Here is a 224,918-nt window from a genome sequence, read left to right as displayed (position 1 = left end):
CTGCATCCCTAGAAATGAGATGACTTCCTCCATCCCCTTTGGCCATTGGCTGAGTGCAACCAATGAGCTGGTCTAGGCAGCTTCCACCATCACCTCCCACCTGACTGGGTGTGGGTCCCACAGGGTTCTGCACTTCCCATCAGCCTTCACATAATAGGAGGATGGGAAGGTGCTTCCCTGATGGCTCTGTGGGTAAAGAATCTGCCTGCAATGCAAGAGACATGGGAGACATGGATCCCTGGGAGATGCAAGTTCAATCCTTGGATCAGGAAGATCCCTAGAGAATGAAATGGCAATCCACTCCACTCTTCTTGCCTGGAAAATTTCATGGACAGAGGAGCCTGGCAGGCTGCAGTCCAAAGGGTCTCAAAGAGTTGGACATGACTGAGCGACTAAGCTCGCGAGATGAAAACACCCAGGCCCAGCCTGGCATCTTTGCCTCCTTCTCTTTAGTTGCTGGTGTGGAGAGCAGAGTTGGACCCCAGGGTCTAAGAAGACCTAGAAGGTCCATCCATGCTGGCAAACGCTGCAACAAATATTAGCTCCCCCGACTCCTTCATTGTACAGGTGGGGACACTTTGAGACCTAGAGACAGGGTGCGCCCTGATCAGCATCACACTGCAAGTTCCCGAAGGTATCTTACTGGGTGTTTTTGGTAGCCATGGACCTTCCTGGAGGGAGGGCAGCTCAGCTGATGGAGGACACCAGATCTCCCTTTGCCCAGTGCTTGCCCCAAAGCAGGTGGTGGGAGAGATGACTTGCTGGGCTCTGAGGCCAGTTTGCCTGGGTCTGGGTTCAATTCCCCCATTATCTAGTTTGTGTGGTTTTGGAAAGTTACATCACCTCTGTACCTTAGTCTCTTCCTCTGTTAGATAGGGATTAGAATACCAACTACACAGAATTATTAGGCTTATATAACATGCTGAGTGCTCAGATAAATCTGCATATATGTAACTGTTACTATTACCAACCCCCAAGGGGACAGTTAGGAGCCTGTGACAATGCAGGAACCCCAGACTCCTCTGGAGGCCACAGAAGTTTGGGGCTCTGCTGAGGCCCGAGGCTTTTGACCAAAGCTCAGATCAGCCTCCACTTAACAGCCTGGATTTTGGGTCAGAAGCTCTGTGTTCAGGTCTTGGCTTTGTCAGCAATTAATGGATAACCTCATCCATTTAAGGCTTCTCCCTCTCTGAGGAGCTCCAGTTTCTTCATTGGTGAAATTGGTGAAGAATGGAAGCTGTTAGGAGGATTAAATGCAACAGGGGCCATGGACTCTCGTACACATCCAGGTATAAAGCAGAATTCATACGCTATCTAGAACTCTGCCCTTGGTCCTCTGACCCAACCTTGAGATCCATGGGGAAGGCAGGGCCTATGGTAACTGTCCTAGTGCTTTTCTGAATCACAAGCATTTTTAGGGGGTTCTCCTTGAATCCTCACAATCCTTGTCCTGTGAGAGAGACAAGGCAGGAATCTGTAGCTCCAGTTTCCAAGTGAGAGAATTGAGGCTCGGGGATGTTATGTGGCTGGGTCCCAAGTGTTCTGACTTCTGGTCCAGGGGGTCTTCCCAAGGGAGCAGATGCCTAACTTTACCCAGCTGGGCCCCTGGAATTTCCCAGGTCCAAGTCTGAATTTTCTTCAACATTGCCTTGACTTCCCCAGACAGAGGCAATGATCTGGGCCAACCCTCCCTGTGGCTAGATCCACTGCTAAGCTGCTAAGTCACTTCAGTCGTGTCCGACTCTGTGTGACCCCATAGACAGCAGCCCACCAGGCTCCCCTGTCCCTGGGATTCTCCAGGCAAGAACACTGGAGTGGGTTGCCATTTACTTCTCCAATATGTGAAAGTGAAAAGTGAAAGTGAAGTCGCTCAGTCGTATCCGACCCCCAACGACCCCACGGACTGCAGCCTACCAGGCTCCTCCATCCATGGGATTTTCTAGGCAATAGTACTGGAGTGGCTTGCCATTGCCTTCTCCGGGCTAGATCCACTAGGGGCTTGAAAACAAGCATCCCGGAGGGACAGGATGAAGGGCATCCCAAGGGTCTTGAATATCCTGCCTATATAGGGCTGAGATGATCATAAACTGGGTCAAAGAGGGATCTAGGAAGAAGCTATACTGGTGCCATGGACTCTAATGGCTGCTACCACACTCAGCCCCAAAAACATGGCTATGAGCTTCTACCACCTACTCCAGAATGCAGGCCCACTATGGTCAGTGACTCGGGGATGGTCTCTCCAGCTCACTGGTCTTCTGAAGAGTGGGAAGGAAGAATTGAGGAGGGAGTTGTTTGAGACAACCGAGAGGCAAGGTATGAAGATGTTTTGAAAAGTGCTGGAGCTCACTACCACATGAAGGATTGCTATTCAAAGGGTCTGAGGTTCAGCTTAGAGATAGGATGTCTCCCGTAGAAAGCACTGGGACCTCCCACCAATTATCCCTCTCACACCCTTGCTCCTCTGTCAGGTGGAGATTCTACATAACTGGGAAATGGGTGCAAGTTTCCCTCAGGCTGGATAGGGAGCCAGGATGAAGAGAAAGGTTGGAAATGCCTGTGAGGGGTGGGGGTTAGAGAGGAGCCCAAAGGGGCTCCTGCACAGAATTAAGGATGTCCTGCCCTGTATGATCAGAGAAGGCAATGGCAAGCCACTCCAGCACTCTTGCCTGGAAAATCCCATGGATGGAGGAGCCTGGTGGGTTGCAGTCCATGGGTTCGCTAAGGGTCGGGCATGACTGAGCGACTTCACTTTCACTTTTCACTTTCACACATTGGAGAAGGAAATGGCAACCCACTCCAGTGTTCTTGCCTGGAGAATCCCAGGGACTGGGGAGCCTGGTAGGCTTCCATCTATGGGATCACACAGAGTCGGACACGACTGAAGTGACTTAGCAGCAGCAGCATCCCTGTATGATGGTGCCTGGCCCAGGCGGGCTGTGTGAAGGTTGAAATTCAGCTACAAGCCCTGCTGTGTCTTTGTGTGCACTCAAACCAGAGGATGGCAAAGGCGCTATCTGGGCTAACAGGACCCCCTGGTCCAAGCTGATAGGTCTCTATCGTGGAGAGATGTGGGGCTGGCTGCATTTAACAAGTTCCTCGGGATGGTTAGAAGCAGTTTCATCTCAGCCACTTAAAATCCTAAGTCAGTGTATGCTCCATAGTCAAGGATCCTGGAGCCCAAGGGAATGGTCAGGTTGGCAGAGAAGGACTCTCAGAAAGATGAGGGTGAAGGTCATAAAGCAAGACACCAAGAAGGAGGCAAGAGGGGCAGGCAGGTTCAAGAGCCTTTATTGAGGGTCCTCAGGGGAGGCGCTGGGGCTGTGAAACTTAGTGCTGGACTCTCCGGATGGACTGCAGCTGCCCAGTGTGGGCCTGGGTGCCAAATTCACTGTAGTTACGGAACTCCCCACTGTGGCGGTCCCGCTCCAACACATACTGGTAGCCCCGGTAGCCGGGATACTGGTAGGCCACCCACCTAGGCGAGTGAAGGCACAGGGGTGATAAGTAGGCTCTACCCCCACCCCAAGTGATGTCTCCATTGCCGGCCCTCCTTTCTCAGCTCCCAATTCCCACCTCCAAAACCATGGCTTCAGTTTTCCCTACATGGTCTCTCCCTGCCCTGTCTACTGCTCCAGGTCTTCCTAATACCTTCCTCATCTCATTTCCTATTCCCACCCTCCATTGCATCCTCACTCAGGTTTTCAATTCCTTCCTCTACCCCACATTGCTCCCCTGACTCCTATTCTCCTATGACCTGCCCCCTCCCTTCCCATCTTCTCGATCATCTCACTTCCCCTTGCCTCTAAGTCTCCCACGACCTCACTCCTCCAATCCCCCATCCCCCAACATGTGTGTTCATTGTGTCTCTTAGCACTGTCACCTTTCCTCACCCTCCTCCCTGGTCCCCATTGCCTCCCTGCTCCACTCCTCTGTTGCAGTCCCAGGACTCACGCTCCAGAGCTGACTTTGAGGGAACCCACATCCTTGCTGGCCCAGCCCATGGAAGGCAGGGATGGGTAGTCATCACTGAGTTCAAACTTGCAGCCCTGGAAGTTTTCCCCCTCAAACAGTGTCACACGACTGTCACTGTGGTTCTGAGGAATGAGAAGGGGAAGTGGACAGGTCAGACCCTCCAAAGAGGTGCTAATGGATAGGTTCTCAGCCCACTCCCCCAGTCCTCCTGCCCAACACAAGCAGTGAAGACAGGGTCTATAAGCACACCCAGAGTTCACTCCATCAGCTCCACATCAGTCTGGGGAGCTGGGGTGCACAGAGGTCCCCAGCCTGGTCCCTTCTATGGCTTTAGGTTGGGGTGGTGAGACTAGAAGGGGGATCTCCAGAGACCCTTCCAGGTCAAAAATAAAGAATCTTGTGACATGGACCTGTTTTGCAGAAGGAAAATTAGAGGTCCTAAGAGAAATCTGGTCCACTATGCAAGACAGTTTCCCAAAGGTCTCATTGACTATCCACTCCCCTGCCCAGGACCCTGGGCATAGCCACTCATAGGGTAGGACCCAGCGAAGAGTGATGGCAGAATCATTAGTGTTTGTTGAGTCTGGGCTCCCTTTGTCCTAGGACCTTCTCCCTGCAGGACTCCTTGTCTTCCTGGAATGGAGAACCTGGCCTGAGTCAGTACCTGCCCTCTGTCCTCCACCCCACAGCCCCAACTCCTCCCCTCCAGTACATTTGATTCATTAACAATCCTTTCCCCCATCCCCGAAACATACACACCTAGACCATCCCTTTTTCAACCTTGATCCCTGATTGAGTTCCAGTCTTGTCTTCATGTTAAGTTTTGTGAGCAGAGGCAAACTACTTTGCCCTTCGAGCCCCATTTCCACACCTATGTATAAGGTTAACAACAGTTACCCCGACCTCACAGGGCTGTGTGAAAATAAAAGCACTCGCTGACAAGTGTGGGCGACTGAAAGTGAGAATAGCACAAGACTGGCACGTTTGTGGCGCTGTCCATGGTGCTGATTTCTGACGCCTGGTTTAGGCCCACAGTCTAAACTTTTGGAGAACTCTCCGGTTCTGAGAAGTAATGCCACGGCTACCCGTCTAGGATTTGTGTTTACACACCCCTGTACAGTGAGTGGACGGTCTTTCCCAGGTGCTGTGCTGGGGCCAGGACCTGGAGCTAGAAGCTAGGCTGCAGGGGAGGAGGGGGAGGGCTGTGCTTACCGCGCAGAGCACTGGCCGGAAGGAGAGCAGCTGGTCGCTATGGTGGCCGGCACTGCCGCTCCAGGCACTCCAGCGGGGATAGTCACCCTTCTCCAGAATGAACTGCTGTCCTTGGAAGTCAGGGTACTCGAAGGCCACCCAACTGGGGGAAGATAAGGGAAACTGGGAGGCCTCTGCCCCAGCCTCATTCATTCCTCTCTCCCCCAACCCCCCCCCCCGCTCCGCCAGCACCCCCCCTCCCCGCCAGCCTCACACCCCGTTGCTTGCTAGGGAAACCGATCTTTTCCTCCACCACAGGCCCTTCCCCTGACAGTCTCATCCCAAGGCAACCCAGTCCCTCTAGAGGCTAGAAACCCAAAGCCGGCCGCTATCTGGGGCTGGAGGGGTCCAGGATTCCAGCTCAGGGCTTCCAGGCTGGAAAGAATTTTCCAGTTTATGAGAATCACTCGAACAAGCACTTCTACCTCAAGGATAGGTCCCTGCAAAGGTAGGTGTAAGGAGCCCCCTAACCTGTGGTAGCAACCTGTGATAGCAACAAACTGCAATAGCTCTGGGGCCTCAGCTTTCTCGAAGGCCAGGGTGGGGGGAGAGGAAGGAACTTGGCTTGTTTTTTTTTTTGTTGTTGTTGTTGTTAAAATAAGCTTAGAGCCATCTAACTTGGGAGAGGACAAAACTATTCTGTGAACTAACCCCTTCAGGGCTCAAAGTGGCCTCACGGAGTCCTGTCAAGGGTCACTTCTTGCCTTTATCCTTTGGCTCACACGAGGATACAATCTCTGTCATGATTTGTCTTGGGGCTGGTGGGGAGTTTTGAGGACACCTAGGGTTTTTCCATCTTGGTGGGTCTCTCTCAGGCAGGGTTTCTCTACAGTCTGGGGAATGGAGGGCTGGGAGCCAAGGTCCCAGTTTCGGAGCTTAGGCCAGGGGAGCCTGGCGCCTCTCAACCCAGCCCAACCATGCCTGGGGCCTCACTCACGCGCCATTTTCCACCTTGACCGAGCGCACCCGGCGCAGGCCTCCTCGCTCGCCGATGTTGGCGCAATCACTCAGTAGCCTGCAGCGGCGGCCCTGGAAGTCCTCCTCATCCCAGAGCGTGAGGCTGGCGGGCGCGGGACCCTGCGCAGGGGCGCTGCTCATGGCGCTGTGGACAAGGACGGGACCAGGCGCTCAGCGTCGCCAGAGCCCCCTCCCGGCCCAGGCCCGCCCGACCCCGGGGGGAGGTGAAGGACCCGCGGGTTGGACCCGAGCTGCTAGCACCGTTTTTCCATCTCTCCCTCCCCGCCCGAAGAGACCCCGCCCCAGCTCCGAATATTCACCAGGTGGGTGGGTGAGCGCGGTCCTGACGGAAATGGAGAGGCTGCGCGAGGGCTGGGCGTGCGGGGCTTTATACCAGGCCTCGCCCCGTCCCCGCACCCTCTCCCGCCCGGGTGGGGGGAGCTGAGTCAGCGGGCAGGCTGCGGTCAGCTCTGGTGTCCCCGGGGGTGGGGGTGGGGCCGGGGCCTTTCCCGCAGCCGCTGACCTGGCCCCAGCCCTCGGGGATGACAATAGAAAGTGCTGAGACACGCGTCCGGGGCCCGCCACAGCCGAGGCTGACTCCGCTTTTTCTTTCTGGGGGGCCTGAGCCTGGCAAGGCGCACCCTCACTGGCCCAGACCCTCAGGGATAGAGGTGCCAGGCCACCCTGTGGCCATCCCGCTAAAACCGCGCTATCCCGACTCGAGATGCTGAAACTCTTCCAGCGTCTAAACCACCTTTTCTTCAGCCCTAGGTCGAGGCTTCTCTTTGGGGCGACGCTAGGGAGGAAGTAGACAAGGCTCCCCACAAGCGACCTTCCTACGACCCTCAGCCCTCTTTTCCCTGGAAGGTGGGCCATTGCGGCCCTGTTCCTCTCAAGCTCGAGTTCCCAGACTCCGCTCCAGAGCTCCCAGAGTTTTCTTGCAGGATGGTGCTGAGAAGAGGTGATGACCAAGGCTCGCCGCAAGACGGCGCTGAGCGCAGGGAATGAAGCGCCCGGGGGAAAGCACGGATTTACAAAGCGTTTAGGGAGTGGCAGTCGTTTGAACATTCTTCGGCATTACCTTTCTTTGGGATTGGAATGCAAACTGACTTTTTTCAGTCCTGTGGCCACTGTTGAGTTTTCCAAATTTCCTGGCATATTGAGTGCAGCACTTTAACAGCATCATCTTTTAGGATTTGAAATAGCTCGGCTGGAATTCCATCACGATCTCCACTAGCTTTGTTCCTAGTGATGCTTCCTGCTTAATGATGCGCTGCAGTAGGTATTCGACTGATGCGCGGCTGGAACTGCGACGCAGCCGGCCACCAGGTGGAGCTCTTGGGTCTGGGACCCCCGGCCCCAACTTCAGCCTGAGAGCTAGCAGCTGATTATTGAGTGCCTAGGTCGGGTCACACCCTCCGCTCAGAGCTTTTACGTGTGTGATCTCAACTAATTCTCGCACTGATCTGTTGAGTCCGACGCTGCTGTTTGCTGACGTTTCACAGAAGATCCTGCAGCCCAGAGGATAACAACTGGACGCAGTCCGGGAGGTGTCACAACTGAGAAGTGGCCCAGCTGAAGTGTGACCCTGGGGTTTCCGTTTTGACTATAGATCCTAGGCTCTTGGTTTCCCACATGGTGCAGTGGTAAAGAACCCACCTGTCAATGCAGGAGACACAAGAGAGGGGGTAGGATCCCTAAGACGGGAAGATTGGAAGATCGCCTGGAGTAGGAAATAGCAACTCACTCCAGTATTCTTGCCTGGAGAATCCCATGGACAGAGGAACCTGGTGGGCTACCGTCTGGGGGGTCACAAAGAGTCCGACTCCAGGGAGTAGGCACAATTCGGCCTCCTAGTTTCTTAACCCCAAACCCACTGCATTGGGGGAGTGGAGGGGGGGAAGGTAGGGTCTGGGGAGGGGGAAATTTAAGGGGAAAGGCTTGGATCCCCAAGGCAAGTTCCAGGAAAGAAATTTCCTTACAACTTGCAGCAGAATTTCCTAACCATCATGGTTGTTGATGAGCCACAAAAGTTTCTGGCAAAATTGTGTTTTCCTTAATGAAAGGGAGTATGCCAGAAGAAGTGTAGGGGTGAGAAAGAAGGAAACTAATACTTCGTTTTCCTCATGAACCAAGTGCTTCCCTTATAGGCTCAATGGTCCAACATGGTAAGTTTGGATGAACTTACCATGTGGAAATGTGGAAGAGGCTCCCAGAGGCACAGGGCCTTTTCCAAATCCACACAGCTAGCCAGTATCAGAGCATGATTAGACTGGAGTGCTTTGCCACCCAACTTCTGGTGACTAAAGGGGCTCACAGGCCAGATGCCAATGCTACAGACCCAGAAGTCTAACCACGCTGTCTTCCATGCTTTCTCAAAACTGCCATCCTCACTCCAGCCTCAGAGCCTCTGCATTGGTGGTTCCTGTTACCTGGAGTGTCTTAGTCACAAGGTCTTGGCATGCTGGCTCCTTTTTCATCAGCTGGGTCATGCTGTTCCTGACATTTACTGTCCTTCACATCACCCTATTTTCTTTATAACATTTATTATTCTGTAAAGTTGTCTTTTTCCTCTAGGCTGCATGGAGTGTTTCCTTTGGTGCTAGAGTGTGAGCTCCATTTGAAGGGGCAGGGGCTGTGTGACTCTTGTTTTCAGTGGTTTCTCTCCATCCTAGCACAGTGCAGGACACACAGAAGTTGCTCAATAAAACATCTCAGATGAGCGAGTGAACAGGGTGGTCAGGTTGGACCAAAGGTCCGCGGTGAATGTTGTGTAGAGGAAACGCTGCCGTGAATAGGGGGTGATGTTTTGCCCATCCTGCCGACCTCCCCAGTCTTGAAATTCTGGCATGTTGAGAGCAGGCACGGGGGTATTTGGGTCTCCCTTGAGTCTCTTTTTTCACTGTTGAGAAATTACTGTCCAGGATCTCGATGTGTGTGAAGGTGAAGGCCAAAAGTACAAGGCCCTAAAACACAGGGAGTAAAGTCCAGTTTGGAAGTTTTAGAATCAGAGCAGGGACAACCCCAATTTGATTGCAGGTGAAGTCAGAACCATGCCCAGTCCCCTGACTCCCTGTGCTAGAGGGGGTGTGGTCAAATAAGGTATACTTTTCCCAAGCCAAGAAAAGGGGAAACGCAAAATATCGAAAAACGCAAGAAACAGTCCTAGACTCTTCGTCTCCAAGCACTTAGTCTCGGTTTCACAAGTGGGACTGTAGCAGTGGTGACACGTGAGGGATCGAAAGAACCGCTCTTCTACATTCTCTGTTCCTCCCCGGTCTCGATCCAGCAAGTCTGGACTCGGCCACCAGGGGGGGCGCGCGGGCCGCGCTGGGTGGAACGCCCGCGCAAAGGCCGGAGCTGCGTGGGCAAGGGAAGTGGGAGTTGATGGGAGGCTGAGGTCTGGAGGTGCAGCAGGCGCGGGAGGCGATTGCGTCAGGCTGTGCGTCTGCGCTGGTCAGTGACGCGGACGGTGAGTGCTAGTCCCGAGGGTTCGGGAGTGTTTGTCAGAGGCCAGTCACTGTGTGTTCAGGAGCTGGGGCTGGGAGGGCAATTTCCAGTCCAGGTGTTGGTGGGATCACCATATTCCACAGAAGATGGGTGGTGTGTGTGTGTGTGTGTGTGTTCAAAGGCTTGGGGGGAGATAACAGTTGAGATCCAAGCAATTTCCAGTCCATCCGGTGTTGGCGGGATCACCATATTCCGCAGGAGATGGGTGTGGGGTGTGTGTGTGTGTTTTCAAAGGCTTGAGGGGAGATAACACAGTTGAGATCCAAGTTTGGATCACCATATTCCATATCACACACACAGGAGATGGGTGTGTGTGTGTGTGTTTTCAAATGTGTGTGTGTGTGTTTTCAAATGTTTGGGGGCAGATAACACAGTTGAGATCCAAGTTAGAATTCCAGCTGGAATTTGAGATGGAGACCTGTGTGTGAGAATAGTCATGGCTTCTCTCCTAGTCCTAAAATCTAATATTGGCTCTGCACTAAGTGGCTGTGAGGCCCTAGCTGGCCTCTTCCCTCCTCTGCCTCAGTTCTCTCATCAGGAAAATGGTGTGTAGGTCCCACCACCGATACACTATAGTCAATGGCTTTTAGTTCTACCTGTCCTCACCGGTTTTCTCAGAAATGGGCACAGCTACCAACACCGCCCATAGCCATTTGCCCGGATTTCTGGACCTCTCTCAGGCTCCTCATGTCCCTCCAGACCCCTCTCTGGTTCTGCTGGTCCTCATAGTCATCAAGAAAGGGAAGATGAACCCCTGAGGAAAAGGGGTTGTCGGGCAGCTCTGCCGGGTGTGCTAGAATGGGGCTCTGGGATCCCTGTCCCTTTCTGGTACTGGGGACCCCCTTCCTGCTTCCTTTCTCCACCAGCTGATCCATCTCCAGACTCCCAAGCCTCCCCCACCCACTCCCCTCCTAGTCCCCTTCCGCCACCTCCCCAGCAGCTGGTCCTGTTTGTTTTCCCAGATCAGTTGTGCTCAGGGTTTCCTGAAGGATGGATGCACAGGTGGCTTTGTTTGCCAGCTCAGCGTCACCCCTACCTCCTCCACATCCACAGCCTTTCATGGGGAAGGGGTGGGGGAGGGAGTTAGGTAGACAAAAAAAAAGAAAAAAAGTGTCCTCAGGTCTACACATCCAAGAGACCTCAAGATCTCATCGGGACCTCGTTACATAAAGAGAACTTGCCACCCTATCCAATCCTTCATCTCATATAGGGACCTTTGGTCCCACAGAGAAATCCTCAGGATTCCTCCTCTCCGTGATTCTACTAAAGCACTCATCTCAGAAGCACCCTAAGATCCCACAGAGAAGCCCTAAGACTCAGTCCTGTATCCTCAGTGAGGCCCTGGATCCCACTCAGATGCCCATCCCATACAGGGAAATATAAATCTTACGAAGAAACCCTCAAATGCAACCCTGGACTTTCACTGAGGTCTCCATCCCAGGTAAAGGTGCTGAGAATCCCTGGAGAAGTGACACCCTTCTCACGTAGGGCCCCATCCCTTGAACTGCCCGACTTCACAGTACTGCTGGGCAGCTTAGAGGGCCCCTGCCCGGTGGCCAATGTCCTCGAGTCTGCCTGCTCCCACCCCTTTCCTTCATTTCACTGGCAAATCAGCCCAGGCTTTGGTGACTGCAGATGCAAATTCTGTGAATGGTGCCTTCCCCCACCCTGTTCCGTTGCCAGCCCCTCCTTTGCAGCCCTGCTCCTCCACTCCCCACCCCCACCCAAGATCGGGAGGGAGCAGGGAACAGGCAGTGAGCACCTTCCCCGGGGCTGTGAGGGCTAGTCTCCTGGGAGACAGAGATAACACGGGTGAGAGACTAGCGCAGCTCTGGCTGGGTCTGACAGCTGGGCCTTAAAGAGGTGGGTCCAGAAGGGGTGAGAGCCCCGCCCACACAGACTCCTCATCCTGTCCCTCAATCAGCAGAGCGCTTCTTCTCTACCCCTCAGAGGGATGCGAGAACTGGCCCCATCCAGGGAGGTAGGAAGCAGCTTTCACCACCACCCACTCACCCAGAAGCAGAACGGCGGGGCTTGCAGGGAGAGGGCACACACGTGCACACATTCACACAGACGGATCCCACATGCGTCCCACGTGAACGGTCTCTCCTAGGCTCAACAAACACCTCAACAGTCATGCTGATTTACGGGCAGATGTTTGTTCGCTCCTTTATTCCTTAAATATTTAGTCAAATGTACGGTGTTTCAGCCACCGTGCTGGGTGCCTCCTGGACCTTCATTGTGCATACCACCCACTCCACGGTCATCAGAGTCACCCAGTCACGATCATACAGACACTGAAGGGTTACTGAAGAGTGTGGGCTGCGTCCTGGGTTCAGATCCAAGTTCCCCTGCTAATAAGCTGGATGAACTTGTACTTCTCAAATTTTCCCTTTAAAATTGTTGTGAAGATTTAAATGCATGTAAAACTCAGCACTGACCCGTATCAAATAAATGTTCACTGTTACTGTTGTGGTGGCTGTGGTTATAACTGGCTTTGCTGTCCTGTTGCTCCCCTTCCGTGCCCCCTGCTCCTGGGGGTGGGCTGGGTTGTGGGGAGGAGTCAGGGCAGCGAGCCTAGGTGCATATATGGGACATCCCATATATGTCCCCCCATCCAATACATGCCCTGTGGAAGGCAGCCTGGCTCTCAGAATGGGGAACCTTCCTGCTTCTCGCCATTAGAGCCACTCTAATGATGAGCTCAGTGGGGGGAGGATGGAGGATCCCTATTTCTTTTGTTTTGCTCAGTCCTCTGCTCTCCAGGTGGAACAAGAGACCTGACTTGTGGTCCCAGTGCTTTTCCTGGCTCCATATGTGGTCTTGGGTGGGTCACTCCCTCTTTTGGGGCGAGTTTTGTACCTGAAAACTAAGCTAACTGCTGATCCTGGAGGGGCCTCCCAACCATTACTCCTGTGATCCTGTGATGCCTCGGGAAGACTCCCTTCCCTCCTTCCCTAGCCTCTGCCTGCCCCCCCACTCCCCACCCTTCACACACACCTGGCCTAGCCAGAATGAGGGGGCGAGTTGCCACTGTTGTCATGGGGACTAATCTCCGAGAAGGTCAGTGAGGCTCTGGTTCTGCCTTGGCCCGATTGGGGATTAGCGCTTGTGTACAACACCCCCACCCCCACCCGGTGCCTCCACTCCCGGGTCCCCACACTGCACACAGACCCTGGGCGGCCTCCACACCCAGAAGTTCCAAGGCTGGGCAGAATCCACACTTGGGCAGTGGGGCCAGGGGCAGCTGCCACAGCTGTCTACTCAGCGGTGGCCAAGAGAGAAAGGGGGAGGGATGAAGTCAGACCCACACCTCCCACTCCTCACTGTGGCCTGAGCTTTGCCCTTCTTCACCTTCCGCCCTTTACTGGGGCGATATGGGTGTCCCCAAGATAGGAGTGTCACCTCCCCTTCCAGCCCTGGATCACAGTTGCAGCTTAAGTAGAAGCCACCTCTTTCTCCTTTGCTCTGGGTAGCTTTCTCCTTTGCTACCAGGGAATGGGGATGCTACCTCCCCATCCTGATGACGAGGCTTGGGATGGAAGCTGTTTTCATATAGCTCCCCTTCCTCCATACACACAGTAGCTTCCACCCCTGGTTACCCTGACCTCTGACCCAACATCTTCAAATATCTCCATCTCTCTGGAGTGTACATCCCTTGTTATATCACATTGCCTCTTTGTGTCTCTGGCCTCTCTCCAGCTCTCACTTTCACAAGGCCTGAGGTTGGGGGGTAGTGGCGGTTACAGCCTCTCTGGACGCTGAAATCTTCCACGCCCGCTGGGCTGCACCCACAGTCTGTCCCTCGGTGCTCCTGCTTGGATTCCCCCATCTCTTGCGCATCCTTCTCCCCTCTCCCTTCATCATTGGTGATTTCCCAGTTCCCCCTGAAGCCGCACTCCAAGTGCTCTTTTCTTTTTTCCACTTCCTCCATTACCTGTCCCCTCCCCCGCCCAGGGTGCTGACAGGGATGACAGGAAGCAGGCTCCAGCTTTGAGCAGGATGGGGGAGGGGGTGCCCCCCCCCCACGCCCTGCTTCGAACACCAGCTGCTAAGCACCCCCCTCCTCAAGCCCAGCACCTGCAGGCCTGCCTGGCGCCTGGAGACTCCACCCCTGGGTCGGCAGGGGAGGAGGGACCGGGTGGAGAGGCCAGATCCTGGCCACATCCAGGAAATGCGGGTCTTGGGGGGATGGGGAGGTGTAGGTCTGCGGACACCGTTCCCCCTCCCTGGAAGCAGGGGAAGAGTCAGTGGCTTTCTGTTATAGGGGCAGACCCCAGTCCACTGGTGAAACACTGTATGTTGGGGGGGCCGGGGTTCATTCCAAGGGGAGACTTTTCTGTCGTGCAGCCCTAGGGCCTGGAATCCCAGGGAGGGGGGCAGTGCTCTGAGCCAGACAGAGGGAAGATGTGCCAGGGCCAGACCAGGCCCCTGACAGGCAGATCAATCAGTGCCAGGCAAGGAGCAGAGGGCTGGGCCCAGGACAGAAGCCTGGTCAGGGAGGCCGGGATGGGAGTCGCACACACCCAGCCTGGGACCCATGCATGGGCCTCCTCCCACCCTCTTGCCCCAGGGTTGCTGCACGTAGATCCAGCCTGCAGTCCGCCCTCTCCCCAGCCCTGCCTGGGATCTGTCAGAGCCATCTCATCCCCTCCCCCTCCCTTTCTCTGTGCCAAGACTCAGCAGATCCCGTGGAACCTGCGGGTAGCTGGGTGAGGGGTGGCAGTGAAGTGGAGGGAAGGTAGAGGGGGAAAGCCAGCACCCCCAGGAAACTTCAAATTGGAGTGGGAAGGGACCAGCGACTCCTGACCCTCATTCCCATCCCCCTGGGGGCTTCCTCGACCCAGATGTGTTGGGGGTACAGTCCCTTCTCATGATGCCTCCTCACGCTTAGGAGAAATTGGGGAGCTCCCTACTGCTGTCCAAGGAACCTTCCTTCCACCCCTGACCTACAACTAGCCCCTGTCTCTGGGGCTGACTTAGCATCGACATCAATTCTGGGGGAATGGAATGGAAGACACCAGGAATCAAGGACAGGGACTCAACTGACCCCAGGCCTGAGTTCTAGGTTCTCCAAGCAGGGGGTGGGGGTCTAGCGCAATCTTCATCTTTCTCTCTCCTGTCAGATCTTAACACTGAGTCACTGAAAAGGGGGCAGCCTGTCCTAGATTTGGGTTGCAGCTAATGACCCATGAACTCCCACCTAATCTGAGGGCCACTTAGACCCACCCAACCCCCAGCTGACTGAAACAAGAGACCTTGTGATTATGAAGTCTGGGAGAGGCGGTCACCTTCAGGGCCTGGGACCCCCAGCAGGCAAGGGCTACCAGACCTTGTGTTTGTCCTTCTCAAGCAGTCTGTTCCGAGCTGGGGAGACTGCAAGAAGGGCCAAGGAGATGGCAGGGAGCGCACCCTCAGAATGTCAGCACCAAAGACATGAGGCGGAACTGAACTTGATCCAGCTGTAACTCTAGCTCCCCGCCCAGATTTTCCACCCCTCATAGCTGTTGCTCCAACCCCTCGCGAGCCTCCAACTTCCCAGGTCAAGGGGCTCAAAATCATTGCTAAAAGCCCAGAAACCAGAACATGGGGACTGGTGGGCCCCACACCAGAGGCCAGACTAACACCCCTCTCCTTGTGCAAGTGGGAAAATCCGAGGAGAAGCCGGGAAATGACTTGCCCAAGACCACAGAAGTCCTGGGAGAGAGCCAGACTAGAAACCCGGGTTTCCACCTCCGGAAGAACTCCTAAGCTGGCGCCCAGACCCCCTAGGCCACCCGGTGGAGCTGGCTCGGCCGGCCCGCACTATCCGAAATCGAAGCGGGCAGCCCTCGAGCCGCGGGCAGGACAGGACAGGGCAGGGCGGGCGGGGCAGGATGGGAGCCGGATGTCCCCGGGGAGCGGCGCACAGCCTCTCCGACCCGTATGGCGGCGGCGGCGACAGGTGCCTGCGTGGCGATCGGCCCGGGCCCCCGGGCGGGTGCTGAGAGGCCGCCCCTGCCTCACGCGAGCCGAACGAACAAAACGCTCAGGTCCGGTTTGTGCGAGGGGCTCGTCGCGGGGCGGGAGCGGGGGCTCCGGGGCCCGGCTGCGGCCCTCGGCGGTCTCCTGGTCCTGGTCTTCGGCGAGCGCGCCCGGTAGCCGCCGCCCTCACCTGCGCGCCTCTGCGGCTGACACGTCGGCGGCCGCGGCGGCCACTGCAGGTGCGCACCTGGTCCGCCCCTCCCTTCCTGGCAACCCTCCACCCGCCCGGCCCGGCCCCGCTTGGCTTGGTCCCCAGCGCACGCCGCGGAGCTTGTGCCCGAGCCCCGGCTCAGCGCGCTTTATACGGCCTGCTCAGTCCCCGCCCCTGGAGACACACGCGCGCGCGCGCGCGGACACACACACACACACACACACACTCACACCTGTCCGGGCGCCCGTTTGCTCGGGGCAAATATTGACTCAGAGGAGGCGGAGCGCCCCCTCACCCCTCTTCCCGCCCCCGCCTAGGCTTCGGGGCCGCAGCTCCTCCGAGGCCTTGGCGGTGGGGGTGGAGGGGGTGTCGGGGACCTGGGCGCCTCTGGAACAACACCAGATGTCACTTTTCCACCCACCTGCCTCGGGGAGGGTGTGGGGAGGAGCCGAGGACAGAGGCTACCAGGCGGAGGTTAGGGGGAGCGGGAGGTTGGGTGTCCTAGGGAAACTGGAGCATCCCCTGGCCTGGGGGATTCGGATTCACATTTAATAGGGTCTATAGCCCGCGGCCTAGCGATGCGCTCCGTCCCCGTCCCAGCGTAAAATCCTTGACCTTCCTCGACGTGCCTCGATTTCCCTTCCTCTCAACCTCCGCAGAGTCCCGAGAGCCCGGCAGATGCTGAGTAAAAGCTAGCAGTGGAAGGGCCGAACCTCGGAGCAGCTGCGGCGGAGAAAGGGAGGGGATGGCCCCTTTTGCTCCGCGGCCACTTGCTGTGCAGACCAGGCCACCCGGCTCTGCTGGGGCAAAAGCCGGCCAGGAACCACCCGGAGCGCCCTCCACTGGCCAGACCGCAGAACTCTCGCCCAGCTGCCTAGTGGAGAGGAGAGACTCAAGCTCCCAGCTCCAACGAGTCAGTGCAGTCCACCTTGGCCGCTTCCACCATCTGTGCCTCTCAGACTGCGCGCGAGTTCTTGTCGCTTACGAGGAAATAAAGTGAAGGCAGACGTGTGTAGGGGGGAGCTAGATACTTTACTGGGGGGTGATGGAGAAAAGCCCGGGAGGAATCTACAGATGCAAGTCGGAGAGGGTGGGCGCTTGCGTCTGCAAACAGTCGGTGGGGGGCAGTTCAAACGAGCCGGGCATCTCCGCTTGCTGCGGTCCCGGGGCCGCTGCCGACAGCGACTCGGGACTCAGAATCCTGGAAGACAGAAAGCCCCAGGGTGGGGGAGTGGAGAAGCTTCCCGGCGCCCCTGCCCGCCCCTGCCGCCCCAAGCGCCCTCCGGCGGCCGCTGGCCCCGGCGCCCCAACCTGGGAACGCTGAGCGGCGGCAGGGCGATGATGCGTGGTCGCGAGGTGAGCACCACCTCCCCGCGGCTCGCCTCCACCAGAATGTTCTGGATCATGTTCTCCAGCAGCGCCTCCTGCAGAATAGCGAAAGCCGGGAGCCTGCGCGGCGGGAGGCCGGCGCGCTGGAGTCAGCCGCGCCACCGACTTGAGCTGCGCTTCTCCGCTGGCCTCCTCTGTGCTGTACCGTTTGCCCCGAGCTTCAGATGGATTCTAACTTAACTCCCCGCCCTCCCAACACTATGAAACATTCTTGTCCCAATTTTACAGACGTTCAAACCATGACTCAAAGAGACCAAGGTGTTAAATGTCGTGCTGTTGGTACCGGAGAGGGATTCGAACTCCGACAATCCGGGTTCCCATCCCAGGACCAGGGTTGGGGAAAGGTACTGAGCGATGAGACCGCACAGAAGGAGACCGCTCCTAGGGAATCCCACCGTGGACACAAAGTCACAGAGCAGCCCCAGGAAACGGCAATGCAAGAAGAGGTGGTACTTTGCTCCTGACTCTAGAAAGTCACTTAAGTGGCTTTGACGACTATAATCACCCTGCTGGAAGTGGTGTGATGGTAAATGTTAATAGTCTGCCCTTGGAGAAGAAAAATTAAAGCTCAGATCGCCATTCTGAACATAGCGCCCCCTGAGGCCTTAAGCTTCCAGCAGCGCTGTCAATGAACACGGAGTTGGAAAGAGAAGCTGACCTGGGTAGCAGCCCAGCACACCACTGCCTCCTAGGACCCTTCTGCACTCAGCCCCGCCTCCAAACCCTCACCTGGGCCTGGCTGCTCACCGGCTGATGGCCTCCTTCTCATCCTGCTCTTGCCTCTCCTTCAGTAAGGCCTTCATCTGCTGCTGCCACTGCCATTTCAGGGACTCCCGGGATGTGGGCTGCAGCGTGGGCTTCATCTCTGTCCAGGGCAACTTCTCCGCCTTGTCTTCCCCCTCCAGCTCTCGCAGCTCTTCCTCGCCCGTCTCCTCCTCCTCTTCCGTCTCCTCCTCCTCCTCTTCCTCCTCCTCCAGCTCCTCCTCTTCTTCTTCCTCCTTCTCCTCCTCTTCTTCCCCCTCCTTACTCCCCAGCCTCTGTCTGTCATCCTCCTCCTCCCCCTCGTCTTTGCTGAACTCCGAGCTCTTGGAGGACTGAGATAGGGCTGGCACCACGTGCAGGCTGCTGTTGTGGGCCATGAATCTGGCCGACTGCTCATTCCAGAACTGGCAGAAGTAAGGCATTTGTTCCACCAGGTTTTGGCCCACAGCCTCATGGAAGAGCTTGTCTTCCAGCAGGCCCCTGGGTGGGCAGAGGAGGAGAAGGTCCTCACTGAGAGGCCTTGCAGCCCCCTGTGGGGGACTCTGGTTTCAGGGTTCCCCAAGGGGTGGTTCTTGACTACTGTGGCCAGAAACAGGTGCTGGTGGGGAGCTGATCGGTTGCTCTTCCCGCCATTCCTTCTTTAGAAAAAGGCATCTCTGGTCCCCCTCCCCCTCGGATTCTTAAAGGTGATCATTATATGATAGTGGAAGAGCCAGGAGGTCAGAGGTACCCAGATGAGGGTGGGAGCCCTGGAAAACAGTGATCTGGCTTCAGACCCCATCTACCAGGTGCAACAAGGCAGAGCTTGGGACCCAGCCCTGAGGATCCCTCTAGCCAGGTCACCCTCCAGGAGCAACCCGTGGAGGATCTTGTGAAGAAGTCCTATCTTTTAGGTAAGGAAGAGCTGGGACTTGCGGGGCTTTGGGTGGACCCAGAGTGGACCAAACTCACGAGGGAGACAGCGGTGAAGGTTTGGGGGAGGGTCCTTACCTGATGATGGCAGAGAGGCAGTCAATCAGAAGCTGCTTCTCCTGCTTGGAGACAGAGGCCCACTTGTCAGGGGATTCTTCCTCACCAGCCTCTGACTCCACCTTGGGGCACATCCTCTTTGGAAGCTCCCTGGGGGGCAGGCCATAGCATTCTGAGTGGCCTGGGCAAGCCACCAGGTTGGGGTCAGGGGCATGAGCAGTGATGGTGGCTGCCCTGTCATGAGGACATAGGTGAGCTTGCAGCAGCCTCTAGTCTTAACCCAAACACAGTGCTGCTGCATTCTGGGAATCAAGTCCAACCCTCAGAGTCAGCACAGGACTTGGAGATGCTCCAAGGTCGAAAGGGAAGGGAGGAGGGGAGGCAGGGAGGCCTAGGTGGGTTCCCCAGGGGGCTCTGGCTCTCTGCCCCTCCTCCTAAGGGCCTGACAGTAATGGGGGCATCTTGGGCCCAGCAGGTCCAGTAGCCTCGCTGATGGCTGCACAAGCTCCAAGCCTTCAGCAAGGGTTAGGTCTGGGTAGCCCCTGTTCTAGAGTGTGTGGGGCAGGGGCGGTGCAGAGAGCAGAGAAAGGAGACCCCTCCCTCCCTCCCTGAGAGTTCACCAGTGCAAGAAGTGGCAGGGAAAGTCGGAGAAGTAGTTGGCCAGGAAGTAGTCGGTGGCATGGGCACAGGCAGTGAGGCCTAGGCAGAGCATGCCTGGTGATGGCGGCTGGGGGCACGGCCAGCATGTCTCCTCCTTTGCCATCCTGAGGTTCCAGCTGGTTGGCCGGTTGAGATCCTGCTGGTTCTTGATGGGGGGCAGTGTCTTTGGGAAAGGGGAGGCACGGACGACAGGGGCTGGGGGCTACACTCACATCACTGATGGGTGCTTAGTCCCCCATCCAGGCCTTTGGCAACACCTCTGGCATTTCATCCCCACCTGTCAGCACTTTCATCCCTCCCTTCCAGGAGGCTGGACTGGGGGGTTGGCGGTATCTCTGGGGAGCAAGCAAGGATCCTTTCAAGACATCCCAAGGAGATGGGCCTGGGCTTACGTCCTTACCTTGTACTTTCTTGCAGGCTCACAAGCTGTACAATATGCCCTTTTCTGTGGAAGCAAAGAGACCCTTGCTTAGGATGCAAGAGGCCTAGAGGGAGTCCCCTCGTCCTGCCCTTCCTGCTGACCCACAGAGGGCCTGGAGTCAGCGCTACCACCTGCTGCCCTCCTGGTCCTGCACAATTCCCAGCCACACCCTGTTCCAGAACACTTCCCAGGGAAGTGCTGCCTACAGACAAGGAAAATCTGGCTACCGAGCTAAAGGGAAGGAAAGGAGATGCCACCAAACAGTGCAGGCTGCTCCAACAGCATTTGTCCCTGGTGCCCAGGAACTCTGTGGTTTAGTGGGATGAGGAAACAGCCTCCCGTAGAAATCCCTTCTCCCATAGCCCTCAAAACATGATTTGCCTTCAGAGCTGGGCCAGAGCCTCAGAGGGGAGCAGTGCCTCCCTGGGGGAGGACACAGGGGCGATCAAAGTGCAAGAGTGCCACCATGGGGAGGAGGAAGCAAGGCGGACATGTTGACTCATTTATTACCAGTCCCCCTGCATACGTGCTAATATCAGCCCATATTGAGCAGAGGCTTTCTGGGTACCAGACACTGTTGTAGGTAATCTACAAGAATCAACTCATTTAATCCTCCCACCAATGCCACAAAGTGGATCATTTATTTGTGTTTTAAAAGCTTTAAAACTTTTCTTTTTAACCTTTTTTGTTTGTTTTTTTGTTTTTGGCCACCCTGGGATCTCACTTCCCCAACCAGGGACTAAACCTGGGCCACGGCAGTGAAAGCCCGGAATCCTAACCATGAGTCCACCAGGGAATTCCCTTTTTAAACCTTCTTAATATGGAAAATTTCAAAGGTATACACAAGTGGACTTTTCTGGTGGTCCAGTGGCTAAGACTTCATGCTCTCAATGTAGAGGGCCCAGGTTCGATACCCGGTTGGGGAACTAGACCCCAAATGCCACAACTAAATATCTCACATGCCACAATGGGGATCAAAGATCTCGTGTGCAGCCCTAAGACCAGGTGCAGCCCAATAAATAAATAAAAATACATATTATTGAAAAGCATAAAGAAGTGCTGAGAACGCTACAAAGAGTTCTCCAACACCGCCAACCCAGCTTCAACAATTAGCAGTTTATTGCAATCTTCTCCTCTAGACTATCTTGAAGCCAATCTCAGATGTCATATGACTCCCATTATATACTTGAGGGAACTAAAGAGGTTAAATAACTTGGCTGCTGCTGCTAAGTCACGTCAGTTGTGTCCGACTCTGTGCGACCCCATAGACGGCAGCCCACCAGGCTCCCATCTCTGGGATTCTCCAGGCAAGAATACTGGAGTGGGTTGCCATTTCCTTCTCCAATGCATGAAAGTGAAAAGTGAAAGTGAAGTCACTCAGTCGTGTCCGACTCTTCGTGACCCCATGGACTATAGCCTATCAGGCTCCTCCGTCCATGGGATTTTCCAGGCAAGAGTACTGGAGTGGGTGCCATTGCCTTCTCCGAATAACTTGGCTGCTGCTGCCTGCTGCTGTCAAGTCACCTCAGTCGTGTCCGACTCTGTGCGACCCCATAGACGGCAGCCGACCAGGCTCTGCCGTCCCTGGGATTCTCTAGGCAAGAACACTGGAGTGGGTGCCATTGCCTTCTCCGAATAACTTGGCTAAGATCCATCAAAGCTGGAAAACTAAGCCAGACACTTGTTTCCAGAGCCTCCACCTGAAAACACTACTCCACCTTCCCTTCCACCAGAAGGTGAGCTCTGCCTGTTTCCCCCTGGATGCCCAGTGGTCTGCACCCAGTAGCCACTCATTAAATACAGGCCACATGAGGCAGGGAATGGTCAGTCAGCTTTCTGTATCCACAGTTTCTTGGGAGGGACTATGTTTAGTCTAATGAAATCTAATGTTTTTACTAACGCATATATATGGAATTTAGAAAGATGCAAATAATAACCCTGTATACGAGACAGCAATAGAGACACAGATGTATAGAACAGTCTTTGGGACTCTGTGGGAGAGGGTGAGGGTGGGATGATTTGGGAGAATGGCATTGAAACATGTATGTTGTCATATGTGAAATGAATCACCAGTTCAGGGTCGATGCATGTTACAGGATGCTCGGGGCTGGTGTGCGGGGATGACCCAGAGGGAGGATAAAGGGAGAAGAGAGGTGGGAGGGGGGTTCAGGAAGGGGAACTCATGTACACCCGGGGCGGATTCATGTCAATGTATGGCAAAACCAACCAATATAATATTGTAAAATAATTAGCCTCCAATAAAAAAAAAAAAGAGAGAGAAACAAAACAAAAAAGAAATCTAATGTCTTGTGTCAGGCTGGTCAGCTTTTAGGACCACCTCGGATCGCCAGCTCAGCCCCCTCTGGCAGGGCTGGTCAGAAGGCTCTGTGGTGCTCAGGGCCCGCCCGCACTCCCCACCTTCACGCTCCTGTCCGTGGTGGGGAGCTCCACCTCCTGCCGCAGCTGCTCGTCCTTCCACGCCTGCAGCGCCTTTCCGTACTGCCTCAGGTGCTCCTGCTGGTACACCTGTGGCTCAGGACAGAGAGAGAGAAGGCCGGGTCTGGGCAACCTCTGCCTGCGCCTGTGCTGCGAGCTCCCCACTCTTCCAGAGGTTGGCTCTTGGAAGGGGGGCTTTGGGGGGATCTGGGGATCTCACACACCACTGCACCCCCCCAAGACTGGGAGCTGTGTGCCATCCCAGCTTCCCTCTGAGGGTGGTCTTACCTTGCATAGCAGGTCCATGCTATAGAAGCTGGCATGCACTGAGGCCTTCAGGGTCACTATGAATGGGATTGTCTCTTCGGGAGCCACCTTTCCTTTCATAGGACTCACAGACACCTATTTATATTTGGGGAAGGAGTTTCTCTGGAGCGTCACAGGGATGGGATGGGACAAGATGGGATAGCACAGGATGGGATGGGGTGGGATGAAGTGGGATGGGATGGAGTGGAATGCGGTGGGATGGGATGGAGTGGAGTGGGATGGGATGGGATGGAGTGGGGTTGAATGGGATGGAGTAGGAATGAGTGTGGATGGGATGGAGTGGGATGAGATGGGATGGGATGGAGTGGGATGGGATGGAGTGGAATGGGGTGGGATGGGATGGAGTGGAGTGGGATGGGATGGAGTGGAGTGGGATGGGATGGGATCGAGTAGGAATGAGATGGGATGGGATGGAGTGGGATGGGGTGGGATGGGATCGAGTAGGAATGGGGTGGGATGGGATGGAGTGGAATGAGGTGGGATGGGATGGAGTAGGAATGAGTGTGGATGGGATGGAGTGGAATGAGATGGGATGGGATGGAGTGGAATGGGGTGGGATGGGATGGAGTGGAATGGGGTGGGATGGAATGGGATAAGTCTAGAGGTTCTCTGAAGGTTCTGGTTCCCTGCAAACACAGGGAACTCTCACCTCCCCAAAGTCTAGAGGCTTCAGCTGCCAGGCAAAGACAATTGTTTCATTCTTGGAGATGTTGTTAAGAAACAGCAGGCGGCTGCACTTGCTCTGCACAGGAATGTTTCCCAGAGAGATATGTGACTGGGACAAGAAGACACTCTGTTGGTGGAGACAACACAAGAGCAATTTTGGGAGGTGAAGAAGCACTAAACCTGGCCAGCAGTACCAGTCACAAGTGCCTTCAACAGGCCAGGTACCATTGTAGGCAACTGACAGGCATTTAATTCTCCGAGTGGCCCAAGGATGTTGGCACCGCTTTTGTCCCCACTTTACAGATGTTCAGAGAGTATAAATAATTTTCCAAAGGTCTCTAGGATAAACCCAGACAGTATCACTCTAAAGCCTATGGTTTTGACCATTAAAAATAGGCTTGAAAGGGCTGAGAAATCAGAATTTGCTTAGAAAAAGCAGAAGCAAGGCCAATATAATTTGAGTCTCTGAAGGGTAGTTGTGAACTAATAGGTGGTCAGCTGTTGGCATCGTCACTGGGCACAGAGCAGGAGTTGTGTGCTAGGGTGTCTGGAAAGACCGAGGCCATGGAAGGGGCAATTTCTTGGTCTAGACCCTGAGTGCCTCCAGAGCTGAGACTCTGTCTGGCACTTTTCTGTGTCCCCAAAACTGTGTCCTCCATGGTACTCATCCTTCAGTAAGAGTCCAAATAGGGGAGAAGGGGAAGAGTAGACAGGCAGATGCATTGGTGGATAGGAACTGGATGAGGGCATGGCTGGCTGGCTGGCTGGCTAGGTGGATAGATACGGGGATGAGTAAATGGGCATGTGGGTCAGTGGAGAAATACATGGATGGTGGATGGATGAATGTGGCAGGCCTCAAAACAGTGAGCAGTGTGTGAACTAAAGGTAGTGTTACTGGCCCTAGGTATCTTTCAGCAAAATCCATCTAGTTCCAAGGGAGAGGCTGTTCTGTATGAAGATAATATCTCAGAACCTGAGAATAGGCTTCTTTCTAACCCCTTCCAGTGCCCCCCAAATGCCCCGAGGTGAGGGTGGACGGGGGCCCTGCAGCAGGTGGAGCACCTTGAGCAGGAACACCTGTGGGCACTAGGTGGCAGGGTAAGCCTCTCATGGAGCCGGTGCTACGTCCTAAATAGGAGGAGGGTCAGTTCCAGACTTCGCCTCCGTATCCCTTTCCTTTTTCAACTCTGTGTCATTTCCTTCTCATCCTCCTTGTCCCACCGCGCCAGCCCCCCTGGGCCCTCAGGCTCCTCCGAGGCCTCAGGACTTCCCATCTCCCTTTGCCTTACCTGTCCAGGTACCATCAGCCTTGAGTGGATGGTGTTGTTGTCCCACAAGGAGAGGTTGTGGAATGGGGCCGCATCCCCCAGGATGTGGGGGTCATAGCCCACTCCCTGGAAGCGGATGATGGCTGAGTTCCATCCCAGGATGTGTATGGGCACATCTACCTGGGAGGTTAGGAAGGTGGGTGCAGGCCCTGGTCAGAGCAAGGCCTGCTGGGAGGGGACCACCTCCAAACCCCACCCTGTGTGAGCCGGGGCTTCTGCTCACCGTGTAGGTCTTGGCCTCAATAGGCGAGAAGATCCAGAAGACCCGGGCAGTTGTGCCTGGCTGGATCTCCCCTTTGGGGTTGAGGCAGCAGAAGATGGGGTGATCAAAATTTTTTTCCTGAACCTGCGACAGGATGTTGGTCTGGATCTCATATGTTACAGGCACCGAGCCACCGTTATACAACTCATAAATCTGCAGGGGGAGGAGTAGAGGAATCTTCACACCCGCTCAAGGACACCACGCAGGGAGCCTGCGATTCTGTGTTCACTGTGGGAGGGTGGGTTGATCCCCATGATGTCACCCTTACAGTCCCAGAGTTCCCTTAAAAACTGCTGATTTCTCTTCTGGCTGGATCACCCAAGAAGTATACAACTGTATTTTCAGCCTGTAACATTTTAGTATAATATGTAATCTTTATATTCAGTTCAGTTCAGTTCAGTCACTCAGTCGTGTCCGACTCTCCACGACCCCATGAATCACAGCACACCAGGCCTCCCTGTCCATCACCAACTCCCGGAGTTCACTCAAACTCATGTCCACAGAGTCGGTGATGCCATCCAGCCATCTCATTCTCGGTCGTCCCCTTCTCCTCTCGCCCCCAACCTTTCCCAGCATCAGACTCTTTTCCAATGAATCAACTCGTCGCATGAGGTGGCCAAAGTATTGCAGTTTCAGCTTTAGCATCAGTCCTTCCAATGAACACCCAGGATTGATCTCCTTTAGAATGGACTGGTTGGATCTCCTTGCAGTACAAGGGACTCTCAAGAGTCTTCTCCAACACCACAGTTCAAAAGCATCAATTCTTCGGCGATCAGCTTTCTTCACAGTCCAACTCTCACATCCATACATGACCACTGGAAAAACCATAGCCTTGACTAGACGGACCTTTGTTGGCAAAGTAATGTCTCTGCTTTTTAATATATTATCAAGGTTGGTCATAACTTTCCTTCCAAGGAGTAAGCGTCTTTTAATTCCATGGCTGCAATCAGCATCCGCAGTGATTTTGGAGCCCAAAAAAATAAAGTCTGACACTGTTTCCACTGTTTTTCCATCAATTTCCCATGAAGTGATGGGACCAGATGCCATGATCTTTGTTTTCTGAATGTTGAGCTTCAAGCCAACCTTTTCACTCTCCTCTTTCACTTTCATCAAGAGGCTTTTGAGTTCCTCTTCACTTTCTGCCATAAGGGTAGTGTCATCTGCATATCTGAGATTATTGATATTTCTCCCAGCAATCTTGATTCCAACTTGTGCTTCTTCCAGCCCAGCGTTCCTCATGATGTACTCTGCATATAAGTTAAATAAGCAAGGTGACAATATACAGCCTTGACGTACTCCTTTTCCTATTTGGAACCAGTCGGTTGTCCCATGTACAGTTCTGACTGATGCTTCCTGACCTGCATACAAGTTTCTCAAGAGGCAGGTCAGGTCTGGTATTCCCATCTCTTTCAGAATGTTCCACAGTTTATTGTGATCCACACAGTCAAAGGCTTTGGCATAGTCAATGAAGCAGAAATAGATATTTTTCTGGAACTCTCTTGCTTTCTCCATGATCCAGCGGATGTTGGCAATTTGATCTCTGGTGCCTCTGCCTTTTCTAAAACCTGCTTGAACATCTGGGAGTTCACGGTTCACATATTGCTGAAGCCTGGCTTGGAGGATTTTGAGCATGACTTTACTAGCGTGTGAGATGAGTGCAACTGTGCGGTAGTTTGAGCATTCTTTGGCATTGCCTTTCTTTGGGATTGGAATGAAGATGACCTTTTCCAGTCCTGTGGCCACTGCTGAGTTTTCCAAATTTGCTGGCATATTGAGTGCAGCACTTTCACAACATCATCTTTCAGGATTTGAAATAGCTCAACTGGAATTCCATCTGTCTGAGGAGGCCTTACAAATAGCTGTGTAAAGAAGAGAAGCGAAAAGCAAAGGAGAAAAGGAAAGATATAAGCATCTGAATGCAGAGTTCCAAAGAATAGCAAGGAGAAATAAGAAAGCCTTCCTCAGTGATGAATGCAAAGAAATAGAGGAAAACAACAGAATAGGAAAAACAAGAGAGCCCTTCAAGAAAATTAGAGATTCCAAGGGAACATTTCATGCAAAGATGGGCTCGATAAAGGACAGAGATGGTAGGGACCTAACAGAAGCAGAAGATATTAAGAAGAGGTGGCAAGAATACACAGAAGAACTGTACAAAAAAGATCTTCACGAGCAAGATAGTCACGATAACGTGATCACTGACCTAGAGCCAGACATCTTGGAATGTGAAGTCAAGTGGGCCTTAGAAAGCATCACTACGAACAAAGCTAGTGGTGGTGATGGAATTCCAGTTGAGCTATTTCAAATCTTGAAAGATGATGTTGTGAAAGTGCTGCACTCAATATGCCAGCAGATTTGGAAAACTCAGCAGTGGCCACAGGACTGGAAAAGGTCAGTCTTCATTCCAATCCCAAAGAAAGGCAATGCCAAAGAATGCTCAAACTACCGCACAATTGCACTCATCTCACATGCTAGTAAAGTCATGCTCAGAATTCTCTAAGCCAGGCTTCAGCAATATGTGAATCGTGAACTCCCAGATGTTCAAGCAGGTTTTAGAAAAGGCAGAGGCACCAGAGATCAAATTGCCAACATCCGCTGGATCATGGAGAAAGCAAGAGAGTTCCAGAAAAATATCTATTTCTGCTTCATTGACTATGCCAAAGCCTTTGACTGTGTGGATCACAATAAACTGTGGAACATTCTGAAAGAGATGGGAATACCAGACCTGACCTGCCTCTTGAGAAACCTGTACGCAGGTCAGGAAGCATCAGTCAGAACTGTACATGGGACAACCGACTGGTTCCAAATAGGAAAAGGAGTACGTCAAGGCTGTATATTGTCACCTTGCTTATTTAACTTATATGCAGAGTACATCATGAGGAACGCTGGGCTGGAAGAAGCACAAGTTGGAATCAAGATTGCTGGGAGAAATATCAATAATCTCAGATATGCAGATGACACTACCCTTATGGCAGAAAGTGAAGAGGAACTCAAAAGCCTCTTGATGAAAGTGAAAGAGAAGAGTGAAAAGGTTGGCTTGAAGCTCAACATTCAGAAAACAAAGATCATGGCATCTGGTCCCATCACTTCATGGGAAATTGATGGAAAAACAGTGGAAACAGTGTCAGACTTTATTTTTTGGGGCTCCAAAATCACTGCGGATGCTGATTGCAGCCATGGAATTAAAAGACGCTTACTCCTTGGAAGGAAAGTTATGACCAACCTTGATAATATATTAAAAAGCAGAGACATTACTTTGCCAACAAAGGTCCGTCTAGTCAAGGCTATGGTTTTTCCAGTGGTCATGTATGGATGTGAGAGTTGGACTGTGAAGAAAGCTGATCGCCGAAGAATTGATGCTTTTGAACTGTGATGCTGGAGAAGACTCTTGAGAGTCCCTTGTACCGCAAGGAGATCCAACCAGTGCATTCTAAAGGAGATCGATCCTGGGTGTTCATTGGAAGGACTGATGCTAAAGCTGAAACTTCAATACTTTGGCCATCTCATGCGACGAGTTGACTCACTGGAAAAGACTCTGATGCTGGGAAAGGTTGGGGGCGGGAGGAGAAGGGGACGACGGAGAATGAGATGGCTGGATGGCATCACCGACTCTGTGGACATGAGTTTGAGTGAACTCCGGGAGTTGGTGATGGACAGGGAGGCCTGGCGTGCTGTGATTCATGGGGTCGCGGAGAGTTGGACACGACTGAGCGACTGAACTGGAATTCCATCACCTCCACTAGCTTTGTTTGTAGTGATGCTTTCTAAGGCTCACTTGACTTCACATTCCAAGATGTCTGGCTCTAGGTCAGTGATCACGTTATTGTGACTATCTTGGTCGTGAAGATCTTTTTTGTACAGTTCTTCTGTGTATTCTTGCCACCTCTTCTTAATATCTTCTGCTTCTGTTAGGTCCACACCATTTCTATCCTTTATTGAGCCCATCTTTGCATGAAATGTTCCCTTGGAATCTCTAATTTTCTTGAAGAGATTTCTTGTTTTTCCTATTCTTTTGTTATCCTCTATTTCTTTGCATTGATCAAGGAGGAAGGCTTTCTTATCTCTCCTTGCTATTCTTTGGAACTCTGCATTCAGGTGTTTATATCTTTCCTTTTCTCCTTTGCTTTTCGCTTCTCTTCTTTTCACAACTATTTGTAAGGCCTCCTCAGACAGCCATTTTGCTTTTTTGCATTTCTTTTCCATTATTTGCTCTCAACTTACCTAAGTCAAGTGTAAGAGGACACTAATGCTTGTGTCCATAGTGTTGGAATTTAGGGAAACATCCATGCACTCACCATCTGGACCCTTCATGGTTTTCTAGGCTCTCATTCTAATTACCTGGGTGGCTGCCACTTTCCACCTCTGCCATTAGAGGCAGTTGTGCTTAAAAGTAGAAAAGGGAGCAGAAGGAAGGTATGAGGTCCCCCAAAACTAACCCTGAAGTTGGGGAGTCACAGAACGTCCTGCCTGAAACCAGAGGTCTTCTGGTCCAAGGCTCCATGTTAGAGATGAGAGAAAGAAGACAGTGAGAATAGATTTATCTGGACTTAGGTTCAGCCCCCTCATCTTTCTCAGCACCCACTCCTGAATGTGCTTTTTTCCCTGCGGCTTGGCCCGCTGTCTGAGCTTCAGACCTGGTATCCAGCTTCTATTTGATGACTCCTGCTTGTTGTTTCAGAGGCATCTTACATCTAGATGGCATCTAGATTGGCATCCAAGACCAAATTCTTTACAACCTATTTGTCCCCCTAGTGTATCTCACTTCAGCAAATGGCACCTACATATTCCCAGTAGTTCAAAGTAGGAACCAATACATTTTCCTCCATCCCCTTCTCTTACTTCCCAGATCTAATCCCCAGCAAGTCCCAGTGGTTCTGTCTTCAAAATGTAGATTAAATCTGTTCATTGACTCTGTTTCGGCTGCCTTTTTGCAGGTCCCGGCCACCACCTGTCATCATCTTACGAATGAAAGGAGAAGCTTGGCTGCAGCTGTGGAGGTACAACTGTGGTTGGAGATACAAGTTGGTCTTCTCCTTTGTCCACATTCCACTGTCTGTGTTCAGTGTCACAGGGGAGTGGTCTGGTCTCTCTGGAAAGCTCTCCAGGAAGCATATGAGTTTTTGCTTGTCTTTTTGAGGGTCTGGGCTTCTTGGTGAGGCTTCTGGGAAGCCAATGGGTAGAGGGGTTGTATAAGGAAGTAAGCAGAGCCTGGGGCCATGAGACCCTCTCTCGGGTCTCAGTCAGTTCAGTTCAGTTCAGTCGCTCAGTCGTGTCCGACTCTCCGCGACCCCATGAATCACAGCACGCCAGGCCTCCCTGTCCATCACCAACTCCCGGAGTTCACTCAAACTCATGTCCACAGAGTCGGTGATGCCATCCAGCCATCTCATTCTCCGTCGTCCCCTTCTCCTCCCGCCCCCAACCTTTCCCAGCATCAGAGTCTTTTCCAGTGAGTCAACTCGTCGCATGAGGTGGCCAAAGTATTGCAGTTTCAGCTTTAGCATCAGTCCCTCCAATGAACATCCAGGATTGATCTCCTCTAGAATGGACTGGTTGGATCTCCTTCTCGGGTCTAGGAAGCCCTTTTATCTTGCTTCAGGCTGAGTAGCTGGAGGCCCCTGCCCAGAAACACAAGGGCTTCTAAATGACGATTAGAAATTTCAGAGCTGTGAAATGTTTGGAAAAATTCTATATCTCCCTCTGGGAGATTTCCAGCATACATTTTCAGAATGAAGGAACCTGGTTCCCTCCAATTAATAAAGACAATTCTGTAACTTCATGAGGATTCACTTTCTAGCATTTCAGCCTCCTGAAAGATGTCCTTTTTGGAGCAGTGACAACAACCAAAGATGTGACCAACAACCATTAGTAAGCAGGTGTATTGAAACCAGTTTATCAGGTCATGTCCGGCATTTAAAAAGTGGAACAGAATAAAAAAGAAAACATCAGAGCACTCAGCATGTAGTGGTGTATGTATTGATTGGTGATACTTTTGTTTCAGTTGGATATGTATGTATGAACTGGGTTTTCCAAAATATACTATGGTTCATGGTCAAGTTTGAAAAACCCTGTCAGAGGAAGGAACCCCCTGCTTTTGCATGGGAATGGGGCCTGGCAAAGAGCTTAGCACCAGTGCCTAGAAACTGAAGCCTTTCGCCTTGGGTCTCTCCCAGTTGCCCAATCTTGAGGTTCAATCTGCAACCCCACCTCTTTGAGTGAGGACAGGGGCCTTGTCATCCTATCATGGGCTGATGCAGACACACAGAGAACAACACTTAAGCATCCTGGTGACCAGGACAAGGTAGACCACTGACCTGCCTCGGGGGCAATGTGTCGCCGATGGGGACAGGGATGAACTGATGGCTGGTGGAGGTGAAGTGCACATACTTCTGCTCCAGCTTCACCGTCACACCTATGAAATTGAGCTGGAAATAGAAAGCCCATGAGTAGTATCCTTCCCGTGGAGGAACTGAAGTACCTAGTGGAGAGATGTGGACCCCAGTTTCCTGGGGAACAGTACTCCCTGTGCCGCTCTCCAGGCTTTCCAGGACAGGACAAGGGCAGGACCTCACCAGGATCTCCCGGCCATGGGACACCTTGAAGAGCACCGGGAGGCGATCAGTGCCGATGAACAGATGGCTGGAAGGGAGGAGACAGTCCAGGATGATTTACTGAACCTTGGTGTGGGTGGAAGAACACAGGGTCATGGCACGCTTCTGGCTTTGGGCTGACTACGTGGAAATCCCTGAGCTGGGATGGGGCAAGAGGAAAATTAAACCTCCCCTGAAGGTGGGAAGGCAACACCTTCTCAGGGTGGTGGCCACTCAGGGTGCCCTGGAGTCACACAGTGTAAGGCCAGGCTCCCCCAGGAGTTGGGGGAATGGGGGTCTTCAGGACTGGAAGGGTGGGGTGAGCGGTGGGGGCAGCACCTGTATTTGAGCTCCACCATCTGCTCTTGCCCGGGACTCAGGCTCCCAGCCTTGGGGCTGATGGAGAAAATGCAATTGTCCTGCACGCGCATCTGGTGCAGCTCGTTGTAGTCAAACTCTACCTGCTCTGCCCAGAGCTCCAGGTCGATCTGCTGGTCACTCGGGAAGAGGAAGGCCCTGGGGGAGGGGTGCAAAACAGAAGGGGTGGAGTAGCCTCTCGGTCAGACCAGAGGCAGGAACTCTGAGCCCCAGGTGGGATGCATGGAGGCCTCCTCTATTACCTTCCCCTCTTCTCCCCCATTAGGCAAGCTGTCCCATGCAAGGCTGAGCAAACACTGAGGTTGTGGATTCTCATTTCATAATGGCCCCTAAACCTAGGAACAGAAGCAGTGACTAAATGGAGAATGGAAATTGGGGTTCCCATTGTGGGTACCAGGGGTCAAGGGGCTGCTTGTATATGTGGCCACTTTGAGCTTGGCAATGACCCTGCAGGGGTCTGTGTGACAAAGTGCTTAGGAAGGGCCATTTGAGGCACCTAGGAATGTCAGCAGCACCAACAAGGGGGCCCCAAGAAGACTGGCACTTTTGAGTCTAAAGCAAAGCTAGGCATAGAATCAGTGCCCCTGTGATGCCAGATGTTCCAGTAAAGCAGATATTGCATTCTAAAAGGTGCAAAAATAAGTGATAAAGGGGTCCCAAGATCACAATCTGAAAAGAAGGCTCCATCCACTCTCAGAGGGATGAACTGGCCTCAAACTGGGCAGAGTATATGGACAGGGAATAGCCAGAAGCAGGGGAAAAATGGGCATCACACTGAAGAGACTCAAGGAGAGTCTCGGGAAAATGCAAATCAAAATTCCCTCAAATCAGTCTTAAGTATTTTCACATCTGAATCATGAAAAATGGTTACATTCAATGCTGGTAAGTTTAGGAAGGACAGACATCCTCAAATACAGGGAGAGAAGGAATTGCTCCCACCTTTTGTTGCAGGAATTTTGATAGCATCTTTTAGAATAGAAAGTGCATAGAATAGAAAATGCCCTTTGACTCAGAAATTCTATTTGGGGGAATTAACTTGCAGGAGTAAAAATGTAATCACGCATGCAGGCAGGCACACACACATGCCCACACACACACACAAGGATGTTTATTACAACTTTGTTAGTGATGGCAAAAAAACATTAAAAAGCACTGGGAACAACTAGTGTCATCTGAAAGGAGTGGTTTAAAAACGTAAAGGCTTCCCTGACAGTCCAGTGGTTAAGACTCCACACCTCCAGTGCAAGGGACACGGGTTCAATCCTGGCTCAAGGAGCTAAGATCCCACATGCCATGTGGCATGGTCAAACAATTAAAAAAAATTTTAATACCAAGAATTGAAAAATTAACAAACAAAATAGACATTAGGGCCATTCATATTACAGGAGATTATGCAACTATTAAAATGAATGAGTTACATTTCTATATACTGATCTTTATTGATCTAAAAATGAATGTTACTGACATAAGGCTGAGTGACAATGTTATTGTTATAATGCTGAACATAGAGTAATACATGTAACATCATGCTCTTATTATAATAAAAAGTGAAAGAGTAACTGTGTCCATGTGGCCATGCCTGGTACCAGTGCTGAAAGTAGAAGCACATACCAAGCCCACCAGGGCCGACTGGAGAGGGAGCTGGGGGGGGGTGCGGTTCTTACTTTTCTTCCATCACCCTTGTGTCATTGGACTTGTTACCGTTACTTGTTACTTGCTTCTGTCATTTTAGCTGCAGGATATTGATCTGCAGCAAAACTGGCGACCTTGCTACTTCAGGTTTGTCCGCAGTTTCCCTCTCGGCTCTCACCCCAACTCCGCCCACATAATCCCTGCCAGTCCTCTGGTGTGGGCCCCCAACTTGGGACTGTGGAAACCTACCAGCCTGTCCCCCTGCCTCGAACCGCTAATCCTCCTCAGAAGGAGAATTACATGCCCACCAGAAGACTCCAAGGCCCTGCCCACGTCCTTGTCAACGTTGTAGCCACGCTGTGCCTTTTTCTCTTACCCATGTCTGCACCAGGCCCTCTGTCTAGAAGGCTCTCCGAAGGCTCTCTGCCTCTGCTCCGTGGCCTACAGGTCTAGGTTTCTCCAGGAAGCACTTCTGAGGTGCACACACCCTCCCACCACTTCTAAATCCGAGAGAAGTAGCTCTCGACACTGCACGAGGGTCTTTCCCAGCATGTCACCCACCACGCACCACAAGGCCCGTCTGCCCACCTGGAGGACAGGGCCTAGGCTCGTCTGCTTTTCTATTCTGAGCTCCGGGCCTGAGGCCTGCACCTAGGAAGCCCCAGTCCACGTTTGGCCAATGGTTTACCGAATGAGTGAGGGAACAGACGACGTTAACTTGTGTACCTGGCACCTGTGAGGGATCACCCTTTAAACGCATGGCCCAACAGCTCCCTGGGCCAAGTGCAGAGGCAACAGGGGAGGCTTGGGGGGGGCATGGCAGCAGCATGACTCCCAGCTACCCCCAAGTGTTCCTCCCAGACCCACTTGGGGTTCTCCGTCCTGCCTGCTGCTGCCTCCAGGCCAAGTCCACACTCCCTGTTTCTTACTGATCTTGGCAGGAATAAAACCTTCGGTCTGTTCCTTATGAGTTTAGCAGAGACTCGGCTAGAACTTTCAAAAATAGCCTTCTCAGAAACTGAAAGGAAACACAATAACACAAAAAGCCGAGGAGAGTCAACTGTTCCTAGGAAGGTTCCCTGCGTTTGGAATCTAGGAAGAATCACGGACTGCCTTCCTGAACCTCAGACGATCTCCCGATGGACGGGCCTGGCTCAGTGGGTACTCTGCCTGGCTTTCCTCCTGCCCGATTTCCAGCCACCTGGACCCTCTCCACTGAGAGTGAGAGCTGGCATGCTTTTGCACAAACACACACGCACACACAGTCCACCAAAATACACTCTTCCACACCAGGACAGCGGCCAACGCCGCTTCTCCTGCCCCCACTGCCGAGCCCTGTAGGGCCTTGGCTCCTGGCCACTCAAACAGCTCAATGAATGGCTGACGCAGCGCTCCAGTCAGGCCCTGGGCCTTCCCCACCAGCCATAACCTGCCAAGCTTCCCAGTCACTCAGGGCCAGGAGCCCTTAGTTACTCACAGTCCCAGCCCTTCTCAGACAGAAGCTGTTTAATGAACCTGCTCCCCCTCCTTCACCACAGGGAGGGACAGGACGACCCACAGAGTAAGGGGCGGCCGCTGCACTGGGGACAATACAGCCCCCCCAGTCTCACCCACAGGCACCCCAAGGCTCTTGAGATCACAGATGCGTATGTCCACTCTCATCCACCCACTGCCACACCCAGCCTGGGCCCCTGGCTCTCTTCCCACCCCTCCCAAGCCTGACCCAGATGGGGACACTTCTTTCTCACCTCCATCTAGCCAAGCAAAGTTGGAAGTCATCAAAAGGAAGTTATACTGGGAAATGAAGGCACGTGGCAGAGGCAGGAGGAAAGAAAGAAATGGCGCTGGCACGGAGACAGGATGCTAACTGGGCACCATTTCGGGGCCCCCGTGGGAGTTAAGCCAAGCACAGGAGGGGCTCAGTGTGGCGGACTCCGGTCTCCAGGCCTGGGCCCCATGTGACCGGGAAGCGCAGCTGCTCCGTGTCCAGCGCCGACTCTTCCTGCAGCCCCATGTGGCTTTGCTCAGCTCAGCCATCTATCCCTGACACTGGCGCTGTGGCAGCAGAGCCTGCCAGAGACCCTCAACTTGCCCATGCAGGCCCGGCCCCCACTGGCCTGGGGCTCTGTTGGGGCTGCCCCAGAATCTAGCTCAGTGCTCAGGGCACACTGTAGCTTCTTGCTGACTAACCTGTGTAGGTGGGGGCTCTGGACCTGGACAGATCTGGGTGGGAACTGGCTCTGCCTCTAACGGTTGAGAGCTCTTGGCTGAGTCCTTAGCCTTCCATCTGTGAGACAGTCAGCGGAGGATTTTTTCTCAGGGTTGGTGTGAGGCTTGGAGAAGAGGGTCCTAGTGGCCAGCTGTGGCACATGCATGGTGGCTACTTCTCACTCGCTAAGCTATGACGATGCCCCTACCTGTCTCAGCAGTAAAGAATCGGCCTGCCAATGCAGGAGATGGGGGTTCCGTCCCTAGGTGGGGAAGATCTCCTGGAGAAGGAAATTGCAACTCGCTCAAGTATGTGTGTCCAGGAAATCCCATGGTCAGAGAAACCTGGTGGGCTACAGGCCACGGGATCGCAAAGGAGTCAGACACAGCTTAGTGACTAAACAACTGCCAGTCTCCATCAGGGTGAGTCTACCACCTCTGAGCCTATGGACATGACTCAGCCAGATCTGATGTCCCATTGGACGACCCTAGTCCTCCCTTGGCGTCTACATCCAATCGATACGCAGGGTCGGGGGCGCACTTCATGGACACCAGGCGGCAAGGGCTGCAACCAGCAAGAGAACACCTCCAGCCTCTGTCCCCCAGCACCCCACTCCGTACCAGTCCAGGGGCACCACGCCGCTGTTCTTCAGGGCCAGGAGCACCACGGAGGGCGGAGCATCTATCGGTGCCGCCCCAAAATTAAAATTGAGCTTCAGAGCGGTAAAGACAGGAGGGATCTGGCTGGTGCTGTGTGGAGCAGAGAAATGGTCTGGGACAGGGTTGGGGACAGGCTGGAGTCCTTCCAGGGGTGGCTGGCTTGGCACCTGTCTCCCCACAGCGGGGAGCTGGAGAATTTGGGACTCAGGCACAGGGGTGGGTCAAGCATTTGACACCTCAAGTCAATCTCAGCCTTCTCTAGGCCCCACCAAGGATGGGCAGGCATTGGTGGGGGCAGATAGGGAGCCCCTTCTTGGACAGGGCCTGGTGCTGGGAGCATGAGTGGAACATTGCTCCAAGAACATTCCCAGACAGGCTCTGCCTCTCCCCCAGGCCCACCTCACCTGTGCCGGGTGGGCACCTTGTAGGTGAGTTCCCAGGGGGTGGGGTCACGCTCCAAGTAACTGTTGAGGAGGTCCAGGGAGAATAGGTGCCACAGGTGCTTCCGGGTGATGCCCTCGGCGCTGCCCATGGAGCAGATATCCAGGATGGAGAGGAGGGGGTACACGGCAGTCAGGGACACGTGGCACAGCTCCTGCTTCTCCCCAGCCTTGTTATCTGTGGGGGTGTGGGAGAGAGGGGTGGGCTCACCTCCCAGCTCCCCTGGGGAGGGGAGTACACACGGTGGGTGCAGGGGTCCCAGGCAACCTGCCCCAGGACCCTAGTCAGGAGCAGACTCCAGGGACACTTCCAGCAACAGCCAAACCTTATCTGATACTTTATATGTGAATCAAGCACTGTCCTAACTTACATGCCACGCAGTGCAGCCAAAAAATTAAAAAGAATTTTTTGGTTGCATCATGTGGCATGTGGGATCTTAGTTCCCCGACCAGGGATCGAACCGGGTGCCCCCTGCAGTGGAAGCGCAAAGCTTTAGGGAAGGCCCCAAAATTAACCCTTTCAACACACACAATTCAGTGATTTTTTTTCCTATATTCAGAGTTGCACAACCGTCATCACTGATTTTAGAACATTTTCAGGCCTCCCAAAACAAACCTAGCACTAAGTAGCTGTCACTCTCCATTCACCCCTCTCCCCACCCCTGGCAACCACTCATCTACTTTCTGTCTCTAGATTTTCCTATTTTTGGTATTTCACATAAACAGAATCATACAATGTGTGGCTTTTGGTGACTGCCTTCTTTCACTTGGCATGTTTTCGAGGTTTGCCCATGTGGTAACATGTATCTGTACTTTATTTTTTTTTGCTGGTGCACCATTATTATCCCCATTTTACTGATGTGGAAACTGAGGCATAGGGAAGTTAAACAACTTTGCTGAGGTTACATGGCTAATAAGTGCTGGGGACAGGATCCAATTCCAGGGAGCCCACACTCTCAGCCAGTCACTCTGCTGTGCTCCCCTGACTATGCTGTCCTGGACTCCCACCAGGTGGCCCCGGGCCGGCTGGTAACAACCTCATTTTATGAGGGAGGAAGCTGAGACCCAAGGCAGCTGAGGAGTTACCCAAGATCCCTCAATAGGTAAACACAGTGCCCAACTCTTCACACCGAGTCCTCCACAGCCCAGGCACGCATATGTGGACACCCACACAGGCAAATGTGGTTGGTATGAAACATATACACTAGACACCCAAAAGCACATCCTAGCACGTTCACATCCATCCCACCAGCTCTATCTGGACCCTTGGCATCCTCCCATCCCAAGTCCTGCTCACACAGCCCTCCGCCTTTCCTCCCTGACCCTGACATCCCTGCCAGATGGCCCAGGTACCTCTGTGGGAGACGAGAGCATAACTGATGGTCCAGGAGTATTGGGACCGGTGTTTGGGACTGGCAGTCAGGCAGACAGCGTCCTGGGACCGGGGCGGCATGCTCCCCTCAGTGCGGTCCAGCTGCAGAGCTGCTCAGGGGTGGCCGGGTAGGGTCAGGAGCAGAGGAGGTCCCCAGTGCAGCCTAGAGAGGCCCAGCCTTTCCTCTCACCCAGTCCCAGACACTCTCCCCTGGGCCAGCAGAGCTCTGGTTAGAGAGCAGGCTCTGAGCCAGGAAATGGGAAGCAGAGAGCTTCCTCCAGACCAAGACAGTGGGGACCAGTCTTGGGGTCACTGGCACCTGCTAAGCAGTTTGCTCCACCCAGCTGCCCTGGGAGATAGGCACCACCAGTAGCCCCATTTTACAGATGAGGGAACTGAGGCTCAGAGAGGACAATCACCCTCTAACCCCACACATCTAGCAAGTGGAAGCACCAAGTTTCAAGCCCTGTCCTCAAACCATGGTCCGGTTAACCAGTGTTAACCCGTGCCCCTCACTCCTGCCCCAGGGGCCCAGTCCTGCCCAGGCCTGAGTACCGAGGGGGCCATTTTCGACAGCCTTGGGGTTGCTCTGTTCCAGGAAGAGGCGGTAGTGGAGGGTGCAGTTGCCATCATTCATGAGCACCAGCATCCTGGTCTGCTTGCCATTCACCAGCATGTTGCCAAAGTCCAGCTCCTTTTCCTGTGCCTAAGGGCCAGAGTCAGCCAGCCCAGGGTGGGGGATCCCCCAGGCCCACAGTCCCATCTGTTGCCCCCTACTCTGGCCTCAGAGGGTCCCCAAAGAGCGGATCCAGCAGGGACAGCCAGGCGGCCAAAAGACTGCCGTCCCCTGCCTTCGTGGGTCAGGTACTCTGGGGCCTTCCCTCCCATCTGGGCCCTGCCCCTCCTCCCTATCCCCTCCCCGCACCCCCCAGGGTCCTCCCACTCACGGACAGGCTGCTGGTGATGCCCGTGCCCACCAGCCGGAGCATGTAGTGGGTGGTGGTGGAGGGCTTGGTGTTTGGGGGCAGGCCGGCTTCCCAGACCCACATCCCCACTCGGAACAGGTACTTGGTCTCCTCTAGAGGGCTGAAGGTCCAGGTCAGCGTCTGGGGGTCACAGACATTATCCCTACGTGGGGGTCTCTGAGAAACCCCGCCCAGATCTTGGATGTCTGAGGTCCCACTGCAGAACATCAAGCTATGGAAAACCTTTCTAAATGTGTCCCTGAGCCAGGCACATACACACATCGTGTACTCTGTCATCTCCCTCGGGCCTTCAATCACTTATCCCCGGAGGAAAGTGGTATTATTTTAGTGTCTCATTGTCTGATGAGAAACTGGAGATGCAGAGAAGCAGGGTAACTCCCCCAAGGTCACACAGCTGATGAGGACACTTGGTGGGAGCTGGGGATGTGAACTCTTGAGGCTGGACTCCAGAGTCTGTGTGGTCTCTCGCCTTACAGAGTACTAGCCCTGGGCTCTAAGAGACACCGTGTGTTTGTGGTTCTCAGTTCAAGCTTGGCCTCCTTGACTAGGAAACCCTAAACCAGGGCTGGGGCTCTGCTAGTTTGGGTCTCACCTGTGCCCCCCTCCAAGGACCTACCGCTTTGACCTCCAGAAGCTCCCTTTCTCACTCCTTAATGATAGCCACCCATTAGCCCCAAATCCAGCTGCTCCGCGCCACCTCCCAGCTTTGGGGGACTGAGGATGGAGGATGGGCTTGCCCCTGGGCACTGACATCAGAAACCCGGGTTTAAGTCCCAGCTCCGCACATCTTAATTCACAGTCTTAGTAAATAGTTTTCCCCCAACCCAAGTCTCAATTCTTCTTTGTAAAATTGGGGTGAAGATGATGGGAACAGTCAGACCTATGCATAAGGCTGGAAGAAATGACTGTGGCTTGGATGGAGGGGTGAGCCTGGCCCCACAGAGATGTGAGTAAGAGATGATGGTGAAGGTGCGGATGATGGGTATCCTTCCCTCCTGCCCGGCACTCACAAGGCTCTCGTTGGGCTGGATAATCCCTCTGGCAGGCTGGACAGCCAGCATCTTTCGGTGCTGCTGGGAGACCCTCCACTCAAATTCCAGGGGCAGACGGGAGGGGTTTCGGAAGGTGAAGAGGCTGGTGGAAGAGCAGCCCACCCAGGTGGGCTTGAAAAAGACGCTTTTATAGGTGTCCAGCTTCAGCTGCAGCGGCTCCTCGCGGCTCTGCATGGTCACCTCCTGGGGCCAGTGAAGGGAGGACAGTGCCCCGACATCGCCCTGTGGCCCTGGCTCCCCCAAAGATCACAGGTGGGCAGCTTCTCTCCCTCGGAGAGAGCAGCAAAAGGTGCCCCACCCTGGGCCCTGGGTACAGGCAGGTTCTGTCGAAGGCAGAGTACGTACGTAGTGACTGATCAGGAGATGGTTCTTGAAAAGAAGTCAGGGACCAAAAAAGGATGTACAGACCATTTTATTGGCCAGATGTGAGTCTATAAACCTCAGACTTTTTTCCTGGCCTGGCCCCAAACACCCTTCTACCATCTGTAGTCATGAGTCTTGGGTTGCCCTCACTCCTTCCTTGGGGACCTTTGCACCCCTTTCTCTTGCTCCAGATCCTGTAAGTGGACAGGCAGGGTCCTGGGGAGAGCTGTTCCTAGACATGGCCCAGGGATCCTCTCCCTGCCGTGCCACTGCCTGGATGGGGAGCAGCCCCTGAGCTATTTTAGGGGAGCTTTAAAGGCCAGTCCCAGAAAGCGGCTTTGAAAAGGGAAGCCCCAGACTCTGGCCCCCTCCCAAGGATCCAGTCCCTACCTCCACCACCTACCTTGAGATACTGGGGGCAGGAATTGAACTGCAGGTAGAAAACGTGCTGCTTCCAAGAGCTGCCCTTAGGGTAGGTATAGGTGAGGAGGATCTTGTGGGCCCCAGGGCCCAGGAGGCCCGAGCGGGGCCTCAGGGAGATGTCCAAACTGCTTTTGGGGTCCAGGCTGTAGGTGAGCAGCATGGAGCCTTTGTTGACGAGGAGCAGGCTGCGGTAGGAGGGTTCGCTGGGGGACACTGCAGGAAAGAACTGGGGTGCGAGAGAGGAGGGGCCCAGGCTCAGATCTGCGCACCTTCCCCAGCCCCACCCCCGACACATACTCCAGGTGGTCTGTGTGGGCATGGGTGAAGCCGTCTCCCAGGAGGCCCAAGATGTCCTCGCACAACCTGGTCAGTGCCCTGGGGGCAAGGAATGGAGGGAAACAACTCAGGCTCCCCCAAATGCTTCTGATTTCCAGAGACCTGGGAATGATGACTCTCTCAGGGCAGGGTTAAGCTAAAGGGCCAGCCTTGAGACACTTGCTGGGCTCTATGATCCCTGAGGGCATGGGCTCATGGCCTGGGAGGTCCTATTCCCAGCAGGCACTTGATTAACATGAAAACAGAGGAGCTGGAGACTTTAAAGCTGAGCGTGAGAGGGCCGGGGAACTATTTCAGATGAAGCAGGCCAGAGCCAGTGGTCCAAGCCCCAGACTCTTTGCAGTCCCACCGCAGTGGTCCAGGAGACAGTCCTTCAAGATGGGTGCAGAGCCCCAGGGGCTGGTTGTGGGGAGGTTGGGATGGCCAGGGAGAGCATTGGATGTGCTTGTGAGGCCACCAGAGATGGGAGAGGGATCTGCAGGCCACGGCAGAGCCAAGCCCCCTGTCCTACCTCCCACTGCAGCTGGGGCCACACTCACCTTGGGGGCATCCAGGGTGTATTGGGGGATGTGGTGCTCCAAGCCAGGGCAATAGCTGTGGCCTTGCACCCGGAGCGTCAAGCACCAGGACGGGCACACAGTGCAGTCCTCTTCGATGTTGTTGTAGCTTCGCAGGACCTGTGGGACGACCACACCCATGACCACGGTGTCTGACCTGGTGGGGCACCCCAGACTGCCCCCTGTACTGCAGGAACCCTACATGGGGTCCAGGGGGAGGGGGTCCCTGGGAAGACGGTGGGGGAACCACAGCCATAGCAGCCCCTCCCGCTGTGCACCAGGCCCCGCATTGAACACACAGCACCAAGCAGTCAGCAAACACGCTCTCTAATCCTCCCAGCAGGACGAGGGTGGGGCTGGGATGTGAAAGCAGCATTCATCCTGTAGGAATGTGCCCAGAGAGCACTGGCCAATAGAAACAGAAGGCAAGCCGCAAGTGTGAGCCGCAAACATCATTTTAAATGTTCTAGTAGCCACATCGACAAGGTAAAACACGTAAAATTTATTTCAACAATATATTTTATTTAACTTGAGTAGATCCAAAATTGTATTGTTTCAACGTTATATATGTATGTATATATACATATACCTACATATACATATACGTGTGTGCATGCTTAGTCACTTAGTCGTGTCGGACTCTTTGAGACCCCAGGACTGTAGCCCACCAGGCTCCTTTGTCCATGGGGTTTTTCAGGCACGAATACTAGAGTGGGTTGCCATTTCCTCCTTCAGGGCAATCTTTCTGACTCAGGGATTGAACCCACTTCTCTACGTCTCCTACATTGGCAGGCAGGTTCTTTACCACTAGCACCACTTTGGAAGCCCATATATATCTGTGTGTGTATGTATTCTTGCTGTTCAGTTGCCCAGTCATGTCCGACTTTTTTCGACCCCCCTGGACTGTAGCACTCTAGGCCTTCCTGTCCCTCACCATCTCCCAAAGTTTGCCCAAGTTCACTGCATTGGTGATGCCATCATACATATACATATATATATGTATATGATGCATATAGATGGTGGCATTGGGCTTCCCAGGTGGCTCAGTGTGTAAAGCATCCACCTGCAATGCAGGAGAAGCAGGCGGATGTGAGTTCAATTCTCGGGTCGGGAAGATCCCCTGGAGGAGAGCATGGCAACCCACCAGTATTCTCGCCTGGAGAATCCCATGGAGAGAGGAGCCTGGTGGACTACAGTCCATGGGGTCAGAAAACGTCAGACACGACTGAAGTGACTGAGCACGCATGCGTGCACATGATGGCATCACCATATATGGTGCATATATATGAGGCAGGAGGCATTTTGCATACTTTTTGTGCTAAGTCCCAGAAATCAGTGTCTCTTCCCTTTACAGCGTGTCGGTTTGGACTAGACACAGTTCAAGTACTCAGTGGCCACACGTGGCTGGTGGTTGGCATATCGGACAGCTTAGGACTTCAACCTGTAGCCTAAAAGTCTGATGTGCTCAGCCAAGCCAGATGTCCACAGCGTCATTCCTACAAACTTCCGAGTTCCTGCACAGCCAAGATATTACAACAGAGGCAACTAAAGACTCAGCTTTGGAAAAACTTCTCAAAAGTTTGGATATGCTCCCAAGTTTATAGATGAAAAGACAGCTCAGGGGTCTGTACCGTAAGGGAAGAGCCCAAGGTCACAGAGCTGGTAAGGGACTCTGATCTGGACTGCACAGCTCTGCTCTTCCCTGAGCCCCAGCACCCGACCACTGGGCGAGAGCAGCAAGGTGGGCAGAGCAGAGAAGGAGGGAAAGGGGAGGATGGCCTGGAAATGAGAAGGGAGTGACACGTCTGAGGCTGAGAGGCTGGACTGACCACCTGGTCAAGGGAAGATGGATGAGAAACCCCTTCCTGCTGCTACTGCTGCTAAGTCACTTCAGTCGTGTCCAACTCTGTGTGACCCCATAGACGGCAGCCCACCAGGCTCCCCCGTCCCTGGGATTCTCCAGGCAAGAACACTGGAGTGGGTTGCCATTTCCTTCTCCAATGTGTGAAAGTGAAAAGTGAAAGTGAAGTCGCTCAGTCATGTCCGACCCTTAGCGACCCCACAGACTACAGCCAACCAGGCTCCTCCATCCATGGGATTTTCTAGGCAATAGTACCGGAGTGGCTTGCCATTGCCTTCCTACATGCATGTAATTACCGGGTGCCCCAGGCTCTGTCCCCGCCAGGACCTAGTTCCTGCCCTCGGCTCTTCCAGAAGGACCACTTTCTACCTCAAGGACAAGCGAGAGGTCAGGAGCCCCCCAGCCAGGAGGCCCAGGGAACTACGTGTGCCAGAATTTTCCAAAGGGCTTGAGCCCCACTGATCTCTCCCTCCAGAGAGGGTGGTAGGCACACGTGAGGGAGACATAATCAGCTGGGCCAAGAAGCCCCTCAGCCAAGGCAGGCCATGAGCCTGGGAGAAAGATAGACCACCAAGGAGACAAGGAAAGGAGGGAGCAGAGCCCGGCACAGAGAGGACGGGTCCTACCTCACCCCACCCTCCCCTCCGACCCCACACCCTGCCGTTCAGCCTCCAGGGCAGAGAATCCACCTTCCCCTGTCCTGTCTGCCCACACACACCTTATAGACAGCGAAGGCTTCAAGCTCCACTGCGTACAGGCCGTTAGGGTGAGGTGGCTGGAAGTGCAGGCGCAGGGCTGTGGATTTGAGAGGGGGCACATCGCAGGTATCTGGGGTCACCCAGAAGGGGCAGTCAGCCCTGCGTGTCCAGGCCACAGTGATCTTGCCGTTGGTGTGGTTCATCAGGCACAGGGGGACGGGGCTGGGGTCCTTGGGCCTGGGGCAGGCACCGAAATCCACCTCGATGGGCTCAATGCTGATGGGCGGGGGAAAGATGGCCACATCATTGGTGCCATCGAAGAAGTACTCAGTCATTGGGGGGATGAGGGGATACTGTGGGGCCGGTATGTCCTCCGAGTCCTGTGTGGGGAGAGATGGGTGGGTGGGGGCCAGTTCTCCAGCCGCTGCCCCTCATCTCTGTGCTCCTTTCTGGAAAAGGCTACAAGAGCTCTGCACATGTCACACCCCTGGACTACGAACGATGCTCACGGCGCTGCGGAGCGCGGACTGCCCAAGAATTGCTAGCGAAGGTGGGTGTGTGAACCTGGGAGGGTGGACGGTCCCCCAGGGTCCCAGAGGGACACATCGAACCTCGATGGGGATCATCAGGGCACCGTTCGTATCCTGCTCCAGCTTCCTCTCCCTCAGCATGGTGCCCAGGATGTCGGGCGGGTAGAGCGTCAGGCCCCGTGCCAGGTGCGTGCGGTGCCATGTGAGGTGCTGAGGCCGGAGGATGGCTGGCTTAGTGCTCTCCGAGTGGCATGTCCCAATCAGGTCCAGGAACAGTGGGTCCTATGACATTTTGTCTGTGTGAGGCTAGATTTCAGCCTCCTCTCGCCACCCTGGCCAGAGACCGGCTTCGTCAGGGCACAGTGTGTGCCACCTGGTCCAGGGGCCCGGGTGGGGGTTGTCACCTCAAGGCTCTCTGCCCTGCATGTGCTACGTGGGGTGAGGGCCGAAGTCCCGGGCTGGCAGCAGTGAGGGCAAGACTGGCCTGCCCACCTGGCTCGCAGCGAGCCTCCGCATGCCCCTAGCCAAGCTCTGGCTCCAAAAGCCAGGCTGGGGGCCCTGCGGGAGAAAGTCCTGCAAGTTCCAGAATACAGGTGACTGAGCACTGAGCCCTGTCCTCATGTCTGGGCCTCGGATTGGCCTCTCCAGCTCCTAGGGGAGCCCCTCCTGGCCCCTCCCCGACAGCTCACCTGGTGGTGGATGAGACAGGCCACCCGCCGGCAGTAGATGATGGGTTGAGTGGGCTGGAAGACACAGTACAGGGTCACGCGGGCCTTGCCCACCAGGGTCCCAAAGGCAGGTCTGATGCTGAAGACGCTCTCCTGACAGTCGATGTCAAAGTGGAAGTAGGCCGTACAGTCCGACTTGTTCTCCATCCACAGGGACTGCTCTGAGCGGGTCCCGAGGCTGACCCAGCTGAAGTCCACACAGTGGCGCTGCAGCGACAGCTCAGGACCTGAGTGGAGGAGGCGGGTGGGGGGAGGGAGGTCGCTGTGAGTGGGCCTGGCTCCCTGGGTGGGTCTCCAAGGGTCCCACTGATGGGAGGTGGTGCTGCCTGGAGACAGAAGATTGGCCTGGAAAGGCTTGGCCCCCCCAGTGGCCTGCGCAGACTGCCAGGTCGGGTAGCAGAGGGGTGGCGGTGGGGGGGCGGGTGTTGGGAGGAGGGGAGTTGGGGGGGTGAGTATGGGAACAGTACCTCCAGGTGACCTTAACTGAGTCCTAGCTGAGCCCACCAGGGGGCAGCAGACACCCAGGCTGAGGGGAAGGAGGCCCCGGGCATCTAGGAGCAGACGCTTGTCAGTGGTAAGCAGGGAGGGGCTCCTGTCTCTGGAGGCAGTGCAGTGACCTGGGAATGCTAGTACCTCTACAGAAACCAACGACTTTGAGCAAGATCTGGGAGGCACAGCCAGAGGGCACAATGGACAAGTAGTCCATGGTCCTGACGTCCAAGGTCTCAGGGTGGAAGAACACCGACACAAATTTCTTCCCTCCAGGGGGCACAACGCCATGGGCCGTGGGGCACGAGAAGGCCTGGTCTTTGACCAGCATGTCTGGGGCCACTTCGATCCTGAAGGGGGCGCTCACCTGTGGGGCCAGGAAGGGTCCGGTTACAGGGTGGGGTGGTCGGTCATCACCAAGGTGCCCAGCTGAAGCCCTGCCTCTGTCTCAGTCATCAGCTTGATTGTGGAGCAAGGCTGCCTCGGCCCAGAGGAGGGGAGGGACTGAGCCGTGTGCCCTGCACTGGGACTGCCCAGAGAGGGTACCTCTGCCTTGTCCCAAAGGTACCACGAAGGCTAGCAGTGGTCCTGGCATCAGGATACCTGAGGGCTGCTCTTGGGGTTGTTCTGGGGGGAGGTCAAGGGATAGTCCAGCCCAGCCCCCAGCTGAGATGATGGGGGGACCCCTGCTGACATGAGTGTATCAACAGACATAGGTATGCAAGGCTTGCAACATTCTGCACAGGGGGTGGGTATTAGGTGCACCCAGGCTTGTGGTCCCTGAGCCCTGCCCCCACTTCCCCTACGCGCACAGGACACGTACTACCGATGGGTTATACAGCTTGATCTGCCTCTCGGCGGTGCAGCCCACGGCAACAGAGCCAAAGTGCAGCACTTTCTGGAAGCCCTCGGCATCCTGGTCCTCTGGGCGCCTCTGCTTTATGCTCACCAGCAGCTGGGCGCATTTGGCTGGGCAGAGAGTGGACAGCCTTGGGGAGAAACCCACCAAGGCCTCTGTGGCCCCACACTGAATAGCCCCTTCAAGGAAGACACGGGTCCCCAGGGAAACACTGGTCTGCGGCACCAAGGGAAACAAAGAGATGACAAAGCCTGTGGGGCTCGGCGAAGGGCAGGAGGCTGATGGAGGTCCCTTGGGGGCCAGGCCAGAGTGGGGGTGGGGGGAAGCACACTGGAGGCTTTGTTTCCCAGGTAAGTGCTGTGGGGCTCTCTGGGGACAGGTGAGAGGTTGGGCCTTACCCACAGCCTGCAGCTGGATGCCTCTCTTCTGCTTGCTGCCCTCCCCGTACCAGCACGTGGCCTGAGCTTCATAGATGACAGCCATTGGGGGCTGGAAAGTCACCTTGATCCGGCAGGCCTGGCCTGGTTCCAGTAGCCCCGTGGTCGGCAGCATCTGGAATGGGCTGGGGGACTCCCAGGTGAAGGAGGAGGGCAGGTCCCTGGGGGTGGGGCATGCGGGGCGGGGGGATGCGGATCAGAGTCACTTTGCCCACTCTGACCACCGCCCCTGCTTTAGAAAGGTAGAGATGCCCCCTTGACTCCCTCACTCCATGCCACACCCCACATGCCGGTCTCTCCTGCTCCCAGTTGTTGCGCTTCCCACCTCCAAGCCTCAGCCTCTGCCCTCACCCCACATTTTCCAGGCAGAACCAGGCTTCAGCCATGTCCCCCATGGCACACATGGGCATCTGCAGGGATGGCGGGCAGACCAGATTGTGGCAGGGCAGGGTGGCTCTCAGGCCCACACAGAACATCCCCTCTGCTTTCTCAAGCCACAGCTGGTCCACGTACTCCTTCTGCGGTGTGTGGGGGTCGGGGGAGAGGCAGAGGCACTGACTGATCAGTGGCACCCAGGTGACACCCACCTCACCCTGGCCCTGGCCATCCCCCCAACATAACCGTGGAGGGCTGGGCTGGGCCACAGCCCTCCTCCATCTCAGACTCTGAAGACAAGGTCAGTTACTTGAGCTAGTTAGCACCATCTTGGTCTCAGAGATATGGGGCCTCTTTTGTGCAGGACAAAGTTTTGGGAGAATATTTTGAGAGCAGGAAGAAGCCAAGGAATACAGGGCTTTCCGATGGCCAAAGAGTCGCACAGCTTTCCCCGCTGCCCCACCCTCCCCACCCCACACATCCAACTGGAAGCCCCTTCTATCTCATGAGCTTTGGCTCCAAGTGGTAGGATGTGGGTGTGGATGTGGGTGTGGTGGTTGGGTTGAGGGGGCTCCTCACTGCTCTGCCCTGGCCCCCTGCTCCGAGGCCACTGTGCCCCTGTCCCTCCCTGTCCTCCACTCGCCATGGCAGGCCTTACCTTCTCCAGAGGGCGGAAGATGATGGGGAGTGAGAGGGTTAGGCCTGGGCTCAGGAAGATGGGCTGGGGCACGACAGTGAAGAAGAACTTGGTCTTCGGGGGCCTGTGGGAGGGAGCCAAGGAATAAACATTTCGGGATCAGAAAACTAGAAGAGTCAGAAAGATTAGGGGAGACCCTGGCAAGCTAAGCAGCTTGTGGGACTATGGAAGGGGACACACAGGGGTTATGCACCCATAGGAACTGTCTCTCACATGCCACCATTTTTAGCTCAAACTTTCACTCCAGGATGTCAGAGCGCTGAAGGGAAAGATACAGGAGCGGACTTCCCTGGTAGTCCAGTGGTTAAGGATCCACCTGCCAATGCAGGGGACGCGGGCTCCAGCTCTGGCCTGGGAGATCCCACATGCTGTGGGGCAACTCAGGACGTGTGCCACAACCGCTGAGCCCACGCTCTGCAGCGAGAGAGGCCGCTGTGAGGGGAAGCCCGCGCACCACAGCTAGAGGGTGACGCCTGCTCGCCGCAACTGGAGAAAAGCCCACGCAGCAACAAAGACCCAGCACAGCCAAAAGTGAACAAATAAATAAACAAAATTACTAAAAAAAAAGAAGAAAAAAAGATAATACTGCCAAAAACTCTATACCAGTAAGTTCAGATAAAATAAACACATTTCTAGGAATGTATAATTGACCAAAAGTGACTCAAGAATTATACATTTTGTGGCCACCCTAACCTAAAATTATCCAAAAAATTGAATAAATAGTCAAAGAATCATCCCACAAAGAAAAGACCAGGCCAGATGGCTTCGCAGCAAGTAGTATGGAGCACTTGATAATTCTAGCCTTGTCTTCCCAACAACAGAAAACAAGGAAACCCTCCCCAAAATACTCTGTGAGTCTATCATAATGTTGTTATCAAAATATGACAGTTATGAGAAGAAAGGAAAATTACAGGCCAGTACCAGCCATAAACAAAATATTGGCGAAAACAATTTAGCAATGAGTATAGAAAGAACACTCAATCATGAACAAGCTGGGCTTATTCTAGGAATACACCATTGGTTTAACATTTTAAAAAAAAGTGTGGGGATGGATTTTCCTGATGATCCAGTGGTTGGGAATCCTCCTGCCAATGCAGGGGACATGGGTTCAATCCCTGGTTTGGGAAGATTCCACATGCCTCGGGGTAACTAGGACTGTGGGCCACAATTACTGAATCCTCTGCGCCCTAGAGCCTGCATACTGCAACACGAGAAGCCCCCCTCTCAGAAAGTGCATGTGCAGCAACAGAGACCCAGCACAGCCAAAAAATAATTTATTAACTTTTTTTAAAAATCAGGGGATTTCTCTGTGTGTTCAGTGGTTAAGACTCCAAATTTCCACTGCAGGGGGTACAGGTTGGATCCCACATGCCCTGTGGTGCAGCCAAAAAAAGAAAATTAAAAGTTAAAAATCATTTAATGTAATTCACTGTACTGACAAATTAAGAGAGAAAAAAACAAATGACCATCTCAATGAAGAAAAACATTAAATAAACTTCAACATATGTGTATGACAAAAACACTCAGCAACCTAGGAATAGAAGGGAACTTCCTTAACCTGATAAAGTCTAAAAAAAGAAGAAAAAAAAAACAACTACAGGAAACATGCAAATTAATAGTGAAAGACTGGAATCTTTCACACTGCAATCAGGAGCAAAACAAGGATGCCTCTACAACCACTTCTGTTCAGCACTTTCCTTTACAATAGTGCAGGAAGGAAAGACAGAGAAAGAAAAGATATAGGATTGAAAAGGAAGAGGAAAAACGCCATTTTCATTTAAGATATGAACATGTACATGGAAAGCAGAATTGACAAACACATCATTAGAATTAATGAGAGAGTTTGCCAAGGTTGCTGGGCACAAGGGTGTGGACAAAACATCTATATTTTTAAAAAATGACTTTCTAAAAAACCAGCAACAAGCAGAAAAATAAAACAACTTTAAAAGATATCATACTCAGCATCATTAAAAATCTAAAACACTTAGGGATAAACCTAACTAAAGATGTGTAAGACATCTATGGAGAAAATTTTACATTTTACTGAAAGACATGAAAGAAGACCTAAAGAAATATAAACAGGCACCATGTTCATGAAAGACTCAATTTGTAATGATGTCAATTCTCCCCAAATTGATCTTTGCATGTATGCCGGTGTGCTCAGTCACTTTAGCCATGCCCAACTCTTCAACCCTATAGACTGTAGGCTCCTCTTGTCCATGGGATTCTCCAGGCAAGAATACTGGAGTGGGTCGCCAATGCCCTCCTCCAGGGGATCTTCCCAACCCAGGAATCAAACCCGTGTCTCTTGTGTCTCCTGCATTGCAGGCGGACTCTTTACCCCACTGAGCCACCTGGAAAACCTAAATTGATCTATATGTTCAACTAAATCCTAAACAAAATCTTAAAAAGTTATCTACGTGTATGTATTTAAGTTGATTTGAAGATATTTATGAAAGGTAAAAGGTCCAATGAGAGCCAAGGCAATCTTGAGTAAGAATGAAGTTGGAGGACTTACATTACAAGATAATCAAGACTTATTATAAGCTTTAATAATCAATTCAGGGTGATGTTTATTGGCCCAGGGAGAGACAAATAGAGCAAGGGAACAAAACAGGGTTCAGAAATGGTTCCTACATGTATGGACACTTGATAAACATCAGTGGTAGGGAGATAATAAGGCAAAGTATAAAATTTTCAATAAATGGTGCTGGGACAACTGGATATTGATTTGAGGGGGAAAAAAGTCATTGGATCCCTACTTCAAACCATTCACAAAAATCAATTCCATGTAGATGAAAGGCAAATATGAAAGGCAAAATTATAATGTCTTTAGAAGATACTAAAGGAGAAAATCTTCATGAACTACATAAGGGTAGAGAAGAACTTGCAAATATCAACCATAAAAGAAAATATATTGGTACATTCGATTCCTTTGAAATTAAGAATGCCTTTTCTGCAAAATACATGATAAAAGAAAAGACAAACCACAAGGTGGGAGAAGATATTCACAACACATAACTGACAAAGAATTAGTATCTTCAATAAGAACATCTATTAAAAAAAGACAATCTACAAAGAACATGTAAAGATAGGTAACAGGTACATGAAAAGATGCTCAACATTGCTAATTATTAGAGAAATGCAAATCACAACAACAAGATATCACCTTGCACTATTATCAAGAAGGCTACAAATAACAAATGTTAGCGAGGGTGTGGAGAAAAGGAGACCCTGGTATACTATTGGTGGGAATGTTAATTGGTCTGCCATCCTGGAAAACAGATGGAGGTTCCAAAAAAACTAAAAATAGGACTACCATATGATCTAGTGATTCCACTCCTCTGCATATGTCCAGAAAAAAAGAAAAATACTAATTGGAAAAGATACATGTACCCCAATGTTCATAGCAGCACTATTTACAATAGCCAAGATACTGGAGCATCCCAAGTGACCATCAGCAGACAAATGGGTCAAGAAGATGTGGCATACACACACACACACACACACACTCACAACGGAATATTACCCAGCCACAAAAAATAATGAAATCCAGCAACATGGGTGGACCTAGAGAATATTATGATTAGTGAAGTCAGACAAAGACAAATACTACATGATATCACTTGTATGTGAAATCTGAAAAGTAAAACAAACCAATGTTTATAGCAAAGCAGAAACAGACTCAAAGATACAGAAAACAAAGTAGCTGTTACCAGTGGGGAGAGGGAAGTGGGAAGGGGCAAGATCAAGATAGGAGTATGGGGTTAAGAAAAACTACCAAATTTAAAATAGATAAGCAGGACTTCCCTGTGACACACTGGATAAGAATCCGCCTGCCAATGCGGGGACACAGGTTCCATCCCTGCTCTGGAAAGATTCCACAGGCCGAGGAGCAACTACGCCCTTGTGCCACAACTACTGAGTCCGCACTCTAGAATCCTCGAGACGCAAGTACTGAGCCCATGTGCCTACAGCCTGTGCTCCACAGCAAGCGAAGCCACTGCAGTGAGAATCCCGAGCACTGCAACGAAGAGCGGACCCCGCCCGACACAACCAGAGAAAGCCCACGCAAAGCAACAAAGACCCAGCACAGCCGAAAATAGAATAAATAAATAAACCGAAACTTAAAATAATAAAATAGTTAGGCAACAAGGATATCCTGCATAGCACAGGAAATTATAGCCATTATCTTGTAATAACTTTTAAGGGAGTATAATCTATAAAAGTACTGAATCATTATGCTATACAGATGAAATTAATATGATATTGCAAATCAGCTACATTTTAATTCTTTTTGAAAAATGAAAAAAGATAATCTAACAGAAAAATGGGCACAGACTTAAACAGGAATTTCACAAATGAAATGGCCAATAACACAGGAAAAAACACTTAATTGTAATAGTAATCAGAGAAATGCAAATTAAACCTACAACAAATTAGCATTATTGGCAAAAAATTTAAGTCTAAACAATATCAATTGTTGGTTAAGATAAAGAGGAATGGGGATACTCATATGTGGCTGGTGGGAATATAAATGGATATAAGTACTTTGGAAACGAGTTTGGCAAACACGTACAAACATCTGTAAGAAGCAAACGTGTACATGTTTTAAGTCACAGTAGTTCTATTCCTTTGTATCTACCTAGAAAAACTTGAACTTGTGCAATAGCTGAACAATGCTGATAACAGTCTCAAACTTGAAACAACCAAAATGTCCTTCAGCAGAAGAATGCACGAACACACAGAAGCATACATTGAACTATTACTCTGTGATGAAAAAGGATAAACTATGCATGCATGTGGATGAGTCTTAGGAACATAACTGAGCTATGACCAACCTAGACAGCATATTAAAAAGCAGAGATATCACTTTGCCAACAAAGCTCCCTATAGTCAAAGCCATGGATTGTCCAGTAGTCATGCATGGATGTGAGAGTTGAACCATAAAGAAGGCTGAGCGCTGAAGAACTGATGCTTCTGAATTGTGGTGCTGGAGAAGACTCTTGAGAACCCCTTGGAGAGCAAGGAGATCAAACCAGTTAATCCTAAAGGAACTCAATCCTGAATATTCATTGGAAGGACTGATGTTAAAGCTGAAACTCCAACACTTTGACCACATGTGAAGAGCTGATTCACTGGAAAAGACCCTGATAGTGGGAAAGATTGAAGACAGGAGGAGAAGGGGGTGACAGAGAATGAGGTGGTTGGAAGGCATCATCAACTCAATGGACATGAGTTTGAGCATTTGTGAGATAGTGAAGTACAGGGAAGCCTGGCATGCTGCAGTCCATGGGGTTGCAAAGAATCAGACATGACTTAGTAACTGAACAACAACAAAAGTATATCTTGTTATCCCACTTACATAAAGTTCATAAGAAGGTAAACTATATCATTTAGGGATGCAAACATAAGTGGCAAACCCTTTTGAGAAAAACCGGAAAATCATTACCATGAAAGTCAAAACAGTGGTTACCTTTACCAGTAGGGAAGGTGTTCCAATGCTGGGGGGACACATGATGAGAGAAGGTGAGCTTCAGATACTGTTATCACTCCATTAATTAACCTGGTCACATGGGTTCCACTTTCAACAACTGTTCAAACTATACGTGTTCTATACACTCTTGGTTTGGTATGACTTATTTTTTAAAGTGGCTGCTTTGGGGGGTTGAGGGCTCAGGGACTTAGTCTCTGATCCCTCATACTGGTACCTGTATTTTATCTTCTGGATTTTCAAGGAGAGATTTTTCAGAACCAGGTTTTTGGTCATCTCCTTCCCCAACGCCCAGCCTTTCCATTGTAGCTCCTCAGCCACCTCAATGTCCCAGATGACCCTCTTCTTCACTTTGTCCTGCTTCTTCGGGAAGCACAACTGAGTTTCCATGGAGCTGGCAGGCTGTCCGGTTGGCAGGGAGAAAGGAGAGAAGAATTCAAAGACCCAGAGAATGGGCTAAGATCTGCCCCACCTCCAGAAGGTAATGAATTACACCACTCCGTGCCCCGTGGGGGATGGTCTGGAGACAGAAGGTGAGAGGCAGGGAGGCCCTGGAGTCTGATATTACCTCTTCTGAGGTCACTGGAATGGTTTTCCAACTAGATTCCCTGAGGCACTGCCCCTGAAGCCTTCCCTGGACCGCTCTATCAGCCCCTTAACCCAGCACACTCAGCAGCCTTAGCTGGCCTGTTCTGTCCCCCAGTGTGTCCTCAGACAGTGCTCTGTTCAGATGCTACCTTCTCCTCCTCCTCATCCTCCCCATCCTACCCCTTCTCTACAGAAGCCTGTAGAGAACTTCTCTAAGACGTCCCTTGCTGGAACTTCTCCAGGGCACAGGGATAGTCCACCATTTCCTCTCCCATCCCTCACCTAGCTGGTGGAGCAAAGGGCAGAGCCAACTTGCCTGGGGCCCACCCACACCATACCTTGGCTTTGAGGCCACTCCAAGCACTTCTCCTAAGGATGCTAGAGGTTTACTGTACCAACACTCCCTGTCTGTAACAGCAAATCCTTTCACAGGCTGATCCCTAACCCTTAACTATCCGAGGAGGGAGTGGAATGGAAAACTTCTGGGGCAGTAAGATGGCAGGAGGAGGAACCAGGTGCCTCTTCCTACCATTCATTGCAGTGAATGTAAATTCACTGCCATTTTTCCTTTAGCTTTGACCAAGGATTGTTTTTATCTCATTATATAAGGGAGGCCTGGCGTGCTGCAGTCCATGGGGACACGACTTAGCGGCTGAGCAACAACAAAGGATAAATGTATGTGTTTCACAGTAGTTAAAAGGATAAATGTATGTGTTTCACTACCTATGATGCAGAGGTCAGTGCCAGGCCTAGAGACCATCAAATCCTTTCTCTCTTGGAGCTTACATCTCAGTTTCAAAATATACAGAGTGTCAGATGGCCTGAACTGCCCACAGAGGAAAGGTGACATGGGTGACAGAGGGTCATTTATTACAAACATCAGTTGATGCATCAATCAGAGTCCGACCAGAAAAACAGAAGCCCCTCTGGGTGTTTAATATAAGGAATTCAATGCACAACCAGGGGCTAGTGAAGTAACCTCAAAGTTAACAACATCAAGAAGCTGCCACCAGGGACTTCCCTGGTGGCCCAGTGGTTGAGAATCAGCCTGCCAAAGCAGGGGACACGGGTTTGATCCCTGGTCCAGGAAGATTCCACATGCCGAGGAGCAACTAAGCCCGTGTGCCTCAACTACTAAGCCCTGCACCTAGAACGTGGGCTCTGCAATAAGAGAAGCCACTGCAATGGGAAGCCCGGGCACCACAACGACGAACAGCCCCCTGCTCACTGCAGCTAGAGAGAGCCCACGTGCAGCAACAAAGACCCAGCACAGCCAGAAAGAAATAAACAAATGAATGTAATTTTAAAAAGAAGGTGCGTGGGATGATTTGAGAGAATGACATTGAAACATGTATGTTGTCATATGTGAAACGAAAAAAAAAACTCAAAAAATAAAAAATAAAAAGAAGGTGCCACTGTACACAAGTTAGGGGAAGAGGTGGGGTTCTCAGAACCCAGAGCACTGTCTGGTGCCGACGGGAGCCACAGCGAGATGCCGACCGAGACACCATCAAAAGCAGGGAGGGGAGAAGACATACCTGGGCTTCTCCCCTCCGCCCATCTTCCAGCCAGCCCAGAGCAGAGTGGGGAAGGGCAGTGAAAGAATCTGCGTGCAAACTGGCCTGGAACGGCACAGGTGCAGGGGAGAGATGACCATGGTCCACAGGGAGGCAAATGCAACCACCAACACATCTAAGGCAACCCGAGAACTCCCACATGACACAGACACATACTGCACAAAACGCAGTTGAACCCCTACATTACCTGCCTAGACGAGCACCAGCCACCCTGACCCGGTGCTGTCACACAGAGAGAACCCTGAGAGCTGCAAAAAAACAAACATCATCCACCCACTGGACAAATACAAAGCCCTAGGCATCAAGATCAGAAGAGCTTTGCGAAGGAAGAGAGAACTACAGGCTACTCTTATCAGCTGCAAACTCCCATCTCCCCAACGTTCTTCTCCTTTTCGCCGCCGTCATGCTCACAGCTGCCACCGCTCCAGTTGGCCTGGGCTCCATGTATATAGCGTCTAGTAATGGGGTTGGGACAGGAGAGAGAGGCACTCCCAGATTCCGACCCCTGCTGCCCATCCACCCCGCTTGGCCCCACAGGCGTCCTCACAAAGGCACTGGCGTTGCTGCTGCTGTAGGCACTCATGGCCATGCTGCTGCCAGTGATGGTGGGAAAGGCCATCGTGCTGGCACTCAGGCACGATCCAGAGTTCATGGTGTAGTCCCCGCTGTCCCTAGTCCTCATGAGGAGGCTGAGGGCTGCTTCAGTGAGTATCGGGTGCCAGGGACACAAGTCCAAAGGAAGCTCTCTGGCTAAACCAAGAGTTCCGGCCAGTCGGGAGCTGGAAAGAGACCAGAGAGGAGACAGGAGGGGCATGAGAAAGAAACATCAGTGGAGAAGACTCACGATGCGCACTGTGATCACGGAGGAGTTGCCTGCTTCCAAGTTCTGTCCACAGGTGTGAAGTGGCACATGAGGAATGAGCCTGAATACAAGACCCAGGGCTTTGTGTGGGAGCCTAGAGGCTCACCATTCGGGAAAGGCCATTTGGAAAAGGGAACTGGGGATGAGGCCCATGCAGCACTGCCCTCCACAGCCACACATGGCATTTCTCGGTAAGTCCGCAGTGAGTGTCACTGAAGCATATGCATTGCTTTTACCTGGCTTTTACTCTCTACTTGTTGCCTCTGAACATGGCTGGCCTCCTCTGAGAAGAGAAATAAAGGACAAAGAAAAGGGAAATGAGACTGAAGGCTTCTTGTGCTTCTGAGTTTTCTCTATCAGTACACAACCTGTTCAGTTCAGTCGCTCAGTCGTGTCCGACTCTTTGCAACCCCATGAACCCCAGCATGCCAGGCCTCCCTGTCCATCACCAACTCCTGGAGTTCACTCAAACTCACGTCCGTTGAGTTGGTGATGCCATCCAACCATCTCACCCTCTGTCGTTCCCTTCTCCTGCCCTCAATCTTTCCCAGCATCAAGGTCTTTTCAAATGAGTCAGCTCTTCGCATCAGGTGGCCAAAGTATTGGAGTTTCAGCTTCAGCATCAGTCCTTCCAATGAACACCCAGGACTGATCTCCTTTAGGATGGACTGGTTGGATCTCCTTGCAGTCCAAGGGACTCTCAAGAGTCTTCTCCAACACCACAGTTCAAAAGCAACAATTCTTCAGCACTCAGCTTTCTTTATAGTCCAACTCTCACATCCATACATAACTACTGGGAAGACCATAGCCTTGACTAGACGGACCTTTGTTAACAAAGTAATGTCTCTGCTTTTAATCCAGGTTTAAAGGAAGCCTTCACTGAAATGATGATTCAATCCAAGGATAAACTAATCAACCTCTAAAGCAGAGGGATCCATTGATAGGTTGTGTCTGGAAATTATATGTAAATATTATAGGCAAAATATATGCAAATTTCATGGGTATGGATATGTGCTCTTTTCCAGGGAGAGTGTCCACAGCTTTCAAAAGATGTTCAAAAGGGTGCTTGGCCCTGCTTTGGACACACAAGGGTCCCAAACTGGCTCCGGCTCCATCTCAAACCCCCTTCCTTCTGTACATACACCCAAGTGTGGCTACCATATTTGACAGCATCAATATACTCCTTTTTTGAACATATGTGCATTTTTAAGATTACTCAGTATCTTCCCCCACCTCTTTGAATAACAATTTCAAAAATAATAAAACTTCTAAGAATGCTTACTGAGAACTTACCATGTGCCAAGCAGTGTTGTAAGTCCTTCACATGTATTTTAATCCTTACAACAATTTATGATTAGATGTGAGTCATCTTTTATTTGGCCTGAAATTATTTATTTTCAAGTCTGGGGTTCAGCCCCTTATTATAACATATTATGCTTTAGGAAACAGTTTTATGGTTGCCCTTTAGAAATTTCCACACTTCCATCAGACACTCTCCCATATCCTCCTCACCATTCATCCAGACCAAAAGATTTTGTTGATGTACTTTTTTCCTAATTGGCAACAAGTCCAAACCGTCTAGGGGCTTCCCTGGTGGCTCAGTGGTAAAGACTCTGCCTGCCAAGAAGGAGATGTGGGTTCAATCCCTGGGTTGGGAAGAACCCCTGGAAAAGGAAATGGCAACCCACTCCAGTATTCTTGCCTGGGAAATCTCATGGACAGAGGAGCTTGGTGGGCTACAGTCCGTGGGGTCACAAAAGAGTCAGACATAACAGAGCAACTGAACAATAGCAACCAAACCCTCCCAAGGGGACTATCTTACATTCGCTCATTCACGCATTCACAAGGCATCTGCTGAATACCTGCTGTGTACCAGTGCTGGCACCACACAGGACAGGCAAGGCTCTTACCTTCAGGTGGAAGTGAACATTCAGATGGAATCAAAGAGATGCAAGCTGGTGAGACAGGGAGGAAGGCCCCATTACTTTTCTGCTGTTGGATGGTATTGTAGTACTTCCCTGGCTCAGTAATGCCTGTAACTGTAGGGCATTCTACAAACAGCTTCTGCCGCTGGATTCTGAAAAAAAAAAAAATTTCTGATCAACATTTGTAGACAAAGAAGAGATAACAGGGTAGGAAGCTGGTCCAGACCAGGGCTTAGGGCTTAGGGTAATGAGCACTTGTCCTGGAGCAAGAAAAGTTGGGTTCCAGTATCTGCTCCGATTCATTTGAGATGGGCAAGTTTCTCCATCTCCTCAAGCCTCAGTCTCCTCACCTGTAAAATGAAGGTTATCCTATTTCACAAAATTGACTTTAAGTTTGAAAGAAACGGAGAATTTGAAAAAGCCCTAGGCAAACCTGCTGCTGCTGCCGCTAAGTCGCTTCAGTCGTGTCTGACTCTGTGCGACTCCATAGACAGCAGCCCACCAGGCTCCCCCGTCCCTGGGATTTTCCAGGCAAGAACACTGGAGTGGTTGCCATTTCCTTCTCCAGTGCATGAAAGTGAAAAGTGAAAGTGAAGCCGCTCAGTCGTGTCCGACTCTTAGCGACCCCATGGACTGCAGCCTACCAGGCTCCTCCGCCCATGGGATTTTCCAGGCAAACCTTTGTTACTATAATTAACAATGATAACTTCCACACTAGCACGTGCATCATCGCAAGGACACTGGACAAGAGAGGTGTTGTTTCTCGTCTCTTTTTTGTATCTTGAGAACCTTAAAAAAAATCACCAGCTTCCTTTATTTGCCTAATTGCCAACCTAAAAATTCCTAAGATGACCAGTGTAAAAAGTGGCGGGTTGCCAAGAAGAAATAAAATATACTTAGAGCGGTTTCACTATCCTCTAAGAGATCTCCAGGCTGATCTCGCCCGTCCTAGTCCCTCGGGGCTCTCCGACGGACACTGAGGGGACCCCGTCACGACTTCCCAAAGGAGATGGTCTCCTAAGACAGATACCTTCCCTGGCCACTCGCGCAGCTCGCCTGATCGCTGGGACCAACGCTCAGAACTCACACCGCCGCCATGTTGTCGTTTCTATAGATACAAGACGCACGAGCCACGGCGTCTCCTGGTATCCCAGGGCAACGACGGCTACCCGCATGAGTCATGGATCAGAGAAAGCGAAGACCCCGCCCAACTTCAACGTTCACCCTTATTTTTTATTCTCCAACTTTCCCTGCTGGCTGTAACTGTCTTCTACCAGTTGCAACACAGTTGTTGGGACGTCCCCGAAATCTTGGCTTTAGTTGACGACCAAATTCGAAGGAAGCTAATCCAAGGACTTGTCAGAGCAGTGGGAGTCGTTTCTGTTCTTTTGTGATACCCCTTGGTGAGAGTCAGAATCTCACCCGGAACTTCATTCTGTAATTGCAATTGTTAACTTAAAAGCAGTAGTTATTTCTTACTTGCATTGCAAATGAATTCTTTTTGCAGGTGGAAAGGAATGTCTCCTAGGCATTTTCTCCTGGCATTACCTCCAGCCCAGCACAAAGCTAACTCTTTTGAAGGGATCTGAAGGTGGATGTTTGAAGACGGCATTATTACACACAATATGGATTTTTGGAAGCCCACTGGTTTATTTGTTCGTATGTCCTTGCAGGGGAGAGTCTCATTTGGTGAAGACACCTTAGGTGGTGAAGCTGAAAATCTGATATCATTCATGGTCAATTAAAGATGTTTCACTACCCAGGACAGTGATGGAGGGTGGGTGTTAGAGGGAGAGACTCTAGGGGTAAACCCAGAAAATAAACTCATTTTGGCAAAGTTGGAGTTTAAAGGTAAAAGATACAGTTAGATGACAATGCTGCCTTAATTGGCCTGGGAGATCACATGGCCAGAGGCTGAAACGAAGGGTCAGGCCAGGGGCCCATTACGTTATGCCAGCACAATTAGGTCTGGAGTTTTCTTGGGATCGAGGAATGTGGAACTCGGTGAGCTTTTCACTGGTTTTAACATTATTCTCAGAATAGGAAACCTGCACTTTGGACATTACCACTTCTATGTTGTTTGTGGTTTCTATAATGATTTCCTTTTTGTTTTCCTTTAAGCTCTTTTTGAAATGGTCAGCCTGACTCAGCTGAACCTGAAGAACAGGGAAAGGGATCTGTTTGTCTATTCTTAGGCCACAAAAAAATAAGGAGCAGTAACTCTGGAGGCAAGGCTCGGTGGTAGCCTCAGAAATCTCAGCAAGAAAACCCTAAGGAGATTAGAGCTAGAAAAGCTTATTCTAGGAGCCACACACCCTTGTGCCTCTTCACTGAAGGAGTGTCCCTCCAGAGCTGGTCTGTCCAATCAGTGGTGGCTTCTGGGCTTGGGACAGTGAGAGGGAATTCTTGGTTGGTCCCTTGTGGGCTCTACTTCTACAAGGTTCTGCCTGCCTCCTGGGAGCTCTGCTGATGAGTGACCTTGACTGGCATGGTGGACTCCCAGGGAGAGGCCCAAGCTGGACTTAGCCCCAGGAAGCAAACAGCATGGAAAGGGGTGTGGCAGTGGATGAAACCGAGGAGGGCAGAGGAAGCTGGGCTTGCCTCAGAAGTCCCTCATTTCAGGTTCCCAGAACCTGTGGGGAACAATGGGTGCTGGGTCCTGGGGACCATCTCCTTCATGGACTCAAGAAAGACAGCAGGGTGGGCGCTGTTTTGTTCAAGGCTGTGAATGAGGGTAGGTGATGATTCAGTACCTGGATGAAGACCAGGGTGAGGAAGAAAGGGAGGAAGGAGGATGGGTAGGACTCCAGTCCTCCTGGCTGGAAGCCAAGGGTGATAAAGATAAAGCACATTCAGTGATTTGGGCTTCAGCACACACAAAAATATCTTTCCTATGTTTTTCTCCCCCAATATCCCTTCCATGAAATGCAGAAGACTTTGGGCTGGGAAATCAGACAGATCTGAGATTAATTCATCAGGCAGACCTGTCTGCCACTCACTGGCTGTGTGACCTTGGGCAGGTCCCATGACCTCTCTGAGCTTCATCTTTTACCCTGGGGATAATTGTCAAAAGGCCTACATAGGGACTGAGTGGTCAGTTATGTAAAGTATTTGATGCTTGCTCTGTCAACAAAGATAGACACACACACACACACACATACACACTGGAAGGTCACTTGCTAACTGGGTGTGTGTTCAGTTGCTTAGTTGTGCCCAACTCTTTGCAACCCTATGGACTGTAGCCCACCAGGCTCCTCTGTCCATGGAATTTTCCAGGCAAGAATACTGGAATGGGTTGCCATTTCCTCCTCCGGGGATCTTCCCAACCCAGGGGTTGAACCTGCATCTCCTGTGTTTCCTGCATTGGCAGGCCGTTTCTTTACCACTGAGCCATTAGGGCTTCCCCACTAAGTGGAAGGTCCCTATGATTTTGCTACTCAACTTTCTGTGCGTCCTCACCTCCTCCCATCTCCCAGTCTCTCTGCTGCACACAGGAGAGGTAGAATGTTTCTCCTCTCCACATCCTCCTCTTTTGTTTCTCCAAGAAGGAGGCTGCCTGTGGCTCTAGGGTGGAGAAAGACAAAAAGACATGCCAGGATGATGCGCTGTCCAGTTGGCAAGGCACCCAGCTCCAGTCCTTGAAGAGCCCTCTCCCACTTTCTCCACCTGCAGCTCTGACTCAGTTTCCAGTGTTGCTTCTGAAATCAGAAGATGTATTTAAGGTTGGTGAAGGAAATGAAGTGGTAGGTCCTCCTACAGAAGCTCCTGACCTCCAAAATTAGTAGGGTAAATCTTATAAGCCCAGCCTGAGAGGTGAAGAGAAGACTATAGATAAGAGGGCATCTAGGAGCAGGCACGGAGCATTCTCTGCATTAAGCTGCCATGGCCCCCTAAAGTTGCTGGGTGTGGAGACAGAGTGTCAAAAGGTTGATGATACCCCCAGCCTGAAAGGGCTTCCAGGATACAACGTTGTCAGGGACTGGGGAAGACTGCCATATGGTAATACAATTCAAAGGAAAGAGTTCCATTCTGCCTGGGACCCCTATAGCGTTTTCTAACTCTCCTGTGCCAACCCAAAGAACCTGTTCAACTTGCTCCCTCATTGTCCGCACCAAGTGTGAATAGGCACAAGGCCAGCCGTACGGGGGATGGAGGGAAAAGGACATTGAGGCTCAATCACAGAAGACTAAGTTCAAGTTCTGCTTCTACCATTTAAGAACTGAACAATTTGTCAGAACCTCACTTTCCCCATCTGTAAAATGGGGTAAACAGGGGCAGCATTCAATATACAGTTGGTACAGTATGCATACTGACCTATGAGACTGGTTACCAGGGAGTCTTAGAGCCAGAGCTGGGTCCTGAGAGCCCATAGTGTGCCAGTCTTAACCTTTTAGGTGTTAGGTTGTGAGGTGTGGAGAACTCGGTCAGTGACTATCCGCTAACTAGTAGCAAAGTGGGGCTCTCCCAGGTGGCTCAGTGGTAAAGAATCTTCCTGCCAATGCAGGAGCCTCAGGAGACTTAGGTTCTATCCCTGGGTTGGGAAAACCCCCTGGAGAAGGAAATGGCAACCCAGTCTAGTATTCTCGCCTGGAGGATCCCAGAGACAGAGGAGCTTGGTGGGCTACAGTCCATGGGGTGACAAAGAGTTGGACACGACTGAGGGCACCCACTAACAGTACTTCCAGATTTTAACAACCAGTAGAGCTACACAGGGTAATACTGGTGTATTGACTGCAAGTGAGACCTGAGGATAAATCCTATCTTACCAGCTACTGTATATGTGGTTACTTATTTTAAGCCAAAGCTTGAAGTCTCTCTCTCTCTCTCATTCCTCCTTATTGGTACCTACCACCATGTCTGACTGCTCTTTCCCTCTAGTCTGAGCAGGCTCCTTCTCTGTACTAGCTCTCCCAGCTGTCTTCCTCCTCACCATCTCCTACAGGCTCCCCAGCTCCACGTCCTTCTGGCCAGAACCATGGACAGCTCCAGCTGACCAGCCCATCCTAGGTCATCCCCTTCCTCCTGCCTCTTCTTTTCTCTTCCCCCACCCACACCAGCGCAGAACCCTGAGGCATGAATTGAATGCAGATCAAAGCTGAGAAAACAGTACAGTGGAGTGGTTCAGAGCAAGTTCTGGAGTAAATCAGGCGATCTAAACCCCAACTCCATCAGCGCTCAGCTGTCTGATCTTATTCCTTCATTTCTGCAGGAATCCAGCCTCCTCTTTCATAAACACCAAGAACTTCTAACAGCTGCCTCAAAGGTCATGAGGTTTAAGTGGGATAAAAGGTTTACAGAACTTAGCACAGAGCCTAACTCATTATATGTTTTGAATAAATGAAGAACACCATTATTCTGTGACTTTCCACCATATTTAATTCTTCAAACCCTTTTCCAACCCCTATCTGACTAGAGCCCTCTCTCAAGTAAAGATGTTATAACATGACCACCAGTTTAGTGTAACTGGCTTCCTTTGGTTGTGGAAGTTGACTTGGACTTAGAGATGGTAAGGAAGCCTACCGTTTTTGGTCCATGAGATTCTCTTTTTATTAGATTTTTTTTTTTTATTTCAAAAATTTTGAGTTAATTTTAGATGTGCACGAGAACGGTACAGGTGGTTCTCTAAAAGCTTTCATTCAGCCTCCTCCTAGGTTAACCTCTTACATGACCATAGGACACTTATCAGAAAGAGGAAATTAACATTGATATAATAATACTATTAAAAAAAGTATAGAATTTATTTGGGTTTCACAAGTTCATCCACTAATGTCCTTTTCCTGTTTCAGTATGCAATCCAGGATCCCACCTTGGGTATTTCCTGAATCTTTCCTTGTCTTTTATGATCTTGATTCTTTTGAAGAGTTCAGTCAATTATTTTGTAGAATACTCCTCAATCTGGGTTTGTTTCTTGTGATTAAAGTAAGATGTGAAAAAAAAAATAAAGTAAGATGTGCATTATTGGGAAGCATAACAGAGTTATAGGCCCTTTTCAGTGCATAATATCAGAGGGTACATCTTGTCTATATGTATTACTGGTGATGAGCTTGATCATTTGACTAGAGTGGTGTTTGCTAGGATTCTCTACCATAAACTGCACTTACCTCCTCTTTATTAGATTTTGAACACACCTATCTATTGCTTCTCTAGAATTAAGCATTCAGAACCAAGAAACCTATCCATCTATACTCTTCCAACCACTCCACGGAGAAATACCATTCCCTATGACCTACCTTCCTGGTCACCTTCCTCTGAGTTTTACACACACACACACACACCCCTTTACTTACTTACTTATCTTTGGCAATGCCGTGCAGCTTGTGGAATCTTAGTACCCTGACCAGGGATGGAACCCAGGCCCTCAACAGTGAAAGGGCAGAGTTCTAACCACCTAAAATGCAGAGACCACCAGGCAATGCCCAGAGTAGCTTTCTTACATTGGGCATTCAGAGGCATATGTTAAAAACCAGACACAGGGGGAGTTTATGAGGGTAACAGTGCACTTCTCAGTTCATTTTCATGGACCTTCTTGTCAAGACCCTGTAAGCATCCAACCATCCATGGGAATGTCCAGGCCCTCTCTCAGGTCTGGCCCCAAGCTTTGAGCACTTTCTTCAGCATCAAACATTTGGGTTTTTAGAAACCTCTAGTAGCCTTCCTTACAACTGTGTATAACTCCTTGCTACCCACTAGACCACATGCGGAAACTCCTTTCCTTCCAGAGGCTCTCCACTGCTCCAGGTTTGCTGTCACCAGAGACCCTGCCACCAGAGTAGGCAAGGAGCATTCTTTCAATCAGCTGAGTGTGGAGATGAGCTTATCCAGCCCTTCCTTTTGTCTCTGTCTGCTCCGAGTTTATCCCATCAGTGTGTCTTCTCACACTACCCCCTTAGAAGATGAAGAAGCACCACCCCTCTCCCAGCCTCATGCACACTTCATTTTAAAAAATGCTTTCATGTAAAAGTGTACTAAAGGCTTCTGGAAAGCCTCCAAAATTGTCCTCCCCAAATCCCATCTCCTCTTTGCATTTTGTTGTGGTTACCATTGCTGTGTAAGAAAGTACACCAAGATTCCAAACAACCATTTTATTTTGCTTGTGATATTGTGGGTTGGGAATTCAGGACAGGCTTGGCCAGGCAGTTCTCAGTTGGACTCTCTCATGCCCTTGCAGTCAGCTTTTGGCCAGGGCTGCAGCCCCCTGAAGGCTCCACTGGACTGGACATCCAAGATGGTGCACTCACACAGCTGACAACTGATGCTGGCTGTTGGCTGGGAGCTCAGCTCGGTTAGGGCTGGGAACACCTATCCATAGCCTTTCCAGCTTGGCAAGCTCAGGGTAGAACCAGACAGAAGCTACATGGTCTTTCCTAACTTAGTCTCAGGCCAGATTCAAGGGGAGAGGAGTGTCAAATAATTCATGGACATATTTTAAACATTGCCACTTGCATCAAAATGAGATCCTCTCCATGGGTTTGCAAAGAGTTGGATACAACTGAACAACACACACACACACATACACACAGCATCTAGAGTGTTGTTTTTCCAGGACCACCTTCCTGGAGAATCTTGGCCACCCCCAGACCCATCATATCTTTTAAATGAAGGCTGGGAGTGCCTTCTTTTCCTTCTGGGGTGGGTAACTCGTCAGTTGCTATCTCCCTCAGCATGCTGCTGCAGGGGACCTGAATTCTGCTCTGGAATGTGCTGTGTGACCTTAGGAAAGTAACTTCACCTCTCTGGGCTTTTGTTTCTTCTCTGCCAAAAAACAACTGAGAATAACCTCACTTCACATGATGTTAGGGTTTTAAAAGATAACAAAAGGAGCAGAGGCTTTCCTAGTGGCTCAGAGGGTAAAGAGTCTGCCTGCAATGCGGGAGATCCAGGTTCGATTCCTGGGTTGGTTGGCAACCCACTCCAGTATTCTTGCCTTGAGAATCCCATGGATGGGGGAGCCTGGCAGGCTACAGTCCATGCGGTCTCAAAGAGTTGGACATGACTGAGAGACTTCACTTTCATAAAGAGCAGAGCTAGCAATTGATGCTCCTGATTGTGGAAGAAATAACTGTGGACAAGTCATTTTCCCTCTGGGACACTTCATTTGTTTCTCTCTGAAATGGGAGGTAATTCCCTTATCTTGCTTACCCGTGCATATGAGAGGGGTCTTGAATGGACTGCAGGAGGGGGCCAGCCCAGAGGTTGAGGCTTCCCAACTCTGGCGTGGGTGGGAAGGTCCCTGCATCTAGGCCCTTCTGGGGCAGAAGAGATGTGCGTGCATGTGTGCGTGCAAGGCAGCCTGGGTGTGGCTTGAGGCTTGCAGGGTGGGGCCGCTATCTGTCCTACCTGGCCTTATCAGATCTGGGCTGGCCAAAGCTTGGCCCAGTGGAACAAAGAGGCTTTGAGAGCTAGGCTGGGGTGTGGGATGTGGACCCAAGCTCTGGAAGGCTTGCTCCACCCAGGGGGCAGAGGGCATGGGTTGGAAGAGCTGCTGCCACCAATCCCTGCCAAAAAGTTTTCCTGCAGCAGAGACACTCTCTCAGGTGGGCAGCAGAACCTGTGCTCCGCACCAAGGGCCTCCATCCCTTCTTTCTGCTTCAGCACTCCTCACCAGGCCTTTACCTCTGCCCCTTTTATTGGGTTAAGCATTTCTCCTCCCCTACTTCCATTTCCCCTCCTGGCACCTTTAAGCCTCAGTCACACTGGCTCCTAGCCCTTGAGCATGCGCTACACTTCTCTTCCACATATCTGCTCCCAATGACCCATCCACCTCCTCTTGCCCAAATCATTTATGCCAAGCCCCAGACCACTTCCAGGAAGTCTCCAGACATCGCAAATCCCGTCCTTACCCCTGTTTATTTCTCCCCACTTCCTCTTGTGTGATGCTGTAGGAACTTCTCTCCAAATTGTCACCACTGGCAGAGTCTGTCTGAGCCTGGCAGAGACCCAGACCAGTTGGGGCCAGAGTTGAAGGTTGTACAAGTTGTACACTGCACAAGGGCTGGGCAGACAAGGGGGCGGGGCCTGAAGTCCAGACGTTCTGTGAGCTCAGTGCCCTTGGTGTGAAGCTTTCTCCTAAACAGACTTCCTGGTGCCAGGCCAGAGTGAAAGTGAAAGTCACACAGTCGTGTCCGACTCTTTGTGACCCCATGAACTGTCCATGGAATTCTCTAGGCCAGAATACTGGAGTAGGTAGCCTTTCCCTTCTCCAGGGGATCTTCCCAACCCAGGGATCGAACCCAGGTCTCCTGCATTGCAGACAGATTCTTTACCAGCTAAGCCACAGAAGTGTTGCCTTTTCTAGTTGGATCTCCTGAAGGGGCATTTTACTAAGATTTTTCACGATGGCTCAGACAGTAAAGAATCTGCCTGCAATTCAGGAGACCCGGGTTTGATCCCTGAGTTGGGAAGATCCCCTGGAGAAAGGAATGGCTCCCCACTCTAGTATTCTTGTCTGGAGATTTCCATGCACAGAGGAGCCTGGCAGGCAACACTCCATGGATTGCAAACAGTCAGACACGACTGAGAGACTAACACTTCACTTTTTCACTCACCTATTTCCACTTCCCATCCTGGGGCTGCAAGTGCTAACAGCAGGCCTGGTTGCCTAAAGGATTATTGCATTGCCTCAGCCTTTTCCAACACTTCACTGCTCACTGTCAGAAGCCATTCCACAGGCAGCCCCTTCAAGCAAAAGTTGGGGGAGAGCAATGACCACTGTGGATGCAATGACCTTCAGGGACGAGCTTAGGCCCATGAAGAACAGCAGGCGTGGGACCAGTAGCTCCCTGGGTCTGGGTGGTATGGTTGACCTTCCTCTGGGCCTCGGCATCTTAAGGAGGATAAGCAAACTGGTTCTGATGGGAAGAACTGGACTATCGCACTGCAGAGGTGAAGGATAACTGTCCAGGCTGACTCTACTCATCCAACTGGTACCATCACCACAGTTCTGGGTCAGGAGTCCCCGAAAAACTGTGGGGCCTCACTTCTATCCCAAGGTTGGTCTTTCCAGGGTCTGGATTCAAAGTGCTTTTCTGAATCTCTGCAGCCATCTCTGAAGACAAGTGTATTTCCTGAGGAAGTTCTTTTAGAACAGAAGGTCTAGGGACACCAAATGGTTCTGCGTCTACAGGATAAAGTGTCCCCAGGCCCCATAAGAGGGGCAGGCAGGCCTCCCATAAGGGAGAGCCTCAACCTCCCCATCACTCTCTCCCCCACCCCATGAAAAATTTCTGTAAAAGACAGAATGTGCAAATGAATGGACCAGAGCCTCCTGACCTTGACCTTTTGTTTCTCACTGCAAATGTGTTCATAGATGTTCTGGTCCCTGTGAACCTGGTCTGTGAGTGTCCTCCACAAGGCGACGTGTAGTCCACTCCAGGTGGCCTGACCAAGCAGATTTCCAGTTCTGAAATGCTGAGCATGCCTTCTGGAAAGGACCCAAATTTACCAAAGGAAAAGCCTCTGGTAAGAACAGTGGACCTGCGAGCCAGATAAGTTCATTTCAGTCGCTCAGTCGTGTCCAGCTCTTCTCAACCCCATGGACCGCAGCACGCTAGGCCTCCCTGTCCATCACCAACTCCCAGAGTTTACTCAAACTCATGTCCATTGAGTCGGTGATACCATCCAACAATCTCATCCTCTGTCGTCCCCTTCTCCTCCTGCCTTCAATCTTTCCCAGCATCAGGGTCTTTTCTAATGAGTCAGTTCTTCGCATCAGGTGGCCAAAGTATTGGAGTTTCAGCTTCAGCATCAGTCATTCCAGTGAATATTCAGGACTGATCTCCTTTAGGGTGGACTGGTTGGATCTCCTTGCAGTCCAAGGGACTCTCCAGAGTCTTCTCCAACACCACAGTTGAAAAGCATTAATTCTTTGGCTCTCAACTTTCTCTATAGTCCAACTCTCACATCCATACATGACTACTGGAAAAACCATAGCTTTGACTAGATGGACCTTTGTTGGCAAAGCAATGTCTCTGCTTTTTAATATGCTGTCTAGGTTGCTCATAACTTTTCTTCCAAGAAGGGAATGGCAAATCACTTCGGTATCCTTGCCTTGAGAATCCCATGAACAGCATGAAAAGGCAAGCCAGACACCTGGGTTCAAATCCTGCTTCTGTAATTTGCTGCATCATCTTGGACAAGTTACTTAAGCTCGCTATAACTCTGTGTTCTCATCTGGAAAATGGTGAGAATATAGTATATACTGGGCTTCCCAGGTGGTGATAGTTGTAAAGAACTCTTCTGCTAGTGCAGGAGACATAACAGGTGTGGGTTCAATTCCTGGGTCTGGAAGATCCCCTAGAGGAGGGCATGGCAACCCACTCCAGTATTCCTGCCTGAAGAATCCCATGGACAAAAGATTACTGTATCCCTGGTGGGCTACAGTTCATAGGGTCGCAAAGAGTCAGACATGACTAAAGCTACTTAGCATGCATGCATAATGTATACCACATAGGGCTGTTATGAAAATGAAGTGGGTGCTACATGTAAAGCACTTAGAACAGTGTTTGACAATGGTTCAGTTCAGTTCAGTTGCTCAGTCGTGTCCGACTCTTTGCGACCCCATGAATCACAGAATGCCAGGCCTCCCTGTCCATCACCAACTCCCAGAGTACACTCAAACTCATGTCCATCGAGTTGGTGATGCCATCCAGCCATCTCATCCTCTGTTGTCCCCTTCTCCTCCTGCCCCCAATCCCTCCCAGCAACAGGGTCTTTTCCAATGAGTCAACTCTTCGCTTGAGGTGGCCAAAGTATTGGAGTTTCAGCTTTAGCATCAGTCCTTCCAATGAACACCCGGGATTGATCTCCTTTAGAATGGACTGGTTGGATCTCCTTGCAGTCCAAGGGACTCTCAAGAGTCTTCTCCAGCACCACAGTTCAAAAGCATCAATTCTTCGGCGATAATGGTTCAGTTCGGTTCAGTTCAGTTGCTCAGTCGTGTCCGACTCTCCGTGACCCCCTGAATCACAGCACGCCAGCAGTTGTCATTACAGCCTGTGGGAGCCTCTTCCTCCCAGATGACAATCTCCAGAGCAATGAAGTTTTCTCTAGAGCATTCCTCCATGGAAGTGGGGATGGTAAGGTAAGAGTCAGGGCAGTCATCCCCCCACCACTTTCTGACAGAAATCTCTATCAGAGGCTAGAACCTGGTCAGGGATGTGCTTTCACAACTAGTTCTCCACAGTCAGGGGAGCCCTAATTGGTAGCATATGCCAATTTCTATGGTGTAAATATTCCCACTATGGCCTGTATCAACTGCTTCAGAGTATTCCTGAATATTTAACAATTTTATCAATGGGCCTGGATATCTCAGCTGGTCTATAATGAGTACAGAAAAACTTGCTGTGGGATGCAGAGACCAAGAGAAAATGAAGACAGGTGTCATCCTGTTTTGGCAATAAACTGGTGTCCTTCTGACTAAGCAATGTTTCTCAAAGTGTAATCTACAGACTATCTGCCATATTTGGAGTATTTGTAAAAATGACTTCCTAGGCCTCGATTTGGATCTTCTTTCTTTTTTTATGGCTGAGCTGGGTCTTCGTTGCGGCACATGGGCTTTCTCAAGTTTGGTGTGCAGGCTTCTCACCGTGGTGGCTTCTCTTGTTGCAGAGCATGGGCTCTAGAAGCTCAGGGTTCAGTAACTGTGCCTCACAGGCTTAGTCACCCTGAGGCATCTGGAATCTTCCTGAATTAGGGATTGAACCCGTGTCCCCTGCATTGGCAGGCAGAGTCTTAATTGACTGAACCACAAGGGACATCCCGATCTAGATCTTTTAAAGAAGAATCTTAGAAGTGGGACCAAGAATCAGGATTCGGGCCCTGGGAAAGACCAGAATCAGCAGGGAAGGCACCTTAACTAGGGCCAGGCAAGGCCTCTGCAGGCTGACCCCAAAGTTTGCCTAAACACAGTTAGACCAGAGAAAACTAATCTAACAATTCCATGATCACTTTACTTGTCTAGAAACATCTCCTTGTTTCCGAGTAAAGGGGCTTTCCCTACTTATTCTGGGCTTTCTCGGGGCGTGAGTCTCTGACTTTTCACTGTGGATCATGAAGAGATTCTGTAGAATTCACATCTGCCTTGCAGCCCATTCTGAACAGCCCTCTGTTGCGACATGGCAGACCTACTGGATGAGAAAGGGCCTGCAAAGAAGGTGGGAGCTCTGAAGGTTTTGTCTTTGGAGGAAGGTGCACACAGCCCTAGATGGCCCCACCCACGGTTCTAGGCTAAGAGTGTATTGGCCCTACTTGGTATCCTGGACTCCAGGGCTCTAACAACTTAAATAATTTTTATTACAAAAGGAAGAAAAGACCAAAACATCCCCAAGTTTTCCCATGGGCTTCCCCCTCGGTGCCAATAAATAAGGTGGGGGAGACTGACCGGAGGAGGGGGTGGGGGTCTCGGTTCAGCAGAAATGGGAATGTATAGCCTGGGCAGAGGGTGGGCAGGACATCCAGCCCATTGCCCCTGTCCTTGGCACTGTGATCACATTGGATGGAACACACAGCTCTGTGTACTCACAGCAACAGTCTCTGGATGTGTCCCGAGGAGTGTGGCCAGAGAGGAAGGTCATGCCTCAGGATGGCCAGGCTGGCTGCCCTACCCTGCAGCCTGCTCAGTTCTGGGCAGCATTGAGTCCAGCCAGCTCCCTGCCGGCTCCCAGGGAATCTAGCAGCATCAACTGAGGTGCAAGCCCACCCAAGAGGGGCCTAAGATGGATAGAATGGGCCCTCCCCACTGGGGGAGGCAGGAATGAAAAATCGTAGTGAGGACTGGCTGGGTTGGGACCCACTGGTCTCTAGGATAGAAGGAGAGACCACCCCCCATCACCAGCTCAGCTTGCAGCTTTGTCACTACACCAAGATGGGGCTGGGGGACGCTGGTATCGTTCAGTACAAGTCTCAATGATGTATCTTTGTGGTGGAGGAGATGGTGGGAACCAGTGTCCCCACTCAGGTCCCTTCCAAGGCCAATGCCCTCCTGGTGGGGAGGCCTTTGGACCCATGCATGCAGTTCTGGGAGGGCAGTAGAAGGATCCTTTCAGCTCCCTGCCCCGGCCATGCCCAGCGAGTGGAAGCTGCCCTCTTCCAGCAAGAGACGTCCCAGGCGGTAGAGCAGCTGGGGGTACCAGTGCACACCCTCCCCTTGGGTCCAGCTGCCCCACGCCAAACTGTGAAACAGTCGCAGAGGCCAGAAGGCCAACTGAGCCAGGTGGTGGTCAGCCACGGCCGCAAAGCAAGAGGCCACCACATCCTCCACCACCAGTGTCCCATGCCTTGTTAATGGGGCGTAGGCCCCCAGGGCCACGTGCGTGGAGACAGCCGCCACTCGGGCAGGTTGCAGGCCTGGCACCCCAGCCACCAGCACATACTGGCCAGGCTGCACTTGGCTAGCAAACGTGGCTCGGAAGTGGGCAGCTGGCTCAGTGTGATTGTTGGCCGTGAAGAGGAGGTGGGCGGGTGTGAGTGCCAGGCGGCGCGGGGGATCCTGGGTCTCGATAACCTGGAAGGCCCTCAGCCTGTCCGGCTCACGATCGAGGAAAATGAGCACGTCGCTGAAGGTGGGGTTCCCATCCTCCCCCATGGCCAGCACTCGGTCTCCGGGCCTCACAGCTGACAAGGCCACACGTGCCCCGCTCTCCAGGCGCACCTGGGCTCCAGCAGGGAAGCAGCCGCCTGTCTTGGCTGCGGCTGAGTGCTCTGTGGGAAGAAGGGACATGAAGGCATTACTGGGTGGAGCTCGGATTCCCAGCCACTGCAATCCTCCCCAGCACAGCCAGAGGTGCTCCTTGCTCCCAGGCTGCTCCCCCATCACCATGTCATGTTCTCTGCCCCCCCACTTGCAGCTTTGAACCCACCCCCAGCCCACAGTATAATCTGCTTTCCTCCCTAGCCTAATGCTTTGCTCATGAGAGGAGCATGTTGAGGCTCCAAGCCCAGGGAGCATGAGGGAAAGTGTCCTTCGGAAGCCCAGGTAAAGCTCCCCCGCCTTCCAATCCTGATAAGACTGAAGCAGTCAGAGAGGCCGAAGGTCAGCTGGGCCAGGAAGTGGTCAGCTGTGACTTGATACCCCAAAGCTGCAGCCTCGAGACGGTAAGTCACTTCATGCATCTGGGATGTGGATGTCCCATTATTTCTCACCCATTTCTCAGATGCTCCCCCCAAATTGTCCTCTTGGACTGACACCCCAAGTTCTATGCCAGAACTGGCCCTTGGCATCTATATACCAAGCGAGAGGAGGGCCAGTCAGTGGCGAGAACACAGACTCCTGGGGAAACTCAGAGTGAATGGCCCGGCCAGGGTGTGGCTCAGTGGCCAGGATGAAATCACCATCTTCAGTTCATGTGCTGGGTCCTTGTGTGGGGACAGGACACAATGGCATCAGTGGGCGGGATGCAAGATACTATTTGAGGGTCAGTAATAATGCAGGGAAGTGGCCCTTTTGGGAACTGGCACCGGGCCTGTGTTTGCAAGTGAGGGGTCGATGTGACTTGAAGTAAATACAGTTGACAGGGAAGTGCAGAGGGCAAAGGTCGGGATGGGGTCACCACTGTGAGCCGGGTGGGATGAGGAACAAAAGAGAGCCTGGTCTCAATGTGCCAGGTCTGTGAGTGTGATCGCTGCATGGGGCCAGCACGGAGGGCTGAGCCTGCAGTCAGGGGACCCCGCAGGCAGTCCACACAGGAACCATGTGAAGCACCCATGACCGTGTTCAGTGCATGAGGCCGGGATGCAGACAAGATCTGAGGGAGGGGGCGAGGCCCCAGTGCCTGCCAATTCTGATCAACAAAGCGGCCAATATGGGAAAATCCACTTTATTAAGTCCATTCTGTTTATTCTTGCCCTCACGGCTGTCCTTGCCCCCCAAAGTCCAGCTTCAGGGCCCCAGGGAAGAGGCTGGGGACGCCTGCGCCCCCTGAAAGGAGCAGACATAGTGCCTTAAAGGGCCTGACCTGCAGCCAGGCTGTGCGTTCTGAACCTCTGGGCTCCTGGCTCCCAGTCAGTCATGCTGATGTCTGGGCACAGCCTGGCCCCTAGCCCCACCCCCACCTCCCAGTTCTGCACCACTCTGTACGGGTAGGCCGTCTCTCTGTCAGCCTGGCTTTCTCCATCTGGCCAGCTTGCTCTGTCTTGCACCATTTGCAGCAGGCTCTGGACTGTGGACTGCCTAGTCAGCACCCAGCATCGCTGGGACAGGACCCTGTCTCCCTAGGTTCCTGCCATGACACTATCAGGCACGGATCGAGCAGGTGGTCAAGAGCAGCAGGGGGGAGCGCCGCTGACGTCCTGGTCCCCGAGGTCCCCGCCTCCATCCCTGGGCGGGCCTCTTCACCTTCTTGGCTCCCGCGGGCCCAGCGCCGCCTGCCCACGCCCTGCGGCCCCGGCCCCGGGCCCAGTCCCCTGGCAGCGGCTCACCGGACTTGACGGAGCAATGCACGTGGGCCTTGGACTCGTAATACACCCAGTCGAAGCCGGCCTCCACTGCCAAGCGCGCCAGCAGTCCGTACTTATTGCGGTCGCGGTCCGACGTGGTGATGTCCACCGCGCGGCCTTCGTAATGCAGCGACTCCTCCGAGTGGTGACCGTCCTCGTCCCAGCCCTCGGTCACCCGTAGCTTCACCCCGGGCCACTGGTTCATCACCGAGATGGCCAGCGAGTTCAGGCGGTCCTTGCAGCGCTGCGGGAGGGGAGGGAACGGAGTTGGGGGAGGGGCTGGCCCGTGTGCAGGTGAGCGCGCAGCCCCGCTCCTTGCTCTCCTACCGCACTCGCTGAGCTTGGAAACCCGGGAGGGTGCTCTGTCCTTCTCTCTTAGGAACAGAGAGCCTTAAAGTGCTTCCTTCCATTCTAGCAGCCCCTGACCCCACCGGGATCTGGACCGCGCGGTGGCGCCACAAATCTGGAAGGCGCGTCCATCCGCTCACCCGTGGGGGCCTGTCTCTAAATTCTCTCTCTCTTGTTGGAGTTACTGCACCTTTTGAGCGCCGGGCCCTTCTGTCTCACCAGGGGACCGCCTGCTGCCTGGAGGGTAAAGGACGTACCGGAGCTGACTTGCCAGCGGCCGGCCCGCTAGGCGTGCAAGGCTCGAGGTGCCCAGTAGATGTCACCGTAGCCCCAGGGCTGAGGCCCGCGAAGCGGCCGAGGCGCGGCAGGTGCGGAGCGCCTCGGCAGCCTGGGGGGTGTGTTGGAGGGGAATCCCAAGCCTTCCGGGATTCCTCGGCGCCACGAGGCATTCCCGCTGGGACCGTCACGATCCCAAACCGGCCACGCCCGCTCCGGGGAAGCGGCAGCCCGGGAACCAGAGCTTGTGATCCGGCTAGCGCCTAACCCGGCCAAATGAAGGACCACACGGCTTGTCTCCCGCTGCGAGGGGTGGGCTCCGGGTTGATAAAGGCCAAGTAGCGTTCTCCCTGAGTCAAGAGCACTCAGCACCCCTGCGCCGCCCCTATCTGGGAAAGGACCCGAGAAACGGAGCGTTTGGCCTCGGGGTGCCCACTTCATGCTCCGCCTCCCATGAAGTGGGAGACGAGCCGCGCTGGGGGAAGGACGGTAGAGACCATCGCCTGCGCTAGCTCTCTTCGTGCCTGGAGCCGGAGGAACCCCGCAGCTGCCTGAGGAGAGGGGCCTGGGAAGAGGGGTCCTTCCACAGTCCTTGACTCTGAGGTGCCAGGAGCTGACAGGTGTGGGCAGCCCACCTCTCAACCTACTCCACCCCTCAGAGCCGAGGGCCCCCCACAGACCCTTGGACTCGGTCTCCCAGGAGCCAACAGCGGCTAAAACCCAAGGCCCCGTCGGTCCTCTGAGGCTGCAATCTATCTGGGGGCGCTCACTGCCCCCAGAGGGAGCTCCCCGTGCTCCTGGCCGCCAGGCTTCTAGCCACCCACCTATGTCTGTCCCGCGGCCCCTGCTCCCCGCCCCTCTTTCCCCCCACCCCTCCCCTACTCGGGTCCAGAGCCCGGGCACGCGCTGTCAATGATTGCCCAGTCCGTGGCCCGGATCCTTATCTGCATTCCTCGGCGCCCAGCCCGGCCCAGCCACCAGTCAACCTTCGCCCGACACCGCCGGCCAGCCCCGGCGCCTGGGCGCGTGCTGCGGGCTGTGGTCTAACTGCCCTTCCCAAAGCATCTAGAAAGCAGACTGCCTGCCTGCAGTGGAAGCCCCCCGAGGAAGGGGACCTAGGTCATTTTCCCTCGAACTCGGCCTCAAGGAAGAAAGTGTGCTCCCCGCCCCGCCACCCCCACCCCTTTCCCCAGGTCCTTGGGTTGAGCGCGCCTCCTGTTCCTGAGCGCGCCTCCTGCACTTACGACTAGCCCTAGCTCTGCTGTGGGGCTGCCCGGCACCCCATTCCCTCTCCTTCAATCCATCCACAGTACCAAACCCAGGGATTCCCCCAAGTTCGGTCCCAGAGCCCGGCGGCCCGGCACCCCTACCCTTCAACTGCAGCTGCTCCGCTCGGCTCTGGGGACAGACACGTGGGCTCCCCGGCAAGATCCCTTCCCTACCTTCACCTCCTGGCTCTACCATTGCCCGCTGTTCCTTTAACCCAGATCCCGGAACGGGCCGCGCAGCGAACCGAGAGCGCGCGGGGAGGAAAGGCCAGTGGGAGGCCCACGCCCGGAGCTTCGCCTCTCGGGTTGCCGAATCGCCTCTACATGAAAGGGGCGCAGCCATGCGGAAGGTTAGGCCAGAGGGACTGGTGCATCTTGCAGGCGCGGGAGGCAGTCGGGTAGAGGTACCTCCAGGTGCCGCGTCTGACCTGAGCTGCCAGCACTCCAGGGCCGAAGGGGCCACCGCCAACCCGCTGGGCTGTGGCGCTTGGCAGAGGGGAGCTCTTCTCACAGCCTCCGGCGGGCTCGGGGAATGCCAGCACTCCGCCGGGACCCCAGCCGGCCCATCTTGGCGAGAGGGGCAGGTGCCAGGGGGCGTGCCAGCCAGTCAAGGAAAGGTGCCAGGGGGTGGATAGGGCCGGGCAGGTGGCGGTGCTTCGGCGGCGGCGCCCTGCGAGGGCGGGTCGCGCTCACCTGGGTCATGAGGCGGTCGGCGCCGGTGTTCTCCTCGTCCTTGAAGATGATGTCTGGATTGTAGTTGGGGGTGAGCTCCTTGAAGCGCTCCGAGCTGCGCGCGATCTTGCCTTCATAGCGGCCGCTGGCGCCCAGGGTCTTTTCGGGCACGTTGGGGCTGAACTGCTTATAGGCGAGCGGCACGAGCTTGCGCGGCGGCCGCCGGCGGCTGCCCACCACCCGGCCCGGCCCGCAGCCCCGTGCCGCCGGCACCAGCAGCAGCAGCAGGAGCAGGCAGAACCGCAGGCGGGGCCGGAGCCGGGCGGGAGACATGGCCGGGGAGCCTCGAGGAGCGGCGGGCGAGGACGCCTGGTGGGCTGATGGGTGGACGAGTAGACCGGAGCGCTGCGGGGGCTCAGGCGTCCGGGTGGCTGCTGGGGGCTCCAGGTGGGGGCGCCATGGGCTGCGCGGCGCGGCGCACGGCCGGCGGGACTCAGGTGCGGGGCGGGGGCCCGGGGCCCTGGCTGGTGGCGGCGCGCTGTCCCCCTCGGCGCCTCGACTCTGAGCTGCCCGGCTCGCCGGCCGCCAATAAATAGGCCGGCCCGTTTGTTTTGGCAACGCGGCGGCGGCGGGGGGCGGCGGGCGGCGGGGCTGCGGGCCGCCGGGCTGGGCTGGGCTGGCCGGGCCGGCCGGCTGGCGGGCCCCGCGGTTAGCACCCCGGCCCCGCGGTCAGGCGGCTGGGGCGGAGCGGGAGCTGCTGCCGTCTGCGGCGCAGCCCGGGGCCGAGTGAGAGGGGAAATGGAAGAGATCCGGGCTCGGGCCCCGCGCAGACCGCACCCTACCCATGTCCCTGCCTCCTGCGCGCTCGACAGCAAACCTGCGGCAAGGGCAGCGCAGCCTCCTCCCCCTCGGGCGGGCGGCACCGGCACTAGCCAGCCCTCGTTCCGCTCGCTCCTCCGTCGCGCGTCTGCCCGCCCCTGCCCTCTGCGCCCCCCGCACTGCCTGAGTGTGCCCTCCCCGCCCGGACGCGCCCCACCCCGCCTTGGCCTCGCCTCTGGGCTCCCCGCGGCTCCGGGGTGCCCCGCCAGGCGCAAACCTCCAGTACAGGAGCTGCCGCCCCCACGGAGACCGCAACCCACGGCGCGGCCGGACGCGAGGGGTGGGGGGCAGTGGCCGGACCGCACAGCCGCCTACGGTGTCCCCTGCGGGGAAGTAAACCCAAAAGGCAGGAGGCCGCTGCTAACCTGGTGCTCCACCCTGGCCCGGGGAGGCGCGCCCTCTCAGCTTGGTGGAGCTGAATGTTGTATCAACCCGGTGCGAAGCTGGGAGTGGGGCATCCAGCCTCGTGCCGAGTCAGATGGAAGACGAGGTGGACGTGGAAACATTGTCGAAAGGAGCAAAGTGAAGTTGCGGAGGAATAGGCCAAGGTGTAGAGAAGAGCATCTGAACGGTGACATCAACGGAATAAGGAATCCCGGCTGGCTGCCGCCGGCACACGGGTGCTGCGAAATAATTACTCTCTCGGTTCTATTTCACAAATGAAAAAGAACAGAGAATGAGTGATGGCAGCTAGAGATGTAAGCATGGATGGTGTGTGTATCTTAATACGATATTCAGGAAGGCTGATTGAATTAGGTTTCATTCTGTTAAAACGAGAAAAGGCAAGTGTGTTAAAAAACAAACACCACTACAACAAATTACCTAATTTGGCTGCAATATTTTCTACAAATTTAATAGAGACAGAAATAAAAGGGTGAGAAAGGTTTAAAAATTCTCATTTCAACAATATTAATACAATAGATACTGGTTATGAGCTTGATAAATGGAAGCTTTTAGATATTATTATACAAGCATTCTGCTTGAATTATCTAATTTAAACCTACAATTCCAAATGTTAGTATCCTCCCCATTTTACAAATTAAGATTTTGCAGTTCTAAGAAGAAAAACAACTTGCTCCTGGCAGAAGGATTCAAACCCCAGTCCCACCCCAGCAGCACCTGCCACCAGCTGACCCCAGAGCCCTAGCGCCCACCCAGCACACGGGCTCTCTGGGCAGTGCTTACTCATCCAGTTCAGTCTGAGTTTGGGACATTGGTAGCTTTTCACAGATATACTCACATTTTCTCTGAATCAATCTTGTGAATACAAATTCAGAATCGGAAGGGATTCAAAAGAGAGTGTTTAATCCAAGCACTTTGAAATACAGAAGAGAAAACTGAGGCCCACAGAATGGGTATTTAGGATGGCTCCACCAGGGTGCAGGGCTGTCTGTCCCTTGGAAACAAAATGGATCGTTACCTTGACTTCCCTTTGCTTGTGCTTCCTCCCCACACCCTGTGTTCCTCCTATTTGCGGTCAGATTCCATGTCACAGATTACTTGCCAGTCACAGATGACTCTAACATTGTTTCTTTTCCTTGAAAGCTTTCAAAGTGCTTTAACATATGTGTTCCCAAGTTCAAGAACCCAGCCCCCCAATCCTGTTCAGATTTCTGGGGTGCACTACTCAGTCAGGTCGGTACCTCTCCCAATCCAGACAAACAGAGGCTAATCCCATAGGCTTCCATGGTCGCCTATCCTAGATCATCTATCCTTGATCAAGCTACATTCTGTTCCGTTCTGTTCCGTCGCTCAGTTGTGTCCAACTCTTTGCGACCCCGTGGACTGTAGCCTACCAGGCTTCTCCGTCCATGGGATTCTCCAGGCAAGAATACTGGAGTGGGTTACCATTTCCTTCTCCAGGGGATCTTCCCGACCCAGGGATCGAACCCGGGTCTCATACCACATAAATAATTCCTATTTGACACTGATCAGATCTTACCCAGAGATCTGTATTCAACAGGATCACAGCTTAAGAGAAGAAATGAGAGGAAGAATGGCAGCATTAATAAGTAGTTATAAGGTAGAACCTCTAAGAGAAACTTAAATAAACTGTTTTCACTTGGAGAAAAGAAGATTGAAATTGAATTTAACAACTCTTCAAAACCATGCATATGGGATAATAAGCAGGACAATGGCCCTAATCTCTAAGGCCAGAAAACGTTTAGGAAAGGAGTTGAATTTGCATTAGAGATGAAGGGAGAAAGATCGAATTTAGGGCAAAACTTCTCTTACAAATTGTTATAAAACACCTGATTCCTAGTACTCATCCATGGGAAATACATAAGAATGCTTATATACGTGTGCCCAAGACAGTGGTGGGGCTTAGGGTCACCCTGTTAGGGAATCATCTACCCCGTGCAAGTAGTATAATAGGCCCAAAAGGACAGAAAATGCAAACAGAAGAGATAGTTGTTGTCCTCAAGGTATTTACTATTCAACCTCAAAGATAAATCATGAAAATAGAAGGCAATCAAAGCCATGAATGCCACTCATAAAAAAGTACAGAATAATGCATTCTAAATTAGATAATTTAGTAGATAAGATGAACTTGATCTAGAAGAATATGGAATTAAGAAACGACTGGTCTAGGATCAGACCTCTTGGAAGAAATCAGGTTTTTAAATTTAATTAATTTATAGCTGTGATGGATCTTTGTTGCTAGCCCAGGCTTTCTCTAGTTGCAGCACTTGGGATTCTCATTAGTTGCATCTCCAGGGCTCTAGGGCGGAAGGACTCAGTAGCTGTGGCACATGGGCTTAGTTGCCCCTGCAGCATGTGGAATCTGCACTGGTTAAGACATGGGTCAGCACTAGCACGTCCTCAGCGCTAGCAGGTGGATTCTTAACCAGTGGACCACCAGGGAAATCCAGAAATCAGTTTTGAAGGAGAGGAAGGAATGACTGAAAGGGATGAAGAGGACATTCAGGAAAGGGCAGTGGCACTTGTGATCATGAAGAGCCAAGTTGGATGACCTAGTATGGGGGGGGAGCCCGAATTTTATCTGATGTGATCTCCTCACTCAAACCTTATGATGTATACACAACCATCTTCATTTTGTGAATGAGGAACTGAGGTTCAGAACTTGTGAGGGAGTTGGAGGGGCAGGAGTTGGAATCCAGGCCTGCTTGCATGTGTGTGTGTGCATGCTCAGTCATGTCTGACTCTTTCCAACCCTATGGGCTGTAGCCCACCAGACTCCTCTGTCCATGGGATTTTCTGCAAGAATGCTGGAGCAGATTGCCATTTTCTCCTCCAGGGGCTCTTCCTGACCCTGGGACCAAACCCATGTCTCCTGCATTGCAGGTAGATTCTTTTCTGCTAAGCCAGCGGGGAAGACTCCATAATAATCCAGCTTCTTGGTGAGTAATTCCTAAGGCAAGCATGCTGGGCTGTTAACCTCTTTTCAAGTCACTGGTTTTTCTCTTTAAATCCAGGAGACTCTTGTTATCTTCATCTTGGGCTTTTAAGCTTCTTACTCTTTTTGACTAATCATTTCCCCAACTGGTTGGCATCAGCCTGACTCCTATGGTTGATTTTTTGAAGAGGTTAGCAACTCCACCAAATTTCACCCATATGCAGGCAGGAAAGAAGCATGCCTGTCTTTCAAACTTCTGATCAGGGCAGGACACATTTGGAGATTCAATTAGAGCCACTCAAAACTAACAATGCTATGAATACTGGCTACTGATTAAAAATGGGAATGTCAAGTTACCTTTGCCCTAACAATAAGCTCATTACAAGGCACTTCAGAGAGATTCAAGCTCTAAAGACCTTGCTTTGTGACTTTGACAGGGTAGGAAAAAGTAGCAGAATTAGTTACAAAGAGTATTTTCCCTTCAAGTTAGAGACTAAAGGCTGTGGGAAACTTTTATAGACAGAAAGACCTTTGCAGACAGAAAGACGCACATATATAAATATATTTCTGAATATGGATAATAACATGTTTACTGATTCAGTTCAGTTCAGTCACTCAGTCGTGTCCAATTCTTTGCGACCCCATGAATTGCAGCATGACAGGCCTCCCTGTCCATCACCAACTCCCGGAGTTTACCCAAACTCATGTCCATTAAGTTGGTGATGCCATCCAGCCATCTCATCCTCTGTTGTCCCCTTCTCCTCCTGCCCCCAATCCCTCCCAGCAACAGGGTCTTTCCCAATGAGTCAACTCTTCGCTTGAGGTGGCCATAGTATTGGAATTTCAGCTTTAGCATCAGTCCTTCCAATGAACACCCGGGATTGATCTCCTTTAGAATGGACTGGTTGGATCTCCTTGCAGTGCAAGGGACTCTCAAGAGTCCTCTCCAGCACCACAGTTCAAAAGCATCAATTCCTCAGCACTCAGCTTTCTTCACAGTCCAATTCTCACATCCATACATGACCACTGGAAAAACCATAGCCTTGACTAGACGGACCTTTGTTGGCAAAGTAATGTCTCTGCTTTTTAATATGCTATCTAGGTTGGTCATAACTTTCCTTCCAAGGAGTAAGCGTCTTTTAATTTCCTGGCTGCAATCAGCATCTGCAGTCATTTTGGAGCCCCCAAAAATAAAGTCTGACACTGTTTCCACTGTTTTTCCATCTATTTCCCATGAAGTGATGGGACCAGATGCCATGATCTTTGTTTTCTGAATGTTGAGCTTCAAGCCAACTTTCTCACTCTCCTCTTTCACTTTCATCAAGAGGCTTTTTAGTTCCTCTTCACTCTCTGCCATAAGGGTGGTGTCATCTGCATATCTGAGGTTATTGATATTTCTCCCAGCAATCTTGATTCCAGCTTGTGCTTCTTCCAGCCCAGCGTTCCTCATGATGTACTCTGCATATAAGTTAAATAATTAGGGTGACAATATACAACCTTGACGTACTCCTTTTCCTATTTGGAACCAGTCTGTTGTTCCATGTCCAGTTCTGACTGTTGCTTCCTGATCTGCATATAGGTTTCTCAAGAGGCAGGTCAGGGGGTCTGGTATTCTCATCTCTTTCAGAATTTTCCACAGTTTATTGTGATCCAAAGGCTTTGGCATAGTCAATAAAGCAGAAATAGATGTTTTTTGGGAACTCTCTTGCTTTTTCGATGATCCAGTGGATGTTGGCAATTTGATCTCTGGTTCCTCTGCCTTTTCTAAAACCATCCCAGTGTCTCTATTTGGAAGAAATTAAAGAGACTCTTGGAAGATACTAGTTTAGTGAATGTTCAGTAAAGGGGGCAGGGTTCTACTCTTTTAATACTCAAGTAACGCTTCTGACCGGAGAAGGCAATGGCAAGCCACTCCAGTACTCTTGCCTAGAAAATCCCATGGATGGAGGAGCCTGGTAGGCTGCAGTCTGTGGGGTCGCTAAGGGTCGGACACGACTGAGTGACTTCACTTTCACTTTTCACTTTCACACATTGGAGAAGGAAATGGCAACCCACTCCAGTGTTCTTGCCTGGAGAATCCCAGGGAAGGGGGAGCCTGGTTGGCTTCCGTCTGTGGGGTCACACAAGAGTCGGACACGACTGAAGTGACTTAGCAGCAGCAACGCTTCTGACATACCTGTCAGCTTTCTGTATTAGTCCACTCAGCTGTCTCTCTTGGTCAAGATAGTCCCCTAAGGATGCCTGATATATAGCCAAGGGTCGATAGTCAAAGAAAGCAAGAAGGTATACAGCCACTTGCATTTTAATAACTTGTATTCTTAGGTTCTGCAAAATGACAAATTCATTCTGTTATGGTTATAGCTAACAAAATGGTATTTAGCTCCCACTCTCACCTTACAACTGGGTTTCCTTGATGGGCTTGGAGGTAAAGAATCCACCTGCAATGAAGGAAACTCCAGAAGACTCAGGTTTGATCCCTGGGTTGGAAAGATTCCCCTGAAAGAAGATCCCCTGGTGGAGGAAATGGCAACCCACTCCAGTTTCTTTGCTTGGGGAATTTCATGGACAGAGGGTCCTTGTAGGCTACAGTCCATGGGGTCACAAAAGAGTCAGACACATCTGAGCATGCATTCATATGCATACTTTTATTTAGTACACATTCAGTACTCATTTTCCAATTTCCTCGCCTTGGTTGCCCCAAACAAAAAAGATTACATTCATTGACATCCACAAACTTCTATAACCACTTCAAGATACTGCTGGTGTGCAGGGGTGTGTGTGTGGGGGAGGGTGTGGGGTGAGTGTGATAATCCTTCATATATCGACTCAACAAGTGTTTCTGAGCACCTACTAAATGCCAGACACTGTGTCAAGTGCTCAAGATGTGAGAGAAAAAAAAAGATTCCTGTCCTTATGGAGCTTTATTCTAGGGGGGAGGCACCAGGGGGACAAAAATAAATACAGAAGTAAGCAAAATATTACTATATATAAAATAAACAAACAACAGGGTCCTACTGCATAGCACCAGGAATTGTATTAAATATCTTGTAATAACCTATAGTGGAAAAGAATATTAATAAAACCATTTTTCTGTACACCAGAAACTAACACAACATTATAAGCCAATTATACCTCAATAAAAATAAATAAATAAAAGTTAAATATATATATATAATGTGTCAGAAAGGAATAAGGACTATGAACACAAAACCTGAAACAGGGTGAAAGGTTGAGAGTACAGCCAACCTGTGGGCAGCCGTCCAAGGTCAGGAAGCAGGTGACCCTGTTAAGCAGGGTAGTCAGTGGAAGACTCATTGAGAAGGTGTGATTTAAGCCCAGACCTAAAGGACTTCAAGCAAATACCTAAGGGAAGAGAGTTTCTAGCAGAGAGAAATGCAAAGAACTAAAGCCCTCAGGTGTTTGCATATTAGAGAAATAACAAGGAGACCCGTATGATCAAAGATGAAGCAAGCTAGTGAATTCTGATGCTGGGAAAGGTTGGGGGCGGGAGGAGAAGGGGATGACCGAGAATGAGATGGCTGGATGGCATCACCGACTCTGTGGACGTGGGTTTAAGTGAACTCCGGGAGTTGGTGATGGACAGGGAGGCCTGGCGTGCTGTGATTCATGGGGTCGCGGAGAGTCGGACATGACTGAGCGACTGAACTGAACTGAACTGAACAATATTTAGGACTTGGCACTCTCACTGCTGAGGACTTGAGTTCCATCCTGGTCAAGGAACTAAGATCCCATAAGCCATGTGGCATGTCCCCCCACACACAAAAAAGGAGCAAGGGGGCAATGGAGTGAATAAGGTTGACTTTCTGCTTTCTGATCACAAGGGTGTTTTTCAAACATTTTATGAAGCTCAAAGTGAAGATAACTGATCTTTTAAAGGAATTTATGTATTGACATGTAACTATAGACACAAGACAGTTAAGTAAAAGGAGTAATAAAACAGGATTTATTCATAAATTAAAAAAATTTTAAAAAGAGATACATAGTCATGGCTGTTACTTTCTACCACACACTCTTGAAAAACTTTGGCGGGAAAAAAGCTGTGCTTTAAATATCATCTTTGGCCTGCAGTCTTCTTGAGAGCAGCAGATATGTCTTTGTGGCAAAATACAGCACATAGCAGAATACCCCGATTGACGACAGTGCCAGTGAATGAGCATTCAAATATATGTGAGTTAATACACATCTAAGTATTCCTGTTTCTTGTTGAATACGGGTTTTTGTATCTCATTCCCAACACAGTTCCAACAAACCCATGCCATTCCTTTGAATTCCTTTGCAGTGATCTGGAATGTTCCTGTTGGACTTTCTCATTTTGCAATTCAAGCCTCTGCAGTACAACCAACTTGGTTCCTTACATATCCCTTCCTGGCCAGGAGTACAGCATTCTTTAGAGATTCCACGGGGGCTCTTTCTTCACACTGAATTCTTCCCACTAGTTACCCAAGCTTCTTAATGGTTGAAATGTTTTCTGTCATATTTAAATGATTTTGATATCAGTTTCATACCTGCTTCCATTCCATTTGATGACTACCAGGAAGGTATTTTTGAGATTCCTACCCAGAAGCATACACATCTTTTAGATTCTCAGTCCCAGGAGGTATTTTCCAGATGTCTTCTGGTGGGAAACTCAGCTCCCACCAGTTGTCCCTGCTTTAAAATGGCTTTGATGAATGACCTACATGAGCCATGCTTGTCCCTAAATCATCACATAGCACCCCAGGTGGGAAACATCAAGCTTCTCTGCTGTTGCTCCATCCCTGCCCGATAAGAAGAGACTGTGTGCTCAGTTGCTTCAGTGGTGTCCGACTCTTTGCAACCCTATGGACTATAGCCCGCCGGGCTGCTCCGTCCAAGGGATTCTCCAGGCAATGATACAAGACGGGTTGCCATGCCCTCCTCCAGGGGATTTTCCCAACCCAGGGATAGAACCCATGTCTCCTGCATTGCAGGCAGATTCTTTACCCACCTGGGAAGCCTATATGAGGAAATTACGTACAGGCACAGTTCTGCTATTTCATTCTTCAAGTCCTAAGAACACACGTACACTTTGACCGTTCAACCGTCCACGGTGTGGAACTGGGGCCTCACTCTCCTTCACTTCATTGGTGACACCTCCGAAAGCAGCGTGGTGGCACCTTGTGCCCAGTGCATCCTGGTGCATGACAGCCAAGTACCAACTCAAAGTTGGCCACTTCACAAGCTGGGTGTCCTAGAACCTACAAGAGGAACGTCCTCTGCCTTTTCCTGAACATAGCACCATGTTCATTTCTGCCCTTTAGCACAAGCCAGACATTGCATCTTTTTCTTTTTTTCAAAATGCCATTGTACAGCTCACCTATTCCCTGTCTTGCTATTCTAATTATATAAATTACCCTGCCACAGTTAACTCATACTTATTAAAGAGCTACATAATGGACATTACTACTACTAGAAAACCACTCAAGTTGGGATATCAGTACCACCTTCATACATCATCACAGTATAATTTATATTGCTATTCTATCAGGTTACTGATGAAACAGAAATGTTTATTACCAGCTCCCTCTCCCCCAACCAGTGCCTTTCTATTCCCTATATGCGACCTACGACCAACTGGCATTGCTTTGTGCCCTGGAGGCACGAGGCAGCAGTAACAGATGAAATCGGCAGTCTTTCCTTCTCATCTGGCAGGAGTCTTTTTTCTGTCTTGAGTAAAGGATCTCTTTAACACCCAGGCTTCCTAGCAGTACTGTTCTTAACCCCTGAACACACATCCAGCCCCTGCTGGGGGGTGGGGGGTTTCCCCACAAGCAGAAACTCATTTCACCACCCCCTCCTCACTCTTCAAGGCCTGGAGGTGGGGCAGCGGGGAGGCAGGATGGAGTACCAGTCGAGAGGATAACCCTTCCCCTACTCCATCCTCTCTTCTCCTGTCGCCCATTTCTGACCTGCTGTCGATCCTATCAGGGGTCCATAAAGCCAGGAGGACTCTGGCCCAGGAGAGGGGGGTAGGGGTTAGGCAAACAGGCCAGGGAGGCAGCTGGTTGAAATTTAACCACAATATTCTTGGTCTCTATTGTTTTGAGTGAGGCCCAATATTTCCACAGCAGGATTATGGGATCTGATTAACCACGTTAGACAACAATGCTGAGCTGGGATGGGCTTCCCCTTCCAGCTGCCAATATGAAAAAGTAAATACAACACCCGGGTTTCAGAAGGGACTCCCAGCAGCCCCCCAAAACTTACTCCCCAGTTCTGACCCCAAAGTGAGGGGAGGGAGGAAGAGTGTGGCACTGCATGCGTACTCCTCTAAATCCTGGCCCTCGGCCCAGCAAGACGGGTAACCTGGCATGGCATTCCCAGGTGAGTCAATGGCTATGCGCTCCCCACACCCTGGAGTTCTTCCAGTGCTTCTTCCGGGTTCCCCTAGGCTGGCCCAGATTCTCAGGAACCCATGAGAGTTAGGTGCTGAGAGGCTAGCGCTCACTCAAAGGGCCCAGAAGTGTAGAAAGCACACAAAAGCAGTCGGATTCCAGGACAGAAACTGAGAGCAGGTAGGATTCCACAGCTGAGAAGAGACTGAGCCTTTTCTAGAAAGTTTCAGTGCTACCTCATGACTTCCCACGAGCCAGGGTAGAAAACAGACCCCAGAATTGAGGGAAAGCGTTGAGGCCACCATAAACAAAGTCTCAGGAGACAGTTTTCCTTGATGGTCTGGGCTGGGAGACAGAGCATAGGTGGGCTTCTAGATCCTCAGGTAGAGATGGATCCCCTAGGGTACCTCCCCATCACAGACAAGCTACTTCACACCCTCCCCTCTCTGAATGTTTCCCCTCAGGGTGGGATCTTCTGAAGCTCTGTCCAAGAGAACCAGGAAGAAAGACCATTAAGAAGCCCTCGACAAGAATACCCTGTGGCAACTCACAGGAGGGCACAGCAGCTGGGGAAAACCCTCCCTCCACAATGTGGTCTCCCTTAATCTGGCATTTCTCTGTATCTAAGTGCCTAGCAGAATCCACTACAATTCTACAAGTCCATATATTTACTCATGTTGGTAACAGGGACTAGGAACCAAAGGTCTTGAGCTCTGAGTTTGGTGGCTTCCTTGTAGAAAGTCACTTGCTCCTTTTGAACTATTTCTTCTTCAGGAAAATTAAAAGACAGAAAAATACTTCTGGATAGAGCTCAGAAAAGCATATCATGATTGTATGAAAACCCAGTTAACAAAAAGTGGCACCCTTTAGTAGTGTAATACCAGCACAGTGCTATTTTTTGAGTTAGCATTAAAAACTGACCCTGTTCTCAAAGTTACACTCTTGAGTATAACCCAATGTAAGGATGGAAACAAAAAGCCCATAGGAAATGTGTATATAAACACTGATTACGTTAATAGCACAGTGAGGAGGTGGGAAGAACAGATAAAATGAACTTACCACGTCATGAGGAAGGTTAATTAAGGGGATTTTAGGTTTCCCCAATACTCTGTGGAGCAAATCCCCTTAGCTTTGTAAATAGGAGGAAATGAAGGACAGAATAATTGAAAAGAAGGAAATGCCCCCGATGACAATGTCAAGTGTTAGTCGCTCAGTTACATCCAACTCATTGTGACCCCATGGGCTGTAGCCCACCAGGGTCCTCTGTCCATGGGATTCTCCAGGCAAGAATACTGTCAAGAACGAGACCAAATCCAGGTGGCATGGCCTTTCCCATTCCCACCATCTCTGTAGAGAATGACACCCGGGCTCCTGCTTATCTCCCAGTCGACCAGGGAGGAGGAGGTAAGGAGGTTCATGTGAACAGGAAGGCAAGAAAAGGGAGTTCCAATGGACCACAGGACAAAATTTTAAAAGCATTGTGCTGAATGTTCAGGAGACTTGAGCATCTCTTCCTACCCCAAGTGCTCCCTGAAAGTGAACCGCATCAGACCCGTGGAAGGATACAGTCCAAGAGGAACAGATTCTTCCAGTCCAGAGTACAGGAGCTCAGATCTCACTCTCTGCCACCTTACACCCGAGGGACTCTGGGATTCAGTGGGCAGAGACTAGAAGCTCCTTCCTGCCTTTTCCATAACTTTACTACCCTTTGGAGACCCTCTTTGATCTGGAGGTTGATTGAATGGTGACAGAACAGAGAATGACCCTCGTGGGGTTTTCCGGGCTCTGGCTGGGGCTCTGCCTTTGGGGGGCTGCTGGGGAAGCCCTCAGTGAAGCCGGAGGAGAGGAGGTGCTGCCCAGCTGCAGTACTAAGGGATGAAGATTTGTCTCCCAGCAAAGAGCTGGTCTGTCTGGGCTGACTGTGGGGGAGGGGTGAAAAAGGCCAAGAAGGCCTTGCAGCCTAGGTGGCGCTATTTCTCTACTTTTTAGGTCAAGTTCCTGCAGGAACTTCCTCGAGGTCCCTAGTCCTGCTCCTGGTTTGCTGGCTTGCTGCTGTAAACCACCTTATATTATTTTTTTTTCTAAAAATACTCCAAAGCAATTGAAAGAGTCCCTTCTCCCACCAGCCAGCCCTGGCCCCAGCCCCGGCCCCGGGGAGCGGGCGGGGAGGCGGGGAGGTGGGCCACTGCTTTATTAAACACAGGGAAAACTAATATTTACGGAATAAAATTTATGGAGCAGCCACGAGAATTCGACCCTTTTATGTGCATGCGGAGTGGGGGTTGGGCCAGGCTGGGGGCCTCAGGGAGGGGCCCAAGCCAGGGGGCAGGGCTGGAATACAGCCCGGCTAGGCCAATTTGTCAAGACAGGGGTTTCCCTGGAGTTGCCCTGGGATGAATGATTTTCAAACACCACCCCTTGCTTTGGGGGGCAAGGGCTTCAGGGCAAGAATGCCCGAGGCAGAGCCACGGGGAGCAATGTTTCTCTAAGGATGTGCGTTTGGGCAATAGTCCCATGGGGGCACCAAGCTTTGGGGATACAAGGGGCAGTGGGCAGGGAAGCCATTAGGCGTATTCTCATTTAACCTTTTAAAAAAGTTACACATTCTTTTGAGAACATGAAAAAAAAATGCTCTTAGGATTTTATTTATAATTTTCGGGGATTCACAAGCCCCTGATCCCCCCTCTGATTAAAAAATGCCTTCTCTTGAGACTCTGCATTTAGGGCAGAGGGATTACCTAGAGTGAAGAACACTTATTTTCTTCCAATTTGCTGGGGAAGTCTCTCCATTTTCCATGTGGTCTCATACCTTGAAATCTGTCTATCTATACTATGCCAAGAGAAACTAAACAACAAAGTGAGTCATCTGATAGATTGTTTTCACATAGTTCCCTATGTACTTCAATGACAGTCACCACCAGGGCACAGACGGGGCACTGGCCTGGAGGTAAAGAAACTTATCAGCAGCAACTGGGAATGAGCCATGGTGGAGCTCTCAGACTCTGCCAGCAGGTGAAGGCCTGCGGTAAGTCCTGGAGTCTGCCAAGGCTCCTCCCTTGAAGAGCTAATATGCTCAGTCAGGTCCAGCTCTTTGCAATCCCATGGACTGTGGCCCGCCAGTCTCCTCTGTCTATGGGATTTTTTTTTCCCCAGGCAAGAATACTGGAGTGGGTTGCCATTTCCTACTCCAAGGGATCCTCCCAACCGAGGAATTGAACCTGCATCTTCTGTCTTATAGGAAGATTCTTTACCACCGAGCCATTGGGAAAGCCCTGAAGAGCTAACTGGGAGTAGTAAGAACATTCTCTTAAAAACAGGCAGGGTCACAGGAAAAGAATGGTCACAGCTGAAGACAGAAAAGAATGACTTTACATCCTTCCTGGAAAATGTTCTTAGTGAGGTATACAATAATGCAGTTCAGAACTCAGCAGTCTGGGTTCAAATTCTGGCTGCTACTTATTAGCTGTGTCCTCTGATAGTGGGGTTTCCCAGGTGGCACAAATGCGAGAACCCACCTGCCAATGCAGGAGAAAAACGAGATGCAGGTTGGATCCCTGGGTTGGGAAGATCCCCTGGAGAAGGAAATAGCAACCCACTCCAGTATTCTTGACTGGGAAATAAATCATGGACAGAGGAGACTGGCAGGCCACTCTATGCGGTCGGAAGAGTCAGACACACTTATTGACTAAACCACCATTGCCACTTAGTAGAGTAGCTGGTACACATTAACTGCTTGATAATGGTAACTGTTTATTGTTGTTATTATAATCATTGTATTTTATTTTTACTTGGATGGTCCTCTTTCTCCCAAGACTTGACATGGGGACAGAAACACCAGTCCTATGTGTTTCTCTCTCAGTGCCAAGAGAGAATATGTGACTGAGGAGGCCTTTGACCATCATAAGTAAATAGACCAGAAAAGGCCTCTGTGGGTTATGCCCCGACCCCGTCCTCTACCTAACAGCTCCAGTGAACATCTGAGTTCTACTCTTCTTCCTGTCTCTCCAAGGTAAAGATTCAGATGGTATTACCTATAAAGGAAAACCTGGCAGAGAAGGCCAAGGAGCTTTATGAACGCTGGTCTGTTAAGTCCTTTTTTTGTTTTTGGCTGAGCCATGCAGCTTGTGGAATCTTAGGTCCTTGACCAGGGATTGAACCCAGGGTCATGGCAGTGAAAGCACCTAGTCCTAACCACTGAACCACCAGGGAAGTTTCAAATTTTGCTAGATTTGTCCAAAAAGTTGACCTTCTAACTGAGAAAGTCTATCTCATACAGGCTTTTTATCTTTTCCTGCTAAGCACTATTCATTCTATATGTCAATTCTGTTGGTCCCAGAGAACCGTGGCCATTTCCTATTCCCAGTCATCCTATCTTTTCCAGTTCTTCTATTTGCTCTGTTATCTGAAGTGAAGGATGGGAGAGCAAAATTCTTTTTTTTCCCACTCCAGGAAACTAACTTGGCCCCAGGGCTCACAGTCCTTTGTCATTTCAATCCCGTGTTGTGGTTTAACCTGTTGTCTATGCCTCAGAAACAGATAAAAACACCCCATATCAAGCTGGACCAAGAAGCACAGAAGCCAAAGGGCATGAGACTATGGAGAGAGGTTTCAAGATCAGGGCTCCCCAGTGGAGGCTTAGCACAAGCCACAGAAGAGAAGCAGAAAAAGAATCCTGAAGGATTGGACAAGGGCCTAGACTTCATCCAGAAACATCAGTGGGCTGGGATCCAGTAATGGGTTGGTTAAATGTTCCACAGATAAGCAATCTCAAAAGCAGGAGTGTGAGCGCTTTTTATTCAGTGTTAGAGAAGACAGTGTCTCTGAGGAGCATCTGGGAGTAGCTAAGGACTCTTTAGAAAGACAGGCAAGACTTCCTTAGTATGTTGTGCCTTTCTGCTGACCTGCCCCATATACCTAAAGTCCATGGTAGCTCCTAAGTCTAGAGAACCTTCCCTAAAAGAAAAGGGGGTGTGGGATTCCCAGAAACTGTCTTCCACTCAGACAAGGAAGGCCAGTGCCCAATGGATTGGAGTCAGGATTCCCTTGTTAACAGTAGCCATGCCTGTCAACATGAGCTTCAGTTATCTGGCCCTTGGGGTGGAGTCTCTGACTGTATAACTCTGTGTCAGAGATGCTGCTGCCACGGGAGCTCCTTCCAAGGTGACACTAGGAAACTACTCTCTGAGTCCATCCTCAGCAGTCGAGATGGTGACAAGTTAACTGAAAAGCCCCCTTAGCTTCTTCCTCTTGACTTTCAACAGCTGAGGTCTCTGCATAGAGCCTGAAGAAACCTAGAAAAAAAAGGAATCCAAGTTAATAGAGGTTTTGAACAGTTGCACTTAAGTTAGGAAAAGAATTTCCTTGCTCCCATGGCTCTGGCTAAGAAGAGTGACTGACGCGGGGGTTTTGAGGTCCATGTCAGGCTGTGAATGAGACGGAAGAGTCTATGCAGGAGAGGCACGCTGCATCCCTTTTCCCCTAGGGAGCAACTTCATAGACCATCACTGGAAGTGCAATAAGGCTGAAAGGGAGCCAAGGTCCATCATTCAGAAGAACTGCAGAGAGCTGACAGCAAGGGGACATGGAAAAGACCATGGCTCTCCATCTAGAAATCCACAATCTGGACGCCAGGTCACAAACATCCCCCCATGTTGGGTTAAGGCAGGGTCAACTAGGTGACAATTCCAGGGACCGCCAGCTTGGGAGCTACAGACGCAGATTCTCCTGACTTTTTTTTTTTAAATATTTATTCGTTTATCTGGCTGTGCAAGGTCTTAGTAGTTGCGGCACATGGGGTCTCCAGTCTTCACTGCGGCACACAGGATCTTTAGCTGCAGCCTGTGGAATCTTTTAGTTACAGCAAGTGGGGTCTTCAGTTGCAGCATGCAAACTCTCAGCTGCAGCATGTAAGATCTAGTTCTCTGATCAGGGATCTAACCTGGGCCTCCTGTGTTGGGAGCGAGAAGTCTTTAGCCACTGGTCCACCAGGAAATTCCCCAGACACTCTCAACTCCTAAAATGCTATCTAGGAAGCTGCTCACGACTTACCGTGGGCTCTGTCTCAGGTCCTGGGAGGGATGATGTTGAGGAGACCGGCTCTTCTAGCTGGTTCAAAAGTAGGTTATCAGTTCCCTGTGAGAAAGCACTGCTTGAGGTCTGGGGATCTCCTGAAACCAGAAAGATCAAAGGAAGATAGTGATAAATGCGTTCTTCTTACCAGGAAGGCACTAGCATTTGCCAAGCATTCTGATAAAGGCCTGGCCTTGGTTGTTGTGGTTGTTTAGTCACTAAGTCATGTCTGACTCTTTGCAACCCCGTGGACTGTAGCATCCCAGGCCCCTCTGTCCAAGCGCTGGTACTAGTATGTAAACAGACACAAATTCACTTCCAGTTAACTTTCGGAAAGCTGTTTCTACCATGAAGATTCCCCAGGCCGATTGTAACCACGAAGGACAAGAGTTTCTGTGACTCAAAACAGCTAACCATTCTCTGTATTGCCTGCCACATCTTAGGTAGGGGGATTAACTTTTTTCCTGGTTCTCTAATACTCCACTGGGTGGCATCACTGATTCAATCGGCATGAACTTGGGCAAACTCCAAGAGATGGTGAGGGACAGGGAAGCCTGGTGTGCTGCAGTCCATGAGGTTGTGCATGAAGAGTTGGACATGAGCTGGTGACTGAACAACAAAATTCTCCTAGGCATGTAGACCAGTCCTAATAAAGCTTTCTATGGCGACAGAAAACCATCTATTTCTGCTTCATTGACTATGCCAAAGCCTTTGACTGTGTGGATCACAACAAACTGTGGAACATTCTGAAAGAGATGGGAATACCAGACCACCTGACCTGCCTCTTGAGAAACCTGTATGCAGGTCAGGAAGCAACAGTCAGAACTGGACATGGAACAACAGACTGGTTCCAAATAGGAAAAGGAGTACGTCAAGGTTGTATATTGTCACCCTAATTATTTAACTTATATGCAGAGTACATCATGAGGAACGCTGGGCTGGAAGAAGCACAAGCTGGAATCAAGATTGCTGGGAGAAATATCAATAACCTCAAATATGCAGATGACACCACCCTTATGGCAGAAAGTGAAGAGGAACTAAAAAGCCTCTTGATGAGAGTGAAAGAGGACAGTGAAAAGGTTGGCTTGAAGCTCAACATTCAGAAAACGAAGATCATGGCATCTGGTCCCATCACTTCATGGGAAATAGATGGGGAAACAGTGGAAACAGTGTCAGACTTTATTTTTTTGGGCTCCAAAATCACTGCAGATGCTGATTGCAGCCATGAAATTAAAAGACACTTACTCCTTGGAAGGAAAGTTAAGACCAACCTATATAGTATATTAAAAAGCAGAGACATTACTTTGTCAACAAAGGTCCATCTAGTCAAGGCTATGGTTTTTCCAGTGGTCATGTATGGATGTAAGAGTTGGACTGTGAAGAAAGCTGATCGCCGAAGAATTGATGCTTTTGAACTGTGGTGTTGGAGAAGACTCTTGAGAGTCCCTTGGACTGCAAGGAGATCCAACCAGTCCATTCTAAAGGAGATCAATCCTGGGTGTTCATTGGAAGGACTGATGCTAAAGCTGAAACTGCACTACTTTGGCCACATCATGGGACGAGTTGACTCACTGGAAAAGACTCTGATGCTGGGAAAGGTTGGGGGCGGGAGGAGACAGGGACGACAGAAAATGAGATGGCTGGATGGCATCACCGACTCTGTGGACATGAGTTTGAGTGAACTCTGGGAGTTGGTGATGGACAGGGAGGCCTGTCGTGCTGCGATTCATGGGGTCACAGAGAGTCGGACACGACTGAGTGACTGAACTGAACTGAACTGACAGCGATAGAATGAATACTTGTGATCTGTGCTGTCCAACCTGTAGCCACTAGCCATATATGGCTACTGAGCACCGGAAGTGTGCAAATGAGATGAGCTTTTCATTTTATTTAATTTTTATTTAAATTTAAATGGTCGCTACCTCCTGGAGCTACCATAATGGACAGCACAAACCTAGACCCTAACTCTAACCCCAGGGAGACCAACACCTCTGCAGCTACGTACCAACGTCATCATGCTTCTGTTCCACCTGGATCGCTTGTCTGGTGACTACCACATACAAGCTCTGCAGATTTGTGACGAAGGGTCTTCCATCACCAACACTGCATGCCTCTGGAAGTTTCTACAGGGGAGAGGAGATGCTATGGTGGGTTACATGGGATTGCTAGAGAAAAACTCGATATCCCACTGGCAGAACTGGCATCAACCCCAAAAGAGTTTATATACAGAAGTTAGATCCAATATGGGGCTTCCCTAGTGGCTCAGTTCACTTCAGTCACTCAGTCCTGTCTGACTCTTCGTGACTCCATGGCCTGCAGCACGCCAGGCTTCCCTGTCCATCACCAACTCCCAGAGCTTGCTCAAGCTTGCTGCTGCTAAGTTGCTTCAGTCATGTCTGACTCTGTGCGACCCCACAGACAGAAGCCCACCAGGCTCCCCCGTCCCTGGGATTCTCCAGGCAAGAACAGTGGAGTGGGTTGCCATTTCCTTCTCCAGCTTATGTGCATCAAATTGGTGATGCCATCCAACCATCTCATCCTCTGTCATCTCCTCCTCCTTCTGCCTTCAATCTTTCCCAGCATTAGGGTGTTTGCTAATAAGTAAGTTCTTCGAATCAGGTAGCCAAAGTATTGGAGTTTCAGCATCAGCATCAGTCCTTCCAATGAACATTCAGGACTGATTTCCTTTAGGATTGACTGGTTTGGAGTTGCCTTTCAGAAGAGATAACCTCCCAAGAGGTCTTTATATATCAGTCCCAACAGGTTTGGCTATGTATGTCTGCACGGTGCATCATGACGCTGGTACGTAGCTCCAGAGGTGTTGGTCTCCCTGGGGTTAGAGTTAGGGTCTAGGTTTGTGCTGTCCATTATGGTAGCTCTAGGCAAGGTCCCTTGCAGTCCAAGGGACTCTCAAGAGTCTCTTCCAACAGCACAGTTCAAAAACATCAATTCTTCGGTGCTCAGCTTTCTTTATAGTCCAACTCTCACATCCACACATGACTACTGGAAAAACTATAGCGTTGACTAGACAGACCTTTGTCAGCAAAGCAATGTCTCTGCTTTTTAATATGCTATCTAGGTTGGTCATAGCTCAGATGGTAAAGAATCCCCCTGCAAAGCAGGAGACCAGAATTCGATCCCCGGTTCAGGAAGATCCCCTGGAGAAGGGAATGGTTACCCACTCTTCTATTCTTGCCTGGAGAATTCCACAGACAGAGGAACTTGGTGGGCTACAGTCCACAGGGTTGCAAAGAGCTAGAAATGACTGAGCAAGTAACACACCAGATCCAATACAGACATACATAGCCAAACCCATCGGGACTGATATATAAAGACCTCTTGGGAGGTTATCTCTTCTGAAAGGCAACTCCAAACGAATATTTTTATTTCTCTCAATACTTATATCTGTTATGCCTCCCCATGAATACCTAATAGGTTTGTAGGTTCTCTCCTCCAAAAGGATAACCTTTTAGAGAACTTTCTTAGAAAATCACATTCTTTAAATTATCGCTGAGTTGTCGATTACTATATTTATTTGTCTATCTGGCTGCATCCGGTCTTCGTTGTCGTATGGGATCTCCCATTGCAGTACACGGACTCTCTAGCTGTGCTGCACACCTGCTCAGCAGTTGCAGTGCACAGGCTTAATCGCTGCACGCCATGTAGGATCTTAGTTCCCTGACCACGGATGGAACCCCCATCTTCTGCACTGTAAGGAAGACTGTTAATCACTGGACCACCAAGGAAGTTCCCAGCCTGCTATTTTAATCAAATTTACTCCGAAACTTCTACACTGGAGAGAGAAAAACGATGAAGTCAAGGAAAGGGGAAAGAGAGCAAAATGGAAATGACAGGCTGAAAGACAAGAATAAATTATGGAGCTATGATGTTCAGTCAGAGGAGATGGGAGAAACAAAGTTTACAAAGTTTGGAGGCTTGCCTGCCATTTTACATTACTTACGCAATCCCATTGTGCTTTACTATAATCCATGAACTCACAACAGGGGTGATAATCCCCCCGCTGCTAAGCTGCTGCTGCTAAGTCACTTCAGTCGTGTCCGACTCTGTGTGACCCCATAGATGGAAGCCCACCAGGCTCCCCCGTCCCTGGGATTCTCCAAGCAAGAACACTGGAGTGGGTTGCCATTTCCTTCTCAACAGGGGTGATAATCCCCCCCAGGGAGGAGAAAATTTGCTCTTGGTGGGAGGGGTAAAAAAAATCTTACTCTTTTAATGTATATGGCACTTATACACAAATAGTACATAAACAGAGTTTCGGTATACCTGTGGTATTAAAATTTCCTTAGGGGGGATAATTAGGGGAAAATGTCTTAAAAGGTTCCTCTGGAAGTTGATAATGAAAAAAAGTTGAGAAACCCTGCCATAATCACACCATATTTATCTATCTCCTTCATTATGGAAGGAACTATGAGTTTACATTCATAGCAAAATGTTTTGCCTAGTTCAAGTTTCATACACTTGGCTGAACTGAGTTTAAGTAATGGCTGAAAACTGAAGAAACTGAAATCAAAATGAGATGAAAGAGTATGGTGTCCAGTGGACCTAAACCTAGCTGTACTTTAGAATCTTGGAAAGGGCCTAGAGCCACTTCATCTGTTCTTGTGCGTGCAGATTGTCATGGTTCCCAGCCAGGTCAGCAGGTCTCAAAAGAAAGCCATGCCAGCAGCTCACATGGGAACGAACCCAAGAATCCTGGATTGCCCATATCTCACATCGAGGGCACTTCCATTGTGCTGTAAAAGCATGCATTTCTGCAAACCCATGGTGGGAGAAGGATGGAAGAGAGAAAGGTGGGAGAAGCAGTGAAGTAGTTGCTGAACTATGGTCAAGATTACACAGTTCTTTCCCCCAAGCATGGTGGCAGTTGAAAAACTGGTTGATTCCAGGAAAGATTTCTACTCCATAGATTTCTACTCCAACCCAACTTGCAAAACAACTGTGTCAGTCTTGAACGTTCACTGGAAACCACAGACAGTGAATCAGGAGCCCTAAGTGCAGACTTTGCTTCCAGCAGCAATCACACTCAGAGTGTAACGTCCTCTTCAGCAGCATTCCCTAAGGAATGAACTGAAACAGGTCATGGACCTCCGCCTCACCTCATTCTCCTTCCTAAGTTCAGCTCTCCAACCCCCAAGCCATCTCCTCCAGCAGAAAGTCCTCTATCCCATAGCCAGAGAGCCCTGACAGCAGAGAGACCAACAGCTGTTCTGTCCTCACATCTCATGTCTCTGGGATGGCCCTTCATGCTGCTCAGGAAGTGTAGACTCTCTTAGAGTCACCCACACATGGCTGGGTGGGCACTGTGCTATCTGTACAAAAAAGCCAGCCAGAATCTAGGTAGTCCAAGGGGGCATCTCCTCCTGCCCTTTCTATGGAACTAAACAGACTCATACAATTTCCAGAGTGACCTTTAACCAGTACATATATTTAGTCTCAAAATAAAGTGCCAGAAATAAAAGGCCGTTCAACCTATTGTCCTGGAACTAAGTCCAAATCCAGAACCTGTATCTTAGCCTTTCCTCCATCCTTCCCCTTCTCAGAGAGATCTGATCCTGCAGCTGCTGCCAAAGATCATCCCATCTGAGTATCCCTTCTCAGAAAAGCACTAGGAAGAGAACACATATTTACTATGTGCTGGACACTGTTCTAGGGCTTCCCTGGTGGCTTAGCTGGTAAAGAATCCGTCTGTAATGCAGGAGACCCTGTTTGATCCCTGGGTTGGGAAGATCCCCTGGAGAAGGAAATGGCAACCCACTTCAGTATTCTTACCTGGAGAATCACCACAGACAGAGGAGCCTGGTGGGCTATAGTCCATGGTGTCACAAAGAGTTGGACACAACTGAGAGACTAAGCACAGCACAGACAATGTTCTAAGCATTTAAATGTTCAACCCATTTTGCCTTAGTCACTGCTATCTCCCTGGCACCTAGAACAATCTGGCTCACAGGAGCAGCTCAGCAATTATGTGTGAATGAATGGACATGGTGGGCATAAGGATGACCCTACCCTGCTGAGCAGTTACCCAGTCACAGCTAGTAACTGGTGGGACAGGATTAGAATCCAGACCATGAGGCTTCAGGGTCCTCACATAAAACAACTACCCTAGGGACCTCTCTGAAGCATAGAATTTTAGTCTAAAGAACAATACAACCTTCCCTAGGTCACAGGCCCTTAATTCCTGGCATCACAGATCATCTGTATATATTCCCTTCCAGCTCAGAAACAAGATCCCTTGGGGGACAAGGAAAAGAAAAAAACGAGCAGATAACAAGGAGGCAACTGGCCCTACCTGGAACCCTCAGAAGGCTGAAGGGTCATACCCATAATCCTGTTCTATCTGTTCCCCATCATCACGGATTCCTTGGGCATCGTTCTCAGAATATGCGAGGGAAGAGGAGGTGAGGCCTGAGCCTGGGAAGGAGAAACATTATTTCCCCGGGCAGGACAATGGTAGGGGTGAGCTGGGGCAAGCAGCAGAGATCAAAGGGAGAAGCTGGAGTCAGGACTAAGAAAAGCAAACAGCAGTGCCCCCTGCTATAATACACTTGAGCCAGGAGCAAGGTGTACCAGCCACAAGCGGGTCACTGCCCAGAATGGAGAGGGGAAGAAGAGCCAGGTCAGTCTACTGTATAATGTGTTCATCTGATTAACCCAGAATCAATTCTACTTGGCAAAAAGGCTACTTAGATTCTATCATGAGCCAGTTACTACAGGACTGGGGGAGGGGAAGTGGATGCACCAGTCCTTCCTGCCTCAGAACAGGACAGAGTTAGTACAGAGATAAATAAGTCAGAGGCCGTGCCTCCAAGAGTTTACAGTCACACATAAGAAAGAGGCAGATTCAGGTATCCCCCACTTTTTGTAAATTTGCTTTCTGCCACTTTGCTTTTGGCTTCCCCAGTGGCTCAGAGGCAAAGAGTCCACCTGCAAGGCAGGAGACATGGAGACGCAGGTTCAATCTCTGGGTTGGGAAGATCCCCTGGAGGAGGAAATGGCAACTCACTCCAATTTTCTTGGGAAATCCCACGGACAGAGGAGCCTGGTAGGCTACAGTCCATAGAGTTGCAAAGAGTTGGACATGATTCAGCAACTAAACAACAACTTTGCTTTTAGGAAAAGCCTACATTTGTACCTGTTTTTGCTAACTAGAAGAAATCCAAAAAAGATTTTCACTTTTATGAAGAAAGGTAAGTACTTCTTCACTTGACACCGTTTCAGCTTATGAAACATTTCATGGGAATGCTCTCAGTTTCAGATAGAAGAAGGAACCTGTATGTGTGTGTTTTTTTTTTATTCTTTCAGGTATTATGCTATAAGGGAGTTATAAACAAAGAGCAATAAGAACCCAACGAAGAAGAAAGGGACAAAGTCTCACTGAGAGTCCTACAAAACACTTCAGAGGTGATGGAGTTAAGCCTTTGCAAGGTTAGACTTTATAGTGGAAGTATTTGAGACACAAAGGTGTGAAAAGATAGGCCAGGTGGGCATGTGCTCAGTCATTCCGTTGTGTCCAACTCTTTGCGACCCCATGGACTGTAGCCCACCAGGCTCCTCTGTGCATGGGATTCTCCAGGCAAGAATACTGGAGTAGGTTGTCATTTTCCACTCCAGGAGATCTTCCCAACCCAGGGATTGAATCTGTCTCTCTTGCGTCTCTTGCATTGGCAGGTGGATTCTTTACTATCTGAGCCACCAGGGAAGCCCATAGGTGGGCACATATGATGGAAAATGAGACTGGACAGCTAATTCATAACCACCAAACCGAAAAGGACTTCATTTTCTGAATTAAGGATATGCCCATAGGAATTCCTTTTGTTTCATAAAGTGGCTTTCTCTGCTATACAACTACTTGCCGAGGCTCCCCCAACTTCGAACTGTTACTGATACAACATAATATAGTATTACAGATGTCACGTTGGATAATCAGGTGTTTCCTCTAGGTTTGCATTTCTAGGTTTTCTACTACACTAGAACCTCTGCCGTCTATGGGGTCGCACAGAGTTGGACACGACTGAAGCGACTTAGCAGCAGCAGCAGCAGCAGAACCTCTTCACTACTTCCTGCTAGTACCGTGACTAAGAGCCACATCACACTCTAGTCCCAAGAGCTCTGTCACTCTCTCACCTCCAGCCCACCAGGACTTTGGCCCCTGCTTTATGGTCATATCAAAAGCGTTAGGAAAACCAAAGTCTCAGAAATCACAAAGGGCATTTGATCTCCCCTTCTTGTCCCTCTGGCAGCTCCTCTTGGTTGCTAGGCCCCAAACTTCCCTCCTGTTTAACAATAACTCCCACCTTCACTGAGAATAAAACTCACTCCCAGTGGTCTGGAAATTCTAAGACTCCCTCCTACTCCCTGACCCCAACAGGATGTTGGAGCCATCCCAGTTGCCACTGATCCGACCCCCAGACCTCACCCCCATTTCATCCACTCTTTCCTCTGAGGCTGCTTCAGAAAAAAAAAAAAAATTTGGAAGTCTGGGTCAGGAAAGGCTGGACCTCGAGACACTGCTCACTCTACTCTATATGGACCCACAGGTGATGTATACAGGTTTATAAGACAGAGGAGAAAGGGGAGAGGAGCAAACTGGAGCTCCCAGCACCAGCTGAGTAGGTCCTTGGTTCTGGCACCAGCCCCAGAAGCTGGCACAGCCCTAAGATCTGACACTGCCTGTCTCAATATCATAACTTCCAGGGCAGGGCCCCAAACATGTGACTTCCCAAGGGTAAAAATCCTCTCCTCCCTCTTCTACAAACTTCCCTCTCTAGGGGGCCTGAGCCAGGTTAGGAAAGCATGGTGTGTGTGCTCCGTCATGACTCTGCAATCCCATGGACTGTAGCCCCCAGGCTCTTCTGTCCATGGAATTTTCTAGGCAAGAACACTGGAGTAGGTTGCCATTTCCTATTAATTGCATCATTGGAGCAGGTTGCCATTTCCTATTAATTGCATCACTTGCTCCTCTTAGGGGTAAGAGCATACTGGAAAACCATTCTAAGGTCTCAAATTACCAAAGGGTCACCAAAATAAATAGGAAGGAATAAGAAAACTGGTTTGGAAAGAGAACTCCAAGGAGAAAGACTTTAGAACAGAATTCTTGCTCCTTCATCCATTCATTTGGCAAATATTTACTGGTTATCTACAGTGTTTGGGATGATGTAGATGCTGGGGATACAGTACATTGAACAAAAGAAATAAAAATCCCTTCTCCTCCTGAAGCTTACACTCTAGAGAGGGGAGAGCAACAGTAAACATAACTAATTAAAACATACAAAGAGGAGAATGAAAAAACTGGCATGACACTCAACATTAAAAAAACTAAGATCACGGCATCCAATCCTATCTCTTCATGGCAAATAGAAGGGGAAAAAGTGGAAGCAGTGGCAGATTTTATTTTGGGGGGCTCCAAAATCACTGCAGATGGTGACTGCAGCCGTGAAATTAAAAGATGCTTGCTTCTTGCAAGAAAAGCTATGACAAACCTAGACAGCATATTAAAAGGCAGAGATATCCCTTTGCCAACAAAGGTCCCTATAGTCAAAGCTATGGTTTGTCCAATAGACACGTACAAATGCGAAAGGTGGACCATAAAGAAGGCTGAGTGCTGAAGAATTGATGCTTTCAAATTGTGGTACTGGAGAAGACTTGAGGGTCCCTTGGTCTGCAAGGAGATCAAACCAGTCAATCATAAACGAGATCAACCCTGAATATTCATTGGAACGACTGATGCTAAAGCTGAAATTCCAATACTTTGGTCACCTGATGCGAAGAACTGACTTGCTGGGAAAGACTGAAGGCAAAAGGGGAAGCAGGTGGCAGACGATAAGATGGTTGGGTGGCATCACCGACTCAATGGACATCAAATTGAACAAACCCCAGGTTCAGAGGAGCCTGGTGTGCTACAGTCCATGGGGTTGCAATGAGTCAGACACACCTTAGCAACCGCACAACAACAACAACAATTAAAACATATACTCTTAGAGTAATGAAAATAAAAATAAACAAACGGGACCTAGTTAAATGTAAAAGCTTTTGCACAGCAAAGGAAAACATAAACAAGATGAAAAGACAATAATTGCAAATGAAGCAACTAACAAAGGATTAATTTCCAAAATACGCAAGCAGCTCAAATTCTGAAAAATAAACAACCCAATCAAAAAATGGGCAGAAGACCTAAACAGACATTTCTTCAAAGGCACACAGATGGCTAGTAAACACATGAAAAAATGTTTAACATCACTTATTATTAGAGAAACGCAAATCAAAACTACAATGAGGTATCACCTCACACCAGTAAGAATAGCCACCATCAAAAAAATCAACTAACAATAAATGCTGGAGAGGATGTGTGGAAAAGGGAACCCTCTTACACATTTGGTGGGAATATAAGTTGATACAGCCACTATGGAGAACAGTATGGAGAGTTCTTAAAAAAAATCAGGTATAAAAAATACCATGTGTGTTTGTGTGTGTGTGTGTATGCTCAGTCACGTCCAACTTTTTGTGATCCCATGGGATATAACCCACCAGGCTCTTCTGTCCCTGGAATTTTCCAGGCAAGAATATTGGAGCAGGTTGCCATTTTCTGTATGACTCAGAAATCCCACTACTGGGCATATACCCAGAGAAAACCACAATTCTAGACACATGCACCCCAGTACTCATTGAAGTGCCATTTACAACAGCCAGGACATGGAAGTAACCTAGATGTCTACGACAGATGAATGGATAATGGTACATACATACAACGGAATATTACTCAGCTATAAAAAGGCATGAATTTGAGTCAGTTCCAGTGAGGTGGATGAACCTAGAGCCTGCTAGACAGAGTGAGTAAGTCAGAAAGAGAAAAACAAATATTGTATATTAACGCACATATGGAACCTAGGAAGACGGTACTGATGAACCTATTAGTGGGACAGCAACAGAGACACGGACATAGAGAACAGACTTGTGGACACAGCAGGGGAAGGAGAGGGTGGGACAAACTGAGAGAACAGCACTGAAACTTATACATTACCATATGCAGAACAGATAGCCGGTGGGAATCTGCATATGACAGTGCTCTGTGACAACCTAGAGAGGTGGAATCTGGTGGAGAGTGGGAAGGAGGTTCAAGAGGGAGGGGACATATGGATACCTATGGCTGATTCATGTCGATGTATGGCAGAAACCAATACAACAGTGTAAAGCAACTATCCTCCAATTAAAAATAAATTAAAAAAAAAAAAACAAACTCTAGGGACTTCCCTGGTGGTCCAGTAACTAAGACTCTGCCCTCTGAATGCAGGGGCCTGGGTTTGATCCCTGGTCGGGGAACTACTAATAGCTCCTACATGCCACAACCAAGATCCAGCGCAGCCAAACAAATTTAAAAAACAACAACAACATGCACTCTATCATGGCGTCAGCACCACAGGGAAAATAAATCAGCATGGGCAATAGGGGATCGGGGCAGCAATGTGTTGCAATTTTAAACAGTGGTCAAAGAGGGCCTCACTGTGAGGTGACACTTTATAAAGACCTAGGGGAAGTAAGAGAATGCTCCATGTGGCTCTCTCGACCTGGTGACCAGATTCCTCCCAGTTTGCCTGGTCAGCCTCAGTTTGTGTTTACTGTCATTTATCAGTAGAGCTCCATTTCTCTCTTAAGGCTGTCCCAATTTGAATGATAAATTAGGTGGTCCCCCTATTATCAGAGCAAGAGCATGGCAGGTATGTGGACACATGTTTGTGTGAAATCACAAGATAATACAGCACATGATCTTTTATTCCGTAAGACGGGAAGCCACTGGAGGTTATAAAGAAGAGAGTAAAACAATCTGACATACATTTTTAAAAGATCACTTTGAATGCAGAAAGACAAGTGAGCAGATCTGCTAGAAGGCTGCTGCACTAACCAAGTGGGAGATGAAAGCAGCTTGGGCCTGGATGGCAACAGTGGACCTGATCAGATTCTGGACATATTTGAAAGTACGGCTGCACATTGTCACCCTGCTTATTTAAACTTCTATGCAGAGTGCATCATGCAAAATGCTGGGTTGGATGAAGCACAAGCTGGAATCAACATTGCCGGGAGAAATATCAATAACCTCAGATATGCAGATGACACCATCCTTATGGCAGAAAAGAACCTCTTGATGAAAGTGAAAGGGGAGAGTGAAAAAGTTGGCTTAAAACTCAACATTCAGAAAATTCAGATCATAGCATCTGGTCCCATCAGTTCATGGCAAATAGATGGGGAAATAATGGAAACAGTGACAGACTTTATTTTTGGGGCTCCAAAATCACTGTAGATGATAACTGCAGCCATGAAATTAAAACATGCTTGCTCCTTGGAAGAAAAGCTATGACAAACCTAGAAAGCATATTAAAAAGCAAAGACATTACTTTGCAAAGATCCATCTAGCCAAAACTATGGTTTTTCCAGTAGTCATGTATGGATGTGAGAGTTGGACCATAAAGAGAGCTGAATGCTGAAGAACTGATGCTTTTGAACTGTGGCTGAAGAAGACTCTTGAGAGTCCCGTGGACTGCAAGGAGATCAAACCAGTCAATCCTAAAGGAAATCAGTCCTGAATATTCAGTGGAAGGACTGATGCTGAAGCTCCAATACTTTGGCTATCTGATGCAAAGAACTGACTCATTGGAAAAGACCCTGATGCTGAGAAAAGCTGAAGGCAGGAGGAAAAGGGGATGACAGAGGATGAGATGGTTGGACGGCATCACTGACTCAATGGACATGAGGTTGAGCAAGCTCCAGGAGATGGTGATGGACAGGGGAGCCGGTTGTGCTGCAGTCCATGGGGTTGCTCGCAGTCCACTGGACATGACTGAGTGACTGAACTGAACGAATGGCTGACAGGATTCAGTGATGGATTGGGTATATAGAATGTGAGAGGAATCAAGGATAACTCTATTCCAGGACATAAAGCAGAGGCTACAGAGTGATGATCCAGAAACCTAAAGTAAAATCAGAGATAACCTGAAATGGCCCCTGGATCAACAGCACAGACTCAGTGTGGACAATAAAAGAGGGAGGCTGAGTGAGAAAGGAGAACCCAACGACCAATGCAAGTATCAGAGTTTAACAAGAGGAAGCCCAAAGTAGCTTCTCAGTCAGAGAAGAAGCAGCAAAACTACCTAGGCATTAGGACCAAAAAAACTCTCTAAAAGAAAAGAGAAATTAAAAACAAGATTTACGTTCTGGCTTTAGAGCCTCAAAGACTCAGATTTGTACCTAAGGTCTTCTATTTGCTGGCTGTGACATTTTGGGCAAGTTGTGGTATTTAATCAGTGTCTTATCTTGAGAGAGAAACAGATGGAGGGATGGGTAGATATGAGGGCTGGGGAGGGGGGACTGAGACAGACAACATCGACATCACAGACATTGTGAAAGGATTAAAGGAGAGAGGAGAGTAAGTCGCCAAGAAATACTGTAGCCTCCCTTTGCAGGACAAAGGAAGCTCAAGAAATGCCCTAATGCTCTAGGACATAGAGAAGCCAGCATCTAACCCAGTTATGAACCTCTCCCCAATGCATCCCAAAATATATGGTCTTCCAACAATTCAGTGACTAGTCAAGGCCTAGGTCAGGGGGATACAGCTAGGTCAGAAACCTAGCTCATAACCTCTGGGGAGTTCACTGTCCACTATCACCACAAAAGCCCAATGCTCAGTCTCTAGTAAGGACCGACGTCCTGGCTTTAAACTCTGGCCTTGCCAGTTAGCAGCTATGTTACTAACCTCTTTTAGCCTCTGTCTCCTCACCAGAACAACGAGGAGACCAGTATCCACTTTTATGAGACTGTTAGAAGGACTGCATGAGATAACACATGTAAGGGTTGCCAGCTCCTTATAAATGATGTCTCCTGACCTCCCCCCAAATGATCTCATTGCCTCTCAAAGCTCCCCTTTACTCTCCCAATGTACAGGACCTACCCACAAGGCTAGTTTCACTTCCATTCTCCTTACCCTCTGTTTTGGGGAGGTGGTGAGTATAAAAGTGGAGAATAAAGCTTCCTACTTCAGAAGCACACAAAGCACAGTTTACTCTCTGAAAAATTCTAGCTAAAGTATTCCACATGGCCCAACCTGTCCAACAATGGTTCCACCAGGAACCTTTTCTCACCATTGTTTCCTGCTCCCTAGTGAGGCCTGGGCAAGAGGTTCTGCTATGGTGTCTCCATTGTGAAGCAATATACACTCACAAAAGGCTATTTGGAAAGTAGAAAAACATGATCTGCAGATAGGTCATCCAAATATGGGGTTTTTTAAAAATATTTTTTTTAATTTATTTATTTTTGACTGCACTGGGTCTTTGTTGCTGAGTGGGCTTTCTCTAATTGTGGTGAGGAGGTGCTACTCTGTTGTAGTGCATGGGCTTCTCATTGCAGTGGCTTCTCTTATTGCAGAGCACAGGCTCTAGGTGCATGGCTTTGGTAGTTGCAGCACTAAGGCTCAGCAGCTGTGGCTTTCGGGCTCAAAGGCTTGGGCTCAGTAGTTGTGGCCCACAGGCTTAGTTGCTCCCCTGCACTGTTGAATCTTCCTGGACCAGGGGTTGAACCCATGTCCCCTGCATTGGAAGGACGATTCTTAGCCACTGTACCACCAGGGAAGTTCCAATAGTCATATATTTTTTTTAGTCATATGTTTTTGGTGGGATTAATCTCACAGTTTCTTCAGAGTTTGAGGGGGAAAAAAAAAAAACATTAACAGGACAGAGAAATGAGAAGTGGTGGTGATGTCTAGGTTTTTATTTTTCAATTTTTATTGGCGGCACTGAGTGGCATGTGGTATCTTGGTTCCCTGACCAGGGATTGAACCTCCACCCCCTGAATTGGAAGCATAGAGTTTTAACTACTGGACCACTGGGTAAGTCCCATTAAGAAAATTTTTTTTTATTAATGTCCAGGTTTCTAAAAGACAACCAGCTCAATCTCCGTTCACCTCCCTTGAAATGTTTTCACAGCAGCTCACTTGGATGCGATATCCTAGCTTAAGGGGTCCCTCTGTGTGTGTTGACCCTCACAGAATACCCCTCTGAATTCCCTCAGTTCAGTGATCACAAACCTTGGTGACTTGGAAGAGATCTGGCACACTAAGGATACAAGGCAAGCTGCCCTTGAGATCGTCTGTGAAGTTGTTGAGACAGCTGACCTGCTCCTGTGTTTGGTCTGGTTTGGCTTTGTTGGGTCTGGGTCGCACAGGGCCCACCCTGACCACCATGCCCCACCGAGACTGACCTCGCCAGGCTCTCCTGTTGGCCTCTGGCTCCTGTGCACCCACCCCCACAGCACAGGGCTTTGCTAAGGAAAAAACACAAACAGGCCTGAACTTAATCTTCTGTTTGAGACCTTATACGTTCATTATAGCTCACCTCTGTCCTCCCTACCTTTACAACTAGGTGGGAGAACGGACGCATGCGTACATTCACCCATCCGAGCATGTATATAGTCCAGTCAGATGCTTACATCACTATCATGTGTGGCCCGCTCTTCAAAATGGGGTCATTTTGTGCCTTACTCTCCCTCACGGAGCTGGAAATACGACTGAGATAAAATAGGTGCAGAACTCAAAACAGTTTAAGATAAAGTCTAGATTTTTCTGGTTTTGCTTAAGGAAGGCCTAGGTAGCTCCCTGAACTGCACAGTCAGAAGAGAAGGGGGATGAGAAGCAAGACTATAAAGAGAGGTCCAAACAGGAGGCTTGAATTTTATTAGTAAGATTAACATTTTGGAATGCTTTAAGTGTACTAGGCACTAGGCAAAACATTAAAAAAATTTCTTTTTACTGTGGTAAAAGTCACATAATATAAAATATACTATTTTAACCGTATTTAACTGTACAGATCAGTGGCACTAAGTACACTCACATTGCTGCATAACTCTCATTTATGTATAACAGACATGTATACATACAAATGTATAACACACATTTCCTGAAATTTTTACCTTCCTAAACAGAAACTCTGTCCCCACTAAACACTAACTCCCCATTCCACCCCCAACCCCACCGCCCCCACCTCCCTCCTCCCAGGCATCTACCGGTGTACCTTCTGACTCTATGAATTTGACTATTCCAGGTACCTAGTATAAGAGGAATTAAATAATACTTGTCTGCGCCTAATGTATATTGGGGTGCCTTTTCAAAGTTAATACATATCCTACCAAGCATTTTAATGTGTTATTTCAATTAATCTCCACAGTAAGCCTATTAAGTAATTTGATAATCTAATAATCAGTCTCATTAATTTATACAGGAAAATAGAAAGGCTCAGAGAGGTTATGAAACTTGACCAAGACCGCAGATAGAGAGTAGCGGAATGGGACAGCAAAAGGCCCAGGAAGCTGAACCCCAGAACATACACACACTTGAACCATTCCACCATGTGGCTTCTTAAAAATCACCCCTGGAGGAGGATCCCACATACCTCGGAGCAACTAGGCCCGTGTGCAACAACTATTGAGCCTGGGCGCCCTAGAGCCCACGGTCTTCAAGAAGAGAGCCCTCTCCAATGAGAGGCCTGCATGCTGCAACCAGAGAGTAGCCCCCGTTCGTTGCAACTAGAGAAAAGCCTTCGCAGCAATGAAGACCCAGCACACCCAAAAATAAATAAATAAAATAATATTTTAAAGAAATCACCCCCAGAAACAGCCATTTGTCCCTCCCATCCCCCACCTGCCATTCCCCAGGAGGAGCCTGGTCCCGCTTCTGAGACCTCATGGTACTAAAATGTTCCTCTCCTGCCTTCTTTCTTAAATCTCTAAATAGCCCAAGAGACTGACAGAGGGAAAAGACAAAACACCCTCCAAAGAAGAAACACCTTACTTATTAACTCCTTGACTGTCCTCCAATGGGACTAGAAAATCAGATAAATGAATCTCTGGTACGGGGAGGCTCTCAACTCTAAATCTCCTTTTCAAATAAGTACAGCCCCTCAAAGTCATAGCAGGAAGGCCCCTCAGCTCTGCCCCCAAAAGAAAAATAATGGTAAAGGGAGTGGAAGTGAAGGTGGGGGCAGGGGCCTCTGCTCTCATAAGAGCCCTTTGTGGTGGTGCCTCTGAAAGGAGGTTTTGCTAGACAAGGTGGAACTTCTCAAGGTGACAAGCAAATGGTACGGCCTAAGCGGTGACCCTTTGCTCGCTCCATAACCACCCCCTCCCCTCTGGAGAGCCAGAGCCTAAACTGTCCCTGAAGCCGCACCCAGCCCCAGCACAAACCACGGCTTTCTAACTAACAAGCAGCAAAGGGGCTGGAGTAGGGGGGGGCGTGAGTGGTTTCCTGGGGGGAGGAATCCTCAGAGCCCCTCAGAAAATGCAGCAGCAACTCTCATTCCTTCTCTCTCTACTCCCACTCCTTCTCCAGGAAGAACAAGCAGCTCCTGTCAGCTCTGGCTCCGGGCGGGGGCACTGACCCGCCTCTCCGGGACAACCAGTCTGAAGGATAGTTTAGCCCCCCTCTCAAGTCAGCCGCCTCACCATCCTTTCTCCAAATGGAAATGAAATGAGGAGGTGAGAACCAAAAAGAAAAAAACATCAGGTCTAATGACAGAAAAAAAATCGCAGCCATACAGCAAGCATCTGACTGAAGCGCGTGACCCCTGCCCTGTGCCCCCAGCACTCCACAGGAGCACATATTTCATTTTTCCCTGTTTTAGCGGAGAAGAGCGGACAATCAGCTGGGTCTGCAAGGCACAAAGGTGATTTAGAGGACCTGGTAGTATCATCTGTAGGACCTCTACCACCAAAGGGATTCTCTTTCACTCCCCATTACATGCTTGACAGCTGGGAACACAGATCACGGCGGCTGTGATCTCAGGGCCTCCCCACCCCCACCCGAGCCATCCTCCTCGCCTCCTGAAATCTTCCTCTACAGGGTGACCCACTGCCCTCCTATAACACACACATACACATACACACACACGCACACACACATGCGTGCTCATGATAAGGGCCTGATCTTCATAACCTTAGGTAGGCAAAGATCTTTTAACAGGACATAAATCATAAGAAAAGACTGATAAATTGGACTATATCAAAGTTAGGAACTTCTCTTCATCAGAAGATACAGTTTAGAGAGTAAAAAAGAAGCTCTCAAGTGGGAGAAGATATTTGTAAAACATAAAACCAACAGAGGACTGACTCATTTTCAGAATATTTGAAGAACTTTGAGAAATTGATAGGAAAAAGTCAAATAACCCAATAGAAAATTGACAAAAGCTAAATGATCCATAATTACATGAAAATTTTCAGAACCTCATTAGTTACTGGGGGAGTTTAAAAGCCACAATAGGATACCACTACACATGCACTATAAATGGCTAAAAGGAAAAGGCAGATAATACACATGTTGACAAGGATGTGGTACAAACCAGAACTCATATATTGTTTGTGTGCGTATAAATTGAGGTAGTCACTTTGGAAAACTGCTTGGCGGTATCCATGAAACCTAAATATATGCATAACTATTAAGCATCCAGGGCTTCCCAGTTAGTTCAGTTGGTAAAGAATCAGTCTCACCAATGTAGGAGACCCAGGTTCAATCCTTGGGTGGGGACAATCCCCTGGAGAAGGAAATAGCAACCCACTCCAGTATTCTTGCCTGGAAAATCCCATGGACAAAGGAGCCTGGTGGGCTATAGTCCACGGGGTCACCAAGAGTCAGACATGACTTAGCAACTAAACCACCACCACCATGAAACATCCAACACAAATGGATGAATAAATTGTGGTACAGTCTTACAATAAAATACAAACGTGAAAATTAACAAAGTACTATCAACGTGGATGAATTTCAAAAAATTGTGTTGAGTGAAAGAAGTCAGACACAAAAGAGTGTATACCATATAATTCCACAAACAGACAAAATTAATCTATCATATTAGAAGCCAGGACAGTGACCCTTTGGAGACAGTAGGTGCTGAGTACTGGAAATTTTCTAGTTCCTGATTTGGGTGCTGATTACATAGCTATGTTCATGTTGTAATTCTTCAAGCTCTTTGTTTATGATACAGTCACTTTTCTATATGCATTTTATACTTTTATTTTAAAGGTTTATTAATAGAAGGAAAAACAATTTGGCACTTCCCCTGAAAGTTAAATAATAGAGTTACTATATGACTGAGCAATTGCACTCCTAGGTATATACCCAAGAGAATTGAAAATGTATGTTCATACAAAACTTATACACAAATGTTCATAGCAGTTTCATTCATAACAACCCCAAAGTGGAAAACAACCCAACTGTCCATCAACTGATGAATGAATAAACAAAATGTGGTATATCCATATAAAGGGATATTATTCTGCCATAAAAAGAAAAAAAGTAGATACTTGTTTCAATAGATGGACCTTGAAAACAATGCTAAGAGAAAGAAATCAGACACAGAAGACCATATATTGTATGATTCCACTTGCATGAAACATTTAGGAGAGGTGACTCCAAATAGAGACAGAAAGTAGATTAGTGTTTTCCAAGAATGAGGGAGTAGGGAATGGAAAATGACTGCAAGTGGGTACAGTGTTTCTTTAGGGGTGGTGATGAAAAGGTCCTGGAGGTAGATAGCAGTTGTAGTTATACAGTCTTATGAATATTGTAAAACCACAGAATTATACATTTTTATTGTATATACTTTCAGTAATTATTATGGTATGTGAATCATACCCCAATTTTTCCAAAGAAAATTTTTTATTTTTTAGAAAAGATAAAGTCTCTATTCTCCTACTCTCCTCTGTCTGTTCTCTGTTCCTTCTTTCAGGAATAGACTCTCAGCCTCCCAACAGGCAGGCCTGGACAACTGTCAAAGGATTTTTTTTTCTTTCAAAGGATTCTAACAGTAGATTCCTGACTAGTGGCCGAGTGACTGGCATTAGCACCAAATGGGGACAGAACATGGGCTCTAGAGTCACATAGGCTTAGCCTTGGAAATAAGCCTACCACTTATATATTTTTGGCTAAGTGTCTTTATATTTTTTTAAAGATTTTTTTTAATGGGGACCATTTTTGAAGTCTTTATTGAATTTGTTCCAATGTTGTTTGTCTTGTGTTTTGCTTTTTTGGTCACAAGGCATGTGGACCTTGGCTCTCCCACCAGGGATCGAATCCACACCACCTGCACTGGAAGGCGAAGTCTTCACCACTGGATCACCAGGGATGTCCCCCTTTCCATGATCTTGGCTAAGTGTCTTAATCTCTTTGAGCCTCACTTTTCTTTCTATAAAATGAATAGAATAAGTCCTATCAATGAGGGCTGTTGCAAGGATTGCTAAATGAGATCATGTATGTAACATATTAATTCCACTCTCCTGAAGTTCTAAGCAACCTCAGCTACTTAAATACAACCAAAGCGAAAAGTGAAAGTGAGGTTGCTCAGTCGTGTTCGACTTTTTGCGAGCCCGTGGACTGTAGCCTACCAGGCTCCTCCGTCCATGGGATTCTCCAAGTAAGATTACCGGAGTGGGTTGCCATTTCCTTCTCCAGGGGATCTTCCCGACCCAGGGATCAAACCCAGGTCTCCCGCATTGCAGGCAGACACTTTACCCTCTGAGCCACCAGGGAAGCCAGGAGCACTTCAATTTGGCAAAACACTCAGATCCCAAGTCCATCACTTTATCTTTCTAAGCTTTAATTTCTCCAACTGTAGAGTGGGAATAAGAATACTGCCTGCCTTTTAGAGTAATTTTGAGGATTAAATGTAGTGGTGCTCACTACACCACTTTGCACATAGGAAAGTGTTGATCGCTCAGTCACACCCAGCTCTTTGCAACCCCATGGACTGTAGCCCACCAGGCTTCTCTGTCCATAAAATTCTCCAGGCAAGAATACTGGAGTGGGTTGCCATTCCCTTCTCCAGGGGACTTTGCTGACCCAGGGATCGAACCTGGGTCTCCCACATTGCAGGGGGATTCTTTACCATCTGAGCCACCAGGGAAGCCCAGAAAGCACTCACTAATATTAACTGTTATTATTAATTAAGTCATTAAACAAAAAAAAACTGTTGACTGTGCCAGATAGTATGCTGTGTCCTAAGGATAAGAAAGAGTTCTCTGCCTTCAAGGAGCTCATAGTCTGGTTGGGGAGTCAGTCACATAAACAAATAATTGTTCTCATTGCTGGGCACACACTGGAGTCTTTGACTGCCAGTCAGAAACACTAGGTCTGAGGCATTATAAAATCAAGCTGGATATGTGAAGAACGGGGGTAGGGTGAGGGCAGTGGTGAACAGACTAACCATGAATCAACAGTAGACCCCTTCTTTTTTCTACAAATAGCCTACAAGAATCTAGATAAACAGGCAGGCAGACTTTGACTTCCTTCTCAGCATTAATACTAACCAGGCAGGGGCTTACGGGCATCTCCTGTGTATCTATCTCCCCTACTCTTCAAGTGGCTGGTTCTTTCTCATCTTTCAGATCTCAGTTTAAATGGCACCTCTCCTGGCACCCTTACCTAAAGTATTTGTTCTTAGAGCATTCTATTCTTTTTCCTCAAAACAGTCATAATAATTTTCAATTATTTATTTACTTTTTTCCTATCTCTCCCAGTAGATTGTAAACTCCTAGAGTTCAGGTTCATTTAGCAAATATTCACTGACTACCTCTCTGTGCCAGGCTCTGAAGTATGCACTGGGAATTCAGCTTGGGGGTAGAGACGTGGCCACTGCCCTCATGAAGCTTATAGTCTACATTTGCTGCAGAGCTTTGGGATGGACATTTATCCCAATCCTGGCTGAGGACCTCTTCAGACTAGCCCAGTCAGAGATGAGTCCTGGGCTGCCAGTTTCTCACTGAGTCCAGAAACAAGAGGATGCAACTCTAGGGACGTCTTATCCTTTTGCAGTCCCAGATTCCCATGCTCACAGCCCAGCCGAGGTTCAGTGAGGCCAAACAACACCACCTCAGAGCCATTTCAGCAAATTCTCTCCTTGTAAAGCTATTCCTATCAGCAATCGGGACTAGGGGATCAGGGTCACAACCATCTCCTGCTATTAAAGGATTGAGACTATATATGCATGTGTATGTGTTTGCATACACACCTTGTTCATTTAATAAAGAATCTGAAGCAGATTTTAAAATAATTCTTTCCATTTTATTATCTCCCAGTCCTGGAAAACAGTGTTCCTTTGGCCTATTCCAAGAGAATTTGCCGCTGACTCTATTAACTAAAGCCTCATGGAGCTTTAGGCTCCTCGAGCTCAGGCTGGCTTTTGCAAGAAGCCACCTTGGGATGGTCAGGTTCAATGCTAAAGAAGCTCAGACTACTAGAAGTAGCCATAGTGAGAATCTTGGAGCACTGAATTTGAAAAGTGCTGAGGACTCTAGTTATTCCTTCTCTGTAGGACTTAAAAGGAGATTCTCACCTCCCTATCCCTACCTCCCACCCCACCCCACCCCAGACATATATCCTTTGCCAGAACCAACTGTTCTTGCTTTTAGAATGCTTACATGTACTTCATTAACACATTAAATTATAAGCTCTCACAGTGGATCAGATAGCCACCAGAATTTCAAACAGTGATGAGCATAAACTATATTTCATGATACCTGTAGCAACTATAAAATGACCTGATTTCTATTGGTGACAAAGTCACAGAAACTGCTAATGACATGGTGATTTTCTGCATATATTTGTTTAGTTTTTTAATTGAAATGCAATTCATTTACAATAATTGTGTTAGTTTCAAGTTACAGCAAAGTGATCAGATATAGATAGATAGATATTCATATTATTTTCCACTATAGGTTAAGATACTGAATATAGTTCCATGTGCTATACAGTAAATCCTTACTATCTATCAGAGTCGGACACGACTGAAGTGACTGAGCAGCAGCAGCAGCAGTTTGTAACTGTTAATCTCATACTCCCAATTTATCCCTCCTACCCTCTGTTTTTCCTGTGATAACCCATAAATTTGCTTTCTGTCTTTGAGTCTGTTTGTTTTGTACATGAAAGTGAAAGTGGCTCAGTCAAGTCTGACTCTTTGTGACCCCATGGACTGCGGCCTGCCAGGCTCTGTCCATGGAATTCTCCAGGCCAGAATACTGGAGTGGGTAGTTGTGCCCAACCCAGGAATCGAACACAGGTCTCCCACAGTGCAGGCAGATTCTTTACCATCTGAGCCACCAGGGAAGATTCTATATATAAGTGATACATGATGTTTGTCTTTCTTTTTTGTGGCTAATATTGCAATATATATGTGTGTGTATGTATGTGTGTGTGTGTGTGTGTGCATGATGTTTTCTTAAACCAATGATCTGTTGATAGGCACTTAGGTTGTTTCCATGTCTTGGCTATTGTAAATAATGCTGCTATGAACAGTGGGGTGCATGTATCTTCTCGAATTACATTTTTCATCTTTTTGGAATATATGCCCAGGAGTAGGATTGTTGGGTAATATAGCTTTATTTTTAGTTTTTTTAGTGAATTTCCATACTGTTTTCCACAATAGTTGCACCTATTTACATTCCCATGGGAAATAGATGGAAAAACAGTGGAAACAGTGTCAGACTTTGTTTTTTTGGGCTCCAAAATCACTGCAGATGCTGATTGCAGCCATGAAATTAAAAGACGCTTGCTCCTTGGAAGGAAAGTTATGACCAACCTTGATAGTATATTAAAAAGCAGAGACATTACTTTGCCGACCAAGGTCCGTCTAGTCAAGGCAATGGTTTTTCCCGTGGTCGTGTATGGATGTGAGAGTTGGACTGTGAAGAAAGCTGATCGCCGAAGAATCGATGCTTTTGAACTGTGGTGTTGGAGAAGACTCTTGAGAGTCCCTTATACTGCAAGGAGATCCAACCAGTCCATTCTAAAGGAGATCAATCCTGGATGTTCATTGGAGGGACTGATGCTAAAGCTGAAACTCCAATACTTTGGCCACCTCATGAGACGAGTTGACTCACTGGAAAAGACTCTGATGCTGGGAAAGGTTGGGGGCGGGAGGAGAAGGGGACGACAGAGAATGAGATGGCTGGATGGCATCACTGACTCTGTGGACATGAGTTTGAGTGTACTCCGGGAGTTGGTGATGGACAGGGAGGCCTGGCGTGCTGTGATTCATGGGGTCGCGGAGAGTCGGACACGACTGAGCGACTGAACTGAACTGAACTGAACTGATTTACATTCCCACTAACAGTGTAGAAGGGTTCCCTTTTCTCAACACCCTCTCCAGTATTTATCATTTGTAGGCTTTTTGATGATAACCATTCTAACCTTGCTTATAATAGAAGGAAATGATAAATTTCAGTTACAGGTTAATGAAAATAAAGATGCAATCCATCCAATCCTCCCATCCAATTCACAGAACCCTGAATTCTAAGCATGAATTCTCAAAGGATTCATGGACCAGGGTGAAAAACTTCTGCTATAAAGATTCTCATTGGGTAACAGTGCTTGCTTACTTATCAACAGAAAGACTATGCAGACCTGGTCAGAGTAACAAGGCACGCCAAAGCCATATGTCAGTCAATAACACAGGAAACAAACCGCGCAGCAGGTCACTATGAGGTGCAGAGATGGGTGGATCTGGAGATCCCGGGGAAAGACACTGCCTTTCCAGTTTCTGTGAGACATGGCTGTCATTGCTGTTGTTGTTCAGTCACTCAGTCATGTCCGACTCTCTGAGACCCCTGGATTGCAGCACTCCAGGCTTCCCTGTCCTTCACCATCTCCCGAAGCTAGTTCAAACTCACGTCCATTGAGTCAGTGAGGCCATCAACTGTCTCATCCTGAAATTATGTACTGACAGATCTTCTCGCGCCTTTTCACTAAATTTCCTTTTTACTTTAACTAATTGAGGGGATTTTTTTCTTTACAATTAATTACTGAGATAATCCTTTAAACAAATGAGTGTACTGAACCATGTTTATAATACATTGTGTTTATTTGTGCACATTAACATCCTACTGGATTATGAATTCCTTTAGAGTTCAGAGTATGTATAATCTTAATTCTGTAGAGCCCGCTGCTGCTGATGTACACGAACCCATTTGAGCAGATACTGATAGTATCAAAGCCTCTGAGGAGGAGGGAAACATGCCTTTCTTCTTCCTATGTGGCTAAACCTGGCAGGCAAACCTGGGCAGTTACAGAGTGAGCTCGTAGGAGCCTGATGAAATGGATTAGGATGACAAATCACCGAAGACGTTTTGGTATCATCTGAATCATTGTAGAGCTCTAGGTTTAGAGAGGGCAAAAGCAAGAAAAAGGTACAAATGGCCAGAAGAAGAAACCAAAGTTGTCAGAAGGCCTCTTAGAAGATGTATCTTTAAGAGATATTACATTTTATTGAGAGGGAAAACTGAGGGGGATAAATTGTGTCCTGAACAGCTTTCCTATTACAAAAGCAATGCTGATGGTCAACACTTAACTCCCCCTGGACAGATGTAGGCCTGGGGCCACTTCTGTGGAGAAGAGAACAGAATGACCTCCAAGGCGTCTCCCATTGTTCTTCCCACTGTTTTTCATCCCACTGGGGGAAAAAAGGAAAGGAGAAGTGAGGGGACAAGGGACTGAATATTACTGTCAATTGTTTAAAAATTCAGTGAGTGTTGGGTACATGGTATTTGTTTTATTATCCTTTATATACCTCTCAAGGGGCTTCCCTCCTAGTAGCTCAGCTGGTAAAGAATCCACCTGCAATGCAGGAGACCCTGGTTCGTTGGGTTGGGAAGGGATAGGTTACCCTTTCCAGTATTCTTGGGCTTCCCTGGTGGCTCAGATGGTAAAGAATCTGCCTGCACTGTGGGAGACCTGGGTTTGATCCCTGGGTTGGCAAACTCCCTTGGAGGAGGGCATAGAAACCCACTCTGTATTCTTGCCTGGAGAATCCCCATGGACAGAGGAGCCTGGAGGGCTATAGTCCAAGGAGGCAAAAAGAGTTGTACACGACTAAGCGACTAAGAACAGCACAGCGTATCTTATATATGTCATATATTTTCTAATAACATTTTATAGTAAGAGTATTTAAAAGATAGTGAAAACCAAATCAAATCAAATATCCAAATGAAAAAGTAAAAAATACTGAACATTGCATCAAAGTCCAAGTACAGTAAACCCATTGGGAGACATGTTCTTCAGACTTGTACCAGTGCCTGGCACCCCTGGACTCTGAGTTTCAAGGTGGGCACAGATTCCAAGAAGTCTGAGGTTCTAAGAAAAAAAAATTCTGGATACAAAGTCATTTTCCAGAAAATCAAGAGGCTTAGGAGGCCTCAGGGTTAGAAAGTTGAAGTGATAGCAGGTTAATTGCTAGACCTTAGTTTCTTGCTACCAGTTCAGCTCACAACAAAATACTCACAACAGGGCACCTGCCTAACGCATGGCTGGGGTGGTGATGGAGGGTGTGACCCAAAGTTGTCTAGTGATGACTCTGGAATCCAGTGTCTGGGGAAAACTAAGCAGGCCTAACGAGGATTAAAGAGATATCAGTAAAAGATGAAATACTGGGACAAACTACTACTACTACTACTACTAAGTCACTTCAGTCGTGTCAGACTCTGTGTGACCCCATAGACGGAAGCCCACCAGGCTCCCCCGTCCCTGGGATTCTCCAGGCAAGAACACTGGAGTGGATTGCCATTTCCTTCTCCAATGTGTGAAAGTGAAAAGTGAAAGTGAAGTCGCTCAGTCGTGTCCGACCCTTAGCGACCCCATGGACTGCAGCCTACCAGGCTCCTCCATCCATGGGATTTTCTAAGCAATAGTACTGGAGTGGCTTGCCATTGCCTTCTCCGACTGGGACAAAAGTGGAGGTTAAAAGATGCACTTCAATCAGACCACAACTCAGGAGTGTGGTCATGCTATGGTGGAGTTGAGGGTGATGGTGGGAGAGGGGGGCTGAAAAAAGAAAGAAGAATGACTCTATGGGGGGATTAAGGCAGGCTTGATTATGAGGGAATTTTCCTAAATGGATATAATCAGGCTTGAGGCTAAAAGCTGTTTCCTGAGGCTTTCTAGTCTCTCAGCTTGGGGTTTCTGCACTCCTTGTCTGCTTTCCCGGGTACAGACCAGGGACTCATTTCTAGGTATAGTACATTTCATACTCCTTAGGATACAGGTTTCATTGAGGAGGAGAGAAAGTCCTGGTTACCTTATTAAGCGTTTCCTAACTGATGCACTCTCCACTTCCTTGCAGGAAGCCGTAATCTTGTGGGTTTAAGGTTCCCACTGAGTTTGCTAAACCCTTACCCTCAGGTTCACTTAGGAGGCGAGAATAGACAGCCCTGACACCAGGCTGACCCAAGGGAATAGAACAACTACTTCAGGGTTCATCTCCAGGTGAGGGGATGAAGGAAGGACCAAATCTAAGCTCTGGTTACAGGGCATTGGGAACACCTGCCGATCATAAAACATTATCTGTCAAGGCTTTGGCCCTCCAACCCACAGAAACACAGGAAGAGGGTGGGAGAGGAATTTTATTCCTTCTGATACCCACCCCAGAGAATAACAATCCCCATCCCCCACTCCATCCCAAAGGCCACCAAGAGTAGAAGGGCACCAAAGGGAGGGTCTAAAAGAAAAGACTGACCAAGGGTTGTGAAAGGTTGTACTAGTCCCTTCCTAGAAAGGAAAGGTGGGCAGTGGATATGAGACAAAAGCTAAGGAAACACTTGGCCAAATCAGCTTTCTTCCTTCTGCACTTCCACTGAGTTTAGTTCCAGAGTGGCTTTTTTAAGATTTTGGGGAGCACAAAGCAGAGGAAATATTCAATTTGAACAGGTTGAGTTTGAGATGTCTATTAGACTTTTAAGTGGAAATGTTGAATGAGCAATTGGAAACACAAGCATGGGGTTTAAGAAGATCCAGGCTGGAGATACACGCGTAAAGATGGTGTTTAAAGCCATGAGATGGAATGCAATCACCAATAAGGCTGAATGTGGTTAGAGAAGAGCACCAAGGACTGAGCCCCAGAGAGAGTGCAGAAGAGAAGGAAGCAGCAAAGGAGGTGTGGGGAAGTAACCAAGAGCGGAAGATAAAGCCAAAAAAGGGCACAGCTTGGGAAGCCAAAGGAAGACAGTGTGTCGAGAAGGACTGGATGACCAGCTATATCAAAAGCTTCCTGTAGATCAAAAAAGATGAGGACCAAGAACTCACTATTGGATTTTGCAAGGAGACAGTCAGCAATGACCTTTTCAAGAACAGCTTCAGTAGAAGGGGGAGTTAAAACCCCACTGAAATGGTCTTAAGAGACAACGAGAGAGAGTGAACATCATGAAAATAGCTCTTGAAAGGGGTTTTGCAGCAAAGGGGGCAAAGAAGTATGGGAGTAACTTCTGGGTAGAGCAAGATATCAAAGGAAGGATTTTTAAGATAGGAAAAATAGGGCTTCCCTTTCAAGATAGAAAAATATCAAAAGAAAGATTTTTAAGATAGGAAAAAAAGTAGAAAAATCCTATCTTAAAGGATTTTTAAGATAGGAAAAATAGGTGGCTCAGTGGTAAAGAATCTGCCTGCCAATGCCGGAGACACAGGTTCAATCCCTGGTCCAGGCAGATACCACCTGCTGTGCAGCAACTAAGCCCATGTGCCACAACTATTGAGCCTGTGTTCTAGAACTTGGGAGCCACAACAATTGAGCCCAGGCTCTGCAACAAGAGAAGCCACCACAATGAGAAGCCTGTGCACCACAACTAGAGAAAAGCCAGCACAGCAACAAAGACCCAGCACAGTCACAAATAAATAAATAAAAATTTAAAATATAGAAAAAATAATAGCACATTTGTACGCTAATATGATAAACTTATAGAAAGGAAAAAGTTAGAGAGGGAAGAATTACTGGAGCAATTTCCTTAGTAGATGACATGGTATCTAACTGCACAAATAGAGGAATTGTTTTTAGATAGGAAGATGGCTAAGCTATCTATGCAAACAAGCAGAAAGGCAGTGGATGCGGGTATATATGTTAGTAGTAAGTAGAAGACGTAAGTCTGCTACAGTTCACTTCTTGTTGATTCTTCCCCCAACCGCAACCCCCAGCAAATCAGAAAGCAAGCTTAAGGTGATAGGGACTTAAGCAAAGAGAAAAAGGTATGAAACAGTCATCGAGAATGATGGGAGAGTGAATGGATTAGGGAAGTATGACTGCCTGGCAGTATTAAGAGTGGATCTGAAGTTCTTGGTCAAGAATCTAAATTGAGGAAATTCCCTGGTGGTTCAGTGGTTAAGAATCTTCCTTCCAATGCATGGGACGCAGGTTCAATCCCTGGCCAGGGAATGAGGATCCCATATGCTGCTGGGTGACTGAGTCTGAGCACCACAGCAACTGAGCCCACACAGCCAAAAGTAAGAAAAAAATAATTGAAATTAGTTTGGCAAGCTTTTTTTTTCTCCCTGACTATACTTGGCTGCATATGCAGGAATGAAGAAGTAGAAAAGTTGGGTTTAACCATATACAACACAAGAGATGGGCAATAGAATCAAAAGTGCATATAAGGAAGTGATTATAATGACTGACCATAGAAACTGGGTAAAGAAAGGAAGCAGGACATCAAAGGGGTCAGGACAATGAAAGGAGGGTAAGATCAATGGACTGGAGGTCTCTGTGGAATTAAAGGAATGTTGAATCAAGGTAGAGCAAGAAAGCCAGAATGATAAGAAGAGGAAATGGTTAGAAAGTAGGATGCATAAAATCGAGATTACGGAGAGGTTGCGATTACCGGCCGATGACAAAGTCCACAGTAGATCCTAAGGTAACTTCTAAGCAGCAGCACTACTGACACTTTGGGTTAGACATTTTTTGTCCTGGGGGCCATATCCTGTGCACTCTAGGATGTTCAGCAACATTTCTGGATGTGACCCACTACACTAGATGCCAGCAGCACCCACACCACAAATGGTAACAACCAAAAATGTCTCCAGACATCGCCAAATGTTCCCTGAGGGCAAAAGTCTCCCCTTGTTAAGAACCAGTGCTCTCGAGTATGTCCACAGCAATCAGTGAACGAGACGGAGCAGAAGTCAAGATGATTAGAGAAGACTAGAGAAAGTGATGGTGAATCAGGAGCTAAAGTCCTCAAGAAATGAACTGGAATGACTCAGAGTCAGTGTGTCACATCAACAATGAAGAATGGATGATGCAATCTGATGGCACGAGATTCACAGCCAGGCTTTTTAGGGAAGAGGAGGGAGCACGGTCAGAAAGCAGCGATTAGAAGCACCGAGGACATGTACCCCCCATCTTCATGTGTGTGTCTGTTAGTCACTCAGTCATGTCTGACTCTTTGTGACCCTGTGGACTATAGCCCACCAGGTTCCTCTGTCCATGGGATTCTCCAAAGCAAGAATAGTGGAATGGGTTGCCAGTCCCTTCTCCAGGAGATCTTCCTGACCCAGGGTTGAACCCAGGTCTCCCACATTGTAGGCAGATTCTTTACCGTCTGAGCCACCAGAGAAGCCACTCAGCAGTAAGAGGACTATGGGAGAATAGCCGCCATGTGAGAGGGGTGGAAAAAAAGAATCCTCAGGGGAAAGCCAGGTTTCTGAGCAGGAAGAAGAAAGAAATGCCCAGATAAGAGACTGATGATAAAGAAGAGTCTACTGACGTTGTATTGTTAATCCCAGAAGGCACAGTGGAAGCGTTCAGAATTGCGGAAAGGTGGGAAAAAAGGACAGAATAGGGAAATGCAAGATGTGCTCCTCAAACTGGAAGGTGGAATCCAGTGGGAGGTCCACTAAGGGGAGTGGTGGTGTAGAGGACACAAATCTTCAGAACAGAGAAGAAGGAAGGCTTCTGTTATTTTGTTAGCAGGCTAGAACTAGCCGAGAGCAAAAGGATAAATTTCTGCACAAATTTAGTATTAGGAAGTCAACCAACCAGATGCATATCTCTCAGGAGATGAGAAGAGGGTTTTCAAGGGTCCAGGAGCTAAGAAGGGTGAAACTAATGTAAGGTTAGTCCAGATAGGCCTAAAGAGGTAAGTCGAATTCTTGGGGCCAATTAGGAAAGTGCTTTCCTCATTAGAAGATCAGAAATTAGGGTGATCTATGAGGGCCAGCGGAGAAGGCAATGGCACCCTACACCAGTACTCTTGCCTAGAAAATCCCATAGGTGGAAGAGCATGGTAGGCTGCAGTCCATGGGGTTGAGAAGAGTCAGACAAGACTTCACTTTCACTTTCACTTTTCACTTTCATGCATTGGAGAAGGAAATGGCAACCCACTCCAGTATTCTTGACTGGAGAATCCCAGGGACAGGGAGCCTGGTGGGCAGCCATCTATGGGGTCGCACAGAGTTGGACACGACTGAAGCGACTCAGCAGCAGCAGCAGCAGCATGAGGGCCAGAGGGGCTCTAAAGGAGCAATGGAATATGGCCAAGAATCCAGAGAACTTGATCTAAAGCTTACACTCTAGAAGAGAATTACAATGCAAATTCCCAGAGGGACTGAGAATTACCCCCACAACACACCCACCCAACCAGACCAGATTGAGGAAAGGAACAAGGACCAGTGAGCCCTGGAAGCTAAACCGATTGGACTAGAAAAAAAAGGCAAAGAACTCTCTCAGGATAAGGAATTGGTGCTGGGTAAACTCATCAGGGACTGCAAGGAGATCCAACTAGTCCATTCTAAAGGATATCAGTCCTGGGTGTTCAATGGACGGACTGATGCTAAAGCTGAAACTCCAATACTTTGGCCACCTCATGCAAAGAGTTGACTCACTGGAAAAGAGTCTGATGCTGGGAGGGATTGGTGGTGGAAGGAGAAGGGGACGACAGAGAATGAGATGGCTGGATGGCATCACCGACTCGATGGACATGAGTTTGAGTGAACTCTGGGATTTGGTGATGGACAGGGAGGCCTGGCATGCTGTGATTCATGGGGTCGCAAAGAGTAGGACACGACTGAGTGACTGAACTGAACTGAAAACTCATCAATTTACTTTTTCTTCCTTTTAAAAAAATTACAAAGAAACATACTGACAATATCTAACTTCTACACTAAACACTTAAATTTGAATGCTACAGTAGTACAGAAGTAAAAGACTCTCTCTCTTCACCTCCAATCCATTCCTCAGAGGCAATCCCTGTGAACAACTTGGGGTATATCCTACCAGACGTTTTTCTATTCTTATATAAACATACACAGAGATGATTTTCCCCCTAAAATGGGATCTTTTGTTTTTTCCTTTGGTCACTTAATAATATATCATGGCCACCTTTTCAAGGTATAGAAAGGTCTACTTCATTCTTTTTAATGGCTTCCTTGTATTACATTGAATGGATAAGCCATACTTTTCTCATATCTGCATAACAATAGGCATTTAAACTGTTTCCAATTTTCCCTGTTACAAATAAGGCTCCTTTGAACATACTTGTGCACATCTTTGCATGTTAATAATTCTGCAGATTACATTCCTACCTGCTCGATTAAAAACTGCCCTTCCAAAATAATGTATCAACTTACCTTCCCACTAAAACTGTGTAAGGAAAGCCCAATTCCCCACACTCCTGCCAAAGTTATAATAAACAATCTTAATTTTTGCCAGCTGATAAAAGAAGATCTCAATCTTGATTTAATGTGAACTCTTTTTTGTTTTGTTTTTCTGTTTATGCGGGGAACGATATTCAGTTGAAAGATAATGGGAACCAATTTCAAATTCATTTATATACATAAACATTGAACCAACAGGATACCATCCTTATTAAATATACTGATTCCTAAATGGAAAGAAATATGAGAATAGTTCTACACATAAGCAATACTTCTGAGTGTTTATTACATGCCCAGACACTATGAAAAGTACCTAAGTATATTATCTTATTGAGCTCTTACAACTCTATGGAGTACATTAATATGCCCACGTTACAGAAAAATAAACTGAAGCCAGATAGGTTAAGTATTTTCTTAAAGTCACATAGCTAATAACTGAGTAGAACCATGTTTTGGACCCAAACCACCTGAACTCTGGAGCCCCTATTCAGAAAAGTTAAGTAACTTGCTCAACCAAAATTACACGGCCAGTAAATGGTACAGTCAACGCCGACTGTCAAACCCAGGCCTGTCTAACTTGCAGAGCACACATACGTAAGGTGTTTGTTTAGAAGAACTTGCATTATTTATATGAATAATGTAGTGATGGTGTGGGAAAGAATTTATTCCTAACCAAATGTGTTTTTTGTTTTTTCGATTCTGGTTTTGGTATTTTGGGTTCTGTTTTGTCTAAGGTTTTTTTTGTTTTTGTTTTAAGTGAAATTGCCTTGGCTGAACTAAATGCAGAACCATTGCATCTCATGATACACGGGCATCATACCTTATTTGTGCAGTATACAACCCACAGGGCTGAATGTGGTGGCCCCAGGACCAGACACCAACTGACTAAAAGTTAAAGTCACTCAGTCGTGTCCAACTATTTGGAACCCCATGGACTATACATTTCATGGAATCTTCTGGGCCAGAATACTGGAGTGGGTAGCCTTTCCCTTCTCCAGGGGATCTTCCCAACCCTGGTTTCGAACCCAGGTCTCCCACACTGCAGGCGGATTCTTTACTAGCTGAGCCACAAGGGAAGCCCAATTGACTAAAGACAAGGGGATATTTCTCCCACAATTAGGTCAAAAGAGCCAAGGGAAACAGAGTGTCCCCTAGTGGCTGAGAATGGTGTTAACAACTGCAAAATCTAGCTAGAGAAGTCCAGAACTATTGAACAACGGTAGGTGCTATAGTGAAATCAAGAGACATGAAAACTAATTGCTGCTCTCTCTGCCTAGAAGTGTCCCTTTTTAAGAGCATGCAAGACATATCAAGACTACTCTTTAGACAATCAATGGTTCTATAGGAAACAAAGTGGAAGAGATGATAAACATCACCCACATCTTGGGTCTCAAGAATAAGATACCTACAGAGTAAATCACAAAAGGAAAGGATTTACCTTTTAAAATTTTAGAATTTACCAAACTAGAGAAGGTGGTAGAGAAGGCAGGGAGAGGTCAGGATGGGGACACATGTACACCCATGGCTGATTCATGTCAATGTATGGCAAAAACCACTAAAATACTGTAAAGTAATTAGCCTCCAATTAAAATAAATAAATTTTAAAAAGAGAGAGAAGGCAGGGAGATATACATAAATAGACTCAAGACTAGATAATCAGTCCTGGAAACTTCTTTGTAATCTTATGAAAGGCACCCCTCCTTCGCCCAAAAAAAACTAGAAAATTGGGAGAACCTTGAAAATGTTCTCAAGAGGAAAAATGATGCTAAAAGAAACCCAGATGTGGTGAATATAAAATGAATGGAATTTTGGATTCATTCCTACTGTCAGCCTCTCTTAGAATTGAGGCAAAGGCAATTGCAGACTTGGGAAGAAAGGCTTAACTTGACCAAATTAAAATGGCCTAAAGCCATGAAGAGACCATGGGTAAAACAGAAACATACATCAGCGGGCAGAATATGGGCCTGGAGAATCCGTATAGTAACTGAAAGAAACAGAGAAGATTCAGCCAAGGTAACTATGATTACACTATCAATCATACGCTTGACTCAGAAGGGGGTATTCTGGTTAATCACATTTTCCAGTTTAATATTTACTATTTGTTACATATACAGATTATCAATTTTCAAAGAATTTGAAAGTACACTGTAAAATAAAAATAACGCTAAAATAAAGACACTTTCACTTTCTAATGACACGGTGGTGGTGGTGTTTATCTGCTAAGTCGTGTCAGACTCTTGAGACCCATGAACTGTAGCCTGACAGGCTCCTCTGTTCATGGGATTCTCCAGGCAAGAATACTGGAGTTGGTTATCATTTCCTTCTCCAGGGGATCTTCCCGACCCAGGGATTGAACCTGGGTCTCCTGTATTGCAGGCGGGCTCCTGTATTACAGAAGGATTCTTTACCAGAGAAGCCCCTCTAATGACATGGGGTGTTTATCAGAAGTATCAGTCATCATTACTGTCTACGGATTGTGAAGAATCTGGTCCCTGTTACTGATATATCAAAACTCTACCTAAGAAGAATTAATATAGGAAGACGTAGGTGACACCAAATAGATTACAAAGCCCACAGAGTTAAGAGACACGATCTTTCTCAGTTCAAAGAACTCAGCACAGTAGGAAGCATGAGGAATGATTAGCAACGGGTCAGAGAAAAAAAGACCACATTCATTTAGACAACTCACCAAACTATCAGTTCCCTGCGAGTGAGGACTTTGTTCTGGTCATTGCTCTGTCACTGCCACTGGAACAGTGACTGGCACACAGCTGGCACTAACAAATATCTAAAGAAGGAATAGGTGCTGTTCTGGTTATACGTCCTTTTCCCATCTTCTCAAAAAATATTTCTGGGAACAAAGAATGAATGTTGTTCACTCTGTCTAATATCCCTTCCACATTCTCTACTTAGGGAAGTTCTTATCCTTTAAGGTCCAGCTCAAATTTTTCTCTTTTTCAAAGTCTTCCCTTATCCCCTCTTGCCACCCACAACTCCACCTCCTTCAAAAAGCCCAAATCAAACCTACTTTCTTTCCTTCCAGAGCTCACTCCTTAGATCCACATTAGCTCTCATGTCATTCTGCATTACATTACAGTTCAGTATATACATGTCTGGGACCCTTCCAATGGGTTATAAGCTCCTTGAAGGCCAAGTTCTGGATTCAGTTACTCTTGAACTCCCATCTTCTAACATAATACCTTGTAAATAGTCATCACTTAAATGTCTGCTAAGTTTAATAAAACAGAATTACGTTCTTGGTGTCTAATAAGAAGAAAGTATATAATAGGTGCTCAATAAATGTTTGTTACATGAGGAACAAAACTAAGTTCCTGGCCTCAAATCCCAGGGTTGGGAGGCATCATGCCTTGGGGTTAGAGAAACGGGCTCTTTCTTGCCTGGTTCATGTGGCGAGTATTGGGCATTCTGGCACCAAAACTGTGGAAATAAGTTTGGGGGAGTTCTAGGAAGAGCCACAGAAATGACTTGGGGTGGGAGAGGAAAGGATGAAAAAGGCATGATTAGGGGCTTAAGCCAGGCAGACGGCCTCAGTGACGCCTGAGACTGGACACGATAACCTGCTGCTAACTTTGGGAGAGTGTAAACACCCAAGAGGGGAGGAATTGTTTAGCCTGTCCAAAGAGCTGAAAGTAGGAGAAAGGATGAAACAAGGGATGGAAGATCAAAGCCCTGGGACAGGAAAGCTAACCAGGAGAGACACTGCTTTCCTTGGACTGAGAAAACAATGTCACATACATTTTCACAGCTATCAACAAGTGTTATTATCCTCATCTTCAGGCATACAGGTCTACAAACAGATGGACTGCTGAAACCAGAAGAACTGAAACCTAATACAAAGAGCCTATGCCTGGAACAGAAAGTCCTTTTACCCTTATGCAAAATATAGCCCCATACTCAGGATTATATTAAAGCAGTGTCCAAAAAAACCACTGCTTCAGACTGTACCCATAAGTAAAAGCACCTCCAAGAGAAGATAAAAGAAGAAACAGTAGAAAGAAAGAGAATCAATAGGACTGGAATCCTGTGGTTCAGAAAAACACATGCAATCTCCTATCTACGCTCTAAATCGCTGTTTTCCATTTTATGCTAACAAAGTCACCTCTCAAAGTGCAGTTTGCTGAAAACAGATTCATTGCTTCCTGTTCCAATCTCCCCCCAAGTCTGCCTGCTAGCCTCCCAGGAAAGTGTTAGTGGGCTTCAATGCCGCCTATAACATTCATAGTAAGCGCAGTGAGTGGTAGAAATAGAGAAGATAGGGTTTCCTGCTTCAAAGAACTTGTAATCTACTTGAAGAGACAAAATATAAATATGTGAAAATAGCAAAAAAATAGCTGCAAGGAAACATATGATATATGCAAATGAAGAAGAGATATACATTCTGGAGAAGAAAAATAGAAATGGACTGACTGAAATCAATATATGGGTTTATAAAAGCCGGAAGAAACCTTAGGGGGTATTTTATTAAAATTGCTCATTGACAGGTATATTCAACAGAAGCCCAGGGAACTTAAATATTTGTTAGCCCAAGTGACAAATAAATGAATGGAAGAACTGGAATTCAAGTCAAAGTAACACTAATGTTCACTGCAGCATTAATTACAGGAGCCAAGTTAAGGAAGCAACCTAAGTGTCAATAGATGAATGAATAAAGAATATAAACATGTATACATGTGTATATGTACATACACATATATAATGGAATACTATATATGTGTTATATATAATATAATGGTATATTACACACATATATTTATATACACAATGGAATGTTATTCAGCCACAAAAAATAAAATCTTGCCATTTGTGACAACATGGATGAATCTAGAGAGTATTATGCTAAGTGAAATAAGTCAAAGACATACACTATATGATCTCACCTATATGTGGAATTTAAAAAGTAAAACAAATAAAACAAAATGAAAACAGACTTATAAACACAGAGGACAAATGGGTGGCTGCTTGAGGAGAGATGGGTAAGGTGGGGGCAAAGTAGGTGAAGGGGATTAAGAAGTACAAACCCCCAGTTATAAAATAAATAAGCCATAAGGATGTCATCTATAGAATAAGGAATATGGTCAATGATACCATAATAACTTTATATGAGGACAAATGGTTCCTAGACTTAAATGGTCATCATTTCATAATGTATACAAATGTCAAATCACTACGCAGTGCACTTGAAACTAACATAACACTGTATGTCAACCATATTGCAATAATCGAAAAAAAAAACAATCAAGTATTCTTCCTTCAAATCCAGGGCAGATGACAAGAACTCAAGCAGAGAAGCAAGAATTAGCAATGCCTGTAAGGAGGAACGTGAGCAGACTGGCTTGGCTGTGACAGAGGGCTTGTTTCATAGTCCTGAGAACTAAGAAGTCCCCTTCTATTCCAAAATAATCTGGGTGGCTCCATATGAGACTCCACCTCTCTCCCTCTTCAGGAATGCTCACCATGCTTTAGGGAGCTCTGCATTTCCCATACCACGTGTCTTGCTCTGAGATCTTATCTTCTGGCAGTCACCATTTTTAGTCCCAGATGCCTACAAGTCTAAGGACCCCCAAAGCACCAAGATACATACATGGCAAAACTAACCAAGAAGCTACTCCACATATGAACTTCTGGTTCTGCTCACAGTCCTGCCCTCCTCCTTTGCCCCCACTAACACTGAGGAAACCAGATGTACAAATAGTTAACAGAGGGGAAAAAAAAAATCCCACCCAGACCACTTGAAACGCGGCTAGTCTGGCTGGGCTTCGAGTCCGCTCAGCTACTGCTCCATGCCTGCTATTTATAGCCTCTGGGTGCCCAGCCCAGCTTCCAGGTCACTAATTGTGGCCCAGCCCCGAGCCAACCCCCACACCTCCTCCTCCGCCCAGGAAACAAGAAGCAAACCCAACTTTGTCCAGACCAGGAGGAACAGCCTGGAGTGAGATCTGAATCCAAGACCCTATTTTATACGTTTTGTGGAAGGTATCAAAACTGTTCCAAGGAGTCTGCCCACCTACTGCATATCTTGGGGCACTGAGCTATCCTTTCCTTCTACACCAACATCCTTTCCTGAATTCTTTAAGATCATCCAAAAATGAATCCTGAGTTCAGGCTAATCCATGTCGATACTAGGGAGATACAGGTTTTAGCTATCAAGGACATTAGCCAACAGGCCATAAAGAGCATGTCTCTTGAGTAAGTGTCCAAGCATTCGTGGATTGCTATGCTTGCCCCTTCTCGGGGTCTATTTGTTAGATGATCTACCCATTTGTTTGTATTACTACCCTATAACAAGACAAGTACCTGGGTACTTTTTAGTTTTATTAGAGTTCCATCTATAAACAATCCCCTCTTATTCCAAGATGCTATTACTTGAGTATTATTCTATCCTATGGCTTTTCCCCTAGGAATTCAGATGATTCTGAGGTGGGCAATGACCATTTTTGGATATATGAAGCTTTGTGAAGTTACCCTACCCTGAGTGGAAAAAGGTTTTTGTTTCATTTTTTTGCTTTTTTAAAAGATAAATAAATGCATACAGATTAACAGCAAAAAGACTCAGTGAAGCTTTCTGCATTAGGTCCATATCCAAGCTACATGAGGCAACCAAAAATGGGCCACATTCTCAACTGTCAAGTATACCTGACCATTGTCAATGATGTTCATATTCGGATTAAAGGATTACAACTAGAGGTGAAGGAAGAAATAAGGGGCTTAGAATTAAAGTGAGCCATCTCCTTCCTTTCCTGGTTCTCCAGTGCCTAAACTTTGGTCGTCCTTCTTCTCAGACCGCCCAACAAGCTCCCAATCCTCTACATCCCTCAACTGATACTGCCTAAGACTATACAGTCCAATGTCAGTCTTCCCCTTTTCACTTTGGGGTTCATTTGGGCCACTGGATAATATGCCAGAGATTCTGGTTATTGGAGCCAGAACCAGAATGCTGCTATGTTATCTCATCATCACCCACAAATACCAATTCCCAGCCCCAAATGGCCCCAAATCTTTCCTCCCAAGACCACAAGGGGAAAAAAGTTTCCAAATTAAAAAACTAAAACTGGCAACAAAGGTGCCCCATGGCAGTAACCTTTAAAACTGGCCATTAAAGTTTATAAGTCAGACGGGCACCAACGTGAACGATCAAGAAGAGAAAAACAGCCCCCTCCCTTGGGGACCTGGAGCCACAGCCTTCCCCCTAAAGCCACAGAGCTGATGTCACATGAAGTGACTGCTGCCGTCAAGGGCTCTCTGTGTCCTGACTGCAACCACTCACAATGTAGGCAGCCTCTGTGTGCTGGAGGTGGGTGGGTGTCTGGCTGAGAATAAAGGAAAAGGGAGGGAAAAGGGGGCACATGCTGGGAGTATATAGGAGGTAGGGAAAGATGGGAAGGAAGAAAAAAACAGCAAACAACAAATCTCCTACCATGAGGGCTGCCTGCAACACCCAGGCCAAGAGGGGGCACGGCTGTTAGCCTGCCTAGGACAGTGGTTCTCGACTTTTTTTTCCCAACCAACACATATGAGCCATACCAAATATTTTCATCGGCAACTATAGGTCATCATGCAATGACGCTTAACCATCCTGAGGTTGGTGGGGGCACATAATGGAATTTTTTTGGTAAGGGTATGAAAAGGCCTCCAAAGCGTTCTCCTCACCTGCCCTATGGGTTATGTACCCCCTAGGAAGAATCATCAGTTTAGAGAAATTACTCCTTCCTTCCCCTTTCCGTCCTTCCATGTATTCAACAAATACACATGCCAGGCACTGTTCTGGGGCACTGGTGAGATGGCAATGAACACACAAACGAGATCCCTGCCCTCACTGAGAATCCATGCCTCCAAAGGGGAGAAAAACAACATAATGAAAAAAGTAAGAAGTAAAATCTGGGGTATGTTGTGCATGCTAAGTCGCTTCAGTTGTGTCCGACTCTCTGTAACCCTATGGACCGTAGTCCACCAGGCTCCTCTGTCCATGGGATTCTCCAGGCAAAAATACTGGAGAGGGTTGCCATGCCCTTCTCCATGGGATCTTCCCAACCCAGGGACTGAACCTGGGCCTCATGCATTGTAGTCAGATTCTTTACCATCTGAGCGACCAGGGTATGTTGGGTAATGATAATTGCTAAGGAAAAAGAGCAGGGAAAGAGAACAGAAAGTACTGGTAGGGGTGGGAGTGAAATTTTAGATAGGGTGGCCAGAAAGTCCTCAAGTAGAAGGCACAGGGAAAAGGCCTGGAGGAAGTGGAGGAACCAGCTAAGCAGGTATCTGGAGAAAGAGCATTCTCAGGAGAGGGACCAGCAAGTACGAAGGTCCTAAGGTGGGGCACACGTCTGGGATGTCCAAGGAACAGTAAGGAGGTGGCCACTGAGGCTGAAGCCTGCATTCCACTGATCACAAGCGGGGGGGGAAAAAATGTAAATACTTTGGTGAAAGGTGACTCAGGTAGTTAGGTAAGATGAACTTAGTATTGAAGTATTTCTCTATATTTAAACAGCTCAGAGTTCTTTTAAATAAAATCTCACCCATTAACACAAAATCCTTCCAAGGAACAAAGGTCATTATCGCCTGAACTAAGGACTAGAGGGGGAAATGGCTAGCTCAAGAATCAATTGTTAAATTATTTTAAAGCTAAAAAGTGGACTAGAATTTACTCTTGATACCCAGGCTGATGCTCTGTTATTCAGGAAATCACAGCATATTAAAAACTGGAGGACTTCCCTGGTGGTCCAGTGGTTAAGAATCTGCCTGCCAATGCAGGGGACACGGGTTAGATCCCTGGTCCAGGAAGATTCCATATGCTGTGGGGCACAGTGACTGAAGCCCACTCACCTAGAGCCCACCCTCTGCAACAAGAGAAGCCACTGCAATGAGAAGACCACCCATTGCAACTAGAGTGTAGCCCCTGCTCGCCGCAACTAGAGAAAGCCCACACGCAGCAATGAAAACCCAGCACAGCCAAAAATAAATAATTTTTTAAAAAACTAAAAACAAAAAAAAAAACCTGGAGAGGACTTAAGAGATTATCTTACACATTCCCCCCACCTTATGCAAGAAGAAACTACCAAAATTAGAACCCAGGGTTCTTGCATGAGGGTTAACACTCCTTAGAAAGCAAAGGAGGGGGATGGAGCAGATTTTAAAAGAAGGGACAGTTTCTCTCAAATCTCAGATTTCTAGATCTTTCCTGCAGAGTAAGGTGACATTCTAATGATGATATTAGGATCACTGAAGGCTGAATAGCATTCTCTGTCCCCTGACCCCCTAGAAAAAAGTCTGTTATCTCCACATGTGAGGCTCACTGCTCTTTATCTAGCTGCCTTCAGTCCAAGTGTCCTTCGTGAGACAGAGCCTGGCTGAGCCAGTGGGCTGCAGGTCTGAAGACCAGACCAAGTCTATAGTGTGGATACAGATAAACACACACACAGACGCACACAGTCAGGGGGAACGAAGGAAAAGGAAAGCACACACAACACAACACACCAGGGCAGCTGCAGAAAACAACTGCTTGTTAAGTTAAAATTAAACTCTGCACAAATATTGACCTTTGGAGGGGACAGAAACTGGTCCCATATTTACCAGTTTTATAAATGGGACTGACCACAGCTGCCCCACGCGCTTGGCCAGCGTGATGGCAGGATGGGGCGAGGCCACGCTTTGGGGGTGGGGGATGAATGAGAGGGGCAGGAGACATTTTAAACACTCTCTTAAACGTAGTTACTACTGGTAGGTCAAAGTTCCCAAAAGCCTTAAAAGAGGAATTTCTAGGAAAGCAAATAAAGCCGTCTCTGAGAGTGGGGGGTCAGAGAAGTAGGGATACAGAGGGGAAAGGAAGTGTCAGGAAGGAAAAACTGCTAAAAATAGTGAGAAATAGAACAGAGATTGAAACTGAATGGAGAAAACACTGGGGAGCTTATCCTTTTGAACCCTGGCCCTTAGTCAAACCAAGAGTCATAAGGTAGAAGACCAGGTGACCAACTTAACCCAGTGGAACAACCTAAATGGACTTGGATTGAGTCTTGGCTCCGCTGCTAACTTGCTATGTAACCTTGGGACATTTGGGGACCCCAGCTTCCTCATCTATAAAATAGGGGTGGTAATATAAAAACATTGCCCTAATTTGTGAATTACACAAAGACCACAACCAAAAGACAACGTGAGTGTAAGCACTTTGCCAATTATAAATACCACACAGATATCAACCATTCTTTTTATTCATTCTATTCCAGCTAACTGTGCAGCTCTATGCTCACACTGGCCAATAAACTGCAGTCTCTCTAAGAGCAAAGTCAGGGGTCAGAAGGGAGACCCTACGCTTCTCCTGGACTTGTTTAAAAGCCTTCTAAAGGCATATACCTATAGGCTTCCCAGGGGGCTCAGTGGTAAAGAATCTGCATGCCAATGCAGGAGATGTAAGATCCCCTGGAGGAGGAAATGGCAACCCCCTCCACTATTCTTGCCTGGAGAATTCCATGGACAGAGGAGCCTGATGGGCTACAGTCCATGGGGTCTCAAAGAGTCAGACATGGCTGAGCAACTAACACAACAACAAAGGCACATACCTAATCCCTCCCTTGCTACAGGATGACAAGGAGGTCAGCGTGCTGAAATAGCTCCCCAAAGCCACACTCTCAGCTGCAAAACATCTAGATTAGCAGGAGGAGAAAGGACTCATCAATATTATTTCCCTGAAAGCTGATCTCCGACAAACTAAGGTTTTTCAGGAACAAACATCACAGATGCAGGGTAACTTAGTTCTGTTCCAAACCTCTGATGCCTTTTTCACACTTTCCTTTACGCTTGTGACTTTCATGACCAATAAGGACACACAAAAAATGCCTGGATCCAGTCTCTACATAAGGCATGACAACAGCTTCCCCTCTAGTTGTGCCACCAAGAATCAGAGCTCTGAAAGCATTTCAACTGTTAACAATACATGAACAGATTTTGCTGAAATTAATCACCAGTTTTATAGACAGCTCCTGTGCCTTTATGGAGCACACTATTTGCACTGTTTACACTCCACGCCTTAAAAGCATGAAGCAAACCAGTATCTATCACTTACGGCAAGTGAGAAAGGCAGTGATGAAATGGAAGTCCTTTACCTCCTCCGTGCTTAGCAAACACGTCACTGGTATCTTTCGACTCTGCTTCACTTGTTCAATGTTTTACCTTAATATATTACAGTTTATATTGTTAAACGAGTGTCATAAAACATAAACAATGTACAGCACAACCATGTCAGCAATTCAGGAGGAATTTCCAACGCTGCAGTCTCTGTGGTCACAGGACAGGAAGATGACTTGCATTTGGTAGACCAAACACGTGCTGAGGCAGAGACTCCAAACAAATTGGAGAGAGGGAGACAGGAAAGAAAAGAAGAGAGTGGTGAAGTTACACTCCATGTGGGGAATCAGTTTCCCTGGATTATGACCCAAGAAGTGATTTTAAAATGGAATCATTGTGAATTTCTGTAACACTCTGGTTTTACCCTTCTGCAGGGACAAAGAGAAGGCCCCCAGGTCCAGCCACTCAGGGCCTCTAAGAGCCTGTGTTATTATTTTGTCAAAAAGAGTCCTTTCTTTACTCCAGCCCCATCCTTTCCATGAGCAAAGGACCCCTCCCTGTAAGTTTTAGTTCCACCTTCCGTGAATGTAGAAGAATCTAGGCTAGCTAAACTAGCAGATCTTCTCTGTAGGGGCCTTAGATTCCTTACCAGTTAAGCTATAGCCAGAATCATTTTCAATAATTCCCTACTTCCAGAAAAAGGGAACGAGGCGTTACCGTAATTATGAGTGTCACCTATTTAATACTCAAAACAATACGTCTGCACTCGAAGTGCCAGTATTCCCAGGAGAAGCCTGAACAGAACAAGCCAGTCTGTCACTCTTCAAGAGCCTCCTGCCTCAATGTTCTCATCCAGAGTAAAACCGGTGCTTCAGACAGAGGGGGTGTCCTGGCTCAGAAAACGGTGCAGGAGCTGAAAACAAGATCTTCAAAAGCAAACTATTCTTAAGGAGAAATTCACAGCTTAGTAAATCTCCAAGAAAATAATAAAGGTCCCAGTGGGACAAATGATTATTATCCAGCAATTAGAAGTGACATTTCCAGAGGAAGACAAGTACATGATATCACTTCTATGTGGAACCTAGAAAAAAGGGTACAAATGAACTTATCTTTTTTATATTCTTTAGGTACAAAACAAAAATAGGGTGACAGATATAGAAAACAAACTTAAGGTTGTTCTTCAGTCGTTAAGTTGTATCTGACTCTTTTTGACCACATGGACTATAGCATTCTAGGCTTCCTTGTCCTTCACTATATCCCAGAGTTTGCTCAAACTTGTCCATTGAGTTGGTGATGCCATCCAACCATATGATCCTCTGTCGTCCCCTTCTCCTCCTGCCCTCAATCTTTCCCAGTATCAGGGTCTTTTCTAATGATTCGGCTCTTTGCATCAGGCTGGCCAAAGAATTGGAGCTTCAGCTTCAGCATCAGTCCTTCCAATGAATATTCAGGGTTGATTTCCTTTAGGATTGACTAGTCTGATCTCCTTGCTGTCCAAGGGACTCTCAAGAGTCTTCTCCAATACCACAATTCAAAAGCAACAATTCTTCAGCGTTCAGCCTTCTTTATGGTCCAAATAACCAGGGGATAAGAGGAGGCGAGGGATAAATTGGGAGATTCAGATTGACATATACACACTACTATATATAAAATAGATAACTAATAAGAACCTACTATAAAGCACAAGGAACTCTACTCAACACTCTGTAAACAGTATATAGAGCATACACTATATAGGGAAAGAATCTAAAAAAGACTGGATATATGTATAACTGATTCACTGTGCTGGACACCTGAAACTAACACAACATTGTAAATCAACTATACTGCAATAATTAAAAAAAAAAAAAAACAACAACTGACATTTTCAGAGATGCTTGATGAGGGGGGTCTCTTAACCCTACCCACAGCTTCATCTGTGAGAACCTCTAGATCCCCTCCCAGACTAAATTCAGGCTGTCCAAATTCAACAGAATGCAGCCCCACTGAGGACATGCAGTTGAACACTGGCTGTTTCCGTGATCTTCTGCTCTCTCCTAGCCAAACTGGGAGACTGACTTCTCAGGGCAGTCCCGCAGCAGATCATGTTCAGTTCAGTTGCTCAGTGGTGTCCGACTCTTTGAGACCCCATGGACTGCAGCATGCCAAGCTTCCCTGTCCATCACCAGCTCCCAGAGCTTGCTCAAACTCGTTAATCAGGGCAGATCATGTATCAGGGCTGATTTCCACTGAGAAGGCCTTCACCTGACTAAGCCAGCAAAACGTCTTTCTCGGAGCCTTCAGGACAGAAGGGCACTTTTAATATCAAAGATGACAGCTCCCAAAATGCTCCGAGGGCTATAAGAGGTAATGCTTATTCAGGCCTGAGAATTACAGATGAAGCCAGGGTGCCCAGAAACACTCTGATGTAGCCCAACAGTAAGGACAAGCAGGGGAGTCTCACACAGGGCCTGGACAAGGCTGGGAGTGAAGTGAAAGCACAAAGAAGGGGCTCACGGGCCTGGAGAGCGCTTCCATACACAAGTGCATGTCTCTTCCCTATCTGACGCTCAGACACTGCAGGAGCTTTTGACTGGGTAAGAACTGTGTCTGCAATCCAGAAACAACTAAATTTCGAGCACATGAGAAAAGATCCTTCCCCCTGTAATCTCTGAAGCCCCTAGAGAAGTAAATAAGGAAACATTGCTACCGGGTACCAGTGAGAGCTGCCCACTCACCAGCCCTAGGAAATGTCTGAACAGAGTCTTATTCAAGCCAAGGGAAAGCGCTGTTAAAATACACAAAACTCCTTTGACTAATGTGAGAGGGGGAAAGAGCCTCTATAATTAACAGAAACTGTCACAGGCACTGGGGGCTCCGACGTGTTCAACGCAAACCACTTGAAAAGACCCGGTCTTCTAGGAGAAGGCCGGAGTTTGTGAGTGGGGATCCAACAGGCTGGGGACAGTTTTTCCAAAAGAATCCACCATATTAAAAAGAAGCAGGAAAAAGGAGAAGAAAAAAACTGGGGGTTGGGGGGGTGGGATGGAGAAAAGAAAAACCCAAACCTCAGCTGAATATTTTTCCACCACTGGAACTAAAAAGCTGAACAGAAGAAAAGTCCAAATACAACCAGTTTTCAATCAGGGCCTAATTAGAAAGAAAAGTGGCAGTGCTATTATTATAGATCTGGGGAGAAAGAAATGCAGTCAATGACTTTCGTTTGGGCTGAGCCATCCACTTGAAAGCTGTGATGATTAGAGGGACAATTTATGGTGAGAGATGCTGAGGTGGGAGAGAGCAATGGAAGAAGAGGCTGACTGCTCATGCCAGTCAGGAGCCAAAGCACATAGTCAAAAACATTTATTGATCGCTTGTAATTTGTAAAGCATCACATGAAGGGCTGTACAAATAAAGAGGAAGGAATGAAGAAGAATAAAGATTGTAACAGATGTAGCTCTGACCTGAAGAGGCTTATAAACACTACCCCTGCATAAGCACCTACCTCCTAACCCTCAGCCGCTATATACACATGCACATGTCTTCAGGGAAAATTTAACCTTGACTTCTTTCACACACAAAGTCCACTCTGACTGCTCATGTGGCCTGACTCTGCATTGCTCCCAGCGCCCTCCTCATTTCCATACATGAGACACAGAGACTCCATGAGGAAGAGGCCATCATCCAATATAATTCCTGAAAGAAGCAATCTGGATTTTCCTGAGCTCTCAAAAGAAGCCTGTCAAGGTCTACACCCTGGCTCAGACAGGCCAAGATCTTATATTAAGATGGGTAACCTCACAAGGGCTGAAAGAGTATTTTCTGCTTTCTTTACGATACTGAAGGAATCAGGTCCATTTTCTAGGTAAAGTCATAACACGTGAGAACAAGCAGAAGGGAACTCAGGATGGGCACCCTGATATACACATGGCTACAGAAAGGAAAGCGGCAGCCAGTTCCATTCCGTATTTGCAATAGAACAAAGCAGTTTGATTGGTGGAAGCATGAAGGACTTTCTTCCCTTGCTCTGGGGTACCCTCTTCTTTGTTGATTTAGCTCAGGCAACTTGGAGGAGGGACAGAAAGGGCTACGCAAACATGTCACAGCCTGCAGTATAGGGCCAACAGAAAGGAGAGGCAAAGAACAGAGCTGAGAGGAGAGGAAAAGAGGAGAGGCCTCTCTTCCCATCCCACAACCTGGGCTCCATCCAACACAAAGTTAATTCCTAACCTCGGCTCACCACCCTGCCCACTGCTTGCATGATTTATCCCCCTATCTGCCTGCATCGCCTTTACAAGCCTCCCAGCCCTGCACACCATTATAAAAGCTGTCTGTGCTGCTGGCTCGACCTGGCCTGGCCCAGGCTCCTGCCACTGTAACCCTTCTCCACCCCTACATTTTACAAGCCTTCCGCCATCATGGAAATCTGAAATCCCACGAAAGAACAGTAAACATCACAGGGAAAAGAAAATACCTAGCCAGGCCACTCTGGACAGCAGAGTCACAAATGGACCGATGTCTCTAAGCCAGAGGAGAAGGCCTTGAGGCAACAACAGTACAGCGCGCTGCCTTCTTGCCTGAGCTCAGCTGGATAATAACAAAGAGATGCACATACAGATGGGCCAATCCTTTACTGGCACAGCCAAGCGTCCCGGTGCCCTGGGAATTCCCAGGCTGGAAGAATCAGCCAGAATGTCAGGGAAACTCACAAGTAAACACAGGTGTCAGGTTCAGAGAACCACGTGGAAATGTGAAGTTTTAAATAACGGAAAGAGACTAAACATTTTTCAGACCACAAACTAAGTCAGGAGCAGCTCTGTCACCTGCTTATATGGGCTCCTTAGGGAGGTAGCACGGTGCAGCGGAAAGAGCAGGGGTTCAGATTTAGCTGACTTGCTTTGAAAGCTGGCTTCATCCCTTTTTTATTAGCTAAGTGACTTCAGGAAGCTTATACTCTCTGAATCTCAGTTTCACTCTCTATACCATGAGAAATACCAACTCATAAAAAGGTGGCGAAGAGTCCCAACAAGATTTATAGGCAGAGGGCCTAGAACTCAAAAGCACCCCCCAAAATTGTACTTATCATGATTCCTAGGGATGTTAGACATCCGAAAATGGGGGGAAGGTCTATTGCTTCCTCATGCAAATTTTAGCCTTCTTAACAAGTTTCCCCTTTGTTTTAAGAAAACTTTCTCTTTCTAAACCAGATTCCACCAGTTCATCTCCTGGCCAGAGAATGAGCCAAAAGGGAGGCCCCTGGAGGAGCATCTTCTCTACCCACTGGGTTGAGTACCCTTTTCATCACTCTGAACTCATATGACCCAGGTCTGCCTCTGATCCTCACACTAGGCCCCTATTGGCTCCTCTGGCCCCAGTTCATAAGGCTCTTCTTTCTTTTTCACATGCCTCAAGAGAACCTGCCAGCAGCCGCTAGGTTCCATTCTGTTCTAGAATGCCCACCTGCCCTATTACAGCAGAATCTAAGCCAGAAGTCAGGGTTCACACCTTCCCCAGCTAACTGACTGGAGAAACTGGACACTCAAGAATTCTCCATGAGTCTCTTGAGTTCCAAAACGCTTTGCCAATGAGGCTGAGTGCTCCCCAGAGCTCTGTTATTCACTTGGGGGTAGGCAGTGGGGACACGGGCGGGGAGGGCGGGGGAGGGCAGGGAGAGAAGAGAGCCTTGATTCAGGGGCCAGACTGAGTCCGCCACAGGCCAGGCAGGCTCCGCTGAGGTTTCTCGGGTGAAACACGCCTCTGTGATGGCTGTGCCTGTGAAGCGCATGGAAATGCCCATAAAGCCGTATCAAACCCTGCGCAGAGAAGGACAGGGATATATATAGAACCAGGAACCAAAGGGCCCACAGGGGATTGGGGCGGACAGCTCCGCCCAGCCCTTAAGCCCGCCCCGGGGAAGCGGGGAGGCCCAAGGAACAAGCTCAAGGAATGAAGGTTGGAGACAGCCCGGCGGGTGTGCGCAGGGAGTGGGGAAGGCAAGGGGCGCTGGGGACAATGATGGAAGAAAGCTGGCGACAGGACTGTGGGAATTGGTCAGGGCCGGGGAGCCATGCCTGCTCCAGTACCTGGACGCCAAAGAGCCGGCCTCTGAGTTCTGGCAGGTCCTGAGGTGACTCGTAACACTCGCTCTGGTGTCCCATGGTCTGGACAGCGTCCTGCCGCCTCCTCAGAACCATAGAGCCTCTCATGAAACCGCTTTCCCTGTCCTTCTCCACTCTCTGGGCAGTACCTCCAGTTCAAATTCGTCTGGGAGACGGTGTTCCCCAATCATCACTCCCTGCTTCTCAGAGAAACTGGGGTTGAAAAAAAAAAGAGATCTACCCATGAGGAAAGTGTCCCGAAACGAGAAAGGTATCCTAAGATGGACATCTGTCAAAAGATAGAATGAAATTCATAGAAAGGAAAAAACAGAGGATCACACAATGAGGCAAGAGCCTTAGGAACCAGGGCGTCTGGCAGCACTGGGCCCTGAAGGAGACCCAGTCCTGGCAGGGACAGGAAGTTAACAGGCTCCTCCTCCACTCTTGGGTTTGCTGGGAACCCCCTCTCCTCACCAGTCCTCTGGCCGAAGTAGGACAGTGGGGGTCCAGACCCTGGGTGAGGGGGAGGGAGCAGACACTGAGCAACTACCAAGGTAGCCAGTCCCCCCTCCCTGTCCCTGAGAGAACCCTCTCCACCTCGAGTGTTGCCCAAGCCAGTGCCAGAAGTAGGACAATGTTTTGGCGCCACCTGCTGTCTTTTTCCTGACAGCTGCGTACACCACATCCTAAAACTGGATGGACTTCAAATTCACCTTCTTTAATTCATCACAAGCCCTAAAGGAATGGACAACTTCAGGACTCCACGCTACTCCTGGTTCCCTTGGACCAACATCGTAGGAACTCCAGTTAGCCAGAAGCGTCTTACTGGGTTCTGAGTTCCAGTCTTAACAGCCATGGGTCTCTGAAGTTCGTTCTGCAAGAGTCTTGCTGATTTGAGAACTGTGAACACTCAACAAGCCCTTACTCTACTTAATAAGTTCTAAATAGTTTTAAAATATTTCTGTATCATACTGGTTTTCTTGGTTTTGGTAGAAATTCTAATTTTGCACCAAGATGACATGATCCTTTGTCATCCAACAGTAAAATGAAAGCAGTGTCACCAATAAGCAATGACTTAGATACTTCGCATTGCTCCACCATTCCTGTGGTCCTCACTATGGTCTGGGCAAACATTCTAATAAGCAACATGCTCATTGAGCAGTCAGTTCATCTTACAAATATAAACATTTGTTCATCCATTTAACAAATATTTCTGTAGCACCTAGGAGGCACAAGCCAGAGGTACAGTGGTGAAGAAGACATACAAGCACCCAGCTCTCAAGGACCCTTCATTTTAGCATCATTTATCTGATTCTTTAAGGTAGTCTAGCAATTTCTCACCCATCTTAAAGAATATCTGGGTGAACAGCAAAGATCAAGACAAAATGTAAACAGACTTTGTAAAGAGAATGAAGAAATACAAGAGGCTATAAGGAGAAAGATACACAGAGTGGGACAATGAATGTGTACAGAAAAAGAACTTAATATTATTCCTTCCTCATATTCCTTATGAAGAAGAGTTTTTTCCCTAAAATCCATTACTGGACCTAACTCTAGGAACTGCATGCCTGCTTCCAAGGTCGGCTTCCTCAGACCTCAAGAAGGATTTAATAGGTCTTTAGTAGAAAGTATGGGGGGCTACCTGGGATTGACAGCTTAAATTATATGCAAATATTTCCCCAAATGTCACCACAGGAAATATGTGGGGCTCCATAAAAAGTATTGTCATCTTGCAGAAGAGGAAGAAGCTTCTTCTGGGCTGTAGCACAAGCCAGCAAATCGAGGGGAATAGAGAATTAACCACAGAATCTTAGGGTTAGCCATACCCTCTCCTATTGCTTTCTAAGCAGGGCTAGATGACACCTGTTGTTAGGGAGAGTCTTAAAGAATTCTAGCAGGATAGTTTCCAAAGTTTCCCCGGTAACATTCTAGTCAGGTGAAAAACTGTTCTTTCTACTTCAACTATATCCTTATTGCTATAATGCATGTTCATCCTTTCTTGTAATATAATTTTGAAATGCCGAAAAGCACATCCTACAGGTACTAATTTTTCATATTTAAAAGAATGAGGTACGACTCAATCTACTCTCTTAATTAATCCTATTTTCCTTGGATCATTTTTAAAATTCTATTTCCACCACTCTTACTACTGTTCTGATTTTCCTATGGGCACTAAGGCTCTGTGCATCTTTCAAACATGACACCAAAATCCTGTAATAGAAGGGTGGCCTCAGGCTCTCCTCTTCTTTTAATCATATAATTTGTAATTCTGTTCATGTTTTTAAACAACCAAACCATGCCAAAAATTATGTCGCAGTCAGGAACTCTTACTAGTTAAATCTGAAAGAAAAAAAGGGGGAAATTTTCTCACCTAGGAAGTACAAGGATACTTTATAGAGAAAAGAAGTTCTATTAAATAAGATACTGGACTAGCCGAAGCATCTGACAAAAGGTGTAGCAGGCAAGGCTGGTAAGCAGGGCACCCAGGGTGAGCATTTAGAGGGGCTTTACGCCTCGTTGAGGGTTATTAAAGGAACCACAGGAAATTCTACTTTCCTTTCCTTTCAAGAGCTCCCAGGGAATCCTTCACTGATTTCCCCACAGAGAATGACTTCCTCATTTGTCCAAGCTCAGTGCTTTGTGTGCTATCTCTAGAAGAGCACTCTCACTTTGGATTCGTGGACACCTAACCATTTCCCCTTCTCTTTCACGTGCTTCTTGGAGCAGGAATCATGTAAGTTACTGCTGTACCCCGAGCACTCACTGAGTACTCACCAATGCTAGTTTCCTACCCCCCAAAGCACCTCGTACAAGAACCTAAACCCAGCGGTACTCAACACACTGGAACAAGGACAATGGCAGGAACAACAGCCATCCAGTACAACTCCACTAAGTCGTCAGACCAGTTCAGGATATTGGCATGAAAACTCCTTTTTCTCTTGGCCCAGACATTTACTCTTAAGATTTGCCTCCTCCTCAACAGACTCCAGGAAACAGGGTTAGTTTTAACTTCTAGAAACTCTAATCATTCTTGTTTTCTCCAAGCTAAGGGCCCGAAGGAAGGCTGCAGATACCTCATGAATATGGATGAGCCTCTGCGGTCACATGAATATTAACAACACCCTGTGGCTTTCGGGAACAGCAGCCCAGCTAGAAGGTCTAATATTAACCTTGGCTAGCCCCAAAAGGTGGGAAGAGCATATGCCCATACGACTCCATGCGGAGTAAAGACTGAATGGCAGACTCTGGTTGGGGGTTGGCCCCTATGCAAACACTGGGCACAAGGGCAGTTAAGAAAGGACTAAACATTGTGCCCACGTCCCTGGCACCGAGAGCACTGTTAGCTGCTATCCAGGCAGAAATCCCAGTTCACAAGCTCTGCAGAAGTAAGGATGCAGAAAACTCAAGTCATCATCAATGCAGAGAACTGGTAGGAATACCCTGACCTAGTTCAAGAGCTACCATAGAGGGCTCGGGAAGGTTCAAAGTCAGACTTCGTTGGACAAAAACCAGAATCAAATAATCAGGCTCATTTAGACAACAAAATACAGTTAGCAGGTCACACATTAACAGTAATGAAAGACCTACAGGCTGTGGAATTTCCAGCCCCACACCTTCCGTGGAATAAGCAGATATAGAGATCAGTGACTTGGGTTTAAGGGATGTTCTAACACTGAAGGAGCAAGAGATAGACTGGGTTCTTTTGGCACCTACAGATTCTGAACCCAGGAGACACCAGAAAGAATGATGACTGTTATTAAAAATAAAGGAGAAGTACCCAGTCCATTCTAAAGGAGATCAGTCCTGGGTGTTCACTGGAAGGACTGATGCTAAAGCTGAAACTCCAATACTTTGGCCACCTCATATGACGAGTTGACTCACTGGAAAAGACTCTGATGCTGGGAAGGATTGGGGGCGGGAGGAGAAGGGGACAACAGAGAATGAGGCTGGATGGCATCACTGACTCGATGGACATGAGTTTGAGTGAACTCCGGGAGTTGGTGATGGACAGGGAGGCCTGGCGTGCTGTGATTCATGGGGTCACGAAGAGTCGGACACAACTGAGCGACTGAACTGAACTGAACTGAACCCTGAATCAGAGTCAACCAAAGAAACCCATGCACTCCTGGCTCTGAGTCTAAGTTCAAAACCTATTGCCAAGATTTCCAGGTAGTCCAGGGATGAAGAACTGACCTGCCAATGCAGTGGACACAGGGTTTGATCCCTGGTCCAGGAAGATCCTACACAATGCAGAGCAACTAAGCCTGTGAGCCACAACTACTTACACCTGAGTGCCCTAGAGATTATGCTCCGCAACAAGACAAGCTACTGCAATGAGAAAGCCCTCACACAGCAACGAAGACCTAGCGCAGCCAAAAATAAATAAGTTATTCATGTTGATGTATGGCAGAAACCAATACAATATTGTAAAGCAATTAACCTCCAATTAAAAAAAAAAAAAGCCTACTTCTATGGCACATGACAATACTACTGAAAGGCAGGTTAAGTGCCCCATGCAGGGAATTAATGCTAATCACTGGATTCCTGCCGCACTCACACCCCAAAACAGACTTTGTTTAAAACTAGAAAACACCTCTTTACTCCTCTCGCCTGATCCTACTTAAGGCCTTGACCCCTTAGTTCTGTCTGCAAATCTGACCCAGCCCCCTTTACACACACGCAGAAGAACAGAGAGGCCTGTGGGCCGAGCCCCAGCTGAGGTGGTGAGAGGCCACACCTAGGAAGAGGGTGGCGGCTGCTCACGGAGCTGTGTTCTGTCACACAATTACCATATTATGCAGCTCTAATAAAAGAAATACTTGAAGTTTTACTAGTGCCATATAATAAAGTATTTATAGAATCCGGGGGGTGGAGGTGGGCAGAGGTATAGGTGGGGAGGGAAAAAGGAGGAATCAGAATTGTTCACTAGAGCCCTGGCGACAACAACCCCCAGCATTCATCATGTAGCTCAACTTCAAAGTGTCAGCCTGGGCCATCAGGCTGGCTCTCACTGGCCAGGATCAGTGTAGCTCCCTGTCCACTGCTTCTCCTGAATAGTCTGTCTCGAACTTCTTCCTGGTTTAACAAAGAAAGAGATGAGAAACTGAAAGGAACAGGGAGGAAGAAGAAGGCATGTCAGCGCCGCTGGAGGCCTGAAAATGTTGGGGACCCGAGGACAGGGGACGGATGGCAGTCAAAGAATGAACGGAATGTGAGCTTTAAAAGGCTAACTTTCTAGTCTCACCATCCGACACACCTGACAGCTTTGAAATTTGCCCAAACAGGGTTTTCCATCATTGCACTGGCCCCTCTGCACACCTCTCACACTCCCCATTCCGACCATACGCTCCACTTGTAGTCACCACTTGTAGCAAGCGTGGTGTGCTCCACACCTGCAACCACCACAGTATCTCCCACACCTCCCCTTCTCCTGCACGGTCCCTGGAGAAACAGCATCTCACACACAACAGACTCACTACAGCACACTCGCCACACTCCTCCCCATGAGCACTCACTGGCTGCCTAGATTTCCCAGGCATCTTCCCAATTTAAGGCACATCATAGATAAAAAACGTTTTCTGAGTCTACCACCCTTTTTAACATTTCAAAATTTTCTATTACCCAGAAAATCTCCCCAAAGAGAGCACAGTGAGGGCTGTGGCATTATTACAGAGGAGACTATAAACAGAACAAATATAGAGCTGCTTTATTACAAGGCAGTGTGGGGTTGGTGGCTGGCTGATTACAGGGACACTCCCCGGAGCTCTCTGCAGTCCCAGACCTCAATAAAGCCCAGACTAGAGTCGCTTTTCAACTGAGGGGCAATTGGATTTGGGGGGCCCCTAGAGTCTCTTCAGATTCCAATCCAGGATATGAACCTGCCTTGGTGGAAGATAAGAAGGAAGAGCAAATATAGTCTAAGAACAACCATGCTTGGCAAAGAGCCACGAGGCCATCTTCTCCAAGGCAAACACAATTAGTAATGCTTTGGGTTTCTTGAAATCAACAGATATCAAACTTCGGATTTAAAAAAAACTATAAAAATCAAGAGCAAATTGATTTAGAATCTCCACATGTCAGGGATGGTGTGGGGGGACAAGACAGAATGGATTCGAAGACAGAAAGAGAAGCAGCGCAGCTTGAGTGACTAAACCAACCCGTATTACGCATAAAATCATAGAAGGAAAGGGTGGGAAATCCACAAGTCTTTTCCTCTGGGCTCGGGCACACGGCGTCCCTTCCGGGGTGACTCACAGTGGGCTCACCTTCACCCCTGCTTCATGTGGTAAGGGCCTCTTTATAAGGAGACATACCCGCGGAGTCTTCTCCTCCTCCATCGCTGCAAGCCAGGGGAATTGCGTCACTGACCTCCACACACACTCACTCCCTCCTCCTTCCAGCCGGCCACCACACAAGGGATCTTGTCTTGTGGTCCCCGCAATCCTTTCATCTAGGCTCCAAACCCACTGTCACCTTGGCCCTGAATCACTCCCCAGGAGACACTGGGAAAACATTGCCGGACAAAGAGTGTCTGGGTCCTGTATGGCTAGAATTTACTGATCCCTGCTGGTGAGAGAACCCAGCCGTGCTCTTCCCTACCCAACAGCTAGGGTGCAGGGATAATTCTGAAACCTGGCCTTGTGGCCAGCTCTGCCTACAGACAAGGTTTCCACTGATTTGGGTGATACAAATTCCTTCTAGCTCCCAAGAGCTGAAGGATAAAAAAGGACCAAGAGGCAGCCTGAATGGTTCCAGCTCTGCCTTACTTGTTCAGTGGTTGAGAAATTGTTAGAGCTGGAAGAGGGTGAGCAAGAAAGTATCCCACCCCATTCTGTTCTCATCCCACTCGGCCATCCTATTCCCAGGGTAGACCCAAGGGAAACATTTTGGCAGCTGAAAACGTCAGTGTTTCTTAGATCCTTCTCCAGATAGAGAGATTCCCCTCTAGAGAGAGGATTCCCCTTTAACTGTGTCTCAGGTCATGTCCACGTCCCATGGTCCTAACATTTTTCCTTGACCTTCTATGTGATGATGCTCGGGTTTGGGGCTTGGCCACTTTTCTATCATTTCAGACCTGTGTTTCAATGGGCACATACAAGGGGAGTCACAGGAACACTTTTTACTCTCTGAGTATCCTCCCTTCTCAAATATATTTCATTAGAACAGAGTCTCTGAGACAGTGTGAGATAGTGGAAAAGCTCTGTCCTAGAAAGTCGAAGGATGAGGTCTGGCTTCAACTGCAGTGACTTGTGGACACAAGGTCATTAAATTTCTCTGAGCCAATCCATCATATCTCCTTATCCTGAAGTGGCCAGAGGGGAGTGAAAAGAACATTTTTATACGTAAGTTTGTTCTTTTTATAGCCTTTTAAAAAATCTGAGTAGGTGATCAATATATTTATGTTGAATTTTCCTCAATGAAACCTGCTTATTTCACCAAATAGTTATGAGAATCAAATTAAATAATAAAGGCAAAAATTCTCTGCAGAATACATAGCACCAAAAAATTTGCTGAGTACTTAAAATGGACCAGACAAATTAAACAAGACTGATGATACCCCTGCGCTTGGGGAACTTACCATGTAGTAGAAGGAGCCAGAAAAACTAGTACTTACAGTGCAGTGTTGATAGGGCCTATGATAGAACAAATAAAGTCACACATGAGAAGGGCAACTAGAGAATTCCCTGGCAGTCCAGTGGTTGGGACTCCATGCTTCCAGTGCTGGGGGCCCAGGTTGGATCCCTGGTCGGGGAACTAAGATCCTACAAGCTGCACAGAGTAGCCTTAAAAAAAAAAGGGTGACAACTAACTTTTGCTCCCTGGTGACTCAGCAGGTAAAGAATCTGTCTGTAACACAGGAGACCCTGGTTCGATTCCTGGGTTGGGAAGATCCGCTGGAGAAGGGATAGATTACCCACTCCAGTATTCTTGGGCTTCCCTGGTGGCTCAGATGGTAAAGAATCCGTGTGCAACGTGGGAGACCCAGGTTCAATCCCTGGGTTGGGAAGATCCCCTGGAGAAGGGGATGGCTACCCACTCCAGTATTCTGGCTTGGAGAATTCCATGGACTGTGTAGTCCATGGGGTTGCAAAGAGTCGGTCAGACATAACTGAGGGACTTTCACTTTTCAACCTGAGCCCAGAGGGCCAGGGAAAATTTCCTGGCAGAAGTGACATCCTCTCTGAAACCCAAACAATGAACAGCAGTCATCCAGATGAGAAGGCTTTGCTGCTGACTGGCAGGGCACTTCCAGAAGGAACAGCCCTGGACTAGAGACAAGACAACAATGAGCTCGAGGAGCTGACCATAGGGTGGGAAATCCACAAGTCCTTTCCTCTGGGCTCGGGCACATGGCGTCCCTTCCGGGGTGACTCACAGTAGGCTCACCTTCACCCCTGCTTCATGTGGTAAGGGCCTCTTTATAAGGAGACATACCGGCCTGGACTGAAGTGAAGATCAGGGATGGGTTTAGGGGTACAGATTTGGAATCGTAGATTTGGGGGTGAGTATGGCCTAGCATAAAGAAAGCTGAGCACCAAAGAATTGATGCTTTTGAACTGTGGTGTTGGAGAAGACTCTTGAGAGTCCCTTGGACTGCAAGGAGATCAAACCAGTCAATCCTGAAGGAAATCAGTCCTAAATATTCATTGGAAGGGCTGATGCTGAAGCTGAAGCTACAATACTTTAGCCACTTGATACGAAGAACTGACTCATTAGAAAAGGCCTGGATGCTGGGAAAGATTGAGGGCAGGAGGAGAAGGGGGCAACAGGGAATGAAATGGTTGGATGGCTTCACTGACTCGATGGACATGAGTCTGAGCAAACTCCAGGAGTTGGTGATGGACAGGGAAGCCTGGCGCACTGCAGTTCATGGGCTGGAAAGAGTCGGACACGACTGAGCAACTGAACTGAACTGTGGCCTAGCAAAAGAGTGGGAGAGGCAGGCAGAGGCCAGATCATTATGGGCCTTCATGGTTTCACTAAGGAGCTTGGACTTTATCCTAAGGTCAATAGGGAGTGACCGATTAATTTTCAGCAGGCACACATGACCAGATTTACTTTAATCAGGAACTTCCATCTGGTTTGTTGTCCTTTCTTGAGTATCGTCCCCACCCAGCCCCCACTCTCCAATAAGGACTGTCGGGTCACCCAGCCAAGAGTTCACATTTCTAACCCAAGGCCCATTTCTTATCTCTTACTCGAATTCCACCAAGTTTGCCAATATTTACTTTCTCCTCAATCCTAGATCTTTCAACCTCTAGAAACAATTTGGGGGCCTCCTAACAGAAGACTAAGATAATACTGCCCAGACACATGATCAATCTGTATAAGAAAGACCTCATATCTGGATGATAGTGACAGACTAGCAAATGAAGTGTATGGAAAACATCCCCTCCTTTTCTTTCTTTACCTCATTAAGTCACCTAGAGCCACAGTTTAAGGCATAGAATCAATACCCTAAGGGGAAAGCATCATGGCCATTAACTTTATCTCCTGGCCTCACCATTTAACCATAGGATCGCAGAACCTTGGCACTGGGAAAGAAACCTTTAATCCTCCAGTCCAGCCTTCCACCTGAGTATCACTGGCAATTGAAATCAGATTATTTCTTACTGTCTGAAATTTCCTTCAGAACTTATTTTTATGTTTATCCCCCACTGGACAGGTCTAGGGTAGGACCTCTATGTCCAGTAGGGAATGGCTGTAACTCACTAGGTCTTATGGTTCTAGAATAATGCTATTCAAAGTGTTATCAGTAAACTTGTCCTGGTCCATGGACTCCTTGTGACTACACACAGGTTAAGTACAAAAGTTAACTGTAAGCATTTGAAAGTCTGTATAGAACCTGATATTGCCATGAAAGCCAAACACAAGTTCAGAGGACGCACCTCAGTGAACAGGGTATAAAACAGTTCAAGCATTGTTGATCTTGTCATGTGCGGCATGTGCTACAATGAGTTATGCACAGTAAGACCAGGTTATTTTGAAAAGCACAATTCTAGAAGGTTTCACGGAAGAGAAGAGGAGAGGTCTGGGGGTAGGAGGACCAGCTCTTTCCCCCCTTCTGGTTACAATAAAGAGTGAATCTGCTGTGGAGGATGAGGAACAGGAAGCTGCTCCCCCTAGGCCACTGGCTGTACGGGGTGAAGAGGAGGGCAGGAGTTGGTGGCCAGGTTATCAGGCAATAACAAACTCAGCATCCAAGCACGCGACTTCCAGCAATGCAAGGAGCTTCCTTTGTTTTGGGAAAACAAGAGCTGCAAGAAGCCTCTCCTTGACACGTTCTTGCCTGGCTTCGGGAGGAGCCCAACCACCCCTAACACACAAACAGGACAGTCCTGGCCAATGAGAGACAAGCCAGTACCCTGACCACAACCCCTGTTTGCTTTTCCTTTTCCACCACTTCCTCAGTTGGAGGGCCACTGTGGGGCCATAGGGAGCTGCCAGCCTAGGTCACTACTCAAGAACTTCACCCCCCATGACCCAGTACGTTCTCCATACAGTTCTTCCTATGCCTTATTCTACAGCCTACTTTCTCTTCCCAATATGGTATTTTTGGTCTGAGACCAAGGGCATACTTCTGGGGAGTGGGAGGTAAAGTTAGGCCTCAGAGCACCATTCCAACAAAGCCCATGGTATGCTCTGGCCAACGATGCTATTTTAACTCTAAAATCAAGAAGATTGGGACCTCTCCAAGGGCCCAAGAAGAACGATATCTGAGGTTTCAACAACTTATTCTCAACATGTATTTTTAAGTTATCTGAAGAGTCAATTATATTAGAGTCTCGGCTTCAAGAACCCAGTTATCACCAAGACTAATGTATATAAAACAGTGCACCTCTTCATGACACAGGATATTGTTAAAACTAAACTTGTAGCAGCCAGCTAGGGAGCAAGGACCAAAGACCCAAACAAACATCCGACAGCACCTGCTAGTCTAGCTCTTGGGGTATAGACAGAGTAAGAGTGTCAACCTCCCAGACTCACAGGAGAGTGTCTTCTAAGACCAGAGACTTCGGGACATTTTCTCCAAGAGCACTGAGAAGTAGGGCTGGCAAGTCCTACTTATGACTTTATGAGGATCCATTAAGAGCATGGGGGACCAGGAAAGCTTCCTCCCTTTCTGATTCATCAAGGGAGCTTACTGTTTACCCTGATGGCTCAAGAGTCCAAGTTTCTATGAAGACTTATTTGTCCAGTAAGGGGAGGGGTGTGGGGGCAGGACTCTCCCCTGACTCCAAGCCTCCTTCATGCCAAAGAAGGAGGAAACAGAATAAGCAAAATAAAATTCATAAAGCGAAGCAGTAATTATGGTGCGGTCAACAAGAGGCTGTCCTCAAGCCCATCATTATGTGGCTAAATTTAACGCCCTGCGCGGCCAGGGGAGCCGTGCGCCCGGGGCACCGTGTGTCCACACAGACGCCAGCTCCGCCACCTTCACCCGCTCGACAGCCGCCAGGCCTGCCAGAAAGCAGGTCACAATTTTTTTTATAGTCTGTTTACCAAGATGCTGTTTTTACTGCGAGGTTTCTCTCATTTTATCTCTTTTTCCCTTTTCCCCAAACAGACTGGCCTGTATTTTCTGTCCTGGGTTTTTTTTTTTTTCTTTCTCCCTCTCTCAGTACTATTTTCAGAACTCTAATTTTATATGGTATGTCCCTTCTTTTTTTTTTTGGTAAATATTTGCCATGACTAAGCCAGGCACATCCAGTTTAAAAGGCTCCGTCCCACAAAACATCGGGTCTTTAATGATATGCATCTCATTAGCTTTCCCCATGAAAGGGGGTATAGAAAAAAAAAAAAGCAACTTACAGACTCTCTCACTTTTTATATCTAGAGAGACCTATATTTATATATAAGGACAAGCTTGAAACTCACATTCTGAGCCTCAATACGAGGTTAGTACAATGGCCATTTGATTCAGTAGAGAGAGGCTACGGGGTCTGTGTGTCAGTTGATTGCTAGTTGAGCCAGGCGGTTCTGACCAGATCAGTACAGCCAGAACCAATCCTCGAACTCTGAGGTACCAGGGCTCGATAGATCAGGGGAACAAAACTCCAGGAAGTCCTCTGACACTAAATTTCCTAAAACAGGCATGAGAGGACAGAGAGGGACAATGGGGCACCAATATTTTCCCCATCCACAGGTGGGTGAAGTCAAAGAAAGGAAAGCTATGAGTTAAAGGAGTGCTGAGAGAGACCCCCTTCCAGTTAGCATTTCATACCTCCCATTCACCATCCAAAGAGCTTCTCCAGGTGGGCAAAGCCTCAAAACTGATGGTAGGATTTCTTACTGTACATGTTAGGTTCAATGACAGGGGCCACGTGTCCATCTATCGCACTGAGCAAAAGGCAGAGCATTCAATAAGCACTCTCCGAGGACTGATCTATGGTGCAATTAAAATCACCCTGATACTCCAAGAGACAGTCAGAGGAGCCCCTTAGATTGAGGGCTTTCAATAAGAAGTGTCAAGACAGGGAAAGAGATATACGGTTTGAGAGACCCTGAATGGCTGCTAAAGCAGCATCTTGTGGGAGTCTATACTTTGAAGGCGTCACCAAAGGTCCAGAGTCTCTAACTTGGTCTTCACTGGTTAATTTAGGGATAATCAGACTCCAGAGGATTGACTGATACTAACTAAAATCACAAGAGACCAATTTAGAAATTAAAATGCCAATTTATTAGTTTATAAGATGGGGGCTATAACCATTCCAGTGGCTGATATACCTTGTGCTGATTTTTCCTGAGAAGACAGATAAAAACTGCGAGCCCTCCTTGCTAAACACAGAAAAAAAGGCAAAAACAACAAATGACTTTATGGAACAGTTCATATACACTGCAGAAAAAGCTGGCCATCCATCCTTATTCTACACTAGCACTGCTGCAGCACTCGGGTAGACAACTTAATCAGCTGTCACTCCCTGGTTTTTCTCTTCCTACTTTCTATACAATTCTGATCTTTGTTAGTACATCTCCTCAGACTTCATGAATTGATTATATAACAGCTTTTCTCAACTGTTTATAAGAGCCTACAGGTGTGCAAGACAAAGAGAAGGAAAGGGTGTGGAGTAGGCGATGAGGCAGTTCTTGGGGCAGTTCTACAGCTATGACCACTTCCCCATCTTGTAATTAAATTATGAGGTAGTTAGGAGTCTCCCTACTGTTCACAGATGGGTCTCAGTCTTGCCTAGTGCCCACATGAAGTTCTAGGTGTAGCTGTGTAATATGCAGCAAGGCAATGCAACACAATGGAAGAATACTGGATGGCAAGTTCAGAGCCCTGGGTCCTGGTGCCAATCTACCACTGATTTTCCATTATATTATTTTATCTTTGCAAGCTCTAATTTCCTTATGAGTAAAACAAAGAGCTGTGATACATCCTTAGATTGATAAAGCCCCTTCCAGCTCTTAAAATTCTATAGCTCTCTTAGTTTTATTTTCAGTCTTGCTAAATAAAATGAGTCTTTGTAAAAAAAAAAAAAAAATTCTACAGCTCTAATCTTCTCAACAAGGTATCTAACACACCATGATTTCCTTCTCAAGGTACTAGCCTGGGCCCTTGAGATTTGTAACCTCACCTCAGAATCAATATATTTATAAACAGATGGGTGGGTTCCTTCGGTAGACAGCTAATCTCACCCATGTTATATTGATTATTATTTATCTCAGTATTAGAGATGACCCCAACCTGGGGGGATATTCTGCTTGAAACTAGCATCTCGTTAGGTACCCACTGAATTCAGCAGTTTCACTCTGCTCTTGCCCCGGCTGCCAGGCACTGCAGAGAACTAAATGCTAAGATGCTCACTGACTATTTCTTCTTTTTATTATTATTGTTTATTTATTTGGCTGTGCTGGGTCTTAGTTGCATCATGTGGGATCTAGTTCCCTGATCAGGGATCAAACTCAAGGCCCCTGCATTGGGAACACAGTCTTAGCCACTGGACTACCAGGGAAGTCCCTGACTATTCCTTCTTCACACCAAGCAGCAGTAGCATCCTTGTCTCAAAAGCCCCCCTTCATTCCTAGCCTCACTTACACCAAGCTGGAAAGATTTCACTGGAGTAAAAGATTAGAAGCAGCATTAGAACTGCTCAGCCTTCAAGTGTAAGAGTAACAGATGCCAAAGAGTTTGAAAAAAAAGTGAAAGTGAAAGTAGCTCAGTAGTGTCTGACACTTTGTGACCCCAGGGACCATACAGTCCATAGAATTCTCCAGGCCAGAATACTGGAGTGGGTAGCCTTTTCCTTCTCCAGGGGGTCTTCCCAACCCAGGGATAGAACCCAGGTCTCCCACATTGTGGGCAGATTCTTTACCAACTTAACCACAAGGGCAGCCCAAGAATACTGGATTGGGTGGCCTATCCTTTCTTCAGCAGATCTTCTTGACCAGGGAATTGAACCAGGGTCTCCTGTATTGCAGGCAGATTCTTTACCAACTGAGCTATGAATGAAGCCCATTAGAGTTTCTACAGGATTCCCTCAAACCACCATATCCAGGGAGAGCTTCTCAGATTGCATAACTGAATAAAGTCCCTAGACATGTCAACAGCCTATCACCATACAAAATCCCTCTGAACTTTTAGCTCAAGATTTCCCTCTTCCAGAAATACCTTACCCAAACTAGCCTGGTATGAAACCCAGAAGCCACCCAAATGAATCTATTCCACCTCTCAGACAACATATATTTTATATATTTAGAATATTCTTTGCATATGTGTAAATATGACAGAGAATGAGATGGCTGGATGGCATCACCGACTCGATGGACATGAGTTTGAGTGAAGTCTGGGAGTTGGTGATGGACAGGGAGGCCTGGCGTGCCATGATTCATGGGGTCGCAAAGAGTCAGACACGACTAAGCGACTGAACTGAACTGAACTGAAATATGCCTAATCTCTCAAAAGTCCAACTTTCAAGGACAGAGACCATGTTTTAACTTTTCAGTATGACTCCATGTTGTTTAATATTTTCACTGGTGCTTAAAAAGTACTGTCCACATAGAGTTTAAATTTCCAAATTAAAAAACAACAACAACAAACAAATAGACCAAAGATTTCCCACACAGAATGAAAAAAATGCTTTCTGAGACTCTGGGGCAATTTCCCCTTGACAGTTTCATTATAAGAGAAAGCAAGGACACCCACGAATTCTGCCGTCTGTGCCCTGAACATTGGACAGGTGAGCTGCCAGCCTACAGACCCCAGTCTCACTCTCACGTTTCAGTTCGGTTCAGTCGCTCAGTCCTATCTGACTCTGCAACCCCAAAAACTGCAGCGTGCCAGGCCTCCCTGTCTCATGTTTCACTGTGGCTCACTGTCCAAAGGAGGTTTCACCCACAAGCAAAAGCCATCATAAGAGAACATAGGTATAGGGCTGAAGTTATAAAGTCAATAGATCAGGCAAAGCTTAAAGGTAAGTCATTTAATACTTCTGTTTTCTCCCTTCATTTCTATAACCAGAAACATTGAACAACGGGAGAAACTTCTCCAATGCCAAGACCTCTGAGCTACAAGCGTTCGTTATTTTGGACCTCCTACTACTGGGCACTGCTGTAGACTCAGAACAGAAACAAAATGAGCAAGACGGTTTTGCCCTTGAAGGAGTTTATCACCTAAAAGAGGCGATAAGTATAGAAATTCTCATATACAAGGCCAAAGTGAGACGTGACACAGGAAAGATACAAAGCATTGTGGGAGCTCAGACGAGGGAAAGAATATGGCTTATACTTCGACTTCTGTCCGTTTCACTATTTCTGGCATTACAGAAATATCACAGAACCATCTGATGCTCTTTTTAAGTTAGGAGAATTAAATGCCCTTGGAAAGAACTACAAAATTCCTGGATGAAAAGGCTATGTCTCCTGGGGAAAGAAGATGGAAATAGGCAGAAATCAAGTCCTCAATCTTCAAAATATCACCTGTGCCTTCACTCCACCTGCACATCCCAGAGGAAGGCCTAGCCCCTTGCTTTGCTCCACTCCGTAGGTCCTTGCTTTCACACTGTCATTTTCACATCACCAGCATAAATGTCCGGAGAAGGCAATGGCACCCCACTCTAGTACTCTTGCCTGGAAAATCCCATTGACAGAGAAGCCTGGTAGGCTGCAGTCCATGGGGTCACGAAGAGTTGGACACAACTAAGCGCCTTCACTTTCACTTTTCACTTTCATGCACTGGAGAAGGAAATGGCAACCCACTCCAGTGTTCTTGCTGGAGAATCCCAGGGACTGGGGAGCCTGGTGGGCTTCCGTCTACGGGGTCGCACAGAGTCGGACACAACTGAAGCAACTTAGCAGCAGGAGCATAAATGTCTCCTTCTCCAGTGGCTTCTCCTTTGTTTTCAAATACATATGTGTCTTCCCATCTTAAAAAGGGAGGTTGTAGGGCCACTTCTAGCTCTCTAGCTAGCTCTCGTTACCTTCTCACTGTGAAACTTCCCAGTGAAAGTTCTATATTCACTGTCTCCATCGTATCAATCAACGCTTCTTTAGCTGCCTATAAACCATTGATGTTGCCCAAGATCCCGAACAGCATGATGATCTTTCCCCGGGCAGTCAGTCTGGCCTCTCTCCTGTGTGTAGCACAGTGGATCACCTCCCCGGTGATGGGAAGAGCAAGGGATTCGAAAAAAAAAAACAAATTCCATGACCTGAAGTGACCTGCAGCAAATTACTTAGCCTTTGCGCCTCTGCTTCTTTAAGATGAGGATATCACCAACCTCATGGGTTTGTTGTAAGGATTAAAGGCTATACCTTAGCTAAAGCACCTATCACTGTGTCTAGCACAGGCAGTATGTATTAGATAACAGCTAGTTCCCCTTCCTTAGCTAATTTACTCCTCTACCCAGATTCCCTTCCCACCTCACCCAAATTCCCTTCACTGGCTCCTACGACCTTCCAATTACATTTGTTCCCCAAATCTCAGCCACTGGATTTTTGTTCTTTCCTCTGTGCTGTTCCCAGTAAAAGATGCTTCCATTCTAATGCCTTCAAATGCTGCTCCTTTGTAGAATATTCCCAAATCTATTTCTAGTGGTCCTTTTATCAACCTAAGCTTCAACTCTATTTCTTTTCACTCTTTTCCTAAACATTCCCACTTCTATGTTTTATAATCAATTAAATTCAACATGTATTAAAAAAGATCCTCATCTCATGTTTTTTTTTTTATTAACTCTGATTATATATAAGGCATTGACTATTTTTTCAACAAGCTAAGGCTTATGTTAAGTGGTCATACTGAAATGAATGGACTTTTATGAAACTGTTCCTCTACTAGGGGAAGAGGGGGGAGACTCAACTGTGTGAATCATGGCAAAATATTCCAGAGGTATGTGAAGTTTTTATTGTATGTGTGAATGCTCAGGTATGTCTGGCTCTTTGCAACCCCATGGACTGTAGCCCACCAGGCTCCTCTGTCCATGAGATTCTCTAGGCAAAAATACAGGAGTGGGTTGCCATCCCCTCCTCCAGGGAATCTTCCCATCCCAGAGATTAAACCCATGTCTCTTATGTCTTCTGCATTGGCAGGCAGGTTCCACTAGTGCTAGTTTACCACTAGCACCATCTGGGAAGCCCATGAAGCTTATAGATTAGGCCTAAAAAGACTCAATATTTGCCAGAAATAAGGCATCAATGATCATTGCCTCATGACTCAATTCTGAACTAAGTGGATTTCTCAGACCAGAGGTTAAAACCAAATGGATTGAGTGAAGCTAAACAGAAAAAAGAAAATGTGGTTTTCATTTTAGAAGAGTAGGTAACTTCCTTTGAATGAAGTGAGATGCCCAACCCCTGCAGCAGTGTTTGTTATACTGTGTTAGCCAATCTGGGTCTAGATGTATCTAGATGTGCACCATCTAGTTTCCCACAGGCCCCTACAAACCCTGCTGTCTTTTATCCAGTCTGACACACATGTTTCTGTACTATACCTATCCCATGTAGTCATCTGGGTTTGAGTGTGTTAGGACAAGAGAAGGCTTCCTTTGTGGCTCAGATGGTAAAGAATCTACCTGCAATGTGGGAGACCTGGGTTCGACCCCTGGGTTGGGAAGATCCCCTGGACAAGGGAATGGCAACCTACTCCAGTGTTCTTGCCTAGAGAATTCCATGGACAGAGGAACCTGGTGGGCTACAGTCCATGGGGTTGCAAAGAGTCGGACACTACTGAGCAACTACATTTTCACTCAGGATAACAGAATTTAAATGTGACAGAGCCCTTCACTATTGGGATTCCCAGAATCAGAAAGCCTATCTTCTGGAAATGAGTAATTTTAACCCATTGTATTTTCTATATAAATTTCCTTTTAGTTTTTCCCTCAGATTTTTGGTGGGTTTTTTTCATATTTTTAGTACATTTCCTTTTGAAAGTATAAGCCCTTATAAAACTTTGTAAAAGAAAAATAAACAAAGACGCCTTTCTATACATTCTTGGGACAAAAAGAAGTGGTGAGCCCTGATAGCAGGGCTCAATTGTGACTATAGGAATCCCAACAAGAAAACCCCAAAGAAAAGGCAAAATTCAGAAGAAATATGGCTGAGAAACATGTGCGGCCATCCCTGCCTCCCTGGAGATTTTAATTCCAGACCTCAAATACTGGTGGACTTGTGTTTTATATAAGGAAAGCCATTCCTTTATAGGCCCAAGATTAGATTTAATTGAGCCCCACCCATGATTTTTCCAGTCTGTCAATGGCACCACTATTCTTCAGATCACATAGGCAAAGCACTGACAGCCTAATCTTCCTAAAAGATCACTTTCATATGTCACTTATCCAGTCAAAACTTCCCATGGTTTCCCACTCTCTATAACAGTAGTTAACTGCAAGCTGGAAGCGCCTCATCTCCCTCCTAGGAGACATGCCCCTCTTTGAACATCACTGCATGAAATGACAGATGTTAATAACTGGACTGAAATGGGTAAATAAACGGATTACAGGCAGAAAAGAAATACAAAACATTTACCACTAGCACAAAGCACCAGTCTTCCAGGCCAGCATCTAAGCCCCCTGCTCCACAACTCAAGTATTACCTTACTAACTATTTTCTACTGATCCTCACCCACTCTTGTTAATTTACATCCTTTGTCCATGTGTTTCACACCTAAAATGTCTTCCACATAGTTCCCTAGGAAAATCTGAAAAAAAAAACAAAAAAACTTAAGTCCAGTTCAAGTCCAATCTCTTACAGGAAGCTTTTTCCAATCACTCCACTACTGTGGCCCCTATAACCATTCACTAAGCACAGTGAGCTCTTTGATGGAAACATTATCATTTACGCTCATAGAACCTGGCATAGTATACATGCACAACACTGAATACTAGAAGGATGAACGAGCTGCAAGGATCAGAGAACTGACACACAAATCATAGGGAGGATGTTCTCATGCATCTAGACTTGCCCTTCTTCATGATGCCCTTGAACAAGAATGAAAAAAAAATCCTCTGAATGCTATGTCTTCTTCTACATACTGAAAAACAGAAACAAGGCAGAGAAGCAGCCCTTCCAACCTTGGAAGTAGAGCCTAGAGAGAGGAAAGACTGAAGAAGGAAGAAACTTAATAACTTACTTTGGGCTCTCTGACTAATGTTCCTTCCAGGATTTTCTCAGGTTCTTATTCCTTTGGTTTTTGAGATATTTAATTTCTTAACTGGCTCTTTAAAAAGAGGTTCTAGGATCTCTCAATGGGCTTCCCTGGTGGCTCAGATGGTAAAGAATCTGCCAACAATGCAGGAGACCCGAGTTCAATCCCTGGGTCGGAAAGATCCCTTGGAGAAGGGAATGGCAACCCTCCAGTATTCTTGCCTGGAGGATCCCATTGACAGAGGAGCCTGGCGGGCTACAGTCCATGGGGTCGCAAAGAGTCAGACATGACTGAGTGACTAACACACAGACACACACACAGGATCTCTCAATAATGAAAGATTCAAGGTTTATACTTCTTCCCCAAATTGGGACTATGTCCCAGTAAACTAAGTGCCAAAGAAACAAGGCAGGTACTAGAATGGGAATCTGACAGTGGTCTTCTCCTTAAGCTTCTCATTTGTTCATAGCAGTATTGTCTAAGTCTCAGGCTACCAAAAGGTGATGGTCTCATGGTTTACTATTCATAAGACAGTAAAAATAAGGAAAAGTGAGAAGATATGATTTCTTCATCCATTAACAAATACTGCCTGAGTGCCTACCATGTGTGGAAGCACTGTTCTAGGTACTTTGGATAAACCAGTGCACAAAATATACATCCGTGTCCTCAATGAGTTTAAACATTCTGGCAGGGGGAAGACAGGCCATAAACCATAAGCATAATAAAATAAAGCTGATGTTAATATGGAATATAAGTGCTATGGTGAAGTGAAATGGGAATGCCAGGTGCAGAAGGGTTGGGGTGTGGCTTACAATCTTAAATAGTATAATCAGGGTAAACCCACTGAGAAGGTGACACCTGAACAAAGACATGATTGTAGTCCATGTACATATGTCTACACATTTTTTGACATGCCTCCCCTTCAGGGGAAAAAAAACAAAAACAGGAAAGTGTTACTTGCTCAGTTGTGTCTGACTCTTTGCGACCCCATAGACTATAGCCTGCCAGGCTCCTCTGTCCATGGAATTATCCAGGCAAGAATACTGGAGTGGGTAGCCATTTCCTTCTCCAGGGGATCTTCCTGACCCAGGGATCTAACCCAAGTCTCCCACATTGCAGGCAGATTCTTTACCATCTGAGCCACCAGGGAAGTCCCCTCCCCTTCAATTACCCTTCCCCGGAGTGTTACCTGGACTTGGTGACTCACTTCTAAGGAAGAGAATATAGCAAGATGGTGTCAAGATGGGGTGTCACTTCTGAGATTAAGTTATAGAAAGACTTCAGCTGCCTTCTTGGTCTTGATCTCTCAGTCTGCCTCACTGATTACTGGCTCTGGAGGAGTCCAGAGCCGTGTCATGTGAGTGGCCTTATGGATAGGCCATGTGGCAATGAAATGGCACCTCCTGCCAAGAGTCACATGGGAGAGCCTGGAAATGAATTCTCCAGCCCTTTCTGATGACGGCCTTTCCAGCTGAGATCCTGACTTGCGGTTTCAGAAGAAACTCTTGCGTCCAGAATCACCCAGCCAGCCACTTCTAGATTCCCAACCTTCAAAACTGTGTGAGAGGATAAATATTTGTTGTTTTAAGCCACGAAGTTTTGGAGTAATTTGTTATATAGCAATAGATAACTAATACAGACAGAAAAGAAGGGAGGGTTTTGGCCATACAAATACCTGAAGAAAGAGCATTCCAGGCAGAGGGAATAGGAATATAAAGGCCTAAAGGAGGTGATGCTCAAAATGCAGAAAAACAGCAACAAATTCAGTTCAGTGTAGCTTCAGTGAAGTGATCAGGGGAGAGAGGGAAGAGAGGTCCAGATCACATAGGGTTTTGCAGACCATCATCAGGTCTTTGGGTTTTACTCCATAAATGAAATGTGAAGCCAGCTTTGAGCAGGAAAGTATCATGATGGGATCTTGTTTTAATAAGATCATTTTGTTGGTAATGGGCCCAGAAGAGAGAAGAAGTGGCAACAGGGATACTAATAAAGAGGTTCATGTAAAACTTCAGGTAAGAGATGCTGGTGATTCAGACAGGAGTAGTAGCAGCAGAGGTGAAATTACAGGTGTGCTTTGAAGGTAAAGCCACGAGGCTGATAAACTGGATATAGGGTGGAAAAGGACAGATTTCACTCCAAGGATGACTCCAAGGTTTTTGGCTCTAGGAAGTGAGTGAATGAAACTTCCATCAACATGTGCTGTGTTAGATATGCTAAGTCGCTTCAATCATTTCTGACTCTATGCAACCCTATGAATTGTCCTTTGTCCATGGGATTCTCTAGGCAAGAATACTGGAATGGGTTGCCCTGCCCTTCTCGAGGGGATCTTCCCAACCCAGGGATCAAACCCACGTCTCTTACTGTCTTCGGCATTGACAGGCAGGTTCTTTACCACTAGTGCCACCTGGGAAGCCCTTTCCATCAACATGAGAAGGGGGTTTTAGAAAAGCAAATTTGAGGGTTAGGATTAGGAGTCCAGTTTTGGACATGTTAAAGGTGACATCCTATTAGACTTCCATGTCAAAATGTGGAGCAGGCAATCTGGAGTTGGGGGCCAGGTCTAGAATGAAGACTAAATTTGAGATTCATCAATGCAATGATATTTAAAGACATGAGACTAGATGAGATCACTAAAGGAGTGAAAAAAAGATCAGAGCATCAAGGATTGAGTGCTAGGGCACTCCAACATTAAGAGGTAAGGGAAAAGAACCAGAAAAAGAGTCTAGAAGGAACAATCAGAGAGACAGAAAAAACAGGAGAGTATTATGCTGTGGAAGCCACGTTAAGAAAGTATACTAAGGAAAAGGAACTGACAAGCATTATAAAGGAAAAACCTAAATAAGAAGGGATCAGCCAACTCAGTTGTCCTCTGCCTCCCTACCCTTCCTTTTCATTTCCACATCCTCCCTGTTGACAAATTTTACAGCAGTGGTAAGTGAAGGGGGCTGTGGGACTTCCTTGGCAGTCCGGTGTTTAAGACTTGCACTTCCACTGCAAGGGGTGGAGGTTTGATCCCTGGTTGGGGAACTACTTCCCTGGTGGCTCAGACAGTAAAGCGTCTGTCTACAATGCGGGAGACCCAGGTTCGAGCCCTGGGTTGGGAAGATCCCTTGGAGAAGGAAATGGCAATCCACTCCAGTACTATTGTCTGGAAAATCCCATGGACAGAGGAGCTTGGTAGGCTACAGTCTATGGGGTCGCAAAGAGTCAGACACGACTGAGCGACTTCACTTTCACTTTCACTTTCTGGGGAACTAAGATCCCACATGCCACCTGGTATAGTCAAAAAGAAAAAGTACAAGGGGCTGTAGGGATAACAGAGTAGTATACTTATGCCTGGAGAAAGGAGAGCAGACAGAGAGAGGGAAAAATTGTCATGGGAGACTCATGAAAGGGATGACACCAGTGCAGAGTTGGGAAAGCTGAGCAAGAGATTGCCATGAGGACAAGAAAGAAGAGACTACCAGGCTAATGGATCACGAGATGTATGGACAGGAAGCTGTCAATACTTGAACATGATGAAAGGGCAGGGTGCTACTGGGGAAAGACATAAGGTCAGGCTGAAGAGGTCAGCAGGACCAAATGATGAACCATCTTGTGTGGCAGCAGCAAGGAGTTTGAACTTCTCCTGGTGGCTCAGACAGTAAAGAAACTACCTGCAATGCAAAGGATCCATGTTCGATCCCTGGGTCCGGAAGATTCCCCTGGAGAAGGGAATGGCAACCCACTCCATTATTCTTGCCTGGAGAATCCCGTGGACAGAGTAGCCTGGTGGGCTACAGTCCATGGGGTTGCAAAGATTCAGACACGACTGAGGGACTAACACTTTCACTTTCTGCAGGCAAGGACTTTAAGCAGGAGAGTGACATCATCAGGTTTCTGTTTCAAAGAGACCACTCTGACATAACTTTCAGTCCAATTGGAGGGAAATAAGTATTAACTGGGAGACAAATTAGGAAGCTGTGACATGGTCAAACCAAAAATGGGGCGGACGATGGCTAATCTTAGGCAATGGAAGTTGGACTAGAGAAGAGTAGATTCAAAAAAGGGTTAACAAGGACTTCCCTGTTGGTCCAGGGGTTTAGAGTCCACTTGACAACACACGGGGCACAGGTTTGACCCCTGGTCCAGGAAGATTCCACATGGCACAGAGCAACTAAGTTTGTGTGCCACAACTACTGAGCCTGTGCCCTAGAGCCTGGAAACTGCAATTGCTGAGCCCACAGGCCACAGCTACGGAAGGCTGCTTGCCCTAGAGCCCTGTGCTCCACAACAAGAGAGAAGCCCCCACTCGCCACAATCAGGGAAAGCCTGTGCGCAGCAAGAAGGCCCCAGGGCAGCCAAAATAAAGACATTCTTAAAAAATGTTTAAGGGGTTAACAAGTTAGGCTCTGGAAGCAAGGACAGAGAGAAGAGGGGATAACTCCCAAGTTTCTAGCTTAGAAAACTAAACAGATAGTGGTACAGTTCCCCAAGATAAGGCATATAGAAGAGAACTGGGTTTGGGGGAGTAGATGATTAACTTTGCACACATTTAGGGTATTGCCTGTGGGACATCCAAGTGGAAATGTCAAAGATGCAGAAAGAAATATGAGCCTGAAACCCTAACGGAGATAGAAAACCAGTACTGAGGGGTGTGTGAGTGACAGCTGGAGCTGGGGTCTGGATGAGATCACCAGAGAGAGTGAAGGGTGGGAGGACAGAGGGTTACCAGCCCCGGGGAACATGAGCATGTGAGGGTCAGCAAAAGGATGGAGAGCAAGCCAAGGAAACCAAGTAGCAGTTGTCTGTGAACTTAACAGGAGAGCAGTTTTCAGGTGAAAGGACTCCCCATCTTCCCCAAGTGTCTTTGACATAAGCTCCAGCTTCGTAAGAGCAACCATGAAGACCTTCAGAGCTTGAGGGCTCTGCTCTAGAATCAGGCTGAAACCAGACAAGGGATGAAAATACTACCTGAAACCAGACAGGACACAAAGGACATGGCTGCATTCAGGATGCTGAGTCAAATCAATGTGAATTATAGCTGTAGAACTAGAACTGTATAAAAGAAATTGGTCACATGGAACTCTGCTCAATGCTATGTGGCAACTTGGATGGGAGGGGAGTCTGGGGGAGAACGGATACATATATGTGTATGGCTGAGTCCCTTCCCTGTTCACCTGAAACTATCACAACATTGTTAACCAGCTATCCCCCAATACAAAATTAAAAGTTTATTATCAAGCATGATGGAAAAGCCTTTGTATACATATTTATAAATAATATGTACAATATATATATTATAGAAAACATGAATGTTTGCCTAACTCAAAAAATTTATGACATTTGATTCCACTTGTTTGACTTAGTATGAATAGAATGGTAGATTTCTAATTTAAAAAATAGATATGCAACAAGCAACAAAGGTTTACTGTATAGTTCAGAGAGCTATAGTCAATATCTTGTAATAACCTATAATGGAAAATGATTTCAAAAATAATATATGCGTATATGTATAACTGAATCTCCTTGCTGTGCACCTGAAACATTGTAAGTCAACTCTACTTCAATAAAATATATATATTAAGAAAAAAAATTTTTAAAGAAGTGGAAAAAAATAAAAAGTAAAGAAAAAAGAAATTGGTTAAGGTATTACATGGAACAGATTATTTAAGTCTGACAAGGCATTCAGAAAGTAGTCATGGGAGTAACTGCTATGCTGAATATTCTCCTCTGAAGACAGAGAAGAAGAACTGCAAAATCTCTATCTCTGAAAAGGCTCCCCTCCCCAAGGAAGCCGACTTCATGCAACTGCCCAGGTTTCGGAGTCCAGGGCTGATTCCCAGCCAGGGGTTGCCAGCTGCAGAGGGCGGGGCTCTATTTTGGGCTGCCTGCTGTCCCTGAGCCGGCCGCCTCTGGTTTGAGCAGCAGGCAGCCCCAGTGACTCACACACCCATGCAAACCGCCTGTGGCTCGTGGCATGGCCTCGGAATGCCAGCCTTAGGCCAGCTCCCTCCTCACCCCATTACACTGGGATAAATAAATAAAGAGCACGCCAGCAGCCGCACGGCCTGATGGCAACCAGATGAAGAGAGGGAGGCACTGACAGGGCCAGAAGGAGGAACCCCCTCCAGTGGACCCTGCTGAGCGAGGGCCATGCCAGCCCACTCATCCTAAACTTCCTCCTCAACACCGATCTGACTAGTGTGTAGTCACAGCCCCCAGAGCCTTGACAGGTCTACCATTCCTAAAGGGGCCTCTCAGCCCCTCGTCCCAGGAAATGCTCTACGTGGAGATGTTGCCCTCTGTGAGAACAGGGCCAGCCCTGACTTGAATAGGCATTGCCAGGATTCCTCCTCTAGTTAGGTCACCATCGATTGGCCCCTTTGGGCTCCCTGGAAATGAAAATCAGGCTCTTAAGGGAAGAGGAAAAAGAAAAGGTCTAAATATGGAGAGGTAACCCCTGTTCAATCCTTAAATATTTTTCCTGGCCTTAGTGTCCTAGAAACCTCCCATCCACTGCCCCCTGCGCCCTATCTCGATGGCCTCTTGCCTAGCGATAGTCCCAGTAAGAACCAGGAAAACAGACCCCAGGCACTGACCGCAAGGCCCTCTGACATCGGCCCTGGCCCCCTGCACCTTCATCCCGAGCTCTCTGTCCCCGGTTTGTTTATCTTCCTATGTTGCTTATTTTGATGGCACATCCTTTCAGCTCAGTCTTGGGTGACCCTATGACCCTTCTGTGTCCTGTTTGGAGGACCCCAGGCAAGCAGAGTTGCTGAAAAGATGCAGTAGCCATAAGAAATGCTGCAGTCCTGGGAAGAAATCTTTCAGTTCTAGCAGCTCCGTAGGACATTCTGAGGACAATGCAGTGATCCCAGAGGTCACAAGAATTCTACATTATCCCAGCCCTTGACTCTCCTCTAATTTGTATATATGACCCGTAAAAGCAGCAAAACAAAATAGGGTAGGGACAATCCTAGACTATGAGTCAAGAAGTGTGTATGGTCCTAAACCTACAGCTGCCACCATATGACCTTAGGCAAGTCACTTAACCTTTCTGAGGCCCAATTTCATTTATTTATCTATTTATTTGGCTGTGACAGGTCTTAGTTGTAACATGCTCCACGGCACGTGGGATCTTTGTTCCCCAACCAGAGATCAAACCTGCATCTCCTGCATTGCGAGGCAGATTCTTAACCACTGGAGCACCAGGAAAGTCCCCTGAGGCCCAATTTCTTAAGCTATGAAATGGAAATCTACTATCTATCTCTCAGATCTTTTCCAGATAAAATAAAACTCTACAAGTCTATGCAGTTTGGATGTGATCCACCCAGGATCTAGAGGACCAGTGTTCTTGAAGCAGTTGGTTCCAAAACACCAATCTCCTTCCTGGGCTAACACCTGTTTCCTACATGCTTTCTCATTCAGTTCCACAGTGTTCCCCCCACCCCGACAGTGTGAAATGAGCCTCCAATTTTACAAATGAGAAAACAGAGGCTCTGAGAGAAGTGATTTATCAAAGCCACAAAATAAATCAGAAGAACAACTGAAGATCCCAAATATGAGTCTAACAAGCAACACTGGATCCACAGCCCACACAGCCACAATTTTCATAAAATCCCTCTGGCATAGGTTTATCAACATATTCACCCACAAACTCATTGAGAACCTATCACTTCCAGGCACTATGTTTGGTGCTGGGAACATGGAAACACATTCAACATGGTTCTTGCCTTCAAAGAGTCCATAGCTCAGTGGAAAAAGACATACTCTTGCAAGCATACAAACAGCATCATTATGAGCTATAACTGCTAAAAAATAGAGGCATGAACCCAGGCACTATCATCTCAGGAAAGAAGGATTATCTTTACAAGGACAGTCTGTAAAGGTCTCCCAAAGAAGCTGAAGCTGACACTCGAAAGATTAATAGACGTTCACAAGGTAGAAAAGACCAGGGCATTGGGCATTCTAGAACAAGGAACAACGTGGGCAGAGACACAAAGGTGAGAGAAACAGCATTTTTGGCAATTCAAAGCCATTCTATATGGCTGACGCATAAAATATACAGGAAAAAAATGCTGAGAAACCAAACTGAATAGGTATGCAGGCACTAGATAGGAAGAGACCTCCCTGATGAGCTAAGAATAAGCCTAACATTGTTTGACTAAGGAGCTGAGGCATGGAACAAGTATGTCATACCAGTCTATATTAACCGCCTTAATACCTAAACCTATAGACAGGAGAAGCTATCTGAAAGAAAAATGGCCTAGGAAGTCTCTCTGTCCCAAGTTTTGGTTTAATGGTCTCTCTTTCCCCATGAATACCTAAAACCTATTCTGCTTCAAGACTTAGCAACGCATCTCTCCTCCTCCAGAATTACAACCGCTTTAGTAGAGGGACTGAGGGCTCCGTTCACATGTTTGGTTCTCACTGTTAAGACCTCAAGCATCATGCAGCCACCGCTCAGTCAATAGACAGAGGCAGGACAGAAGGATCCAAGTCAAGAACACCTGCCTGTTGCCCAGCCCTGTGAAAAGCATGAATTTCAGGTTCAAAAGAAGTTTGAATCACAGTCCCTGACCATAAGGAGCTGACAAATTAGCACAGAAGACAAGACAGAAAAATGAATAATCCATATATGTGATAAATATTATAACAGCATTATTTACTTACACAATAAAGTACAAACCTGGGTAACATGTATAATTAGAAAATAGTGTAATAATACTAGGGCACTAACTGTACAAGCAACAACTCCCAGAAGAGTTAGAGAAAAAGATCAATATTGACTGGTATTATCAAAGGTCACTATTATTAATATCCCCCCTGCTTGGCATTTAATAGATGTTTCTTTTGGCCAAGCTCAATCCTTAGAAGGGAAACCTAGGAAGGAGCTTCTGACAGGCCACAATTATCTACTCCCCATTCATTCCCTTGCCAGTCCCCTTGCATAAACACTGTGATTTTCCACAGCCTACTGTGCCCACAAGACCGTCCCCAAATGGTAGCCCTGCGCTTTTCACCATCCCCTACTGCAGGATGTACAAGGGGACAAGTAATAATGACTAGCCCCTCACTCCACAATCCAGACCTGGGATCAAATCTCAACAAGCAAAAATTTAGCAACTGGTCAACCAAGCTTTCCGAGAGAATTCCAAATAAAATGCCTAGGTACTACAGCAGAGATGTTTTACAAATGTTAATCAGCCCACTTCTACCTTTTACATCTTTCCCCCTACTTCTCCCCAGCTTCTCCATCATAAGCTTTTCAGACTTTTATAAATGACTTTTCTATAAAATAGATTTTTCAATCATGCAATCAAACCCAATACCCAAAATGCAAGTCACCACTCAGGCACCTGGAAAAAGGAAGTAAAGTGAAGGCTGCAGAAAGAGAAAGGAAATAATGAACACTTTACCTCTACCATAAATCGTTTCAAGAAGGAATTCTCTTCAAATGGCTCTGTCTTCAACCGATCTGTAACAAGAAGGGAGACAGAAAGGAAATATGAGTCTTAGAACAAGCTCCCTACCTGTGAGATGGAAAGGGAACAGAGCCCAGGACTTCTTGGGGAAAAGGATAAAGATGCAGCATCCAGAGACACCGATCCAGTCGGAGAAGAGCACAAGCAGGAGGAGGAAAGGATGATTAGCCATGACAACAGGTTCAGCGGCAGCACATGCTCTCGAAGGTCTTCCCACCACAAAAACGGGTTGGATTGAATTTTTAATATGAAGTTGGAGCTATGCAGCCTTCTAAAGTCCCAAGTCATGTTTGCCCTCATGCAATTTTGTATAGCTGTTGGCCCCTTTCCAGAGTCTTTCCTGGCCATTGCCTAGGGCATGTCTGACTCAGTTACAGCATCTCTTAGACACCTGGGGCCCAGCCAGATACTTGAAGCCAAAGAAGTGTCATCTAATCTCCAGTTCCTGGTTAGCACCCAGCACTCGGGGAAGCACCTCCCTAATACAAATGAGTCTCCCCCTTTCCAAAGGCCCTTCAACCACTCCCCATCCAACTCCCAAAGAATGTCCTGGGCTTCCCTGGTGGCTCAATAGTAAAGAATCTGCCTGTCAATGCAAGAGACACAGGTTTGATCCCTGATCTGAGAATATCCCACATGCCACAGAACAACTAAGCCCACACACCACAACTACCAAGCCTGCGCTCCAGAGCCCGGGAGCCACAATGACTAAAGCCTGTGTACCCGAGAAGTACACAGTGCTTCCTCAACGAGAAGCCACTGCAATGAGAAGTACATGCACAGCTAGAGAATAGTCCCCACTCGCCGCAACTAGTGAGTAGCCCACACAGCAACAAAGACCCAGCACATCCAAAAATAAATAAATAAAATTATTTAAAACAAATGAAAACCCCACATGATGTCTAAAAGAATGTCCTCTCACCTCGGCTGAGTGTAGCCCCACTCTCCTGGTAGTCCTGGATCTCGAGATCTTTCATATGAAGCAATGTTGTTAGGTCCCTCACCTGGCACTGCAATGCCAGACTCATGCCAATCAGAGGACGAATCAAATGTTGGGAGACCTTCCATGGAAGAGATACTAATTAGTCAGCAGATACACATTAAGTACTCCCCAACACTGTATAAGGTATTAGGAAAAAATACTAAAAAAACACGTTTTCACAGGAATTTATATTTTCATAAGCAAGCAACATGTTCACATGAATGTAAACACAGATATAATAACTTAATAAGTATGTGAAAGAGGTCCAGGGATTTTCTTTGTGGCACAGATAAGAGGATGGGAAGAATAAAGGAGAGCATACATGAACAGATAACCTCAAGTCATGATGTAAAGAGAAGGCTATGATACAGGTGATAAGAGGTAAGCAACTCTCAGCAAAAATTTAGAGACAAAAGCAGAAGATCCAGGTAACCTTCAAGAAAGCGGGTCCAGCTAAAACAGAGTATGCTGGCTGGAATGTAACAGAAGACAAACAACAGCAGGAAAGCAGAGAACTCTGAAAGTCAGATCAGACCCAGACACTAACTATGAACCATTTCAGGGCTGATCAGCTCAGTTCAGTCACTCAGTCGTGTCCAACCCCATGGACTGCAGCATGCCAGGCTTCCCTGTTCATCACCAGCTCCCCAAGCTTGCTCAAGCTCATGTCCACCGAGTTGGTGATGCCATGCAACCATCTCATCCTCTGTCGTTCACTTCTCCCGCCTTCAATCTTTCCCAGCATCAGGGTCAGTTCTTAGGATCAGGTAGCCAAAGTATTGGAGTTTCAGCTTTAGCATCAGTCCTTCCAATGAATATTCAGGACTGATTTCCTTTAAGATTGACTGGTTTGATCTTCTTGCAGTCCAAGGGACTCTCAAGAGTCTTCCCCAACACCACAGTTCAAAAGCATCAATTCTTTGGCATTCAGTTTTCTTTATGGTCCAACACTCACATCCACACGACTACTGGAAAAACCATAGCTTTGATTAGATGTACCTTTGTTGACAAAGTAATGTCTCTGCTTTTTAATATGCTATCTAGGCTGGTCATAGCTTTTCTTCCAAGGAGCAAGCATCTTTTAATTTCATGGCTGCAGTCACCATCTGCAGTGATTTTGGAGCCCAAGAAAATAAGGTCTATTGCTGTTTCCATTGTTTCCCCATCTATTTGTCATGAAGTGATGGGACTGGATGCCATGATCTTAGCTTTCTGAATGTTCAGGGCTGATACCAGCCCACAATGAGGCCAGAGTTTCAATCTGTCCCCACAAATGCAGCAAAGTCTAAGATCATTGTTGTAACTGAAGCAATCCAGTCACCAAAAGAAGGAATAAGCCAGCCCTCCACACGACTTGCTCATAACCAGAGGTAAAGAAGGATGCAAGCATGGCCATATGGCAATGCAGCTAGGGTGATGCTTATATGATAATGCATAGTTATATAGAATAACTATTCCATTCACCTATACATGGTATACAACAGCCAGTCAAAAAAAAAATAGCTAAATTTGATCATTTATGCCTGGGAAGTATTAATGAAAGTTCCTTTCCTTTCCCTCAAGGAGAATTGTTTCTTTTAAGAGGCACTAAGAAGAAACACCCTAGATCAGAGGTCAGCAAATCTTTTTCTATAAGGGCAAGATGGTCAGTACTCTGTGGCCCATACAGTCCCTGCCACAATACTCAACTCAGCTGTTGTAGCAAGAAAACCGCCATAGACAACATGTAATAAATGGGGGTGGCTGGGTTCCAATATAACTTTACAAAAACAAGCAGCACGCCAGGTTTGGCCTGCTGACCACAGTATGCCAATCCCTGCCCTAGACCTGAACAGAACTTTTAGACAAGATAGCCCACACAGGCTTAAAGTGAAGAAAAGGTACTGAACTGGCCAATAAGATGTACAAGCCAGGCTCATTTGGACCAGGATCAGAAGTCTGAATTCTTCAGACTCTTCTGTGTGCATTTCCATTAATTTTCTAGTAAAACTTATTACTAAAGGTTTCAAGTGTATCACAGCTCAAATTGAGAGAAAGAGATCTTTCACTACAGACAGATTAGAAGAGAAGACACTGGGTGTGAGATACTGTGGGGAGATTAGGGGTTAAGGGCAACAGCTTTTGTATCAGTACCAGGATACAAGAAATGCAGGGGTAACAGCAGCATGGGAAGCCAGTAGTCAAGTCCAGCCACAGAGACCGGTCCCTGCTTAACGTCACACAGAACACCCCAACCAAGTACTATCCCCCAGCTCAGTCCTCATTAGGAACTTAAACCTCCAGGCAGTACTGTTCACAGTACGGCAGTACTGTGGCAGAAGTCCTGCTTTTGGAAAATGAATTTGTTCCAGACTCAGCCCTCTTTCCTAGGAATTAAGTTTGGACCCTTTCAAGGGAGACCAGGAGGAAAAACAGGTGAATACTTATCTGAAAGCAAGTCAAGGGTTGGTGGACTGAATTGAAAATAACTGCCACTGCTAACTGAGCAGCGTCACCATCTATTTGGTAATAGCACTCAAATAATAGAAACTCCTAAAGTTAATAACCAACCTTTCTCTGGGGGTTACTTTCACAGCAATTCCTTTGAGTGGTAGTAAATAAAACATCATGAAACATGATGAGAAACAACTTTTAATCAATACCATGTCTAATTAAATGTGGTGATTATTTCAATTATTGATAGGACTCCAATGTCTATATAACATTTTTTAAAAGCTTTTTATCATTGAGTATTTCAGCTTTTGAAATAATTTCACAGAGTTGGGTTACACCACTCTGAATCATTGGGGTATAACTCATTTCGACATTAACTAAACCCTGTCTTAGATCAATTAATTAGAACAAGACATTGTGGCTGAAGCAATAGATTTCAAAGCAAATTCACAGACACTACAAGGAAAAACACTGAGGTGCTGTATGAGGCCAGGGACACTCCTTCCTATTCATCTATGGACAGCAACATACGGAAAGATGCAGTTCAATAAGTCAATTCAATAAATACCTACCGGGTGTCGAATATGTGCTCTGACCCTGCGAGGCCTCTGCCCTTAACAGAGTCCCAACAGCTAAGAAAGTCAGGAAGTGTGGTGAATATAGAAGCAGGAGTCGCCAATCTTGTCTAGAGGAAAAGCTATTTATAATTTTCCCCAACATCTTCAGATTTCCCATAGAAATGTTCATGAGTCAGAAGAGCAGGACAGCAGTTATCAGTCCCAAGATGAAACACAGCATGCTTGAATTTAATGAAAAAGGCAGTAGACCGGGAATCAGATTAACATGCTAGCCCTGGTTCTAACTACACCTGGATGTGAAAATGACTTCACCCCCAAGTACTCTCATGGTCCCTGTCGTTTTTAGAAAGAAAAATTACGGAATTGGAATATTTGCTCTTATAGGTCCACTTTAATGCTAAGGCCAAGTAATATGACACATATTCTCTTATCTAATCCTAACAACAAAGGTCATGATTGGTACCTTCATTTTACAGATAAAGAAACTGAGTCTCATAAAAATTTAGTAACCTATCCAAGCTGATACAAGTAGTCAAAGTGGTGGAGTTAAGTTACAAGTTCAGGTCTGCTGGTTCCAAACCCTGTGCTCCTTCCACTAAGAAAAAAAAAAAAAAAAAAACCTTTGGATGTGACTCCTGGGGATCATAAAATTGCCAAAAAGGTGACAGATTTGAAACTCAAAATATGGAATATCAAGAATTACATTAGGGCTTCCCTGGTGGCTCAGTGGTAAAGAATCCACCTGCCAATTCAGGAGAGATGGGTTCGATCCCTGATCCAGGAAGATACTAGAGACCTTGGATTGACTAAGCCCATGTGCCACAACTACTAGGCCTGTGCTCTAGAGCCCACGAGCCACAACTACTGAAGCCATAGTGCTCTAGAGCCCGTGTTCTGCGATACGAGACACCACCGCAAAGAGAAGCCCGTGTACTGCAACTAAAGAGGAGCCCCTGCTGGCCGCAACTACAGAAAAGCTGGCACAGCGACAAAGACCCGACGTAGCCAAACACGAAGAAATAAAATTATTTACAAAAAAGAATGACACTGGGGAAAAAGAGAACAACAACAAAAAAGAATTCGATTAGACAATAGAAAGACTGAACAGTGGGAAGGAGTGGGTGATGAAGAGAGGTTGGCCAGAAGTGGAAATAGGCTCTGTGTTAGAAAGCTTTATATATCCCATAATATCTTGCAGAGATAGGAAAACTATTATCAACACGTTACTAACGTGAATACACCATGTGGTGGAGGAGGTGGGGAAGCTCCCTGTATGACGAGGGAAGCTCTCACTCCCTTGTATGATGCGGAGGAGTTATACTGCATAATCTCTCCAGAAGACAAGACGGCATTATGTTAGTGATTTATTAAAGATGCCAATATTCCTTGATTCAGTTATTCCACTTCTAGGAATTTACTCACACATTTACACATATAAAAAGTAAATACAAGGGTGTTTATTACATACAACAACAAAAGAATGGAAACAGTTTAAGTGTCTACTGGCAGCAGATAAACTAAATATGTGTTGATATATTCATTCATCAAAATGCTATGTGGCCATTAAAAAAATATTAAGGCAGGTCTTCTAAATGTATTACTGTGAATGAGTTCCAAGTTCTAAAACTAAGTGAAAAAAGCAAGGTACTGGACACTGAACAGCATATTAACATTTGTGAAAATACATACATATCCAAAGATCTGATTCTGACTGCATGAGTATATTCATATATATATATATACGTATATTCATATATAAATGTATAGATACATACACACAAACATATATGTAGCTTTCCTTAAGAATTCACAAGAATGTGACAGCAATAGTTGTTTTAGAAAAGGAAAATGAGGGACTGGGAAGGGAATAGAAAGTAGACCGATTTCTTAACGACATACCCTTAAATGCCATTTGAAGTGTTTGCCTTTGGCATGAGTTACTCATTCAAAAAGAATTAAATAAGAACTATGACAAGAATGAGTAACAAACAAAAATTATGACTGTGTGACCTCACAGACACATACAAGCCTGAAATAGAATCCACCTACATCCTCGCCTGTGTCCACTGGTTCTAAATTTTCCCCTCTAAAGCTTTCTCAGGTACAGGGGTTTCCCTGAGATGGCATTCTTCTTCTTTGAATAATACATCTTGAAGCATAATTATTAATAAATTGTTTTCCCCATGGCCAACCAAGACTCATTCGACTCTAAATACTGCTGCCTCTTTTTAAGTTGCTGCTCTCCAATTAGAGAAATTTGCCTAGGAGAGCTAAGTGTTCTTAACATATTACTTTCCATTATACTATCATTATACAAGTATCCTTTAATGTATTCTTTTGAAAGAAATAACTATTAGAGCTCATAAGCTGCCTCTCCAGTCTCACTTGTCTGAATTTCCAGGGCTGTGTGATACAAAATAAGAGTAGCTATTAGGAGGGCTTCCCCAAGGCTACCCAAATGTTTTGGTGCCACAAGCATTATTGAGGGAACAGTGCCCCCTGGTGTTACTTAGAAAACGGTACAGAGGCTTTAAACAAAAACATAAATTCTATCTAAAGCAAGGAGGAAATTTTCATAAACTCAACTAAAATCAACAAATGTGAGTGATTATTACCTGCTAAGCACTGTCAATGAGCCTTAAAAATACAAAGGTTAATGTGCAGTGGTTCTCCAAACACTCAAATCTAGGTTGGGTCAAAAATACCAGATCAAAAACAGAACAGTTTATTGAAAAGCACTTTGTCCCATCACCTTATTGATGCCAAAGCATCACAGCACCTCTGGCAGGCTAAAGAAGGAAGGTAGGAAATGATGCCCACTTGTCTTCAGTTGGTAAAGATTTATCTCTCTCCTGATAAAACTACAACCTTCAAACACCCACAGAAGATCCTGTCCTCTAATGCTAAAACAAGCTCCGTTTATATAGAAGGATAGAAAGACTAGCAGAAGTAATTCCTGCAAACTAGTTCTTCACTCTCAACTAACTAATCACTAATAAAAGCTCTTGGGGAGACTTCCCTGGCCGTTCAGTGGTTAAGACTCCATGCTGCCAATGTACGGGCCATGGGTTCAATCCCTGGTCGGGGAACTAAAAACCTACATGCTCCACGGTACAGTCAAAAAATAAATAAATAAAAGCTCTTGGGACCTAGAGAGCTACAAGTGAGCAGAGAACATCATCTCCCAAGTCCCTGAAAATGGGTTCATGAATCAGATCTAGCTGGGAGTCAAATTCCAGCTCATTCATTAATAAACTGGATGACTTTGGACAAATTACCTTCAATCTCAGCTTGCTACTCTGGAAAATGTCAATAGTAATACTTACCTTGCAGAACAATCATGATGATTAAAAGACAACGTTCAGAGAGGTACTCAGCACTGGTATATACCCTACCCTACTACCAGAGTGATCTTAATAAATTACAAATTGGATCAGGTTAAACCCCTGCTTAAAGTTTTTCAATGAATCCCTGTTGCCTCTGGATCAAATCCAAACTCATTAGAATCTTTCAAGATCTGGCCATTGTTTACCTCTTTTCTCACAACTTTCTGCAGTCATGAAGTTCCCCCACTTGCCTCACACTTATACACCTCCACTCCTCTCAAAATGCACTCTTGCCTAGAAAGATTTTTTTCATTTTCTCCAATTAGTTCCTACTCATCTTCAAAACTCAGCTCAGAAGATCTTTTCAAAAATGTTTTCCAGATTTCTCAATCATCCTGGGCTTATCTTGATCAATGTATATACCATCCTTTATCCTGCTTTCTGTCTGTCTTCTCATTAGATCATGAATCCAGGAATAGGCTAAAGTGAAGTGAAGTGAAGTCACTCAGTTGTGTCCGCCTCTGCAACCCCATGTATTGTAGCCTACCAGGCTCCTCCATCCATGGGATCTTCCAGGCAAGAGCACTGGAGCGGGTTGCCATTTCCTTCTCCAGGGGATCTTCCTGACCCAGGGATCGAACCCAGGTCTCCCGCATTGTAGGCAGACGCTTTACTGTCTGAGCCAAAAATAGGCTATATTGTTTTAAATCTGAACACCCAACAATTAGCCCACTGCTGCTGCTACTGCTGCTAAGTTGCATCAGTCGTGTCAGACTCTGTGCGACCCCACAGACGGCAGCCCACCAGGCTCCGCTGTCCCTGGGATTCTCCAGGCAAGAACACTGGAGTGGTTTGCCATTTCCTTCTCCAATGTAGATGCTTAATAAATATTCAATAAATCAAGTAATGACTAAAGATACCCAGTCAAGCATGTAGACCCAAACTCTGCTCCTTTTGTAAGGAAAGGAATACCAGTCAAGAAACCTTTATGCCGTCTTTCTAGTTAAGAAAAGTTTTCTAATTAGAGAAGAATTTCAAGTGGGGTTTACAAAGAAAAAAAAAAAGAGAGTACCAAAAGCTTCATATGAGAAGCTTTTAGAAGAAGGGGCAGCTGGCACCCCTTTCCCTACCCCATGTTCAAACTGCACTTACCAGCAAAGGGCTAGCTAGGATGCAGTGGAAATTCCAATAGAATGGGAGGCCAGAAAGCTCACTCCGCACCCGTAGTATCAGGGCCTCTGCCACACGATCACAGGAGAATGTAGCCGTGCCAGGGCAAGAAGCACCCTTCAATAATGGGCGAAGCAGATCATCCAAATGACAAAGAAAAGCCTCGGGAGGAGCAGTCAGGCGCTTGTTCAGCTCCTAAAAAGACAGCAGGGTTTGTACAGAGTGAGAATGCTAAAGGAAACTGACTCCCTTGTACACGCATGCTAAGTCCCTTCAGTCACACCCGACTCTCTGTGACCCCACTTACTGCAGCCCGCCAGGCTCCTCTGTCCATGGGATTTCCAGGGAAGAATACTGGAGTGGGTTGCCTTGCCTTCCTCCAGGGGCCCTTCGCAACTCAGGGACTGAACCCAAGTCTCTTATGTGTCCTGCATTGGTAGGCAGGTTCTTTACCACTAGTGCCACCTGGGACTCCCTCATAGGTAACAGCAAAGGAAAGCTCTGGTTAACAGGAAGACAGTGGGCAGGGGACTTCCCTGGTGGTCTTGTGGGTTAAGAATCCACCTTGCAATGCAGGGTATGTGGGTTCAATCCCTGGTTCAGGAAGATCCCGAACCTTGAGGGGCAAGTGAGAGGCCCGTGCTGAGGGGCAACTAAGCCCATGTGCAGAAACTGCTGAGCCCGTGCACTCTGGAGCCCACACACCGCAACTAGAGAAGAAGTCCTCAAGCCAGAATGAAAGATCCTGCATGTCACAACTAAGATCCGATGCAGCCATGTAAATGAAGACATATTTATAAAAGAGAAGATAGTAGGCAGAAGAGGAAGGTGAGGGAAAATAAAAACATCAGAACAGGAAAGAAGAAAACAATTCTGGCCTACTTCACAATTCTTCCTTCTACTGAATACACTACAGAAATATACCCACACCCACACCCATATGGAAAGATCCCAGGGTTAGAGGCGGAAGTGCAGAACACTGGTGGCAATTGTTTTATTCTGATTTGACCTTCCTTGGCAACTTATAGGCCAACAAGCTGGGAGATGGTAATGTTCCCTGACCTTCACTAGGAAGAAATCATGTCCACTGCCACAGCAGTACTTCTCTTCACACTTACCTTGGCTCGCTGGCTGATCACACTAGTGTCTACCTGTTCATGCCACACTTGTTGAAGATCTGAAACCAGCAAGGCATAGCCCTGCCTGGTGATATACGCCTTGGCCAGCAGAGAGTTCTCAGCCAGCTGTAGCCATGCCCATGACTGCAGCAGCAGGCCATGCTCCAGTTCCTCCATCTGCAGCAGAGTCTTAATTCAGCAAAGTGTCTCCAGGGTCCTGCAGGTCTGACACCACTCAGACAGTTCTGTATCAAATATGCTTTGTGAAAATCCTAAGAAAACAGAAGGAACGGATTTACTTTCTTCCCCCTCTCCTCCATCCTCCCGGTATGTAATAAGCTGAGCATCAATCTTACTACCTCCTATCGCTAAAAATCTATCTAGAATTTTGACGTTTTTTTTCTCATATTAAATTCCTAGAGAACATAAAATATCTCCTTCTTCTATAGCATTTAAGTCTCAGTAAATGGGTACTAGTATTTCTGCTTTCCAATGGTAACACAGTGTGGAAACCTACACCATTATTGTCACATCTTTATCACATTCCTAATAAATATGTCAGTGCTATCCTTTCCCAGAATTTCTAAAAGAGAAGAAATTACTCTTTTTTATAAAACATCATAAGTGTCATAATCAGGAAACTTGAATTATTTGATCATTATCTAAAAACAAAACTCTGGAAGCTCTCAGAATTTTAACTGTGTGTGTGTGTGTTTAGTTGCTCAGTTGTGTCTGATTCTTTTCGATCCTATGGACTGACTGCAGACTGCCAGGCTCCTCTGTCCATAGGGATTCTCCAGGCAAGAATACTAGAGGTGTGTATATTCACTAAACATATATTCAGTTCAGTTCAATTCAGTTCAGTCGCTTAGTCGTGTCCGACTCTTTGCGACCCCATGAACCACAGCACGCCAGGCCTCCCTGTCCATCACCAACTCCCGGAGTTCACTCAAACTCATGTCCACAGAGTCGGTAATACCATCCAGCCATCTCATTCTCTGTCATCCCTGTCTCCTCCCACTCCTAATCCCTCCTAGTATCAGACTCTTTTCCGGTGAGTCAACTCGTCGCATGAGGTGGCCAAAGTATTGGAGTTTCAGCTTTAGCATCAGTCCTTCCAATGAACACCCAGGATTGATCTCCTTTAGAATGGACTGGTTGGATTTCCTTGCACTCCAAGGTTCTCTCAAGAGTCTTCTCCAGCACCACAGTTCAAAAGCATCAATTCTTCAGTGATCAGCTTTCTTCACAGTCCAACTCTCACATCCATACATGACCACGGGAAAAATCATAGCCTTGACTAGACGGACCTTGGTTGGCAAAATAATGTCTCTGCTTTTTAACATGCTATCTAGGCTGGTCATGACTTTCCTTCCAAGGAGTAAGCGTCTTTTAATTTCATGGCTGCAATCAGCATCCGCAGTGATTTTGGAGCCCAAAAAAATAAAGTCTGACACTGTTTCCACTGTTTCCCCATCTATTTCCCATGAAGTGATGGGACCAGATGCCATGATCTTTGTTTTCTGAATGTTGAGCTTCAAGCCAACCTTTTCACTCTCCTCTTTCACTTTCATCAAGAGGCCTTTGAGTTCCTCTTCACTTTCTGCCATAAGGGTGGTATCATCTGCATATCTGAGGTTATTAATATTTCTCCCGGCAATCTTGATTCCAGCTTGTGCTTCTTCTAGCCCAGTGTTCCTCATGATGTACTCTGCATATAAGTTAAATAAGCAGGGTGACAATATACAACCTTGACGTACTCCTTTTCCTATTTGGAACCAGTCTGTTGTTCCATGTCCAGTTCTAACTGTTGCTTCCTGACCTGCATACAGGTTTCTCAACAGGCAGGTCAGGTGGTCTGGTATTCCCATCTCTTTCAGAATTTTCCACAGTTTATTGTGATCCACACACACACACATATATATATACATACCCAAACATATATATATTCCCTAAATTACTGTATGCATATATATATACACTTATATGTCCCCTAAATACATTTTTACCTAAATATAGACACATTCTCTAAAACAGGGATTCTTAATCTAGAGTCAATGCATGTAAGTTCTCTGGAATTATAAGCAAAATTTGTGCGTACATTCAAACACCCATTTGGAGGGAAGAGGTCCACAGTTATGGTCAAATAAAGAGCTAATAACTCCATGTCCAGAAGCAAAGAGAAAAGCCCCAACTCCATTTCAAGAAGACCCTGAATGACTAGGAAGTTAATATAAGATACAGAACATAGCAAAGGTAGAGACCATGAAATAACTCCACTTCCCTCATTGCCTACCTCCCCACCCAAGGCACTGCCATCAGTGATATCACACCCTGCTGAACATCCTGGAAGCCAACCTTTCCACTTCAATAACTAAATGTGTAGCCTTAACCTAACAGATGTTCAGTAACTGTGGCTACTTTACAGGCAGTTTGATCATTTTTCCTGTGGGTTAAAAAAAAGTGATATAATGAAAGTCTATAAACACAAACTGAAGTTGGGGGAGGCAGATCTTTAAGAATATAAAGAAAACAATGAAAATCCTTGGATTTCGTTAATACAGTTAACATGGCTCCATTTTTCCAGTCATTTTCATCTCAATCTAAGCCATTATTCTTCCAATCACAGCCTAGTGCAGCCTTGTAACATAATTTGTACAGTCACTAGGCAGGTGAAATTGAAATGCATATATTGTGATTTTTATCTTCAGCCTCAAAACATTCTGTTTGGAGGATGGTATTTCAGTCACAGTTCCCCTCCTGTTCCTACTGGGAGGAGAAGATCTAGGAATGATGAAGCCAGTCCTTACCAGACCAGAGTCCCACTTTGCCCAAGATCACAAACTTCGTCTGTCACAAACAGCAAGTCGTCAAGCCCTTCTCTCCTTTCTAGGCACTCCCCAGTGTGCACTCTCAGTCACCAAAACTGGGCTAATTATCTGAGCCTGTCACTTCAGAAAGCCTGGATGCTCAAGATCCTCACACTGTATGTGTTTTGCGGGCGGGGGAGGAGTTTAAAATGCAGCTGCAGGGGTCAACAAGCCCCCCAAAAAGGTTTGAGAAATTCAGCACCACACCTAGAGTTAGCTTCTCCCACCACACACGTCCAGTTCTGAGGCCTCTATATCTCAGCTTTTTCTTATTTCCTTCTAGGATGACTTCACATTAACCAGATTCACCCGTTTATTATTCTTTTTTTCTTCTAATAATTTTTTATTGAAGTATAGATGACTCACAATATTATTTTAGCTTCAAGTGTGGTGGTGGTGGTTTACTCGGTAAGTGTCCGACTCTTGCGACCCCAGGGTCTGTAGCCTGCCAGGCTCCTCTGTCCACGGGATTCTCCAGGCAAGAATACTGGAGTGGGTTGCCATTTCCTTCTCCAGGGGATCCTCCAGACCCAGGAATCGAACCCGGGCCTCCAGAATTGCAGGTAGATTCTTTGCTAAGTCGCTTCAGTCGTGTCGGACTCTTTGCGACCCCATAGACGGCAGCCCACCAGGCTCCCCCGTCCCTGGGATTCTCCAGGCAAGAACACTGGAGTGGGTTGCCATTTCCTTCTCCAATGCATGAAAGTGAAAAGTGAAAGTGAAGTCGCTCAGCCGTGTCACTGAGCTATGAGGGAAGTCAAATGTACACCTGTTATAATTACTGAATGAAGGGAGGGCAAGTGCGGAGGGCCAGCAGTGGAGCGGGGTTGCCTAAGGCGGGTCGGCATGAGCCCCTATAGGCGCAGTTCCTCCACCATCCTGCAGAGGGCAGCAGAAGCAGAACGCCAACGACCGCCCCGGCTAGACCCCGCCCCGCCTCACCCCTCTGGGAGAGGGCGGACCCTCCCTCCCTTTACCACAGTCCCACCCCAGGAGCCCCGCCTGGTGGCCGCTAGTTTCCATTCGCCCTCGCTAGAAAGGCCTTCCAGTCCGCGTTTCTATTTTTACAGAGCCGGGTGCGTGAGGCGCGGCTCCGGACTCCCCAAGGGGCTGCTGCTGCTGCTGCTAAGTCACTTCAGTCGTGTCCGACTCTGTGTGACCCCATAGACGGAAGCCCACCAGGCTCCCCCGTCCCTGGGATTCTCCAGGCAAGAACACTGGAGTGGGTTGCCATTTCCTTCTCCAATGTGTGAAAGTGAAAGTGAAGTCGCTCAGTCGTGTCCGACCCTTAGCGACCCCACGGATTGCAGCCTACCAGGCTCCTCCATCCATGGGATTTTCCAGGCAAGAGTACTGGAGTGGCTTGCCATTGCCTTCTCCGCCCCAAGGGGCAACAAGGCCAAAACCCGGCTGCTTCATCGCAGCAAGTTGCGGGCTAGGAGTACCTCCACAAACCCCGCCCCGCGGCCGGGAGGCGAGCTGCGCACGCGCGGCCCCCGCCACCACCCCCGCCCATCCCCGGAGGCCTGGCCCAGAACCTTGGCCGCGCGCGGGTTCCTCCTGGCAGGACACTTGGCGGGAGGAGGCGCTATTGCCAGGACCAGCCCGCAGGGCCCAAGAAGTCTCGCTGCCTGGCCCCGGCCCTGGCCCGGATTAGAGCTCGACCCCACCTACCGTGAGCGGCCGAGAGAGCTCTCACCCTCCCCGCAGCAGGCTGGCCCGCCCGCGCCAACGAAAAGGCCTAGAGCAGAAGCATTTCCCACCCCCACTACAGGGAGGTGGGGTCTTGGGACACTGGGGCGGAGCCCAGGCCTGATGTGGGCGGGGCATCTGGGCCCCAGGCGCTGATAGCTGGAGTGCTCGGAGCCAGAGGGCTACACCGGCCCAGAGGGCTCCCTGGTAGGGAGGTAGAAGGATAAAGGCGCTCCTTAGAGTTGCCCTGCTTCCGTTGTGGCTCAGACAGTAAAGAATTCGCCTGCAGTGCGGGAGACCAGGGTTGGGAAGATGCATCCCCTGGAGGAGGGCTTGGCAACCCACTCCTGTATCCTTGCCTGGATAGTCCCCATGGACAGAGGAGCCTGGCTGGATACAATCCATAGGGTCGCAAAGAGTCGGACACGACTGAGCGACTAAGCAGAAAGAATGCCAGACGAAATGCAGGAGAGAGGACCACGAATTTGGATTTGTTGAAAAACCGAAAGTCAAATTTCCTTACCCTACGTGTCTTTTTTGTTGTTTTGTTTTTAAATAAAATGAGGGGATTGAACTTCTCTAGATAATCTCTCTTGGGTCCCACCAACAGGCTGGTTGTTTGAAGAGATGAGTCTCCCCAGCATACCTCCCCTGGTCTGACCTTATCTTGTACCTCTCCTGCCTCCTTTCTCCCTCCAGCAACCGCCATACTTATGCTCCATCACCAATCCAACTCATCTTGTACTTTGTGTAACTTACAGTTTTGCTCCATCTGGACACCTAAGTCTGAAAAATTCTCATCCATGTTCCACAACCCAAAGTCCTCTTGTTAAGGTCAGCCCCAGTGCTGCTTCTATGTAGTCTTTCCCACTATCCCAAATCGGAATTCATTATTTCTTCCTCTTTGCTCCCATAGCATTCTATTAATCTTTATTGAAGACTGACTTCCACTTTGGATTTTAGTTAGTAGTTACATTTTTGTATTGTTGTTTTCTTGATGCACCACGAAGCTTATGGGATCTTAGTAGTTCCCCCATCAGGGATCGAATCCACACCCCTTGCATTGGAAGCTCAGAGCCTTAACCATTGGACTGCCAGGGAAGTCCAGTAATTACATGTCTTTTTAAATCATAAGTATTTGAGAGGGGAGGGACCCTGTCTTATCCATATCTGTATTTCCAGGACCTTACACATAGGAGATACTCAATAAATATCAGTAAAGTGAATGCTAGGGTTCGAGTATAGATCGTTCACAAGCAAAATATCACTCATTCATTCACAGCCCCTGCTCTGGAGCAGGCCTAACTAAGAAAGGAAAAGGCAAACACACCTATTGGGAAGTGAGACTTTTGGGGGGCCCATGTGAGACACACACATACATCCTCTCCCTGGGAGAAAGTGGAGCCTGCGATCTGGTTCTCCAGTAAGCTGGGAGGTAGGACTAAACTAACCAGAGTAGGAGTCCTAGTAATTACTGGGACTCTCCTCTGCTAGGCTGAGGGCACTGGTCCCCAAAGTCAGGCAGCAAGTCAGCTGTCTCTCCGGGCTCGAAGGGCCCTCTTTCCTCATTCCCAGAGTCTTGGGGCAGTGGGCAGAGGCAACGGAGGGGTTGGGGAATGCAGGGACACAGATTTTGGATGGAGAAGGGAAGCTCGTACTCTTGATTCACCTTCTCCCTGGACTTCTGAGGCATCGGAGCCTCTCGGGCAGTGAAAGGAGGTGGCAGCCCTTGCCCTAGGCCTCGCTCAAGCTGTGTGCCTGCAAAAGACAAAATGGTCAGGTCATTGCCCAACCCAGGGAGTGATGACTTTTCTGGCCACTCCCCAGTCTGCTGGGGCCTGGCCTCAACTTACCAGGAATGGTGTTTTCTAGGAGGAAGCCCAAGAGTCCTGCCAGGAAGATGGGCTCTGTGAGCAGTGAGCGCAGTAGCACATCCAAGGGGCTCCAGCCTACAAGGGGTTGGGACCAGGCAGGAGGGGGACTCTGACGCTATGCAAAACCAAGGGTCTAATACTTCCAACCTAAGCTTAAGTACTGGATGGAGGGCATGTCTTTCTGAATTGTTCTATCTCCCCCTCCCCACTTTGTCCCTCTGCTATTTCTCACACCCAGACCTTTCCCACAGGACTCCTGCTTAACACCCCATCATCTGAGCATCCACGTGCCCTCCAGATATGCTTTGATCATTCCAGGTTCCCTGTCTTTGGAAAGTTTGGTATTAAAATCCCCAACCTTATTTCCTACTTCTCACCTTCTATGCTCTAGTCTGAGTTCCTCAACCTCAGTACTACTGACATTTGGACCAGATAATTCTCTGTTTGAGAGAGGCTGTCCTGGGCATTATAGGATGTTTAACAGCATCTTTCTACCCACTAAATGCAAGTAACCTCTTCCCTGCTTATAACAACCAAAAATGTCTCCAGACACTGACAAATGTTCTCTGTGGGGCAAAACCATCCTCAGTTAAAATCACTGCTGTTTGCTAAGCTGAGCTAACAAACTAAGTTATTTGCTGCTCCTGGGGCATATGCTATGACTTCCAACTTCAGCATCTTTGTTTACTGTGGTTCCTCTGCCAGGAATGACCTTCTCACCAAATACTTAATCTTACCATCCTTCAAGACCAGCTCAATGTTACTTTCTCCATAAAGGTTACTGGGATCATCTCCAACAGAAGACTTTTCTCACTGCAGAGCATCACAGCTCTTTATCTGAACCTTTCTAGTTACATTTCTACACATCTCATCTCTTTAACTAGACTGTAAATCTATAGGCACCATTGTATCCCAAGGAAGCTAGCATGGTGTTGTAAATACTTGCTAAACAAATGGACAGACTATTTATCCCCAAGCCCAGAGAAGCATGTGGGGCCTGGAGTCCAGAGAAACTCAAGCCTTGAACCCTTGCTTGCCCACTGCCAGGCAACTCCTCTTTCCCTCCCCTTCCTCCCACCTGTGCTCAGTAGGACTGGAGCTTCCCGAAACCACCTCGGCAGCAACAGGGCCGTGAAGATGGAGAAGCCAACAATGAAGACATTCCGCCCAGAGTCAATGTCAGCCAAGTGGAAGCTGGAGAATCCAGTAGACAGAACCATGGCCTGGGTCACCCCCAGCACCCCACCTGTCTCGTATGGAAGTAATCGAAGAGGTTGGGAGAGGGCTGGCACAGCAGAGTACTTACTATAGGGCGGGGCAGGTTGTGATAGGCAGAGACCACCAAAAAGCCCAGAAGCCCAGTCAGGAGGCCAAGATGTGGCTGAGAAAATGAGGGCAGCTGCCACATACTCACAGCCATATACTAGGGAGACTTCTCAGAAAGAAAGGGTGTCAACCACAAGCAACCAGTTGGGCCCTCCTGGGGGATCCTGGTTCAATACTAGTGCTGCTGAGACATCTGCTCGCCAAGCACAGGCCCACTCACCAAGCACAGGCAGCGGGATGGTGGTGAGGAGCTGGGCTAGCCTCGGGGAGAGCCCCAGCACCACGCAGAACAGCCCCACCAAGTGGGCCACTCGCCGAGGTCCAGCCTACGTGATGAAGAGACACTGGAACACACCTCCTCGACCACTCAAGCTTTTTGCTTGGCCAACCACATCTCATCCTTTGGATCCCAACTCAAATGCTACTCTCCCAAGAAGCATCCTAAAGGGATCTCTCTTACTCAACCCCCTTCCCATCCTCTGCTTTGTTTTCTTAATAGCACTTATCATTTTTGGAAATTATCTTATTTGCTTTTCTCCTAATGTGTCCACCTCTCTCTCTCTTGAAGTCCTCAAGAAAACAGGGACTTCATCTGACTCCTTTCTCTCTAGAACCTCAGCCCTGGTACAAGTGGCTGAGGCACAGAAGGAGTTCAGTAGTGATTTAGTGTCTCCCTCGCACTCCTAGTCCCCACCACTTCTAGGCACCTCCCTCAATGAGATGGCCGCTGTGAAGAGCCTGACAGAGGGCTGGGCACAGCAAGCCATCAGTTCCCTTCCCTCTCTTGCACCTCCGGCTCCTCTCCCCACAGTCCTGTTGACATACCTGGAAAAGACCCACTGTGCCCACATTGGGGAAGCTGGATGCAGTGCCCATGGGGCTTCCCAACAGCCCAGCCAGCACACTGCCCAGTCCCTCCAGGCTCAGCCCACGGCTACAGGCGTGCGGAGGTGGAGAAGGCAGACGCAGCAGCTGGCCACAGAGGGCATAGCAGCCCAGGGAGCTGGTGGAGGCTGCCAAGGCCATGGAGATGCCTGCAGCCAGAGCCCTGGGTGTCAGCAAGGGCCAGTCCCACTCAGCTGGGGAGGGAGAAGGAGCCACTTTGGGGCCAGACTCAAGTCTGAAGCATCCTCCTGCCTGCAAAAGCCTGTGACACAAGACGCCTAAAGGCCCCATTGTCTTTGGAGATAATGTCTTGGGACAAAACCATCAAACTCAGGGTAAAAACCTATCCCTTTACTGCAATCTACAAGGTCCCTTTGGTCTGACCCTTACCTCTTTCTCTAGCCTCATCTACAACCACACTCTTCATCATTTCTTTCACTCCAGATACAGTGGCCTTGTTTCAGGCCTTTGTACTTGCTGTGCTGCTGGACACCACAGGGCCTTTGCATATGCTGTTCTCTCCACCTAGAATGCTCTACTCATCTCTCACATCTCAGCTCAGTGATCACTTCCTCAAGAATGTCTTTCCTGGGAAATCTCTGGTAGTCCAGTGGTTAGGGCTCCATCTCTCACTGCTGAGTGCCCAAGTTTGATCCCTGGATGGGGAACTAAGATCCCACAAGCCGTGTGGCATGGTCAAAAAATAATAATAAAAAATAAATAAAAATAAAAAGCATTAAAAAAAGAATGACTTTCCTAACCTCTCCATAAAGTCAGATGTTTCCCATTGTAAACCTTCATCATACAAGGTACATGTCCTTTGCTGTATTTACTACATGCAATTCTACATTCACTTAGGTAACTGTTGAATTAGTATGTGTATTCCCTGACATATTATAAGCCTCCTGAGTGCACGTTCTGAGTTCTAGGAGAAAGCCTACCTGGATGAGGCAGCCAAAACCATGGTGCCTTGGTGGGGGCAGACAACTCGCCGGGGATGATGCTGAGACCCAGAAGGGCAGAGACAATCCACACACAGGCCACGGGGATCAGCACCTGAGGGACAAGACTCAGAAAAGAACCCCTCCCCCAGAACCTTCCAACCTTCTTAAAGGGGTAGACAACAACCAAGTAGGGGCCAAGTGAGCAATCCATGCCAGCCCTCCTAACTCCAACTGCCCCCCGCCCAAACCCCCACATACTGAGAGGAGCCTGAAGGCCAGGATGTGTGTATGGGATGAAGAGGTTGCAGGTGGCCTCCAGGGGCGTGGGGGCAGCAGGCAGGAGCCCAGGTGCTGAGAGCAGATCACCATGAGCACGATCAGCCTGGAAAAGGGAAGGGGCTTTAGGGGCAAGAGGAAGCTTGCCCCTGAGGCAGGGAGTGGAGATGGGAGGGGCAGAGTACCACAAAAGGGGGTTCCAGAGAAGAATGCCCCCGTGGAGAGGGAAGGAGGGCACCTTGGGGGTCCATGGGAATCGAGGTACAAGTCAAGGTGACCAAATGAATCCAGTAAAAGTTTTGGATTCCAAACCCACAAGTGTTATCCCTGCTGAGACGGCTGCTGGACTTATAGAGTAGCAGCTCTCCCCTCCCCCTGCTCCCACACAGCCCACCAGGCATCACGCCTCTCAGGACTTACTTACAGCGATGCCAGGCCCCAGTGAGTGGAGCAGAGCAGAGCTACTTCCCTGTAGACAGAGAGCCCTGCCACAACCAGGCTGGGGGCCAGCACTAGGGGCCCACAGCGGGGGAACAAGTGGCCAGGACCCCCCAACAGCCCCAGAGTGGCCTGCAGCAGCCCAGAGACCACCACAGCCCCAGACACCTGGTGGAGAGGAGAAAAGGACAAAGAAAAAACATTCTCCTTTATCAGGATGACCTCAGCCTGGACTTCTTAACTAATTTCAGGGAGTTCGCTGGAATTCTAGTGGTTAGGATTCCAGGCTTTCACTTCCATGGACCAGGTTCAGTCCCTGGTTGGGGAGTTGAGATCCCACAAGCTGCATGATGTGGCAAAAAACCCCAACAATTCCAGGAGGGGTTCCCCACCACCACCTCTTTCCCCTAGAGCATCTCAGTTCCTCCAAAATGGAAACAAGAACCTCCACAACCCCAGGAGCACTCTTAGTCCAGCCGTCCTCCTCCACATCCCCAAGCACGTACCTCTCGGATAGAAGTGTTCCAGAGCTCCAAGCCATGGCAGCCAGGCCCCCCACAGAGGCGCAGCACAAGGGAGGCTGGGAGAAGTTGGGGGCGTGGAGAGGAGAGATGGAAACAGGATGGAGACCCAGTGCTCTACAGTTCTGGCTGGCGTCTGGGCCTTTCATCATTGCCCCATTTCAACCCTGCACCCGAGTCCACCTGTGTGCTCAGAGGAGCACCCAACCCCACCCTCACCCTGTGCCCTTGCTCTGTGCTCACAGTTTCCAGGTGTCCGGAGAGCCAGAGGTAACTTCTGACTGGTCAGCACCAGGGCGGGGATAAGAAACTGTAAGGATGGAGCCTGGACAAGAGGCAGCCTGTAGGAACAGCAGGCAGTCGCCAGCCTCCCTGAGCCTCCCCTCCCCCTGGGACCCTGTCACCTTCTCTTCAGGCAGTTCCTCTCACCTGCTGCCCATCCAAGTTTGCAGGGAGGTAGACACGCCACATGCAAAGAGGCTGGAAGCCAGGAGCTGGGCAGGAGAGAAAGAGAGTCCTCCTGCTGGGAGACTTTGAAGCAGGAGCAGGTGGGAGGCGCAGAGTAGAGAAGCCAACACCAAGATATGCTGCGGGCAATTAGGCAGAAATACATATTTCCAGAGGGTTGCTCACACCACACCTACACCCTCCAAACACCCTCTTCAGCCAGCAGCAACTCAGGCACCTCTGCCTCCTACCTGCAGAGCCAGAAGACAGCTGAGGCCCCAGGGAGGAGGCCTGCACAGAGAGGCCCAAGAGTGAGAGGGGGGATTTTGGACATCGGGTGGCCGTGGCAGGGGAACCAGGGTGCCCTGGGAACCCACAGACTGGAGCTGTATGGCGTTGGGGGGTGACTGGCTCATGCTCCCTGCCTTCTGTCTTGTCCCGGCTGCCCTGGGCCAGAGTTAAGTAGGGAGAGAGAGAGAGTAAGAGGTCAGAGTTTGTGTGAAGTTAGCAGCCTGGAGCGGGGATGGGGCGGGAGTGTCAATGAAGCAGAGCGAAGAGATGAGGGATTTGGGGCAGGACGTAGCCCTTTCACCTTTGCCCAGCTCTTGTGCAAATTCCATCACCCATTAACCAGGGAACCAAGTTCCGAGTCTCTGCCCCTCCCAAGAATCTCCATCTGGGTCTCCTGTCCCAGAATAGGAGTGGTGGGGAGGAAACTCCCCCTAGCATAGGCAGGGCAAGTTTGATAGACTGTACTACCTCCTCACCACTGCCATTTGGAGCCATCACAATTACACAGTAGTTCTCAAGCCTTTTAGGGTCAAGCCCCCTTACTACCTCAAGAGGAAACATCCCTTCGTCATGTATGACAACTGCAATCACAACTCTGTATACAATGTCCTCATTGTCATAAAAAGAAGAAATCAAAGTGATTTATTTTTAAAATATTTATTTGGCTGCTCCAGTCCTAATTGGGGGAAGCAGAATCCACAATCTTTGCTGCAGCATGCGAGATCTTTAGTTGTGGTGTGCAAACTCTTAAGGTGTGGCATGTGGGATCTAGTTCCCCTGATCAGGGATGAAACCCAGGTCCCCTGCATCAGGAGCTACGGGACCACTAGGGAAGTCCTCAAAGTAATTAAAATAACTTATTTCACCGTGGGAAAGCTTGGGTGTAACTAAACTGGAAGACAATGAAGTAGCCCAGTGCCCACCCCTCATGTGGAATTGCCATGGATGGGACAGCTACAATCCAACTGATACTGGTGTTTCCCTTATGACATGTGTACCACCAGCAGTGCTGCCATTTGTGACCGGATGTTCCAAAAGAGTGAACAGGTTCTTTGTAAAGTGCTGAACAAAGCGTAGATTTAATGTACACAGAGATGCATTCCTGGGAAACAGAGTCTTTTCAAATGGGCAAAATCTATTCTGTGTTTACATGCTTAGAGAAAATAAGTAGTTCCAGGCTCAGATAAACAGTCATACATGATGTCTACCCAGTCATTCAAAAGTTGCCTCAGGAATTCTTCATAAGAAGGGAATTCTTGAGCCTTTCTGGATGTGTAGCTTCCTATATAGGCTGACTGCTGCTGCTGCTGCTAAGTCACATCAGTCGTGTCTGACTCTGTACGACCCCATAGATGGCAGCCTACCAGGCTCCCCCGCCCCTGTAATTCTCCAGTCAAGAACACTGGAGTGGGTTGCCATTTCCTTCTCCAATGCATGAAAATGAGAAGTGAAAGTGAAGTCACTCAGTCGTGTCCACCTCTTAGCGACCCCATGGACTGCAGCCCACCAGGCTCCTCCATCCATGGGATTTTTCTAGGCAAGAGTACTGGAGTGGGTCGCCAGTGCCTTCTCCAATATAGGCTAAGTGCCAGTAAGTCCCATCCCTTTAAATTTTTGTCAACCAAAAAATGCCCCATAAATTTCCAAGATGCCCCCTAGGTGGCAGTACCACCCTTACTGTGTATCTTCCTTTGTGGTACCAAATCATCTCGATTCAGCTGGCTGCTCTTCTTCTTCCAGTGATAACCCAGCTTGGTCTTCTCTTTGGCAGTGGTTTAGTCACTAAATTGTGTCTGACTCTGTGACACCATGGACTGTAACCCACCAGGCTTCTCTGCCCATGGGATTTCCCAGGCAAGAATACTGGAGTGGGTTGTCATTTCCTTCTCCAGGGTATCCTCCCAATGCAGGGACTGAACCAGGGTCTCCTGCATTGCAGACGGATTCTTTACCAGCTAAGCCACCATGGAAGCCCTTACGCTAATTACCACCATTTGTCAGCCCAGAAAGGAAGTCAGGAGACAGTGTCCTCGGGCTTGCCCTCAAGGAGCTGATGGGGCTCTGCTGGATACTCTCTCCATGAGATGGGCCTTGGGATCCACAAAGATGGTGCTCACTCAGAACTTGTGACAGACAGGGCTACTCCTAGGCATGGCACAGTCACCATCTGTGCCCCACTGCACCAGAGTCGAGGAGTGTTAGGGTCCCCAGGGTGCTGGGAGCAGGAACGAGGGAGCAGCTTGATATGAGACCCTATGACCATCAAACAAGAAGGACGTTCTGGAATGGGGCTCAGAGAGAATGAGAACGATGATAGGATCAGGGAGGAGGGAGGCTGAGAAGGAAGATCTGGGGAGGAGAGTTCTTTGAGGGCTGCTGCAGAAGGAAGAGTCCAGGCCATGCAACTAAAACTGTTTATTGAAACCTTAGTTCTACAAAAGCGTGAAAAACCCAGATATAAAGCAGTGGCCAGAGAGGCCCGTGAAGAGAACACCCAGGAGAGGAAACGAAGAGAGGGAAGCCCAGGAGCGGGGGACTAAGAAGAGACTGTTGGAAGACAATAGGGCCAGGGTGAAGGTCCCAGCAGCCCCTGGTTCTTCTAGACTTGGCAAGGGTGTGGGAGGTTCCCCCCTCTCCTGCCTTCCCTCAGCAACTCCCACCATGGGTGGCCCTATCAGTCCCCGCCTCTCCTACCTCAGGGACATCAAACAGACCCTGGTCAATGTTTCCTCCCTCCCTCACCCAATCCTAGGAAACTCAAAAGCAAAAGTCTAGAAGAGCCCAGGGTACATGGAGAGACAGGGCCTTGCCCCTATCCACCTGTGACATGCCCCTGGTCATTGAGCTGAGGTTTTCCCTGGAACCACCAGTGTCCTGGCCAGGCAGTCAGCCACGGAGGGAGAGAAGAGCAAGTGACCTTCAGTCCTTCTGCCACACCACCCCCTTAAGCTCCATCACCCAGGAGGACAGGAGAACAGCCAAGGACCCAGATCAAGATTTGCCCCTCCAGGCTCTCAGGGACTCCCAAATCCTCTTAACGCATTCCTCAGAACCCTACCTAGCCTGGGAAAATGAAAGACTTCAGGCGGGCCAGTTCCATGATGCTGAAAAGGGAACATTGCTGGGGCTGTGGGAGCAGAGGGGGCATTGGGCTCCAAGGCCAGGGGGGAGCCAGGCCATGGGAGTGGGACCAAGGACTGGGGGGCCCTGTAGGGACAGTATGGTTGAGGTGGTGGCAGGCACGGCAGGTTGGGGAGTCCTTCTGGAGCTTCTGGCAAAGGGGGCAGTTGTGAAGAAGAGTGTGTGGAGCAGGAGGGTCTGGAGGAGGCAATGGTGGGGGAGTCAGCGAGGCAAGGAGATTGCCCCACAGTGAACGCATCACGACATTGCCTTCCAGGCAGCTGGAGACGTTAGCAGGAGACGGCAGGCACTGTGGCATGGGAGAAGGTATGCAGGGTTCCAAAAGGCACCTGGAGGCCAGTCCAAGGTCTGGAGGGCCAGGCGGGGGGCTGCAGGACAGCCCTAAGGACTGGTGTATTACGGCCATCGATGCCACAGCAAGGGCCACGCTGCTCACATACGCCATAGCCAACAGGCAGGACAGCTTCGGAGAGGGGTTAAGAAAGGTCAGTGCCCAAATCCCCTTCCCCTGAACCCTCTTCTAACTGTCTTTAACACACCCACCCCTTATCTCTGGACATGTGGACTCAACTTAGAGCTCTCAGTCACCATCTACTTCCAACCCCATCTCCTGAGCCATTCTGTATTTGCTTTACATCATCAGCTAGCTCAAGCTCCCTCTGCTTCCTGACCCGCCTCACCTTTGCCAGCCGCTGGCAGAGGGAGCCCAGTGCCAGTTGCCAGGCAGGCTGCTCCAGCAGCACACACAGGTCTGTGTAGGTGTACCAGCCCCGTCGGCGCCCCTGCTGCTCAGCCACACTGCAGGGATAGGAGAAAAGACAGAGAGGGTCTGCAATCTTCCTACAGCTGGCCCACCGGCACCCTCATTCCCCTGGGGACCTACCAGGGAACACCGGGGAACTTGTTAAATGTACAGGCTCCTAGGCTACCCGTTGATTCCAAAGATAAGGGTGAGACCAAGAGCTGTATTTTAAATAAGCTTCTCCCACTCTTTCAAAGGTGATTACACAGAGGACAGCAGACTCGTTTGGGAACCATGACCTCAGGCGATTCTCTTTTCTTGTTTTCTCCCTCCCCCAGTTACACAGACCCTCACCTCTGTTTAGCTCCTATGGCTTAGGCCTCAGCCTCCAAATCCTCAAGTCCCTCTTCCCAATTCCTAGAACCTACCAGCCCTCCAGCCAGCTCAGCACCTCAAAGATTTCCCGAGGATCAGTGTAGAGCCGCCAATCCTGTCAATAAAGAGAAGAGTATCCAACCAGACTTGGACATAAGCCACAGTCAATTAATAACCAGACCCACAGCAGCAACTACAACCTCCACTACAGGTAACACTCGGCTCTTACTGTGTGCCAGATACTGTTCCAAAAGCTTTTACGTATTAACTTATTTAATCACCACATATCTGGTTTCACATTGCACCCTCCATTAAAAGCAAGTGAAAAAAAATAATCCTGGGAATGGTTCATGCCCATAGGAAGCCCAGAATCTAGGGAAAGGCAAAGTCTGGAAGCAAATACCTAGAGCCCAGTAAGATAAGCTCTGGCTCAGAGTGTACTCTGTGGGACCTGGAAGACTGACAATGGGAGGTCTCCACTTCTGACTTCACCATGCCAGGAACCTCCAAAGACTATGCTTATTCCAGAAAAGCTAGAGGGGAAGATGCTAATAAGGGAAGACATAAAGAGGACAAACGGAAAGATAAATGAAGAGACCACAGGAAACTGGGAGATAAAAAACAAAGGACGAAAAGGACATAAAAACAAGTCAGGAAACAGAGCAAGAGAGAGAAGAGCTATTCACCATGGCACTCAGGAAGCCCCTCTCCAGGGCATTGAGAGTGGGCACGGCCACACCCCCAGCGGCTCCCCATTCATCATTGAAGACCTCTTCCTCCTCCCCTTCGTCATAGAGGTACTTACTGGCCACCATCTGCAGAGGAACCAGAGGTGGTATCAGTAGGGCTCACGCCCGGCTCCGGGCTTACCAGGGAGATGAAGGGAAGGGGGCATCTTACCATGGAGATCAGGAACAAGTCAGAGGATGACACATGTTGTAGGTAGTCTGGGTTTCTATGCCGGAGCCGCTCAATGTATACCAGAGCCAGCATCATAGCACATGGAGAGATGCAAGCCTCTCTGGGTGTCAGAAAGGATTAGGAATTAAATGCAAGGATCTTTCGGTTCTTGTAACTAATGATGCTCATCCCTGTATCTTTACAAGTTCTTCTGAGAGATAACTGTTCCCCTCTCTCTAGAGCCCAAACACTCTCACTCTGTATCTCTCAACTGTGGGCTCACCGGGACACATGGGCTACGTATTTCTTCTGCAGCCGGCGAATAGGACTGGGGGCTGCCTTCTGGAGCAGTTCCACAGCAATATCTACAGAGGCAGAGGATAACAGAGTGAGCAAACAACTCCCCCACAGCTGTGCCCACTGCTATCAGCAGAAGACCCGGATCTACACTCTCTGAGGTCTTGGACACAGGACCACAGTAACAAAGGGGAGATCAAATTCTCCCACGCTGAAACAAAAGGCCTATTCCAAATTTGAATTCTAGCTCCTTCCAGCAGGAAGGCTTATTTCCTGTCACCTGTAATTACCTAGATGCGTCCTTCACTCTAGCTCATTTTATAAACATGCCTTGTTGATGGGGGAAAATGCCTTGTTGATGGGGGAAAATATGAGATAGGTATGCTTGGAAAATTAAAAGCTTCTAGCATATAGATCAAGAATAATATAAAATTGTAAGGCAGCAATATTTCCTTCTCATCTGGATTTAAGGAAAAAATGAAATACAAACCTAGTTCTTACACCTGTCAAACATACTAGCTACCAAGAGGCAGTGTAGTTCACAGGCTACACCTAGAGTCATTTTGATGACGGCTGACAACCCCACTTTCAGGCTTCTTGCTTGTCCGGTCTTACAACACTGTCTAACCTGCCACGGGGCTGGAGAGCTCCTCCAGGGTACAGTCAGTTTCCCAGTCCCAGCCATAGTAGAGTCTCCTTCGGATCCGGGCACTCAGCTTCTGGTGTCCTGGGAGGAACTGAAACAGGGCAGGAGGTGGGTGGAGGGTGAAGGACAGGGAAGGGTATGATGGAGATTCTGGCTCCTGGCTTGAAGGGGGCTACGGGGGCGGCAGGCCTGCCTCAGGGCTAGTGGGGCCCATGCCCCACCCAGCCCCGCATTCTCTGGAGTGTTTGCTAGTGGCACTGTGTCCACAGTGGGTGTAGTTCTCACCGAGGGCTCTGGAGGAGAAGTTCTCCAAGAAGGGGCCGGGCTGGTTACCCGGCAGCTCTCCTTATGGGCCCAAGGAGCCAGGGCCTCGAGTAGGCACGGGTCGAGCGGCTACCCACTAGTTCCCCAGCAGAGCCATCAGGAGAGCTCGCGGCCCCGCTCGGGCTCCGGTGTGGGGCGCGGAGGGAGCGCCCACGGTCGCGGCTCCAAGCGCTGGGAGGCTAGGGAGGCGGCGTGCTCACCGTGAAGTCCTGGAAGCCGGTGAGGGAGAAGGTGCCTTCTTCGTCCAGCAGGAGCCCGGCCAGGTCCATCGCGCCGTCAGCCACTGCCCTACGAAGGGAAGGGAACGAGTTCTAAAGGGGCCGAGGAGCCGTCCCTGCCCGCCTGCCCACCTGTCCGCCGGCCTCCTTCCCGCGGGCCGCCGCCCTTGCCGGTGCAGCCCCCTCCCCTCGCGCCAGCCGCGGCAGGCGGGGCCGGGCAGCAGAGCCTCTTCCTGTTCCGCTCCGGGCGGGGCTCCCGGCTCCCGGCTCCGGGTTCTGGGCTCCGGACTCGGGGCGTGGAGCTCCAGGGCCTGGGCGCCCACCTCACCGAGTGGAGAGGAGTCCTGGCTTCGAGGCGCGTGCCGTGCCTTTGCCGCGCCGCGCGTCTGCCCGGTGTTTACACGCCGCGGGGGCGTCGCGGGCGAAGTCAGCGCCGGGCACTTCCTGCGGCCAGCTGGGCCGAGCCGCCGGCTTCGACCGCTGGGAAGGAGCTGGGCCAGAATTCCTGATGTCGCTGAGCCCCAGCGTGTCAGAGAAATCGGGACAATTCCTAGGGGACCGCGACACACTTGAGGACGAGCGAGCCCGGCTGACCTTTTCGTGCCGGTGTAGATATAAATGTAAATAAAACGAAGACTCGGGACAGGGAGTTGCTCGCAATTGTTTTCTTTTAAAGGGGAAGATGCACACACAGAACAATATACATTGTAAAAATCAGCAAGAGTACACAAATTTTAACTGGTGATTGTGTACAAAGTAGCAAGGGCACTGATTTTTGGCTATATATTTTGTAGGACTATTGCCGAGATTAAATGTTCTCAAGGAAACAAGTAACAACACGCTTGTTACGTTGGAAGCCTCAATAAACGGTGTTAACGCCCCCCGTCCCCCGCCAAGAGTTCAGTTCAGTTCAGTCGCTCAGTCGTGTCCGACTCTTTGAGACCCCATGAATCACAGCACGCCAGGTCTCCCTGTCCATCACCAACTCCCGGAGTTCACTCAAACTCATGTCCATCGAGTCGGTGATGCCATCCAGCCATCAAGAGTAGACAGCACCTAAACCGGGTTTTAGACTTCGAGACCCCAATATCTCGTTTAAGGAATTGGAAGGAGTTCCGATGCGTGAAAGGCGGGAGAATTTGCATAAAGTTGAGACGGAAACAACTTTTCCGTGTAGCCGAAGCTGTTTTTCAGCCGATCGAGTCACGCGCTGGTGTTTGTTTATTTGCTGAGGGGAGGGAACTGGAAGGACCAGTACGTCGAGGGTTGAGTAAAGGGACGCCCGCCGCCCTAACCAGAGAAGAAAGATCCCACGGGGGCTTCTGGAAGCTGATTTCCTGCCGCTTCGGGCCGCCTCACACCAGGAATCCAGGCCAGGACCGGCCTCCCTAGCCGCCCTGCCCACACAGGGGGAAGAGAACTGGCTGGGGTGGGCAAAAGCGGAGAAACAGCCCCACTGTCAGGACGAGGAAGACGCCGCCCAGCGCCGCCAAAACACACACCTGCGTAGGAGCAGGGTCCCCAGCAACCCCCTGCGCGCAGGCGCCGCTCACCCTATCCCGGCGGTTGGGGCACATCACGTGCCGGGCTCGTCGCTCCGCCGGCACGTGACCGTCCGCGGCCTGGGCGGCCCTCGCCGCGGTGTGCGCCCCCTTCCGCCTGACGCGCCCCGGGCGGCGGCCGCGCAGCCCTGGCTCCTCGCGGGCTCGGGCGGCGGCTGCGGCGGGGCTATGGCGAGTGGCGGTGGCGGCGGCGGCACCGGCACTGGTGGGGGCCCGGGGCTGGGCCTGAGCCTGGGCCTGGGCCTGGGCATGGGTGAGGCCACCGGCGAGGCGGAGGAGGAGGCGGCCACGGCCGAGGCGGTGGGACGCCTCGCCACGGCGCTGTGGCTGCGGCTCCGCGGCTGGGAGGCGGCGCTGGCCGCAGCGCAGCGGCTGCTGGTGTGGGAGAAGCCGCTGCACAGCCTGGTCACGGCGGCCGCGCTCAACGGCCTCTTCTGGTAACGGCCGCGGAGGAGGGGGCGGGGCCGGGCAGCGCGGGAGAGCGGGGGCGGGTGCGCCCGGAGCACCGTTCCCCCTTCTGGGGAAGAAGCTCGTCCTGGAGGGCTGGTCCACCTCCTGGCGTTTAGAGATCGTCGTCAGCCTGGGTTGCCCCGTGCCTCTGTCTTCGGGTGTCGGGTTAGGCCTGGAGGTTCCCATTCCCCCATCAGTGGGCGCTTTTCCGCCTTTCGCGATGGGTGTAAGAGCCTCTCTTCACCCACTCACCGCTGAGGTGCCTGTCTCTCCCTAAGGTTGCTGTCTTCGTCCTCCCTACGGCCCTTCTTCCTACTCAGCATCTCACTTTTGGCCTATTTTCTGCTGGATTTGTGGCAGCCTCGCTTCCTCCCTGACATCTCTGGTGAGTGTGACTTGATTCATTCAGCAAGCCCCAGTGAGCACTTTTGTGCCTGACCCACCCGGCTTGGGTTGAATGGTGAGATGCATGTACTGCAGGCCACCTGCCTCCCAAAGCACGACTACTTACTTCCCCAGATGGGAAATAAATTTCCCCTTTCTCAAAATTCATGTTATTGTGTGGTTGTTCAGTCGCTAAATCGTGTCTGATTCTTATCCATTGAGTGGTGATACTGTCTAACCATCTCATCCTCTGCCGCCCTCTTCTGACTTCAGTCTTTATTGTGTGTAGTAGTTAAGATTGTGGACTCCGCATCCAGATTGCCTGGGTTCCGTTGCCTGCTTCCCGTTTACCCTGTGTGTGACCTTATAAAAGTCACTCTATCTCCAGTTTCATAAGGAGGAGGATATTCTTGAATTTATAAATACACTTCATATGCTTATGGTAGGGCTTCACATATGGTAGGAATATTAGTTCTTACCAGGGTTTTCTTGTCCACATGTTTACTTAATAGCCAGTTTAGAGAACTGGGTGCCAGGTTGTGTGTGAGCTGTTTAGGGTGTATGTACTTGTGAATGTGAATAAGATGGGGTTCCTATTGTTGTAAAGGGTAAAGCTGGAGGAAGGAGACATACAAGCAACGTAACAATGTAATACTTCCTGCAAATGGCATTTGAAGAAAGCACTTTGGGACTGCAGAGGAAGGGCAGCTGTTTCTGGCTTGGGGAGTGTTTCCCAGAGCTCTGCCCCTCAGTAACTTGTGTCCCTTCCCTCTCTATAGCATCATCCCCGGAGGAGCCACACTCTGACAGGTGAGTTCAGACCACCCCTTGAAGAACAGACAAATGTCCAAACCCTGTCTTGGCTTTGGTGCCAGTGTCACCGCCACGGTGCAGAGCAATACGGAGTTTTCGCAGGCACAGCCCCAGCCTAGTGAATGCACTGTAGCAAGCTTGGTCCCAGGTTCTCGTGTAGGTGTTTGTGTGCCTTCTGTTTTCAGGGCAAAGGGTTGGGAGCCCCGGGCTTTGTTTCCCAGGACCCAGACAGCCTCCCTTTGGGAGGCAGGGATGTCCGCTTCCTTAGACTACAGAGCTCATGGGCATTCTCAGAGGGAATTGAGTGCCTAGGAAGCTGGTGTCTGAGGCCTCCAGGGGTCATATCATGTCTCCCCAGTGAGGGTGCGGGGTCAGGAGCCCGGCCGCACCTGCTGAGTGTGCCCGAGTTGTGCAGATACCTGGCTGAGAGCTGGCTCACCTTCCAGATTCATCTGCAGGAGCTGCTGCAGTACAAGAGGCAGAATCCAGCTCAGGTAACCTCCCCCTCATCACACAACAGAGCTCTACCGTATGGAGAAATGGAGGTGGGGATGGGGAGGAGTGACTCGAACTCCTTGACTGGAGACAAAGGATAAGGCCTGGGCCTTTCTTGAGGCAAAATTTACTGCTAGTAGCCTGATACAAGAGGTGGAGTAAGTTTTTGGTGTCCTGACACTATTTCTTGCCAAGAGAGACCAAGTTTGAATTATAGGTGTTTGGCTATGTCAGTTTCAAACTTCCTGAATCCGATGATCCTGGGCATCCTCTTGACTAAGCTGGATCACTGTGTTCTTAGAGAACATACCCTTCCTTCCACCAGTGGAGCAATAATATTTCTTTCCCCGGATAAGTGGAGCACATACCTCAGTCTCCTGTTCTTCTTAGACCCTGTGCTCTTCTCTGCAGTTCTGCGCTCGCGTCTGCTCTGGCTGTGCTGTGCTGGCTGTGCTGGGACACTATGTGCCAGGGATTATGATTTCCTACATTGTCTGTGAGTAGCATCTGGCCCCTGGCCTTTCCAAAGCCCTTTGTTTTTTCTTGGACTGACCCAAGGGTGGTTGTTGTACTCTATTTGCCCAGTTACCCATTTACAGAGATTTTCAGGAGGATGCTGTGGGATTAGTGGAAGGAGGGCAGTGGATGTGGGAAGAAGTTGGCACAGCCTCAGGAATTGACTTTGTCTCCTTCAGCCTTTCCTGTTTAGACATCAGTTGAATGAGGGCTCTTAGGTAATAGGCATAGGGAGCTCTGAGTGGACTCTCTGACCCTCAGTGCTGAGTATCCTGCTATGGCCCCTGGTGGTGTATCATGAACTGATCCAGAGGATGTACACGCGCCTGGAGCCCCTCCTCATGCAGCTGGACTACAGCATGAAGGCAGAAGCTGATGCCCTGCATCACAAACACGATAAGAGGAGTAAGGGGATCCCGTGACCAGGAGGGGAAGGCGGGGAGGACCTTGGTTTGAGGCTTGTGAAATGCCCTGGGATTTAGATACTCTCCAGACCTGTGGCTGTGTTTGTCCCCCACCTGCGTTCCTGCTTGGTCACTGCCCTGCTGTTGTTCTGCAGAGCGGCAGGGAAAGAATGCACCGCCCGGAGGTGATGAGCCGCTGGCGGAGACAGAGAGTGAGAGCGAGGCAGAACTGGCTGGCTTCTCCCCGGTGGTGAGGTCCAGGGCCGACGGGCTGTCGAGGAGAAGGCTGGGGGAGAGTCTGCTTTAGAGCAGCCACCTCTCGAGGGGATGGGAGTCGGTGGCAGGGCAAGGATGCTCCGGGGAATGGGCTCTCTCACCCCTTTGTCTGTTGTGTTCATCGTGGTTCCCCTGCAGGTGGATGTGAAGAAAACAGCACTGGCTTTGGCCATTACAGACTCAGAGCTGTCAGATGAGGAAGCTTCTATTTTGGAAAGCGGTGGCTTCTCTGTCTCCCGGGCAACCACTCCACAACTAACTGATGTGTCGGAGGGTATGGGAAGTCCTTTGTCCCTCCTGATCTTCGTGTTCCCTGTCATGGGATGCTGGCTATGCTCTCTGGTGGTTGCCCCCATAAATGTTTTCTTTGGGGAGCTCATCCCCTAGTTGTACACCAAGTTCCTGAAAGACCTTAACAGCTAAGGCCTGGCCTAGTATCCTATGTCCTGAGTTCTCATCCTTGAACTGAGTGGCCTGTTGCAGCTACTCAGAACAGCAGGCCCATTCCTGGCCCTTTGTTTTCTGCACAGATTTGGACCAGCAAAGCCTGCCAAGTGAACCAGAAGAGGCCCTGAGTCGGGAGCTAGGGGAGGGAGAGGAGACAGACCTGGCCCCTCCCGAAGACCTGCTGGGCCCCCCTCAGGCCCTCTCACGACAAGACCTGGACTTGGAGGAGGAAGAAGATGTGGCATCCAAGGAAACCTTGCTTCAACTCTCATCCCCCCTTCACTTTGTGAACACGCACTTCAATGGGGCAGGGTCTCCCACAGATGGAGTGATGCTCTCCCCTGGAGGACCAGCGGAGACACTGAACCCGGAGGCAGTGAGTGGTGACCTCACCACTCCTCCCAGCACCCTGTCGCCCCTACTTGGCCTTGTGGAAAGTGACCCAGTCCCCTCCCACTCTGTACTCCCATCTCTGCCCCAGGACTCACCCCAGCCCCTGCCTGCCCCTGAGGAAGAAGAGGCACTCACCACTGAGGACTTTGAGTTGCTGGATCAGGGGGAGCTGGAGCAGCTAAATGCAGAGCTGGGGTTGGGTCCAGAGACATGCCCAGAGCCCCCTGACGCTCCACCCCCTCTACCCCTAGGCCCCGACACCCCGTCTCTGGCACAGTCAGACCAGGAGGCTCAGGCTGTGGCAGAGCCATAAGCCTGGGGGAAGGAGTTGCAGGCACAGTAGGGCTTCCTGGCTAAGGTTGTCACTGTTGGCTCCTTTCCCTGCTATCCTGGGGAGGAGCAGTATGTGGGGAAGCTGGCTATCAGATGGAGCCAGTCCACCCTCCACCTGCCTGCCTGCCTGCCGTCCCAGGCCTGGTACAGTACCTGGGATTTGTTTTAAGTTTGTAAATAATTTTACATTTGGGTTTAGTGGTTATGAACAGGGCTAGGGGAGTCCTTCCCACTTGCCTCCCCGCCTCATCTCTAGTCTCATTCCACAATGCCCCAAGCCCTGACGGTCTGTCCTTTTCTTTTTCCTCCTTTCCTCAGGGACCTGTGCTGCTCTGTCCTCGTGTCCCACTTGGTTGTTTAGTTCAGGCACTTTATCATTTTTCTTTCCTATCCCAGCCCCCTCTGCTTTACCTCCCTGCTGTGTCCTGTCCTTAGCAGCTCAATCCCCACTCTTTACCAGCTCTTCCTCCCCAGCAGGCCCCAGCTAAGCTTTAGGGAGGCTCCTGTCTGGGAGATACACATGAAACCTGGGGTGGAGGGTCGGGTAAGTAGTTAATGCACTTCCGTCACTGTAACCCGTGGAACCTCCACTGCACCCTTGCCCTCGTTCATCCTGGCCCTTCCCTATACAGGATGAGAGCAGGGATCCCACAGCACATACGCCAGCGCTGTGGTAGTGAGCAGGACCTCTGTCTTGTGGGGCGAGGGGCTTTCTTATCTTAGGGAGGAGTAAGGAGATCTGTTTCTCTGGGCCATGGTCCAAGTGTGGTGGGACCCCCTACTAGGGTCAGGAAATGGACAGTAACATCTGTGCAGGTGTTGACTGGAAAAATAAAGTGTTGATGGCTAGAACTGCTGCTGCCTGCCTCACTGTGAGCCCTGTCTCCCTCTCTGCGCTCTGCCCCTACTGCCTTGTCCCCTGTTTTGCTCCTGGCTGTTTATTTACTTTGGTGTAAAACAAGGCCAGAAGCAAGGATTACCCTGACAGCCCTAACCTGCCCTTAGCTGAGTTCTCTGTGATATGCTTAGTAAGGTTTAGCATGTGCAAATAAGTATGTGCAGGAGGAAACTGCTTCCCAATCAGAAATTTGAGACCACTGTGCACCACAGCAGTTGTTTTCTAGTGTTGTCCACAAGCTTAACACTTATCGTAAGAAGTCTTTATCCATCTGTGTGCTGACGGTTAACTCCCTCAACCCTCATTTGTCTCTCCTGATAGAAGCAAACAAGCAGGACTTATACCTGTATTAAAATCGATTCCAAGGGGCTTCCCTCGTGATCCAATGGTTAAGAATCCTCCTGCCAATGCAGGGGACACCGGTTTGACCCCTAGTCTGGGAAGATCTAACATGCTGCAGGGCAACTATGCCCATGCACCAAAACTACTGAGCCCTTGATCTTCACCTGCTGAGCCCCTGTGCCGTAACTGCTAAAGCCCTCTCACCTCGCGCCTGTGTGCCACCACAGGAGAAGCCTGTACATCTCGACTGGAGCGGAGCCTCCACTCGGCACAGCTAGAGAAAGCTCGTGTGCAGCAGCAAAGACCCAGTGCAGCCATCAGTCAATCAATAAAACAATATTAAAAACTTTCCTGGCAGTCTGGTGGTTAAGACTATGCTTCCACTACAGGGGGCTAGGGTTATAGCCCTAGTCATGGAACTAAGATCCCACATGCCACAGAGCACAGTCAAAAAGAAAAAGACAAGACTGATTCCAAGCCCAGGAACATGAAAGAAACTGTCTACACTAACAATGCAACATTCCTACTCACTCCTCTAGGTGATCTATACTAACTCATGCTTTTCCATCAGGACCCTGAGATAAGATACTATTATTTTACAGAAGTTACTTTCACAAAGCCACAGCCTTAGTCCACAGTGGAGCCAGAATCTGAATCCAGGCAGTCTGGCTCCAGCAGTCACCCTAGAATAGGGAGCCCCTGTCCATCAAAAGGGCCCAGATGGGAAGATGCTCAAGGATGTAGGAATGACAGTGGAGCAGTCTGCTTATCTCAGCTTCACAAAGACTGGTCTCTTAGCAGTCCTTGCTCTTTGGGGAAGAACAGCGTTCAGAGGAGAGCCCAGAACTGGACAGATGGCCTTTTTCATGAGTTCACAGCCTTGGCCTCCATTCAGCTGGAAGCTTGATCTGGCAGTGCTTCCTGGCTTCTTGAGGTTGACTTCTGTGCTGCATCTCTTCTAAGTGTGTTGAGAATTTTTTCCTTCCATGTGTTTCACATTTGCCTGGAAGGTTTTCAGGGTTTCAAGGGTTCTCCCTGTCTTGCTGTTGGAGGAACATGAACTTGTAATCATCTAGAAATGTCTGAAGAGAATGGGCAAACAGTTCAAATCATCAAACAGACAATTCAGGAAAAAAGAGAATTAATCCAAAAAACAATGGGTGCCATGGGCCCAACCTTTATTTCCTTATTTAACTTGCAGTTTGAAGACAGAGCCAGAAGCCTGTAGTTGGGTCAGAACATTAACCAAATGCTTGGAGTTCCATGAGAGTCCATTCTTGACACTTGCCCTGGTCTGATGGCTGTTATTTGTTTGTCTACAGTTTTTCATTACCAGGTGTTCTGTCCATTTCCTGCCTCATGATGAAAGGGACAAGAAGAAAGCTTTTCATATGAATGAAAGAAAAATTAAGCAGAAATATGAAATCTACAGCTAGGCTAAACAAAAACCTAGAAGTCCGGGTTGGGGAAAGAAGGGTTAGTTACATGTTTATGTTTGCAGGCAAGGGCAGTGCACTTTATGTGTTCTAACAGCTAAAAGTATAATGTTGCTGCTCATAAATTTAATTTTAGGCTGTGTTACTGGGAAGAATATAATACCTAAGGTGTACTGTGCACAAATTAGAATACTTGCCTTGCTACACTTGTGGACAAATTGACAAATTGAAGAGTGCCCAGAAGAGAAGCACCAGAAACAAACGCTGAAAATATCATCACATGAAGCACATGGGGGATTGTGAAGGAACAGAGAATGTTTAAGCCAAGAAGGGAATGCAAAATTAAGTCACTTCAGTGGCTATCAAACTTTGCAGGGTTATCTATAGGACTTCTGAGGGTAGAAAATCTTTGAGAAGAGTTTGATTAATAATCGTGTAGGCAGGTCCATCGGCAGATGAAAGGATAAAGAAGTTGTGGTATATACACACAATGGAATATTACTCAGTTATAAAAAGGAATGCATATTAGTCAGTTCTAATGAGGTGGATGAATCTAGAACCTATTATACAGAGTGAAGTGAATCAGAAAGGGAAAGATAAATATTCTAACACATATATACAGAATCTAGAAAAATGGTACTGAAGAATTTATTTACAGGGCAACAGTGGAGAAACAGACATAGAGGACAGACTTATGGACATGGGGGGAGGGGAGGAGAGGGTGAGATATATGGAAAGAGTAATATGGAAACTTACATTACCATATGTAAAATAGATAGCCAACAGGAATTTGCTGCATGGCTCAGGAAATTTAAACAGGGGCTCTGTATCAACCTAGAGGGGTGGGATGGGGAGGGAGATGGGAGGGAGTTTCAAAAGGGAGGGGATATATGCATACCTATGGCTGATTCATGTTGAGGTTTGACAGAAAACAGCAAAATTCTGTAAAGCAATTATCCTTCAATAAAAAAATAAAATAATCGTGTAGGCAGAATTTGTTTTTTGTGTTCAAGGGATATTGCAAAACAGATTTAAGTGATCTTTAGAAGTACAAAGATCAAGGACAGAGAGTGTAAGAATTTTCCATCATGCAAGGGCAGTATATCACCATGTTTTGCTTTTAGTGCCTGAGGTCTCATGGACTTCCTCCTCCTAATCCCTTAAGTTTTGGTTTTTCACTGAGTCTATCCCTGGCTCACTTTTTCTTTGCACTCTGCCTGGACAGTTTCACATGTTCACCCATTTAGTTTCCACTCATATGGTGATGACTTCTAAATCTTAGCTCCTTTCCCAGAACTTTTGACTAGGCATCTCCATTTAAATGCCCTATGGGCACTTCTGCACAGCATACCAAAAACTGAACACATGCTCTTTCCCCTCACCTTCCACTCTCTGACTTCCCTACACGGATAGGCTTTTTCTGTGTTTTTTATATGCTTGTTTTCACCACAAACTCTAAAGACCTACTTCTCTCTCATCCCATACCCAGTCAATCCCGAGTTGCTGCTAAACTGATGCCCTAATTATTTCTTGATTCATTCCCCGCCACAGCCCTGATTCACACCCTCCACATCTCAACAGTTTCTCTGCCCACACGCTTGTCTCCTACCAAAATTTATGCCCAACAATGTGGCTAAATAATTGAAAAATACAAATTAGATGATCTTTCTGCCCTGGTGGCTCAGAGGTTAAAGCGTCTGCCTCCAATGCAGGAGACCCGGGTTCGATCCCTGGGTCGGGAAGATCCCCTGGAGAAGGAAATGGTAACCCACTCCAGTATTCTTGCCTGGAGAATCCCATGGACGGAGAAGCCTGGTAGGCTACAGTCCACGGGGTCGCAAAGAGTCGGACTCGACTGAGCGACTGAACGGAATGGAATAGTAATCAAGGCTCTCCTACAAGGTATCATTCAAGCTTCCTAATACTGTTAAGAAGCCTTCTGAGATCTGCCCTGTCTTGCTCTTTACAGCACCAAACCCCCAAAAGATTATCCTTTCCTCCACTCAGCTGCACTGCCCTCCTCCACCCCTGCTCTACACTCCCACCTCTCATGCCTCCACTTGCTAAACACATTTTAAGATGTGTTACTTCAGACCACACCCCATATCTGAAGGTTTCCCTGATGTCCCACATCATCCCCCCATAGCAGACCTGTATAATGCTTACTCAGTATACTGCTGTTTTTCCAAAGATCACATAGAATCTTCATACGAGCACAGCGTATGGCACATACAGGTGTATGTGTAGGTGGGCAGATTGCTCCCATGATACTGGCTGTTTGACAAGAGGCTTCAGTTCCTCATCATACTAACCTCTCCCTCATCATACTAACCTCTCCCTCATCATACTAACCTCTCCCTCATCATACTAACCTGGTTGCTTGGGGGCTTCCCTGGTAGCTCAGCTGGTAAAGAATCCTCCTGCAATTCAGGAGATCTTGGTCTGATTCCTGGGTCAGGAAGACCCCCTGGAGAAGGGATAGGCTACCCACTCCACTATTCTTGCCTGAGAATCCCCATGGACAGAGGAGTCTGGCAGGCTCTGTATGGTCCATGGGGTCGCAAAGAGTCGGACATGACTGAGCAACTAAGAATAGCACAGCACATGCTTGTTTGAGTGTCATAACAACACGATGGCTTCCTTCGCTAGAGCAAATGGTCCAGGAGAGCAAGAAGGAAGCCACAGTGCTTTTCATGACCTAGTGTCAAAAGTCATGCTCTATCACTTCCACCACACTATAGACATTAGAACCAAGTTACTGAGTTCAGCTCATGCTCTTTAAGGGAAAAGTAGGGGAAAAAATTGTGGATTTTTTCTTTTTTTGGTCACGTTGATTGCAGGATCTTAGTTCCCTGACCATGGATTGAACCTAGGTCATGGCAGTGAAAGCACTGAGTCCTAACTACTGGACTGCCAGGGAATTCCCTTGTGGACATATTTTAAAACAACCATACCAAACTGATCTGGAAATTATATTCAAGAATTTGGGCCAACAAGCTACACATTATAAAAATAAAGACAAACGAACAAATTTGTAACAATATATTATACACAGGATATAAAAAAATACACATATTAAGTTTATGTATCCTTTTTGTAATCTTCACCATCCTGCTTTACTGTAGGAACCATCCCCCCTACCCCCATTTTACAGATGAGGAAATTGAGGCAGTGGTAAAATGGCTTGCCCAAAATTGCATAGCTGGTTGTGATTAAAATACTGGTTTTCAGCATTTTGTTATTCTCACATATCCTCATATCTTAAAGTACCAAAATAGAATTTTAGTTGAGGTAGAAATACTCTTTCAACATTGGAAAAAGAAAACTGAATTCTGAATGATTTATAAATGAGGTATAGCCATGTTAAAATTTTGAACACACAAAGGTTTGTTTATAAACCATTGTTGCATACCACAGACTTCAAGAGGAGTCAAAAGATGTCAATCCTATTGCAAGAATAATTGTTCTAGTTCAAAGACACTTTAAACAAGTATATTAGGAACAGGATACTGTCAAAATTAATATAGGGACTTTCCCAGTGGTCCAGTGGTTAAGAATCTACCTTCCAGGACTTCCTTGGTGGTTCAGTGGCTAAGACTCCGAGCTCCCAACACAGGGGCCCTGGGTTCCATTCTTGGTCAGGAAAGCCCACAGGCCGCAACTAAGAGTTCGAATGCTGCAACTAAAGGTCCCATGTACCGCAAATAAAGCCCTGGAGCGGCCAAATAAGTAAAACTTAAAAAAAAAAAAGAAGAATGCACTCTTCCAATGCAGGGGAAGCTGGTTCGATCCCTGATCTGAGAAATAAGATCCCACATGCCACAGAGCAACTAAATCACAACTGGAGAAAAGCCCAAGAACCCCAACGAAGAATCAGTGCAGCCAAATTTTAAAATTAATATAGGTCCTCTGCATCAGAATCTCAATCTAGAGTCAATGAAATTGAAAAGATGGATACAAATCAGAAATTTTCCACTTGAAACAAAACTATACTTTGCTAGAAACTATATATATATATATATTCACCTGGTGGTGTTTTGGTCACTAAGTTGTGTCCAACTTTTGCCGACCCCATGGACTATAGCCTGCTAGGCTCCTCTGTCCATGGGATTCTCCAGGCAAGAATACTGGAGTGGGTTGCCATTTCCTTCTCCAGGGGAACTTCCTGACCCAGGGATCGAACCTGGGTCTCCTGCATTGCAGGCAGACTCCTTTACCAACTGAGCTACGAGGGAAGCCCATATATCCACCTAGAGAAACAAAAATAACTCAGAGTTACCAAAGGAGATGAAATTATTTGAACGAGGAGAAGTTGGGGAACTATATTTGAAGTTAGATTTGTAACCATCTCTTCACATTCCTGTGAGAAATACAACACCAGAAAGAGCTTTCTAAAGTAGCTAGAAAAATTTGTACCAAAAATACACTTAAAATTTAACAGTGATATCTTATTTCTTTCAGTTCAGTTCAGTCACTCAGTCGTGTCTGACTCTTTGTGACCCCATGAATCACAGCATGCCAGGCCTCGCTGTCCATCACCAACTCCTGGAGTTCACTCAAACTCATGTCCATCGAGTCGGTGATGCCATCCAGGCATCTCATTCTCTGTCATCCCCTTCTCCTCCCGCCCCCAATCCATCCCTTCATTCCTTCTAGAGAGATCACTATTTTTAAAAAGAGCAAATAGGGAATTCCTTGATGGTCCAGTGGTTAGGATTCCATGCTTCCATGGGCTCAGGTGTGATCCCTGGTCCAGTGGTTAGATAGCATCACCAACTCAATGGACATGAATTTGAGCAAACTCCAGGAGATAGTGAAGGACAGGGGAGCCTGGTGTGCTGCAGCCCATGGGACTGCATAGAGTAAGACACAACCTAGCAACTGAACAACAAACAACCAGAAACTGAGACCCCACAAACCAGGTGACCAAAATAAAATAAAATAAAGATGCAAAAATAAATTTCATTTAAAAGAAAGAGCAAATAATTTTATTTCCAATTATTTATAATTATATTTTTACTTTTATTGGCATTTAGTTTTTTACTCTAAAATAATACTTCATTAATTTTATATCCTAACAACCATATTAAAATATTAATGTACATTTAACATTCATGTTTTTTAAGCTTACATTTTTACATTTAGTTGTGAGTGTGCATCTTTCAAAGATATCAAGAAATTTTACTTTTTAAAATGCTGAACATTTGGCTTTAAAAGCAAATTATTGTTTTCTGTAAAATAAATACTGAAATACCGGTGATAGGAGCTGTCCTGTTTATTGTCGAATGTTTAGCAGCATCCTACCTATTAGATGCCAGGAGCCCCTCTCCCTCACTATACCCCTCCTCCTCTGGACATTGAACAACTACAGGGTAGAGACCTTAAGTTAGTTACCTCTATGCCCATGGCCTTGTATAAAATCTGATAAGTCTTGGATTGAATCAAATACCTGTAACCTGTAAAATCATATGAATTTGAACTATGTGCCTAAATTAAGAGTCTTCAATTAATCCATGGGAGAGCTAAGGCACTTCAGGACAAGTAACTGAATGTCATCACAAGGTCTGTATTACTATATCATGTACCTGAGAAAGCAAGGCAAACCTCAGTGAAGGCAGAGTCAGGCCCGTCTTCAAATCTCCTGGGATCTGAAGTCATTTCCAATCAAAAAGCTTCCACACCTGGTTATTTAAATAGTGATAGATATTTGAATAGTACCTTGCTCCAAATCATGGCATTAGTTTAACACCTCGTGTCTTCCTTTGGGTTTCCCTGGTGGCTCAGATTGTAAAGAAGCCGGCTGCAACGCAGGAGACCCAGGTTTGATCCCAGAGTCAGGAAGATCCTCTGGAGAAGGAAATGGCAGCCCACTCCAGGATTCTTGCCTGGAGAATTCTATGGACAGGGGAGCCTTCCAGGGATTGGAAAAAGCTCTTTCTGGTGTATACTACTCAAAAGAATGTGAAGAGATGGTTATAAATCCAACTTCAAATACAGTTCCCCAACTTTTTCTTGTTCAAATAATTTCACCTCATTTGGTAACTTTGAGATCTTTTTGTTTCTTTAGGTGGTTATATTTGTTTGTTTGTTTTTTAATTTGTAGCAAGGTATAGTTTTGTTTCAAGTGGAAAATCTCTGATTTGTATCCATCTTCTTTAATTTAATTGATTCTAGATTGAGATTCTGATGCAGAGGACCTATATTAACTTAAAAAAATTTTTGGCTGCACTGGGTCTTCATTGTAGTGCTCAGGCTTTTCTCTAGTTTCAGCTCATGGCTTAGTTGCTCTGTGGCATGTGGGATATTAGTTCCCAAGTCAGGGATCAAACCAGCTTCCCCTGCATTGGAAGGTGTATTTTTTAAAAATATATTTAGTTTTATTTATTTGGCCGCTCCAGGGCTTTAGTTGTGGTATGTGGGCTCTTTAGTTTCAGCATTCAAACTCTTAGTTGTGGCCTGTGGGATCTAGGTCCCTGACCAGGAATGGAACCCAGGGCCCCTGTGTTGGAAGCTCGGAGTCTTAGCCACTGAACCACCAAGGAAGTCCCAGAAGGCAGATTCTTAACCACTGGACCACTGGGAAAGTCCCTACATTAATTTTGACAGTATCCTGTTCCTAATATACTTATTTAAAGTGTCTTTGCTCTAGAACAAAGACACTATTATTCTTGCAATAGAAGTTTATTTTGTCCATTGACATCTTTTGATTCCACTTGAAGTCTGTGGGATGCAACAATGCTTTATAAACAAACCTTTTTGTGCTCAAAATTTTAACGTGGACAAAGGAGCATGGCAGGCTATAGTCTGTGGGGTCAGAAAGAGTTGGACACAGTTGAGCGACTAACACACTTTACTTGCGCTGAAAGGGTGTTTGAATATTGATAACCCATGGAGCGATTTGGGATTTTCCACACTCTGATAAAACCACCAGTTAAGATCTTTTCAGTTACTGAGGAGGTTACAGAGTCGATGTGGGAGAGGCAGTGTTCTTCAGAAAGAACATGGGACTGAAGGCTATGCCTAGTCCTGGGTTCAAAGCCCATCTCCATAAGCCAGTGACTTCATCTCTCCCAGTCTGAGTTTTCTTTATCTACAAAATGAGAATGCATAATATCCACTTCAAAAGGCTTTCATGGGGAATTAAATAAACTAAGAGATGAGTAATAGTAGGACAGGACAGTCAGCAAAATGGTTTTTCTTTCCCTTTCAGTATGCAGTTTCTCTAAGAGTCAACAGTTATTGTTTAGTTACGAAGTCGTGTTTGACTCTTTGTGACCCCTATGGACTGTAGCCCGCCAGGCGCCCCTGTTCATGGGATTTTCCCAGCAAGAATACTGGAGCAGGGTGCCATTTCCTTCTCCAGAGGATACTCCTGACCCATGTCTCCTGTGGCTCCTGCATTGCAGGCAGATGCTTTACCCCTGAGCCACTGGGGAAGCTCGCTAAAGAGTCAACTAAGGAGGAGGAAAACCACTAAAGAGAAAACCATTAAACTAATATTCGAGTAGATTTGGGCCCGAGACATCCTCACTGACATCCTCACTTTGACCTTGTCTGCATTAAACCTGCTGAAGCTGATATAGGAGGCATCTGACCGTGGCTTCACCTGCTGATGTGTAGAGAAGCTGGTTCCTGCTGCGCCTTTGGGAGGCTGCAGCTCAGCTGAAGCACAAAGCTGCTTAGCAAGTCTGCGTGTGCTGTGTTGATCTACAAGACAAACGACTGAAGCAGTGCTTAGTTGCTAATTGATATCTTTTGACACAGCCCTTTCAATGTGGAAAGTGTTATTGGATTTCTCACTGTTCCTCCTTATTCCTTTATTCAGGACACAAGGAACCTACATCCACACTATGTAGAGAGGTGGTGGCTTCGGTCTGTTCATCGTCCTTTCAAATCTTGGGAAGCTCCTAGGCTGCTGATTGGTATGAATAGTTTAATCTGGACTATAACCCATCAGTCAGGAAAAGTCTGACCTGAGAAAAAAGAAGCTGTGAGGGCTTCATTCTCTCTGTGGTCTCTGGGGTCTCTGGCAGTTAAAACACTCTGGTTCATGCTCAAGAGAGAGCTGCAAAGAATTTACTTTTAGGGTTTTCTAAGCTTTTGACTATCTAAGCATTCATGGAGTAGGATAAGGGAGAGAGGCAGTGTTTCTCTTTGTTTGTGAAGTGAAATGAAAGTCACTCAGTCGTGTCCGACTCTTTGTGACCCCATGGACTATACAGTCCATGGAATTCTCCAGGCCAGAATATTGTAGTGAATAGCCGTTCCCTTCCAGGGGATCTTCCCAACCCAGGGATTGAACCCAGGTCTCCCACATTGCAGTCAGATTCTTTACCAGCTGAGGTCTGTTCCAAATAAGGTTTCAAAAATTGAGAGCCAACAACTCTAAAGTCATGAATGTAGAGGGGGAAAAAATGAATAAATAAAATTATTAAAACCAAATGATTATATTTTAACATTAAAAAAAAAATTAGGCCTTCCCTGGTGGTTCTGATGGTAAAGAATCTGCCAGTAATGTAGGAGACCCAGGTTTGTTCCCTGGGTCAGAAAGATCCCCTGGAGAAGGAAATGGCTACCCACTCCATTTTCTTGCCTGGAGAATTTCATGGACAGGGGAGCCTAGTGGGCTACAGTCCATGGAATTGCAAAGAGCCACACTTGACTGAACGACTAAATACTTTTGCTTTTGGTGGTCCAGTGGTTAAGAATTCACCTGCCAATGCAGGGGACATTTGTTCGATCCCTGGTCTGGGAGGCTCCCACATGCCATGGAGCAACTAAGCCTGTGTACTACAACTACTGAGCCTGGTTCTAGAGCCTGCTCTCTGCAACTAGAGAAAGCCCACACACACAAATGAAGACCCAGCACAGCCAAAAATAATAAAATAAATAGATAAATAAATTTTAAAAATATTTAAAATCAGACAGCTAGGGCTTCTCTGGTGGCTCAGTGGTAAAGAATCTGCTTGTCAATGCAGGAAACACGGGTTCAATCCCTGATCTGGGAAGATCCCACATGTCACAGAACAATTAAAGATCATATACCTGTACTATTGAGCCTGTGCTCTTGATCCAGGAGGAGCTGCAACTACTGAAGCCGCGATACCTAGAGCCTGTGCTCTGCAACAAGAGAAGTCACAGCAATGAGAAGCCCCTGCACTACAACTAGAGAGCTGCTACCCTCTTGCCACAACTAGAGAAAAACCTTCACAACATAGCCAAAAATAAATGAATAAATGTTTTCTTAAAAATCAGACAGCTATATATTAAAAGTATTTATAAAGCCCTGGCAGTAATTTAAAATTAAAAACAAGTAAAAATAAATCAATAAAAATAAAAACAAGTAAACAGAATATGAATCCACAGAATATGATATCACTGTATCAGGAGTCTTTCCAGAGCTGTGAGGGGATGGCTCTCTAAAGTTGATTGGGAAGCTCAATGATCATTCCACTGCTACCATCACAGCTACCAATACATGTTGCCAATACATGGCAAAAATTCCAACTGGGTGAATCAAATGTTTATTTTTATTTTTTTTATTTTTAATTTATTTTAATTGGGGGATGATTACTTTACAATATTGTAGTGGTTTTTGCCATACATTGACATGAATAAGCCATGGGTGTACATGTGTTCCCCATCCTGAACCCCCCTCCCACCTCACTCCCCATCCCATACCTCAGGGTCATCCCAGTGCACCAGCGCTGAGCACTCTGTCTCATGCTTCGAACCTGGACTGGCGATCTGATTCACGTATGATAATATACAGGTTTCAATGCTATTCTCTCAAATCACCCCACCCTCGCCCTCTCCCAGAGTCCAAGTCTGTTCTTTACATCTGTGTCTCTTTTGCTGTCTCGCCTATAGGGTCATCGTTACCATCTTTCTAAATTCCATATATATGCGTTAATATGCTGTATTGGTGTTTTTCTGACTTACTTCACTCTGTATAATAGGCTCCAGCTTCATCAACCTCATTAGAACTGATTCAAATGCATTCTTTTTAATAGCTGAGTAATATTCCATTTATCTATTTTCACATATATATCCTGTCATAACATTCTGTCTAGAATGCTAGTTTCCCATGAAGTTACATGCCACATTTCATTTAAAATTTTGCTCAAAACTTATCTTCCTAAAGTGCTCCCTTCCATCTCCAACACTATTCTTTGGTGACACACCCAATTCAGGTCTTCTTCACTTACTCCAGTCCTGACAACACTGAGGACTGCTTCCCATTCCACCAGTGATAACAGAGTTACTTTTCCTTTCCTCATTAAATCAAGACAAGAGCCCAACATGAGGAACTCCTCTCTTCAAAAGAATGCCCCTTTCTTACCAGCCATTAAGAGGATTTTTTAAAATAAATTAATAGCCATGGCTTTTTATGTACAGAATATAAATACATCATATACATCATCATGGAAAAAAATATACCTTATATACAGATGGAATATGAGTAACTGCCATGTACAGGCCAAAAGTAGCACATATTATTCAGGCTCAGGTTTCACATTTGTTTCACCCTCAAAGGCACTACTGGGTCCAGTACAGAGATGAGCTGCCACAACAGGTGTATCATCAAGGGAGCTTTGGGTTGCAAAATGTAGAAAATGTTGCTAATAAGGACATTACTCTCTTACATAACAAGAGGCCACATGTAATATCCCCAGGCTGGTTAATTTATCAGTGACCCTGGAACTTTCCCATCTTTCTTCTCGTCCATCTTCAACATGTTGGCTTGTCCTCTCTGCTTGGCTCCACTCATGGTCACAAAACAGCTGCCTGAGTGCTAGATGTCACAGGTAATGTCCACAGCAGGAACAAATTTTCATCCAAATAGACTGTATGCACATATGAAGGTTTCATTTAAATCATTAATGAGGGAGCTGATAAAGAATACAGAAAGTTAATTCTCTGAGTGTTTTCAGGTAAGAAATGTATACATATCAATAAATGAACAAAATTATTAGGTTAGGTACAAAACTGATTAACATTCCACAGGGCTAAAAAACAACACCTTTCAGGTTAATGTTTCTTCAAGGCTATACAAGAACAACACCTTATCAGTTTCTACAGGTTAATGTTACAGAAGTGTCAACTCTGTATTTTTATCAGTAGTGGATTCTTAATCACATGTACTGTGACAACAGTTATATTCCCAAGGGTATCAGGTAAAGGTTAAGTTGGCTTATTAGGAAAACTCTAGAAGTATATTTTAAAAATAATGATCAATTTTTTCGTCTCTAAAGTTTGGGATAAATTTTTCTTCCAGACACAAATTGTTTTACATGCCTCAACAAGGGAAGTTTTGCTGGCTTAGAAAAGTTTTTTTTTTTTTTTTCCCAAACTGAAGGTTATATAGCCCCTTAATGGGATAGTAGATGGAAATCAATGTAGTGTTTGGCAACTAAAATTTTTTAAAAATGAAATAGAATATCAAAGTATATCAAGCACAAGAAGATCAAGTATCAGGTGTGTGTGTGTGTGTGTTAGGTTATAAAATGTAATTCTTATTGTGAGCAATGGTTTAAAAGTTTGAAAAATATTGACTTAGACCACTTGAGACACCTGTGGGAGCAGGAAAGGGACCCATGCAAAACACAACTGCTTGGAAAAGGATGATTAAAATCAGAGTTTGTCCTTAAGGAGGGAACTGGGGAATGGCTTTTTGGTAGAGTAGCCTACAACTGAAGACTGACCAAGCAGTGCTTGGTCTTGTTCTCCTCCTCAAACCCCCTGAGCTGAGAGCAATGCCTTTTGGCTATTGTATACCTGTGTTTCACTATCTGCTTCATTACTTCAAGCTCAGGATGGCTCAAATATCATAAAAGTCACCCATTTTTTCCCCCTTTTAGACACTAGTTGTCCCCCAAATATCTGTTCTCCTTCACTGACATAAATGAAATTTTATCTGGGAACATGGCCACCCAGCTAAAGACTACCTTTCCCAGTCTCTCTGGAGCTAAGTACGATCATGTGACTAAGTGCTGGGTTATACTAGGGTCACAGAAATGATGTAGGCAACATCAGGGTTATACCTTTAAATGGCGGGGGACGGGGGCCAGGGAGAGGATGGAGGAGATGCCTTCTTTTTCTTCTCCCTCATTCTGCTGCCTAGAACAAGGACTCATTTGGGACCACGTAGACAAAGGCAACACCTTAGGGATGATGATGAAACAAAATAGGAGGTGTCCAAGTCCCTGACAGGTGCTGTCATACCAGCCAGCCCTGTATAATTACATAAGGAAGAAATTAAACTCCTTTTTTGTTTATGCCACTGCTTTTGAGTCCCTGTTATGGCAGCTTAACCTATATCCTAACCAATATGCTCTCCTTAGACACTTAGCAGAAAACAGTGCAAGTTTGAAGTGCTAAGGTACACAGACTTAGTAAAAAGCAGAGACATTACTTTGCCAACAAAGGTCCATCTAGTCAAAGCTATGGTTTTTCCAGTAGTCACATATGGACCATAAAGAAAACTGACTGCCAAAGAATTGATGCTTTTGAACTGTGGTGTTGGAGAAGACTCTTGAGAGTCCCTTGGACTGCAAGGAGATCAAATCAATCAATCCTAAAGGAAATCAGTCCTGAATATTCATTGGAAGGACTGATGCTGAAGCTGAAGCTCCAATATTTTGGCCACCTGATGCAAAGAGCTGACTCACTGGAAAAGACCCTGATGTTGGGAAAGATAGAAGGCAGGAAGAAAAGAGGATGACAGAGGATGAGATGGTTGAATGGCATCACCAACTTGATGGACATGAGTTTGAGCAAGCTCCGGGAGATGGTGAAGGACAGGGAAGCCTGGCATGCTGCAGTCCATGGGGTCACAAAGAGTCACACACGACTGAGGGACTGAACTGAAGGTACACAGACATTTGACATATCTGATTTTAAGGTGTGTGGACTTTTTTTTTTTTTTTACTGCACTGGGCAGCATGTGGGATCTTAGTTCCCTGACCAAGGATCAAAACTGCACCCACTGCATTGGAAGCACAGTGTTTTAATTGCTGAACCACCAGGAAGTCTCTAGACTGACATCATACTCTCACAGTGCTTGTTTGTCTTCTTACCTGGGCTCAAATACCCAGAAGGGTGAGGATTAGATAGAAAGTCAGAGGAAAAATAATTCTTGCCTGTGACATGTGCTGCTTATTAATAGATTAAACCACATGTAATTGTTTTGGTAAAAAAAAATTGTCAAGTCTTAGCAATTTCATATGCTTGTATCTATCAGAACTGTTGCTGGATTTCACAGATTTGGAGTCTTGGAACTCACAAACAACAAGCTCTTCAACAGCTGTCCTTTCTAAAGGGCCTAGGCTGAAAGTTGAATCCTCATGAAAGGTGCATACCCAGATGAAGAGTCTCCCACACATCAACAGTCTGACTTCATGGTGTGACCAAAAAGTGTGATAGTGCCTTGAGAAATATCCTGAATCTAAGGAGATAACTTATAACCATCTTAAAAGTGACAGTGGTAAACTAATACAATAATGGCAGTTAGCCATAGTTTTGTTGGGCAGTGTAGACTTTGGGAGGAAGCAAGTCAGGTAATGATATGACTTAAAACCCTGTGTGTAAGCTACAAGATCAGTCTCTTTTTATGCGACTGTGTTCCATCAGTCAGAGGATGGCAGATAATAATCCCTCCCCATCCCTCAGTCAGTATGACAGCACGGTAGTATGGCAGATAGCAAGCCCATACCTTACATGCTACAGATCCAATGGCTTTATGACTACTGATTCTTCTGGCCTTGATTTCAAATTCCCAGGAAGGAATCTGATTGGCCAAATATAGCAGATGTTCCTGGTGCCTTGCCTGCTTGGCTCATTTTGGACTTCAGATATCACTGTGGACAGCTCCTATGAGTCCTGATGGCTTCCCACTTCCAAGCCAAGCCAGATTCAGTATTTCTGCCTTCAGAGTTTTCCCCAAATCCCTCGTACCTCAATCAGCTTGAATCAGCTTGCACATAGGTACAGGTTCACTGTGCCAGGTGGACGTGGGGGAGTTATCACCTCCTAGGAGAAATGTTCAACTTGAAGACAGGAGTCAGCCCAGCCTTCTGTCCTTTAGAAGGATGATTCTGAGACATATTTTATATGCCTTCTTCGAGCGTTCCCAGTGGAACTGGGAACCACAGTAGTAACCAGTTCAATAGCTCTTCATTGGTTTTCCTTCCTTCCCTGTTTCCCTCTTCCCTATTCTCTTATTCTGGCTAGGATTACCTCCTACATGAATTATCTGCATCAAAATCCTTGTTTCAGGTTATGCTTTTAGGGAACACAAACTCAGATACCCAGTGTGGGTCAGAGGACCACTGCCAGACCAATCATCTTTGGCAGAAACACCGCTGCCCAAAGCCTACCCCAGGGGTGAGGATGGACTGAGGAGGAAGCTGCCAGACTTTCCCTGAAAGACTTGCTCTCACTGTCAAGGGCTGGGGCTCAATCCCTGGTTGGGGCACTAAGATCCTATAATCCGTGTGGTGTGGCCAAATTTTTTTTTTCTTTTTTATAATCATTTATTTATTTTTATTTTTGGTTGTGGTGGGTCTTGGTTGCTTTGCACGGGCTTTCTCTAGTTGCGGTGAGTGGGGGCTACTCTGCTGAGGCGCACAGGCTTCTCCTTGCAGTGGCTTCTCTTGTTGTGGAGCACGGGCTTTAGGCGAGGGCTCAGTAGTTGCGGCTCATAGGCTCCAGAGCCCGGGCTCAGTAGTTAGTGAGCTCAGAATCAGTTGCCCTGTGGCATGTGGAACTTGAACCCATGTCCCCTGCACTGGCTGGCAGATTCTTATCTACTATGCCACCAGGAAAGTCCAAG

At 48.1% G+C, this 224,918-nt stretch overlaps 7 protein-coding genes across 8 annotated transcripts; 1 reads left to right on the top strand and 6 right to left on the bottom strand.

The window, feature by feature from the left end:
• Positions 1 to 3,327: 3,327 nt before the first annotated feature.
• Positions 3,328 to 6,321, bottom strand: CRYBA2 (crystallin beta A2). The gene is made up of 4 exons (XM_055398466.2): positions 6,161 to 6,321; positions 5,185 to 5,326; positions 3,952 to 4,094; positions 3,328 to 3,475 (listed from the first exon to the last, which is right to left on the bottom strand). The coding sequence occupies exons 1-4, from the start codon at positions 6,319 to 6,321 to the stop codon at positions 3,328 to 3,330; spliced, it is 594 nt and encodes a 197-aa protein (XP_055254441.2).
• Positions 6,322 to 16,887: 10,566 nt separating this feature from the next.
• On the bottom strand, positions 16,888 to 57,180 carry CFAP65 (cilia and flagella associated protein 65). Its single transcript, XM_055398789.2, has 32 exons — positions 56,960 to 57,180; positions 54,465 to 54,649; positions 48,715 to 48,817; positions 48,033 to 48,199; positions 47,643 to 47,842; positions 47,209 to 47,354; positions 46,530 to 46,752; positions 45,858 to 46,123; positions 45,250 to 45,450; positions 44,659 to 45,018; positions 42,062 to 42,199; positions 41,167 to 41,412; positions 40,359 to 40,583; positions 39,310 to 39,468; positions 38,918 to 39,068; positions 38,344 to 38,472; positions 36,955 to 37,168; positions 36,512 to 36,640; positions 32,012 to 32,188; positions 31,655 to 31,721; positions 31,397 to 31,507; positions 25,047 to 25,238; positions 24,785 to 24,943; positions 23,479 to 23,622; positions 22,791 to 22,904; positions 22,485 to 22,592; positions 20,046 to 20,090; positions 19,606 to 19,808; positions 19,007 to 19,135; positions 18,002 to 18,496; positions 17,177 to 17,314; positions 16,888 to 17,066 (listed from the first exon to the last, which is right to left on the bottom strand). The coding sequence occupies exons 1-32, from the start codon at positions 57,092 to 57,094 to the stop codon at positions 16,934 to 16,936; spliced, it is 5,592 nt and encodes a 1,863-aa protein (XP_055254764.2). The 5' UTR covers positions 57,095 to 57,180; the 3' UTR covers positions 16,888 to 16,933.
• Positions 57,181 to 72,607: 15,427 nt separating this feature from the next.
• On the bottom strand, positions 72,608 to 78,748 carry IHH (Indian hedgehog signaling molecule). The gene is made up of 3 exons (XM_055398110.2): positions 78,216 to 78,748; positions 75,613 to 75,874; positions 72,608 to 73,896 (listed from the first exon to the last, which is right to left on the bottom strand). Exons 1-3 carry the CDS (start codon positions 78,525 to 78,527, stop codon positions 73,238 to 73,240), a joined length of 1,233 nt encoding a protein of 410 aa, XP_055254085.1. The 5' UTR covers positions 78,528 to 78,748; the 3' UTR covers positions 72,608 to 73,237.
• Positions 78,749 to 93,580: 14,832 nt separating this feature from the next.
• NHEJ1 (non-homologous end joining factor 1) lies at positions 93,581 to 187,785 on the bottom strand. Of its 2 annotated transcripts, none has more exons than XM_055398087.2 (8): positions 187,674 to 187,785; positions 183,130 to 183,401; positions 181,994 to 182,206; positions 174,445 to 174,583; positions 173,457 to 173,515; positions 96,880 to 96,997; positions 94,854 to 94,972; positions 93,581 to 94,096 (listed from the first exon to the last, which is right to left on the bottom strand). In XM_055398087.2, exons 2-8 carry the CDS (start codon positions 183,304 to 183,306, stop codon positions 94,022 to 94,024), a joined length of 900 nt encoding a protein of 299 aa, XP_055254062.2. In that variant the 5' UTR covers positions 183,307 to 183,401; positions 187,674 to 187,785; the 3' UTR covers positions 93,581 to 94,021. The 2 variants fall into 2 exon arrangements, with proteins under 2 accessions (XP_055254062.2, XP_055254061.2); XM_055398086.2 differs by lacking the exon at positions 187,674 to 187,785 and adding an exon at positions 186,366 to 186,828.
• A 735-nt stretch (positions 187,786 to 188,520) lies between these two features.
• SLC23A3 (solute carrier family 23 member 3) lies at positions 188,521 to 196,939 on the bottom strand. Its single transcript, XM_055397928.2, has 12 exons — positions 194,654 to 196,939; positions 194,385 to 194,542; positions 194,175 to 194,296; positions 193,941 to 194,014; positions 193,421 to 193,602; positions 192,979 to 193,102; positions 192,718 to 192,832; positions 191,717 to 191,970; positions 191,112 to 191,217; positions 190,644 to 190,811; positions 189,545 to 189,640; positions 188,521 to 189,449 (listed from the first exon to the last, which is right to left on the bottom strand). Exons 1-12 carry the CDS (start codon positions 194,816 to 194,818, stop codon positions 189,163 to 189,165), a joined length of 1,851 nt encoding a protein of 616 aa, XP_055253903.2. The 5' UTR covers positions 194,819 to 196,939; the 3' UTR covers positions 188,521 to 189,162.
• Positions 196,940 to 197,093: 154 nt separating this feature from the next.
• On the bottom strand, positions 197,094 to 201,955 carry CNPPD1 (cyclin Pas1/PHO80 domain containing 1). The gene is made up of 9 exons (XM_055397927.2): positions 201,660 to 201,955; positions 201,319 to 201,406; positions 200,777 to 200,885; positions 200,135 to 200,216; positions 199,852 to 199,972; positions 199,638 to 199,766; positions 199,005 to 199,066; positions 198,515 to 198,632; positions 197,094 to 198,297 (listed from the first exon to the last, which is right to left on the bottom strand). Exons 2-9 carry the CDS (start codon positions 201,385 to 201,387, stop codon positions 197,752 to 197,754), a joined length of 1,236 nt encoding a protein of 411 aa, XP_055253902.2. The 5' UTR covers positions 201,388 to 201,406; positions 201,660 to 201,955; the 3' UTR covers positions 197,094 to 197,751.
• Positions 201,956 to 202,929: 974 nt separating this feature from the next.
• Positions 202,930 to 208,999, top strand: RETREG2 (reticulophagy regulator family member 2). The gene is made up of 9 exons (XM_055398790.2): positions 202,930 to 203,335; positions 203,627 to 203,733; positions 204,512 to 204,542; positions 204,904 to 205,039; positions 205,452 to 205,536; positions 205,818 to 205,961; positions 206,116 to 206,210; positions 206,375 to 206,510; positions 206,767 to 208,999. The coding sequence occupies exons 1-9, from the start codon at positions 203,067 to 203,069 to the stop codon at positions 207,387 to 207,389; spliced, it is 1,626 nt and encodes a 541-aa protein (XP_055254765.2). The 5' UTR covers positions 202,930 to 203,066; the 3' UTR covers positions 207,390 to 208,999.
• The last annotated feature ends 15,919 nt before the right edge of the window (positions 209,000 to 224,918 follow it).

This window comes from Moschus berezovskii, chromosome 2 (assembly GCF_049115385.1).
Source record: "Moschus berezovskii isolate FMDL1 chromosome 2, NW_MosBer_1.0, whole genome shotgun sequence".
NCBI classification, from domain to species: Eukaryota; Metazoa; Chordata; class Mammalia; order Artiodactyla; family Moschidae; genus Moschus; species Moschus berezovskii.
Note: the sequence above shows the minus strand (reverse complement) of the source record. Positions and strands in the feature narration are given on the sequence as shown.

Coding starts and splice junctions, on each gene's coding strand:
- CFAP65 (XM_055398789.2), bottom strand. CDS start 57,094: ATGAGGACTAGGGACAGCGGGGACTACACCATGAACTCTGGATCGTGC. Junction 46,753..47,208: donor AGCTGTATAACCCATCGGTA/GTACGTGTCCTG, acceptor CTGGCCCCACAG/GTGAGCGCCCCCTTCAGGAT. Junction 24,944..25,046: donor TTGAGGCCAAGACCTACACG/GTGAGCAGAAGC, acceptor CTAACCTCCCAG/GTAGATGTGCCCATACACAT.
- CNPPD1 (XM_055397927.2), bottom strand. CDS start 201,387: ATGGACCTGGCCGGGCTCCTGCTGGACGAAGAAGGCACCTTCTCCCTC. Junction 199,973..200,134: donor TACGTAGCCCATGTGTCCCG/GTGAGCCCACAG, acceptor TCTGACACCCAG/AGAGGCTTGCATCTCTCCAT. Junction 198,298..198,514: donor TCTGCCAGCGGCTGGCAAAG/GTGAGGCGGGTC, acceptor CCCTCTCCGAAG/CTGTCCTGCCTGTTGGCTAT.
- IHH (XM_055398110.2), bottom strand. CDS start 78,527: ATGTCTCCCGCCCGGCTCCGGCCCCGCCTGCGGTTCTGCCTGCTCCTG. Junction 75,875..78,215: donor CCGACCGCCTCATGACCCAG/GTGAGCGCGACC, acceptor CCCCTCCCGCAG/CGCTGCAAGGACCGCCTGAA. Junction 73,897..75,612: donor GCATTGCTCCGTCAAGTCCG/GTGAGCCGCTGC, acceptor TTCTTCCCACAG/AGCACTCAGCCGCAGCCAAG.
- RETREG2 (XM_055398790.2), top strand. CDS start 203,067: ATGGCGAGTGGCGGTGGCGGCGGCGGCACCGGCACTGGTGGGGGCCCG. Junction 205,040..205,451: donor AGAGGCAGAATCCAGCTCAG/GTAACCTCCCCC, acceptor TCTTCTCTGCAG/TTCTGCGCTCGCGTCTGCTC. Junction 205,962..206,115: donor TCACAAACACGATAAGAGGA/GTAAGGGGATCC, acceptor GTTGTTCTGCAG/AGCGGCAGGGAAAGAATGCA.
- CRYBA2 (XM_055398466.2), bottom strand. CDS start 6,321: ATGAGCAGCGCCCCTGCGCAGGGTCCCGCGCCCGCCAGCCTCACGCTC. Junction 4,095..5,184: donor TCCGGCCAGTGCTCTGCGCG/GTAAGCACAGCC, acceptor CTCATTCCTCAG/AACCACAGTGACAGTCGTGT. Junction 3,476..3,951: donor CTCAAAGTCAGCTCTGGAGC/GTGAGTCCTGGG, acceptor TCACTCGCCTAG/GTGGGTGGCCTACCAGTATC.
- SLC23A3 (XM_055397928.2), bottom strand. CDS start 194,818: ATGAGCCAGTCACCCCCCAACGCCATACAGCTCCAGTCTGTGGGTTCC. Junction 191,218..191,716: donor GCACAGTGGGTCTTTTCCAG/GTATGTCAACAG, acceptor TTCATCACGTAG/GCTGGACCTCGGCGAGTGGC. Junction 189,450..189,544: donor CCTAGAAAACACCATTCCTG/GTAAGTTGAGGC, acceptor TGTCTTTTGCAG/GCACACAGCTTGAGCGAGGC.
- NHEJ1 (XM_055398087.2), bottom strand. CDS start 183,306: ATGGAGGAACTGGAGCATGGCCTGCTGCTGCAGTCATGGGCATGGCTA. Junction 173,516..174,444: donor TGGGGCTACACTCAGCCGAG/GTGAGAGGACAT, acceptor TTCTTGTTACAG/ATCGGTTGAAGACAGAGCCA. Junction 94,973..96,879: donor ACAGAAGCATGATGACGTTG/GTACGTAGCTGC, acceptor TTCTGGTTTCAG/GAGATCCCCAGACCTCAAGC.